The sequence below is a fragment of the Talpa occidentalis genome, unplaced genomic scaffold (assembly GCF_014898055.3).
Source record: "Talpa occidentalis isolate TD23 unplaced genomic scaffold, MPIMG_talOcc4v2.1 talOcc4.10, whole genome shotgun sequence".
NCBI classification, from domain to species: Eukaryota; Metazoa; Chordata; class Mammalia; order Eulipotyphla; family Talpidae; genus Talpa; species Talpa occidentalis.
The window spans coordinates 65,925,337-66,213,694 of record NW_023600993.1 but is presented as its reverse complement, the minus strand read 5'-3'; the positions used below and the strand labels follow the sequence as shown (position 1 = coordinate 66,213,694).

At 43.1% G+C, this 288,358-nt stretch overlaps 1 protein-coding gene across 3 annotated transcripts; it reads left to right on the top strand.

Moving 5' to 3' along the window:
- The first annotated feature begins 46,006 nt into the window (after positions 1–46,006).
- SYNDIG1 (synapse differentiation inducing 1) lies at positions 46,007–235,763 on the top strand. 3 transcript variants are annotated; one of them, XM_037493737.2, is made up of 4 exons: positions 46,007–46,134; positions 118,521–119,078; positions 166,444–166,581; positions 234,558–235,763. In XM_037493737.2, the coding sequence occupies exons 2-4, from the start codon at positions 118,599–118,601 to the stop codon at positions 234,714–234,716; spliced, it is 777 nt and encodes a 258-aa protein (XP_037349634.1). In that variant the 5' UTR covers positions 46,007–46,134; positions 118,521–118,598; the 3' UTR covers positions 234,717–235,763. The 3 variants fall into 3 exon arrangements, with proteins under 3 accessions (XP_037349634.1, XP_054551915.1, XP_054551916.1); XM_054695940.1 differs by lacking the exon at positions 46,007–46,134 and adding an exon at positions 46,238–46,289; XM_054695941.1 differs by lacking the exon at positions 46,007–46,134 and adding an exon at positions 46,526–46,605.
- The last annotated feature ends 52,595 nt before the right edge of the window (positions 235,764–288,358 follow it).

Here is a 288,358-nt window from a genome sequence, read left to right as displayed (position 1 = left end):
TACATTAAATAATTCAGTCTATAGATAAGATTCACTATGAAATATTCTTGTATTTATAAATTATCAAGGTAAGACCTCCCTGGTAGCACAAGGGGTTAAGTCTCAGCACTATGAAGCTATTAGCAACCACTGAAATATCACCACTGTTTGATTCCTGGCCAGGAACTAACCCACATGGAGCAACAAACCTCTCTGGTGTCGTCCACTGCTCCTCTCAGTAGTGTATTTCAGTAGATCCCGCCTGTTCTGCTCCCCACTCTGTCTCTGGTGAATCCTCTCACCTTCCGCACCTCTGGCCTACACCCCAGACCTTGTATGCATAAATAAATAAATTTTCAAATAATATATATATATATATATATATAAAGGAAAGATTGAAGAGTCATGACTAGAAAGATGCAGATTCCAGTGGAAATGGAAACAATAAAAAAAAAAAAACAGCCAAATGGAAATTCTACAACTACTTATTACAACATATAAATTATGATATATAAGCAGATTATAGATTGCAGAAGAAATGAGTCAGGAACCTCAATTACAGGTCAATACAATTTATGCATTCTGGAGAATAGAGAAAAGGTTTGAAAAATAAAAACAGAGCATAAATGAACTATAACAATGTTATTTGGGTAACTGTAACTTCTCCCAGAAAAAGAAACAAAAATGAGAATGAGGCTTAAAAAAATCTTAAAGATATAATAATCAAAAATTTCTCAAAAATGGGCCTCCCCAGTGGCGCAGTGGTTGAGCGCTGGGTTGCGAAGCTGCCCGCAGCCTCTGCAGCGCCGGTTCCGATCCCCGGCTGCTCCCCGGCCACCGGATGAGGGTCCCACGTGGCGCGCAGACCTCTCCTGCCACCCGCTGCTCCCCTCAGCAGTGTACTTCGGTCCTTCTGCCTGCTCTGCTCCCCACTCTGGCTCTGGTGAAGTCTCTTACCCTCCCACGCTTCTGACTGTACCCGGAATAAAGATTTAAATAAATCTTTAAAAAAATTTAAATAAATCTTTAAAAATTTTTTTTCTCAAAAATGAAGAAAAATATCAATTTATTAATAAAGGAATCTCAGCATATCCTAGAGCATATCTGTAAATATGAGTGAGAAATAAAAAAATGCCAATGAATAAAATCTGAAAAAAGTCACCAACAAACCTTCCTAATAATGAAAAGCAAAGGTATATTTCAAGTTGAAGGGAAAAGATACCATTGTGAGAAATGAATCCAAATAAAATGAAAGAAAGCATTGGAAACATTAAATAAGTGGATAACTATGGAAAATTATTTTTCTTATTACTTTCCTAAAAGATAATTGAACATTTAAAGAAATATAATAGCATTTCTTTAATGATGCTCATTATTATAACAAACTTACAAGATATTATATGTTAAATGACACAAATTATTTGTGATAACAGGGTTATTCTGTTATAATATTTGAACACTTTATATGAAATGATTCAATGTTAATTACACAGAGATTATGGCAACTGAAAATGTATACTCAAATTCTTAAAACCGCTAAAAAATAAAATTTATAGTAGAAAAAATTGATGAAATACAAATAATTTGATTATATCAAAGGAAGTTTCTAGGAGAGGAAAATGAGAGGAATTGGAAATATTAGTAAAATGAACCAGCTAGTAAAATAAGCATAAGATCAGGCTTATATAAATATAATATAAATTTACAGTTAAAAGATATCAAATATTTATATAAATATAATGGTATATATCATGTGGTCATAAAGGAATTAACGGAACATAGGACACACATCAAAGAGAGGTATCAAGCTCAATCTAGTGGACTCACAGTAACTATGTTAAATATTGGAGTAGATAATCCTAAAAACACTGCTCATTGGTGATCAATATAGAGAACAATATAAACATTGCCTCACACAAAGAGAACAGGCTGCTATGTAAAAAAGGAAACATTCTGGGGCCTCCCTGGTGGGAGGGAAAAGACAGCACTGTCAAGCTGTTGCCAGCCACTGCAGCAGCACAAGTTTGATCCCCGACCCACCAGGGAGCAACCCGCATGGCACAGCAGACCTCTCTGCCTGGCCAGCTTCTCCCCTCAGCAGTGTATTTTGGTAGATCTGTCTGTTCTGCTCCCCACATCCCCTGCACCTCTGGCTTATACCTCAGTTCTTGTATGCATGAATGAATAGATATTTAAAAAAAGAAAAAGAAAAAAGCATTCTGAGAATAAGAAAAAGGAAGGGGATGATTAAAATACTGCTAAGAATTTATACACATATACATCTGTGTATGTGTTTGCATGAATGTATGAAAGAACAGAATGGACAGCAATAAACCCAAAGTCATACAAACATGAACATAAAATATTCTTGTAGAAAGAAGAGCATGAAAGGAAAAGAAGCTGTTTTTCAAAACGATAGACACTCTATCTAGTTGAGAATGATGACCTCTCCTCGTATATCCAACTAGCATTTAGGAAAGCTAATCTTCCCCTTCTTCTTAAGACTTTTTTCTAAATTTTCCTCCACAGATTTGATGAAAGCAAAGGTAACAATTCTGATCCCTGTTTCCTCTGCTACAGAATAGAATTGTAGTTTACATAGTCCTAAGACCCAGGAGGACACCAGGTGTGAAAAGACTAGGAACTCAGATTGTACAGATTATTGATATTATACTGTAATATACAGGAAAGCAGTAACATCTGTGCTTTTACCAATTATATCCAGATCATGTGAGGGGAATACAAAATGTACATAGAAAATGAAAAAGAAAATCCTCAGCCCATGAAGCATCCAGGACACTCTCCTGGCGCAACATCCCACCTAAACTGGTATAAACATTTCAGATTCCTAACAAGAGGACCACAGAATCTGAGCCATAACTGAGAGCAGACTAGAAACCCCTCTTCCCTTCCTTATTTTATATTTTTTCCTGAATAAATTGGAAATGGAGCAAATACACATTCTTTTAAAGAAATTATTTAATTCTGTCTTTTTTTTCCTGACTGTGAAAAGCCCTTAAGGCAAAACTCTTTAATAGGAAGAAAATGATTAATAACCTTAATTTGTGCTCTTGAAATTCGAACTCCAAATATTTGTCTACTTAAAAACTCCAATAAAATCAACTGACTGAGTACTGGAACTAATAAAGGAATTGAACAAGGCAGCGTGATAACAACCTAGCATTTAACAAAAAAAAAAAAAAAAAAAAAACACTGTTCTGTTTGCTGGCAATGACCAACACTGTTCTGTTTGCTGGCAAAGTTAGATTGCATCAAAGAAACAACAATTTAATAAGATACCTGGGAATAAACAAATTGAGAGATCCATAGGCTGTAGGCTAAGAAGACCCATACCCACACTTATCTACATGGACCATTAGGATGACATAAAAAGCAGGAATAGATGCAGGATGCACCCATGCAGTTTCTATAAATGAGATATCAATAGTATAAAATGCAAACACCCCAAAATTCATCATTAAGTGTAAACAATCCCCATCATAACCATGTGATAAATTTTACTGAATTTTGATAAGGTCTCTACTAGTTAATATGGAAGTGAAAATATAAAAAGAATTGTAATAATTCTTTTCAAATATCAATACTAATGAAATACATGCACTACCAGATAGGAAAGCAGACCATAAAGTAATTCAATCTGTGTGGTATTGACACTGGGTTAAACAAACAGTCAAGTGGGAGAGAATAGATAGTTCAGGAATAGATCCACAGCTGATGTACATGAGTTTTTAAACAGTAGGAAAAAAGATTGATTATTTAATACCTTAAACCTTGGAAAGTTCCATTCTATTTTGTAGTTAGCAGAATAATAGCCTCTAAAATGCCCGATCCCACTCTCTAGAATCTATCACCTTCCATGACAGAGGGAACTCTGCAGGCATGGACCTTGAAACAGAGATTAGCCAGACTTGCTGAGTAGGTTCCCATTAATCTCATAAACTTTAAAAGCTGAGCAATCCTGGCTGTAGTCAGATTGAGGGAGGGTAAAGAAATGAGCTGTTGTTGGCTTTGAATTTGGAGAAAGGGACCATGAGGTAACCTGTAACAGTTGTGAGTAGAAGTTGAAAAATGCAAGAAGGCATAGTCTCCCCTAGAATCTTCAGAAGAAATATTGCCCTGCCAACATCAGATTTCAATCTAATGAGGCCATTGTTGGATTTCCAGTCTGCAGAATTGTAATAGGATAACTTTGTGTTGATTGAAGTAACAAAGGTTTTGGTAATTGGCTAGGACCAAGTAGAAAATTTATACAAATTTGATATAGAAAAAATAAGATTCCCACCTCATTCTACAGTCACACATACACTCTTGGTTAATTAATGAGCCAACCACAACAAATCACTTGGCTAGATAGGTACAGACACAAACACACATGCAAAGTAAGATGTGTGTGTTGAGAAGCCAGGTAAAGAACACAAGAGGCTTTATAGAACATGGACATGCTTCCGAAGTGGAGGAAGTCCTCGAAGCAACAAATAAATCCAGAAGCAAGGGAACAAACAAAAAAATGGATAAATTCAACTACAAAAATATAACAATGTTCTGTGGGACAAAAGGAAATAAAACTCAAATCAAAAACTGCCTGGCATTGATCATTGGCAAAATGATTTCCAATACATGTAATTGCAAAATGATAGTGCATTTATCATATAACACAGGCACTACAATATGCAAGAAAATAGCAATAGCCAGATAAAATATATATATATACACACACACACACACACACACACACACACACACACACACACACACACACACACAGGATAATATCAGGTAATTCCCAGAAAAAGTAATTCAAGTTATTAGTAACTATATGGGAAAAGAAAAGAAGGGAATCATCTAGGAAATTATAAGGTAATAATGATATTTCACCCATCAGATTAGCAAATCTCTCAAATATTGATAACATTACATATTTTTTTCTTCCCTGCCTGGCATGTAAATTTATGAAAATGAAACAAAATAGACTATTTTGCATATAACATACACTATGATTTGAATGCGTGAACTGCATTTTTTTCTTTTCTTTCTACTCTACAAGATAAGTAAATGTGGGCTTCCCCTGGTGGCGCAGCGGTTGAGCGCTGGGTTGCGAAGCTGCCCAAAGCCTCTGCAGTGCCGTTTCAATCCCAGGCCACCAGCGATGGTCCCACATGGCGTGCAGACCTCTCCTGCCGCCCACACTGCTCCCTTCAGCAGTGTATTTCATCACTCTGCCTGTTCTGTTCCCTGCTCTAGCTCTGGTGAATTCTCTCACCCTCCCACGCTTCTGACTGTACCCAGTGCTTGTATAAATAAATAAATAAATCTTTAAAAAAAAATAAGTAAATGTGTGCCGGCCCACAGGCATGTGCACACACAGACAGGGGTACACACATGAACACCCGTGCACACATGTGCATCCACATGACACAATACACAAGAGTCAGAGGAACTGAATTGAAGCAAGAGAAGCTGAGATCCCAGATACAGTAAGTCAGACATCAGTTGTTTAATTCTGCCATTCCTGCAAAGCTGTGTGCATCTGCCCCACCTGGCCTTCCTGCCTTCCACCCTATGCTGACCAATTCTCACTGGTGAATTGGCCAAAACTCCCTTGTTTTCTCATTTGTATTCTGCAGGGAGCTTTGAAAGGACTTTAAGGGCAGGGGAAAATAAAACTTAAAGTATATTAACTTGAGACATTGATGTGAAAATCTCTAACTAGAAATCTGAATCTTCTAAAAGGAAACAAAGTAAAATGTGAGAGCCTGGGCTCTACCCACCCCACCACCAAAGGAAGGAGAAATCAGAACCCTCATTAGCAGTAAACTCAGCGCAGGATGTGCAGAATTATTGGGTCTCAGCTACTCCTGCAGGAGGAGCAAGATCGACGTGTGAGGATGTCATTGCAGCTTGGTTTATAAGAAGTTGGAAATTGGAAATAAACCAAACGTTCATCTACACGGTTATGACTGAACAGATGATTACTCTTTTGCTGTGTGTGTGCGCACATGCATGCTTCCTTTGATGCCACTCAGGGACTGGTACAGACCATCTCCACCACATTTTAAACCATTCTTAAGTGCACATCACAGGTGCTTAACCCAGATGCCAGACCCCTGGTTCCCTTGCTACACCTGCCTTCAAGCATTTCTCTCTCTTCAGGAAATGTAATTGTTTCCCAGGTATGTGGGAGGCGGGTAGACATCAGAGTGCATCTTAAAGTATCATGAAGAAAATGTTTTCAGGTTTCTTCTCTAAATATGTTTTTGGTTAAATTACATCAGTCTGGGGGTGGGAAAACATGATTTCTCCAAAATAAGCAGAAAACAATGTAATGTTTAGATCTTGGGGTTCATCTTAGAGCTCTGTTACTTGCTAAGCATGTAATATTGGGCAATTTATTTCAATCGCTGAAGTTTGGTTATCTATTTTTTTGGATAACCAAAAAAATACATGTCAGGACTCACGTAGATAAATATATGTGAAACTTTCAGTGGTGCCTAACACCTGACAAATGTCGCCTTTTTTCCCCCTGCAGTCTATCTCTGGAGTCAGCACACTCCAACCCCTGGGCCAAACTGTTTTTGTAAAACAAGTTTCCAACCTGCCACCTGTTTTTGTAAATAAAATATCACTGGAACACAGCCCAACTCATTTGTTTATGCATCATCTGTGGTTGATTTTACACAACAAGAAAGCTGAGCATTCTCCTTAGAGCCCACCTAACTCACAAAGCCTAAGATATTTACTTCTGGCCCTTTAAGGAATGGGCTCCCGGCACTGTGGAAGGTTTTTGCCATCACCACTGCCTGCCTGCCTGCTCTCGCGTGGGTGTCATGAAATGCTTGCACATGTAAAGAAATATCATTACTAATTACAAGTCCACACTTCATTATACTTCTTTGGTAGTTATTATACTTTTAACTTCATCCAAATCTTTTTCAATAAGGGCTTGTCCACATAAGATAATAAGCTGAATTTCCACGTTTTAAATTTCATGCATATTAAAAGAAAGATCCAAACTCTTACAATATATTCTCAAGAAGGGAGCTTTAGTTAAGGAACATCATATCTAATAGAACATGTTGGGCTGCAAGGGAAATATTGACTGAAAGTTGTTTAAGTGATAACTCGTTGATTCAGCTCACTTTGTGTGCCATCTGGGGGTGAGGGGTGCTTAGTCTCCCAAGGGTTGTATGATCTATGAGCAATCCCTTTTCTTTTCATCATTCTGTTGTGTCATCCTCAGAGTTTGAGTTTTCATTCAAACATCCTCTTGCCTCATGGTCAGCTCCAAACAACATGTCAAAAACCGGAAATAGGGTCAGGTGTCAGGGTGGGGTAAGGGGGAGTGGCAGCAAGAAAAGGCTCCCCCCTCTTGCCTCTATTTTATTAGGGGACAGTGTCCCTACCCCATGTCTGCCACTGACCTTCACTGTTTCTTTCACTGGCCAGCAGAGTCACATGACCCCTTTTAGCTGCTGAGAATGCCAAGGAAGAGTATGTGGGTTTACAGAGATAAAAGTCTCTCTAAGGATGAGCTAATGAGAAGGGATTTGTCAGTATCTGTTGGAAGATGAACCAACACACATTGACTGACCTGTCCTGGCGTCACCGTAGAGATGGAAACAGGCCCTGGGATAGGAATCTGCTAATCCTCCTTCTGGGTGGGTGGGGGTGGGCCTGCATTGTCTGTTCTTTCTGTGTCACCCACATTGAAAAGTCTACTCAAAAGTGTATGGGGAGCCAGTTTAGGAAGCCTCTTCGATGGTGTTTGGTGCCCCCTCCAGTGTACTTCTCTCACCATCCCCCTGGCATAGCAGAACTCGTCACCAAATGATGGGGTCCCAAGTCAAGAGTCCTTGCCTCCCTTTGGCAGGGTTGGAAGCTGCCACCTCTGGGCTGTCCTCGCTCAAGCCTCACATGTGTTTTTTGTCAGTCCTCTCCTGTGCTGCTAGAGCATATGGTTCCCCTTTCCTTTGGACATAGGTGTCTTCTCTGAGGATTTTATTGGTTTTGGCTAAAGGTCTTTTACAAGGTATATAAAAGAATTACTGGTTATGTGCCAGCCTCAGAATTGGAGGGGATTTCAGATCTTGGAAGTAGCACTCACTGCAGAAGTGAATTCATTTCATAAAAAGTACAAAAACAGCCTTGAGGCCACAAGGCACAGCCTCCCCAGGGCAACTGAGTGACCTCATTACACCCTTCGAATCCGAAGATTTGAAGCAGTCCAAGCTAGACCAAAAGTAAAATTCCTGTGGGGTACATCTGTTCCCCACAAAAGTATAAAGAACCTGAGATAATGGAATAGAAATCTGACTTATTCCCATATTATGAAACAACAGCAATTTGGAAAATATGTTTTAAAATAGTCACCAGGGCCTCCACGGTGGCGCAGCGGTTGAGCACTAGGCTGCTAAGCTGCCCGCAGCCTCTGCAATGCAGGTTCTATCCCCATCTGCCGGGGAGGGTCCCACATGGCACAGCAGACCTCTCCTGTCTCACCCGTTGCTCCCCTCATAGTGTATTTCATCAGTCTGCCTATTTTTTTTTTTAAGTTTTTTTTATTTTTTTATTTTTTATTATTTTTTAAAGATTTATTTATTTATTTATACAAGCACTGGTACAGTCAGAGGCGCGGCAGGGTGAGAGCATTCACCAGAGCCAGAGCGGGAAGCAGAACAGTCAGACGGACGAAATACACTGCTGAGGGGAGCAGCGGGCGGCAGGAGAGGTCTGCGCGCCATGCGGCACACTCCTCTGGTGGCCGGGGAGCAGCCAGGGATAGAACCGGCGCTGCAGAGGCTGCGGGCAGCTTCGCAACCCAGCGCTCAACCGCTGCGCCACCGCCACCGGGGAGGCCAGTCTGCCTATTCTGTTCCCCTCTCTGGCTCTGGTGAATTCTCTCACCCTCCTGCACTTCTGACTGTACCCCAGTGCTTGTATAAATAAATAAATCTTTTGAAAAAATAAATAAATAAATAAAATAGTCACCGAGTCTTTCTACCCCAAAACCACAACTACTAAATGTTGACTCATCTCCATCTTTTCCTTAGATTCTTAACTTATTTTTAAAGGCATTATATGCAAACATATTATATATGTATTTTTGTAACCCCATTTTTTGTAACCCCATTCAACATTTGAACCAAAGCATTTTTTTTTTCTGTGCTATAAAATAAGAATTGACTTAAAGTGCCATAGGGTTCACTTGGTTTTGCAAACAGGCAGATGCCAATTCCTAAATCTCTTCTCCATTTGGAGTTGAGGCTACTGATTTGGAACAATCTTAAAGAAGGGTCAGTCCTTGATGTGAACACAAAACTCCTCAATTTTGTCAAGTTAGCATTTTGATATTCTAAAATAAGATATATAGTCCACACCTTGAAAAATCACCATTGCAGATTATTCATTTGGTCATTTTTTAATGTTTTGTCTTCAAAAATATTCTTTATTTTGTATAACTTTTAGTCTATCTTGGACTGCTTCAAATCTTGTATGCATAAATAAATACATCTTTTAAAAATAAATAAATAGGGTCTCCCTGGTGGCACAGGCGGTTGAGTGCTGCACTGTGAAGCTGTCCGCAGCCTCTGTAACGCAGCTTCGATCCCGGCTGGCCAGGGGGATTCCCACATATCGCAGCAGACCTCTCCTGTCACACCCTCTGCTCCCCTCAGCAGTGTCTTCGGTCCATCTGTCAGTTCTGCTCCCCGCTCTGTTTCTGGTGAATCCTCTCACTCTCCCGCTCATCTGGCCTGTACCTCAGTTCTTGTATAAATAAATAAATCTTAAAAAAAAAAACTTAAAAAAACCGAGATGTTCTTCAGCAACCCCAAGTTGAGCATGATGTGAGTAGGCTAGAACTTATAAATAAATATCGACCACAGACAGGAAAATAAATATTGCTTCGGAGTCAGTTCGTAGAGAGAAATATTCTGAGTCATGTTGTAACTGAGGTTAAACAGTTAAATTACTCTCAGATCCTAGATAGCACAAATTTAAGAAAAAAATCTTATCCAACTTTCTTTACAGATGCAGTAAGAGCAACAGTCTTGAGCTGAGATTCAGGGCCTACTGGGAACTAAGAACACAGAAAAAGAAGAGGTTCCCCAGTAGTGAGGCACCTTGAAAAAAAAGAATCCTGATCCTGGACTTGGACTATAAACAAAGTATTTTCTAATTGGCTTGGCTGGAAGGGACCCTAACTCAGTCTTACGATCACGATCACTGTTACCAGAATATCCTTGCTTCCTTTGATCTTTGGCCCTTGTCTCCTGAGAGAGTTAATTTCCTTTGTCTCCAAAAGTCTGTAGATATTAAAACTTTCAAATAATTGCATTTCAATAGTATAAACAATTGGGAACTTCCAGTTCCTCCCTTTTCTCCTAAATCTGCAAAGTGGGTCTTTAAAAAGCAGCATAGAGGTGTCTTTTAATTTTTTGTGTTGTTAAATACAATGTGTTTGGTAATAGTTGGTGGTTATTCTTTATGCTATAGACCAACGTACTTAGAGTCTACACTACCTCAATCCTGTCTGTGCTGGAGGCACCATAGCACGTGGTAGAAGGGCTGAGAGACAGGGTGTATTACCAATCAGTCTCAGTGTGATGGTGAGAGATAACATTTATAAATAGCTGATTCACTTATTCAGCAGACAGTAATTGGACATCTCCATGCCTGACACCATCATCCAATAATTTAAGAAGGTAAATGCCTTTGCAGCACAGATTTTGCTCTACCTCATCAAGGGCGGGTGTCCTATTGCTGACAAGTGTGCCACCTCAAAACTGACTAGCTTCCCAAAATGACTCCCCTTAGGTTGCTCATTAAGCTACAGTTTGCACAGGGCTCGATGGGTCATCTTTTTCTATACCATGTTGTGGGGCTTCTTGACTTCCTCACTGCACCTGTCTAGGCCTCATGTGGACATCTCCCTGGCCAGTTGGGATCGACTCCGCACTGCAGAGGCTGCGGTCAGCTTTGCAGTGCTGCGCTCAACCTCCTGCGCCACCAGGGAGGCCTTCTACATTTCTTATACATCTTTAGTCATTGCCTCACCCTGGACCCAAGAGCATCTGAGCATCACTTTGTAAACAAACAGTGGCACAATGGATTTTTGGTGCAGTGTCTTTAGAAGATACAATCCATTGCCGCAGTTCAGAAAGTGATTTCTCCAAGTGTCATGGTGCAGAGCTGTGCTGCCCATCAGTTGTACTATGGAATTTGGCAGACAGGATTAACTGGGGTCAAGGTCATGCATAGATGTGGAAATTATCAGGGAGATAATGCTGGTGTTTTTTCTAACTGGCAAGGGTAGCTTGTCCCACATGTTGGTGTGAATGGGTATTGGAGACAAGAAGGTACCACGCCCATTTTCCCCTATCCCAGCCCAGGTAGGAAACTGTGATCCCCAACTCTAGAGGAAAGCCCAGCCACGTTGGCTTGTTGCCAAGGAAGAATGTTCTGAACTTAGTCTCATAAGACATCTACAGAGGTCACCCTCTCTCCACATTGTTCTTGAGTGCCATGTCACCTGTAATTAAGATATATCTTTTATCTCTATTCTCCTAATCAGGAGGGAGAATGTGGCATGGACATAAAGTCTGAAACTGATACTATTGTTTTATCAAATACTATAATACAATATCAATAAACAATAGCTTGTATGTTTTCAGGGAATCCCCTTTTGGTGGTCACCCTGATTATTGTCATAACAGCTGCTGCATGTGTCACGGGACTAAGTTGACAAGGTTGGTCAGGGTTAGTTACACAGAGAGCACTGCATTCACCTCAAGGTTTGTGGGGTATCAGTTCACAGTCCTTCCAAAGAGCCGGCTAATGAACAGAAAGAGTAACGCAAGAAAGAAGATGTCCTGTTTCCCCAACAGGAAAGTCTCCTTTGCTGTTAACAGGGTACCGTGGGGCTCTTCTCTGAGGATTGTTCAAACATCTTTCTGCCCCCACACTTCCCAGGGAGGACTCAAGTTTTCCTTTTCACGGATGCTTTGTGAGCTCCCAGAGATGAGCTGGATGTGAACCCCCATCTCAGCCCAGCGTTCCTACTCATGGAAGTGCTACCCCAGGAGGGAGAGTATCCCTACCAGGAACACAAGTCTCCTTGCCTAGAAGAACCACTATCCTACCTCTTCCCCATGTAGAAGAGTGAGAACAGGGCCCATGTGTTGCCTGGCAAGTTCAGAGTTAATAACTTGAGGTCATTAAAATTTGCTTTCTATGAAAGTTTAAAATTTATCTAAATTGCATTTATTTAGAAGGCAAGGATGAAATAGTTGAAAATCCCCATCCAGGTAGCAAAGATACCTGATTATAAGTAATCTGAAGCCTCACTACTATTCTTCAAAGGAGACTGTCTGGAAAAGAACTAAGTTCTACAATGTCTTATTCTTGTTGCGGCATCACAAATGGCCTCTCACTGGTCACCTGCCACCTGCACTTGTAGTTTGGGTCAAAGAGTCTCATCTGTGCATCAGTGCTGTGTCCTGCCAGCCCCTTCTTTCCCCGTTGGCAGCTTGGCAAGTCCCTAGCAGCCTTTATGAGTGCAGTGGGCAGGGGCCCGCAGCACACGTAGCTCTCAGAGGAGGCTGCAGTCAGACGCCAGAGGCAGAGAGTCTGCGCATTGCCCACAAGGGCGGCTGTTTCCAGAACAGGGCCGCCGCAGAGTGCTGGGTGGTACTGAGCAAAGTGTGGGAGGATGGTGGCCTTTTCCATCTGTTAGCATCTGAAGCGGTGAGCGCAAGGGCGGTGTCCATGCCCCCTCTCTTCCCACACACTGTGTGCTCATGTCACATTAATGGAGACATCATCTGTCTGGGCTGAGGGTACTTGTTAGCAGGAACAACAGCAAAGGGAAGTTCCCAGCCAGGCAAGGACCCAGGCTATGGGAGATCTGCTCAGGAAGTGCTGACGAGACAAGAGCATCAGGATATGATGCAGTGTGGCGAGGCAGGCTTGAGCCTTTTTCGCTGTCACAGCGGCTGTGCAATCTCGACTGTGTGATTGCACCTGTCTAGGCCTCAGCTCCTCAACGACAAGTGCGACTTCCAGTAGTAACTTCTCATGAATCGCATGTGTGAAGGCTGCTTTGGGAAACTGGTTGTGCTTGTTGATGTGATGTAAACACAAGAGAACACTGGCTGCTCCTAGTGTTATTATCCAGGCGCATTTTTGTGGGCTTCTTGAGCTGCTAACTGACAGGGCAGCTGCCTCCTTCACTTAGGGGAACATAGCTGGGCTTGCTCACTGGAGCAGTTTTCCTAGAGAGTTGGACCTGGAAGTAACAGAGCTTCCTGGAAAGCGCCATCTGTTTCTGACTGGCGTCAAAGGGCACGTCTGTCTGGGAATCCCTGGGAGCACTGAATGGGATGACCGAGTGCTAATTTGTCTCCCCAAATCTCCTGGTGACCTTGGAGTGTGGATAGTGTCCTCCTGGTCCAGTTTTCTATGAACACAACCAGCTTCTCATGCACACAGCAGTCACCTGTCATTTTAGCTTCTGCAGAGTCTTGGGTGCACTTGTTACTGGTCTCTTTTCCCCTTTGTGTTCCAGTTCTCAGGCAGGATGACTGATTTGTGCCTGTGGGATAGACCCATGAGTGGCACAGGTTTGCTTTTGTAACTTCACAAATTCTCAGACTGGATGGTTAAAACTCCGTATGTGTGACCAGAGCCTGGGCACAGAGCAGTGGATTCTCTGTTCAGGCCTCACAACACAGGGCTGAAATCCTGGTGCTGGCCAGGCCTACCCAGTTCTCACCTGGAGGGTCATGTGCTCCAGGCTCACTCAGGGTCTTGACCAGAGGGTCGAGGGCCTGTTTTCTATCTGGCCCCAGGGGCCACGCTCATCCTCTGGTCTCTCCTCTCCTCTCCCACACTGACTTCCTATCTCCCACCACACAGAGCTGGCTGGACCCTTGTGGTTAGGCCAGACCTGCTGGATAATTCTCTCCTTTCAATGTCCCCTGCTCTGAGACCTTAATCACGTCTGTCAGACTTCTTGCAGCATCCCCTGGTGCAATGTGTAGAGTGACTGGGAGAAGATGCCACCAGGGACCAAGACTCTTGGGGTCTTCCTAGAATTCTGCCAGCCAACAAAACCAATGCCTGTAATGTGACTGAAAGTCAAGTCATGCTTTTTCTCCATCACCAGGCATGTCCTTGCCATCCACCAGAGTTTCCAAAGGCACCCTAGCCCAAGGCCAGCTCAGCCAATACCAGCTCTCCGACTTTGGATGCAGATTCCTGGACTCCTCACCCTGGATTCTGATTTGGGTGCTCTGGGGTGAAGAAACGTACATCTTCCTTCTGCATGCTCCTCAGGGGATCCTGGTGTGTAGCCAGCCTTAGGGGGAAGCACCACAGAGGATTTTCCTCTCCAGACCTCATCTGAAAATGAGTCATCTGAAAATGACTGAAATTAACTTATGCACATGCAGAACTTTTCCAGGTGGGCAATGTAAGGCAGCATTCACCAAGAAGTTCCCACTGGGAGGAACCCAGGAACAGCATGCTGGGGCAATCTGGACCCATGGTTTACCGTGGATTAAGAGTCCCTCGAGGAGGTGGGCCTCCCCGGTGGCGCAGCGGTTGAGCGCTGGGTTGCGAAGCTGCCCACAGCCTCTGCGGCACCGGTTCGATCCCCGGCTGCTCCCCGGCCACCGGATGAGGGTCCCACATGGCGCGCAGACCTCTCCTGCCGCCCGCTGCTCCCCTCAGCAGTGTACTTTGGTCCTTCTGCCTGCTCTGCTCCCTGCTCTGGCTCTGGTGGGTTCTCTCACCCTCCCGCGCTTCTGACTGTACCCAGTGCATGTGTAGACAAAACAAACAAACAAACAAATAAATAAAACATGCCTCTATTTGAAGAAAAAGAAAAAAAAAAAAGAGTCCCTCAAGGAAACAAGAAAAGTCCTGGAGTCCAGAACTCCAGGTAAAATGGAAATCAGAACCTCATCCAGAAGAGGAAGTAGCAACAGCTGGTTCTTACATCTGGTTGAGAAGTAATGGTAGCTATTGCAGAAGCAGAAGCGTGGTACATCTGCATCATGAAAGCTTAAGGCTCAATTAAAGAGGGACCCTGGCAATATTATCATCGATATTACTGCATTTATTCATTTGACCAGCATTGATTAAGCCAGGTTCTGAGAACTGGCCCTGCCCTCAGCAGCCCTCATCCAGATCATGCTAGAGCCAGGCAGATAGCAAAGGGCTCTCAAGTTTCCCAGTTCTCTAACCTACTGGCCATGGCAAACCACATCCTCATTGGGCAGCCAACATTTCAGCAGCCACAGTGGATCCCATGATGAAAATCAGGGATACCCTCTGGACTAGGCTATACTTAGCCTAGTCTAACAGAAACGGAAGCAGGATTTCCAGCAGCTGCATGAAGTGAGGTCATTACTAATAGTTCTGTCCACTCATGAGATATTGACATGCTATGTGATAAGCTGGGAACTGAGGCCAGTGTAACAAAGAATTGCAACACACACAATAGTAAGCAAGCTGAAAGAATTTTAAAGACACAGGCCAGCTCCTGGGAGGAAAACTGCAAAGATTAAAGAAACAGGTTAGCTCCTTCCAGCAGCAGCAGGCTTGAGAAGATTTATGCATGGACAGATAAGAAGTAAAAACAGCCCCTGGGAGGCCCGGACAGGTCCTGACAGGGTCGCTGCTGGTAAAGACACCTTCAGGGTTCTTATAGTTATTCTCATATTTTGGGTCTAGGGTCTGAGCCTTGGTGACCATACAGTTTCTTAATGGTCAACCTTGACTAATGGGCTTGCATAGATTAATCAGTTATAGTATTTCTTGTTATTAACTTTTCCCTCCAATTAATCTCAACCTTTTCGTCAAGGTCTAACCCCTCAATATGATAAGCATTAGGCGAGACCCAATTATGGAGATTCTAACTTGTGTTTCATTCTTATTGTTATTGTCCCCTGCCCTCTCCCACTCCCTCCCAAAAATGCAGATAGGATCTGTGTTCCTTGTCTGAAGGTGGGCACCAAAGAGAGGCAGTATTTATGTTACTAAGTTGAAATAGCAGTTGCCAGCTGTCAGAGAATCATCCATTTGTCCCATCCATTTGTTTTTAGATCGGTGGAATATGGTAGACAGGAGGGGGATTTGGAGCTAGAGAGATTACCAGTTTGTGGGGCTCATATTGGGCACCAGGAAACTAGGGCTTCTTCCAACATTGACAGAGTATAGAGTGCTATTATCAATGATTCCTGTTGATCTTAACTACGTGGAGTACATGTGCCAGTATAGATAGTATAATACCACCCATGGCAAATTCAAGATAAGCTTCAAAGTCAGAAATGGGAAGCCAATGCTCAATACAAAATTCATTTCCATAGCCAATGAGCAGGATCTTGCCAACATGTAATGGGAGATGGATGTACTGCAGAGTCCATTTAATCCACTTTATCCATTACCACCTTAGAGAAGACAGGGCAAACTTGAATGGTAACATCAGAAGTTCATCATCTTGGTCCCTTCTTCTGATGGTCCATGTTTGTGATGGGAATCAACCAATGAGGGTATAACTCTCTTCAGATTCAGTAATGCCTCCTGTACCACAAACTTCATGTTCTCCATCCCCTGGAGCTTGTGGCTATGATCTACACCATCCTGCCACCCAGAAGACTCTGACTAACTGCAAGGTGCATATAAAACCACCAGCAAACTATCCTGGTGTCTGCTGGCATGGAAAGTGGGTGAGGCCACCCCTGAGCTGAATGGCATGTTCACTGGTCCAGCCTTCTCTGCCCCCAAACCCAGTATGTCTACCATTAAACTGACCTGCTTATTTAGATAAATATGTCAAATAAAATGACATCAAGAAGATGGTGAAGTGGGTGTCAGAGGGGTCCCTCAAAGGATGTTTTTGTTTCACTAAGGGCCAAGTCATCTTCTGAGACTTGAACAAGAGATACCTACACCCCCTGCTTTGGTGCTGGGGTTGGCATTATTCTGAATGACCCCTTATAAACTCATTTCCTGTAACAATAATAAATTTGGCTAGAACAACCACATGCTGGACTTTGCAGTCCTTATGACCTCCAATAATAAGAGTAATAGACCACAAGTCACAGTCACATCTGGAGGAAGAGTGACCTGCAGCTGCTAGGGAACCCTTGTCTCAACTCAGCCTCCCAACAACTGGTCATCTCCCATCCCTTACAGTCCTCAGGTCCCTTGAAGCGGGAGTGGTACATAGAGATCCACACCTGGCCATGTAGCTTCAAACACTTTTATACTATACCCAGCAAAGAAATATAATATGCATCAGCAAGCTTCAGATGCAAGGAGGAAGTGGAAACACTTGTTGAAAGTAAATATGAACTGTCCATGAAGTCACACCAGTCAGTCACGTTAAGATTTTCAGTTGCAATGAAAAAGAAATTTCAGTGAGAAATTTGACAAAATTGTTTTAAAATGATTAAGCTCTGGGAATAATGATTGTTTTTTGGCCATGCATTTCCCCATGTGAGTTTCTAAAAGCTGCAAATCTCGAAAGGCAAATTGCTGTTACATTTAATGATTATCTTTTTATTTTTAATTTCACTCTATCTAGAAGGATTAAAGATAAAGCATATTGAATCATGCCATTTATCCTTTTTGGTAAAATTTTACCCTCACGGCAGGAATGACCTTGCAGGAAATCAGTGAATACTCTGAGAAAAGTGAGTCTCCAACACATAAGGATAAATACAGATTTCTAGCAGGATCTGCATAGGTCAAGGTGACCTCAACTAGGTCTGAAGTAGAGGTGGGTTGCCCTTTGTCTGGCTCCTCTACAATGTGGGCAGCTCCCACGCCAATCTGCTAATCTCCTATCTCTCTCATTGAAGTAGTCGTCTCAGGGAAGCTCTCATTTTCATATCTAATGTTAAATCTACCAGTTTGGCTCTTTTTAAGTCAAATATTAGCTTATTAACATCTCTCTTTCCCTCAGAAATATTCACTGTCCTGACATTCTAGCTTGGAGAAAGGCTCCCTTGTTGCCTCATGGGATGGTGGCATTGGGAGTGGTGTGGGATGGAGGAAAGACAACTCAAAGTCCAAGTAGCGAGAGAGCTAGACCTAGAGGAGATGCACACCTATGGAGATGCTGAACCTTCCCCCCGGCCAGTCTCACATTTATTTGGTCTCAGATTCAGGGAAGGTGGGCAAGTCTGTGGAGGAATGTACTGAGGAATGTGTGTGGTGGGCATGTGGATTGGAGAGGCACAAATGTCTGGCACAAGGTAGTGGGGAGTTAATAGGGGTTGTTGCCTGGGGAGTGCCATTATTGCTGCTGATCAAAACATCCTACTCCAGTCCCTGTTTACACTTAACTTCCCATCAAGGTGGTCAAGCTAGTGATGCTAATCTGGCCATAATGTCCATATGCTGTTTTCAGCAGATATCCTCATACCAAGATACTTGTCCTGGTGAGAGGCTCCCTGCCTGACTCTACATTTTAGCTCAACAAGCAGCAACATTGGGTGCCCAGACTACATCCTGAGAACAAGGGAGGCTGGAGAATCCAGTCTCCCTGGCACTGTGTCAGTGCACTCCTTCCCTATTGCCTGCTGACCAATGCCTCTGGTGGTAGCCCTAAGGCAGAAAAGTTTATGTCCCTCACCTTCCTTTTTCTATAGTGGCTAAATATGTATAAGATAAAATTTACCATTTTAACAAAAATTTTATAAATATTTATTTATTTATGTATGCAAAAAACTGGGGTACAGGCCAGAGGGGCAGGGGGTGAGAGGATTCACCAGAGAGTGGGGAACAGAACAGGCAGATTGACTGAAATACACTGCTGAGGGGAGCAGCAGGTGAGTCAGGAGAGGTCTGCTGCACCATGTGGGTAGCTCCCTGGCCGGGGTTCAAACTTGTGCTGCAGTGGCTGCCTATAGCTTCATAGATTGAGTCTTAACCCCTTGCGCCACCAGGGAGGCCCCATTTTAACAATCTGAGTTCAACAATTTTAATAATTTTAAGTTCAACAGCATTAAGTACATTCAAATTATTTTTTTCAAGATTTATTTATTTATGCATACAAGAACTGGGGTATAGGCTAGAGGTGTGGGGGGTGAGAGGATTCACCAGAGACAGAGTGAGGAACAGAACAGGCAGACTGACTGAAATACACTGCTGAGGGGAGCAGTGGGTGAGACAGGAAAGGTCTGCTACACCATGTATGTAGCTCCCTGGCCAGCCGAGATTGAACTCATGCTGCAATGGCTGCAGATCACTTCATAATGCTGTGCTTAACCCCTTGCACCACCAGGGAGGCCCACAGTAAGTACATTCAAATTGATGTACAACCATTACAACATCCATCTCCAGAACTTTTCAACATCTCAAATTAAATTCTGTACCCATTTCCCCTTCCTCCCAGTGCCTCTCCTCACCATTCTGATGTATCTGTTAATCTGTTAATCCTTAGGTATCTCATAGAGGAGGAATCATACAATGTATATCTTATTGTGACTTTTTCCAACTAGCATGTCTTCAAGATACCCCATGCTGTAGCATGCATCAGAATTTTCTTTAATGACTGAATAATATTCCATGGTATATCACACCACATTTTGTTTATACATTCATCCTTTGGTGGGCACTTGAATTACTTCCACCTTTTAGCTATTGTGAATAATGTTGCTATGATTATGGGGATGCAAATATCCATTGGAGTTGCAGCGTTCAATTACTTTACATGGAAGTGAATCATTGAATTATATGGTAATTCTGTCTTCAATTTTTGAGAAATCACCATACCATCTCCTTAACAGTTGTACCAATTTATGTTCCTATCAGCAATACACAGGAGTTCTAATTTCAATTTCTCCACACCCTTTCCCACACTTGTTATTTTCTGCTGTTTAGGTTGTTGATACAGCCACGCTAATGGATATAAAATGGAATCTCATTGTGGTTCTGATTCGAATTTCCTTAATGGTATTAGAGATGTGAGTGCATGTGCTTATTGGCCATTTGTTTATCTTCTTTGGAGAAATGTCTTTCTTTTTCCATTTTAAAACCAGGCTAATTATTTTATTTTTAAGTTTTCAGAGCTCTTTATATATTCTGGCTATTAGCTTCCAATGAGACACAGTTTTTGCAAATATTTTCTCCAGTTCCATGGGTTAGTTGCCTTTACACACAATTCACTGTAGCCTTTGATGAATAAAGACATTTAGTTTTGATGAAATTCAATTTATGCAGTTTTTTTCATTTATTCCCTGTGTTTATGTGTCATATCCCCCATGTATTTTAGAACCTTAGAATCTAGTATATTTCTCTGCCTGTTAAAGTGCTTGTGAAGCACACATCTAGAAGCATAATGTGCTTATAGAGCACACATTTAGGCCTTTGGACTTTCTTAACCTTCTAGTTTAATCATGACATTTAGTGTTTCTTAGTCATCTCATCTTCTTATCAAATGTAGTTTTTGCATTCCTAGCAATGGAGTGGCTCTGATTAAATAATAAGTTTTCGAATTTCTCAGATGACATTTCCTAGGAGATATTCCAGACTTTATATGCCTCTCCATTAATTTTTAAAAAAGAAACATTTATTTTTATTTTGGTTTGTGGCAATTTAAATGGGAATTAAACGTACAACACCATTAGTTGAAGTGTTCTGAGGCTTATGCTCCCCATCCCAGATAACATCACAGGGAGCCATGTGGACACTGCCCGTTGCATGAGAATCTCAGTGATGCTAACTGCACTTGCACAGACCCAGAACATTCTTGGTGTGCACACTCCCCCCACTGCTTCTACAGTGACAGCCTGGACCTCTTACAACCTGTCACTCTCACTTTAATGGAGGTGGGGCCCCTCATTCACCCAGTAAATACAAATAATTCTGACCTATAATTACTTTTCCCATTTCACTAGTCTTTAATTTCCCTGAGTGGTTATATTCAAGAATTTATATATTCAAATGATCATGAGAATGTCATACCTTATTTTTACCTCTCCCTCATATGACAATTAAGGAATTATGTTGACTGGAAATTACTTGAAATGATGTACACGTGTTATCTGATGTTTCCCTTTGGAAGAGCAGGTGGATGGATGTTCATTGCTTCTGATAAAAGTAGGACTGAGGAGCAGGCTGCTTTTCCCTGATTGGGCAGAGAAGTTCCCTTTTATGGGCAAAATTTTGTCTTTTTTTGTCTCAACTCCAAACCACATTCTCTAGGTCAGCTTTTACCAACAAAAAACTGAAATGTGCTATCCTCCTGGCCCCTTTGGGTATTTGTCAAATGGTCCAGAAGCCAGAAAACTGGGTCTTGCTCATCAGACAGTTTAGAACATAAGGAGAAAGCCCTAAGTGGAAAGGGAGATGCTTGACTTGAGCCTGTTCAGCCCCTTTTGTTTGTTTTCTCTTGTGTGTGGCGAGGATCCTGTCATCTCTACTTTCCATAAACCAGCAAGTATACCTGATAGCTAGTGAGGTTTTCCTTCTTCCCTTCACTAAATGTGTTCCACTTTTCAACTGCCCTGCAATCTCTCTTCCAGGTATTGGAAATCATTAGCCATATTCTACAGATAAGGAGACTCAGAAAGGATAGGCAACATGTCCAGAGTCACACAGCCTGCCTCCAGTGGAAGGGAGTTTTCATGTGCCCATTTACAGAACGCCAAATTTCTTACTGTGTTTAGAGACCAATAAATCACTTGGGTCGAAGGCTTCAAGTTCACTCCGCCAGGCACTCCTCAGGGTGCCCCCTCTGGCCTGGCTTGGCCAGAACCAGGTGAATCCTTGCCCTCTGGAGTTCTGACCCTGCTGTTGCTGAGTTCTCCCCTGCTCTCTGGCACTGATAATTTGCTGCAGGCACATGGAACAGGCCTAGTCCTTGAGCTCAGTAACAGGGAGCACCATTGTCCTATTGTTGTTTGATTTTGGGGGTCTAAACACTTCCCAAGTCATAGTGCATATCTATGCATCCTTCCTATTTTCGACTACCCTCTGTTGCACAGTCTTGTTTATTAGTGATCCTTTCGAAATGGAGCAGCCAGGGATATCCTTTAAATGTATTCATCTCAATTTGGGGCCTACTTCTGAATTTTCAAGACTGTTTTGAATCCTGCATGTGTGTGGAGAAAATGAACAGTGCATTCATGTCCCTCCATTCCCAGAACTTCTGTTTGTGTCTAAACACAATATTTGCCTCATGTCAGTTTTTGGTGAAGATGGTGGACCGAACAGCCCAAGGACTGAGCCTGTGCTAGGAGGCCCAAGATCTTCTTGCTGCAACCTTAGAAAATACCCACTGTCATGTACACACATACACCATCACACTCACTCGACTCACACACTCACACACTCACAGATAGACACACATATATTCACACGCACATTCTCTTTCTCTCTCTCTCTCTCTCTCACACACACACACACATGCAAACACACACACGCACCCTCTCTGACACCACACCCTGGACACTGTCTCCCCACATACATCGATCCTTGTTAATGTGCTCAGTCCTTAATTCTCTCCACCCCTCTGCTCTGCCTGCTGTTCCAGATCTTCTGCCAGCCTCACTCCAGATTTGTCTTGAAAAGAGTCCAACATATAACCCACTTTCCAAGGGCAGATCTAGGTGGGAATAATTGCTTTTATATAGGGCATGGTTTTGGCTCACTTGGGAGATGCCCTGGTTTCAGATAGAGGCCATCCTCTGCTCACCCCACCCCGCTGGTGCTCCACTATGCCTTGCCTTCACCCCACCCTCCTGTGGCCCGTGGTGACCTGTGTGAGTTTCTCTGGCTGCATGTGCCATAGAAGCGTCGTGCACTCTCTATTGTTGCATGTGGTGTGACATGTAACAGTCACCTGAGGAGTTGGGCCTGACCCAGGACACCTTTCAGCTGTAGGTCATTCACCACTTCCTCATTGTGGAAACCCTTTTGGTTGTTAAGCTGACATTACCCCTAGTTTTCCCCTCTTACCACTCAACTTCTACTTCCTTGATGGTTCTCTCCATATGTCCCAACACTCAGGCTCCGGATTCGCCATCTTCATTCTTAACCTAGATGACGTCATCAGCACCACAGTCAGTGGATCTAAATGCTGAGACCATTCCATTCCATTTCAATTTCAATCCCTAGTTCTACACACCAGGCTGCCTGTAGTCTCACATACACAACTACTGGACACCCACCCAGGAGCTGGAACTCAGTCTTGAGCTGCAGTCCCCAGTTCCCCTTCACAGCTGATCACAACCATCAACAGAATCAGTTGCAAACCAAGAAGTCACTCTGGATTCTCGCCTTCCCTCATGCACTCCTTTCATCGTTCAGCAAGTTTTCATGGTGCTTCACCTCCTTCACTGCCCCTGTGGTGGTCAGCATCACCATCATCCCACTCTCAGGCTTCGCAGTTGTCTATTGGTTGCTGTCCCTGCTTCCTCTGCTGCTCCCTACAATGATGCACTGAGCAGCAGCCCAGGAGGCCAGGTTGGAAAAATCAGACCAGGGGACTGCCCTGAAAGCCCTTCTCTGAGAACCCCCACTGGACTTAATGATATGCAAAATCCTCTGATGGCCTATGAGGCACTGCTAGGGCTGCTGCTCATGTTCCAACAACATTCTGGGCCATTCTTTCTTTGCCCAGTGCAGTCCAGTTGCACACACCTGCTTTCTGTTTTTCAAATCATTCATCCTCATGCCTGATGTAAGGTCTTTGCACATGTTCTTCCTGTGGCTATTGAGTTTCCCCCCAGATTCTCACATGACTGCTCCTTCTGTTGAAAGTAAAAAGCTCTCATGTCACCCCCTCTTAGAGTCTCTGTTCATTCAGCATTGAGTGGGAGACTCTCCCCAGGTTGCCCCTAGTACTTCACCCATCTTATTCTCTTCCTGAATGCTATCTTAATCATGAGGTTTTTCCAGTAGAATATAAGTTTCTTGAGCACAGGGACTAAGTCAGTTTTGTTTATATTTTATTTCCACTGTTCAGAAAGGACCTGGTTTGTATAAGGCAATCAATAAATATTTGTTAAGGGAATGATTAGGTAATTGAGTGACAAATGTTGACTTTCTGTATCAGTGGTTCTCAACCCCAAAGGCACAAAAGAATCAAATAGGAGCTTTCAAACATATGGACCCACAACCCCATATTCAAAATTTCTTATTTAATTGTTCTGAATATGGAACCTGACAGCTGTGAAAACTATTCATGTGAGCCAAATGTGCATCCAGGACTAAGAATCACCTTGAACACAGGCTTCAGTCATGGGGAAAAGTTATAGTGATCCTGATATTGTCACCTCCTGACTTCTCAAAAACTTTTCTGCTGAGCTTTCTGAATGTAGTACAGGTGATGCCTATTTCCTCAATCACTACTACCCACATTCTTCCTGGTGCATTACTACTCTAAACAAGTGAACTGTGTATTCTCCTAACAGCCCCCATCATCTACATATTTAGCAAAATCAATATATATATATATATATATATATTTATTTATACAAGTGCTAGGGTAGAGCCCAGATGCACGGGAAGGTGAGAGGATTCACCAGAGACAAAGTGGGAAACAGAACAGGCAGACTGACGAAACACACTGCGAAGGGGAGCAGCAGGTGAGACAGGAGAGAGAGGTCTGCTGCGCCATATGGGATTCTCGCTTGCTGGCCGGGATCGAACCCACGCTGCGGAGGCTGCGGACAGCTTCACAGTGCAGCGCTCAACTGCCTGCACCACTGGGGAGGCCCTCAATATATTTTTATCGTTACTTTTCTGGTAACTCCAGAAAAGGACTTAAAGCAGCAAGAAACCCACCTGGATGGACCTCCAAAAGACAAAGTCAACGGAGAGTTGTTATTTGTTTTAGTGACTTTTAGGCAAGTCTTGAAAAGGCAGGAATGGGTTGGAATTGGACAGTATACATGACAAAAATGCCTTGAGGGCCTCCCTGATGGCTCAGGGGTTAAAGTCTCAGCACTATTAAGCTATGACCAGCCACTGCAACTTGAGTCTGATGCCCTGTCAGGGAGCTAACACACATGGCGCAGCAGACCTCTCCTGTCTCACCCACTGCCCCCCTCAACAGTGTATTTCAGTCAATCTGCCTGTTTTGCTCCCCACTCTGTCTCTGGTGAATCCCTCACCCCCCACACCTCTGGCCTATACCCCAGTTCTTGTATGCATAAATAAATGAAAAAAAAAAGTCTTTACAAAAAAAGAAATTATTTAAAAACAATGCCTTGAACTGGGAACCAGCAGAGGCAGGGGCATGAGGAGTCTTAGGCAGGACTTCTTTGAGTCTTACCTTTCAGAGCAGTGTGTCATGTGCCTGATGGCCAAGTTGTCCTTGTGTTTACTTGATTTTTTTTTTTTTGCTTGTTTCTCCCCACCCCAGTTTTCATACTGTTTAACACAGGGACAGGAAATCATATTGGTTTCAGTTCTCAGTATTAACCAGAAGAAAGACTTAAAGACCAGTTTGCATCCATTCAAAAAGAAGTCTATTCAAAAAAGGTTAGTGAAAATGTATATGTTAATGAGGAAAGAAAGAATGAAAAGAAAGCAAATGCAGCTATGGGGAAATGGGAAACTGAAAGCTTTCTGCCCCTCTGAGTTAGCTACTAATTCTTATTTTAATATTAAACCATTGCATGATTAATGATATAACTCAATCTATTAAGCACAGCTTAATGAATCAATCTAATATTTTTGCAACAAGTGAGACATATTAAGAATATGAATGTATTAGTGAATCAAATGATTTATTCTAAATAATGCAACATAATGATGCTGCATCCAATTAGAAATTTAAATCAGGAACCTGATTAGAGACAACCATAAAAATATATTGATTTTGCTAAATATGTAGATGATGAGGGCTGCTAGGAGAATACATAGTTCACTTGTTTGGAGTAGTAATACACCAGGAAGAATGTGTGTAGGGATTGAGGAAATAGGCATCACCTGTACTACATCCAGAAAGATCAGCAGGAAATATCATAGCTCAGAGGCTGACTGGAGAAATTTTGGCAAATACTTTCTGCTAATGGAGATACAACAACAGCTAACCGACCACCTCATTGAGTGTGGGCACCAATCCAGTGATCTTGACTCAGATGCTTACTTTCTAAATTCATGATGCAATAAAATAGAATCTTCCTTCCAGGAAGAACATTTATATCATGAAAATATTTAAATGGATCACAAAGCTACATGAAAATGAAATAAAATGCAGTAGCTGCTAGCATCCATAGTTCTAAAGTTTTTAAGACCAAGGGGACCAATCGTTTAATAAATAAGTTGTTGAGAGTCCTTCAGTGGTCCAGAAGCCAGGTGACTGGCCCAGAGATTGTGCCCACCAGTGGTATGGGGGAGGGGCTGGCTAGAGCCCAACCCTTAACACCAGACACCATTTCCCTTTCTTTTACTACCAGTCCTCTTCCTTCGCTGTTCCTTCATAACACTTCCCATGTTTGCTTTAACTATCTTTGGTTTTGTCTCTTCCCCAATCCGAGATCACAAGCCCTGGCTAGGTAGAGGCCATTTTGCAATCATCCTTCTATCCTCTATTGCCTCTAAAAAGCACCTTGCACTCATTAAGTACTTGAGTAAGAGAAGTCTCTGGCCTGCCTACTGATCTGAAGGCTGGATGTGTTCTGCGGATTCGGAATGCACCTACTGCAGGTATGGTTTCGTGGCTGCAGGGGTTTTGCTGATTGGTAGTAGTCAAGGTCTCAGCCAGCTCAAAACAGTGTGACCTGACTGCAGGCAAAGAAAGGAGACAGGGAAATGTAGAGAAAGAGCAGTTGTCTAGACCAATTGAAATTCAACAGATTCCCTGCGGATTTATTTTCTAAATAGTTTCTAATTTCCCTAAGTGTTTTGTCCTTTTTTCTTTTATATCTGGGCATCCAATAATCAGGCACGGGTGCCATAAATTTCTGACATTCCTTCCTTGGCAAATGCTCTAATTATAAAACACTGCTTGCTGTGCTTGCCAAAGAGAAGAAAGAGCAAATTACTTCACTTTTGTTTTTATCATTGATGCCAGAGACAAAGGTCTCTCTTATCCCAATGAGCCAAAACAACATTTTTTTGCCCCTTTGCAAATGTGGGTGCCAGATGCTGTGCTCACCCCACAGTCCAAGAGTTGGGGTGTCTGTTCCTTCGACTGGGGAACAGAGTGTATCTCCCTGCTGCCAGGGTAACTTTGTAGAATGTCAAGGACAGTGGGCTCCTAATGTGTGGATGTCTCCACCAGCTCCCAGCCCCAGGCAACAGGTGAGCTCCTCTATCCAAGATCTGGGTAGAATTCTCCTAGAAACATTCTCAGATGCCTTCAGAACTACGACTGCAAGACTGTAAAGGGTAGAGAGTCAAATGCATACCAAGAGTTAATGCATATTGAATGCAAGCATGACATGAAAACATACAATATGGATGACACCATATAATCCTGCCAACAGAATGAGGAGATCTGTTATTGACCCCCTTTTTATAGTTTAGACCCTAGGCCTAGAGAGACTAAGTAATGAACCCTGAGTCAGTCTCTTCTCTCTCTTTCACAGACACATACATGTTTACACAGACACGCACGCACACGCACACACAGCACATGCAAAGGCAGAGCTATATTTTCACACCGATCTCCTCCTGTGTGGGTTGATTGGATGACTCCTTAAAGCTGCTTTCTTTCATAAACTCATGCCATTCGGAGCTAGATGGAATTATGCTCAGTGAAATAAGCCAGAAGGAAAAAGAAAAATATCGGATGGTTTCACTTATAGCAGGAATATAGGGGAACCAAATAAGACATCACTGTAAAAACATAATAACAGTACAAAGCACAACAAAGCAAAAATGGACAATTATAAATCAGAGACATCCTGCAGTGAGGAGGAGGGAGAGGGATCAGAAGGACGGAGGGAGGAGCACAGGGGACTGAGGTGATGGTGCACGGGTGCCTTGGTGAAGGAAACTCTATGGGGACTACACCTGAAGGGGTGGGGGAAGCAAACATTGTTTAAAAATGAACAATGATATGAAAAATAAATAAATATTTGGAGGTTAAAAAAAAAAGCTGCTTTATTTCATGGATCTTAGCTATAGAATCTTGGGAAATTAGAATTAATGGAGACTAGTTCAAGTAAGAGATCCAAGCCTAGGAATGAGTGAACCAAGCGCTCAAGGCCATATGGACAAGGGCATCCAGAATTGAGTATGTCTTGGAACCCAAGTACCTTAGACAGATTATCCTAGAATCAGAGTCCCAGATGAGGACCCATAGGCAAGTGACTGAAGAAGCCCCAGGGGAGCCAGTCAGGGAGCAAGGGAGGAGGACAGAGGATGGAAAGGCGAGGAAGTCAAGCCAGAGAAGACCTGCAGAGGAGAGCTCCTGGCTGACTGCCCATTGGGCTCTGGAAGGCAGCTGATGCCTCCGAGTTTATCCTGCCTCAAAACAAGGAGCTGGACACTTGTACCCCTACCTGGCTGTCACTGGTTACCAACACCAGGGAGAACATCACCCAGATACCTCCAGCTCTCTGAGGGTAAAGGATAAGCAGCTCTGGTGGCATAAGTCCTCTGAAGAAGCACACTTGCTAGATTTCGGGGGAAGCACACAGAGATTTTTGGTGGGTACTCATCAGGTGAAGGAATCAGAAGGTGTCAAGACAGAAACCACCAAAATCTAAGGCACTGGTCCCTCCTGCCCTGTGATTAGTAGAACTCCACAAGAAGTCACATGCTTCCAATGCCCCCTTACCACATAGCCCGAGGCCACATCAGGGCACAATGGAAACTGGGAGGCCATCCAAAGTGAGACTGATGATGATTGAAAAAAGAATTTGAAGGGAAGGTTGACAGAATTAGCATATTTAGCTTTAAGAGAAGACTAAATAGTGATCCAGTAACTGTGCAGATAGAAACAGAATGCAAAGAGAATGACAGCTGATTAGATGACTACAGACCCAGGCTACAGGACTTCATGTACAAAAATGGGGGGCTGCTGTGGACACAGAAATGGGAACCTGGCAAAGCATGAAGCCCATAGGAGGCACCAAGGAAAAATTGCACTCACTGTACCCGGGAGCTGTTAGGCAGGTTCACGACCTCCCTGCCGTGATCCTCCACGCACACACTTACCGAGCATGCCACAGAATATCTTAGGATCTCGGAAGGATGTGCATTTGGGAGCAGAAGGAAATAAAGTATAGGATGAGACAACCCAGGATGGATAGATCTCTCCTATTCTATGAGAGGGCACAAGTAGTTTAATCCTTCCAAAGAGGAGCCTGCTGTCAGGATGTCCTTTTCCAGCAGTGCAACCTCAGGATGTTCCTTAATTTGTTTTGGCTTCAGCTCCCTCCCTTGTGTGGATGACGCTGGTCCCTGGCTAGCTGGATGGCTGTGTGCAGTCACTGGGCCAGACACACTCAAGTGGGAATGAATAATGAAATATCAACTGAAATGGCTTTTTAATGTGAAATACATGCCCAGGCATGGTGGAAAGGTGGCCTTCACTGCTGATTGGAGGCATTTGAAATACTCATCTATTCAAGCAGAATTTATTTTTGAGTCAACACAGCATCATCCTGGGACACCCAAGGCATCCTGAAGATTCTGCTCTTGCTATTTATGTCTTCCAGCTATTGACATAGCACCTGTCAGCACATCAGTACTCTGTGGAAAGGCAAGCTTATCCAGCTTCCCGACACATCTGTGTGAAGTTAAATCTGGAAATTAGCATCTCCATTTTGCAGATACAAAAACTGAGAAGTGGATCAAGTCACCCCTTCCTGAATCTGGAGCCAAGGCAGATTTCATTGCTTGTTTCCTCCCTTTTAATCTCAAGTTTCCACTCTATGAGCCAAGCCTTCCAGGCACTTTTCTCTCCTTGTTCTGATAGCTTTTTTCTTTTTTCTTTTTCTTTTTAATTTTTTAAATAACATTGAACAACTCTTTCATTGAAAGGAATTACAAATGAGCACAGACAGACCCAGTGTGGGAATCTCAAAATAGGCTGGGTTCCCCAGGCACTGCCCCCCAAAGTGCAGAGGACCAGAACAGAGCAACTCATGCTCATGGTCATTGTCTGGTCAGTTCCCTGGGTGCAAGCACAGGCGCCAACTACCAGGGGAAGTTTACCTTCCCTTCCTTTCAGGCAGAGCTCCCAGATAAAGCTGACCTCTAAGGTCAGTGAATACAGACACAGGCCTTATCTGTGAATAGGAGCAACTCCTGAGTCAGGAAGCCCAGAGGCAGTTATCACTTCCACCACATTCTAAATGTGACCTTGGGTTCCTGGGTGTCTGATTCCCGAAGGTCATGGTGAGTGCAGAGTGCTTCCCCCTTCCCTGTGTGCTGGGGAAGGGGTGCTGTTCCAACTAAGAGGGGGCTGGCCAAGGAAGGAGAGTTGGGGCCAAGCACCAGAACTGCAGTTGGAGGAGGCTGAGATCTGAAACAAAGATGTCAAGTCCAAAGGCTGAGGAAAATGGAAGTAGCCAAGTCAGCAAAAGGGAAGTTAAGAGGCCAAGTGGAATCAGAAGCAAAAATGGCTTTCAGAGTGTGGTTCTGAGTGTGGCCCCTTTTGAGAATGTGAGAGCATGGGTACCACAACCCCACCAACCCCAAGGAACCCTGGTGGCCTTCTCTGCAAACAGGGCCCATGACACCTGTAGAAGAGGCAGCCCAAGGGCTAAAGGGAAGGGGTGTGGTGGGCTCTCTGCGGGGCACCCATCCAGGAGGCTCTGTGAGGGCAGGTGACTTGGAGGCTGCAGAGACCTTCTTCCTCACTGTAACACACACTCACTCCCCATGCCTTGCACACTCCAGCCATTCTTGCATATATTGACTTGTTTACTCTTCACAGCAAAGCACAAGTGGGGAGGGAATGAAGGACTGAAGTAGCTGCTTAGCCAAGGCCGCTGTGGCAGGTGGTGCAGCAGAAGGCGCTACAGCCAGCAATGCTCTGGGCCACCTGGTGGCCAGCCCTCTCAAGACCTATCATGCCCCTACAAGAAGAGCAGGGCAAGGCTGAGCCCAAAGGGGATCTCTGTCAGAGGCTGCCATTCAGATACACAGTAGCATCATTGTCCTCATTTGGATCTGTATAAATTGGATAATTCTCATGTTTTCGTTTTGGTTTTGGCTAGCAGACTGTTCAATGACTGAGAGAACCCACAGGGATAGGCTGTAATGGGCAGGAATAAAGGGAAGACAGGAGCACCCCCTCTTTTCAGGCATGAAGGCATGTTGGTATTGCTTCTTTAAACTTCCCATCCATGCAGCTTGGAGAGCCTTATTTGTCCTCCTAGGATAGTTGAGGCCACTTAACATCTCCTAGCTTTTTCCTTCTGATTTTTCTTGGAATCTTCAAAGGAAATGGGCTGCAGTGAGGTGATCTAGAGGGGCTGGAACCAGAGGGTGCAGCAGAAATAACAAAAGAGAATGAAGAAGGGGTAGAGACAGATGAGAACACACAACTGTGTTTTTGTATTTGTTTTTTGTTTTGTTTTAAAGATTTATTTATGCATAAAAGAGCTGGGGTACAGGCCAGAGGTGTGGGGGGTGAGAGGATTCACAGAGACAGAGTGGGGAACAGAACAGGCAGACTGACCAAAGTACACTGCTGAGGGGAGGAGCAGGCAAGTCAGGAGAGGTCTGCTGTGCCATGTGGGTAGCTCCCTGGCCAGCTGGGGGATTGAACTCATACTGCAGTGGCCGCGGACAGCTTCATAGGTTGCATCTTAACTCCTTGCGCCACCAGGGAGACCCTGCTCTCTGTTTTGGAAAGCAAGACTGAGACTGCACTGGGTGTTGTGGTGTGGGTTCACAGACCTTCACACTCCCACATGTATGTGCAGGTTGTGCTCTGTGTGGCCCTCCAAACACACCCTTGACTGAGAGGACAGCACAAGGAGAGGAAGCCCTGGGTCATGCCCACAGGTGCCACTCCCATCTCAGGGGAGACATTCTTCTTCCTTCTCAGGAATTTGCCTGTGTCTTGACAGTTAGGAAGCAGTAAAGGTGGCATCTGGAAAAAGATGCTTTTGTTAAGAACTGTGTTTCCAGTGTCTTCAGTGAAGTAATAAAATGCATTCTTCTACCCATTGACTTTCTTCTTGCCTAAATAATTTTTTAACAAGATAAAATACATCACTGTCATGTAGGGCTGTCTCTATGCATGAGCAGGGGTGGAGAGTAGGTCTCAGACCCCACCATGATTAGTTTGGTACCCCCGTCCAGGGGAGACCCAGTCACTGCTGCTAAAAACCAGCAACAATAAAAACCTCAACAATTTTTTTAAACTATTATTATGAATAATCCAAGTTTTTAATTATTGAATTTATTTGAGTAGGAAGAACAGTGTGCATTTTATATAAATTCTAAGAAAGTAATTTTGCAGCAGAAATATTACACTGTGTTCAGGGGTGGGTGTTGAGCTCTCATGCCTTTCAGCTCTTACTCTAAAAGGCATCCAGAGCACCTCTGGTTAGTGAGTATACACAGCATAGGAAGTACAGAATGACTCCCCCACCTTCATCTGCACATGTGCAGACATACACGTGCATACCTGCACACACCTGTACACATGTGCACTCACACACCTTCACACACATGTTCAAACACCATGTTATCTTTATCTGAATAAATTTCTAATCTAGGAAGTGATATAAATATGGTGAATAAAGTACAGGGCCCCAGAGAGGAAGTAGTCTGGGCAACATAGACACAAGGAGGGAGACTCCTTTCTTAAGAGAAGGACATGGTCCCAATTTTGTGTTTGGAAGTGGGGATGCTAGAGACAAGCCTGGTTGTGGGTAGGAATGACCACGCAGACAGTGGTGAGGCTGAGGAGGCAGCCCGGGAAGCTTGCCTTCCCAAGAACACAGAGAAAGCCATGGGTGCCCCAGGTGTTGCCCAAAACAAGGGAGTCCAGGTACTTGCCTTTAGAAGGTTTTGTAAAAGAAATACACTGCAAAAAGTACTAGCCAAGGAATGTGGTGAAATCATACCAACCATCTTTTCTGAACATGAAGGCATCAAACTAGAAATAAACCATAAAAAGAAGACAAGGAACTCTCCTACCTCGTGGAGATTGAAAACCACACTTCTGGAAGACCACTGGACTAATGAGGAGATCAAAGAAGAAATTAAAAAATTCTTTGAATTGAATGACAAGAAGGACACCAATTTCCTAAATGTATGGAATGCAGCAAAAGCAGTAATAAGAGGAAAATATATAGCAATAGAGGCTCACATCAAGAAATAAGAAAGAACTCAAAGAAATAACCTAATATTGAAGCTCAAAGATCTAGAAAAAGAACAACAAAAAAAACCCCAAAACCAGTAGATGAAAAGAAATAATAAAAACCAAAGCAGAAATAAATGAAATTGAAACTAAAAAAACAATCCAAAAGATCAATGAAACTAAGAGCTGGTTCTTTGAAAAAATAAACAAAATAGACAAACCCCTAGCCAGGCTCACAAAGGAAAAAAGGGAGAAAGCACAAATAAACAGGATCATCAATGAAAGAAGAGAAAGCACAACAGACACAGCAGAAATCAAAAGAATAATCAGTAACTACTATGAACAGTTATATGGAAACAAGTTCAACAATCTAGAGGAGATGGACAAATTCCTACAACTCTACAATCACCCAAAGCTAGATAAAGAAGAAATAGAACACCTAAACAGACCAATTACAAGTAGTGAAATTGAAATGGTAATCAAAAACCTCCCCAAAAACAAAAGTCCAGGACTTGATGGATTTACAAATGAATTCTACCAAACATTCAGAAACGAATTAGTGCCTATCCTTCACCAACTCTTCCAAAAAATTGAGAAGGAAGGGACAATACCAAACAAATTCTATGAAGACAACATTACACTAATACCAAAACCGAACAAGGACAACACAAAAAAAGAAATCTACAGGCCAATCTCCCTAATGAACACTGATGCAAAAATCATCAATAAAATTTTAGCTATCAGGGGCCTCCCTGGTGGCGCAGCGGTTGAGCGCTGGGTTGCGAAGCTGCCCGCAGCCTCTGCAGCGCTGGTTCGATCCCCAGCTGCTCCCCGGCCACCGGAGGAGGGTCCCACATGGCGCGCAGACCTCTCCTGCTGCCCGCTGCTCCCCTCAGCAGTGTACTTCGGTCCTTCTGCCTGCTCTGCTCCCTGCTCTGGCTCTGGTGAATTCTCTCACTCTCCCGCGCTTCTGACTGTACCCAGTGCTTGTACAAATAAATAAATAAATAAATAGATAGATAAATAAATAAATCTTTAAAAAAAAAAAATTTTAGCTATCAGAATCCAACTCTGTATCCATAAGATAATTCACCATGACCAAGTAGGATTCATTCCAGGGACACAAGGATGGTTCAACATCAGAAAATCAATCAACGTTATCCAACACATCAACAACAACAACAACAAAAAAAAATATGATAATATCAATAGATGCTGAGAAAGCTTTCGACAAAGTGCAACACCCATTCATGATAAAAGCCCTTGAAATTCTTGGCATACAAGGAACATATACCTCAACATCATAAAGGCCATCTATGACAAGCCAACAGCCAGTATCATTCTCAATGGTGAAAAGCTGAAAGCAATTCCATTAAGATCTGGAACAAGACAAGGATGTCCACTCTCACCACTGCTTTTCAATATAATACTGGAAGTCCTAGCCAGAGCAATGAGACAAGAAAAAGACATACAAGGAATCCAAATAGGAAAAGAAGAAGTCAAACTATCACTATTTGCAGATGACATGATAATATACATAGAGAACCCCAAAAACTCCACAGAAAAAATAATTCAACTCATCAATCAGTTCAGTAAAGTGGCAGAATACAAAATCAACACACAAAAGTCAGTAGCCTTCCTATACACAAACAATAAATCTGAAGAAGAAGAAATCAAAAAACCATCCCTTTTATTATCAAAACAAAAAAAAAATCAAATACTTGGGAATAAATCTAACAAAAGAGGTAAAGGACCTTTACAAAGAAAACTATAAAGCACTGTTAAAATAAATAGAAGAAGACACAAAGAAATGGAAGGACATCCCCTGCTCATGGATTGGAAGAATAAACATTATTAAAATGGCCATCCTACCAAAAGCAATATACAGATTCAATGCTATTCCAATCAAAATTTCAATGCCATTCTTCAAAGAAATAGAACAATTATTGATGAAATTCATATGGAATCACCCAAAACCCCGAATAGCCAAAGCTCTCCTGAAAAGAAAATAAGGGAATGGAGGTATCACACTCCAGACTTCAAACTATACTACAAAGCCATAATCATCAAAACTGCATGATATTGGAACAAGAACAGACACACAGACCAATGGAATCGAATAGAAAATCCAGAAATAAACCCACAGATTTATGGTCAACTAATCTTTGACAAAGGAGCAAAGACTATGCATTGGAGCAAAGAAAGTTTGTTCAATAAATGGTGCTGGGAAAACTGGGCCACTACATGCAAAAGAAAGAAGCTTGACTACTACCTCATACCATACATAAAAACCAACTCAAAATGGATTAAAGAACTAGACATAAGACCTGAAACTATAAAATACATAGAAAGAAATACAGGCGAAAAACTACTACATGATATGCACATCAAAGACATCTTTACAGACACATCACCCAAAGCAGTGATAGTGAAGGCATAGATAAACAGCTGGGACTACATCAAATTAAAGAGCTTCTGCACAGCAAAAGAGACAATAACAAAAGCAAAGAGAAACCCCACCAACTGGGAGAACATTTTTGCACACAACACTAATGATAAAGGACTGATCACAAAAATCTACAAAGAGCCGATGAGACTCAACAACAACAAAGAAAATAATCCAGTCAAAAAATGGGCAGAAGAGCTAAAAAGAAACTTCTCTGAAGAGGAAATGCAAATGGCCAACAGGCATATGAAAAAATGTTCAACATCACTTGTAATCTGGGAACTGCACATCAAAACTACCATGAGATACCATCTTACACCAGTGGGAATGGCACATATTTAAAAAACTAGCAACAACAAATGTTGGCGAGGTTGTGGAGAAAAAGGAACTCTCCTGCACTGTTGGTGGGAGTGCAAATTGGTCCAACCACTAAGTAGAGCTGTGTGGAGATTTCTTGACCTACTAAACATAGAGCTTCCATATGATCTAGCAATTCCACTCCTAGGTATTTACCCAAAAGACACAGAAATATCAATTCCAAAGAGCACCTGCACCACTATGTTTATAGCAGCACTGTTTACAATAGCTAAGCTTTGGAAACAACCCAAATGCCCAAAAATAGATGACTGGATCAAGAAGATGTGGTACATATACACCATGGAATATTACTCAGCATTCAAAAAAGATAAACACATGCAATTTGCAGCAACATGGATGGCACTGGAAGGGATCATGCTCAGCGAAATAAGCCAAAAAGAAAAAGAAAAATACTGGATGGTCTCACTCATAGCAGGAATCTAGAAAACTTAAATAAGGGACCAGGAAAAAGAATAACTATAAGAAAGTGAAAATCAAAATCAACAAACAACTATGAACCAGAGACACTCTATGGGGTATGGGGGGCAGGAAGGGGAGGGATTGGGGTCAAATTAAGGAGTTTGTAATTGTATGGGGAATATAAAAATAAAATTAAAATAAAGTCACAATATATCCCTATCTAAAAACATTTTTTAAGCTTGATTACTGCATAAATATGTAAATTTCAAAATTGGCAACTGATACTTACAGAAAATATACTTTTATAACTAAAAAAAAAAGAATGTGGTGAATGATATATGATGATTTCAAAGCTGTTTGAAGAATTGAAACCTATCACCTTTCTTTGATATCTGCAAAAGATTTGCTCACAACTTGTGCATACAAATCTGGTTTTGTCTTTCTTCTGGTTAAAGATTGCCTATAAGCCCTGGGATGAAGAAGCCCAACCTCCTTAAACCTGGTATAAAACCTTTGATGACCAATCCACTGCTTAACCTTAGTCTGACCTCATACAACTTACTCTGAGCTCTGTGCTTTGTCAGTAATGTGGTGGCCAAGAAAGTCCCCCTTCCCAGCCCCTAGAGCAACAAGCGCCCACACTCAGGCCCATGACTGCTGTTCCCCACTAAGCCCTCTTTCTTTGCTCCGCAGCACTGGTGTTTCCCCTCACTCTGCAGAGACGGTGCTTACAGGCAAGGTCACACCTCGCTTGCCTATCACATGACCCCTATCCATCACTGTCCAATACCTGCCCAGTGCAGATCCCTGTTTTTTTAATATCCATTTGTCCATACAAGAACTGGGGTACAGGCCAGTTGTATGGGAGGGTGAGAGGATTCACCAGAGACAAGAGTGGGGAACAGAATAGACGGAGTGACCAAAATACACAGCTGAGGGGAGCAGCGGGGGAGACAAGAGAAGTCTGCCAAGCCATGAGGGTATCTCCATGGCCAGCGGGGATCAAACTGGCACTGCAGAGGCTGTGGACAGCTTCACAGCACTGCGCTCAACCGCCTGAGCTACCAGGGAGGCCCTAGACACCAAATTTTGCTGAACCAATTGAAGAACACACAGGCCAGGTAAGAAGCATCTAGTCATGTGGCTTTCCAAAGCCATCTACTATTGCAGTTACTATACTGTAGTATCTGTTAAGTCATCTCAGTTCCTTCCATGATTGTAGGGACAAGATTTAAGGACCTTTGACAAGTTATAGGTTACCTGCCAAACCCCCTTTGGTAATTGTATTGTCAGATGGTTCATGGACCAGAGGGAGATGAACTTTGACGTGCATGTTGCCAGATAAGATGTCTCTGCCCTGCACTCCAAACTGGATAGACTGTGTGTGGCAAACATTGTCCCTGCTATGTGAGGGGATCCCAGTGCCCAGATATCAAGCAAACCACATTTAAAGGACCCAGGGAGGGACAGGCTGCCAGGACACTTTGGTTCACCTTGGGCCCTGCTCATGTGTGTGGCAACCACACAGTGGGCACAAGGAATCGGAGGACAGAGCCTCAAGGTTTGGATCTGGCACTGGTCTGAGTTACTCCTTTGTTTCAGAGGCATTCTTTTCTTGAGATATGAATGATAAACTGGGAATCACAAAAGTAAAATTGCTTACCTTTGTATTTTTTTCCTTCAGTTCCACGTCCTGCAAAATTACAGAAGTGGTTATTTTGGCATTTGGACCTTTTTTTTTTTTTCTTCTGCAGAAAAAAAAAGCACTTGCAGCAAAAAATATTTTTACTGAGCCAAAAACAATTTCTTAAGCCATTTAGAAAATATCAAAACTCATGCTAATAATTAATGACATGTTTAAATGCTTAGTTCTGCACAAGTAATGTCTTCAAGAATTTCAACCTTTTTGTTTTTCATTATGATAGAGTACATGTAGTCTTTGGTTCAATGAGGAAAGCATAGCCTTTCATTTTAGCGGAGGAAGTAGACTGTTCTGTCCACTTCCGTTCATGATCTAAACAAACACATGTCTGAATCCTTTTTTGAAGCTAGCGATTTTGAGCAGCTCATCCTGATAGCAAGGTTTTGTAAAGCCAAGCTTTTTATCATTTTTTTCCCTCTCTGACAGTCCTGGAAACTATCATGTTTTTCAACTTTTGGTAGATACAGTTTCTTTAATAGACTGGTTATTCTGATATTGTTCTCTGTCATAATAACAGACACATTAGGGATCATTAATTAGATTATAGAAAATTAGTATCTAGACAGAACTCAAGTAGAGCCCAGCTGTCGAGACAGGATGAGGTGAGGCAGGTGCCAGTATGTGGAGGGCCAGCTACGCCAGCGATACAGGCAGGCGGGGACCTGAAGCATTGGTGTGAGCAGGCAACATCATCCGGAATGTTTAGGAGCATGTGAGGCAAAATCTACATGCAAGGCCAGTGACAGTCTGGAAGGAAGAGTGAATTACCTAAGACAGAAAAAGGAATAGATGTAAGTGGCAGGCAAGCAGGACATCAAAAGAAAGGATTGTGATATCTGCATGGAGCATAGCAGGGACACTTGAACTTGAGCACTTGGTGTGATATCTGGCTACATGTTGTCTGTGGCTGATTGTTCGCTGAGAAAGGTAAAGGAATTATCCCAAATGCACAGCAAACCAACCTGAATTTATCTGATATAACCCACATAAAGTTGAGCAACCTGTGACTCTGTCTCAACACAATGTTACATTCAAAGAAAGAACAATTTGACACCTAACATGGAAGTGAAATGCAAACCTTTAATATTGACTTGGGTGATACAGAATTTGTCACACAGTAAATTGCAGAGCAAAATTTCCCAGAAGCCTACCTGGACACCTCTCCAGTACCAGAGGGCCAGAAACACAGGCTTCTAGAGCTCCTGGGCCTCTGGGGGTAGGTAAAGACCTACCCCCAGGCTTCTGGACATGCCTTTCCTCTTTCTCCCTGGCTTGGGCGTCCTGAGAAACACTGTCATCAGTCATTAGACATACCACTGGATTGAGAACCCGTTGTCACTCACAGTAGTGACCACCTCCAGGATTCCTCCCCTAACTTCTCCCCATCTTTAACCTCGACCATTTGCTGACCTTTCACTCCTTGACCCTGGGGTTGGCTCCTATATAATCTGTCTGCTGAGTCCTCAGACTGACTTCAGTTTAGGAAATCTAGCAATGATGCCTACTTTCTGGAACTTTCAGCATCTCTGTTTTCCTGAGGCATCACAGCTTATCCAGTGAAGGTGAATACAGTTGTGCACTCAACCAAGGACAGCTATGCCAGCAGAGAATGGGTTGAAAACACCAACCCACTGGTGTTTTCAGCAGAGCCCGCTCTCTTGGCTTCATTGGGTCTTGAGGGAAGAGGAAAGGACTCCAGTTCTCCTCAGCTGCCACCTGACCACGTCCACAGGACCCACAGTTCCTCCCTCACATGTTCATTTCTGTTGGTGTCCTGGACTAGCCCTCCACTAAGAATGTCTTTGTGCCCATTTTTTCCACCGGAGAAGGTGCTATTTCCTGACCTTGAGGAGGTGGCATATTGTCAAGCAGGTGGAAAATAATGGACTGGATTTCACCTCATTTGCCTAAGCACTGCTCCTTTCAGCTACACTTGGTGGGTGTGCCCCATCACCCTACCACAGTCAAGTGCCTCACCAGACTTAGCTATAAAGGTCTGGAGCTGAGTGGAGCAGACAGGCCACATTTTCACACTCTTATAAGAGAAATTAAGGCTGTCTTAGGAATGAGAGTAATGCTGATGTAATACTGAATGTAGGTGTGGGTCACTAGCAGCAGAGTCCGCAGAAGCTGGGAGCAGACAGATGGAGTCAGTCAAAAGGAGCTGGCACGGCCTGCGGGGACATAGCAGTATCTGCCACACTTAGTCTCTGGCCCCTAGAAATAAGAAGCATCTTGGATAAAAATGATACCATCAATCACCCCTTTTAGGAAGCACTCTGAAGGCCATGGGCACCAGCATCAGTGTGGTGCCAAGAGTTTAGCATTTGCTGTTCCCCAGCTTCCTTGGAAAAGAACCTAGCAAGACCTGACAGTCTTGCCAACTATCTTTAATAACAATACCTGTCTATCTCTGCTCAGGAAGACACACTGAGCACATTGAACACATTCTTGCCTCATGCAATGTCAGGGTTGCAGATGATATGATTATGCTCACATATGAGGACCTTGACTCTGTCATGTCAGGAGAGTGAGAGGAAGTGGCAGGTGCTTCCAGGTATGTCTGGTTTGGAGGGCTCAGCACCTACCCTTGGCAGTAGGCATGTAGTCGACCACTGACAGCCACTGTTAATGCTAGCCACTGGGTAAGTTGAGAAGGGATGTGATCTGAGCCCACCTTTCTAATTAGTACCAGCACTAGCTAATTAGTACCAGCTAATTAGTACCAGCTAATTAGTACCAGCACTCAGGAATCAACTCCTGGGATCACCCTTTCCAAACCCACGGTACTCAAACCAAGATTCAGTGAGATTAGGAGTTGAAATAACCATGTGAGACGAATTGCAAGAATGACACCAATTCCTCCCACCCCCATCACATGCCATTCTCAGTGTGACTTCATGGGTCCAACCATCCAAAGCTGGGACTATTTCCCCATTTCTTGAATCTGGATGGCTCAGGGGACCTGCCTTGGTCAACAAGATATTAGCAAGGGTGACGTCAGCATGAAAGGCCATGTGCATTGAAGCCTGCTGCTGTTGAACATCCTGCAGCACCTGCTTATGGAAGAATCCTCTGCTAGCAACTGGAGGAGGAGGGGGCTGATGACCCAGTTAGCCCATCTCCAATCCATAGCCAGCCAATCCCTAAGTATGTGAGGAAGACTTGTCTGCCAGGAGACCATGGTGCATGAGTGAGCCCAGGAAGCACCACATGAAACAGCGACCATCCACTCAGTGAGCTCAGCCTGAACTGCCAGTTCTGAGAATTGAGAGCCAATCAATGATTGCCATTTGAAGTTACTGAGTTAAACAGCAATAGCTAACTGATGCACTGGCACTAGAGAGGTTGCTTGAAATGCATTAACTTTCTAATTTGAGTCTTTCCAGAGTGATGTAATGGATGCAGAGACAAAACTGCAGAGTTAGAGGTCAGTAACTAAGGTCAGGGCTTGACTGCTCTTTCACCCAGCCCCTCCGGGGCTATTTCTCCACCCACAGGATCAGAAAACGGGAGTGGGCCAAGGAATTAAGGTTCTAACATTCTATTGCATCTCTTGTCCCAGTGCTAAACCCACATTAACATTGCCTCAGAATTTTTTCTGGGTTTTAAATCTTTCTCCCTTTATTTCTAATAGCAACACATGTTTTTCTTGGAGCCTCACCTAGCATTGAACACATAAGTGGTCATCTTTCTGTCCTTCTAAATCCACAAGAGTCTACCTTACTGAGACATCACAACATTTTGATTCTTGAATGTCATCAATTTAAAAATAAAACAATTTAGTTACAGATTTTGGGGTGGTGAGAAAAGAAAAAAACTAGATTACATCATTTTAAAGCTGTGTCTATCATTCTTCACATTTGGTATGAGGTTGAGCATATTACACGTTTGACCAAAAGATGGTTCCTGAAGGAGCATTGTTAACCTCGGGAAACTCTGCATCGTACCAGGTAGGCATTTTGTAGCCTTGTCCATGGTCTCAAGTCTGTTACTTCAAAAGATATTAAGGAATACCTTCTGCTTGAAAGACTCTAAAATCTCTGTTTCCTCTTGTCAAATCACCTATCTTTGAGCATGTAGCAGCTCCTCCTGAAAGCCACCCTGACAGCTTCTCAGAGCATTAGTGACATGAATTGGCCCTACCAATCCCTTTGAGCTCTGAAAGTTCTGTAAATAAGCATTGTCCACAAGTTTACTCAGTTTGGGGGATTTGGCAATTTGTGTCCCACTGCCTAATAGGTGACAGACCCTCAATGTGACAGCTTAGCATAATAGTTATGATTACATGCAAGTAACAATGAAGGATTCACACTTAAGAGAACCATCTCAAATGTACAGCTGCCATTCCAGATCAACTGGCATGCTGCCCAGGAATCCTAGGTCCTTTTCCCAAACTGCCACTTGCCAGGAGCAGGTGACATCCGTCTACTTATTTGCAATTCCTGGCCCTGGAAATTTATTTTGCAAGGACAGGTAGGGTCCACTTAATTACAGGAACACTAAAAGAAGTACATGTGGGGCCTCCTGGGTGGCGCAGTGGCTTGAGCGCAGTACTGTGAAGTTGTCCACAGCCTCCGCAGTGCGGGTTCGATTCCCAGACGGCCAGGGAGCTACCCACATGGTGCAGCAGACCTCTCCTGTCTTGACCGCTGTTCCCCTCAGCAGCAGTGTTTTTGGTCTGTCTACCTGTTCTGCTTTCCACGCTGTCTCTGGTGAATTCTCTCACGCTCCCACACCTCTAGCCTGTACCCCTGTTCTTTTTTTTTTTTTCAAGATTTATTTATTTATTTGTACAAGCACTGGGTACAGTCAGAGGCACGGGAGGGTGAGAGAATTCACCAGAGCCAGAGCTGAGAGTAGAACAGGCAGAGTGACAAAGTACACTGCTGAGGGGAGCAGCGGGCGGCAGGAGAGGTCTGCATGCCATGTGGGACCCTCACCCAGCGGCGGGGATCAAACCAGCACTGTAGAGGCTGCAGGTAGCTTCGCAACCCAGCGCTCGACCCCTGCGCCACTGGGGAAGCCCATGTACCCCTGTTCTTGTACAAATAAATAAATCTTTTTTTTAAAAAGTACAGGTATATGTAGGGCACAGGTCAAGAAAAGACAACATATATCTGGGGGTCTTGAAGCCATATGAGTGGCTTGGGAATAGCAAATAATAATTCTGATAATAATACCTACCACATCATGATCTTTTCCCTTTTGTTTCAAGCTGCCCTCTTCAGAGACATCTATTTTTTGACCCCTCAACTCAGTGTGTAGGTGTGTGTGTTTTTCTGATAACTATGATTTAGTGAGTGTGTGTGTAGTACCTCAGATGTGCCAAGTGGGAACTATACAAGTAAAAAATATAGTAACTTAAGGGAGTTCATCTATATAACTGGGGATGATGGGTTATATATCCATTCCACAATGAAAATAAATGGTAATTGAGTGAGGTGTGTTATGAAAAGTGAGCCTTAGATAATGCAAGCCTACCTCCCATAACTCCATCCCTCAAAATATAACATGTTCCACCCATTATCTGGGTATGCCAGGGTATAGCTTCAAAGCCTCAACCTGCGAAGTTCAAAGTACCTAAGACATGAAGACAGTCCAGAGAACTCAATAGAGGAGGTGAGTACAAAGCTATCCTTTTTCTTTAAGGTCTACAGCCTTCACTTTTTTTTTTAAAGATATATTTATTTATGCATACAAGAGCTGGGGTATAAGACAGGGGTGTGTCGGGGTGGGGTGAGAGGATTCACCAGAGACAGAGTTGGGAACAGAACAAGTAGATCAACTAAAATACACTGCTGAGGGGAGCAGCAGGCAAGTCAGGGGAGGTCTGCTGCGCCATGTGGGTCACCTCCCTGGCCAGGGATAGAACTCCTGCTGCAGTGCACTTCATAGTGCTGCATCTTAATCCCTTGCGCCACCAGGGAGGCCCCTACAGCCTTCACTTTTGGAGGGAGCATTCCACAGCCAACCAGGGGTGATCAGCATGACATTCTATGCTGCACCCAAGGAGCCTGCTATATTAGGAAAAGTTCAACTTACAATCAAAAGTATTCTAGAGACAAAGGCAAGTCACAGCAGCAACCAAGGTTGGTGTTCTCTTGGCAAAAAGAAGCTGACCTCCAGAGCTAGTGCAGACCCCAGATAAGCAAAGCACACTGACTTTGAAGCAGGGACAGGAGAGTCAGATTATGCCTGTGCATTGGGTGATCATGCAGATCTCAGCCTCTTAAAAAAAAAAAAAAAATCTCAGTTTCTTCATCTGCTAAGTAGAAATAATGATGATTTTCCACCTTAAATGAGTCTAACTAATCTGTTCAACACATTGGTTCAGATTAAAGAATGTTCTGCTCAGAAGAAGATCCAGAACAGTTAGCGATCTTACTCAGGTAGGGTGGCATTTTCCTCCCACTTGAGCAGAAGGGCAACGTACAATGCCCTTTTCTAAGGTTTCTAATGCCCTTTTCTGTGGTTCTGGATCACAGCCTTGCAGTCTGGATACATGGAAGAAGAAACTTGGGTTATGCCGTGCTATGCTGCCGAGATGGAGAAGGGATGTAAGTCAGGTGGATAAAGATAAACCACAGATGGCACGGGTTCTCCTGACCCGCTGTCTACCCCAAGTCTTCTAACTTTAGTATTGTCTTTGTGCTGATGTCCTACAGAACTAGGTCCTGACAAACTAGTGAACTAGTGAACACCTACAGGACTCTGCTGTTCTGGTACCACGTCCAATTCCTGCCCTTTGGGAACTCTAGCAGGGGAGACCCAACAGAGGACACAGCCCTCCTCAGGAGCAAAGACTTGGCAAGAGGGAGGGTCTTACATAGACAGTTGATTCAGTGAATCAGCCTTGACCAGCAGGGGTGAAGCCTGGGCTTGAGAGGCTGAGACATATGGTAGACATGTACCTGGGGAAGGAATAGTCTCACAGATGTTTTGCTTTATTTTTTTGGAAATAATATTTGAACCCCTTTCTGGTACATTCTTTTTTCTTTCACAAAAAGAAATCCAAACTGAAAGCCAAACTGAAAACACCACTTTCCCCCCTCCTCCAAAGTGTGAACCACGTATTTTAGGAGGTAGCTCCCCCCTTGACTCCAGCTCCCCGTACCCTCTCTCCTCTCCAAGATGATGATGCCTCCTCCTCCCTTTCTGCAGCCTTCCTAGTTCCTTTTCCATTCCAACTGACAACAAACCAATTTAGGATGGGGCCCAGGTTCCACCTGGATGCTTACTTGATCAGGACTTGAACAGATGCCAGACCTATAAAGTGGGTTTTTAAGAACCTCGAAACTGAGCCTGGGGAAGCCTTTAGGACCGGGGAGCCATCTCTTCTGAAAGCCCTGTCTTCTGAGTCCCTGGCGGCTGCCCCCTTCCCCCAGTCTCTGCCGCCCTCATTCCGAGACACCAGCCCGGCCACCTGCAGACGCGATCAAACCCATGGGCCTGGGGCAAAGTTGGCGACTACCTTCGCGCCGGGCCATTCCCTCCGCCTCCCCCTCACTGCCTTCCTCCCCCGGAGCCCGCGGTCACCGCCTCTGGCACGCGCGTCGCCAGTCTCAGCGAGCCCAGCCGCGCGCCCCGGAGCGCCCCTCGCCCAACCTGCCGGCCGAGCGCGCACTCCATAGTCTCCCCACACTCTTCTCCCGGGGGCCTACGGGCTGGGCTCCGCCCCAGCGCCACTGCTCCGGAGCTCCCCGCCGCCTGGACTGCCGCCGCTGCCCGGCGCCTGGCGCTCCAGCACGCGTGGGGCAGCCCGGGGCGCGGGCAGCGAGAGCAGGACTGGGAGCAGAGGGAGGAGAGGAGTGGCGCGGAGGGGAGCAAACAGGAGGGGAGGGCAGAGGAGAAAGCCCACGAGCAGAGGAGCTGAGGCGGGCGCCACACTGCCCCGCGCCCGGCAGGCTCACTCGCTCCCGAGACGCGCGGGCGGCCGCCTGGGCGCACTAGCCGGGTCACCTTGTCCCGGAGGTAAGTCCCGACCGCCCCAGCAGCGGGAGCTGGCGGAGGGGCCGGCTGGGGGCTGGGTTGGGGCCGCAGGCGGGCGCCGGAGGCGGCCCCAGCGCAGGAGGGCGTCCTGGCTCCGCCTAGGAGCGCGCAGACCCGGCGGCGGCGCGGCGCCCGCGGTGAGTCCCGGTGGTCGCGGCGGCGGGACCCGGGAGGCTGGGGTCACCCGGAGGGAGGGGAAAGCCGAGCGGGCGAGGAAGATGCGAAGGAAGGGGCCGGGGGCTGTCAGCTCCGGCTGCAGCTTGGCGCCTCGCCACCCCAGGCGCCCCGGCGGTGCGAAGGGGCTGCTGTGCAAAGTCGGGGGAGCTAGTGAGAAGGAGACCTAGGAGCGCAGCGGAGCGGGGCTGCCCAGGGTCGTGACGGTGCGCGGTGGGCATCGGCTCTGCGGGTTCCGGCGACCCTCGGGAGCGACCTAAAGGAGATCGCCTGGGGCTGGTGAGCGGAGCAGCCAAGAAGCTGGGGACTGAAGTCCATCTAGGACCGGGAAGGGAAGCCGACTTCAATTCCCTGAGCGGAAGGGAAAAGCAAGTCTAGCGTGCCAGAGCGCTGGGGATGGGGACTTCCAACCCGCGACCGAGGTGGAGGCGGGGATTCCAGGAACCCTTCGCTGCCGGCGAGGACAGGATGGGTGTCCATCTGCGCGCTGTCTGGTCCCTGGCAGTAGTGATAGCCCACAGACCTGGGATCCTCCAACCCAGTCTCAGAGAGGAGCGAATGGAAGCGCCTTTTGGGTTCAAGTTCTAGTCTTGATTTACCTAAGCGTGATTCCTGCCCCTTCGCGTGCGCTTTCGAAAACAGCGGAGAGGAAAGAATGGCAGAGTTGGGCACTTTTCTTAAGGGAAGGGGGCTTTGGTCGCTGTGCGTTTTCTGCAAGACCCCAATGGAGTGCTCCTTAGACGCTGTGTGCTCTGGGGAGACTGCCACTGGGGTAGCAGGGCTTTTCTGAAGAATTACAAGTAGGGGTCCGCTGGTCGGTTTCATTTCCTTGGGGGGTCCCCTTGAATGCTTGGGCGCTCAGCATCCAGACTTCAGTTACGCGCATCCTTCTGCGGAGTCAGATGCTCTGGCGCCGCTGGTCTGCTGGCTCCTCTTCGGGATCTGAGCGTTCTCTGGCCACGTCCCTGCGCTCAGTGCACCAGGCACTGGTCTAAAGGCTGGCTGACTTGGGAGTTAGGGGTGGAGGGCTCCCTTTTCTAGTTAGAATCAAGCGGTGTGGCGTGCTAGCGCCTCTGTTTATCTGTTTGCCCCCCTCCTAGTGGCCAGTCTGTTTGGTCACAGCCCAAAGGGAAAGGCTTGCTGCGCAGACCTGCAGCCTGTGTGGTGAGCAGCCTGCTTACAAACCCTAGAGCCTGCCAACTTTTCCTTGCTGAGGTGTGATTGCCAGGACAGGAGGAATCTTCGAGCCCATGCTGGGATGTGGTCCTCCAAAAGGGATGGACTCATGAGATCCAGTAGCCAGGGTGGCTTGACAGGAGGGGTTTAATGTCCATTCTGGCTAGGACAGGGAATAGCCGCAGCTGAATTTTCAGATGAATTGTTGCTTGCTGTTTGATTGCGGTTGTATGGAGCATCTTTTTAAAAATCCAGACCACAGGTGCTTGATCTGTGGGGGTGTGGAAGAGCCTTCCAGTTCCCTTCCTCGCTCCTTCCAACACTCCCTGGCTCCTTTGCAAGGAGAAAATGTTGATCTGTGTCTGATCTGGTGTCCTTTTCGAACTCCCCCAACCCCCTGAAAAAAGGCAATCCTTATAATCAAAAGGGCCTTGTTAAATAAAGGAAAACCAGGGATATCTGTTTAAAGCATTTTATTATGAAAAATGTCAGGGGTACACTAAGATCTAGAGAAGAGGAAAAACTGACCCTCCAGTACCCTCACCCAGTAAGTACCACACTCATTAACCATTTGACCTTCCCTCTTTTTGACCCCCCCAACTCAGAATTTTGGAGGCTGTTTGAAGGAGAATTTAAAAGCAATTCCAAGCTCACTTCACCTCTAAATGCACCCTATGTATCTCCAGCTGATCATTTTTCATTTCATTTTCATCTAACCATCATCAGAAATGACTGCTTTTAATGATTCCATTAGTACAAAGGTGATATTAAAATAAAAATTAAGGCACCCCCCTCTTCCATTTGGGGATAGAAAAAAGCCAGCTAATGTTTCTTGAGGCATGAAGGGGGTAGTTGAAGGAGGAAAGAAATATTCAGATCTTGAGAAAAAGAGACATTTGAAACCATTAAATATCAATCAACGTGCAGGAGATAAACAAGATTTCAGTTGATCCCTGATAGGCAAAATAATTTAATTTTTCGTTAAAAATTTAAAACTCAGTTCATATATCATGAGCAATTGATTTCTTCCATGTTCATTATTACAAATTAAAAGTGCAATGTTAGACTTGACTCATCTTTCTCATTAACTTTAACTCATATTACAATTATTCATGTTACTATTAAAAGAGAATAGAAAGATATTTTCTTATGTATATTTCCCCCCCCCAGACACTAGTGGGTGCCATTCTGAGGCTCATGAAGAGTAACCAATATTTCATCTTTCAATTAGAAAGTGTTTGGTCATCACACTGGGTGCTTTCCATATGCCCATGGGAGAGATTCTGCTGGTTCAGATTTTATTTCAAGTGTGGTTTCTGTTGAGTGACAACATGGTTGGCCTCCAGGTTCAGTGGGAGCATTATCCCCCCCAAACCCACATGCCCCCGACACCCCAGCACATCTCTGTGCCTTTCTTTATATAATATAAAAGCCGCTTCTAAAAATTGTCAATGATGTTCTTTGACAATTCAGTCAGACTTTTGAATACCTTTGTGAGATGCACTATTTAAAGGCATCCTTAGTTAACCTTTGTAATATGAATAACCATCCTGTGGGTGAGCAGTTTTATAAGTCCTCCTTTCCTTGCATTTCCATGACACCAGTGTGCCCCTGGACCCCTCATTTATCCTTTGCACCCTGCAAAGTGTCACATTGGCAATTCTCACATGGCCAACATGGACTTGTGACCTACAACTTGAACAAACATCATGGTATCAGCAAGATACTTTGAATGAGTGTGTGAAGGTGGCAAGGACTGAAGTATGGGTCATTCATTTGTCAGCATCACACAGCAGCGGGGCTGAATGAGTAGTGAAACCACCTGTTCTTGCAGTGAGACGGCTTATCAGGCTGTTTTGCCAAATGGTGCTGAGGTGCGGTACTATCTACAGAGAAGTGTGATCCAGTGTCTACACTGGAGACTTCGCGCTGGCGTGTATAAGAAGCAGAAGCACCCCTGACGCTGAAGATGAGCTGACCAGGTTCCTGCCCATGTCACCAGAGTTGAAATAATGAAGGTGCTAACAGATAGTATTAACAATTGTGATATTTCAGTATTCTCTGCAAGATACTTAGACATTTCAAATTATTCCTGAGAGCTTCATAAATATGTGTTTCAAGAGGAGTGGCAGTAACTCTTTCAGGCAGTGGGCTACAATTCAGGACGCTCATGGTGGCTTCCTTTGCTGCAGAAGTGTTCTGGATTTCACAGAGTAGTTAGAGACATGCACATTTGTGGTTTCCTACTTGTGTAGCCGTCCTGCCCTGTGGAACTTTCTGGAGTGCCTGTGCATTGGTTTCAAACTCTAGGCGCTGCTGCTTGCTAGTTGAATGACTTTTAACAGGTGACTTATCTTTTCTGATTCTGTTTCTCTTCATCCATGTTCTTTCCAAGATTTTAAAAACACATGTTTATGGTTGTCATGGCTTTTTAAATGAATAAGATGCTGGGTGAGAACATTCTAGCATCTTTGCTGAATGCATTTTTTTAAAAAAAGATTTATTTATTTACACATACAAGAACTGGGGTACAGGCCAGAGGTGCAGGGGGTGAGAGGATTCACCACAGACAGAATGTGGAACAAAACAGGCAGACTGACTGAAATACACTGCCGAGGGGGTACAGCGAGACAAGAGAGGTCTGCTGTGCCATGTTGGCCTTGTAGTGCAGAGGCTGCAGACAGCCTCACAGTGCTGTGCTTAACCCCTTATACCACCAGGGATGCCCATAAACTGAATGCATCTTTGAGTCAATTTTGCATTCCTATTCCTCTGAGAACATAAAATGAGCCAGGCCTACATTCTGTAACTTCCTGTTGGCAAAAATCAGAATAAGGACAGTACACGCAGGTGTGACTCTCGCGTCAGAATGCTCCTGAGAGGGCTTCCCCAGTGGCGCAGTGGTTGAGTGTTGGGTTGCGAAGCTGCCTGCAGCCTCTGCAGCGCCAGTTCGATTCCCCGGCTGCTCCCTGGCCACCGGAGGAGGGTCCCACATGGTGCGCAGACCTCTCCTGCCGCCCGCTGCTCCCCTCAGCAGTGTACTTCAGTCCTTCTGCCTGCTCTGCTCCCCGCTCTGGCTCTGGTGAATTCTCTCACCCTCCCATGCTTCTGACTGTACCCAGTGCTTGTATAAATAAATAAATAAATCTTAAAAAAAAAAAAAAAAAAAGAATGCTCCTGAGTAGGGTGGACATTCATGTCAGGTGAGAGTTTAGACAGAATGTGTGGGAAAGACTTGTGGACTGAATCTAGATGCATATCACATTCAAGACAGTGCATGGTGCATGTTCTCCGGGACAGAATCTGTTAAAGTACATTACCAACAAACCACAAAACATCCTTTGTAATAGGTATGATTCACTAAAATCTTTGTTTAGATCACAAAGTCCAAGTAACCTTAAACTAAGTAACCTATTAAATTTTCAAAAATAAAATAGGGCCTCCGTGGTGGCCTAGGGGTTATGTCTCAGTACTATCACTTCAAAGGCCTGAGTTCTATTCCTGGCCAGGGAACTAAACCACATGGCACAGCAGACCTCTCCAGTTTCGCCTTCTGCTCCCCTCAGCAGTGTATTTAAGTAGCTCTGCCTGCACTGCTCCCCACTTTGTTTCTGGTGAATCCTCTCACCCCCCCACTTCTGGCCTACACCCCAGGTTTCTATGCAAAAATAAATAAATAAAAATACTGAAGACCAGCAACAAATAAGCATTGGGACCCAAAAGAACTGTCAGAACCAAGAATAGCACAACCAGGACATAATAAATGTGTATGGAAAATAAAAATAAAAGTTGCTTCTGAAAGCATGTTTCATATCAGCCCAGGGGACAACTTTGTGTTGCATAAAAATAATTTACCTAGGAGTTCAGTGAACATTATTGCAGATGGAGGCTTTGCTCTTGGGGTTCAAATCAGTTTTCAGTGTGAAAGAACTTTCGAGATTTACTTCCCTGTCAATTCTTGTATCAGTGACAGTTATTTTTAAATTTAGGTTCTGCTAATGCTATAGTCTCATTTAGCAGTTGTGATCACAAGATAGAGAATGTAAGTATTTATTGATCGCAAGTTGAGGCTTTCATAAAAGACCTATTTAGTTTAAATTCATATTTTAAAAAATTATTACCTCTCAAACAAGTTCAATTTGTAATATATCATTTGACCTCACTGGGTAAACACTTTCAGATGTATGTCATCTTTTCCTTCCCTTAGTCTTTTTCTGTGTTGGGAAGTCAGTGTCCAACACAAAACCCAAAAGCAAAGAAGTGTTTCAGAATTAGAACCCCAAAAGTCTTACTATGTTGCCTCAATTTTATTTTTATTTTTTAAAAAGATTTATTTATTTATTTATTTTATACAAGAACCGAGGTACAGGCCAGATACGCAGGAGGGTGAGAGGATTCACCAGAGACAGAGCGGGGAACAGAACAGGCAGACTGATGAAATACACTGCTGAGGGGAGCAGTGGGCGAGGCAGGAGATGTATGTCGTGCCATGTGGGACCCTCGCTGGCTGGCCGGGATCGAACCGGCGCTGCAGAGGCTGCAGACAGCTTCACAGCACTGCACTCAACCACCTGCACCACCAGGAGGGGTCCACATTGCCTCAATTTTAAACTAAATTTACTTCTGAAAGAGAGATATCTCAGCTTTCAGTATATTGGGGCCTTTGCCCACTGAGGAAAGCAAAGAAGTGAAAATGTTACCTAAACTTATCTTCCTCTCAGGTGTTTAATACCCACAATTTTAACTTAATGGCTTTGACCTTGGTCCTCACATTGTGGTGGCATAGGTGTTCAGCTGGTGCAGGTGTTGGAAATAAGAGGATTTGTTTTTCAAGGATCATCAAGGACGTAAGTCCTGGGTCAGGGTTGGGAAACCCAGTAGCATCACTGAGGGGAAGGCTCAGGCATTACTTAGCATTCGAGGGTATCCTGGTAATGATCTCTACCTCTTCTCCTGGTATTTCTAGTTCCTAAAATTGACTTTAAATAGAACATGCATTTCTGTAACCATCTAATAGTTGAAATCTCAGCTTTGTTGAGGTTGCCGTAACACAATAATGCATTTCCCTAAGATGGACCTGTACTTACCAATCTAGATAATGCTGCTGCCCCCTGGAAGGCAGTGGAGAAAGTTGAGATGAAACCAGAAGCGGTGTGCCCTGGACCCGAGATGCCATGTATGTGGGGGGCTGGCCTGTGCTAATAGCCCAGACACTCACACACTTATTATTTCTAGAGTCTCTTACCTGTGCATATCATATTTTTTCTTTTCTCGCTCAATTCCTTTCTTTTTCCATAGTGCCTTTGGTACAAGCAGTTTTACAGCAAAGAACTCTGAGCTGATTAATTAATATACATAGTATTTTACAGCTTTCTTTTGTGTACTAAATCCAGAGACACAGTAAATTTGTATCAGTGCTCTGACATAGTACTCTAACTTCCCTCACTAAAGTTGGATTTGTTAAGTCAATTTTAAGTGAAGAAAAATATTGCTTCATCATGTCTAAGTTCATTCTCTGACTTTTATCCTGATATTTTTAAGCTGTGGCTATAGGGTCACACTTAACACATGGGGCCAGCCCTCCACCTGTTCTCACTTGGGTCAGAAGTACACTAGATCTTCAAGGCTCCCATTGAAATCCTGTACTGACTGCTCTGGACTCAGGACAACTGCAACTGTCCTCTCATCCCTTCAATCCCACTTTCAAGGGTCTTCTTGCATAATATTCATTGGCGCAATTGCTAATTTGTATGTTCTCAGTGTAGGTGTATTGCCTGTGAATAGGAGTCTTGAATATATTTTGAGACATCACAGTCTATTCTAGACCATAGAGGAAAACATAGTCGTTGACTCAAATGTGCAGAATAATGCAGTTTCCTTCCTGTTGCTAGACCTTGAGTAGCTGATTTGCCAAGAACCTTTCCAGGAAAAACACTACTGCAGGCTTTTGTGTCATAAAAATATATTTTCACCCCAGATTCCAGTAATTGTTTTGTGTGTTGTGAGCACAGGTCAGTGGGACTGCAGGGTCAGCTGGGTGGGGGGCTCAAGGGCAAGAAGGTGCCCTCTATCCATTGGGGTTGGAGCATGGCCCACTTCAAGCACCTTCTTTTTTTGCAAAGCAGGGACCTTTCATTGTTCAAGTACTCAACTCCATTTTAGAAAGCTGAAGCTTTGGAATGGCATGACTGTTGTTTCCCCTCTCTTCCCCCTTGCTCACATTTTGTCCTCCCCCAACATGAAGAACTCTCCTCTGCAGACAGAGGCCACATCCCATTAACCACCTGCCAGAATCTGGTCCCTCTTGTCCCACATTGCCTGGTTCCAGCTGCTCTGTGCCCCTGGAGCAGATGAAACCAAACTCATAGACAGTGCAACTAAAAGACTCGCCATTGACCCCTTGCTGAGGAGAGTGAGCCATCTATAACACTCTAAAACTCCCCTACCTTCCAATAGCCTTTGCTCTGACTATTCCAATGCTCCTTGGTATCAGCAGAAGTCTCTCATGACCTTCAGATAGTAAACTGTCCAATCCAATTTAGAATTACAGGTCATATCCAATTCAAGGTGCACCTTTCTACGATGGAGAAACTTTACCAAATAGGAGGGCCATAGTTTGATTTTCCATGGGCTCTTCTGAGTCTTCTGCCTGGAAGTTGGAACCTTGGAGAAGGACTTAGAGGAAAGGGGGAAGCAGCTTTGCCCTGAGTTGATGTTGGGGTGGTTCCTTCTGGGCTGTCATGGCTCTGCACGTCACTTCATGCACCAGGTGAACCAGTAGATCCTTCCAATGGCTTCTGAGGCCATTGGCACAATTCCTTCCTCCTCTACCAGGCCCACAACCTCCTGCTTCTCTGCTTCTTCTGCAGAATGGGAGGATGGCTGTCCCTCCTGATAGGCCTCCTGACCTTGACCTGTAAGCCCATGGGAGAAACTGTGCAGCCTCTCTGGAAGCATGGTCCTCAGACCTGGGAAGGGGTTCTCTCCATCTTCTTCGGGTGAGGGCCCTGCAGCTGTGTGCACGGGTGCATGCATGTGTGTGATAGAGGGAAATAGAGATGCCATGGGCTTCCTTTAGGAGCAGGTAAAGCATGGGAAGAAGGAGGCTGTTTGGATGACCGTGAGTTTCCAGTCTGTAGACTTGGTGAGCAATGGAGACCTGCAAAGCATGAAAGCGGAGACTGCACATCCTGATGGGGCACATGACTCTAGTTTATCTTGGGCATTACATGGAAAGCCAGGTTAGGCACCAGAGAAGTGGGTCAGAGGGACCATAGGCTCTGAAGTCTAGCATTTTTGTGGAAACTGAGGCTAATGGGATGTGGGTCCAGTGATGCAGTGCCTCCTGGAGAATAAAATCTGATGGGCATAGTGCCCCAGGAGTGACGTCATCCAGCTACAGATATTCTGGATGCCAGAGTCTGGCCCTGACACCCATGTGGTTTTCTAGCTTTCCTGAACTCAGGGTTGGCTCTCAAGCCTGGATATGGGTACTGCATCCTCGTGCTTGGTGGGCGTGTATTCTCTATCCTTTTTTGGGTGCAGCTGTTGTACTTGCATAAGTCTGGCACCTCACAATAGCACCTGCCTGGCTGCATTGAAAGGGCTGACTTCACCATTCCAGTTTCTGGGTGACATGGAGATGAATGAATGAATTTGGAGAGGTAGAGTATTTTATTCTACTCCAGTCTGAAGCCCAAGTCTAAAAAGTCAGATGAAAGCTTTAATAACTTTTGTAGCTTGTTTGAAGGATGATTCAGGAAAACCAATAGAAGCTTTGAATGTTTGCATCTTTTTTTTTTTTTTTTTTTTTAGAGTTTAGCAGTTTTGGCTTTTTTAAAAAAGATTTATTTATTTATTTATACAAGCACTGGGTACAGTCAGAAGTGTGGGAGGGTGAGAGAATTCACCAGAGCCAGAGCGGGGAACAGAGCAGGCAGACTGACGAAATACACTGCTGAGTGGAGCAGCGGGCAGCAGGAGAGGTCTGTGCACCATGTGGGACCCTCGCTGGTGGCCGGGGATCGAACCAGCTCTGCAAAAGCTGCGGGCAGCTTCGAAGTCCAGCGCTCAACCACTGTGCCACCAGGGGAAGCCCTGAATGTTTGCATCTTTTACAGTGTGCTTCTTGCAGACAAGAACGGCAGTGTGGGGAGGGGAAAAGAGCAAGGGATGGAAGGGTTGCAGATTTGAAATGTGTGCATTGTTCTGTTTGATTCCTCAGCAACCTCTTGAGATGTCCCAGTTTACATTTGGTGGAATGAGATCCGGAGAAGTTAGCCTGCACTGAACCTGATGCGTGACCTTATGGTGCCATAGGAAGAACCTCAGAGCATGAGCCCAAGTGTTTAATATTTGTTTGTTTGCATGTTTGGCTCTAAAGTTTATGTTTTCTTACCACACTCAGTTTTTTAGCATTGCCGACACTGGTGCAATATTTAGGACAATACACACTCTTGCAATAGTTGGACAGACAGATGAAAATAATTCCATTTTGCAATAAAACTCATTTAGGACAAAATATAATTAGACCCTCTCTCCAAATATGATTTTTTTTTGGTGGTGTCCTTGGGGGAAAATACATGCAGAAAGTTGACTCACTGTGACACATGGGTGAAGGTAAGAGGAAAACTGGGTTGCAGGCCAGGCCTGGGAGTGGTGGGCCTAGAAAAGTCCAGGGGAACAGAAGCCACCTGCAGAATATATAGCTGTCAGACAGGAAAACTCATTTTCTCTAAATGCCTTGGGCCCCACACATTTATAGAGAACATCTAAATAAAGTAAATAGGTTGACTGACAAGACTTCATGCCCTCGGTGCCCCATTCTTGCCCTCAGAATGAGGCTTTCCCAATAGGTGAAAATGTCCCTTTTTAGAAGCTGCCCAAAATGCAGGTCTTCCTGGAATTTGTATTTGGAGCTATATGTATTTCAAAAGTACGTCTTGGTGAGTTGAACTTTGCCCATTACCTCTCTCCTCAAGACTAATTTGGTGACTTTCTTAAGAGTATAAAACAAGCATGATCCCAGCTGTGTTTTTTTTTTTTTTTGGGGGGGGAGGGTGCATTTCTCTGCCAGAGCCTGGCTGGCCCTTGGAGAAGCAGTCCTGATTGTGCATTTTGTCTCCTTCACTTCCTCCTTCCCCAACCTGACCCTACACTGAGCCCACTACCCCTGCTGCTCGGCCTGGAAGGTGTGGTTCCTTGCAGGCGCCCACTGCTTTTCACAATCCTCATATTCTGACTAAGGGAACTCGCCTCTGGTCCCTCGCTTGATGGTGATTAATAGGTAGCTGGCTTCCAGGTGTTTGTTTTATACCTAAACCTTACCGAAGGCTCAGCCTTTAGCCTCAAGCCTCCTGGCATCTTCATTGGGTGTTCCCTGGGAAATGAACCTCAGAGAACTCATTCTCTGCTTTCTTCCACAGCCCCTTTCACTCCTCCTTCCGTGCCCCTTCCTCTAGTGATGTCACACAGTAATCCAGATATAAATGCTATAAATTCACTCACCTTCTGGGCTCTTACCACTTCCTCATCAGCACATTTTTTTTCTCCTAAGTATTTCTCACTTCCCCCTTGCATGCCTCTTTTACATTTATCTCCTTCTAGATACTCATGTCTTGCCAGATTATCTTAGTAACTTCCTGCAAGGACATCTTACCTGCTTCCATGTGTCTTTCACCTCTGACCTCCATGATTGTCAAAAGAGCATACTACGTGAAATCACCTCTGGCCCAGTGACCCTCCTCTCAAAGCCCTTCACTGACTTCTTTCTGACTCTAGTTACATGGGACAGGCTATCTGGAGGATATGAGACCAGCCATCCTAATCTTGTTCACCCTCCAGTTTCATCCCCACCTCTGTAAGTTTCCTGAACATGTACTGTCACGCCTCTCCACCTTTGGTTGACTGCCTTTTGCTATTCTCCTTCTAGACTCTGTTTGGACACAGCATCTCTTTGTGGTATCCTTCCCTCAAAGTTCAATGTTCCTACCTCTAAAGGTCCTTGGTGTGTGGGCCCACCCTGAGTCCTGGTATGACAGTAGCAAAATAACCAATGTATGAAATAGTGAGAAATAACTTTGGGAAAAAAAAGAATTTGTAGAAAGTAAACTGTATAAGTGTACACATGGAGTGAGAGAACACTTGAATAATTGGGGGAGAAATGCTGTGCTTCTGAATAGGAACACTCAATAGCAACAAGATGTTATTTTCACCAAGTTCTGAAAAATTTCTGAAACTTCCCACAAAGTAGAAGTTCAGGTACAGATGGCTTCACTGGTGAATTATATCAAATATTTAAATAAAAATTAATACCAGTCCTTCTTGTACCTTCCCAAAAGATAGAAAGATAGGAAACTTTCAAATTCATTTGTTTGCAAAACCTGCATTGCCCTTATCCAAAACACAACAAGAGCACTGCAAGAAAAGAAAATTATGGGCCAAAAGATAGATGTAAAAAATATAGATGTAAAAAATATCAGTAAAATATTGGCAAACCAAATTCAACAGTACATTGAAAAAGATCATACTCCATGGTCAAGTGGGATTTATTCCAGGATATAAAGATAGTTTGGTGTCTGCAAGTTAATTAGTATGATATACCACATTAACAAAATGAAGGCTGAAATTATATTGTAATAGATGCAGAAAATGCATTTCACAAAATTCAATATCCATTTATAATAAAAAAAAAAAACTCAGCAAAGTGGGTATAGAGGGAACATACCACAACACAGGAAAGGTCATATGTGATGAGCCAACAGTTAACATCATACTCAATAGTGAAAAATCTCAAAGCTTTCCCCTCAGATTAGGAACAAGGCAAAGGATGTCCACTCTCATCACTTTTTATTCACAAAGGAAACAGAACATAGACAATAAAAATAAATAAAATGAAAGTGTCACTAAATCGTACATTGTTATATCTAGAAAGTCCAGGCCTCCTTGGTGGCCTAGGGGATAAGTCTCAGCACTATCACTAGTATGCTGACACTAGGATAAGTCTCAGCACTATCACAATCCTTGGCCCGGGAGCTAACCCACATATGGTGCAACAGACTTCTCCTGTCTTGCCCGCTGCTCCCCTTAGCAGTATATTCTGTAAATCTGCCTGTTCTGCTCCCCACTCAGTATTTGGTGAATCCTTTCACCCCCCGCACCCCTGGCCTATACCACAATTCTTCTATACAAAAATAAATTAAAAAAAAAAAAAAAAGTCCTAGAGATGCCACCAAAAAAAAAAAAAAGGTTAAAAACTAATTTACAAATTCAATAAAGCTTCAGAAAACAAAATCAATATACAAAATTGTTATATTTCAACAAACCACTAATAAACTATTAGAGAAATTAAGAAAACAATCCCATTGACAATTACATCAACACAAGTGAAATCTCTAAGAATGAATTTAACCAAAAAGATGATAGAGCTGTGCAGTCAAAATTCTAAGACACTGATGAAGGAAATCGAAAGAGACATAAATAAACAGAAAGCAATTTCATGCCCATGAATTGAAGGAATATTGTTAAAATGTTTATACTGCTTAAAGCAGTCTAGATATTCAATGGAATTTGTATCAAAATGCCAATGGCATTTTTCACCAGGGAGGCCCTCAAGGAATAGAATAAATAATTCTTAAACTTGGATAGAACTGAAAAAGACCATAAATAGCAAAAACAATCTTTTAAAGAAGGACAAAATTAGTGGCATCAAACCTCTTGTTTTCAAACTATATTTCTGAGTCATATTAATCAAAACAGATAGGTACTAGCATAAAAACAGACTCATAGATTAATGGAACAGAATAGCACCCAGAAATAAACTCACACATATTAAGGTCATTTAACTTATGACAAAGCAGCCACAAATAAACAATAAGGAAAGGACATTTTCTTCAATAGATGTTGTTTGGAAAACTGGACAATCACATGCAAAAGAATGATATTGGATCATTACATTATACCATGCACTAAAAAAATAACTAAAAATTGATTAGAGACTTGAATGCAAGATCTAAAGATAAAACTCCTAGAAGAAATCATGACGATAAGCACCTTTCCATAAGTTTTAATGATGATACTATGTATTTGGCACCAAAAGAAAGCAACAAAAGCAAAATAAAATAAGAGGGACCACCTCAAACTTAAAAGCTTGTTCACAACAAAGTATCGATAAAATGAAAAATACCTACTGAATGGGAGATAATATTTGTCAATCACATAACTGATAAGGGATTAATATCGAAAATATTTAAAGAACTCATATAACTCAAAATTAAAACAATTCAAGGGGTTAAATTGCAGCACTATGAAGCTATCTGTAGCCAATGTAGCATGGTATGAGTTCGATCTCTGGCCAGTCATCAAGCTAACCTACATGGTGCAGTAGACCACTCGTGTCTTGCCCACTGCTCCCCCAGCATTATATTTTAGTCAATCCTACCTGTTATGTTCCCCACTCTATTTCTGGTGAATCCTCTCACCCCCCACACTTCTTGCCTATACCCCAACTCTTATATGCACAAATAAATAAGTCTTTAAAAAGAAAACAAATGGCTATTTATTAAAAAAAAAAAGAAGTAACAATTATTGACAAAGATATGTAGAAAAGAGAATACTTGTGCACTGCTGGTGGGAATGTAAAGTGGTGGAACACTGAGATAACAGTATAGTGGTACCTCAAAAACTCAAAAAAGAAAAAAAAAAAGACTACTATATTATCCAGTAATTCTACTGGCATTTATCCAAAGAAAATGAAAACACTAACTTGAAAAGATGTATGTTTTCCTGTGCTTGTTGCAGCATTATTTACACTAGCTAAGAAATGGAAACAGCCTAAGTGTCCATTAATAGAGGAATCAATGGATAAAGAAATGTGATATTACATATAGTAGACCATTCAGCCATATAAAAGAAGGAAATCTTGTCATTTGTGCCAACATGGATGGACCTTGAGGGTATTATGCTCATTGAAGGAACCTAGAGAAAGGCAAATATAGTAAGCTTTCTCTTACATATGGAATCTAAAGGCAGAAGAAATTGATACAAAAAAAAAGCATAGATTCAAAGAACAGAACACATTGGTGGCTACCAGAGATGGAGGATGGAGGGGCGTGAAATAGGTGACAGGGGTCAAAAGGTACAAACGTTTGTTATAAAATAAGTAAGTTCTGTGATGTATAGCATGGTGACTGTAGTTAATAATGCTGTATTGTATATTAGAAAGTTGCTGAAAGAGTAGCTCTTAAAAGTTCTCATCACAAGGAAAAATGGTAACTTTGTGGTGACAGATGTTAATTAAATTACTTGAGGTGATCATTTCTTAGTATATGTAAATATTGAGTATCTTGTAAACATTGAAACTCATCAAGTGGCGTTACATGTTATATGTCAGTTACACCTCAGAGTGAAAGGAAACAATGGTGGGACAGATTGCATGGCTGCTTCTGATGTCTCCATGCATCCCATCACTAGGCAGGAACTCTAGGTGCCAGATGGCCCAGAAGGCTGCCATTCTAGAGCTGGGGGCATCAGATGAGGCCCTTGATTCTGGTGCTTTCCCATCCTAGCAAGGGAGGACACCTACCTACCTCTTTCATGAAGTTGTTATGAAAATGCAAATAAAGCTTGGAGTAAAGAGAGAAGCAGGACTGGGGGAAGTGGGAAGGTGCTAAAAAATGAAAGAGTTCTGAAGATCTGTTTTACAGCTGTATGATTATCTAACTCTACTGGACTGTACTCTTGAAAATAGTTTCAGATGGTCAAATGTGTTATGTGTTTTTATCATAAGAAATAAGGAAGCCTAAGCCAATTGGAGTTCTAAGGTTCTAATTACTAGCAAATACTTGACAGGCTTCTGATTATCTATCACTGCATAACAGAACTGCCCCCAAGACATAGTGTTCATGTATCTGTGGGTCAGAAATTCAGACAGGCACAGTGTGGATGGCTGGTCTCTGCTCCATAATGTCTGGACTTCAGTTTAGAAGACTGATGCCTGGGGCCTGAGTCACTGGTTGGCTTCTTTCCAGCATGTCTAGGCCTAGGCTGGACTAATTCGAAGACTGCACCCAGCTGAGACTGCCACCTGGAGTGGTGACATGTGACCACTTTCTGGAGCATCTCCACAGCTTGGCATCCACAGGGTAGTCAGACTTCAAGTGTGGGAACCCCTAGAGCTGGCCTTCTCAAGGTGGAGGTTGCAGCCTTGTTTGGCTCCCCAACTCTGTGGTTATGGGCAAGTCCCTAAGTCAGCCTAGTTTCAGCGAGAGAAGAATTAGACCCAACCTCCCAAAGGGAGATGTGTCAAAGAATTTATAACCATATTTACACTGTCATGATAGGGAAGGCAAAGAGCTCAGGAGTCAATTCTAAGAGCTTAATGTATGGTGAAAGCAGGGTGGTAACTGGGAAAGGGCTGATCCACAGCTAGCAATGAGTAATTCATTGCTTAGATATAAAGTAAAATTATACCTCTCCACATCATAAAAAATTCCTGAATGCATATAAAAGAAGCATTAGTAAAATATGAAAAGCATAAATAAATGTAGGCTGTAGTTGAATATCTTACTAGTGTTTCCAAGCAAGAAGAATATTGATAAAGATTAAGTAAGTATTCTACATTCTGTGTAGCAAATACTGTAAGCAAAATTAAAATGCAAAAAATAAACTGGAAGTTGGCATTCACAACAAACGTAAGCTCATCCTTACAGAGAAGCAATAAAAACAGACAACCCTTTTGAAAAGTGAGCATGTGTAATGGAGGAAAAATGGAGAATGAAATGAAAATGACTACAGTATAAACGTATGCAAAAATGCTTCACTAGTAATCATGAAAATGCAAAATTAAGTTGGAAGTCACATCTTTCTTCCACAACAATCGCATAGATTCAAAGACAAGGTGCTCAGGTGAGTGAGGGAGCAGGAGCAGCAGATATTGGCTGTGCTTCCCTGGGAAGAAAGAATAATTAGCCTCTGTCTCAAAAAATATTCATTTGAGGTCTTCCTGTAGCCTCCTCAGCCCCATATGTGACCCCTTCTAGTAAAATCTAGCAATGAAGTAATGAAATACCAGAAAAAAACCCTAGATGTCTGTCATGATTGGATGGTTAAACATGATGTAAAAAATGAAGTTCTTCTGATAATAAGATAGACATAAAACCTGGTATATTGACCTGGGCCACTCACACCTGGTAAGCATTTATAAGGATGAATGTTTTGTGATATGCAGATGAGAAGAAAGCTAGAGAAAAATATATTAAACATTTGTGTGAATACGTCATTCTGTGTGGAGTGTAGGTTATAACTTAATTCAAAAGATTCTGGAAGGCTGTCTCCTAACTAGTTAAGGTACTCTAAGGAGTAGAACAGACACTTGTATTTTCACTTTATACTCATTGATATGGTTTAAATTTACAAAATAAGCATGTGTTGCTTTTCTTTTTTTTTTTTTAAGATTTTATTTATTTATTTATACAAGCACTGGGTACAGTCAGAAGCGCGGGAGGGTGAGAGAATCACCAGAGCCAGAGCGGGGAACAGAACAGGCAGACTGATGAAATACACTGCTGAGGGGAGCAGCGGAAGCGGCAGGAGGGTTCTGTTGCACCATGTGGGACCCTTGCTGGCAGCCAGGGATTGAACCGGCGCTGCAGAGGCTGCGGGCAGCTTCGCAGCAGCCCCGCGCTCAACCGATGAGACACCAGGGGAGGTCATGTGTTGCTTTTCAATCAAAAAACAATTTATTTTTTTAACGAATGTTTTACTTTTATTTTTTTTTATTTAAATTTATTTATTTATTTATACAAGCACTGGGTACAGTCAGAAGCTTGGGAGGGTGAGAGAATTCACCAGAGCCAGAGCGGAGAAGAGAACAGGCAGACTGACGAAATACACTGCTGAGGGGAGCAGTCTGTGCGCCATTTGGGACCCTCGCCCGGCAGCCAGGGATCGAACCGGCGCTGCAGAGGCTGCAGGCAGCTTCGCAACCCAGCACTCAACTGCTGTGCCACCAGGGAGGCCCTAAAAACCAATTTAAACAAAAATCTATGGAAACAATCAGAGGTCTGATAAAGTTTTTTTGTGTTCATGGTCACATAGGCTTTTTGGGAAGTGGAAACCTGGAGCTTCCTAAAATCTGAGTCAAGAGCATTTGTACACAGCATGTGATGCCTGCTTGGGTTACAGTGTGATGGTGTGTGATAAAAAGTGCACTTAAGCACAGAGGGAGAAAACTGCATGCAGGTGTGCAGTGACTGGTGGAGATGGCCAGATGTTATATGCAGATAAAATTTCTTCTTTCTGTACTTTTCTAATTTTTTACTTGATCAATTAATACTGTTTGGGTTAGAGCAAAACTAAAACCCCAGGAAAGATGATGTCATTTTGTTCTCTCCAATTTGTATTCCCCATGTCTTTGAGCCTAGCACACAGTAGGTACTCAGGCAGCAGTATGCCCTTCCTTAACTTCCCCTAGGGCACCTCTCTCCTCTTGAAGGAACCTGTCTGTGCTCCTGCCCAATACTCCCAGTTTGACTAATTCCTTCTTCTCACATGCAGACTCATTCCTATTGCTGGCCTCTTAGTGTTGTTAAGTCCCACAACAAGGAAACACTTCAGATGTAATCATCCAATGTGTCTTGAGTGACTACATTTTGCTCTACCTCTAGTTAGACATCAGAGAAAAGCAATGAAAAGAATGGAGACCTTCAACCCTGAATGAGAGTAAAGGGTGGGGATGCTCTGGCAGGACTCACCAAGACCCCAAATATAAAATAGTTAGACCAGAAAGATAGAAAAAAGCAATCTTCTAGGTTGAGTGTGCGGAAGTAAGTTTCGAGGGCAGAGAAATAAAGGAATTCTCAGAAGTGAATTTCGGTTTGGCTTCAGAACCAGATCTGTACCAGTGGTTGGTGTTTACTCAGATGGCTCTTTATTGCTACACACAAACTGCTCCTGATTTTCTAGCAGGAAATGTTCAGAGTCTGAGTGTTGACGACTTGGGAGGGACCACCTGGATGCTTCCAGCTCTGGTCATTTTGATGCAGTTAGAGGTATTTGAACTGGGAGATGAGGGAATTTGGGCAGCTGGCTCCAGCTGAGTATCTCTCTGAAACCTCAGGAACTCTCTGTGTGGACTCTGCTTGGGCAATCAATATTGGGCTTCCTCACAGCATGGGATCCTCAAAGTACTGAAGCCTGGAGTCTTCTAGTCAAAAGCACGCATTGCATGGACAATTCTAGCAGATCCTCAGGAGTCATACATGTTTCCTGCCATGATCTATTTGTCACATGTAAGTCACAAGCCCACCTAGGTTCCGGAGAGGGGGCAGAGAACCCGCATCTCAATGAGAGGCGCTCCAGGGCCGCACTGTAAATAGTGGTGGCATGGAAAATATTGTTGTGTTCACCTTTGGAATACAGGATCTGACACAAATATTGAAAAATAAAATACTCAAGTTACATGCTTTATTTATGGTAGGTCATTAAGATCACAAATAAGTGAAAAGTGGGAGCTGTTACTTCACTCAGAAATTGATCTCTAGATCGATACTTTTAGTATATGGATTGTCTCATCACTCCTTATTTATTTTCCAATGTCAACATAAATCACGGTGTGCCAAATTATTTCCCAAAAGTATATTCTAGAGTGTGATGCTATGTTACATCCATTGTCAAAAGCTGGACATAGATTAAAAGCACTGATTTTGCATGCTATGTGGGTGCATTAGTTATCACACAAGTAAATTCTAGGTCTGAGGAATTTTGTTCCACTCTGTCACTCTCCAGTGTTTTCACTGGAGAGATGGAAAAGAAGAGTGAGAAAAAATTAAATTGGAAGTTTTATGTCCTAGCATGAGTAATTTCTCCAAATTTACATAGAAATTAGTGATTTGGAGCTAGCTTGTTTCCCTGTTTTTCTTTTTTCCTTATTGATGTGCAAAAAAGAGAGATGGGTTTAAACAACTGTGTGAGTGCAGAGGTTAGAAATGATATACCAGTAAGCAACACAAACAGAAATCCTGGGGCACAGGAGTTAAACTGTGGGGCTTATTTTTCTGACGTGATGCCAGCCTGGAGGTGGATGGGGGAAGGTGCTGGCTTAGCAGCTCGGTAGAGTCAAAGCTGCCTCTCTTCTCCCTCCAGGTTCCCAGATTGCTGCCACAGACCCTGACACCAGGTCTGAGATCAAGGCATGGAGTAGGAGAGGCGAACAGAGATTCCCAAAGACATTTGCCCACAGTTCTCTTTGACCAGCACATTTCTGTGGCCACTCTTGGGGATAAGAAAGCCTAGAGTGAATTTGAGGATTTAACTTTCCCAGCCTTTGAAAGTGGGCAAAGGTGACACCCTATGGTGAGTTCTCCACTCAGTCTGTAATTGTCACCTACCACCCAATGAAGAGTGCTGGGGAACATGATGGGACAGGTGTGGGATAGGAAGACAACAGTATTTGTGAATGCAAAACAATCATGGTAGGCTGGTGACACTGAATTTTTGGAACTTGTGTTAGGAGGATGGCAGGCAGATGAGTACGAGAGAGGTGAATCAAGCAGAGTGACCCAGCTGAGTGAGCACACACCTCTCCTGGGGAGTGGGGGACAGCAAAATGCAGTTTCTGGTGCGGCGACAAGAGCAGGGGATCCAGCCTCCCCACCCAGGAGCAGGCTATGTAGCTCAGGTCCAGGCTATTCTCAAACGGCTCCACAATACTTTCACCTGGGAATATTGAAAATTTAGTTGACACACATAACGTGAAGCATATAAATTGAATTGGGTCAATAATATTAAAGAGCAGCTAAATTAGTTTTGCCCACTGAAACATCTATAAGAGCTGTGCCCCCCAAATTCCAATGCCCACACAAAACACCAGGGCATTTGTGGACATGCAGATTCTGGTTCAGCAGGTCTGGGTTAGAGTCTGAGATGTTGCATTTTTAGCAATGGGCCAGGTGATAACAATGGCTGATCCCCATTCCAGGCTCTGGCAGTCAGGTGGTAAAGGGTTAAGGTGGTGGGAGAGGGTAAGAGGAATAGAGATGCGTATATTTACAGCATGGAAGGGGAGGGCAACATCCAGCATCACTGGTCTGAACCAAGGGAAGGTGGCAGCTGTTGGAGTGGTCAGTAGTGCAGGCTTGCTAACTACTTTTATGCATGCTTCTTTTTTTAAAGATTTATTTATGCATACAAGAACTGGGTTACAGGCCAGAGGTATGGGGGGTGAGAGGATACACCAGAGACAGAGTGGGGAACAGAACAGGCAGACTGACTGAAATACACTGCTGAGGGGAGCAGTGGGCAAGTCAGGAGAGGTCTGCTGTGCCATGTGGGTATCTCCCTGGCTAAGTATCCAACTCGTGCTGCAGTGGCTGTGGATTGCTTCATAGGTTGCATCTTAACCCCTTGCGCTACTAGGGAGGCCCTGCATGTTTTTACTCGCCTTAAGTAAACTTACATAACCTGACTTTGAGGCCAAAATATAATATGCTTACAGTTTGCCTTATGTAATATATAAGAACAATTTCCTAGCATTCCTTTTATTTAACCATCCAGAGACAAAAAGCAAGCAAATGCTAGAGCCTACTGCAATTTCTCAATTCATTTGGGTAAGTGTTGCAAGGAGATTTGCTTGGAACCCAAGCTTGGAAGAGACCTCATGGTCTTCTTACATCATTTGAATCTCTATGCGCTGGTTTCTCCACTTGTAAATAGGCGCTGAATACTGTTATCTCAGAGAATGAGGAGATGCTTTAGAAAGGCTCTAACATACTTATGCAGTAAAGCTAGATAGGTGAATACATATTTACATATGTGTATATATATATATATATATATATGCACACACACCTGCACAGATGCACACATGTGCACATGCATATGTGTGTGTATTGTACAGGTATGACCATATACATGCTAAATTCATTGCTTTGTCTCCTATAATATTTTGCCCCATACAAGTTGTGTAGATTTTTGTTGGTGAATCTGGGCTACAGTTCCCTATATCTTTCCACAAACTCCCCTCATAATATGACATTCCCACAAAACCCCACCGAGAAGATAATTCCATTTCTAACTCTGGTCCAAATGGCTGCATAACTGACTTTTTACCAGCACAATGACCTGAAGGTGGTGATGTGCTGGTTCTGAGGACAGGCTCCAGGAGCTTTGTGCCCTGGAACTTGTATATGTGGACCTCATCAACAGCTCGTCAAGGAGCCTAGTTTAGTGCCTGTTCCAGCCAACAGCTCTCACTAACCACCAGACTCATCAGCAGGGTTGTCCTGTGCTCTTCAAGCCCTGTGGAACACCCATTGCTTGCAACTTCATGTATCACTCCAGGGCAAGCCCACCAAGAGCTGAACAGCCCAGCTCAGCCTGCTGACCCAGGATTGTGAGCAAATAGAAGAGTTGCTGTTTTACTCCTCTAACTCATGGGCTGGTTTGTTACACAACAAGTGATAACTGATATGCGTGGCTAGGAAAAAAATGGACTGGAAATATCTCTGCATAAAAATATATATGCTCGGGGCCTCCCCGGTGGCGCAGTGGTTGAGCACTGGGTTGCAAAGCTGCCCTCAGCCTCTGGGGCACCGGTTCGATCCCCAGCTGCTCCCCAGCCACCGGAGGAGGGTCCCACATGGTGTGCAGACTTCTCCTGCCGCCCATTGCTCCCCTTAGCAGTGTACTTCGGTCCTTCTGCCTGCTCTGCTCCCCGCTCTGGCTCTGGTGAATTCTCTCACCCTCCCCCGCTTCTGACTGTACCTAGTGCTTATATAAAAAATAAATATATAAATACATATTAAAAAAAAAAAATATATATATATATATATATGCTCAATTCAATAAGATGCCACTTGAGCAAATGTCAGTTGGGAATTCAGCAGGACATTCATTGTTCTCCAGAGAGGAAATTGAGGAAGTGACTCAGCCATAGGCAGTAGGTAAGGCACCATGCAAGCTGCTACATTCACACTGAACCAGACTTCAAGACTCAGACACTTCTCACCCATCAAACATACAAAGTGCCTAACACAGAGGCTCAGTGGAGTAGCATCCCCTTCTACTGAGCACTTAGCAGCCTAATTATGACTAATACTGCCTGGTGGTGTTGAGAACAAGGTAGGTCTGATAGGAAGAACTAGACTGAAGTGGTGAGAAATCATCACCTCAGATGACTCTTGCCCTTTCAGCAGACCAGAGACTCCAGCGAAAAGCTCCCTCTGCCCTGGCACCTGTAGTTGCCGCACGAGGAGACCTCACCTATGCATGACACTGGTTCCTGCTGAGAAAAGATGAAGCACCCATTTATTCAGCCTTTGCTGAGAACTCTATACCTCAGATGGGCCCAAGGTGTGTCATCAGTGAGCTAAGTGGGACCAAGGTGTGAGTGTTTTGCAGAATAGGAGTTAAATATGGAAGACAACTCTCTGCCAGGATTGTCAGATAGGAATGCCACTTGTAGGCGTAGGCCTGCCACCACCCTTAGTGCCAGGCCTGTGCAGAGAGCATCCTGGGCTCGAGGAGGCAAGGGTCAGGCCTCCGTCAGATGTTCTAGTGTGGGCCACTGACTCTTGGTCAGGATCTTCCCCTGTCACATGTAAAAAGCCTTTTCTGTGTTAGTCATCCTTTCCCCCACAGTGACTCAGCCCTATTCATGGACTTGGCAAATCTCACTCCCTGTGGAAGCTGAGATTCCTGCAGGTGCTCTGACCCAGAACTGGATGTCCAGCTGCTTTTAGCAACTGATGTTCTGAACAAATGGGGGGCACCTTTCCATTGTCGTTCCTTCATGTGCACACACACATATGCACACGTGGACTCACACTCACATACATACTGACACAAATGGGTACACACACATTCATCCTTTGATGTGCACATAGACACTCAGATGGGTATGTACCGACACACACAGACAGACAGAGGCACAGACATAATACAGCCTGCACAATAAAGACTGTCATCCTGCGATCATTGCTGCCTGGAGCTGCTCCCAAGAAGCCGGGCATGCAGGGAGCCAGTGGGGCAGGCAGCCATGTGAACAGAGTCAAGGATGGGGCTTTCTGGTCTCAATCCCCAGGCTGTGTCAATAAGGCTTTGGGATAGTTTGTGTCTTTACAAAGCGGCTCTCCCTCCAGTTCATCTGAGCCCTTTGTTCTTCTGCCCAGATGCATCTGAACACGGCTTCCAGAGCGGGGTGAACTGCACCTAGGCTCACAAATAACAGCAGAGGGACAGTGGGGAGGGAGGAGGCGGCCAGGAGCCAAGAGCACAAGCTTCAGGCAGTGAATTTGGGGCCCATTGTATAGTGGATTCTCTCCCTCTGCCCCTGTAATGAATGACTGGAGTGGAAGGCAAAGGGGAACGTTTGTGTTACATTCTCTTGAGGGATTCCAAGTCTGAATGATGAGCATGCAGATCACAGTTTTTGGAGGATTTTATGTAAAGATTATGTTTGTAGCTCTTGATTTTTATTCATAGAGAGTTGTTTTACCTAAAAGCTTTATGCTTTGTCTATGAGCCCACAGAGATGGGATTAGCTGATGCCCTTAAGGAAATGGAGAGAGACTGAAAAGAAGGAAAACCAAGTCACAGTAGCTTAAGAAGGAATTGGCTGGGTGGGGCGAGTGGTGAAAAAATGTCAGGACATAAATGAGGCTGCGCATGGGGCTCTACAGTTGCTTGACTGAGTTTGAATTGAGGCTTATCGCTTAACGATTTGGGAAATTTCTCCCGTTCTGTGCCTCTGTTTCCCTATGAATGAAGAGGAAGCGCCCTCCATGGTATTATCATGATGATCCCATGAGAAGAGAGAAGTGCAGCACCTGCAGCATCAGCCAAGGGGGCCAGCACAGACCCACTGCTGTTTCTTCTTACGGGGGCTTAGCTGATGTCAGCCCTGAGGGAGTGGGCTTGTCCAAATCCTTGCTACAGTGGGCAAGGTGATGCTGGAAAGTGGGAAGGTCAGGTTCCAGGTGCGCACAGGGGATGGGGAGGCAGATGCCAAGTCAGCAAGCCCGTCCAACAATTTGGAATCTGGGACTGTGGGAGTGGGCCAGACTGGGGAGGAAACAAATGGCAGAAGAGATGGCCTGAACTGGCCTTTCTGAGCCCAGTGGGATGAGCCCATTTGGCAAGATGCTGAGAGGCATGGCTATGGACTGCCTCACAGTGGGCCAAGGACTACAAGTGCAAGTCAGCCACTGAGGACAGATACCAGGAGAGGACAAGAAAGTCACTGGTGGGGCCAAGATCATAAAACTCACAGAAAATAAGGTTAAATATAGGACCAAATGTGCTCTGTTCAGCAGGCCCTGCAGATTTGGTCTGTAAAATACCAACCAAGGGGGGGACCTCCCTGGAGGTGCAGGCGGTTGAGCACAGCGCTGTGAAGCTGTCCATAACCTCTGCAGTGACAATTCGATCCCCGCTGGCCTCGGAGCAACCCACATGGCGAACAGACCTCTCCTGTCTTGCCTGCTGCTCCCCTCAGCAGTGTATTTCATCAGTCTGCCTGTTCTGTTCCCCACTCTGTCTCTGGTGAATCCTCTCACCCTCCTGCTCATCTGGCTTTTATCCTAGCTCTTGTATAAATAAAACAAATCTTAAAAAAAAATGCCAACCAAATGGCAAGAGTAAGTGTGAGGTCAGTTGCAATCATCTGTGTGAATTCTTTGCATGTACCAGTGGTGACTAGTGGAATACTGAATAAAGCAAAGGATGCCCCTGGAGATTCGAGGTCTGTAGAGACTGGGAGAAAACCATTTGCCAACAGTCTAGAGAGGGTAGGATACTCGTGTTGTCTTTGTGCAGAACAAGCCATGTCACAACAATGTAAACTCACGGCTGACAAGTTGACAGGCTGACAGGTACGATGGATTAAAAGAGTGGTTCTCAGGGCCTCCCTGGTGGTGCAGATGGTTGAGCACAGCCCTGTGAAGGCTCTGCAGTGCGGGTTCAATCCTGGGCAGCCAGAGAGGAACCCACATGGCACAGCAGACCTCTCCTGTCTCACTCACTGCTCCCTTCAGCAAGTGTGTTTCATCAGTCTGCCTGTTCTGTTCTCTGCTATGTCTCTGGTTAATCCTCTCACCCTCCTGCACATCTGGCCTATACCCCAGTTTTTGTATAAATAAATAAATCTTAAAAAGAAAAAAGAAAACAAGAAAAGCTACTTAAAAAAAAAGAAAGTGGTTCTCAGATGCTCCCCCTGGACGTTATTAGCACCTGGTTCTGACAGAGGGTGACCCAAGCCAGGGCTGCTTACAGGTGCACAGGGCAGTGAGCAGCTGCGGCATGTTGGGTGCCTTTGTCAGAGTTCCCACAGTGAACCCAGAGAAGGCCCGTGAAAGGCCTAGAAGCCTGGAGTACAAACACAGGTGAGAGGCATCTCTGGGTGACTCCCAGGTGGGGACATGACAATGAAACATTCAGATTGATGGTAAAACACAAAGCCAACTGTTATGTGGCAGATGACATCAACGTGACAGCACCTGAGCACCTGAAGGATGTTAGGAGTGTGGTTCTGACTGATGACAGTCCAGTTTTACTCACTGAGGACACAATAAAATAGAAGACTTTATGCCTGCCCTCAGGAAGCTGATAGTTTCCTTCAATGCAAAGTAGATTTCAGAAGCAAAAGTAAAAATGTGTGAAAATATTAGAGAAATAAGAGATGCTGAGAAGGGTTGAAGGGAATGAAAAACAGAACTAAATTAGGCACCACACTGTGGACATAGTAGGGGGCAGGTTACTTCTCTTTATCAGATGAAGCAGTTGATACTCAAGATACAGTTCTGCTTGGGGTAAAGACCCAGGTAATGGGGTGCCTCTGGGGTGTAGCCAGCTCTATCTGACTAGCAGTGCTACTGACCACATGCTTGGCTGCCCCCTGTGTCTGTGGCAAATGTCTGGACACCCACATGTGCAGAGTAGAGGCTTCTCCATCTGAGCCCTGAGAATGGACCCACTCCTTTTTTGCTGTTTCCTTGTAGACATTACAGTCTCCTGCCAGGGTCAGCTAAGCAGTGCTTTGACCGGTTGATAGCACCCCTGTTCACTGGTCTGCGCCCTGCTGCCAGCCACAGAAGGGACATGTGTATTTTTATCCTGGCTCGGGGGACTTTGGTTAACTGTCAAGTTCCAAAGAAAAAGCAAACAAACAAAACCTCACAGTCACTCCCCTTGCTGGATAAAAGACAGGAATATTGTAGTGCCAGCAAGGCACAGGGCAGTTCTCTATGGATCCGCAAAGATGGGCAAAGGAGAGTCCTGGGGCCCTCAGTGGATTTTTCAGGTTTTTAATGATCTTTCTAAGCCACTTGTGCAGCAACCAGGTGCAGGGCAGGTAGTGGTGCCTGGGGGCTTGGAGGCTGGCGAATCTTTACTCTTTGAACTCTCTGATGTTCTCTCGTGGTCTCCCTATGGCCCTCTGCCGCACCGTTCTCTGTGACACTGCCCTTATATGCTCAGTCTCTTGGGTCAGGCGTGCCAACTCACACATGCCCACACCGCACTCCAGGTGTCCACCATCAGGCATGTGTGTCCCAGGCCCATGCTCCCAAGTGCCTCCTGCATTCAAGGCCACAGGTGATAGCTACAGAGGCCAAGAGCCCAAAAGCCTCAGCAATCTTCATTTACCCTACAAATATCTTCTGTTTTCAGCAGAGTTGGACTGAATCAGGACTTGTGCAATCCTCCATTCCAGGCCACTGAGCTGCAGGGGGTATAAGTGAGTGTTGGGAGGATTGTGATATGTTGCCCTTCCCCCACCCCCTTCTTGGGGCCTGAGATTCTCACTGCACGAGAAAGGGCTCACCACCAGCTCACCACCTAGAAACCCCCTCAAGCAGCCCTACCCTGTGGTACTAGCGCGTCTCCTTGCCATCCAGCAGGAACTTCCAATTGCCAACTAGGTCCTCAGAGCAAAGGGGAGCCACACAACTGGCACAGGGGTCCATGGGGCCGATGCTGGTGTGTGGCTACACGTGGGGCTGATTAGGATGGCTCCACATACTAACCCGTTAAAAATGGAAGAGAATAGGGGCCTCCCTGATGGCGCAGCCAATTGAGCACCGCTCTGTGAAGCTGTCCACAGCCTCTGCAGCACAGGTTCGATCCTGCTGGCTGGCGAGAATCCCGCATGTAGCGGCAGACCTCTCCTGTCACTCCCGCTGCTCCCCTCAGCAGTGTGTTTCAGTCAGTCTGCCTGTTCTGTTCCCCACTCTGAGTCCTCTCCTGCTCCCGCTCATCAGGCCTGTACCCCAGCTCTTGGAGAAATAAATAAAATTAAAAAAAAAAAAATGGAAGAGAACATCTACAAGGCTGCAGGTGGGTTGGACACTTGGTAATACAAGGCTATCAAAGTGTTGAGATAGCCCATAAATGTTAGGGAAGTCTTGATATTTTTACAAAAATCATTCTCTTTCCAGTTGACGTCAAAGTCATTTTCTTTGGAAAAATTAATTACCAGCAAACATAAGCCACACTTGATTATCCCTTGCTAAAAAATTAGCACACATTTATAATTGTAATCTATATCTTGTTAAAGGTTAACTGAACTGACTCACTTTCATAGTTTTGGGTTTCCTTTTTTGGCATGGTGCCCACATGTCTACACACACTATTATGAAGGTCAGCTCCTAATATAAATGGATTTGTTTTAACTGGATTTGTTTTAACACCGCCACTGCCCCCCCATTTTAAATATCCTTTGGGAACAATAAGCTCTCATATTCAATTAAGCTACTTGAGATTTGTCAGACCATCTTACCTAAAAATCTCACATACATGACAACTTTGATTGGTCTGATTGTCTCAGGCATTTCTCCTCATGAAGGAATGTGAGTTTATAGCTGGCCCTGATGTCATGCTGAGTCTAGTGGAGTTACAGGAAAAGCCAAGTTAGAGGCGTGGTTAACACACCTGTGACTAGAGCAGACCTAGCTGGTGATCTCACACCCTGGTGTGCCTTCCTCCTGGCCTCGCTCTCATCAGTGTCTTGTTTCATGCTCAGAGCTGCTGGTCTGAATAAATCATGAACATGCCAGATTCAATCAGATGCTCAGGGCATGAATTAAATGCATAAGTGAAATAGGCATCTAAAAGATTGTGATCTGGAGTCTTCCAGAAAGATAGGTTTTCTCACTTGGCCACCAGGTGGGCATTATGTGCCTTTGTCCCGGGGACATGGGTACAGGAACTGTGGCTAGAAAAAGCCCCAGCTGTCATGGAGTGTATGTTCCCACAGGGTAGATACAGAAAGAGTTTCAGATTGTGGTAAATGCCGTGAAGAAAATAGGTTCACAAGATAGGTTGACTGAGGAAGAGTGGAATAATATATGTGGTAGCCTGGGATAGTATCTTTAATTTTAATTTTATTATTATTTTAAAGATTTATTTTTATTTTTATACAAAAGCTGGGGTACATGCCAGAGGCGCAGAAGGGTAAGAGGATTCACCAGAGACGGAGCGGGGAGCAGAACAAGCAGATGACCGAAATACACTGCTGAGAGGAGCAGCAGGCGTGACAGGAGAGGTCTGCCACACCATGGGGGAATTTCCCTGGCTGGCCAGGAATGGAACCCATGCTGCAGAGGCTGCGGACAGCTTCACAGTGCTGCACCCAACCCGCTGTGCCACCTGGGAGGCCCCTGGGCTAGTATCTTTTAGAAAATGACTAAAGATTCTAAAGACAAGAAGGATTCCAAGGGCCAAGTTGTATGCAAAAGGTTCAGACACAAATGCAGAGGCCCTGGAGGGCAACCTGAGCAGAAACAGGTAGGGGCAGGTATAATGAAGCCAATGGTTCCACTGCTGCTGTTGGAGAATCTCCAAGTGGAGGCGGGTTTGGGAATAAGGTGGGCCTAGGGCTGGGGGAGGCTGGACCATGCAGGGAATTCAAGTCAGGTTGGCAGGTTTGGACTTCATTCTAAGTACTTTGGAAGATCCTGACAGGGAACAATTGCTGGAGGCCTGATGCTGATGACAAATGAGCTAGAGAGAGCAGAAGGAAGGATGCTGGGAATGAACTTTCAGAACTGGTTCAGAGGTCAGGGTGTGATGGTGTGAATGGATGGGTGGGGAAGAATAGAGTGACCAATGATTAGAGTTGGGAAGTGAAAGCCTTGAGAAGCCTAGGAGTTAGGTGGACATTGAAGTCACAAAATAGTGAAAAAGTGGTGGAAGGTGAAGAGAAGGGAGCTGGATGCTGATACAGTCTATTTATGAGAGATTCGTGTTGTAAGTGACCCTAAAAGGATGGGTAGGGACTGGACCACTCAACTCTGAGAGGTCTCAAATGACAGTAGAGAGGTGGTGAAGAAAAGGTCTGACCACAGGAGGACCTGTTTCTAAGGAGTCAACCTGGTCACCTTGCCACTTTGCTGTGCCAAAGCTAAAGTCGCTACCCCAGAGGAGTCACTGGCAGGCCAGCGTGATACAGACATGGAAGATTCCGTGTAGCCCTGGATTTCATGATGTTCCAGCTGGGACACTTGGCAGCCCTTTCCTCTCCTCTGAGACAGACCCACTAATGCCCTTTAACGCACTCAAGTGTGTGAGACCCCACTCAACTAAGTTTCCATATTTATATAGGACTGCCCTGTTAGGAAACATTTACACTATTTAATTCAAGGTCCCAGAAACACCAATTCTCGTGAGTTCAATAACACTTGCACTGGTCAGCTGAAAAAATAGTTTCCAGCAATGACAATCACCAATGCATCTACCACAATTGTGGTCATTAACAGTGTATTTATTTATACCACTGTGTAAATTTGATCTAAGACAAGAATATGACCTGGGGTAAAAGATTGCTCTCCCACTGGAATGGGAATAGCCAGTGAAATGCCTTGACCTGGATTTTTGCTGTGTCCTCAGAGGCATGGGGAGGTAGGGTGGGTTCCATGTCAAATGTTTCAGAAGACAGGTCTAATGTACTAGAAGTCCACACACATACCTTCCATTCTGTCCCTGCTTGCTAAAGATCAGTCACTTGACCACCTATAGAGGGTTTCCTTCCCACTTAATATCTTTTGGAGGGGTTCACAAAACACTTCTCTTTTATTTCCACACCTGTCCCTCCCCAGTTTATATCTCAGACATAGCCCTAATTCTAATCTGAGCTCACATCTTTCCATCCCTTAAAACAGCTGATTCTTGATACAGTGATAGTGAGGCTGGGCACCTGTATGGAGAGGATGAGGAGGGAAACTTTGATACATTACTTTCCTCTGAGACACGAGTGGACAGTGCAAACCTTAGACAGATAGCATCAGTCATGATTGGGGCAAACACATCAGAAAACAACCCTTTATAACAGTGCCAGTAGAAACTAATTGGACAGAACTAGGAACAGATGCTAAATTTGGACTTGACTTTCTTCATACATCAAGTGGGAATACTATATTCCTAAAGTTAGGGGGGACCGACCAAGATCATACTGGAAAAGTATGCTAAACTGATAGGCTGTTAGTCACTGCCTTGTTATTTTCATATTCAAACTGATAAGTTAACTATGTTTCAGGAATAGCATGTGAGGAAATTACTGGCATTTCTACATGAATCTTAGGGTAAGTCTGTCCATTTGTGTCAAAAAGCCAACTGCAATGTTAACAGGGATTGGATTAAATCTGTACATCAAATTGAGGAGCATTGCCACCAAAACAGTATTAAACCTTCCATTCATGAACATCGATCACCCTTACATTAGAAGGTTATTCCCTTACAGAAGAACAAATTCTTCTGTCATTTTTTCAATGTCTTTTTTGGGGTATATAGATTTACACAACTTTTAAGTATTTTATTCTTCTTGGTTCTAAAAGGATAGTGTTTCATATAATGGAAAGAGCATGAACATCCAGTATGGGTTCTGGTGTTACTTCTAGTGTGTAACCATGGGCAAGATGCTGGACACTCTGAACATCTCCTCATTCATAAGAAGGAAATAACATTTCTAGATTGGTGAGATGATCCTCCAGGTAATATATGTGAGAGTTTATTACTCAATGTGCTAGTAATATTATTTTTATTCATTTCTATACTAAATCTGCTGTAAAAGCTATTCCTTTTTTCCACATGTGTCATCTTGCCCCCATATACTGTATCAAAACACCCCCAAAACAATTGGGACAAAACTCTGATTTGTATGTTAGATACTTAAAGATAAATTTTTCATTCCTATTTTCTCCTCAGTGGTATGATTTTTATCTATTTCTAATCCTCAATTGTTCCCTCCTCCACCCTTGAGAAGTCCCATTGAGTATCTCTGACCTAGATCCATTTTTTTGTGGACTAACACAATTCAACTCTTTTTTAGATCTCATTACCAGCTCATATTTTCTTTTTTTTTTAGATTTATTTATGCATAAAATAACTGGGCTGTAGGCCAGAGGTGAGGGGAGGTGAGAGGATTCACCGGAGACAGAGTGAGGAGCAGAACAGGCAGATCGACTGAAATACACTGGCCAACTCATATTTTCTTAGAAGGACAGGGTTCTAACAAAATTTTGTTCTTCTACTCTAATATATAGTTAAGTATATTTTACCATATATAGGAATACAATGAAATATCTGAGGTAATTGATGCCCAGGTCTGTGAATCAAGCAAATTTATTTTCCTTTTTTTAATTTGGTAAGTTTTTATTGTACTTGGGAATTTCAGATTTTAGAAGCAAAAAGCTAGAATTCAACTCCCTAACCCTGAAAGGTCAGACAAAATCATCATGGGTTTGCCATGTTTTACACAACATTGTTAGGTACATGTCTGATCAGCGCTCTATTGGATGGACCTGTAAAAGCAAAACTTCTTGGGTCTCATCCCAAAGTGAAATAGATACAGGGGCTTTTAAACAACACTGGGAACTGTTGCTATTAAAGAGAATAATCTTGAGCTGATGAAGCATAACAGCAACGGGGGCTGAAAAGCTGAATTTAGCTAATGACTCCAGCAAAAAATTAAAGTTTATACACTATTTTGATTTTCTATGTGACTTGTGGGTTCAGTTCTGCTAAATCCAGATGGAATTTGCAGGTCCCATGTACAACATGTACACAGAAGTGAAGCAAGAGAATGAGGTTTGATGCTTTCTCATCTCATAGATAGGGGCACGGGGCTCATTTCAGTCTGGAGAAGGGTGACAGATTCATGTTCACTAGTGCCCATCTCTAATACCCTAGGCAAGGCTGCAGAAAATGGCATCTTATCATTTTCCTATGAACACTTGAGAACCACCAGTGTGAACCAAGGTCAGTGGTGCTGACCTGTAATGACATAAACATTTATGCCACTTAATGTTCACAATTAAAGGTGACATATAGAGGGTGGTCTGTACCAGTCAAAATTCACCAGCTATGCAGAGAATCTTACCTGTACAAAGAGGAGTTCTTGGAGCCTTGTCCAGACACAGATTGTTCACTGGTAGAACAAACGCAGGGCAAGAAGTTATTTTTGACAAAGCAAGCCATGATCATACTCTCTTGTCATTGAAAAATTCTGTAGAACAAGATGAAAAGCACTACAATGGTTGATATAAATATATGTGAAGCCCATTCCTGATTATCTGTTGAGGGAGTGGTGATAATAGATGTCTCATAAAGCATGTCATTGATGTAATGACACTGATATAAGCATAATTCTAATACAAAGAGCTGCATTTAGAAGTGCCACTGTCCCCCTCCATGCTTGCTTCTCTCCTGAGGGCAGATAGGAAGTAAAATAGCCAGAAGGCATCAGGAAAGAAAACCCAGAAAAGATCAGATGTCAGGCCTCCCTGGTGGCACAGGTGTTAAATCTCAGCACTATCAAGCTATTGCCAGCCACTGAAGTCTGAGTTCTATCTGGGCCAGGGAGCTAACCCACATGGAATAGCAGACCTCTCCTGTCTCACCTGCTGCTCCTTTCAACAGTATATTTCAGTAGATCCGCCTGTTCTGATCCCCACTCTGTCTCTGGTGAATCTTTTCACGCCCAGAACCTCTAGCCTACACCCCACTTCTTGTATGCATAAAAAAACAAAAAATAAATCCGAAAACAAAAGATCAGAAATCACCCGTTCCTCCTGTATGTTGGCCAGCAGACAGAAGACGCCGCACAGAGCTGTCCTCCCAGTCCCTGGGTACTGTTGCATCTTGAACATTTATATCTCAAAGATGACATTTTAAAAGATGTCAAGTGGTGGCCCTAGTGTCCTACAATGAGTAAATACAATTGGTAACATTAATACTAGTGGAATAAATGTAATTGGAAGAAAATGCAAGAAAAAAAATACAGAAACACCTTACTGAAATAAGGGTCAAACACTGTCCAATCTATCAAGCTCTGTTTTGTATCCTTTTCCATGAGTTTCCACAGAATATTAGAGAATCTAATGTTTTTACTTAGAAAACAAAAGCAGATACATTTTTTTCCCTTTTCTTTCCCCTGTTGCTTCAAGCAATGTGCATCATCCTGGTGTTTATAGAACATAAAATCCAATGTTCAGTCCCCTTTGAGGCACTAGAGCATCATACTGTAGACACGACTTCTGTCTGGTTTCACAATGCACTTAAGTGTACCTTTTAAAATGCTGATCATATCAACCACGTCTATCAGAAAGAACATCATCACAGCCCTGGGAGGAGCACAAGAGACTATTGGGATTTCTGCTCTGAAGCCTGTGCTGTGGGAAACCCATTTCCACAAAGCAAAATAAATTGGGCTCAAGGTTGACACTGACAGTCAGAACTTGTTCTCAGGATACCCAAGGACCCAAGGGGGAGTTTTCTTATTAGTATAGAAAAATTGAGATCAGAAACAGGTGGCATATCAATGCTATGTAAATGTTAAATATGAAAAACATGAGCTATCCTTGAACTAGAAACATCTAAAATATTTTGAACCTTTTAGGAAATAGACTATCTACTGATATATCTAGTTGTAGTATATTTGAGTGTTTTGTGTAATTATATATTATACATTTTATTTTACAGTTTATGTAATCACATGCATTTAAATGCTACAACTCAAAAACTCTTAAAAATTATTGTCCATTTTTTTAAAGATTTATTTATTTATACAAGAACTGGGGTACAGGCCAGATGTGTGGGACGGTGAGAGGATTCACCAGACAGATCTGGGAACAGAACAGGCAGACTGATGAAATACACTGCTGAGGGGAGCAGTGGACAAGACAGGAGAGGTCTGCTTCGCCATGTGGGTATCTCCCTGGCCAGCTGGGAATCGAACCAGCACTGCGGAGGCTGCAGACAGCTTCACAGTGCTGCGCTCAACCGCCTGTGCCACCAGGGAGGCCCTTGTCCATTTTTCTATGGGCTAAGTGTATGTGTTCCCCACCACGTTTCCCTCCCCCCCCCCATTCATGTGTTATAATACTTAACCTCCAATGTGATGGTTTGGAGATGGAGCCTTTGGGAGGTAGTTAGGACTAGATGAGTTCATGATGGTGGGACCCTCATCCTGAGATTAGTGATTTTATGAAAGAGGAAGAGTTTCCTCTGTCTTCACGTGCACACACTCAGGATCAACCTCAGGATCTTCCTATGCACCTGCGTAGGAAGAAGGCAATCATCTGCAAGCCAGAAAGAGAGACCTTGTGAAAAACCAAATCTTGGACTTTGCACCTCTAGAACGATGAAAAAATAAATGTCTGTTGCTTAGGCCACTCAATCTTGCTACTTGTTATGGCACTTGAGCTGACAATGTCACCCACAGTGCACTAGCCTGATATGATGGCTAAGATCTTATATATGATGCTGTTGAACAGCAGCAGCTAATGAAGACTTTCCTATAACTTCACTTAATTTTACTTAATTTCAACCTTCAAGTATATTTCAGGCCCTAGCTTGGCTGTATCCATTTGCCTGGCCAACTCCATTCATTATGAAAAACTGTATGGAGCAGGAGTTGGGGACTAGGGCTCTGAGACCAGACTGGTTTCAAATTCCAGCTTTGCTACTTACTAGTTGTCAGACCATCAGCAGCAAACTTTACTTCTCTGTACCTCAGTTTCCCCTCCTGAAAATGGTGATGGTGATAAGACTTTCCATTTAGCAGCATGGTTAAGACATACTGATTTGGAATGTGCTAGATCCATGTTGCCTCTGATAATATCCATCTGTTATGCCATATCTGTACCTTATGGAATTAGAGAATTCTATTCATAGTGTCCCATGTAGGAGTTTTATGCCTAGGTCTCTGTACCTTCTGCACACTCACCTTTGCAAGCCCAAAGCCTCTTATATCCAACACCTGTGATTTTCTGTGTGGGAGTTTTTTCCAGCAGTGGAAAAAACTTGGGTAAGAAGCCAGGGCCCAATAGTGAAGGCCCTCAGAGTGGCTCCTGACCAATTTTGTACACAGAGTTAGTGTACAAATGCCCCAGTTCTCTAGCCCCTCAGGTTAAATAAGTGGATGTGTACTGCACATGGTCTCCCAGACTCCTCTGGCAAGTATGAGTCTCATCTGCCTGCAGCATTGTTTTAATAGCATACCTTACTGAGTTGCTTTCTGTTTCCCAGTTACCTTGCCACTACCTGTCCAGTGTCAATACCTGTCTACCTCCTTAAATACTTTTCGCATTCCAATCCCTATCTCAGGGCCTTCCAGCTGGAAATCTTGGGCATCACCATTGGACATGGGAATTGGAGTTTTATTGAAATGGAAGGACCATTCTGCAGTATGCATTTCTCTCTTACTAAGTGAATTCTGTTCCAGCATGAGTGGAAGGGTGGATGTGTCCCACTGGGAAGCAGTGCCACTTGGAAGGTGACTTTGCTTGTGCACTGATTCATGGAGCATCAAAGCCTCTTCAGGATGAATCACATCCCAGGCACAGACAGGAGTAAATCTCAGGGAGACAGACACTCTCCAGATCATCACAAATGAATCTTCTCCTATAAAATATAACAAGAAAGATTATGATTTTGAAGCTATCATTCCTTTGACCCAACAACTATCTTAGTGACTTTTAAGAGTATTACACTATTGATGTCTCATCAAATACCTCTTGTTACATGCTAATTCACCTTTCCAGAACAAATGCTTACCTATCCCAATCCCAGTGCATTGCCACCTGACTTCTGGTCAGGAAGGTGTGAAATCTGTGGGGCTGACATCTTCCATGAAAGGTAAGAAAATGCAAAGGTCACTGAAATTGGATGAGAGTGTTAGCAACTATATTAAAAAGTGCCATCAGATACACATTTCTGATGTGTATCAGCAAGCACCTTTTAAATAGCACCTTTTATTTTTGAATTTATTTTATTCTACTTTAAACTCTGACCAGTTGAGATCTTCGTTATGGTCAATGTTCATTCACACATCATAGCATTCAAAGTATCACTTGTTTTCCAAGAATCAAGAGTCCTTTATCCTGGATTCATAGTGGTCTTGGGACTTGATCCATGGTCAGTGTCTCAGAAGTTCAGTGGTCTTCATGGGAAGCTGGTGAGCAAACTGTGCCCCTTTCTTTTCCTCTCAGCTGCTCCTTCCAGAGGACCATGGGGGAAACTTCTTTCTCTTGCCAGAAGAAGAGCTGCTGAAGGATAGAAATCATCTACCTGGGGAATGAGTTACTTACACATGGTACTTATCACAGCAAACATGACAAAGGCATGTGGCAATATCACAAGATTTGTTAATCAACTAACCGAATATATGGGTGATGCTAGAAAAGAAAAAGGAAATGTTCAGGAAAAAAATAAGATAAATCCAGGGAAGAGGTCAGTACCCTAACATATATTTTGATGTCCAAAACCAGCTATAAGCTCAGCAGCAGCAGTGCAAAGAGGGAGACACAGTCAGCAACATGACTCATAGTGTCCAAGCAGTAAAAATAGACCAGGGACTCATGAGAAGCTCATCTATTTTTGTTTCCATGATGCGATGCAAAGTTCTCATTGAAGCAACACTGCACAGTAATAAGCAGCATCCCTCAAAACACTAGTGGGAATGCCTACCCCACCCTGCTCTCCAGTCTTCCTTACCCCTTCCTCTGCTCCACTTTTTCTACGTAATTCGCTTAGGTCATTCATGATCTGCCTCCCATCCTTAAGTGGAGCAAAAGCTTCACAAGAACAGAGGCTTCTTCTGGCAGGTTCCCTGATGATGGCACCTGGTACAAGGCAGGTGCTCAGTGTATATTTGTGGAATAATTGAATTGAAGAAATTTCATTTGATCAGTCTGTTCTTCAGTTGTCTCCCTCTCCTTGTTCTGCCAAAAGTTGTAATCCAGTGAGAGAGTTTCTTATAATGGATCTAGAACTGTATGTGCTACATTGGCAGAAACAAAAAAAGGCCTGATATCACCTCCAATCCTGTTTTTTTTTTTTTAAAGATTTATTTATTTATTCATACAAGAACCGGGGTACAGGCCAGATGTGCGGGAGGGTGAGAGGATTCACCAGAGCCAGAGCGGGGAACCGAACAGGCAGACTGATGAAATACACTGCTGAGGGGAGCAGTGGGCGTGACAGGAAAGGTCTGTAGTGCCATGTGGGGCCCTTGCCAGCCAGCCGGGATTGAACCGGTGCTGCAGAGGCTGCGGACAGCTTCACAGCACAGCTGGTGCTGCACCACCAGAGGAGGCCCCACCTCCAATCCTGACTCCAAGGTTTAGGGTATGGCTTAGCACCCCCATATCATCAATCCCTGACCTCAGTTCATCCCAAGTGCTTCTATTGGGCACCATCAGGTTCTGAACAATTTTCCATCTAGGTGAACGCAGCTGTTCCCAGGAGTACGCCCACTGCCCAGGGCTTCCAGGAGGGTTCTGTCAATCCAGGTATCCCTGTCTTTAGCAAGTTTTAATACCAAGAGTACATGGAACAACATGGAAGCTTTTATTTAAAATATGTCATGTGTCCAAGCAGCAACACTCCCACATACCCAAGAAGGGAATAATGCAAGTGAGATGACACATGCAAGTATTCCAGAAACCAAGCTAGGTTTAGGAGACAGAAGTCTCCCTCCACTGTGAGATGGAGAGTGTGACAGCTCTCCCTGATGCCATGCAAGTGGAGTGGCCAAAATTCTAATATATCGTCACTTGTATTTTTCCCTTGAGAATTGGAAAAATATCTCTGATTTTATAGTTATCTGCTAGTTTTTTTTTTCTGATATCTTATTTGTTTTCCCTATATTCCTCTTGCAAGTGAAATCATCCAGTATATTTTTTCCCTTCTGACCTATTTCATCGAGCATGGGAGAGGAGTTAAAACAGGGGAGGGAAGAGCACAAGGGACTATGGTGATAGTTCACGGGTAACTTGGTGGTGGGAATTTTACAGGAACTATTGCTGAGAGGAGAAATCAAACATATATTTAAAAAAATGAACTTGGGCCTCCCTCCCTGGTGGCGCAATGGGTTAAGACACAACCTATGAAGCTATCCACAGCCTCTGCAGCATGAGTTCAATCCCTGGCAAGGGAGATACCCACATGGCGCAGCAGACCTCTCCTGACTCACCCTCTGCTCCCCTCAGCAGTGTACTTCGGTCAATCTGCCTGTTCTGTTCCCGACGCTGTCTCTGGTGAATCCTCTCACCCCCACACCTCTGACCTGTACCCCAGTTTTTGTATGCATAAATAAATAAATCTAAAAAAATAAAAATAATGTTGGAAAATAAGCCACTAAACTCTAAACCTACTAAAATCCAAGTCTCTTGAAGTCATATAACATTATCATCTACCAAGAAAGGTCTTTATCTGAAGGTCCAGGCTGACTTGTTGCTGCAGAGGCACCAGGGCCCAGTGGTGCCATCCAGGATTGTCCTCACCTGACATTAAAGGCCTGTTGATCTTACACCCACTTGTTTAGTCTGCTGTGCTGCCACTTCCAGGGCAGTGGCTTTTCCTGCATCTACCAAGTCAACTCGCCATGGACCACAGATACCAGACCAGTTCCCAGAATTGACAGATTTGTGCCTTGTGGGTCCCAGGTCCCATGTGAGGGACAGGTACAAGTCCACCTACAAGGAGATAGGCTGGGCAGTGGGCAAGGCAGCCTGCAGCCTGGTTCCTCAAGGGATTTTAGAATAAAGGAGAGGTTCTCTAGAGGAGTCTGAGTTAAGTCATCAGGTATATGTGATTTTCTTGGGAAGTGATTCCAGAAAGCACTGGCAGGGGAGTGTAGAAGTGAGCAGGGATGAGAGGGCAACCAATAAATGGTTCATTATCAAGAGCAACCACCACAGGGGAGCATGAACAGTTCTGTTGGTGGAGTTATGGGAGATGAAGCAGGATTTCTTCAGAGTCCCCCTTACCTGCAGGCCAGGGGCTAGTGTATTCATGCTCTGTCTCAGTCCACAGTGACTGATGGGGATGCCAAAGCTTCTCAGTGGGGATGCCAAATCCTTCCCAGCATGCCAAGCACATGAGCAAATATAGGCTGTTCAATTCCTTGTGGGACGATGCTGCTGGCACCTGCTGTGGTGATGATTGTAGAGGGTATACTGGCAGGGACCTTAGCATCTGTGACACCAGGAATGCCTAAACTTCTGATCTTTATTCCCATGTGGTTTCTCAGAGAGGAGCAAATAAAAGTCAGTACCATTGTCAATCTCTCTGGAGTGAACATCAGTTTCTTTCATGTCCCTGGGGCTCTAATTTTGCAGAACCCCCTGGTTCAGAGTATATGACTTGGTGGACATAGACATGTTTAATTTAGTCCTTAGAAAGATTTAAGGGATTAATGTGTGTGTGTTTGTGTGTGTGCATGTATATTCAATTATATCTCATTACAAAATAAATTTGGATCTGAAACTTCTCTTGAACTTTTTATTCTTCTTCAACTTATTTATAATGTATACTTTCATTTACATCATTAGATATTACTCTTTAAAGTTTAATATATAGTCCTTAATGTACTAATTCTAGGGTTAATGCTATCACATCCTTCTCCTTAATAATACAAGGATCTTCGAATCCTCTTCCTTTTTGATATTATCCTTCAGGATTTAGTTCCTTTTCATTTTCATAATACTGGGTTATTAAAATATTGCCATGATTGTTCCCATTATTTTCTGTAGTTAGTGCATATTAGTGTTTATTCATGTATCTCACTTACCAATGTCTTGCATCTCATTTCTACTTTCTGATAAATTTCTTATTGTCTGGGGGCAGAATTTACTTGTGCTTTTAATGAAGGTGTGTTTGTGGTTCATTCTCTCACTCTTTGGCCAAGTGCATTTTGTTCTATTTTGTGAGTTGTGGTTTAACTAGGTACAGACTTCTAGGTTGAAAGTGTTTTCCCTTTCAGGCACTTTGAGTTTTTTGATTTTTTTTTTTTTTATAGTTTCTATGGCTACTGTTGTGAAGTTCTACTGTTGAGTTGCTGTATTCCTATGAGTTATCTAAAATATTATCTCTGACTAAAAGCATGTTTTTCTATAGTTTTACTATAAGATATATAGGTGTGAAATTGATATCATTTACCTTGCATTATGTTTCTGAATCTGTAAATTCATATCTTTTCACTAGCTCTAATAGATTATCAAATCTTTTTAGCTATTTCCTCTTCCCACCCTTAATATTTTTTCATTCTGGAACTCCCACTCTGTTCTTTCAGAATTTTTATTAGTTAATTGAGGGAAATTCTCATTTTTAACTTCCTGCCTTTTAATCTATCTTCCATATTTTCCATCTTATACTGAATTCTGGGTAGCATGACCAGTTCCATATTCTAGTTTATTAATTTTCTCTTAAGATACTTCCAGTTTGCTCTTTAACTCACCCATCATGTTTTAATTCAATATTGATTTTTATTTTAGGAAATTCCAATTTACCTTGTCTTTTGTATTTTTTCTTATGTGGGTTTAGTTCCTTCTTGTTTTGAATGTCTTATTTTCAAGATATTCTCTTCAAAAAAAGAGAATTATTTTATCACTACTGTCTCAATGTTCCATTATCTGTAGTTCCATTATCTCTGTCTACTGACTCAAGTTCATGATTGTCTCTTGGCAAATTTTAAGTCTTTGAATTGTGATGCTCCACAGTGAAAATTCTGGTTGAGGATTTCCTGAGGTGAAAGTGTGTGTCTGACTGGAACCCCAGGGATCAGTAACGTAAGACCACTTTTTATGTTAATTTTACAGTTTGGAGGTTTCTGACATTGCAAAGAATAAAATTTCAAAAAATATCACACCTCAGCTCCACATGACATAGAGTTTCAGCAGAGAACTCTGCTCTGTCTCAGACAAAATGGCCCATCCCTGCTCTTCCCTTCCACTGCACTTTTGAGCAGAGTAATTCTAGAGCACTTTCACTGGATGTGACCACCCCCTCAGTTCCTGTTGAGGTCTCAATTTCTACTCCCTTCTTTTTTTTTTTTTTTTTTTTTTAAGATTTATTTATTTATTTATACAAGCACTGGGTACAGTCAGAAGCGCGGGAGGGTGAGAGAATCCACCAGAGCCAGAGCGGGGAGCAGAGCTGGCAGAAGGACCGAAGTACACTGCTGAGGGGAGCAGCGGGCGGCAGGAGAGGTCTGCGCGCCATGCGGGACCCTCCTCCAGTGGCCGGGGAGCAGCCGGGGATCGAACCGGCGCTGCAAGGCTGCGGGCAGCGTCGCAACCCCGCGCTCAACCGCTGCACCACCAGGGAGGCCCTCTACTCCCTTCTTGAGAAGACCCCAGGCCTTGTCTCCTCTCACTACATGGTCTCTAAGACCCAAGCTTTGTTTACCATACTGGCTTCTCACCTCAAGAATGCAACAGCAGTAACTTGGGTTTTAGATTCTATATTTTACTTCTCATTTTAATTTTTGCCCCTGAAGATTTTCCTTCTTATGAGCTCAACTCTGCCTTAAAGGAATCTTTGACCATTACGCAACATGCTTGGATACTTTGTTTTAGGTTTTAAATCGTGTAGTCTGCTTCAGTGCTTAAAGCAGATTTCTTCTGAGAAGTTTGAAGATCTGATAACACCAGGGCGTGTTTCTGCAGGAATGGAATATGTTAGAAATTGGGGAAAGGAGATATATACCATCTTTATAATCTTTAGTTTGTTACTAATACTATCACTTCATCCCTGTGCTGACATTTATGATCTTGCATTATATGGTGCCTATTTTTGTATTTTTTGTGGTTCATTTCTGTCAAAACCCACCACTAGGAGCACACCTATAGTCAAATGAGATTGCTTGCCTTTAGCTGTGGTTACAAGTCAAAGGGACTGCATGTACTATTGGGAGTATCATCAGTGGGGAACAGTTCTCAAAGGATGGGGGCTCATGCTAAATGATTCTTACCAGCAACTATGTAGGGAGCAGCTCTGGATGTGATACTACCGAGACACACAAGTTAGCACTTGGAGAGCTCAGTAATCCCTGTTCAGGAGACAAAGAACCAGACAGGACTGTGATTACCATTGGTAAGTCAGGGGCACTGCTCAGAAGTGAAGACAGAGGGCCTCCATGATGGCACAAGGGTTAAAGACAGTGCTGTCAAGCTGTGACCAGCTGCTATGGCACATGTTAGATTTCCCAGCCAGGCAGGGAGGTGACCCACATGGTGAAGCAGACCTCTCCTCTCTCGCCTGCTGCTCCCCTCAGCAGTGTATTTCAGTGGATTTGCCTGTTCTGCTCCCCACTCTGTCTCTGGTGAATCCTCTCATCCCCCTCACCTCTGGCCCACCCCCACCTCTTGTGTGCATAAATAAATAAATCTTTTTTAAAAAATGAAGACTTAGGCAATTCTTATGCCATGGTAGATTCCTTATGCAAAAACATGGTCTATAAGGATTCTCCATGCCTAGTTGGAAACACATTCAGCAGCTAGCTGATTTTCCATTTTCTCACTTCTTGGGACTTAGCTAAACTTTCAGAAAACTGCTTTCTGTCAAAGACAGGTTCCTGTTCCAAAAGAAAGCTCAGCTCTTCTGAAGCCCCTAAGGAGTAGCTGCCTGGTGGTTTTGCCCAGCCTCTAACTTCGTGCAGAGATTTTATTCATGAGAACCAGAAAGCTGTCATATATGTGACTCATTTCTATATTCACTGCTTGAGTGTATCTCTTAACTCTGTGTTTTCACTGTAAAACACAGTGCACAGAACATTAAGCAATTCACCTTAAAAAAAAAAAAAAAAAAAAAAAAAACAGTTCCCATCTGCTGGCAATGTAACAAAAGTAACAGAGCAGTCAGGTGCCCTGGGCTGGGGACCATCCCCACCCTGTCCACCTATGTCAGTGTCTAACCTTTAACCTTTGTCAGTGTCCTCTAAAATTTGTTAGTGTCCAGACACACCCTGGAGCCAACTGAGGCTGGGCAGCGGGTTCCCTGGAGCCGGCACTTTATCCTAATTTGTGTTTCTCGGGTTTCATTAAATATGTGAAAGCCATCACTGACTGGCAGAGAGTAACTGGAGAGTAAATGGCCACAAGAAGAAACATAAGATTAGCATTATTAGCATATCAGAATGCTGGATGGAAATGTGAGTCACTTTCTCAGTGTCAGAACGCTGGTGAATTAATTTCAGCTATGGGCGTGCGTACTTCTTAGGCTGAGCTGGCTCTCTGCTTATCATGTAGAGGTTCCGGAAGCCGACTGAGAGCTTATTACATCAAATAATTAGGAGGTGAGCCGTGGACGCAGTCTGAGATTATGCTTTCATTTATGAATGTTTGTAATAAAAAAAAATGTGTTTCTATATTGAAGAAACTCTTAGTTAATAGGAAAAATTTGAGGGACTAACAGAATGTTTTAGTTTCTTTTTTCTTTTCTTTTAGCATTTCTCAAGTTTGGTAAAACCCCGTTGCATATGAAAAGTAAATCACTCTACCATTTTCTGTGGGTACTTGAAATACTTCTGTTGCATCCTAAGTAACTTATGGTAGATGATTTACTCTGTGGATGATAAGCTGACCATGCTCACTTTTGAATTCATTTCTGTGAACTTGGGAAAAGAAGAAGCGTATTCTTGCAATTTTTTTCCTTGGAATGAATCCTAGTAAAAGATGATTCATATCTGTCCTGTACTGTATCTTTCCTTCTTTATGTTGACACAGAGTCAGACAGCCACGTGGCTCCCTGATCCTTTGACAGTTTATATTTGTCATGAAAATCTGAGTCTACTGGAACCCTAAGTGCACTGTGGATTTCTCTCTTTCTCCCTCCTCTTCCCCCCTTTCTCTCCACCTTTCCTTCTTCCCTCCTCCTCCCACCCTGGCTATCTATCCCTCCCTCTATCTCTCCCCTACACACAAATACACACACACGTACACGCACACAGACACATAAACACAGACATACACATGGACACACAAACACAGACATGCACATAGACACACATACCTGTAGACATCAAACCTTACCTCCACTACCACACAAAACAGTTTGAAATTATACCAGTGAAACCCCATTTAGTAACTAACTCATTCTAAAGGATTTTCTGGGTTAGATTTTGAGGTTCTATTTTTTTTTCATTAATTTTCTATTTATTACTTTATTTCTCTAATTTTAACATGCATATTCTTTTTTCATTTTTGCATTTCTAAAATTCTAAAATAGGAATGCTTCTTAGAATCAATGGCTTCTGAAATTTAATGAAATATGATAAGGTTTTTCCTTGAGCGCATCAGTGTGTATATGTTACATCTAAATCAATGTTGACTGCATAAACCAATAATAATGAATTATTATAGTTTAATGTATATTTAATACATATATTTTCTTTTACATTGTATATTATATAATTTAAAATAAGGACAACATTAGTAATTAATTGAGAATTTATAACCATAATAAATATGATCTAAGGTTCTTGTGTTTTCTAGAAAATAGTGAAAGTTCCAATTTGTATTAAATACCAATAAGCTCAAAGTTACTTTTTAGGTTTTTATGACAATGTCATTACTTCCCTTTTGAGGAAAGTGATTTTTCTTATTGTGGAAAATATATATAACATGCAATTTTCTATTTTAATTAAAAAAATTAAGATTTATCTATGCATACAAGAACTGGGGTACAGGCCAGAGGTGTGGGGGATGAGAGGACTCACCAGAGACAAAGTGGGCAACAGAACAGGCAGATTGACTGAAATACACTGCTTAGGGGAGCTGCGGGAGAGTCAGGAGAGGTCTGCTGTGCTATGTGGGTAACTCCCTGGCCGGTGATTGAACTCGTGCTGCAGTGGCTATGGATAGCATAATAGGTTGCACCTTAATCCCTTGTGCCACCAGGGAGGACCATTTTAATAATTTTTAAGTATGCATTTCCATCATTAAGTACTTTCACATACTTGTATAATTGTCACCACTATACACTCCAAAACTTTTTCATCCTCCTAAACAGAAACTCTATTCCCATTAATCACTCTTAATTCCTCTCTTTCCCCTTGCCCTGGCCACCACAATTCTGCTTTTTGTGTCTGTGAATTTGACTGTTCCAGGTACTTCATGTAAGAGGAATCAGGCAGTATTTGTCCTTTTGTGTCTGGCTTTTTTCACTTAGCATAATGTCTTTAAGGTTCATCAAAGTTGTAGTATGGGGCAGAATTTTCTTTTTTAAGGATGAATAATATTGTGCTGTATGATTTTATCCCATTTTGCTTATCTATCCATACACTGATGAACACTTAGTTTGCTTCCATTTATGGCTAATATGCTGCTATGAACACAGGTATACAAGTACCTTTTGAGATCCTGCCTTTTCAGTTATTTTGGTTATAACCCCAGAAGTGGAATTGCTGGGTGATATGATCATTCTTGATTTAATTTTTGAGGAACTGACAAACTGTTTTCTGCAAGACTGTCATCGTTCATTCCCACAAACATGCACAATTCCCCTTAATGAAGTGATTTTTAAAAAATGTATGATTACTTTGGGCAAGATAATAAAGGAATTAAAAATATTAAGTAATACACAAAGATAGTAATAAAAATTTCAAACTTCCCCTCTCAACAGCTAATGCATCCCATGCCTCCTTCCCAGGGGTAATTCTTTCTTAAAAAAATATTTATATAGGGCCTTCCTGGTGGCGCAGCGGTTGAGCTCTGGGTTGCGAAGCTGCCCGCAGCCTCTGCAGCGCCAGTTCGATCCCCGGCTGCTGGGTGAGGACCCCACATGGCGCGCAGACCTCTCCCTCCACCCACTGCTCCCCTCAGCAGTGTGCTTCACCACTCTGCCTTTTCTACTCTCCACTCTGTCTCTGGTGAATTCTCTTACCCTCCTGTGCCTCTGACTATACCCAGTGCTTGTATAAATAAATAAATAAATCTTTAAAAAATATATTTATATGTATTTTACATCATTGTTCATTTTTGTGCAGTATTTGCTTTCTCCTCTCAGGTGTAGTCCCCATAAAATTCCCACCACCAATTCACCCATGTACCATCACCATAGTCCCTTGTGCTCTTCCCTCCCCTGTTTTGATCTCTCTCCCTCCTCCTCCCTTGCAGAATGTCTCCGATTTATAGTCACATATTAATTTTGTTTTTTAATATATTACTAATTTTTTTCCTGATCCCTTATTTGTTTTTACTATATTCATCCTATAAATGAAACCACTCAATATTTTTTTCTTTTTCCTTCTGACTTCCTTATTTCACTGAACATAATCCCTTTCAGCTCCATCCAAGTTACAGCAAATGGCATGAATTTATCATTTTTGATTGCTGAATAGTATCCCATTGTGTATATATACCACATCTTCTTGATCCAATCATCTGTTTTGGGGCTTTTGTGTTGTTTTTGTATCTTACCTATTATAAATAGTGCTGCAATAAACATAGGGGTGCAAGTATCCTTTTAATTAATGTTTTTGTGTCCTTTGGGTAGATTCCTAGGAGTGGAATTGTTGGATCATATGGTAGCTCCATGTGTAGTAGACTGAGGAACCGCCACACAGCTTTCCATAGTGGTTGGACCAGTTTGCAGTCCCACCAGCAGCATAGAAGAGTTCCTTTTTCTCCACATCCTCACCAATATTTGTTGTTACTAATTTTTTTTCATATGTGTCTTTCTCACTGGTGTAAGGTGGTATGTCATTGTGATTTTGATTTACATTTCCCTGATTATAAGGGATGTTGAACATTTTTTCATATACCTGTTGCCATTTGCATTTCCTCTTTGGAGAAGTGTCTGTTTGGCTCTTCTGCCCAGGGGTAATTCTTGTCCACCTTTCACTTTAACAATTATGACTATAACTTGACTGCTAGATTCACCCAGTTGTTTCTTGATCTGTTGACTTTAGATTCTGTCCTATGTGCCTCTGCTTTGAAAGGGTAGAATTTAGCTAGTTCAGCTTAGAATGTATTTTACTCAAACTTCTATCACTTTGTATCCCCCCAAATTTTCGGGGTTGCATAATTTTTAGTTCTTTCATTGGTTGCTATTATATCTTTAAATGAATGTCATTAGTCTTCTGTGTTGCCACCATGCTGGACAAGGCTACAGATGGTATGCTGCTCACTCTTCTTCCCTCCTTCCTGTTTTTCTTCCCATTGAAATCGGCTATGTTCCTGCTTTTTACATTAGAGTAACTGAGTCTAGCTTAGTGGCTGAGTCAGATCCTAAAATCAGGCTTCTTGGGACTTCCATTTGTAGAACAGTGGTTGAGGGCTGGGCTGCGAAGCTGCCCGCAACCTCTGCAGCGCCGGTTCCATCCCCGGCCGCCAGCAAGGGTCTCACATGGTGCGCAGACCTCTCCTGCCGTGCCCGCTGCTCCCCTCAGCAGTGTATTTCATCAGTCTGCCTGTTTTGTTCCCCTCTCTGGCTCTGGTGAATCCTCTCACCCTCACGCGCTTCTGACTATACCCAGTGCTTGTATAAATAAATAGATAAATCTTTAAAAAAAAATCAGGCTTCTTGGGTATCAAATCTGATCCTCCTTTTCTTATAGGTGAAAAATATTCAGCAAGTTATTAACTTTTTGGTGCCATAGTTCCCACATCAATGAAATGAAGATATCAGCAATACCTATGTTACTGGGTATTTTTATTTTAACTAGAATAATTCTTATAAAAATTTTAGCAACTTGCTAGCATTTGGGAAATACACTATGATTTATGGCCAAAATGATGATAATTAAGATGATGATGATACTGATACTGAGGACAATAATTTAGGATTGGTAACTTGTAAGAGCATGGAATTTTAACTGTGTAAGTTCCAAATGTTAAATTGTTAAACAATTACCCTTTTATAAACTTACATAAACATGACTAAGTAACCATAAGCCCAAATTGTAGTGACACAATAGTATTTTCCCTGCACTGGTCTTTTTGAATCATGATCCCCTTTACCAGAAGAGGAAAATGATTACTAGTATCTAATTCAAATGGGTTCTATGTTTTGCATTCCCTAACTGTTCAAATGATGAGAAATTTTGTTGCTGTTTTTTTTTTTTTTTTTAATTTGGAATTCTTGTCATTTTCCTGGTTGTGTGTGTGTTTCTGGAGTTTCTAAATGACATTCTTTTAACATCAAGGGGAAAACTTGCTTGGTGTTTCCAGCATCATAGTATCTTCTGGGTCTCTGCCTGCCCTGTCCTTCCTGTTCATGAAGATGCGTGTCCCTTGTGGACCCACATTCTTGTAGTGATTGGAGGACAGCTGGTGTACAAGGATTTCTTTTATTCATTTCTGGAATAATTCATTGTTCCTTTTATCCCTGACTAACCGCTTCCCTGGTTTCCACTATAATTTTTTCCTGGAGTAAATGTCTAAGTTATTTATTTAGAGAGGGTATGTGTGAAATAATTCTGAGTACTGAAATTATTTACTGTTGTTTTTGTTTTTGTTCATTCTTGAATAATTACTAGGTTCAGCTCATAATTTAAACATTTTCTGCTCCCCGCTTCAAAGGCATTACCCTCTTGTCTCTCCAGCACAGGTCTGGAGAAGTCTGGTACTGCCTGAGCCCTCTGCTGCTATCAGTCCATGTCCTCTCAGGATTCCAGGTGTCTATTCCTCACCACAGTCACCTGCTTTCTTTCTTCCAGCTATTTGCTGAGCTCTTCATCCAGTATGGCTTTGTTAAATTCTCTACTTTGTTAAGCATTTTTTTTTTGCTATTTCTCTTCTACAAAGGTCTTTTATTTTTTTACTAACGTCTAAGAGATATTCAAGAGAGGGAAGGAAACTAATGTGGGTCCAGTCCTCCCTCTTGAATCAGAAGCACAGCTCCATCATGGACACTTTCTGTTCCCTTGTTCTCTTTAATCAGTTTCATCAGAGTTTTTTCCCAAAAAACAAACTTTTGGCATCAGTGACTCTGTGTTGTATCTTTGCTTTCTATTTCACTAGTTTCTGATCTTATCTATAAGTCCACCTGCCACATTTATTTTCTCTTATTATTATTACTATTACTATTATTATTTTAGCTTATTTATTTATTTATTTATTAAAGATTTATTTATTTTTATACAAGAACTGGGGTACAGGTCAGAGGCACAGGAGGGTGAGCGGATTCACCAGAGGCAGAGTGGGGAGCAGAACAGGCAGACAGACCAAAGGCACTGTTGAGGGGAACAGCTGGAGAGGCAGAAGTCTGCAGCACCATGTGGGAATCTCCCTGGCCGGCTGGGAATTGAACCCACACTGCAGAGGCTGCGGACAGCTTCACAGAGCTGCATTCAACCCGCTGCGCCACTGGGGAGGCCCATATTTTAGCTGATTTATTAATGAGTTTTACCTCATTAATTTTCAGCCTTTCCTCTCCTAACATATACATGTAAGGCTACATGTTTCCAAGTATTTGCTTCACTTACTCGCCTAGATTTTGATATGTAGCTTGTTTTGATAAGTACTTTTCAATATGATTCAGTTCTAGATAATTTTACATTTTGTTGTGATTCTTCTTTGATTCGATGGTTATTAAGAAAACAATTAGTTCTCTTTTATTCATTTCCAAATCAGTCTGGTTTTCATCAAATTTATTAATTTATCTATCAGCTATGTTATGATTTAGGACACTGGTCTCTAAGATACTGATTATTTAAAGTTTGCTGATACTTTATGACATAGTACTTGATCAGCTTTTGGAAAGAAGGGAAAGAAGCATGGAGGATGGGTTGAAATGACAGGTACAGAGGGAAAAACAAAGAAAATATGTGCCTAGGGCCTTCCTGGTGGTGCAGGGATTAAAGTCAGTGCTATGAAGCTGTCTGGGAGCCACTGCAGCATGAGTTCGATCCCTGGCCAAGGAGTTGACCCACATGGCTCAGAAGACCTCTCCTGTCTCACCGCTGCTCCCCTCAGCAGTGTATTTCAGTCATTCTGCCTGTTATGCTCCCCACTCTGTCTCTAGTGAATTCTCTCACCTTCCCACACCCTGGCCTGCACCCCAGTTCTTTTGTGCATAAATAAAAATAACTCTTTTATTAAAAAGAAGGTGTGCCTAGAAGAAACTCTGTTCTCTACCTGTTGAATGCAGAGTTTATATCTGCTCATTTGCTTAAAAATAATTATTAACTTACTTGCTTATTAAATATTCTCTGTCTTTCTTATTGTTGGTGCAGGTATTTCCTAGCATAATTGAGTTTTTGAAGTACCCAGTTTTAGTGAAAGGGATGTCACATTATCCCTATAATTCTATCAATTTTGTTTTGAATGCTACTGTAGGAATTAATTAAGTACATAGGAGTTGATAATTGGAACACTTATTATTTTGTAACTATGTGTGGCATAAATTCTGACAGTTGATTTTTCTTTTTGTAATGCAATTGCCTGACTTAAGTTTTGCTGCCAAGATATTCACTTCAAAGACTTTCACTTTAAGAAACACAAGGCCAGCCATGTGACTAGATATGACCAGACTGCCTCTCTCACTTTGGTGCCTTTATTTTTCTAGATCCCGGTTGCTAGAGATAACTAGTCAGTTAGGACTGACTCGTGTCTTTCCCCTTTACTTCTTTTGTTTTTTATTCCACATTTTATTTTATATTTTTTGTAAAGATTTATTTTTTATTTATACAAAAACTGGGGTACAGGCCAGATACGTGGGAGGGTGAGAGGATTCAACAGAGACAGAGCGGGTAACAGAACAGACAGACTCAAGAAACACACTGCTGAGGGGAGCAGTGGGCGAGACAGGAGAGGTCTGCCACACCATGTGGGATTTCTCGTCGGCTGGCTGGGATCAAACCCGCCCTGCAGAGGCTGTGAACAGCTTCACAGTGCGGCGCTCAACTGCCGTGCCACCAGGGAGACCCTATCCCACATTTTAAATTTCCAATTCAATATTTTAAACTTATCAACAAACTATAAACCAGTGAAACCCTATGCTCAACCTCACCTGTGCTCAAACTCAATAAAAATAGCACCTTAGACCTGTGTGTGCTTCTCATTTGATCCTTCTCTTCCTCTCTCTCCTTTCCCTATAACTTTACTATGCCTTAAATATGCTATGCAATTTCCAGGACTTCTAAGTAATAAAACTATTTTTTTAATTTCCTGATGATTATTGCTATCATAATAAGTACCAACAATGGTGAGTCCAATCTAAATATTGACCTAACAGGAAAAATATCTCTGGAAATCTCACCAAAGTCTAGATGTATGCCACCCACCCCGACCTTGGCATTTCTAGCAGATAGCATTTTATGGCTATTTTAATGAATGTATGACTATTCTGAATTCTGTTATTTTGATACTGATTTTTTTTTGCTTGCTGCTATTATCTTAATTTTTTACTTTTATTTTTTATCTTGTCTTGCTTTATTATTGTTATTTTTTAGTATTTCCTTTCTTCTCCCCACTGGCTTAAAATGTCTATCACCATTGGTTAGGTTGTTATCCCTGTAATTTACCCATACATATTTTACTCTAAAACTGAATAATTTAAGAAACTTCTAGATTATTAAAAAGATCTTAAAATCATATACCTCCTGATTTACATGATGTTATTTTTCAGTGTTAAATACTTTTCAAACTCACAATTTAGTGTGTTTTTTTGGTATATAGATGATATTGATTTGAATTTATAAACATATTGTTGCTTTAGCTGCTCACAATCAGTCTTTGACCCTCAGGCCATCAGCCAGCATTCTTCTTCCTGAAGTGCATCTTGCAGGATTCCTTTTACTTTAAGTCTTTTAGTTTTTAAATCTATCAGTAAATGTCTTATTCCACTTCATTCTTTAAAGATAATTTTGTCTTTTACACAGTTGACAGTTAACTTCTCTCAATATATTGAGATGTTAGTACAGTGTCTTCTGGCTTCCATTATTGCTGGATGTCTGCTCTCATCCTTAATTTTTGTTGCCATGTAGACTGTGAGCTCTTCCTGTGACTGCTTTTAATATCTCCTTTGAACTTCCTGTCCATCAGCATAGCTCTGTTTGTTCCATTGTTGGATTTCTGTTTTTTATGAGTTCTGAAAATTTCTCAGGTGTCATCCCCCTATGTATTTCTTCTCCCCAATATTCTTTCTTGTCTCTGGGACTCCTGCTAGTAGGTTAAACCTTCTTATTCTGAGCAGGCTTATGTTTTCTATTTCCTCTTCTATTAATAATGCATCCTAAATATTTTCCCCACAGCTATTTTCTAGTTTGCATTTTTTTTAAAGATTTATTTATCTATTTATACATGAACTGGGTACAGTCAGAAGCATGGGAGGGTGAGAGAATTCACTAGAGCCGGAGAGGGGAACAGAACAGGCAGACCGATGAAGTACACTCCTGAGGGAAGCAGCGGGCGGCAGGAGAGGCCTGCACACCATGTGGGACCCTCACTAGTGGCCGGGGATCGAACTGGTGCTGCAGAGGCTGCGGGCAGCTTCACAGTCCAGCGCTCAACCGCTGCGCCACCACGGAGGACCTAGTTTGCATTATTTTCCTCAGTTATCTCTATTCTGCTTTTAAATTTTAATCCTTCTGTTGTGTTTTTACTTCAATTGGATTTTTTAATGTTTTTAAATTTGAAATATTTTCAGTTTCTATTTATTTCTGATAATCTCTTGTTACTTCTTTATGTTTAAATATGTCTATTTATGCGTTTAAATTTACATAATATATAGAAATAATTTTCCAAATTCTATAACTATTTCTTTAAATATCTTCTAAATAATTGTTTTATATCCTTACTACTCTGATAGCTGAAGTCTTTGATGTCCAAAGCCATTTTGTTTTCCTACTGAATCACTGACAGTGACATACAGTCTTTTGTGCAGGCTGATCTTTGTCAGTTCATTAGTTTATCTTTAATGGTTAAGTTTGGGGGCTTCACTGAAGAAGTCCATTCTGTTTGTAGGTAGGGGGTCCCCACTTCTCTGACACTATGTTAAAACCTACAGAACAGTGGTAGTCAATGTATGGGCCCTGGGGGAGCAGTATCAGCATTACTTGTGAAATTCTTAGAAAAGAAAATACTTGGATCCCACACCACTGAACCAGAAATTCTGCTGGTAGAACTTAGCAATCCATGTTTAACAAACCTGCCAGGTGACTCTAATTCATGCTTACATTTGCCACCACTTCCATAAAAATCTCACCTGAGAATAGGGACTCAATCTCAGCTTCTCCATTATGTCTCCTAACCAAGATTATATAATTTACAATCATGGTTACTGTTGGCATTCTAACTCTATGCAACTCTGTCCCTTTCAGTAATTTTTAGTGGGAAACAATAATCATTGGAGATTTTCCTTTACAACCAACAATGTCTCAGAGTGTGTTCTAATCCAGTCTTCCTCTGTAGTGAGAAAATTCTCAGAGCATCTAGTCAACTTGAATGTCAGTACTAACAGTCTGTCCATTGAAGTTTTATTTTCGATTATTTTTTAAAGATTTATTTATTTTTATACAAGAGCTGGGGTACAGGCCAGAGCCATGGGAGGGTGAGACGATTCAACAGAGGCAAAGCAGGGAGCAGAACAGGCAGATGACAGAAATACACTGCTGAGGGGAGCAGCAGGCGCGGACAGGAGAGGTCTGCCGCGCCATGTGGGACCCTCACTAGCGAGCCAGGATGGAACCCACACTGCAAAGGTTGCAGAAAGCCTCACAGCGTGGTGCTCAACCCACTCTGCAATTGGGGAGCCCCTCCATTGAAGTTTTAATTTTATAAATGCATTTTTATTCCTAAAGTTGTAAGCCTTTATTTTTTTAACATATTTACGCCGTTCATTTTTCTAATCTATATCTGTTAATATCAATATATGTACTCATTATGATCTAACTTGGTGGTATTCTTGCTCACCCTTGCTAATTGTGCATTATTTATTCTTGAGTTTCCAAACTCAAGTTCCTTCTAACATTATCTATGGAAGATTTCTGAGACCTATCTTTAACACATTCTTTCAGAAAGATTTTGCATTTGCTTCTGTCAAGAATCTCAGTGATGGGATTCCCATTCTAAAATACTCTAAGTATACAACTAAACTTTTGAGGACACACTGGAAGTGTGAACTTTTGTGTATGTGTGAATGCAGATTTATGGTTGGAAATTCTTACTCCCATAGCACCCTTGAATACCGCGAGAATTTAGATACAAAAATCGTTTCAAGGACTTCTTTCTCTCTCTCACTCACCAGTAGGTAGGCAGACTTCTTGCTTGAGTCTGTGTCTATAGTCAATGTCTTGTCACTGAACTCTGACCACATGTGCAGGCTTCAAAGCTCCAAACACAGAGTGATGTGTGGGTGAGGATGGAGTTGTCATTGTCATTGATGGCAGTGAAAGGTGTGACATTACTTGTGCTGATGGCTGTGGTGGCATTGGTAGTGATGATGAAAATGTAATTGTGGTGTTGGTGATTGCTGGTGGTGGTAGTATGGCTGGGGCAATGGTCAGGAATCAGTCAACTCTTTTCTGTGAAAATACAGATAATAAATATAAACAATATGACTCCTGCCACAACTTCTTAACTTGGAATGCAGGATAGCCAAAGATTTATGTGAATAAATGAATGTGGGTGCGGGCCATTGAAACTATTCCCGGCCACTGATGTTTGAATTTTTTATATTTTTCACATCCCATGGAATATACTTCTTTCTCATCCTTTTCAAAATGTAAAAAGTGGGCCTCCCCGGTGGTGCAGCAGTTGAACACTGGATTGTGAAGCTGCCCGCAGCCTCTGCGGCGCCTGTTCAATCCCCGGCCTCCAGGCGAGGGTCCCACATGGCGCGCAGACCTCTCCTGTCACCTGCTGCTCCCCTCAGCAGTGTGCTTCGTCTTTCTGCCTATTCTGTTCCCCACTATGGCTCTGGTGAATTCTCTCACCCTCCCGTGCTTCTGACTGTACCCAGTGCTTGTATAAATAAATAAATAAATCTTTAAAAAAATATAAAAAGTATCCTTGGTTGTTGCCTGTGTAAACACAGGTCTTGCACTGTCCTATGGCTGTATTTGCCAACTCCTGGTGGTGGTGGTAGCAGTGGGGACTATGATGGTGGTGATGGTGATGGCTGTTTGAGAGGGCTATGGTAGTGATGGTGGTTGATTATGGTGGCTGTGATGGTAGTGAAGATAGTGGTAGTGATGGTGTTGAATATAGTGGTGTTGGTAGTAAAGGCAATTAAAGTGTGGAGTTAGTGATGGTGAATAGCATGGGACTATTCCCGAAGAAGCTTCCAGGCACAGCGTCTTATTTAAAACTAAGATAGGGATTTATTTCAGTGGCCTTGTTGCTCAAGTAGTAGCACATGGAAATTAGCTGCCATCTGCAGGTTACTTCTCTCTTAGGGCCAACCAGGATTGAGCACCAAAGCCACATGGACTCCAAATAGTGGAGGAAATCCCCACGTCCCACAGCCCCTGGTTCAGGGCCTTTGGGAGGAGCATTGGGCCTACTGTGGAAGCACTAATGCTGCAACTCCCTGAAGCTATAGAAAGAGAGGCCAGCGGGGTAGGCATCAAATACAGCCTACCGTGCAACCACTGAGATCTGTGTCCCAATATTGCCGCACCCACCCTCGCTGGTGGGGCCCTAGGTACAGTGTGCTTCTGACTGCATTGAGAGTGAATCTGGCTGGAGATCCCAGAGCCCACCAGCACACAATCCTGCTCCGACACTAGGGCAGGCCATCAGGGTTTCCTCTTTTGTATCTGGTGCCAGTATGGTAAATGGAACAATCAGAATTGATCTCAGTGGATCAGTCAGGTTCAAGCTCTCCAGCTGCTATTTAAGGCTTTGAGCTCATTATTCAGACGGAAAGTGGAGTGAGTTGACAGGTTCTTAACTGGCACTAATCGAATAGTTAGAATTGAAAAACAGTCTAATCAGGCATGCAGGGTGGACACCCTGAAGAAGATGTAAGACAGAACAGGAGCCAGCTTGGAGAACTCAGCAAATTACCTTTGAAGAACATTCAGCAGATGACCTCTGTGGGATTTAGCAGAACTTTGCAGTACTTTGCAGACTCCAAGACATTTGCAGGTTTCCAGATCTCAGTAGACCTTTGCAGAGACCTGGCTGCTGTCCCTGCTTCCTACCCTGCCTCTGACATCACCTGCAAAGAGCACATCAGCATAGGCATAATGTCTCAAATAGCTGTTTGCTATTGGTTTATCCCAATGGTCCCCAAAGAGCTATAATACTGGTGTCTCTGACACCACCTCCTGGTGACCAGTACTGGCTGTCACTACCATTGCAGCCAGCATTGCTGAACAGTGATCAGCACTCTGTGTCCAGCCAATTTGATTGCTGTCCACAGTTTTTGATCATTTGGCACCACTTCCCAGTGCTGTTGAGTCTGGCACTGTCCTGTCTGGCATCTAGTGTTGTGCAGCCTGGACTTTTGACTATTGCTGTGGTGTTACCCCAGCAACCCTACCTGTAAGCCCTTACTGCTGCCACTGAGTTGGATCCTGGTCCACTGCTTTCTGGTGTGCCACCAGCTCCAGGCCCTCATTGAAGGGACAGCAACTTCTTGCCTGAGCAGCCTTTGTTTGGACTCGAGGACACTGCAGATACTATCTGGGTTGAGACAGCTGGCCATTTGTGGTCTCGGAGATTCTGTTTCCACAATCTCCTGTTTGTTAAATAAACCCTATTGTTGTTCTCTGAGCCTGAGTGTTTTGAAGTTGTCACTGCACCCGTGAGTGCCCCCAGACAGTGACCTTTCCCCACCTTTGTTTTAGGCTCACAAAGATAAAGGAAATTGGCACAACTTTTATGTTCAGCAATAGCCCTAGTCTGCAGGTTTTCTCATTTCCAGTATCACAGCATTTCTTCTGCACTTCTCTGACTGTTAATGAATCAGATTTAGAATTCCTGTGGACTCTTTCCCAGAGGTGCTGTGACAAAGCCTTGCTCACCAGCAGAAGTTTGGATTGGCTTTGTGAACAGGAAGTCCCAAGCCACCAATAATGATAAATTCGATGATGCAGCATTTTGCAATTGTAATGTGCCATTTAAATGTTAAATAACAATAACTGATCTGATTCTAAATGCTTCATTAACTATCTCCACTGCCAAATCACAGACTTTTCTATGTATTTGTGCTAACGGCAAAATTTAATTGTTTTAATGAGGATTTGCAAGCAGTTCTTTTTTCTCAACACTTGGGCATTGGCAAAAACACATATATCATCGCTTAGCAGGAGGGAAATATTGCTGTTTACACAAAAGGCTTCTAACAGTGTTGGGGTTTAGGGAAGACCCAGCACCTGGTGCTCTCCCAATGTTTTGCTTAATTGAGTTGATGAGAAGGGATTTAAAGTGTTAGGAGAGTCCATGCCAGCCATACATCCCAAGTGTCCCTGGGTAAACTAAGCTGCTAATTAGCTTAACTTTCCTTGTCAGTCACCTAGATAGTTTGCTCTATTCTGTCTCTACTTGGAGAGACACACATGTTAAATAGGACTGTTAGTGCACAAAGTCTTTGGCATATAACGTTCTCAATCAATACAAAGGTACAGACTGTAGGGCAGGAAGGCCACAGTGCAAGATCTCTATGAACCTATGTAGATGGGTAAAGGAGGAGTCCTGGACCCCTCGGTGGCTTTTCCAGGCATTTATTGAGTTTACCAGGTACACGGCATGCATGGGTACCAGGGGACAGGAGTCTGGCAGGCCTCCAAGCCCCTGGCGAATCTTCACTCTTTCTGGGCTCTCCAGCGTTCTCGTTCTCTCTGCTCGTTTCTTCCTTCTCTTACTGGTGTCCCCATGTTTCCACCCTTATAAGCCAATCTCAGCCCAGGTGTCCCCACCTACGTATGCCCACACCCCACTCCAGGTGCCTGCCATCAGGCATGCACTCAGGACCGCAGGGTTCCATCATTATTCCAATGGCAAGAGGGCAGAAAAGCCTGATAATCACTTACCCAACAAGACACTAGGAGCTCCTTTGTAAAATTCCTTCCACCACACACATAAATCCTAAAACCAATAGTACAAATCTTTAAGACTTCTTCTGAAAGGGATAAGAGGGGAAGTGAGGCAAGAAAGACCTAGATTATTTTTGCAATCTAGAAATGTTCATAGAGTTAGAAAAAAAGATAAACAAATATGAGAAAGTTTTAGTGTTTTCATTTGTCTTTACTTCTCTGTTTATGCCTTTGTTTGAAAATAATAGTACTTACAACATCAGTTTCTGAAATGTTCATTTTTTTTTTCTAGTTATTTTCTCACAACAAAGCATGTTAAACATTAGAGACAAGTTTGAGAAAAATGCAGTCTGGAATGTATAATCTCATTTCTATATGCATCAGTATGTGTATAATTCTGCCATATTCACAATATATAATTCTTGATGGAGCATGCCAGGATTCTCTAAGAAGAATTGGTGGAGGGGCTGGAAGCAGACAACATAAAATTGCTCAGATCCTGTTTTCAGTGAGGAAGGTGGAGGCTTTGGCTGCAGCATGAACCGCCTTATTGTGACATGCAACTCAGATTTGCGGGTGTGTCTGCTACATTGGAGATCTGAATTTCTACTTCATGGTGAGGAGTAGGCTCAGTCTGCAGCATTTCTTCCATCAGTGAGTTGAATGATCTGTCTGCCAGTGTGTTGTCTCTGGTCCTTTAGTGTCTGAAAGACCCACATTTACTTCTGCACATTCTGTAGTCTGTCCCTCTGTTCTAGGACACCTGTGAAATGCCTTCCCTCACCCCAGAGGTGCACACTGAGGATTACTTTTGCTTTATTCAGTTCTTTTTTTAATTAAAAAATTATTTATTTTTGCATAGAAGAACTGGGGTACAGGCCAGACATGCAGGGTAGGGGTGAGAGAATTCACTAGAGACAGAGTAGGGAGCAGAACAGGCAGATCTACTGAAAACACTGCTAAGGAGAGCCGCGTGCAAGACAGGAGAGGTCTGCTACACCATGTGGGTTAGCTACCTGGCCTGGGATAGAACTCAGGCTGCCGAGGTGGGACTTTGTGGTTGTAATTCTGAGTCTTAACCCCTGGGCCACCAGGGAGGCCACCTTGCTTTGTTTGGTTTTTAAGACAACTTCATTCTTGTGCCTCCCTGGTGACCTAGGGGGTTAAGTATCAGCACTGTCACCATAATGGTCTGAGTTCTGCTCCCCACTCTGTCTCTGGTGAATCCTCTCACCCCCCACACCTCTGGCCTACAAACCTGTTCTTGTATGCATAAATAAATTTAAAAAATAAATATTAAAAATTCCACAACTTCATTCATGCTATATATTGGCCAGAGAAAGAATGCACTGTTTTGCCAACCATTCAGCAAATGAGATAGTCATAATTAGTCCAGTATTATATGAGCCAATGACAACAACCACCACTCCCCCCATAAAAGCGGTCAACAAAATGTGGTACACCCTTACAATGGGTTCCTATTCAGTCGTAAGAAAGAATGAAGTTCTGACATATGCTACAATACAGATGAGCCTTGACACATTATGCTAAGTGAAAGAAATCATTCACAAAGGACCACCTATTGTATGATTCCATTTCTATGAAATGTCCAGAGTAATCAAATCTGTAGAGACAAAGGTAGGTGAGTGCTTGTCAGGGCCTGAGCACGGGATGATGGGGACTGATTGCTTACTGGGTATGAGGTGATGAAAATTAGATAGTCACAAAGGTTGCATGACTCTGAATATACTACAGCCTGCAGAATCATACCTTTAAAAGTTATTTGATATTTTTGGTGTGCAATTTTTATTTCAGTAACATTTTTTTATGAGGGTAATTACTACAGGGACTCGAGAGAATTGGGATCTCCCAAATTATCACCTGCCTTTTAGATGTCAGAGCTGATGACAAAATCCAAGTCTAAGATTTTTTTCCCCCAACCTGTCAGATGATGTTTGGGTGTTACAGCAGCTGAATGATTATAAATCTTGGGGTCAGATATACCAAGGTTCAAATCCCACCTCTTTTTCCTCCTCATTGCAGTGTCTTTTCTGCTTGCAGTAAATCATCTGCTGTTATGATTTAGGACTTTGTGAATTCAAAAGACACCATCAGGGCATGACCCCAGGCTGAATGCCTGACATCACCGGGAACATTCATTTTCTTGGTGAGAATTGGTGAGTCAGGGTCTGATCCTGTGCCTCAGTACCAGGAAACCAAATTGTTTCCTAACTCGTTGTGACAGAATCCATTTTTTAGGGAGCAGGATTAAATTATCCCACCTTCTGAGACTGTTTTATGGAACCAGATTGCCAATTTGTCAATTAGCAGTAAGGAATTATTTTCTTGGGGAATGAAGACACAAAGCAGTGTGACCCTCACGTCTGTCTTTGTTCTACAGCAATGTATGAATTTGCAGAGAGAATTAACTGCCTCATGAATCTGTCTTTAATTTTTGTTTTAAGATGTGTTCATCCATGCCAATATGTCACCCTTTGATCTCACTGACCTAGAAGGTCTTCCATCTCTTAAGTGGTTTTTGTTGGGGTATTGAAGGCAAGTACTTGCCCTCTTCTCCAGGTTTGAACAACAGAAATGAGTTGTAATCATTCAATAATGCAGTTGTAAACTTATGTATATAAAAAATGGCTCACTCAAATTTCTTGTGTATGCGGAAGTGGTAGTAATACCTCATAGGTTGGCTGGACAATAGTCTGATGCCTGAGGTTACTCCCAAGATGCAGACCACAAGACAAGAATTTGGGTGCATCAGTGAAGGAGCAGCAACAAAGAGTGTGCTGTGTAGCAAGATAACCTACAGGCAATTGAGTCACAAGCCTGTTGAGGGTATAGTAGAGCATGCAGGACACTTGCCTCCTACTGCCCCACCCAATAGACAAAGATGCTGGGACCTTATCCATCAACTACCCATATGTCATCAGCTGAAGCTGTACAAGTGGCCTTAACTCTCCTACCTGGCCTGTGTGAACCAAGATGGTGCCCTCAGTCAGTGCTGGAACCATGGGAGCCAGGGTCAGGGATGCACCCTACCTCCCTATGGGCTCTGGAGCCTCCTAGCCTGGTGTAGTGCTCTCACTGCATTCCCATCTTCTCCTCTCTCCAATCCTCTGTTCTCTCCAGCTCCACTGGCTCTGCTTATTCCCTGCCTTGGACCCCAAAAGCATTTGGTGTGCTGTCCCCTTATCCTGCAAATACTTCCCCTTCCTTGATCATAAATGCTTACTAATGCCTATTCTCCTTCAGGTCTTACCTTAACTGGCATCTCCACAAGAGACTCTTCCTGAATGCCAGACCAGTTTACTGCACCAGATTTTGTATTTATTCCCACAAGACAGGCTTCTCCTTATGCAGAGCACTGGGAATACTTTAGTGCTTGTTCAAAGATCCTTTATCCTGTGCTGTGTGCAGCATCCTAGCTAGATGGCTGTCCACACTCAGGATAGTGCCTGTTCACAGTCGGTGCCCACTGAACTCTTGTCAAGTGAATCCAGCGAAGTGCCCAGTATCTGTTCACCATATTCTCAGTGTTCGATACAGGCTGCCTTTCCCCCATCCCAGGATAGGGGGTAGACAATTCCAAATTACCACTTTGAGACTTTTATAGGTATAGTTACATTGGGGATTGAGGACATCTCTGCTGAGTGAGGTCTTGATCCATGAGGGAGAGCTGGTTCTTATCTCCCTGGGCCTTAAAGAGCTCATTCTTGTCCCCCTGGATCCTGACTTTCCACCCCAGGGTGGTTTTCACTTGTACAAAGAGATGGTTGTCACTTGGGGGTGAGGGTATTGCTGACTCACCTTTAGAAAGCCCCCACTCTCCAGGCTCATAGGAAAATGGTGCTTCTATTATTTTTAGATATTATCTTCAATTATAAAAAGCTACCACCTCTCATTAACATAGGGATGAGATGGGAATCGTGGTCTGCTCTTAAGCAAGATCATAATAGTCTGCTGCTGTTCACTGTGGCTGATGTGCAGACACCTCCTGGATGAGGACAGGATGCTGCTTCTGTGTGCCAAGGGCAGTTCCATGAACTGGCTTGACGAAAATCTAACCCTCATCACCAAAAGCGTAGAAATATGCTATCTCCTTATACAATATAGCATTTCTTTTTTAAAAAGATTTATTATGCATACAAGAACTGGGGTACAGGCCAGAGGTATGGGGGGGTGAGAGGACTCACCAGAGACAGAGTGGGGAGCAGAACAGGCGGATCTACTGAAATACACTGCTGAGGGGAGCAAAGGGTGAGGCAGGAGAGGTCTGCCGCACCATGTGGGTAACTCCCTGGCTGGGGATTGAACTTGTGTGCAGGGGCTGCGGAGCTATTCATAGGTTGTGTCTTAACCCCTTGTGCCACCAGGGAGGACCCTGGAATAATGTCTTTCTAAGTAAAAGGTTTACTTATAAGTGAAGAAAAGCAGTTACCATTCTACAATCTAGCCTAAGATAGGTGAGCTTTCAGGTTGCCTCTTGATTGTTCTACAATCAATGTTCTAGGGTCAATTTTAAGTTTGACTTTGTCTTTTCCTTTGTTTAGTTTCTCTGTGTTCCACTGATAAGTGACACCATCCAGTGTTTATCTTTCTCCTTCTGATTTGTTTGAGGAACCTAGACAGGAAGGGGAGGTGGAGAGGTGAGAGCAAAGTGGGGAGGAAGCACATGGGCTAAAGTGGTGGATGAAATGGCTTTGGTGGTATATGCAATGGCAGTAACACCTAAGGGGGGATGGGTACCCAAAACTCCAAAAAGAAGAACAATGATATATACCATCATTACTTCAAAATTTAAAAATAAAAGTGTGTATCTCTACATTAGTGAGTTAATAAGTACTTTCTCCTGATAAATGAATGTTTTATTTTTTGATTTCTTGTCACATGTATTTGAGGGTCTAGTTGTGACATACACTGGTAAGCATCATTAATTATTCATCAAACGCTTTGGCCTGATGAACATCTAGTGCTTATCAGAACTGCAAGACTGAGCTGAGCTCAGACCTGGACAAGCTGCATCGCAGAGGAGGATGGTGGCAGGGGTCCTGAGGCCTGGCCTGAATGCTTCTCCATGGGGGACATGCTATCTGAGCAAAGGCTGTAGATAAAGGTAGGAAGGAGGAGAGAGCACGAGGCAGCAAGTGTGGCTGACCCCTGGGGGGCTCCCGACATGCAGTGGTCAGTTCAAAGTTGGCATTTGTATCCCAGAAAAGAGAAGTCCGGGTACCTGTGGCCAAGAGGAATGGGAGGGATGTTGGCATGGAGTATCAGGAATGGGCTCAGGCCCTGTAGTGCAAACAAGGCCCAGAGAGCAGATTGTAGACCTAATGAACCATCAGGAAAAACATAATCCAGACCCTTACTCAGACAGCCTTGGGGAAGGATTTGGCAGGCAAGAGTGTTTGTGGACTTAGATTGCTCTTTGCATAAGTTTTGCTGAAAAAAAAAATGGCAGCACAGCCCCAACATTCCAGGGTGGAGAGAGGCAGGCTGGTGGCCCCATGCCCTGGCTGTTGACCATGAGACCCTGCCTTGGAGACCCTTGTCTAACCTCTGGGGAGGCTTTCTGAGTGACTGAGTCTGAGCAGCATCTCTGAAGAAAAACACCAGAGCTTGGTGACTGGATGGTATGGGTGGAAGGGGAGGAAGGCCGCGTGGAGTATGGACTGATTTTAGAAGATTGGAGGCGCATGCTATGAGGAGAGTGATTTTGGAACTAGTTTTAAGGGCAACAGAAACACAAAGAATCTAATGCCAAACTACATACAAACAAAACAATTGGGGGTGGGGGTGAGGGTGGCAAGAACTCTGATCTCAGGCTGCTCCCAAATATCCTACTCTCCCACTTCACCGTTGTTTCTGTTTCTACCCTTTTCTCTTCCTCCACCGATCCTCTACCTTAGAGGCTGTTCATCACTGGTTTTCCATGAATTATTCAGTAACTATTTCAGGTAAATGCTCATTTCCTTGACTTGAGTGGCTATGGGAGTCAGGCCTGCTCCTGTTGCCTTCACCCATCCCTGGAGGAGCCCCTGTGCTGCCTCCCAGATCAGAGAACTGAAGACTTTCTGTGACAAGTCACTGTAGCCAGAGACCCCTTGGGAAGTAACATTTCTCTCAGGGGACCTGGCTCAGCGTGCTCAGTTCCCTGGGGCTGTGGGCTGAGCACCAAGCATTAGGCCAGGAACTCACCCTAGGCTTTTTGTGTTTTCTTTAAGATTTATTTTATTTATTTATGGATACAGGATCTGGGGTGCAGGCCAGAGGTACGACGGCGGTGAAAGGATTCATCAGAGACAAAGTGAGGAGCAGAACAGGCAGATCAACTGAAATACACTGCTGAGGGGAGCAGTGGGTGAGGCAGGAGAGATCTGCTCCACCATGTGGTTCAGTTCCCTGGCTGGGGATGGAACTGGTGCCACAGTGGCTGCAGAGAGCTCCATAGTGCTAAGACTTAACCACTTGCACCATCAGTGAGGCCTTCGCCCTAGGCTTTTGGAGATGGCTTCAGGCCCTCTAACAAAGCTACCAAGTGTTATAAATCCTTCAAATATCATCTCCCAGGAGATCCTATCAGAACAGTCCTCAGCTAAGAAAGTGCAAAATCACACACAGCTTGAAAGAATGGTTGTACCTGAGATGAGTGAGTGAGATGGACATGCAACAGGAGTGCTGTCTTCACCTGCCTCCCTGCCACCCCATACTATAGTGAGATGGAAAGGACTCATCATGTGAAGCCTGCATTTCATGCAGGATTTCCCCACCTGCGTCCCTCGGGAGCTGCTGGTGCTGATCCTCCAGCTTCCTGCATGGCTGCTCAGATTGCCTTTATGATCCATCTGTCAAAGAGATGAAATATACAAAGCACAAAGAAGATAATTAGGGCTCTTTGGGTTCTTGTCACCTTCAAGTTTCTTGCAGGACATCTGACCCTTCTCACTGCCTGAAACCTGGCGAGTGTTAGAAGAGTATAGTATAAGTCAGAGCTAGACCACGAGTGTTTGTGGTATGCTTTACAACTACAAGCACCTCTGTGTTTGCCAGATTCTGCTCAAGAATCCTGCGCATTGGTATTTGATGTTTTAGCTGTACATTGGCATTCAAGACCCTTCAAATAAGGTCCCTCTTCCCTTCAAATTTCCTCCCTTGTGCTCCTCTGCTAGAATTTTCCCCAAGCACATCATCCCTGCCTCTTTGTCTTTGTTTCATACTATTTCCTCTGCCTAGAACATCTTTCTTACACATTTCTTGATTTTTAAAAAACTCTTTACCATAGAAAATTTCAAGCATATGTGAAGGTAGAGAGAATTGTTTAGTGGACCCCATATATGCAACAACGAAATTCACTGATTATCAACCCATTGTCTTTCTCGTTGTCTCTATACCCTACCTGTACCACATTCTCATGTAGAATTTTTTTTTAAAAATCCCAGATATCATATCATTTATTTCACCTGTAAATACTTTAGTATGAATCTTTAAAAGTTGGTTATTTTAACCCCTACCATATACATTCAAAATATTAACAATACTTCCCAGAACTCTTAAGTGTCCTCAATTATCTAGCTAGTGCTCTCATTTTCAGGGTCTTCTACATACAAATGTCTATATACAAATAATAGACATTTTGTGTAAAATTATGTGTATGTAAATTAGTATGTATTTGTGCATATTTACATACATGTAAAAAATTCCAGGTTTGTTTGAATTGGATCCAAGTAAGAGTATACAATTGGTTAAGATGGTTTCCAAGTCTTTTCGACCTATAATATTTTTCTATCTTTTTTTTAATTAAAGATTTATTTATTTATGCAAAGAAGATCTGGGATATAAACCGGAGATACAAGGGGTGAGAGGATTCACCAGAGATGAAGTGGGAGCAGAACAGGCAGATCTACTGAAATACACTGCTGAGGGGAGCAGAGCAGGCTAGACAGGCGAGGTCTGCTGTGCCATGTGGGTCAGCTCCCTGGCCGGGGATCGAACTCAGTCCACAATGGTAATAGCGCTTAGGCATAAGCCCTACGCCACCAGGGAGGTGCTCATTCTGCTTTTTTAATTTGTATCATGTCAGGGTTATTTTTCCTGTAGAACTGTCCATATCCTGGACTTTGCATAGACCCATGTTGTGATTTAGCATGGCTCTCTGTCTTCTGAATTCCCTATGTAGTAGCCTGATATAGCAATTTAATAATTAAATAAGGTTGTATTTTGTTGTATTGTGTTTTGTTTTTTTGCTTGGCAAAAAGATTTCATGGTGATGGACTCTATTTCAGAAGGAGTACAGTGTCTACTGTTTTTGTTTTTGACATGCTAGTAGTCATTGAAAACTACCTGTCTGTATTCAACATCTTTGGTCATTTCTGTTGAATCTTATATTGATTTAGTTTCAATAGATAGAGTTCACAAGGATAATTTTCCTCCAGTTCTTTCATGTCTGCTTATCTTCTTTAACTTGAAGGACATTTTGACTAAGTATAACATCCTTGACTCATATTTTATTATCTTAACTGTCTTAGTATTTCACCCCATTGGCTTCTGTTATAATGCATTTTTTTGTTGTTCTTGCCAAGTCTGATCACCATCTGATTTTCTTACCATTTTTAAGGAATCAATGTTTTTTGCTTGATAAGTAAAGATATTTTACTGTTTTTTTTTTTTTAGGGTCTAGTAGACTTACTATAATTTATTTATAATTTATTATAATTAATACTGTCTGTCACTCTGGATCAGTTTTCTAGGCACTTATTGTATGTGCCATTGCAATATTAATCTTGGTAACATTTTCTTAAATCATAGTTTTCATATTTTCTCTTATCCATTGTTTATTTTCTTATTGAAGGTCTCTTTTTATATGCATGTTGAACTTTCTTCGCCTTTATTCTGCATTTATTTATTTCAAAATAGTTTTAACACGAAGTGCACACAATGAAATGCACATCTTCAGTGGCATGGTTTGATCAGCTTTGGCAAATACATACTTGTGTAACCTGTTTTCACTCAGGATACAGAGCATTGCATCCCCCTTCTGCCCTTTCCACCAAACAATGCTTTCCACCCTAAGTTAAACAGTGTTTTAATTTCTCTCATAATGCAACATTTTTGTTCGCTCCAGAATTTCATATAGTCATTTTTTTTGTTTAAAACATTTTTCCTCTATTTCCCATGTTCTGTTTCTTTTAAGATATGATTCACTGTGTTTATTCACTCATGTCTCATCTGGTTTAGACTTGATTTCTGAAATTACTTTCTTTTATTTCTAATTCTCTTGAATTCTATTCTCATAACTTTTTATTTGCAAATTGCATTGCTTCTGATTTGTTTTCTCAATTCTGATTTATGCTGTTTTGTCACAATTGCTATCTTTTCAATTCCTCTCATTCATTTTGAAATATCAGATTTCAGTTGTATATTGCATGATTTTATAGTATGTTTATTCTCTAACTAATATCACAGTGGGTGATTCAATCATTTTTTATTGATTGAAATTGTAATATTAGGAAGTAAACTTTCTATACCAGTAAACACCTAATTCAGTGTCTTGTAATCATAAACAATTGTTATATACATATTTTATTGAGCTGAAGTTTAACCTATTTTTATAAATGTGAGATTTTCTCCCCCTGTGAAAAAACTACATCTAACTCCATAAAACACCAGGATTTGTATGCCAAGAGGTATCAAGCTTGTAACTGAAAGGGATCCGAAAACTTTTCTTGATCAACATCTTCATTAATAATTCCACTTTTCTAAGCAAATTTCCCAAGATCAAATAGACATGTGGTAGTAAAACTGGGGCTAAATTCCTGATTTCCTGACTCAGTATTGTGCACTTTATTTTTTTTTTAAAGATTTATTTATTTATGCATACAAGAGCTGGTGTACAGGCCAGAGATGCGGGGGGTGAGAGGATTCACCAGAGTCAGAGTTGGGAACAGAACAGGCAGATTGAATGAAGTACAATGCTGAAGGGAGCAGCAGGCGAATCAGGAGAGGTCTGCTGCACCATGTGGGTTGCTCCCTGGCCGGCCTGGGATCGAACTCATGCTGCAGAGGCTGTGGATTGCTTCATAATGCGGTGCTTAACCCCTTGCACCACCAGGGAGGCCAGTATTGTGCACTTTATACCTTAACAGTTTCAAAATAAAGAAAAACATGTTTCATTACAATATAAAATTTACACAGATCTTGCATACCTACTTTCTTTCTTTCTCAGTCCCTGTTTTCTTACCCAGTTGATAGTCATCCAAATTTATGGGAAGGTGTGTTTGTGATTGATTCACCTGGAGGGTTCTTCAAGAGATGGTCTAGAGAGTCAGAACTAGGGGAGGAGTTGCTGAGGATCACATATGGGACATAGAGGCCCTCTTCATTCTCTCTTTTTACCCAATGAGAGTATCACTAAAATCGTGGGGTAGCGTAACTGACTGGTGATGAGCTTCAATCAGCATTCTCTGAAGACCTTTAAAAACAGATCCCGGGCCTTCCTGGTGGCACAAGGGGTTAAAACACAACCTATGAAGCTGTCTGCAGCCTCTGCAGCACGAGTTCAATCCCCAGCCGGCCAGGGAACTACCCACATGGTGCAGCAGACCTCTCCTGACTCCCCTCAGCAGTGTACTTCAGTCAATCTGCCTGTTCTGTTCTCCACTCTGTCTTTCACCCCCCAGATGCCTGGCCTATACCCCAGCTCTTGTATAAATAAATGGCCTGTACCCCAGCTCTTGAATAAATAAATCTTAAAAAATAATAATAACAGATCCCAAGATCTCACGAGAGGATGCAATTGAAAGTCGAGCTGTTGGTGCAGCCCAGAGAGTTTTTTCAATGGGAGACAGCATTCTAAGCATAGCAGAGGCTGTTCAAGAGGAAATAAAAAACCAAGTGGAAGGTTTTCTTCTTTGTACCACTAGTTCTGAAAATCATGGACTGAGAAAAACAATACAAGATAAACATTTGTCATATAATATAATCAATTATATTAATAATTATACATCTGTCATAAAGAACATTAGCAGAACAGTACAGACACTGTGTATGACTCAAGAAACCACTGGTGAGGAAATGGATAAATAATCCCCATAGGTGGCAGAACGTAAGCACTGACTTTCTAGGTCTTACCTCTGAACTGATAAACTTAGGCTTGGGGAAAAACTGTTATCACGTAGAAGTCAGAACAAGCAGACTGGACACTGAGGAAATGTGCTACTAGGAATTATGAAGTTAAAGACAATATACTTGACAAGCCAGCCTGTGTTGGAAGAAATATTAAGGGATGCTACAGTGGCAAAAATAATATTCCATTCACTTCAACCCCAGTCATCTAGACGCAACTATAATTTATGATTCCCAAATTTGGAAAAATTTGCTTCATTAAGAAAAAAACATTTTTAGAATGTAAATTACTTCGTATGTGTATATTCAAATACTGTTTAAAAGATAGTGAACCAGGGCCTCCCCGGTGGCGCAGCGGTAGAGCGCTGGGTTGCGAAGCTGCCGGCGACCTCTGCGGCGCTGGTTCGATCCCCGGCTGCTCCCCGGCCACCAGAGGAGGGTCCCACATGGCGCGCAGACCTCTCCTGCCGCCCGCTGCTCCCCTCAGCAGTGTACTTTGGTCCTTCTGCCTGCTCTGCTCCCTGCTCTGGCTCTGGTGAATTCTCTCACCCTCCCGCGCTTCTGACTGTACCCAGTGCATGTATAAACAAAGAAACAAACAAATAAATAAATAAAAAAAAAAACATGCCTCTATAAAAAAAAAAAAAAAAAGATAGTGAACCATTATAAAATCAAGTCACTTTGCACAACAAATCAATACTTGCACTTATAGGCTAGAGGATGGAAAACCCTCCCTCAAGCTTTGACATGCAGAATAGTAACTTGTGATGGTGCTAAAATGTGGATCCTGGTTCAGTAATCCAGGTGGTGCTCAAAATTCTGCATTTCAACCAGCTTCAGGTGGTGCTAATCTAGGGGGCATTTTGAATAAAAACCATAGAGACACCTAAATTGAGGTTTCACTGAGTAGGGATTTTTCTAATCACTAACATTTTGAGTGTTATTTCAACAGACATTCATTGTGTACCTGCAACATGCCAGGTGCTAAGAGGAAAAGTTACACTGGTTCTACAATCAGCAGCTCCCGGGGCAGGGACTAGGGGAGGGTAGTGACCACAGTAGCTGTCAGGTTGGCAGAGAAGGATAAAACAGGTGTGGTAAGGTAAAACCACAGTAAAGTTGATGAGAATATACCAGAAAAGGAGGCAGATTCTCTGGCTGAACAACAGCAGGTGACCCCATGACAGATTTGAAGGAGCATTGCCAAATATCTTATGTAAGCTACTTACTATAGATCTGGATAGAAGGACCTAAATCTGAAATCAAATTGAACTTCAAGAAGATTACTCTATCTCATAGTCCACAAATCACAGACCATGTGAGAGGCTCAAGTTTGAGAGCCACCAGCAGCTTCTCTGTGGAAGGCGGAAGAGAAAGAAGTTTGGTATTTGGACCAGAAACCCCCCTAAGCACACTGTGCTGACTTGGAAAGTGACCCAGCACAGATTATGATGCTCAGATGCATGTCATGCCTTGCATGTTGCAGGCACCCAAAAGACCTTTTCAAGTAGTTTAATGCATGCTTTTAATTCTCAGATTGTAAACGTGCCTCCAGAGCTAAATACTTCTTAGTCATGGACAGAGGTGGCAGTGCGTGTTTGGGCCGCTTAAATTAGACACAGCATCAGTTAGTTAATAACACTCACCATCACTCAGTACACCGACTGTAGTCTGCTTGACTAGTCATTTGTCAGATTTATTAAAATATTCTCTCAAATTTTCCATTTAGTCATAAAGTGTTTATCTTCCTCTCCAGCTTTGATCAGTAGCTACCACCAAATAAAAGTTATAAGAAAATTCTTAAATTTCATAGAAAGCCTGAGTACCCAGAGTCCCTGGGGTGGAATGTTTTCCCACATAATAGTTATTAACTTGCAAATGGGAAAAGACTGAAACAATTCATTTTTTATCTCCAAAAATCACAGGTTTGAGTAATTTCTTTTCTTTCTTAATATTTGCTGCCCTAGAAAGAAACTCAATCTAGGGAGAAATGATTAGAAGGACTTTTAATTGCATCCAAAACATGAAGATATCTCCTGAAGTTGAGCACTCTTGAGGCAGGGAAGTTTCTAGTTCAATTCCCTGACTATATTGGTAGGTAGGTATGAGTGTTGCATTAGTTCCATTACATAAGTGATAATGTACATGCGACTATTTCCTCAACTGGGGGATTTTGTCCATATACAATATTAATGATGTGCGTCTTCTTGTTATTTACCTTCTAAATCTATGTGCAGTGTTATTTCAAACCCTTTCTCCTCGAGTGTATATTTCTGCTCAGATAGATAGCCATGGACTTGGAATAGTTGATCCCCACTACAGATTTATGGCCTTATATTCCCCGTGGACTGTTTCATGCTAATATGATTGGGTTCAGCATGGGTTTTAGGATGTCTTCCGGTAATAAGGGGTTTCTCTAGAACTGCAAAGGTTCCAATTTCTGCAGAGTCTCCTTCATTTGGAGGCAGAGGCTTTATAGAGGTGCGGATAATCAATTTCTGGTTTACTCTGGCTGGCTGCCCTGATAGAGCCTTTTTAAAATTGGCAGGAGAGGTAGGCGAGGGATATCATCTGACTCTCCCAGCTACTATGCATATCGACTGGCCAGTATACTCTGAAATGAGAGTCTAGGGGATTAACTCTTTTTCAGGTGTGATTTTTCTTGTCTCATCTCTGCTTCCTCCTCCTGCAGGAGAAATGGGTCCCAAGAGGCAAGCGTGACCTTCAAGTCCAGCCCACCAGCCTGACCTCAGTCGGGGAGGAAAGCACCATGGATGGCATCATTGAACAGAAGAGCGTGCTGGCACACAGTAAAATTAGTGATGCTGGCAAGAGGAACGGCTTAATTAACACCAGAAACTTCATGGCTGAGAGCAGAGATGGCCTGGTGTCTGTGTACCCTGCACCCCAGTACCAGAGCCGCCGGGTGGTGGCTGGTGCTGCTCCAGCAACCCTGGACAGCAGCAGGAATGAGCCAGTCCAGCAGCTGTTGGACCCCAACACCCTGCAGCAGTCAGTGGAGTCCCACTTCCGCCCTAATATCATCCTCTACTCAGAGGGTGTGCTACGCTCCTGGGGGGACAGCGTGGCTGCTGACTGCTGTGAGACCACCTTCATCGAGGACCGGTCACCCACCAAAGAGAGCCTGGAGTACCCAGATGGGAAGTTCATTGACCTCTCAGCTGACGACATCAAAATCCACACCCTCTCCTATGATGTGGAGGAAGAGGAGGAGTTCCAGGAGCTGGAGGTCAGAGGATGTGTTTGTCATAGGCCTGTGGGATGGTGGTGGGTGTGTGGTGGGGACTCATGAGTGCCTGGCAAGAGTTAGCGAATGGAACACTTCTGCAGAAATGCAAAGAAACTGAACATTTTCTCGGTACCTCTTAATTCTTGGACATTTGGGGAAGACAGAAGGAGTACAGAAAGGCTTGATGAACAAGACGCAGTGGGGGCTCTGGTAGGGGTTCCAGTCACAGGTCGTCCAAGATGATGGCTGTCAGGACAGGGCTAAAGAGAAACTGAAGTGAGGTACAGAGGGACGCATGTTCCTAGGGCAGGAGAGGCTGAACGTGCTTGTGTAGGAACAATTTGGCAAGTGTTTTGCTTGTGGGTTCTTCACTTGGCACTCCAAAAGTTTCTACTAAGGGGTTATTGTTATGAATAAAACCTGCAGGGAGAAATAGCAGAAATTGGTAACCTAAAGGGAAAATAGGATGATTTATCGATGATTTATCACAGGAGTCACTTAGTCAACTGGAGGGCAGAGAGGGCATTTGAACTTCATGCTTAGAGGCTGCACACTGCACCTGATGTAACTCAGCCCAGCAGCTGCTGAGTGCTCAGCCCCCCCTTCTTCTTTGGTGCAGCACTAAGGGAGCAAGAGCTCTACTGCTAGGGTGTCAACAAAGGCACCCTCTTTGAGGGAAGTAATTCCACTGCTGCGAGGGGAGTGTGTTCCTCCAGGGGGTGAGTGGCAGGGGGAGAAAGACCAGCTATTCAGTCAATTTGGAGGAAGAACTTTCAGGAGGAAGTGTGTGGTCAAATGCAAAGGAATTTGGTTTTGACTAAAGTAGATGAAAACAGTTGTTGGTGGATGGGGATGTCAGCACAGAGCATGCAGTATCAGGGTGGGGAGCTGTCCTGTGCCTCCAAGCCTGTGCACAGAGGTCTGGCCTGCCAGGGGAAGGCAGCACACTCCTTTGCTGAGAGACAAGCAAGCTGGAAAGAAAGTCGGTAAATCAACTGCTCTGGGTTGAAAGAGGAAGGAGATGGCAGTGGAGCCTGTGGAAGTTTGGGGGCATGAGGAGACTGAAGAGAATTCAGCTAGTGATGGGAGGAGGTGACCATTCTAGAAGAGACCATTGGATAAAATGGCAAGTTGCAGTGGGTTCACCCTGAGCTCAACTCAAGAGTGTTACTCCTCTTTCTTTCAGCTTTGCATGAGCTTCTGATAGAGCTTGCATATGAACACAACCCAAGACTAAATGAATGTGTTTTCATAATGTGTCTGAATCCGCATTTTTGGTAAACAATTACTGAATCTATTTTATTGCAACAATTTTCACACAGTGACCTCAACCAGTGTGTGTGGTTTTGGAAATATGCAAAGCTCTGGAAACCCACTCAGAGAGCCTCTCAAGAGAAATGCCAGGAAGTGGGTGGCTCGGGTAGCAGGGTTTTCTACCCAGTTGGTCCAAGGCTTTGACATGTCATGCAGGCCTCTGGGGGGTGAGCTTTGCCCCAGCTGTGTTCTCTGACTTGCCAACAGCAGTGGTAGTACCACAGAAGTGATTCTTTAAATGAGGCAGCAACTGGATCTTTAGTCATAATAGTAGTGCTGACTGTGTTCATACTTTTACAAGATGGAACATGTTGGCGTTGGACCTCAGCAAGAAAAGGTACACCCAGTGATATTAGTGAAACAGCAAATAGTGTAAAGATTAGGCTGTGTTTTAGGCATCTGATAGAATTTTCTGGTTAATATCAAAGAAATGAACCCAGACCAAGAAATGGCTCCTTTCACAGGGAAGGGAGGAAATCAAGAAAATCAAGGCATAGCTATGACTGCTATTGTCCTTCGGTGCTGCTTAGAACACCCATGGAGGATTTCAGGGGGCCACTCTGAGTTAGGAAATCTGTAAAAGCAAGCATTCTCTTAGCAACATTCTTATAGTACAGCAATGACACTTTCTTTTTCTGCAAATGAGGATAGTAACAGTTGAGAAGTGGCATCTTGCCTGCAGTGATTGTTCTTAGGTTTATTCTTATTTCTTATAAAATAATAAAGGAGCATGCATCAGCATTTGCTATACAACAAATCACCCCCAAATCTAGTGAATATAGTGGTGGAAAGCAATAGCTACTCATTTAGCTCATGGTTCTGAGGGCCAACATTTTGAGTGAGTCCCAACCAGTGGTGGTTTCCTGCCTGGTTTCCCGCGGGTCCCCCATCTCTCTGGGGGGATATGTCTGGCCATTGGCTTGGGTGACAGAGGTGACTCTTCACCAGCCACTACAGCAGCTTCATCACCTGGCAAGTGTGTTAGGAACCCCAAAAGCAACAGTAGATAGGAGTCCCAAGGCAGAGGGCTCTTCAAGTCTTTCTGTGTCACACATGTTGTTTACTGACTAAACCAAAGTCAGTGTGAGAGGGAATATTTAGGGTGATAATGTGGGAAAGTGTCAACAAATTGGGGATCAATATCTGTTGTCATCTACCACAAGCAAAATATTTGGACTATTTGGCATAATTTATTTTTAAGACCATCTAATTGAAAAGCGTGATGGCAACCATAGTTATATTGTGACTGGGCCATAAAGCCTAATACCCATGGATCCACAGCTCTTCCCACCAGGAAGTTCTACTTCACACAAAAGAAAAAGAGGGGCCTCCCTGATGGCGCAAGGGGTTAAGTCTCAGTATGATGAAGCTATCCGCAGCCACTGCAGCATGAGCTCGATCCCCGACCAGGGAGCTAACTCACTCTCCTGTCTTGCTTACTGCTCCCCTCAGCAGTGTGTTTCAGTAGATCTGCCTGTTCTGCTCCCCACCCTGTCTCTGGTGAATCCTCTACCCCCTGCGCCTCTGGCCTGCACCCCAGTTCAGTTCTTATGTGCATAAATAAATAAATCTTTAAAAAGGAAAAAGAAAAACAAAGGGATTTGACTTCTTTGGGAATTCTGGAGCTTCTATTGGTCTATATTAAATCAATAGTGTTTCCTAAAAATCTCAGTTTTCAGAAAGCTGTTGCCCTATCATGTAGCGCCCTTCTCTGTCCCTTTGTCACTCTCCCTGGGGAGGTCCCATCCCCAGCGTTTATAGTGGGACCACATACACACAGTTTTGCAAGAGAATATGGCATTCTCAGGTTGCCACCCAGGTCGTGGTCTTAATGGGAATAGTTCCTGTAGCTAATTTTGAGAAGCTTTGTGGAAAGGCCTCAGAGATTATGATTTTCTCCACTCTCTCCTAGAAAAGTGAGCTGCTAGTCACATTGAACTATCTGAAGGGGGCTCATATCAGTGAGGGAGATCTCAGGGGACTCTGAGGATTTTGTGTTCAGAATGGACAGGCAGGCCTCTCTCCTAGGGCACCCTGCAAGGTGGTAATTGGGCCTCCTTTCCCCGCCTAAGGGCCTCCTCCCTGGTTTTTGACCACTGCGTCATCCAGTTCCCAGCCCGCTGCTAAAGCTGCCACTTAAAGGAACACCAACAGCAGGCAACCCCTTCTCCTTTTCGCACAAATCAGCTCACACAGAGAGATTTCAGACAAAAGGAATAAAGCAATTCTGGCAAAATATAGAATGTGATTTTAAAGCTATGAAATAAAGTGGTTGAAGTTCAACCTGGAGAGGCTAACTGCCCTCTTGCTGTTACAGATGCTTATCAAATGTCCAAAGGCAAATTATTACCATTCATTTATGACAATGCAAAGCCTTTAATATCCCAGAGCACATGGACTGCATCACTATGAAACAGGGCCCAGAAGGTTTGGGCTCTTTCTTCTCCCCTGAAGAAAGGAGAAGGAAGATGTTTACTTTGGAGCATCTGCTGTGCCAGGCCCTACCCGGGCACTCTGCCCACTAACCCTGGCAGCAACACAGGCCACAGGTACCACTGCTGTCTTTCTGGACACAAGAGGGCACTGAACTTGGGAGGAGTCCAGGGTCACATGGCTGGCTTTGCTGGCAGCTCTGGTATCTCAGCCCTGCTCATTCACTCATCTTCTGGTGGTGACGCTGTTCTTCCTGTGTCAGGAAAAAAAAAAAAAAAAGTGTTACAGTGAGCTCAGTGAGCTGCTGTTTGAGAGTTCAGAGATAGTACAGAAGGGGACAGATGAGGGGTAACCACAGGCCACACTGTCCCCTCTGCAAACCCCCATGTAGCTGCCTAGCACTACCCATTAAGAACCTGAAGCCTGTTGGGAGACAGGATCTCACAACTACAGTGGAGCAAGGCATGGGCCTCATTTGTGAATATGAATTAGGGGGAGCCCTCAATAAACACTGAAGAAAATCCAAAAGCATGGATGAGACAAAACAACAACAAACACAGAACTTTTGATCCAGAGGAAACAAAGAATTCAGAAAAGAATCCAATAGTTAAAAAATTATTTTTGATATGACTGTTGGCCATTTGCTTTCCTTTTTGGAGAAGTGTCTTTTAAGTTCTTCTGCCCATTCTTGACTGGATTGTTTACTTTGTTATTATTGAGTCCTGTGAGTTCTTTTTTATATCTTTGTGGTCAGTCCCTTATCAGTTGAATGGTGGGCAAAAAATTTTTTCCCAGTCAGTGGGGTGTCTCTCTGTTTTGGTTAATGTCTCTTTTGCTGTACAGAAGCTTTTCAGTTTGATGTAATCCCAGAGGTGTTTATCTTTTCCTTGACTTTCTTTGCTTTGGGTGATGAGTCTTTAAAGATGTTATTGCGATGTATGTCTTGCAGTGTTTTACCTATATTTTCTTCTATATATTTTATGGTTTCAGGTCTTATGTCCAGATATTTTATCCATTTTGAGTTGATTTTTGTGCATTTTTGTGAGAGATATAGTGGTCTAGATTCATTCTTTTGCATGTGGTTCAATAAATTGTCTAGCACCATTTATTAAATAAACTGCCCTTGTTCCATTGTATATTCTTTGCTCCTTTGTCAAAGATTACTTGGCCATATGTGTGTGACTTTATTTCTGGGCTCTCTATTTAGTTTCTATTAGTCTATGTGTCTGTTTTTGTTAGAATACCATACTGTTTTAATTATTATGGCTTTGTAGTATAGCTTGAAGTTTAGAAGTGTGATATCTCCATTCTCCTTTGTTTTCACAAGTAGGGCCCTTATAATCAGGGAAATGCAAATCAAAACCACAATGAGACCACACCTTACACAAGTAAAACTGGCACATATCAAAAAAAAAGCAACAACAACAAATGTTGGCAAGGATGTGGTGAAAAAAGAACTCTTCTATATTTCTTGTGGGAGTACAAACTGGTCCAACCACTATGGAAAGCTGTCAGGAGGTTCCTCAGTCTACTGTAAATGGAGCTACCATATGACCCAGCAATTCCACTACTAGGGATATACCCAAAGGACACAAAAACATCAATTCAAAAGAACACCTGTACACCTATGTTTATTACAGCACTATTTATAATAGGCAAAACCTGGAAACAACCCAAATGCCCAAAAATAGATTACTGGATCAAGAAGATGTGGTATATATATATATATATATTGGAATACTATTAAGCTATCAAAAAGATAAACTAATGCAATTCATAGCAAAATGGATAGAGCTAGAAGGGATGATGCTCGGTGAAATAAATCAGAAGGAAAAAGAAAAATGTCGATGGTTTCACATATAGAAAGAATATAGGGGAACCAAATAAGATATCAGGGAAAAATAATAACAATACAAAACAAAACAAAAACAAACAGAAAATTATAAATCAGAGACATCCTGTAGGAGAAGAGAAGGGAGAAGGATCAGAGGGAGGGAGGGCGGAGCACAGCGTACTTTTGTGATGGTGCACGGGTGCATTGGTGAAGGATATTCTATGGGGACTACACCTGGGGGGGATCAAACATTGTTTAAAAATGGACAATGATGTAAAAAATATAAATAAAAAGAAAATTATAAATAAATAAATAACAAATAAAATAAATAAAATTTATAAATAAATCAATAAAATAAAATAAATAAAATTTAATAAATATTTTTGTATCCCTCAAGAAATTTGAAGGGATAATATTTTGGAGAGATTTTTGTTTGATTTTGTTTGCCTCGATGGCTGACACCTCAAATATTATGTGAAAGGAAATAGAGAGAGTGAGCATTCTGCCTTTCTCCTGATCTCAGGGGAGACGTGATCTCCTGATCTCAGGGGAAGCTTTCATGATGAAGGATAACGTTGTCAATGCTTCTAGTCAGGTGTTGAAAGTTCTCTCTTATCACCTTAGCTGAATAGTTTAAACCAAAATGGGAATTTTTTTATTTAATCTATCTCTATATAGATTATTGCATGTGAGGCTTTGGCTCTTTAATCTACTAATATGATTTATTTCATTTCCTGATTTGCATGTATAATCCCCATGCTTGCAGCTGGGGATAAATCCCATTGGTCACAGTGTACAGTCCTCTTTAAATAGTGCTAGCTTGATTTACTAATAACTTGTCAGGGATTTTTTTTTTTTTTTTTTTTTTTTGCTTCTGTCCATGAGGGGTATTGGTCTGTGATTTTTTTTTTCCTTGCTATCTTTTTCTGGCTCTAATATGATAGTAATAGTAGCTCATAGAATGAGTTGGGAAGTGTCCCCCCCCCCATTGCCTGAAAGAAATATTATTTTCTTTCTTTTTTTTCTTTAAAGATTTATTTTTTTATTGATACAAGCACTGGGTACAGTCAGAAGTGCGGGAGAGTGAGAGAATTCACCAGAGCCAGAGCAGGGAACAGAACAGGCAGACTGACAAAATACACTGCTGAGGGGCGTAGCGGTTGGCAGGAGAGGTTTGCGCGCCATGTGGGACCCTCACCGCCTGCCGGGGATCGAACTGGCACTGCAGAGGCTGCGGGCAGCTTCGCAACCCAGCGCTCAACTGCTGCGCCACAGGGGAGGCCCAAAAATGGATATTTTTTTTTCATTTTTTATTAAGTTCAAAATATTTTCTAATATTCTTTATGATTTCTTATCTTACTATTGTGTTCTGTATAAAAGTGTTCTTTAGTTTCCATATAGTCAAGGAGTTCCCTCAATTTTTTCTATCTTTTACTACTTATCTAATTTCATTTGTTTGAGGAGCATAGTTTGTATGTCTCCTGTAAATTTATTGATAATTAATACTAAGACTAATGTATAAGGAGTTCTGGGAAACGTGCCATGAGCACTTGAAAAGAATGTGTTTTATCACTATGTGACGTAGTGTGCAAATGATTGCTCATGTTGTTCATATCTACTCTCCTTTATCTGCCTACTTGTTGCATCAGTTTTATCAGCTTTTTTCTTCATCTATTTTGGGGCTCTGCTGGTAGGTACATTCATAAATTATTGTAACTGTTAAATCTTGCCAAAGTAGTAACAATTTTATCATCACAAAATGCCCCTCTTTGTGTCTACTACGGTTTCTTAAGTCTTATTTTGTGTTATATTAATATAACCACTCCAGTTTCTTATGATTACTTCTGTAAGATAGCTCTTCTTCCATCTTATTTTTGGCTTAAAGTTTTGTTTTTTCTTGGAATTTATAGTATGTCTCGTCTAGAAAGCAAGTAACTGGATCTTACATTTTTATTTTTTTTTATTTTTTTAATAAATTTTATTTTTATGTTCCCCATACAATTGCAACCACCTGATTTTGACCCCAATCCCTCCCTTCCCCGCCCCCCATCCCCCATAGAGTGTCTCTGGTTCATAGTTTTTTGTTGATTTTGATTTTCACTTTCTTATAGTTATTCATTTTCCTGGTCCCTTATTTAAGTTTTCTAGATTCCTGCTATGAGTGAAACCATCCGGTATTTTTCTTTTTCTCTCTGGCTTATTTCGCTGAGCATGATCCCTTTCAGTGCCATCCATGTTGCTGCAAATTGCATGTGTTTATCTTTTTTGAATGCTGAGTAATATTCCATGGTGTATATGTACCACATCTTCTTCTTGATCCAGTCATCTATTTTTGGGCATTTGGGTTGTTTCCAAAGCTTAGCTATTCTAAACAGTGCTCCTATCAACATAGGGGTGCACGTGCTCTTTGGAATTGCAAACTCTTCTGATCCTTTGTATTTCTGCATTACCTGTCTCATTTCTGATTTTTTTTTTTTTTGGTAGAAGAACTGGGACATAGACACGAGGTCCTGGGGCATGAGAGCATTCACCAGAGACAGAGTTGGAAGCAGAACAGGTGGATTTACTGAAATACACTGCTGAGGGGAGCAGTGGACGAGACAGGAGAGGTCTGTTCCGCCCTATGTGGATTCGCTCCCCGGCCTGGGATTGAACTCAAGCCACAGCAGTGACAGCGCTGAGACTCAACCCCTAGGCCACCAGGGAGGGCACATTTCTGATCCTTTTGATTAGGGTTTTCTTCTTATTATTTATTTATTTTTTTATAATAAATTTTATTTTTATATTCCCCATACAATTGCATGCCCCCATTCTGACCCTAATCCTTCCCCTCCCGCCCCCTACCCCTCAAAAAGTGTCTCTGGTTCATAGTTTTTGGTGATTTTGATTTTCACTTTCTTATAGTTATTCATTTTCCTGGTCCCTTATTTAAGTTTTCTAGATTCCTGCTATGAGTGAGAACATCCGGTATTTTTCTTTTTCTTTTTGGCTTATTTCACTGAGCATGATCCCTTCCAGTGCCATCCATGTTGCTGCAAATTGCATGTGTTCATCTTTTTTGAATGCTGAGTAATATTCCATGGTATATATGTACCACATCTTCTTGATCCAGTCATCTATTTTGGGGCATTTGGGCTGTTTCCAAAGCTTAACTATTGTAAACAGTGCTGCTATAAACATAGGGGTGCAGGTGCTCTTTGGAATTGATGTTTCTGTGTCTTTTGGGTAAATACCTAGGAGTGGAATTGCTGGATCATATGGAAGCTCTATGTTTAGTAGGTCAAGAAATCTCCACACAGCTCTCCATAGTGGTTGGACCAGTTTGCACTCCCACCAACAGTGCAGGAGAGTTCCTTTTTCTCCACAACTTCGCCAACATTTGTTGTTGCTAGTTTTTTTAATATGTGCCATTCCCACTGGTGTAAGATAGTATCTCATGGTAGTTTTGATTCGCATTTCCCTGATGACAAGTGATGTTGAACATTTTTTCATATGCCTGTTGGCCATTTGCATTTCCTCTTCAGAGAAGTTTCTTTTTAGCTCTTCTGCCCATTTTTTGACTGGGTTATTTTCTTTGTTGTTGTTGAGTTTCATCAGCTCTTTGCAGATTTTTGTGATCAGTCCATTATCATTAGTGTTGGGTGCAAAAATGTTCTCCCAGTCAGTGGGGTTTCTCTTTGTTTTTGTTATTGTCTCTTTTGCTGTGCAGAAGCTCTTTAATTTGATGTAGTCCCAGCTGTTTATCTTTGCCTTCACTATCACTGCTTTGGGTGATGTATCTGTAAAGAAGTCTTTGATGTGCAAATCACGTAGTGTTTTGCCTATATTTCCTTCTATATATTTTATGGTTTCAGGTCTTATGTCTAGTTCTTTAATCCATTTTGAGTTGATTTTTGTGTATGGTGTGAGGTAGTGGTCAAGCTTCATTCTTTTGCATGTAGCGACCCAGTTTTCCCAGCACCATTTATTGAACAAACTTTCTTTGCTCCAATGCATAGTCTTTGCTCCTTTGTCAAATATTAGTTGACCATAAATCTGTGGGTTTATTTCTGGATTTTCTATTCGATTCCATTGGTCTGTATGTCTGTTCTTGTTCCAATACCATGCAGTTTTGATGATTATGGCTTTGTAGTATAGTTTGAAGTCTGGGAGTGTGATGCCTCCATTCCCTTCTTTCTTTTTCAGGAGAGCTTTGGCAATTCGGGGTTTTTTGTGATTCCATATGAATTTCATCAATAATTGTTCTATTTCTTTGAAGAATGACATTGAAATTTTGATTAGAATAGCATTGAATCGGTATATTGCTTTTGGTAGGATGGCCATTTTAATAATGTTTATTCTTCCAATCCATGAGCAGGGGATGTCTTTCCATTTCTTTGTGTCTTCTTCTATTTCTTTTAACAGTGTTTTATAGTTTTCTTTGTATAGGTCCTTTACCTCTTTTGTTTGATTTATTCCCAAATATTTGATTTTTTTTTGTTTCAATAATAAAAGGGATGGTTTTTTTGATTTCTTCTTCTTCAGATTTATTGTTTGTGTATGGGAAGGCTACTGACTTTTGTGTGTTGATTTTGTATCCTGCCACTTTACTGAACTGATTGATGAGTTGAATTAGTTTTTCTGTGGAGTTTTTGGGGTTCTCTATGTATATTATCATATCATCTGCAAACAGTGATAGTTTGACTTCTTCTTTTCCTATTTGGATTCCTTGGATGCCTTTCTCTTGTCTTATTGCCCTGGCTAGGACTTCCAGTATTATATTGAAAAGCAGTGGTGAGAGTGGGCATCCTTGTCTTGTTCCAGATCTTAATGGAATTGCTTTCAGCTTTTCACCATTGAGAATGATACTGGCTGTTGGCTTCTCATAGATGGCCTTTATGATGTTGAGGTATGTTCCTTGTATCCCAAGAATTTCAAGGGCTTTTATCATGAATGGGTGTTGCACATTGTCGAAAGCTTTCTCAGCATCTATTGATATTATCATATGGCTTTTATATTTCTTTTTGTTGATGTGTTGGATAACGTTGATTGATTTTCAGATGTTAAACCATCCTTGTGTCCCTGGAATGAATCCTACTTGGTCGTGGTGAATTATCTTATGGATACATTATTGGATTCTGATAGCTAAAATTTTGTTGAGGATTTTTGCATCAGTGTTCATTAGGGAGATTGGCCTGTAGTTTTCCTTTTTTGTGTTGTCCTTTATTGGGTTTTGGTATTAGTGTAATGTTGGCTTCATAGAACGTGTTTGGTATTGTCACTTCCTTCTCTATTTTTTGGAAGAGTTTGTGAAGGATAGGCACCAATTCATCTCTGAATGTTTGGTAGAATTCGTTTGTAAATCCATCAGGTCCTGGGCTTTTGTTTTTGGGGGTTTTTTGATTACCATTTCAATTTCGCTGCTTGTATTTGGTCTGTCTAGGTGTTCTATTGCTTCTTTATCTAGCTTTGGGTGATTGTAGAGTTGTAGGAATTTGTCCATCTCCTCTAGATTGTTGAACTTGTTTCCATACAACTCTTCATAGTAGTTACTGATTATTCTTTTTATTTCTGCTGTGTCCATTGTGATTTCTCCTCTTTCATTTCTGATCCTTTTTATTTGTGCTTTCTCCCTTTTTTCCTTTGTGAGCCTGGCTAGGGGTTTGCCTATTGTATTGATTTTTTCGAAGAACCAGCTCTTGGTTTCATTAATCATTTGGACTGTTTTTTTAGTTTCAATTTCATTTATTTCTGCTTTGGTTTTTATTATTTATTTTCTTCTACTGGTTTTGGGGTTTTTTTGTTGTTCTTTTTCTAGATCTTTGAGCTTCGAGATTAGGTTGTTTCTTTGAGTTCTTTCTTGTTTCTTGATGTGAGCTTCTATTGCTATATATTTTCCTCTTATTACTGCTTTTGCTGCGTCCCATACATTTAGGATATTGGTGTCCTCCTTGTCATTCAATTCAAATAATTTTTTAATTTCCTCTTTGATCTCCTCATTAGTCTAGTGGTCTTCCAGTAGTGTGGTTTTTAGTCTCCATGAGGTAGGAAAGTTCCTTGCCTTCTTTTTATGGTTTATTTCTAGCTTGATGCCTTCATGATCATAAAAGATGGTTGGTATGATTTCAATCTTGGTGTATCTCTTGATGTTTGTCTTGTGCCCCAGTATGTGATCGATCCTGGAGAATGATCCGTGTGTGCTTGAGAAAAATGTGTACTCCGTTTTTTGGGGGTTTAGTGTTCTATAGATGTCTGTTAAGCCCAAATGCTCTAGGTCCTTATTTGGAGCTTTAGTTTCTTTACTTATTTTTTGTCTTGTTGATCTATCCATTGTTGATAGTGGTGTGTTGAAGTCTCCCACTACATATGTGTTTTCTCTGATGTCTGTTTTCAGAGATGACAACAGTTATCTGATATATTTTTGGTGCTCCTTCGTTTGGTGAGTATATGTTAATTAGTGTTATTTCTTCTTGAAGTATTGTCCCTTTGATCATATTGTAGTGACCGTTGGGATCCCTTTTTATTTTTTTGAGTTTGAAATCTGTTTTATCTGATATAAGTATAGCTGTTCCTGCTTTCTTTTTTGGTCCATTTGCTTGTAGGATTGTTTTCCATCCTTTAACTTTGAGCCTATTTTTATCTTTTGTAGCTAAATGTGTTTCCTGGAGACAGCAAAAGGTTGGGTTTTGTTTCTTAATACAGGCTGCAACTCTGTGTCTTTTTATTGAAGAGTTTAGTCCATTTACATTTAGGGTTAATATTGATATGTTAGCATCTGTATTTACCATTGTGTTTGTCTTTCCTTTGATTTTATTTATTCTTTTAATATCTTTTTTTTTTCCTTGCCTTCTTTCATTGTTATTCGTACCTCTGAGGTTCTGGCTTTAGGATTCCTTGTAGTATTTTTTGGAGTGGGGGTTTATTGGTAATGAAGTTCCATAGTTTCTGTTTGTCTGGGAAGGTCCTTATTCTTTCTTCATAGAGGAAGGAAAGCTTTGCGGGATAGAGTATTCTTGGTTGGCATCTGTTTTCTTGGAGTCTGTTGACTATGTCCTTCCACTCTCTCCTTGCCCGTAGTGTTTCTTCAGAGAAGTCTGATGTCAGCCTTAATGGTTTTCCTTTGAATGCTATTTGTTTCTTCCCTCTTGTCAGCTTCATTATTTTTTCCTTGTCCTGGATTCTTGGGAGCTTCACTATTATGTGTCTTGCTGTATTTTTCCTTTCGTCATGGAAGTTTGGTGTTCTTCTTGCTTCTTGTATATCAATTTTCAGCTCCTTCTTCACATTTGGGAAGAACTCTTCAATTATCTCCTGGAATATTTTCTCTGTTCCTACATCTCTCTCCTCTCCTTCTGGTATTCCTATAACTCTTATATTTCCTTTCCTGATGGAGTCAGATAGTTCCCGAAGTCTTTCTTCGTTCTTTTTCCTTCGTACTTCTCTTTCCCTTTCTGTTTTGGTTCTTTTTATTTCTGTGTCTTCAAGAGAACTTATTCGTTCTTCCATTTCATCTATTCTGCTTTCATTGCTTTTCCCAGAATTCTTTAGTTCTTCCATTAATTCTTTGATCTCCTGCATTTCTTTTACTTCCCTCTTTAGGGACTCAATTTCATTCATCTGATCGTTGATTATTTTTCCCTTATTGTTTTCCTTTATGAGTTCTGTCATTTTTTTAATCATGGCAATTTTAAATTCTCTTTCTGGAAGGCTGAGAAGTTCTTCCAAGTTACTGTTGTTGCAATCTGGGGGCTGGTTTTCTTTTTGTGGTGTGCTTCTTTCCTGAGGAGTTGCTATGTTGCGTGTGGTTCTTCTACTCCCTACTGTCTGTTTTCTAATTTGCCGTATGCGTTGGGACACTGTGTTGCTGGGACTGGCCGGCATCTTGGGTGATCTTCTCTGCTCCCCTCTGGCTCCTCCGGGAGCCATCTGTCAGTTTCAAGCAGTCTTTACTGAAGAAAGGTCCCTGTTCTAAAATGCCGATGTGGGGACACACTCCCCTGTGCTCCTGGTCTGCCCCGGCGGTGGGTTCCCTCTCCCCCTCTGGGCTTGGACTGCAGGCCAGAGGTGTTCTGGTGTGGGCGAACTTCCCCGGCTCACCTCTGGCTCCTGAGGGAGCCTTCTGCAGGCAGTCTTTACTGAAGAAATGTCCCTGTTCTAAAATGGCGATGCGGGACACACTCCCTGCGTGTCCAGTCTCAGTCACACTCTTCTGCGTGCCTGGGGTGCCCCGGCTTTGGGTACTCGCTCTCCCTGTGGGCTCAGACTACTGGTCGGCAGGGGCCCGGCATGGGCTAACTTCCCAGCTGGCCACTGGCTCCTCCAGGAGCCTCTGCTGGTTTCAAGTCACTAGGTGGCGTCAGAGATCTCTCCTAGAGCCCTTGGGGAGCTGTTTTTTTTTTTTTTTTTTCACCCCGTGGGACAGGAAACAGAGTGGGAATTGTAGGGTAAGCCTAAACGGCTTTGGGGTGTTGTGTCTGCTTTGTTCCCCACCATCGTGGCGAACCCACGCCCCAAATTTTGTGCCCCGGATCTCAGTTCCAAAGCCCTCAGGTCCAGGACGCGGGCTATAGCCCCGTTCAGTGTCCACAGAATGGCGTCTTTTGCACCCGCTCCTGTGCCTGGGTGCCTGGTTCCTGGATACTCAGTGAGGGTCTTTCACCTCAGTGAGGGTCTTCGTGCTTCTCCCTGCAAGCCTAGGTTGCAGGCACAGGGACCTGGGCAGCCGCGTGGATCTTACATTTTTATTTGTCTTATAATCTCTTTTTTATTAGAGTATTTAGTCATTTGCATTAAATGTAATTTTTATATGGTTGGTCTTCAGTTTGCATTTTGACTTTTGTTTGCTGCATGTCTCTTGATTTTGTTTTTTTCTTTTACTGCCTTTTTTGTATTGAATATTCACTTCCAAAGCCATCAGGTCAGTGAATGTGAGGAGAGATTTCTAAGTTCCTCTGTGGTTCTCACATTCATTCCCAGTAGCCTCCTATTAAATTCCTGGGTTACTTCCCAGCCGTCTTGACACAGCCAGGACTACACCCTTCAGTTGGGAGAGTTGCACACTTTCCCATTCACAACTGGGAATAGATTTATTTTGTAGCCTCTTCTCCCAATCAATTCAGCTTCTTCAGCAATGAAGCAGCTGCTTTCCACAGAAAGCCCCACCCATGTTCAAGCCAGGGCAAGAACAAAAATGACTCCCACTGTTCCTCAAAAGACAGCAGCGGGGCCTCCCCGGTGGTGCAAGGGGTTAAGACACAACCTATGAAGCTATCCGTGGCCTCTGCAGCACAAGTTTGATCCCTGGCCAGGGAGCTACCCACATGGCACAGCAGACCACACCTGGCTCACCCTCTGCTCTCCTCAGCAGTGTATCTAAGTCAATCTGCCTGTTCTGTTCCCCACCCTGTCTCTGGTGAATTCTCTCCCCCCCACACACACACGCCTCTGGATGTACCTCAGTTATTGTATGCGTAAATAAATAAATCTTAAAAAAAAAAGTCAGCAGTGGTTGGTAAGTAAACAGCTCTCCATGTATTGCTGGTCTTTGGTCAATGCTGAGAGTCCTATGAAAGCTGTTTCTACAACATTGTCCAGTCGTTTCTTGATTCTATACCAGAAGTCATGTCAGCATATTATCTGAAGCTCTATACATGCATTTTTCACAACAAGCACTAGATATAAACAAGTAATGTCCAAATGCCCATAGGTAACTTATTTATGGTTAGGTTAAGAATTTTAGTAGAATTGGTTATCCTTAAATAATATGACATACATTTGATTATAGTATTAGAACATGAAATTACTCATTTTCTTTTCCCTTGGGAATGTCTGTAAATAAAAACATAAGTATGTAAGTATTACACTTTCTTTTCCATCTCTGTGTGGATCACTCATACGAGGAATGTTTTATCTCCTTATATGGCACACCTGGGAAATATCTCAAGTTCAATTACAGACCACAATAAAGCAAATATCTCAGAAAGTAAATATTGGAATAAAGCAAATCATATTACATTTTCTTGGTTTCCCACTGGTTGTAAAAGTTACATTTACATTATGTGGTAGTTTATTTTTTGAAAGATTTATTTATTTATGCATATAAGACCTGGGGTGTAAGCCAGAGGTGTGAGGTAGGGGAGGGTGAGAGAGTGGGGTGCAGAACAGGCAGATCTACTGAAATACACTGCTGAAGGGAGCAGTGGGTGAGGCAGGAAAGGTCTGCTGCACCATGTAGGTTTTTCCGTAGCCAGCCGGGGATCAAACTTGTGTTGCAGTGGCTGGCGGTAGCTTGATAGCGATGTCTTTTACCCCTGTGCCACCAGAGATGCCTGTGGTAGTTTATTAAGTGTGCAACAGCATGTCTAAAATTGTGCATATCTTAATTAAAAATATTTTATTGCAAAAATTGCTGATCATCTGAGACTTCAGTGAATTGCAAGCTGTTGATGGTGAAGGGTCTTGCCTCAATGCTGATGGCTGCCGACTAGTCAGGGTGATCTTTGCTGAAGGTTGGAGTGGATGTGCTGATTTTCTAAAATAAGACAAGTTTGCCACATTGATTCACTCTTCCTTTCTCAGAAGAATTCTCTAGAGCATACAATGTTCTTTGATACCATTTGATCCACAGTAGAACCTCTTTGAAAATTGGAGCCAATATTCTCAAATTTATGTCATATTCTAAATTCTTTGTTGTCATTTTCAACAATGTTCACTGCATCTTCACCAGGAGTAGATTCAAACTCAAGAAATCACTTTCTTTGCTTGTCCATATAAAGCAAGTCCTCATCCATTCAAATTTTATCAGGAGATTGCAGCGACTCAGTCACCTCTTCAGGCTCTACTTCTAGTTCTACTTCTCTTGCTCTCTTCACCACAACTGCAGTTACTAGATCCACAGAAGTCTCCAGCCACTCCAAATCAGCCATCCATGATGGTTTGAATCAGCTTTTTCTAGCCTCTGTTAATGTGAATATTTATTCCTCCTTGCACATGTCATGAATGCTCTTAATGGCAGCTAAACTAGTGAATCCTTTCCATAAAGTTTGATATTTATTTTTCCCAGATCCTTCAAAGGAATCACTATCAATGGCAGTCATAACCTTATGAAATGTATATATATATATATATATATATATATATATTTTAAAGATTTATTTATGCATACAAGAGCTGGGATATAGACCAAAGGTACAGGGGGGTGAGAAGATTCACCAGAGACAGAGTGGGGAGCAGAACAGACAGATCTACTGAAATACACTGCTGAGGGGAGCAGCAGGCGAGACAGGAGAGGTCTGCTGTGCCATATGGGTCATCTCCTGGCTGGGGATTGAATTTGTGCTGAGTATCTGTGGATTGCTTCATAGTGCTGACCCTTAACCCCTTGTGCCACCAGGGAGGCCCCTGAAATATATTTCTTTAATAATAAGACTTAAATTTGAAACTGCATGTTGGTCCATGGGCTACAGAATGGATGTTGTTTGAGCAACATCCATCCCTATCCTTGTATATATCTATCAGAGCTCTTGAGTGACCAGGTGCACTGACAACAACCAATAAGGCTTTGAGAGGAATCTTATTTTCTGAGCTGTAAGTCTAAACAAAAGAGTAGGTCTTAAAATAGTAAACCTTGTTGTAAACAGATGTGCTGTCATTCAGGCTTTGTTTTTCAGTTTATATAGAGCACAGGCAGAGTAGATTTAGCATAACTTTCAAATGCCCTGGAATTTTCCACTTCCATATAGGGCTGTGCCATATACATTGAAAATCTGTTGTATAGTGCAGCCACCTTCAATGATCTTAGCTAGGTCTTCTGGGTAACTTCTACGTCAGCAGTTGCTGCTTCACTTTGACCCTTTATGTTATGGAAACAACATCTCTCCTTAAACTTCATGAACCAAACTCTGTTATCTTCAAATTTTTCTTCTGCAGCTTCCTCACTCCTCTCAGTCTTCCTAGAATTGAAGAGAATTAGTCTTGCTCTGAATTAAGCTTTGGCTTAAGAGACTATTGTGACTGATTTGATCATCTAAAACTTTCTCCATATCAGCAGTAAGCCTGTTTCACTTTGTTATCATCATATATTCACTGGAATAGAACTTTCATAGCTAACTGTTTGGTGCAAGAGGCCTAGCTTGACTTTTTTATTAGTTGAGGTAGCACTGGTTTACAATGTTGTGTGATTTTTGACTTTTGACTTGCCTTTCTCACTAACTTTAGTAATTTCTCAATTTTTATTGAAAGTAAGAGACATGTGACTTTTCTTTTGCTTGAACACTTAGAGGCTATTGTAGGATTATTAATTAGCCTAATTTCAATATTGCTGTGTTTCTGGTAAGGGGAAAGTTAAGGAAAGAGAGAGAGAGAGAGAGAGAGAGAGAGAGAGAGAGAGGGTCAGTGGTCAGTGGAGCAGTCAGAACATATGCAGTATTTTTCATTTTTTTTCATATTTTATTGTATTTTTTATTTTTTAAAATAAATTTTATTTTTATATTCCCCATACAATTGCAACCCCCTTATTTTGACCCCAATCCCTCCCCTCCCTGCCCCCAAACCCTCATAGAGTGTCTCTGGTTTATAGTTTTTTGTTGATTTTGATTTTCACTTTCTTATAGTTATTCATTTTCCTGGTCCCTTATTTAAGTTTTCTAGATTCCATTGTCATTTAAGTTCACAATCTTATATGAGCACTGTTTATGGTGCTCCCAAACAAAATACATGGTAGCATTTAAGATCTCTGAAAATATATTGTTGTAACACATATAAAAAACTTTGAAATAGTATGAAAATTATCAAAATGTGACACAGAGAAATGAACTAAGCCCATGTTGTTGGAACAGTTGCACCACTAGACTAGCTTGATGCAATATCATGAAAAACATCCCATTTATTAAAAATGCATTGTCTGTGAAGCACAAAAAATGAGGTGTGTCCGTTGTCATATCTCATTTTGCATTTCTAAACTGTTTGCAGCCACTATCTTATTCAGCATAGGCACTGCATGAAACACAGGCTCATCTAACAATTGAATTTACTTTCACAAAATAAATGTGTCACCATTAAGGGCCTTGTAAATACTTATTATTTCTTAAGAAAAATTCAAAAATATTTTGTGAACTATTAACATGACTGGAATAGTAATGTGCCATTTATCCTTTTAATTTTCTATATCAAGGATAGCTGTCATTTACTTATTTTTTATTTCTTAATTTTTTTGTATAGTAGAACTGGGGTGCAGGCCAGAGGTGCAGGGGGTGAGAGGATTCACAAAAGACAGAGTGGGGAGCAGCACAGGTAGATTTACTGAAATATACTAGTAAGGGGAGCAGCATTGTGATCGCATTGAGACTTAACCCCTAGGCCATCAAGGAGGCCCTATAGCTTCATTTTAATGTGTAAGTCACAACATCTTTCTTAAAAGATAAAAATCAATATCTCTATATTCTCATCTAACATATCCTCATCTCATAGATGCCGATAAAGAGCACTGAAGTGTGTAATTATAGTCATTTGATCAGAGGCTCTCTAAAATAATAAATCTGTCATACAAGAGAATCATTCCTCACTTTCCTCTGAAATACTTTTTGATAAGTAAAAGGGTGAGAGTATCAAACCAAATTTGTATACTAAAAAAAGAAAAGCCTTTTTAATTTTTCAAACTTGTAACAATCAGATCTCTTGATTATGGTTTGTGAGATTCTAATCAAAAGTGTGCATGATGAGACCCTTTATTTCTATGGCTGTTTTGATAAAATGAACCACTGTCAGAGAACTGGAGTTGATTTTGGGGTTTTTTGGGGGGGTTGGCCTGTTTGTTTCTGTCATTCAAAGCTGAATATGGCTATGAGCTAACTGCTTTCTGACGTGTAAACGTAGTTTCAATGACTGTGAAGGGAAGGCTCAGAATTTGACGTATCACTTCCATATTCAGCTTTGAATAAAAACTAGTCAAATTCTGATTTCAATCAAAAATGTACTTTAATAAATTTTCTCAAGCTTAGCTGAAAGTCCACTTATCTCAAATTAGTACTCATTTGAACCAAATCCAGTATAAAACACTCCTCTGGAGTTCCCTGTAATATAACTTTGTTCATGGCTTGTGGAAACATTTCTCCTCAAGCTGCCACTAATGGCATTTCTCCACAACATTTCTCCACAAGCTGCCACTAATGTCAGCCTTTAGTAACTCTAATATGTACATAAAACATATCTCTTCAGTAATCAGCCTTGAGACTTTAGGACTACCACTCAACCTTGACCAATGTTCATTAAAACATCATCTGCTATTTACCATATTATACTGTAAGAAGGTGATGATATGCATTTAATTTAAAAGTTTGTTAGTTCTTTTAATTCAAAGTATTGATGAAAATATCCGGTTTTAAACGTGTAATGGAAAGCCTTGTCCTCATCACAGTTCAGCTATTAATCACATTGCTGGAAAACTGTGGCAGAATACATTACTAAAATGCTAGTCCAACTTCATTTTAAACATTTTCATTTTTTGCTCTAGCAACCCATTTCACAGTGTTTCTATAAACAGAAGAAGAAAATTCCACAACTGTAACATTGGTATTTTGGGGTACATCATGAAGTCTCATTGGTAGAGAGGACCTGTGGCAGGTGTGAGATGTTGTGGGTGTGCTGGAATTTCAAGTTAGATGTCCATAGCAGGAAATGTCTCGTTGGTCCTGGGAACTATACCATTAAAAGGGTGAGGGAGACTGTCCTTATAGATGATGAAAGAACACACATTAGTGTTTAGTGGATCCTGGCCCTGTGGTGTATGTGGATTCTGCTTTTACTCATTTGGAAAATACAGAAATGGAAGAAGTAGGAGAGAGGTCCTCACTGGGGAAAGTCTGCTGACTCTTGCTAGGCCCATCTGTCATGATGGCTGTGTTCTTATTCACCACGGGGAAGACAGGGATACTACCACTTTGGTTGCCTGGAATTTGGAGCTGAATTGAAATCCCCAAATTGAGGAAAAATTAAGAAAAGATGTTTTCCTCCTAAATAATAAAAATCACATTGGGGACTATGAACCTGTAACCAGAGAAATACTTAAATAAATGTGTCAGGAAAAATAGCCCCTGTCCATTTAAAAAACTAAATCTCAAAACAAGAGGCTCATCTTTTATACATTGCTGTTAATTGAAAAACAATCTGTTTTCACATTGAACATCAACCTCTGTGTAAGCAGGAAGTAAACCAACCTGCAGTGGTGCCATATATTATAGGATAAATCATTAGAAAGTGCTTGTTTGGAAAGGTGAGAGATACCCATCTGGGATATGATGAAAGTCTGTGTAATCACAAAACAAATAAAATATGTGAATCAGGGAACATTCCTGAGTTAAAAGAATTATATTTAGATACAGAATACATTGCCTGAGATCTTATAACCTTATATAATACATTACCCATCGAGGTCTAGACTGTAAAATATAGATTTGAGAATGAGTTAGCAGAGATAACAGTAGTATTTTGGGGATGCTCGCCGCTTGAGGATGCTGAGAAGACATGGATTGGGCATGTGTAACTTGAGGTCAAATACAAACAGAAAACCACCTTTCCAGCAAACTCTCCAGTGTCTTAGTTGCCCAAGCTGGGTGAAATCTAGATGTGTTGAGAATGGTAGACTTTAATACATCTTCTGGGGACAGGGCCTCCCTGGTGGCGCAAGGGGTTAAGCACCGCATTATGAAGCAATCTTCAGCCTCTGCAGCACGAGTTCGATCCCCGGCCAGCCAGGGAGCAATCCACATGGTGCAACAGACCTCTCCTGTCTCACCTGCTGCTCCCCTCAGCAGTGTATTTCAGTCAGTCTGCCTGTTCTGCTCCCCACTCTGTCTCTGGTGGATCCTCTCACACCCCACATCTCTGGCCTGTGCCCCAGCTCTTATACACATAAATAAATAAATCTTTAAAAAAATACATCTTCTGGGAAGTAGAGGGGGAAATCAAGTCTTTGAGATAGATCACTCAAGTGTTGAGTTTCTGATTCTAGTACTTTTGCTTATCCCTTATATTATTATCTCTTATATTATTATCCCCTATATTATTAAGTAGCAGATCACCCAAACAAAGGTCAAGAAAATGCAGACTCCTTGTGGATGGTCTCTTCCCCTGCTTCACACCTTAGATCCTTCCTCAACATTAGCCAGTCCTAGTCTCCTTCAATTTCGCAACCACCACAGAGGTCTTTCCAGCCATTCCTTATGGAACATTCACTTGACTAACTTCTTATCAGCACCCAGGTAGCAGTTTCAATGCTATTATTTATGTATTTGTTTGTTTACTTGTTTATTTCCTGTCATGTGTGATACATTCATTTTAGGTTGAGTCTCCCAGAAGCAGTATGAGTCTCTCAGAAGCAGTATGAGGAATCACAAGCAAGTGATTTACAAAGAAAATTCTCATAGAGAAAACCAGTCAGCAAGTAGGAAAGCAAGACAGGAAAGGGGGTGGGGGTCAAAGAAGGAGAGGGTTTCAGGCTAAGTGCCACAGAGGGTACCTGGATTGTGAGTGATCACTGATGGCATGAGCTCATTTCTCCCAGGCCCCAGGGATATGTCTTCAGTGCTGATCCCAGAGATCCACAGAGTAAGCACAAAATTAACATTTGTCTTAATTTATTAATGAATAAATGAACCTATCAGAGGAGCACTCCAAGGTTAATTTCAGGTTTGTTTGTTTGTTTTTAATAGAAATTAAGTCAAACTACGTGAGCACCCAAGTTCCTTGAGGGTCTTCACTGTGAGACTCTTATGTGACCTTGATTTTGTTTAGCAAAATCCTTTAAAAAAAATTACCAAGGTCAAACACAAGAAACAAAAATGGGATTCAGACTTTTGGAAACATAGTCAGCTCCCCAGGGCTTTATAGAGGTGTCCGTGTGTCTCCCTGTCTTAGAGGCGCGGGTCAGTGGCACTTGCTAAGTTGCTCCATTCTGCACATTGTTGCTCCTCATACTGCTGCCTGCTTCTGCGAGACTCAACCTAAGGTGAATATGTCAAACAAGACAGGGAATAAACAAGTAAACAAACAAAATACATAAACAATAGCATTGAAACTGCCACCTGGGTGCTGATAAGAAGTCAGCCAAGTGAATATTCCATGAAGAATGGCAGAGCAACATTCTACATGCTGTTGAAACACAAGAGCAGACTGTATTTTTCACAAACCACAAAAACAAAGATGGACTCAACATACGGAATAAGAAGAAATCATGATGTGAAAAATATTATATTATTTAAAAGAAATCCCACGGTCGTTTTAGCCAGGTAGATCTTACTCTCTGGCTATAGAATAAGAAGGAGCAGAAGAAAAGCTCAAGAGATCTTCAGGCAGCGGGTGGCTGGACAACACCTGCTCTCCCTGGGCCTGCTCTCAGCCTAAAGTCTGTGGACTCAGGTGGCATCCCTGTTCTCCCTGGCACTCCTCCTAAGTACAGTTATGCAGAGATCACACCCCAAATCCACCAAATCACAATTTCTGGGGTCAATATTTTTCTTCAGGCCTGCAGGTATTCCTAATTGAAGATCCATTGTCCTAAGACATTAGTATATGCCACAATCTTAAGTAGATCATCTGCTGTTTGCTCTTGAACAACTTATTGTGTGAACCACTGCGTAGTGCTGAGAAGGCTCAGACGCAACCTCCATTCCTTGCACAGGTTCCTTAAAGCATATTCCATGGAAGACTCATCCTGTGAAAAGAAATGTTTGGAAACACGGGGTGCCGGTCCTCCCTCTTAGAAGATCAATTGCTCCCTAGGAATTTAAAGCCACAGAAGTTGTAAAGTGAATGTTAAAACCATCCCAGACATATATAACTAACTTTATCTCAGTGATTCTGGGATTTATTTGACCCAGATCTTGTTCTTCAAAACACCGCTTATTTTGTCTACCTGAACCAGAGTGTCACAGCACATACTGGCACCAGCTGATTGCAACCAGGCTGGATCAGAACCCGCACCTGCTGACACCTGCAGTGGGGGACCTGCATTGCTTTGCAGAAACAGAGTCAGAGAGCATTTTCAGTGCAGACAAGTGCCAGGAGACCACTGTCACCCGGAGAAGACTGTGCATCTTGGCACAAGATGAATGACAGCCTCATGGAGCCTAAGGAACCTGGAAGAGTGGGGTCTGACGTAAGAACAGGGGACAGAGGGTTTGGCAATCAGTTTGTTGTCATCCTCCTTGCTGTTTGTTTGCTGAAGTGGAGGTTTGACAAAAGATAAGTAGCACAGACAGAAAACAGGGGCAAGTCCACTTAGGGATGTTCCTGATGCATATGATTGCAGCATTCTCCCAGCAAAGGAGCACCCCGAGGGACTCCTCAGCCAAACACCTGTCCCAGAATCCTCCAACCTAAGTGTGCACACAAATTGCTTCCTGAATTTTTTTAAAGGTTTATTTATTTATACAAGCACTGGGTACAGTCAGAAGCGCGGGAGGGTGAGAGAAATCACCAGAGACAGAGCAGAGAGCAGAACAGGCAGACTGATGAAATACACTGCTGATGGGAGTAGTGGGCAACAGGAGAGGCCTGCGCGCCATGTGAGATCCTCACCTGGAGGCCAGGGATCGAACTGGCGCTCCAGAGGCTGCAGGCAGCTTTGCAACCCAGCACTCAATTGCTGCGCCACCGGGGAGGCCCACTTCCTGAAATTAAAGGGCATGTCCTGGCTACCCAGAGCAGGCCTGAGACTCTGCATTTCTAACAAATTCTAGCTGCCAATGGCTGCACTCTGAAGAGCGAGGACAGAGCCAGTTGATTCCTTTTAGTTCACTTCAGGGGAAAAAAAAGGTACAAAACTGACCTGTGTTTGAATCATTTCTCCCTCTAGAGATGGGGCTTTCCTGAAGCCCAGGATCCAGGACTGTCTTCTGCTCAGGATGGTCCTCCACACCTTACATACATCTCATATCCTTACATACTCATGCACCAGCTCTTCCTGGTGGAACAGGATGCTACTTTCCTTACCATCCAGGGCATTCTGAATTTCTCTTGAAATGAGCCAAGAGGAGAATAATACAGAAGTGATCTTACCTGTATGAAGTGGTCTTGAGCCCCTTCCTTTCCTTTCTGGAGTCTGCCCCCACCTCTGGCCTGGATCACAACCTCAGAACCTTTCCTCCTGTGGTCTGTCTGCTCTTCCAGGACCTTGTTCTCCTCTGGATGGGGTCTGCCTTGCTCATTACTCCTCTTACCCTCCCACTACAGCTCTTTCCACAGAGTGGAGGGGTGGGGAGGCACCTCACACTGCTTCATGTTCAACCTCTGTGTTGTATGTCACAGGGTTTAGACCCTACCTTGTGTCTTCTTGTGCTTCTGGAAATGCAGCAACCAACCCAGTTTTCTGGAGGAAGTAGGCAAGATCCTTGCCCCATGGCTGCTGGAGTCCTCAGCTTTATCCTTGCTTCAGGCAGTGACCTGGAGTAGTAAGTAGGCCCATAAAAGGGACTTACACAGCTCTTTTTACATTGTTAGCAGATTAGGCTTTTTGTTCCACCTGGAAGTGTCCTTTTATAACAGTTTTATGTGTCTGCCCTTAGCGTGGACTGGGGAAGAGGTATGAAAATAGCATAATCCCAGGGGTGCTAAAGAGCGGAAGGCCCTCACTTTAACAGGTCAGCCACTGTCCTGCCAGTTTGTATGTCCTTCTCATTATACCTAGTACCACCCTTGGACAGGTAAGACTTGAATATCTGGAAAATCTGAATGTAATAATAAAGATGATATGGACTTGGAGCAAGGTTTTCCTTCAAACAAGTTCTTCGAAGCAAGTTTTCCTTGTCATCTTCCAGGATCTGGAAACGGCAGAGAGGATGTTCAAAATATGATTGATAAGGAATTCCTGCATTTCCATGAACACTCACAATGTGCCATTGGGAGATAAAATGTGGCAGATTCCTTGGAATTAAGGGCTGGTTTCTAGGATGCGCATGAAAAAAGTGGGTACCATATATTTTGCAATCCTCTTTCAGAACATTCCCTTCAGTGTGAATTTGTTCACTTGAGCAAATGGTGGTCCTGGATCCACTAATAAAACTTCCCTTTGAGATGTCAGAAGTTACCGAGTCAATTGCTTGATAAATTGGTGTTCTGTGATATTGTGCAAGTTTGTAATTCATTCTGAAGACCCCAGAGACTGTGGAGGGTGCTGCAGAATTAATATTTGTTAAGTCATCACAAAACTTACTTATGGAAGCTCTCACCTCATGTAGGAGACAGGAAGTATGCACTTCCTGTAAGAGTCAACCTGTTGCAAACAAATGGGTACCTATTGGTATTAGATATATTAATGAGATAAATAATTATTCTCATGATATGGGAATTTCTGAAAACTAACAGTTATAATGTCCCCTCCCCTTAACTATGATTAGACCACTTGAGAAAAATTTCTATATAGGACAGAGGATAAGAAAAATCTATTCAATATTCAGGCAGTGTGTGACCAGAGGTGTGTCTGTGTCCACTCTGCTTCCGTTTCTAGTTCTTTCCCCGCTCCATCAGCAGGTGCCATCTCTATTTTACAGATCTTGAATTTAATGTCCTTGGCAGTAGTTTCCCTTCATGACTGCATATTAGAAGCACATATTAAATTTATAATCACATATAAAATTACTTACAAAATATGTGCATAGCATCAAGAATCTAGGCATCAAGAACCTCAAATCCCCTAAAAAAGCTCCCCAAGAACAGCCAAACCTCATTGTCTTAGTCAAGGTCACACAGGTAGGAAGGGTCAAACCAAACTCTAACTCCAAATCCTGTGCATCTTCCGTTTACCAAACTTACTAACTTATATCCTGAGGTCATCTTGGTTCAAATTATCTAAATCAGAAATAGAAACCCCAGTGTCCATGAAAAAATAAGTTCTATGATTTCTATTACAGAAAAAAAAAGTGGAGACAAATATTGCACCCTGGCTGGTGACATGCACACTGGGTGCTTGGTGGGAGCATACTGATGTCTGCAAATTACTCTGAAACTCATCAAAAGAGTAAGATGAAGCGATGGATGAATAAAAGAATGAAAATATTGGTAAATATAAGAAAAATTCAGTAAGAATGCTCACAGAATTTAAGTGATGGATCCATGAGCATTCATTATATAATTTTTAAAAGATTTATTAATTTATGCATAAAAGAGCTGGGGTGTAGGCCAGAGGTGCAGGGGTAAGAGGATTCACCAGAGACAGACTGGGGAGCAGAATAGGCAGATCTACTAAAACACACTGCTGAGGGGAGCAGTAAGCAAGACAGGAGAGGTCTGCTGCTCCCTGTGAGCTTGCTCCCTGGCCAGGGGATTGAACCCATGCTTCAGTGGCTGTAGATAGCTTCATAGTGCTGATACTTAACCCCTTACACCACCAGGGAGGCCCTCATATAATTATTTTAACTGTGATGCATATTTTGTGAATTTGAGTCTATGTTGGTACAAGGAATAAGACAGGTGTTGTCTCTGCACCACTTATTCACTAATATGTTTTTAACCCACTGGTTTAAAATTATCATAAATCAATTTCAATTGTATAGTTTATATTCTAGAGATTATATTATGAAAAATGTATCCTAGTTCAGTTAATTTATTGAACAAATGTTTGGCAACATTACTCTGAAAAATAGATGGGTCATCATATTTACATTGTAATATACAGTACACAACTATAAAACTCTTAGTAGAAAATCCCTTTAATCTGAAGTTAGGTTAAGAGGTTTTTTTTTTTAAATAGTTTTTATTGAAGTAACATTGCACTATAACATTATGTAGCTTTCAAGTGTATCATTATAAATCAGCTTCTCTAAGTTACCACTAAAAACCCAAATCCATCCTTCACCATACCATTGACCCCTTTTACATGATCTACCATTCCCTCTTCTCCTTTTACTCCAGACAACCACTAATTTGGTTTTGTAACCCAAAAGTTTAGACTTTTTTTATTTAGTCCATTTGTTCATTTGTTTTTTTTTTTGTTTTGTTTTGTTTTGTTTTGTTTTGTTTTTTTTCCTAGATATACCACATATAAGTGAAATCATATAGTGTCTGTATGTTCCTCTTTGGCTTATTTCACTAAACATAATGTTGTCCAGGTCCATCTATGGTTACAAATGACAGGATTTTACCCTTTTTTATAGCTGAGTTGTCCATTGCATACATATGCACATTTTATCTAGCCAATCATTTGCTGATGAACACTTAGGTTGTTTCCACTGCCTTTTTTTTTTTAAAGATGTATTTATTTTTATACAAGAACTGGGGTACAGGCCAGATGCGCTGGAGGGTGAGAGAATTCACTAGAGACAGAGCGGGGAACAGAACAGGCAGACTGATGAAATACATTGCTGAGGGGAGCAGCGGGCGAGACAGGAGAGGTCTGCTTCGCCATGTGGGATTCTCGCCATCTGGCCGGGATCGAACCAGTGCTGCTGAGGTTGCAGACAGCTTCACAGTGCCACCTGCGCCACCAGGGGAGGCCCCTGTTTCCACTTCTTGGCCATTATAAATAATTCATTATAAATAATACATCAATGAATGGGTGGTGCATAATGATATTAATTCTTTCAGCCCAGAAACATAGACTATCTTTCAATTTTTTTTTTGTTTTCCATTTTTTTCCAACGATGTCTTATAGTTTTCAAAAAGTGCATCATTTTAGTTAAATTTATTCCAAGTCATTTAATTCCTTCGGAATTAACGTTTGGTAAATAAGTCATATCTTCATTTTCACTTAGGCCCCAGTAAATTTTTATTTCACCTTTGATTTCTCATTGACCCAATAGTTGTTCAGTAGCATGTTGCTTTATCTCCACAAATTTGTTGATTTGTCCTCTATCTCATTTTGGTTGATAACTAGTTTTATACCACTGTGATTTGTAAAGATACTTGATAAAATTTCAACCTTTCATGAAAATTTTGTTTTGTGTCCCCTTACATGATCTATCCTAGATAATAGTAATATTTTAAAAGAATATGTATTCTGTTACTTGAAGTGAAATTCTTTTAAATATTTATTAAGTTGTATCTTCTAATTTGTCATTTATGATCATTGTTTCCTTGTAAATATTTTTGTATAGATGAGCTGTCCATTGTCGTAAGTGGGATGGTAAAGTTCCATACCATTATTGTACTTCTGTCAGTATCTCCCTTTAAGTCTGTTAATATTTATATACTTTCATGCCCCTTTGTTGGAGCAATTTATTTTAGTGTTATATCTTTCCAGTTAAATGATTTAGTTTTTGTATAAAGTACATCTTTGTCTCTTGTTACCTTTTTCTGTCTGAAAGTTTATTTTATCTGACATATGTATAGTGGTTGCTGCATTTTCAACTTCTCCACAGATATGAACTACCATTTTCTACGCCTTGACTTTAAGTCTATATTTGTCTTTATAGATTAAGTACAGTGAACTCTCTTGTAACCTTTATAACTTGGATTTTGTTTTTAATCCATCCAATCTCTATGTTCCTTTTGATCGGTGAGTTCATTCAATTTAAATTTAGAATGATTATTGACATATGAAGGCCTTTTACTCACATTTGTCTTTTATTTCCTGGTTCTGTCTATATATTTGTTGCTTATTCATTTTTTTGTGACCTTCCACTTTTTATTTAGTTATAATTCCTTTCAACATTTCATGTAAGGGAAGTGTAGAGGTGGCAAGCTCATTCAGTGTTTATTTGTCTGAGAAAAACTTTATTTCTCCCTCACATGTGAATGGTGTTTTTACAGGATATGCTGTTCTTGGCTGGAGTTTTTGTCTTTGAATTTGTCATTCCACTCAGTCCTAGCCTCTGGAGTTTCTGCTGGGAAATTTGATAGAGGTACCATTGTAAGATATCTGCATTTTTCCCCAGTTGCCTTTATCATTCATTCTCTGTCTTGGAGTTTTGATAGTTTCACTAAACACATGTGCCTTTGCATTTAGATAATTAATGTTCTTTTAGTGTCATTGACATATATATTTAGTTCCTTAACGTGGTTTGAGAAGTTTTCAGTTATTATTATTTTGAGTGAACTCTCTGCTTACTTCCCTCTTCCCTTATCTTATTGGATAGCAATTATTATTATGCTGCTTTTCCTACTAGAGTCAAATAGTTCTTGTACCATTTTCTCTCTTTTTTTGTCATTTCTCTCTCTTCTTCCACATGGCTCATTTTCAGGTTTCTATCCTTGAGTTTGATGGTTCATTCCTCCATTAGATCTATTCTGTTTTCATGGCATTTTATACTCTTGATCTCATTTATTGATTTTTAGGTAAAGAGTTTTTAGAAGTAACATCAGAAGCACAATCCATAAAAGAAAGGGTAAAATTGACTTCATCAAAATTGAAAATTTTTACTCCACAAGAGACTATTAAGATAATGGAAAGAGAAGCTACATATTGGGAGAAATATATTTGTGAACTGCATGTCTGACAAAGAGCTTGAATTTCAAATGCATATTTTAAAAAAACCTCTCTGAACTCAAGAGGAAATCAAAAAACCCAAGATAAATCAAGGCTGAAAGATTTGAACAGACCCTTCACCAAATAGGATATGCAAGTAACAAATAACCACAGAAAAAATGTTCAATATCATTAATTACCAAGTAAACACAGACTAAAACCATGATGAGACACTACCACACTCATCTTAGAATGCATGAAATCTAAGACACTGACAAGGCCACAAGCTAGAGAGTATGTGAGGCAACTAGAACTCTCATTCATTGCATTAGCGAGAATGCAAAATGGTAGTCACTATGGAAAAATAGTTGATTTTTTTTTCTGTAAAGTTAAACAAGCACCATGTGAGCCAGCAATCCCACCTCTGGATATTTGCTCTAATTAAATGAAAACTTACTTTTACACATAAACCTGTAAATGTACAATGCTATACAAAGCATTTATCATTGATAACCAAAACTGGAAACAAATGTCCTTCAGTGAGTGAATTGGTGAACACAGGGTAACACTTATTCATCAAAGAATAACATTCATGAACAAAAGGAATGAACTGTTGAAATATCCAACAGCCTAGATGAACCTCAGGGCATTCTGCTGAATGGAAAAGGTCAGCTTCTAATGGTCACACACTAATTGATTCCATTCCTAAGACTTTCTTGAATTGGGAAAATATAACAGACAGCTCAGTGTTTCCATAGATCAAGGTTAGAGGAATGGGGTGACTATAACAGGTGGTGGCAGTATAAGGGAGGTTTTTGAAGATCACTGAAACTTTCTGTATCCTGATTGTGGGAGTGGTTACATAATCTATATACTCATAAATCCTTAGCACTATACACCACAAACAAAAGTGAGGACATGGATACATTGCAAAATACGATTAAGGTCTGTGGTTTAGTCAGAAGTCTTATACCAATGTCAAAATCCTGGTTTTAATCATTGTGCTATGCTTATGTAAGAGGTACTGTAAGGTACGTGGGAACTGTGTTCTATCTTTGCAATTTCTACAGGAACTCTGTTCTATTTTTGAAACTTCTATATGACTCTAAAATTGTTTCAAAGTGTGTGTGTGTGTGTGTATATATATATATATATATATGTGTGTACATATACATACACACACTGAAATTGTATATACATATACACATATATGCATACATATATGCGCATACATATACATGTTGTATAAGGTCAACTTTAATGAAATTTAATATTCTCTCTGTAATCTTCAAACTATCAAAAAATAGAGCTAAACTACCTGTTTTTCTTTCAATAAGCAGAATATTTCAGAACAGTATAGAAAGTTGGGAAAATAGGGATTTTTAAATCATTAATATCCAATTACCTAGAGTACTCTAGACAGTTCCTGGATATATAACCAGAGGTTTACAATAATTAGATTTTATATGAGGCAATCTTTGGTTCAGAAAATATTTTAATTTTTACAAACTAGAGAGCAATGATCCATGTGTCAGCTTCAAGAAACTAGCTAAATGAGACTCGTAAGTGGTTTTTGAAATCACCTGAACACAAGCTTGTCTCTGCCCCCATATGCTGGGCAAGTGACTCTTCTCAATATAAAGATGAAATATGTAGCTTCAAAGATATCATATTACACAGGTTCTGGTGCCTGGCCAATGCCTGAAACTTTGAGAGTTTGAACAAATCATGTGGGGGAGCCACATTCTACCTAATCTACAGGAAGATACACATGGCTTTCACTTAATTCATAGAGCTTTCATGTACCTTGGTGTGGAGGGCAGGGCTAACAAGTTATGGGGACAGAGGTGGCCACTAATCTCTTCAAGGTAGAAGCACTGTGGTGTTCAACTGCAGCCCTCCCACAGCATCTAGAAAATTACTGGCACTTGCAAGGGGGTTAGTGACTATGTCTTGGGTAGATGAATAGTTGGTAGATGTCAAACTTGGTGGATGGCATGTGCCCCGACCTTGTCCTTTGTTCTCAGGAGAATCCATATTCTACCAGGTGCCTGTGACACTCAGTCTTGCCCTCTTCACACTAGTTTGCCTAGGTTTACCCATTAGTCTGCTCTGAGTTACTGATGTTTTGCATCCTGTGAGCGGTTTCACTGGTGGCCCTAATGAGTCATTCTCTGCCAGATTTCCCAGAAACCTTTTGTTGTGTGGCTCCTTGGCAATGGGCACTCATTCTTCTGTTCCTTGAGAAGGTGCCTCTGACAGTGCATGTTGCCTGTTGTCTCATCCTGGAAGCCACTGTCAGCTTATTTTGTTCAGGCACATCTCTGTGAGGTGTTTGCCATGCTGTGTTCCTGAGGGCAGCTGTATGATATTCAATGCATTAAGTAGCTTCTCTGTGGAAACATGAAAAGGACAAATTTGACGAAATACCAAATTGCAGTGTAAAATGAATTATTCATGTGTCATGAAAATAGGTGAATTCAATATTTTTTTTTTCATTTTTCCTAGTAATGCTCACTGTGTTTCCATTAAGGCATAATCAAAAAAGAAGAAAAAAATATTTGCAATTCTTAATCCCCAAAGGAAAAAATTCAACTTAAACTGTAATTTTTTCCTGCTAAAATGGCATGTGTGCAGGATTTTTGACTTATTAATTTTTGAAATAATTTCAGATTTGCAGAAAATTTGCAAGAACAGTACAAAGAATTCCTGTATACCATTGCCCAGTTTCCTTCAGTCCTAATACTTTACCATACTCACTTTATCACTCTATCAATATACATGTTTTCCTGAGCTGTGGGCAAATAAATTAACATTCATGATGTTCTCTCACCCCTAAACATTTAAATCATTACAATACTATAATTAATGGTCATTATTTAGTTGCTTCCAGTTCTTTCTATATTGACCTTTATAGCAAAAGAAAAAAAAAAATGAGTTCAGGGTTCAATTCAGAATCCCCTGTTGCACCTTACTGCCATGGTGCTTGAGTCTTCTACTCTCTGGAATCTTTTCAAGGTCTCCCATAACCTTGACATCATTGTGAGTACAGGTACAAGCCAGTTATTTTGTAAGACAGCTCTCAATTTGGGTCTGATGATTCCTGTTAATTGGATTGCAGTGATTGCATTTTTGCCAGGATTCCCGCCCCCAACCCCCAGTGATTTCATGGCCTTCCTGGTACAGCAGGTCAGGAGACCCCTGTTGTCATGTGCCCCATTCCTAGTGGTGCTCACTGTTACAATGTTATTAATGATAGTGCTTGCCAAGTTTCTCACAGGCCAAGTGATGGCATTTCTTTGTAATTAATAAGTATCTTGTGGGGAGGTACTATGAGACTTTGGGGATATCTTGTTTTTCATTAGTCATTCTAATCCCATAGTTACTTCCATATTTATTAGTTGGCATTCTGCTACAAGGAAGAATTTCCCTTCCTCCATATTTATTGTTTTACCCATTTATTACTTCATCTAAGGCAGGGCCATTTTTTTTTTTTTATTTAATGGGATAGTCTCCTATTATAATGCCTATTCTATAGTTATTGTGATGCTTACCCTGTTATAGATTTGACAGTAGGAGCAATTTAAATTGACTTCTACATCCTTTTAACACAGCTTATCATTCTTTAATCATTTTAATCATCATTTTATGGTACAAGTAGCTATTCCAGATATATCTGGCACATTGTCAACCTTAGTCCTGAAATCAGCCATTTCTTCAGAGTCCTGGCACCTTTTGTTTGAAATTGATATTTAGAACTCAGCATCTGGGTGATATGTATGCTCATTGCTACTGTGGGGGGAAGGGGGGAGTAGGTGACTGTTTTTTAAGCCCTTTCAATGTATATGAACACACCTATATAATAATGTGCATGCAAACATGTATACACACACTCTATCTATCAATCTATAGATTAAAAAGAAATTAATATCCTCAATCCCAATCCAGTCAGTTCTTATTGACATCCTTCATTTTTAAAAGTTGTTTGTATTCATTGTGTGGATGAATCATAGTTTATGTGAATACTGTCTTTTGAATATTTTGCAGTTACATATAATGCTCCAAGGAATACCCTTGTGTGTGTCATTTTATACTTTTGCAGGGAGTATTCAGGATAAACTCCTCAAGGCAAGATTACTTGGCCAAAGAGTAAACTCTCACTCAACTGTGCTATCTATTGGCACATTTGCCTCCTAAGACTGCATTCCCATCAGCCTACTTCCCACAACCTAGTAGAATGGTTGGTTTGTGTTTATAATTGTTGGCAACTTGGTAAGTGAGAAATGATGTCATAGTATAATTTTCATTTTCCTTTCTCTAAGTATAAGTGAGGTTGAGCGTCATTCCACCTGCCTGAGGGTGAGGCCCGCAGAATGCCCAGGTCAGAACGTCAGGCACACTCACTCTCAGACATCTTCCCTCACAGGACTATGAAGGTGAGACCAATGGCAATGACAAGCTACGGGTCTACTAGTTAACTCCCTGTTCAAAGCTTCCCCTTCACATTGCTGAAATTACTTTGAACTTTCGCTCTGAAAACAGCGAGGAACCCAGTGGACTATATGGCAAGTTCCTCAGACAAGTATAACATAAATTGGAAGCAAGAAGATCTAAAAGGGATAATCATCACCTTATGCAGAAATATATGTAGATTTTATTTTATTTTTTAAAAGATTTTATTTTTTTATTTATACCATAGCTGGGGTACAGGTTAGAGGCATGGGAGGGTGAGAGGATTCACCAGAGACAAAGCAGGGAACTTAACAGGCAGATTGACTAAAATACACTGCTGAGGGGAGCAACGGGCGAGGCAGAACTCGAACCCACACTGCAGAGGCTGCGGGCAGCTTCACAGCACTGCGCTCAACCTGCTGCACCACCAGGGAGGCCCATATGTAGATTTTAAATACAGAAAATCACACATGTAAATAATCCAGATTTGCAGCAGAGATACATATTTAAAACTGGATCAACAGTTAATGATAACTCCACATTCTGGGACTGGTTCTTAGTTATGATGTCAGCTACTCTTGGTTAGCCATGAAACACTGTCCCTGTTTATTTCCTCGTCATTTGGCAGATGTGGGATAAGCCCCAGTTTTCTCAAGTACCCTGCGTGGTCTGGCTGTGGGCAGCTCACATCACACCAATTTATCTCTCTTTCTCTACATATTGGTATTAGTTCAGTGTTCACTCTCAATCCAGAGTCTCTGCACATACTGTTCCCAGGTCCTTTGCTTGGGAGCAAGGGTCTCTCAGGTGAGAATCTCCATTTCTCCCCAAAACTCAAAGTCCAGTATAAAATCAGTTACCTCCATGCTGTGAAAACAAAAACATGCAAGAATAAGCAAATAACATGATTACCAACAACACTGATTCCTATGCACAAGTAAGTAGTGTTATTTTACTCTAGATCTTGGAAAGCTTTGCTCAAGCCTGCGAGTGGAAGCACATGATATTCATTTATTCTTTTCATCTATTTATTTGGCATCCTCCAAATGTCCACATTCCTTTGTGTGTCCCCAATATTCTCATCCCCTCCCAGATGTTTGTTGAACGAGGACCTCTCTTCCTATAGCATTCTCTGATTATTGAAGCAGTTAGGGTGTTCCCTCAGGGCACTGCAGCAGGTGCTCTCAGCTTGGCTCAGGTGTCATCCTGGCAGGAGGAGGTCCATGGCTTTGGGCTCGTCCTACCTGAGGTCTTTCTGTGGAGACCTGACACTTGCCCTCCAACATGTAGGAAAATATCTTCCCTCGCCAATAACTGCCAGGGGACAGTTCATTCTGCGGGCCACCCCTGGGAATGGCTCCATAGGCCCCCTAAGGGCCCAGAAAGACCAGACTCCAGGTGTCCACAGAGGGGGCAGACTTGGTAACACACCCTTTACTGTTTGTGTTCCCTACCGTGTCCCACTTCTCTCCCCTTCTCTTCTCCTGCACCATTTTCAAAGGAAAGTGCATCCCAATCCTTTGCTTGAAATCTGCTTCCAAGAGAAACAAAAGTAAGATGGGTCCCAAGAATGCATTTTACTAAAGTTGCTCCCCAGGGTCTCTGAGCACTTCCCGGTAGTAGGAAGACCTAGCCTGAAAGGGGATGTCCTAGTGGGAGCTTGCTATGCTAAGCTAATCATTGGACTAAATACCCATCACTGGTTAGAAAACAAGCATTTAAATTAGTTCAGGAGATTGACCACCAGCCTTTAGTATAATTATGTCTTCTCATCTAGTATAATTCACAGACAATGACAAATCAGGGGCTGTGCACATAGGTGAATTTTAATGAATCTTGTCTGTATTTGGCACCTGCTTCCAGAACATACCAGACCCCTAAGAACTTCAACCACCCATGGATGATAATGAGAGCCTTCTCAGAAAAGAGGTAAATTTCACTTTGTCTAAGACAAGGAGCCTACAGCAGCAGACGTTTCTCGGTTGGCAGTTCTTCTGTATGAAGGATTGCCCATCCTCCCCCAGGTCATCCCAGGCCCAGTGGTGTACCCCCAACTCTAACCCAAACAGAGTCTGCGGTCTGACAACAGAGGATGTGGGAGGCAGCTCTCCATCCAGGAGCCTGACACCTGCCCCAAATGGCTGAATCTTTTTCAAAGGGAATTAAAATCTCAAACAAATCAAATCTATTGATCACAGGGATATATTCTTCTCAGGAACAGAGCAGGAACTAAAGTAGAAATCTGAAACTCACACCACAAAGGAGAAAACAAACTTTGAAGAAATAGAAGGAAGAGCACACTGTTCTAAGAGGTGACCACAGAGGGAGTCTGTTTCGTTTCCACACTCCTGCTTTTGCACACTGAATATTGGTTTATTACCCAGGGTCTATATGTGATGATCTTTAGCTGTATGCAGTCATCTACTCTGAGCTATACTCAAATTGGACTGTTCTAGCAGAGAAGGCCAAGGCAGAGGTGACAAGTGAGGGTTTACTTGTTTACATGGACTTACCCAAACATAGGCCCTGGGGTCTGGAGCTCAGTCTTTCTGAAAAAATGCAAGACACTTGTGTTATATTTGATTTCTTTCTGAATTAACCTCATTTTCTCTGATCTTCAGAAAAATTTTATATTTTATGCTCTTAATAAAATTAGTGTCTTCTAAAAATACAAAATCCAATCATTAAAAGAATATTGAACCACATACTACCAGGAGGCAAAAAAATTTTTTTTTTGCTTCTGAGTGATGCATCAGCTCATTTTCAAACATGATTTTTCTTTGTTAGCTTAGAGCATTTGTTTTATAAAACTTTTCCTGGGAACTTAGCATGCAAAGCAGGAAGAGCGGGTTGTGTAGGTACAGGCAGGTTTGAGGACTGAGGCCCTTCACAGAGGTACCAGGCCCATCTACTTTATGAACTGCAGATGGAAGTACCCATGAGTGATTAAGTGACAATGTCTCCTCCATGTCATGCACTCTGTGATGTTCCCCAAGGCCAGTGGAGACCAAGTGATTGAAACAGATGGATACCTGATGGCCACGGGGGCATTTTCCCCATTTTCAAGAACACAAAGGATACATGGATTGTTAGTGGGGCAAAATCAAACATGTTGCAATGAAAAATAAATAAAAGGGAATTTCATGTTTCCATCAGTTGAATTGCATCATTAATGATAAGTATAATAAATGTGAATTCCCAGGTTTCAGGAATTAGAACAGGGTGGAAGATACATTTGACACATTGTTGACACCACACTTAATTTCATCTTCTATGCTAGTTTGTAAAGTATGACAATGGAGTTTTTGTGGAAAATCTGGTTGCCCTGTCTCGGGTTGTCTCCATGCAGGATAGGAGAGAGCTGTTTAGTCAAGCACTGCATGTTTGAGAGACTGGGGCAAAAGCCTAGGTCAGCCTTCATTACCAGCTTTGCTCTTTGTCCTGGCTGGCTCCCAGACTCTGAACTCGCAAATATCTTGAAGCTTACCAAGCACTGGAAAAGAAATGACAGAAATGAACTTGGGGTTCTGGTGGGATGGTCCCTACCCATGTGGTGAATAACTATTGTCCCAGCCCTTAGACCATCTGATTTCTACCTAGGGGTGGCTGCTCATCCTTAGCTCAAACACCCACCCCATTCTCCTTTCTTTCCTCTCGCCCCTTTCCATTCTTCACACCCACATAGGTTTCCCTAGGCAATCCCCAAATCTCCACCCTCTCTGGGAAAGCAGTGGGACTCTTCCCAGCCCCTTGCCCTGATCTCCACCTGCCCTTCCAAATACAACATGCTCAGCCTATAAGCTTTTCCAAAGGGGCCCAAAGAGTCAATCTCAGTGTTAAAGGAGGGTTGTGTTGCTTTACTTTTTCTTCACTGTACCAGTGTAGGAAGTGGTGTCTATTGACTACAGGAAAGGCACTCCCTAGTAGAAGGTACTAAAGTATGTGTCCCCAAATAATTAGTTAATAATTTAAGGCAAATGGGGCCTCCCTGGTGGCGCAGTGCTATCAAGCTATCGCCAGTCACTACAGCATAAGTTCGATTCCTCAGCCGGCCAGGGAGCAACCCACATGGTGCAGCAGACCTCTCCTGTCTCGCCCGCTGCTCCTCTCAGCAGTGTATTTCCATCTACCTGTTCTGTTCCTCACTCTGTCTCTGGTGAATCCTCTCACCCTCCCCCTTACCTCTGGCCTGTATCCCAGCTCTTGTATGCATAAATAAATAAATCTTAAAAAAATAATTTAAGGCAATGTGGCAATGAGTTTAGATACTAAAATAAGGTTCCCGGGCCTCCCCGGTGGCGCAGCGGTTGAGCGCTGGGTTGCGAAGCTGCCCCGCACCAGTTCGATCCCCGGCTGCTCCCCGCCACTGGAGGAGGGTCCCACATGGCACACAGACCTCTCCTGCCGCCCGCTGCTCCCCTCAGCGGTGTGCTTCGGTCCTTCTGCCTGCTCTGCTCCCCGCTCTGGTTCTGGTGAGTTCTCTCACCCTCCTGTGCTTCTGACTGTACCCAGTGCATGTATAAACAAAACAAACAAACAAACAAACAAACAAATAAATAAATAAAACATGCCTCTATTAAAAAATAAATAAATAAATAAATAAATACGGTTCCCTAGCATTCCATATTATTGAAACCCCAGATATGTGTGTGTATATGTGTGTGTGTATCTATCTGTAAACAATGAGCGCATTATACAGTCCTCAGTAGACAATGTGGTTTTTATGCTATCTGATTTGGGGTAAAAGAGGCCAGTGGGCCTCAAGATGTCAGGGAAAGTCTGGTATACAGATGAATAACTGTGCTGACAGGATGGGATCCCCCACAGCCAAATTGCCCACAGAAAACACCTAGGTGGATATAAGTGGACTCCCACGGCCCACTCTAGTGATGCAGGTGAGGGAAGATGGTCCCAGAGGTGGCCCTGCTAGGAATCCAGAGCTCAAAGCCCAGACATTGGACTTGCCAACACTGCTCACTTGGAGTTATTTCCTTCTGTGGAGGTGGAAGCTCTATGAGATGATGACTTGCCAGGGTAACGTAGGTGCTCACCCATACTCCTCCACTCCTCTGATGGAGACATGGCTGCCAAACCCAGGTGTGCTCTGACAGACATACGGAAGTTGTGTCTATATCCTGGCCGTGACTCAACCTTGGTTCTGTTCATCAGCTGCCCTAACAGCTTTGAACTTGACTCCCTATCTTCTCACCTAAAATTCCAGTTAGACTATTAAGTCCTGGTGGGCATGGGGAAGCCTCTCATGTGGGGAAGAAGAGGAGCTTGGATGAGGCAGGGCTGAAGGCAGCACCTTAATGGACACTGATAAGCCCCAATGTGGTGGATTCCTGGTTTGTCCAGGGCTCTCAAAGCAAACCCCAAGCGTCTCTGCTTCAGTTAGCACTGCCCATGTTAGCTAAAGACACATGCAAATTCATTTGACACATGTACATTGAATGCCTACTGTATGCCAGCACTAGTCTAGGTTCTTAGAAAATAGGTAAATAAAACTGCAAAAATGTCCTCCTTAGAAGAAGGGAGTCTGTTAACAAGACAGCACCCCCTGGGGTGCAAAGAAACCACAGCTAGCAGGTAAGGGAGGGAGATGGGGGAAGGTAGACAATCTTGCTGGGTATCCAGGAAAGCCTCTAATGAGAAGTGGTATCTGAGAAAAACACTGAATAAGGGAAAGAAGCTAGTCCTGTGTACAATCAGGAAAAAGAAGTCCCAGGCTGAGTGATGGAGTTGCAAAGACCCTGGGGCAGGAACATGCTAGGCATGTTGGAGCTAAGGCAGAGATCTCTCTGTGGGAGGAAGAGAAGGAGTCGGGGGTAATGCTGGTCAGATCCTGTGAGATAGCACTGACTAGTAGGACTTACTGAGAGGGTGCAAATGCTGCACTATCCAATGTGCTAGGCACTGACACCTGTTAGCATGTGACTGAGGAACTGCATCTGAGTTATAGTTAATTGATTAACTTAAGTTTAAGTAGCTGCATGTGTCTATAACTTCCATATGTGTCAACATGGACATCATGGGAAGCCCTAAGGCCTCTGGTTTTAACCCAAGTGAGAGAGGGTCATGGGTCCAGTGGCCAGGTGTGACCTGTGTCTTAAAAGCTCTCTCAGGTGCTATGCTGGGTTGCAACCCCACTCTGCCAGTTGCAACTTGGGCAGCAGACACACATATGTAATTTCTCTGAGTCTCAGGGAAACCATATTCCATGGGGTTCCACGTGCAGACAGAGGGATGATGGAAGCCCCCATATCAGTTAGCATGTTTGCACCTTTATAATTTTCATTGCCAAATAAACTTTGCTATGGTTGAAAAGAACTAAAACCCACTGTAGCATAAATGGAATTAATTAGGCTTTTTACGCCATTAACCTCTGTGTTGTCACCTTCAGCCTTGATCCTGTTTTGTTTTTGTTTTTTTTTATTTTTTGTGGGACCCTCGCCAGTGGCCGGGGAACCAACCGGTGCTGCAGAGGCTGCGGGCAGCCTCTCAGCCCAGCGCTCAACCACTGCACCACCAGGGGAGGCCCAGCCTTGATCCTGTTAATGCAGAATGCTGTTGGGAGTGTGGGCACAGAATATGTGTGCCTGACTGTATACACCTGGAGCATGGGTGTAGGGCACCTGGAGTCAATGTGTACACTTGAGCCTATAGGCCTGGGCTCTAAGAGCCTAATCACTCAGAGACTGAGGATGGCTACGAGAGGATGAGTGACTACAGAAGAAGCGAGACCACCAGAGAATGGCAGAGAACCCAGAGAAAGTATAGAGATTCGTGGGGAGCTGGGAGGCCTGGTTACCTGTCCTACTCCCAGTCACCCCTGCCTGGCCCATGCCAGCCTCCATGCCTGGTGAGCCTACATGCCGGAGAGAGCATTAAAGCCTGTACAAACCACCAAGGGCTCCATAATTCTCCATTATCCATCTGCCTTTTATCCATCTCCTTTATGAACCTGCCCTGCTGGCACAACACCAGTAATGAAAAAAGAAAGAAAAAACTCACCAATATGCCCACCACCCAGAAACATCTGATTTCTGACATTCTGGAAGAAAATATAGTCTTCTTGCTGCTATTTTCTTCAGTTCCTTCCAGAGTAATAAACAAAAAAATCTACACCATCATTTTCCATGACTGCATAGAATTCTATGTGGAATTCTCTTACAGTTTAGCAATTTTAAGCAGTGTTGCTAGGAACATCCTAGATTGCACACACCCGCATGCTGACCACGAGCTTCCCAGTCTATACTCTAGAATGTGAGCTTCATAGGAAATCCTGGATTCTGAGGTGCTGAAGCCCACTCTGGGGTCTTCCCACTCCCTGGGCCTCCACTATCTCCCTCCAGCCACTCAGAGACATGCCCTCCAGAATCAGCAAGCCGAGAAGTTCAGGGGGTGATAAGGAGGACAGTGTGAGGCATAGAGGGAAGCAGTAGGTGGATGTGTAAGGCCATGAGTGAGAGCAAAGCTTGGCCCAGCACCATACCCCAAAAATGGGCTCTCTCACAGCCTTTGAGATAGAGCCGAGTGAATGTGAAATGCTGGACACCATGTCTGACGTTGAGATTATTTTATTAAAATATCCCAAGGAAGAAGACACCAAAGGGACTCAGAGCTGCCTCTCTAAGTAGAGTTAAGAAAAATGGGACAGAGGACAACAGGCAGGGTACCGCCTGGGGATCTGCAGCCTGCTGGGCACCTGCTTCTCTGCCTTCTAGCATTTGCTTCCTGCAAAGATTTGGCTGGAAAGGGAGGACCTCCACATGAATGCACTCCTTAGGAGAGCTTTCAGTCTGCCTTGCGCATAGTCCAGTCTAACGACCCATGAAGAAGACTTTTTTTTTTAAATAATAAATTTTATTTTTATATTCCCCATACAATTGCAGCCCCCCCCATTCTGACCCCAATCCCTCCCTCCCGCCCCCGCCCCCATAAAAATGTCTCTGGTTCATAGTTTTTTGTTGATTTTGATTTTCACTTTCTTATAGTTATTCATTTTCCTGGTCCCTTATTTAAGTTTTCTAGATTCCTGCTATGAGTGAGACCATCCGGTATTTTTCTTTTTCTTTCTGGCTTATTTCGCTGAGCATGATCCCTTCCAGCGCCATCCATGTTGCTGCAAATTGCATGTGTTTATCTTTTTTGAATGCTGAGTAATATTCCATGGTATATATGTAACACATCTTCTTGATCCAGTCATCTATTTTTGGGCATTTGGGCTGTTTCCAAAGCTTAGCTATTGTAAACAGTGCTGCTATAAACATAGGGGTGCAGGTGTTCTTTGGAATTGATGTTTCTGTGTCCTTTGGGTAAATACCTAGGAGTGGAATTGCTGGATCATATGGAAGCTCTATGTTTAGTAGGTCCAGAAATCTCCACACAGCTCTCCACAGTGGTTGGACCAGTTTGCACTCCCACCAACAGTGCAGAAGAGTTCCTTTTTCTCCACACCCTCGCCAACATTTGTTGTTGCTAGTTTTTTTAATATGTGCCATTCTCACTGGTGTAAGATGGTATCTCATGGTAGTTTTGATTTGCATTTCCCTGATGACAAGTGATGTTGAACATTTTTTCATATGCCTGTTGGCCATTTGCATTTCCTCTTCAGAGAAGTTTCTTTTTAGCTCTTCTGCCCATTTTTTGACTGGATTATTTTCTTTGTTGTTGTTGAGTCTCATCAGCTCTTTGCAGATTTTTGTGATCAGCCCTTTATCATTAGTGTTGGGTGCAAAAATGTTCTCCCAGTTGGTGGGGTTTCTCTTTGTTTTTGTTATTGTCTCTTTTGCTGTGCAGAAGCTCTTTAATTTGATGTAGTCCCAGCTGTTTATCTTTGCCTTCACTATCACTGCTTTGGGTGATGTGTCTGTAAAGATGTCTTTGATGTGCAAATCACGTAGTGTTTCGCCTATATTCCCTTCTATGTATTTTATGGTTTCAGGTCTTATGTCTAGTTCTTTAATCCATTTTGAGTTGATTTTTGTGTATGGTGTGAGGTAGTGGTCAAGCTTCATTCTTTTGCATGTAGCGACCCAGTTTTCCCAGCACCATTTATTGAACAAACTTTCTTTGCTCCAATGCATAGTCTTTGCTCCTTTGTCAAAGATTAGTTGACCATAAATATGTGGGTTTATTTCTGGATTTTCTATTCGATTCCATTGGTCTGTATGTCTGTTCTTGTTCCAATACCATGCAGTTTTGATGATTATGGCTTTGTAGTATAGTTTGAAGTCTGGGAGTGTGATGCCTCCATTTCCTTCTTTTTTTTTTTCAGTAGAGCTTTGGCTATTCGGGGTTTTTGGTGATTCCATATGAATTTCATCAGTAATTGTTCTATTTCTTTGAAGAATGACATTGAAATTTTGATTGGAATAGCAATTGAATCGGTATATTGCTTTTGGTAGGATGGCCATTTTAATAATGTTTATTCTTCCAATCCATGAGCAGGGGATGTCTTTCCATTTCTTTGTGTCTTCTTCTATTTCCTTTAACAGTGTTTTATAATTTTCTTTGTATAGGTCCTTTACCTCTTTTGTTAGATTTATTCCCAAATATTTGATTATTTTTTGTTTCAATAATAAAAGGGATGGTTTTTTTTTTATTTCTTCTCCATGAAGAAGACTTTTAAAAACAGCTGCTGGACCTGATAAATTTCTTGGTATTGGTGACTGTGTGTATTTTTCTCCTTGTCTTATTGGCATCTTCATAGCCTCCCCAGGATGGCCTCATCTCCTCTTGCCCGCTTGGTGGCACGATGCCCATGGCAACTTATAGCCACAGAGCACCCGCTGATGGAGGAGAGAGCATAAAAAGAGCTAGGCTGTTTTGGCTTGCCCTGTAATTTGTCTAAATTTTTAAAATCCATTTTACTCAAAATTGACTAATTATTTTAGTGCCATGTAGCCACAACTTTGCAATTTACAGAGTGTGGTTCTCTTATGCTTCTAAATAAAAATCTGTGAAAACTTGGGGGAGTGCCCTGAAAGCTAATTCTTTGCTCCATGGAGATTCTGATGTAGATGCAAGCAGTTTCTGAAGTGAGGGTGAGGGCTGCCAGCTTGCCTGTGTGGTCTGGGGCACCCATTCACAGGACACTGGCTTCTCAATCAGGAAAACTCAGCAGTCTATGACAGCTGCCCACCTACCTCAGGACATCATAAAACAGACCAGTCAAGAAGCATAGCCATCAGAATCCTGGGCTGGGGGGCAGACCCCTTATTCTTGGACGAGAAGCAACTGATGCAAAGCAGGATTTTGTTTATAGCAAAGTACTGCTATCCAAACACAGCTTTTAATACAGAGCTCTGGAAGGGGCAGCCACTGATTGGGTGGGTCTGGGATTTGGCAATCCCAACCTTGTCCTTTGCAAAACAGAAATAACAATAAATATAGTAACTTAATCTATCTCCAGAGTTGGTATGAGTATCTAGCCAGCTCAGGTATGTAAAACTCTTTGTAAACCAAAATAAACTAAATGAAACCCCACAGAAAACAAAACACATACCATAGAGTTGCTGCCATGTGGGAGAACATACATCTCAGTGTCTTAACCATAAGGGCAAGCTTGTGAGCTGAGGTCTGAGCTGACAAACAGAAGAAGGGCTGACTCTTTGGGTACAGTCTGCCCTGAGGTTGCCCTGCTCAGTCCCTCCCTTAGCCTAGACCTTGCCAGACCGGTGCAGAAGGCCCTTGCAAGTACCGCTCAGTGGACCCAATCTCTGCCTTGCACTCACTCAAGTGGCCTGGCTGCAAAGTGAGGTGCTGAAGGCCGTGGAACAGACTTGCTTATCGGCAGGGAAACACTGAAGGAAAACATTCAGATGCCACCTTCAGTAACACACACCCCTCATTCAGGTCTAAGATCCTGTGTGCTCATGGGCTGGCCCTGTGTCTCAAGGATGATTGTTTTAGGAAAAATATAAATTGTGTAGGCACTGTCTGCTGGGGGGATGCTGGGCAGTCTCAGATTCCTGGGGAAGAAAACTTCCCAGCAACTGTGACTCACCCTGGGCAGTATGAAGAATGACAGTGGGGGCTTCCCTGGTGGTGCAAGAAGTTAAGACGCAGCACTGTGAAGCTATCCGCAGCCACTGCAGCATGAGTTTGATCCCTCGCCAGGGAGGTGACCCACATCACACAGCAGACCTCTCTTGACTCACCCGCTGCTCCCCTCAGCAGTGTATTGGTCAGTCTACCTGTTCTGCTCCCCACTCTGTCTCTGGTGAATCCTCTCACCCACACCGCCCCCCACACACACACCTCTGACCTGTGCCCCAGTTCTTGTATGCATAAATAAATAAATCTTTGAAAAAAAATGACAATGACCACCCTCAGGCAGGAAGAAGCTGATCCTCTCTGAGAAGGGATGCCCAGAACCCCTGACCTGGAGGGATGTGTGTATGTATATGTGTGTATATGTGTGTGCATATATGTTTATGTGTGTATTTGTGCATGTGCATGTATATGTGTACTAGAATACATGTTTGTGTGTGTGTCTGTGTGTGTGTGCACAGGGTGGACAGGGCTCTCTGCAGACAGTGCACCCCATCACGAGGCCTCCAGAGAAGGTCTTAGTGATTTGAGTGAGCCCATCATGATTTTCCAGGTTTCTCTCAGACAAAATCAGTCCTCATGGGAAGCTTCTATCTTTTCACTGCAACACTGCAGCTGGCAGTTTTACGTGTATTTAATTAACCAAAATAGAAAAGGACACCCGTTGTCACAAGTGGGCTTCATCTGGGTCTTTGTGAGGAATGTCAGGAGAAGCACACGGGTGCTGCTGGTCCTGCCTCAGTGACATGGCACGGCTGGCATCCCAGGGGAATTACTCTCACAGGTGTCCAGCCTCAAGTAGCTGCCTTCTTCTGAAGCCCCCTGAGGGAGTGGCCAGAGTGCACTGCTGTGACCCAGGTGTCTCCAGCGACACGGGAGTCAGGTGTTTAACAGCCTCTAGCAAAGGAAATTAGAAGCTAATGACCCTCTTTCAGGAAAAAAAAAAAAATTTCCATTTCTTTTTTAGGAAAAAAAAAATAGAATAAAATACCTTTCCATCTTTGTATAAAATAAGCACACAGATTTAATAGCCCTGGGTTTTGGATGAGTCAGCCTAAGTGTGCCCTGTTATAGTGAGAGAAAATTCACGATGCAGGGCCCAGCACATGGAGTCCAGCACATGCGGGGCCCAGCACATGGTCAGGAACAAAGCAGCCCTGCACTCAGGCCTGGCTCACTGGAACTGGTGGGCACAGGGCTAGCATCCCCAACGCTGCATACCCCTGCCAGGAGGATGGCTCAGGACTTCCCATTGGTTGGGGAGTTTGGACATCATCCAAGCTGCTTTTTAACAATCCCTGTACCAGGTACCCGATCTCCTGCATTAGACTCCCAAGAAACTTTTCTCCAGGCCTCTGCTGAGTCCAACAGCCCATCCAGGGACCCGGTCACAAAAGAGCTTTCTCAGAAAGCAGCCATCAGCTCCTTGGGAAGAAGCCATGACACCAGGGTCGAGACCAGGCCCCAGTCCTGCCGTGCTCAGATCAGCATCTAAGGACAGTGCCCCCTCCCCCTACAACAGCCATATTTTGTCCTAAAAACCAGTTTGAGGTCTCTTGCACACAGTGTGCGAGGATTGCACACTGCTCTGTGCCTGCAGAGAGCTCCAGGCCCCTTCATCATGGATTCAAACTGCACCCAGGCCTCTATCCCAAAGCCCTGTGAAATTATGGTCCCTGTAGGATTTTATTTCCTGTGGAATGATGCAAAAGCCCTGCACTTGGGATGTGTCTGTCCTTGTTCTAAGAGTGTCCTCAGTGGAGACCTCTCTTGAAGGGGGCATCCGCTGGCAGGCAACAGCAGCAACCTTCCGGGAGGACTTGCTCCAAACCTGGCTCCCCTCCCACATCTGGGCCATCATGGGTGCGTCCTGTATTAATGCTCTCTTTTCCTTTCCCCAGAGCGATTACTCCAGCGACACAGAGAGCGAGGACAACTTCCTCATGATGCCCCCACGGGACCACCTGGGCCTCAGTGTCTTCTCCATGCTCTGCTGCTTCTGGCCTCTGGGCATCGCGGCCTTCTACTTGTCCCATGAGGTAAGGCCTCTCATCACACCCAGGCCGAGGAGGAAGAGAGCCCTCCGGGCCTTTCAGCTCGTGTTCCCCGAAGGGTCTGCACTTTATGGTGGTAGAAAAGGACTTAGAGGATCACAGTGCCCCCCAGGAGCTCAAGGCTGCCTCACCTCCACCTGGTGGGACTGCCCTGGAGCCCCCAGGACAAGGTGGATAGCCTTCTCTTCAGGAAGAGGGCTGCCTGGTGGAAACAGGCATTCCCTTGGGGAAAAGGCAGATAACTTGGGGAACCCAGTTGGATTGACATGATGCTCGGAGCCACCAGCAAGGATATGGAACATTCTAAGAATGGAGGCAGAGGTGAGGAGGTGTTTCTTTGCAAAAGACCCATTCATATGAAACAGATTCTAATTACACAGCAGCCTGTACATACTACACTCAGCCCAGACTAGAGGAAGTGGCACATCCCAGTGGTGCCTTCCTTCCCCAGGGTAGGGGGTCTAAGGGTGGTGGTTTCTAGGCCTTTTTCATTGCAAAGCACACTCCTATTGTGCCTTCATGCAACCTGGGCTTTGAAAGATTTTCTCTAACAAAGAGTATTCATTCAGAAGTAGTCTATGTCCCATTTTTATTAATCAAAGAAAGACATTTATATTCACCAATTAAAGCGTGAGGCTTTGGTATGCCCACACCTCCCACCATTACCCAAGTAAATTTGAGTGGCAGCAGGCCCATGGGCCCAGGTGAGCCTGGCAGTGGCATCTGGTCGTTCTCTGGGCACAGTGACGATATCTTACTACCTGGGGTTCTGAGTCCTGGCTGCAAATAGCAGACTCTGGGAGGTCTTTGTTTCAAGCATTTCTTTCTCTTAGCTTGAAAACAGATACCCTTGCCAAGTCCACCAGTGGCCTGTCACTGCTCCCTGCCAGCTTCTGTATTGATTCAATTTGTCTGGAGAGTAGACAGTCACTTTATGCGCTTTCTTTTCCCTGCCCCACAGCCCCCTACCCCTTGCCTGGCACCAGGGAAGGGAGAGTGGTGCGATCCTGAAGGCCAGTACTTCTTAGCAGGACAGGCCCAGAGGCCCATCCAGGCAAGGGCAGGGGCATAGTGATGAGAGAGGCCTCCTCCCCTATGCACTGTGGTCCGGATTCTGGAACGTAGTGGATGGGGAGGTGTAGTGGGAAACTGTACTGCAGGGTTGGCAAAGGGTTGTTCCATGTCCAGATTGAGCCTTTTCTGTGATTTGCCTCACAAACAAGCACCAGGTAGAAAGCAGGACCCTCAGATCTGGCAGGGCCAGGGTAGAGCCAGGCCGGGGGGAACCCATACCCCAAGGAGAGGCTCTGAGCTGGGTGCACTGAGGATCGGGGTTGGGGACACAGAGCAGGATGTGGAGAGAAGTGGGTGGACAGATGCTCTCAGCATGTGGGACATGCTCTGAAGAAGCTCTCCTGAGCCTGCCCCTCTGTAAACCAGTCATGCTGTAAATGAGCAAGAGCAGTTTCCCTGGGAAGGTGAAGGTCAGGAGCACAGAGACCTGGCTTCTCACACATTTTGGGCAACTCAGGCTTTTCCCATGAGTCAAATGGATGCTCCTAACCCTCTCCCCTGTCTCAGCCCTGCCCCTTCTCAGGGAGAAGGAGGACGGGTCACTCCCCGTGTCCAGGGACCGGCCTGCTGAGAAAAGCCTTTACCCCCTCTGCACCCCACTGGAAGGGGGTGGGTCTGCCACATTAGACCTATGTTTTGATTGTTCGATTTTATGTTGGGATTGATATTTTATCTTGGCTGAGTTCCACCGGGACAGGTGTGACCTGTTCCAAGAGAAGAGATTAGACACAGGATAAAGGTTGTAGAGCGCTGCCAGAGGATGGGCTGGTGGGAGTGAGCCCTGGATAATTTGGGAGGTGCCCAGGGCCAGGAGACGCTGGCCTTGCCTTGGCTGTTCCCCACATCCTGAAGTGAAGGCTCTGTTTCTGGCAAAGGGCAAGCTGCTCACAGCATCTACCTGAAAGAATGTAATTACAATAAAAATCAAGGCCATGATTGCAGAGACTGGCATTTAGATTCTCTTTCTCAGAAAGTAATTCTATTCTTCCCACCTTAAGAACCTCTTTGACTCGGGTCTGATAACTCGTGACATGAACACCCTGGTGGTAAAGAGGATTCTGATTATTTATTCAACAGCAAGTGTGAAGTGCAGTTTCTGTGGAGACCTCTGGTCACATTTCTGGAGGGTCTAGAGCAAACTTTTTTGAGGAGTGTAGGGGTTGACTTCACTGGTGGGAAAGGAGGGGGCCTCTGGGATCCCTGGTGCTGAGTCCATTGTCACTGTGCTGTGAGCAGGATTTCCTTCAGTGGAGCCATAGCAGACAAGAGATACCTACATTTGTAAAGAAATCTCTGGAGGCATGTGACCTTCACAAGACCTGTACCCATCCTCCACATGGGATCTTCCAGCTGAGACTCGTGCCCATAGCTCCGGCCACTCAGGGCTTTGAGGCAGACCCTGGAGGTGACTAGCCCCTGCACACAGCCTTCAGCCCAGCCACAAAGCTGCCTGGCCTCTGCATGTGCCTCTACAGCCCAACTGAAGAAACAAACTCTGCAAGGGCTTTGGGGGGAGCAGGCAGCCTCTGGGTGGGGTGTGCTTTGTGCAGAACAGACACACTCTGGCGCCATCACACCAAATTAAATCAGTGCCTTCCTGGGCAAGGCCAGCTGGGAGCCCTACACTAGCCCTGACTGGAGGAAGCTGGTCTGGCTCTGCATGCCCTTGTGGTTGTCTCCAGCAACTGCTGCCTGGAGGTGCTCGGGTCTGGGACTGTGACATGAGAGTAGAGTAAACAGCGTATCCATTAAGCTGAGACCACCCCAGTTCCAAATGCTGCCTACGAGGGAATCTCTGACATAGAAGTGTGACCCGGGGGCTTTTCCCTCTTATCACAAATCAGATCTCCGCATACTCGTTTAGATGGTGTCTGCATATTGTCAAAATAACCACTCAGTGAGGTCAAGGGAACATGCCAGGCCATTCCGGGAAAACAAAACAAAACAAATCTGTGGTTGGATTACATGGGCAGCAGTGGGGAAAATTAGCAAGATCCCTGGACTTACCAAACAGGTTTTATACACTCTTCCTTCTTTCCTACTCCATCTGGGCAATGCAGCAGGCACCTTCTCCATGCCTCAGTTTTCCAATATACATGATGGTGTTAAAATAACTTGAGCACAGAAATGAGCAGATTAGGTAGTGGAGTCAGCATGAAAATCCCCAGAAGTCTCAGCAGATAGTGGTCTATGGCACCTCCCATTGTCAGAGCACCTACAGGGCCCAGGTACAGGACCCCTGGAGAAACACAAGGGATCTCTTCCCCAACAGATTCCATCATTCAAAAAAGACGCTAATGAGCTAGCAGTAACTGTAGTAATGAAAGTGTCAGTGAAGTGGATAATGTGCACTGAGCACCCACAGGGGACCAGTCTGGCTAAACATCACCTACCTGTCTTCTCAGGGCGTGGTCCTGGCCAGCAGCCTGGTCACCAAGTGATGCTAGAATGCACGGGGTCTGGACCCCCCAGAGTCCTGCCCAGTCCAAGCCTCTAGGAACCTGCAGTTGATTGGACAAGCCCTCCCATAGGTTTTGAGTGGTGTGTTGCCCACCCATGGTCTCATAGGAGGTCTGTCGTGACACTTTGTGGGCCACGGAACTGGGTTTCAGTGAGGTTGGTGGTGTCCTAAGACCGGGCTCAGCTAGCAGAGGGTGGGAAGCCTCACAGCTGACTCAGCAATATCTGGGGACAGCAGCCAGTTGGGCCCTGCGGGGAAGACTCATTATGGACCCTGGGGAGACGAGTCCATTTTCCTCTAGCAATGTTCATAGTTTGACCCAGCTCCTAAGACAAGCACACTCTGTAACCCAATTTATAGAGAGGAAACTCGTGTGCCATTTTAGTGGGTCCCTCTAGAAACTGATGCTTCTGAATGATGCTGAAGATAAAAATGAATCCATAAATTTGCTGAGTGACTATGGTGAGCAGGTTAACAAGCAGACTTTCTTTTATTTAATTTTTGTGGTGCGTCTGAAAGGTAGAAAATTGTTATCCCCATTATATGGACAAGGAAATGAAGTGTCAATGGAGAAAGTAGCATAGAAATTTAAAAAGTTGTAAATGTGGATACATGAGTTAATAGCAATGTTCCTCACCCTTAAAATCATATTTCCTACAATATAACGTTGACTTTCATCTATGTGCAACAAAAATAGGAGCACAAACTTGCTTCTGAATCCACTGTCCTCAGCCTCTCAGGCTGTCTTACAGTGAAGGAAGAGGAGCCAGTTACAGGCAGGATGTAGGACTTGCCCTCAGCACCTCAGGACATCCCATGTGGCAGGTGTGGGCTGGAGAGGGAGGCTGGAGCCCCTCCCCTGGCAGCCTTGGTCTGGACTGACAGCCCCAGGCAGACTGAAGGTACACTCTTTGCTCCTGCAAAAGAAGTCTTCTGCATCTGAGCATTTATTATGTCTTGATTTCATTTGATCTGATAAAATGTTTCATTCTTTTACTAATTGTAACATTATAACAATAATTAAATGAGAAAAGGGTATTAAGAATCAGATTATGAATATTATGAATAGGACCAGCAAAGGGAATTGGACAAATTAGAGAGAAAAAAGGGATTGTCTTTATGACACTGAAAATCTAGAAAAACAAGATTCTAACATGGCCAGTGAAAGTGTCCTTGAAAACCATTCATTCATCTGCTATTTATTGAACACCTACTGTGCACTAGACCCTGCTTTCAGTGCAGGAATAGAACATAAACAAAACAGACACAAACCCACCTTCCCCTAGTGAATATTCTAGCAACAAGAAGCAGGTAACAAACAAAAGTAAACTTATAAAGAGCCCAATAGTGATAAGTATAAAGGAGAAAAATTAAGTTGGCCATGGACATGGGACATCCAGTATTAAATAGGATGAACATGGAAGGGCTTGTTCAGGGGATAACATTTCCTGACTACATGTCTGAGCCCTGAGGTTCTCTTGAGGAAGAGTCTTTCAGGCAGTGACAGCCAATGCAAAGGCCCTGAGGGGGACATGCTTGGTGTGTCTGAGAAAGGGCGTGGAGACCAGGATGGTGTGAGGGACATGAGATGATTATTAACAAGATGTATGTGTGGAGGTAGAGGAGAGACCCTCAGGGCCTTCCGACCCAATGCCTGGGATATTTTCTTTGGGCTGAAAGATCACTGGAGTGTGTGAACACAGGACAGATGGCATCTATCTACACCCCATCAGGGGAGTGGGTAGAAGGCATGGGTAGAAGTGGACACCATGCTGGAGGCTGGTGTCATAATCCAGGAGCAGCCATGGGGTCATGGGACCTGGCAAAGTCATGGCTGTGTCTTTAATAAGAGGTGGGGTGATGTGGGGTAGTTTTGGGAAGAACAAACAGAAGATTTCAGTTGTGGGTATGAGAAGGAGAGACAGGAAAGGCCACTGGAAGATGAGTTCTGCTGTGAGTTGAAGGAGCAGGGCAGGTTCGCATGCCTGGTGGTATCTAGGGGGAGGGACTGAATGGGCAGCTGGATGTGCACATCTGGGGTTCAAGGAAGTAAGATGCTCTGTGTATTAATCTCTCAGCAATGAGGAGGCTGGCAGTGGTGCTGGCAAGCACAATTGTACATCAATGGACGTTAAAACCAATGGACATGGGCTCAAGAGGAACAACAGAGAACCTTCCTGGCAACACTGGACTGTGCTGCTGGGGGCTGGAACAAGGACATTGAGTAGGGGTTTGGGAAGATACTCTGGGGGCTGGAATAGGAGCACTGAGCAGGGGGCATGGGAGAGACTTGCAGGGTGCTGAGCATGTAAACATGTGCATTTCAAGTCACAGATATTGAGCACTTTTCTGTAGGTTGTACTTCAATTGAAAACTTTATTTTGTAAAGATTATGGAAAGAGAACAATGGATATGGTACATGAAGTTCTCTCTTCTGAAGATTTTTGGTATGAACAGAAAGAGAAAAATGGGTTTGTTTCTAAGCAGAAGAAATTACACATAGTTGTATGCTAATGATGATTCTACCTTGCGGGCAGGGGGCTGGTGGCAGAGAATTTCCAGGGAGATGGTAAGGAAAAGGTGGGCAAAGAAGTGGAAAGAGCTGCCTTCCTTGGGGGCTTCTGCTCCTGAGGAGCTGCAGCCCCCCCCCCCAAGACTTCTTGCTTCCTGACCTGTGCAGGAAGCTAGGTTGAGTAAGCAGGAGTTGAAGTTTGAGAAGCGTGGAGAAGCGATGAGGTGAAGCTGGGGCCTAGGGAAAGGGTGGCTGGATTGTGGCACCTGATGGAGACCAGGAGTGCAGGCAGCGGCTGCGGGCTTCCGAACTCCTCCAGCCCTTTGGGGGCTCCAGGGCTGAGGCCCAGGCAGAGGGGATGCACCAGGGCCACAGATTTGTGTAAACAAGACAACAAGGAGTCATCGGAATTTAGGGACTTAGGCAGAGGATCAGTTATGAAGCAAGGCTATGGAACCAGAGAGAAATAAGGGAGGACGCGAGGGCGGTCGCGATCCAGAACTAAGTGAGCCTCTGTGCAGCCTGCACACGCCACACTCAGCACCATGGTGGTTGTTCACATTTTTTGCCTTGCCCTGCAGTAGGCCTCTGAGGAGGGTGCTCAGAGACGATGAGAAGCAGGTTCCAGATAACATTTCCAAGGGCAGCACTTGATCTGCCCCTGCTCGCCCACCAGCAGCATGCCAACTTCTGAGCTGGTGCTCAGTAATTACCTCTACCCTGACTAATTCATCCAGATAGTGCCCAAGTGCAGGAAGAAAAATGGACTTTAAACATTATGAATCCCCAGATAGTTAAGAAATATATGTGTCTAGAGTTCTCTCTTGTTTTCTCAGTGAAATAGCACCCCTGATTATAGCTCCTGGGGATGTGTCTGTCCTTCACCCATCTGACTCCATCAGGACTAGATAGTATTAAATTATGGGAGAGAACTAAGCAATCCTGAGTAATGATATATACAAAAAGTACTTATTATTTCTCTTGAATTTGACTTTCTCCATTGGAGTAGAAATGTAAGTCAAGTACATTGCAGGCTGTCCCTTTACCCTTCTAAATAAGTGGCTCTTCAAATTCTGTAACAGTGAAGGGAAACAATTAAGGGATTTGAGGTACAAAAACCTGTCACTCAGCTAGGCCCTCCTACAATGCAGGAGGGACACCAGCACATCCCAAAGGGAAGAATATGTCCCTCATCTTACTGGGTTGCTTATGGCTACTACGTAGGATTCTTGTCAGTGTTCTCATCCCATTTCCTAGAATTAACCCAAAATTTTCTATATCCCCTGTCAAGACATCACACTTTTCAAAGAGAGTGAGTGGTTTCTGTGCAGACTACCAAATATGGCATTTGTTAGATTTTGTTGTCATTATTGTGTTCCTGTGTCCATGCATTTGATCTTATTTAAAAATTGACCCTCAGGGCCATCAGGACTTAGGAAGGCTTGCCCCATTTTCCAGTATCTTCATATTGAGTGACCAAAGTGATTTTTCCTTTGAAAAATTGTAAGGTTGATGAATGGGTGTGAAAACATGGAGCAGGAAACTTGATGGGGCCTTCTTCTGTTATCCAGACTTCCGAACTGCAACTGAAATAAATCAGATCATACGTGTTTATTTGTGTGTTTATTTTGCTAAGAGTTCCTTTGAAGATGATAAAACGTGAAGCTGCCCAATCCAGTAGCATTTGCTTCTTGACACCCCATATGCCATTTAATTTACCTCCCTGTGGTTTCTGAGTCTTCTCTGTATCCTCCCCTCCACATTTAAATGGGTCAGCAGTCATGGCCCGACATCTCGTTCATGTTGAGTCTGTGTGTCAACCAGGAGGTGTCACTTGCTGCATCGAATACCAACCTTGTCACAGTGCTGAGAGCCCAGGGGCAGTGTCCGGGTGTGCTGAAGGCATTGGGATAGGTTCCTCTGGGTGGGAGGGGTGCATCAGGAAAGAGATGGCCCCTAAATTTGCTCCTACTTCCTTCCTCTGGCCAGTCAGCAAGGCCTCCTCTGCAGTTTCCTTCCAGAATGCAAGTGGAGGTCAGCCTTCTCAGGGACGCAGAAGACGGATGTCCCTGTGCATTTGTCTGCATGTAAGTGCAGGTGGGGCGAGAAGAAATGGTGTGCAGAAGACACCCAGGTTTTATATTGTGGGAAGGACTGCATGTGCTGTTCCTTGTTCCTTTCTAATATTTCAGGACATAGCTTACCTCCCCAGAGACGCCTCCTTTTGTGTCTGCTTCTCAAAGAACTACAATTATACAGAGTGTATGGAATGTGGGTTCATTCTCCAGGAGATGCTGAGGTTGGGAAAGGGGTATATTTCCTGCAAAGCCCAGCGCACAGAACATGCAGTAAATGTTTACAGGCCAACAGATTGAATGAAAATGGAAAGGGGTGGAAGGGAAAGAGAAACACCAGCAGTGCCTTCCCACACCACTTCCCTGGCACAAAACTTTCAACAAGCTCTCCTAAAACGACAGTGGGTTTTGCCCAGCTCCACCTCCGTCAGTGGAGTAACAGGGCCTCAAGTGGTCCTGGAGAAGGCTCCTGGACAGGCAAGTGCTAGAACTCAGGAGGTACAGGTTGAGGGGCCCTGAGCCCAGATGTGTCTGATGTCCCTCCTCCTAGAAGCACATAGCGATGAGCTAAGGTCACTTCGACTTCCAGCAACTGGGACAGCCCTTTCATCCCCCAAGTGACCACGAGGGTTGACAACATAGCATGTGGACTTGTTCTGATCCACACCAGGCCTGAAACCAAGACCAAGCTAGGTGTCACAATCAGCTGACATCCAGCCCTTGTTGAGAATGCAACCTGTGCTGGCCACACCAGAGCCCAGGTGAGGCACTCCTCACCACAACAGCCCTTTGTGGGCCCAGAGTGCTGCTGACACTGGCAGGGCCTGGCTTAAGCCAGGGCAGTCACCCCAACTCCAGTTTCTGGCCCCTTGGACAGAGAGGGCACATGGGGCACTGCAGAGGATGGGAGGTAACAGCCCCCTCACATGTCCTGGAGCCGAAATGACAGTCATAGTACTACCCTAAATACGAGCTAGGCCATGTATCGAGTGCTTTATACTCACCACAGATCACGACAGTCCTGTGAAATGCTGCACCAATATTATCACCATTTTAGAGACACAAAAGCAAAATGTAAGGGATCTTTCTAGATTATACAGAGCATATAACTGATAGGGCTTGAATGGAATATAGGTCTGTGAGGTTCACAAATGCTTCCAATATCAGCCACTTCTCAGAATACGTTCACAGCAGATTTTATTTCACCCTCATGAGGACCACTGAGGAAGAGGTAGGTTCTGTGGGGTCCTAGAGTGAGGAGGCTGAAGGTCAGCAAGGTTGTTGGAGTCACTCAGGACACACAGCAGGTTAGCTGTGCAGAGGGCAGGCCTGTGGGGTGGGACTGTAAGAAGCACCGGGTTGCTGGGGAGCTGGGGAGCTAGGGGAACTCTGGATGCTCACATTCAGCACCTAGAGCTTCTAGTGCAGTCTCACTTATGGCCACATTTTGTTTTGTTTTCAGGTTACTACTGTTTGGTTTTGGTTCATTACTTTCCCCATGGGAAAAAAAAAAAAGTATTAATTTTTTATCAAATATTTCCCATTTACCCTTCCAACAAAGAATCAGTTTTGTTGCTTCAGAAATTATTCAATGGTATCTCTTTGCTAAAAGAATCAGTCAAATGGGGCCCCCCTGGTGATGCAAGGGATTAAGTCTCAAGACTATGAAGCTATCCACAGCCACTGCAGCATGAGTTCGATCCCAGGTCAGGGAGCTACCCATATGGCGCAGCAGACCTCTCCGGTCCCTCCCGCTGCTCCCCTCAGCAGTGTATTTCAGTCAACCTGCCTGTTCTGTTCCTCACTCTGTCTCTGGTGAATCCTCTCAACCTAGCACCTCTGACCCATACCCCAGCTCTTGTATGCACAAATAATAAATGTTTTTAAAAAAGAATCAGTCAAATGATTTCCTTTTTATGTCTTCATTAAAAACAATGCCTAACTCCCCAGATATGAGATCTATCAGATACAGCTTTGAATGTTAGAAAGAAAGCAAAAGGACTGGAAGAAAATCACACCAGATTTATGTAATGTCTTCTTTCCACATGTGTGTCTATGTTTGCTTAACACCATTCATGTGAAGAAGGTATTTAAACCTTTCTTAGTTTGAAAATAACACCCAGGACAGTACACAAAATTCACTGACAAATTGTTATAAAGCAAAGAGCTAAGTAACCAGCAAGCAGGTCAAGAAATATAATATCCTCAGGGTCCCCCAGTGCCCTTCTATGCTCCCACCACTGTGTCCCCAGGTGACCACTGTAATGACTCCTATAGGAATAACTTCCTGTACATCTTGATTTATTACTGCCTATGTTTGCATTACTAAGTCTCCATTTCTTTATTGTTTTTTACTGCATTTGCAAAAACTTCGTAGAATATAGGTGACATCCTTATCTCAAGTCTCTATGGGAAATTTTCCAACATTTAATTGTTAAGTATGACATTTTAGATGCTTTAGTTTGTAATCATGGATGGATGCTAAATTTTGAAAAGCATTCTATTCAAATGAATAATTATGTAAGTGCTTTCCTTTAATTTACAATGTGGTAAATTGCAAATCGAATTGACTAAGTTGAAATTGTTAAATTGACCTTGCATTCACAAAATGAACACTGATTATAAAAATCATAATTTTTATATATGGTTGAATCTGTGTGTTTCTGTTTTGCTTGGAACTTTTCCATCTTTGCTCATGGGAGAGATTGGCCCACATTATTCTTTCTGGTAATTTTTTCATTAAGTTTGGTGGAAATACTCTGCTAGTTAGGCAGACCCCTTTTTCTATTCTCTGAAAGTTTGTATACAACTGAAATTATTTGTTCACTCTTCAGTAACACTCACCGGTGGAGTTTGTTGAAACTGAAACTTTCTTCACAGGAGAATTTTTAATTACTTATCTAATTAATTTTATTTAGATGTCATTATATTGCATTTCATCGAGTTATATTTGCATTTTTCTAGAAGTTTGTCAGTTTCATTAAATTATCAATTGTGTTAATCTTTTCCAAGTATGAATTTGGGCTTTCTTATTTTCTTTTTTATATATAAATAGGAAAGAAAGGAGAGATGACATAGATACCTCCAAAAAGGTGATGCTGCTTTTGTTTTAGTTTTTCTTTTATTAAAGGCACATTGATTTCCAACACTGTATGTGATTCAGAGGTATGGGATCACGCTGCTTCAGATGTATGTCACCACACCACACCCACTACCAAGGAACCCATAGTCCTCCATCACTGAAAAGTGGAAATCCTCCACACTTTGCTTTCCACTCTCCACCTCCCCTGCTGATAACCTTAATGCTATAGGTAGATTTCTGGGGTTTGTTGTTGGATCGATTTTGTTTGAACCTTTGTTTTGTTTGTATTCCACACATATGTGAAACCATGGAATATTTGTCTTTTTGACATATTTCACTTAGCATTTTCCCCTCTAGTTCCATCCATGTTGTCGCAAATAGGAAGAGTTAATTTTTTAATAGCTGAGTAGTGTTCCGTTGCATATAAATAACCACATATTTTAATCCAATCATCTTTCATTGGGCACTTAGGCTTTTTTCATAGTTTGGTAATGGTAAGGAGTCCTGCAATGAATACAGGAGTTCATCTATCCCTTTGAGTTAGTGTTTTTGCAATTGTGGATAGCTATCTAGAAGAGGAATCACTAGATCATGTGGTAGTCCTATTTTTAATATTTTGAAAACCATCTACACTGTTTTCCATAAGGGCCATGCCAGTTTACACTACAGGGTTCCTTTTTTAATACATCATCACCAACACTTGTTGTTTCTGGTCTTTTTAATATGGTTCTCACAGATGTGAGGTAGTTTTGAATTGCATTTCTCTGATAATAAGTTATGAACATTTTCTCATGTGCCTGTTGGTCAGCTATAGGTATTCTTTGGATAATTTTCTATTTAGCTTTTCTGCCCATTTTTTGATTGGATTAAGAGACATTCCTTCATGCAATGTATACTACTGTCTCTTTTGTAATTGATTAACTATCCATACATGTGTGGGTTTATTTAGGGCTTTTTAATTTTGTTCCACTGGTATGTATGTCAGTTTTTATTCCATTACCATACTGTTTTGATTACTATAGTTTTGTAGTATAACTTGGAATTGTGATACCACCATTCTTCTTTTTTGTCAGGATTGATTTAGCTATTTGGATTATTTCGTGGTTCCATATGAATGTTAGTAATTTTTGTTCTATTTCATTGAAAAATTCTATTGGCACCTTGATAAGGATTGCATTGAATCTGTACATTTCTTTGGGTAAGATGGTCATTTTAACAATGTTAATTCTTCTAGTCCATAATTATTCATGTTAATTCTCTCTAATTTTCCTGTGTCTTCTTCTTATTTTTAACAATGTCTTATAGTTTTCATTGTGTAGGTCCTTCACCTCCTCCTTTGTTAAGCTTACTCCTAGGTATTTATTTTAGATGTAATTATTTTACTTTATTCTTTTCTTCCAGCTTGTTGTTTGCATTTAGAAATGCAACTTATTTTAGTAAATTGATTTTGTGACCTGCCACTTTAATGATTTGTTATTTCAATTAATTTGTAATGGAGTCCTTAAGGTTTTCCATGTGTTAGCATGTCATCTATCAATGGTGATAGTTTTACTTCTTTTCCAATTTGTATTCCTTTTATATTTTTCTCTTGCCTAATTACTCTAGATAAGACTTCAATACTATGTTGACTGGTAGTGTTTAAATGGACAAACTAGTCTTTTTTTATGTATGCAATATTTATTTGTATATGCTTACAGTTCTACTTCTTTGCTTCTCATTCTTTCCTAAGTTGTTGATTTTCTATTTTAAATAACATGTCTTTGTCTAAAGAACCACTTTGAGAATTTCCTTTAATATGGATGTGCTGGTGATAAATTTTCTCTGTTTTATGTCATTGGAGTTTTTTTTAATCATTTATATTCGTGCAGGTGTTCTAACAAAGTATATAATTTTTTTAAAGATTTATTTATGTATTTATACAAGCACTGGGGTACAGTCAGAAGTGCAGGAAGGTGAGAGAATTCACCAGAGCCAGAGCGGAGAGCAGAAAAGGCAGACTGATGAAGTACACTGCTGAGGGGAGCAGCGGGCAGCAGGAGAGGTCTGTGTGCCATGTGGGACCCTCACCCGCAGCTGGGGATCAAACCGGCGCTGCAGAGGCTGTGGGCAGCTTCGCAACCCAGTGCTCAACCGTTGCACCACCAGGGAGGCCCCAAAGTATAGAATTTTTTAAGACTTGGGACTCCCTGGTGGTGCAGTGGGTTGAGCGTCACACTGTGAAGCTGCCTGCAGCCTCTGCAGTGCGTGTTTGATTCCCAGCCGGCCAGGGAGATTCCCACATGGTGTGGCAGACCTCTCCTGTCTCACCCACTGCTCCCTTCAGCAGTGTATTTCAGTTGTCTGCCTGTTCTGCTCCCCACTCTGTCTCTGGTGAATCGTCTCACCCCCTGCATCTCTGGCCTGTACCCCAGCTCTTGTAAAAAATAAGTAAATCTTTAAAAAAAATTGAAAAAAAAAAAACAATTTTTAAGACTTTTTAAAAAGATTTATTTTATTTATTTATGCTTACAAAAACTGGGGGGTAGGCTGGAGGTGAAGGGGGTGAGAGGATTCACCAGAGGCAGAGTGGAAAACAAAACAGGTGGATTGACTGAAATACATTGCTGAGGGGAGCAGTGGGCAAGAAAGTAGAAGTCTGCTGTTCCATGTAGGTTAGCTCCCTGGCCAGGAATCAAAGTCATGCCACAGCGGCTGGCAATAACTTGAGAGCATTGAGATTTTGACCCCTGCACCACCAGGGAGGTCTCAAAGTTCCTTTTTCAGTTGTATTGAAAGTTCAGATAAACCCATACTGTTACAATAATTTTATTTATCAGTTCTTCAGACAGAAACATAGTTTTTAGAGTTTCAGTTGTCTTCCAAGATTTTCAAAATTTGTGTCTTCTTTGCACATAATAAGCAAAATATTTTAAAGCCTATGTCTGATAATTACATTATCTGGTACCTCTATGAGTCTAGTTTTTGTCATTTCTCCTGTCCTCATTCATGAAAGTTTCTTAGATTACTTTTATTATAAGCTGGTTATTCTTTTTACAAAAAGTATTCACAGGAATACTTTGAAGATTAAGAGGATGCCACTTCCTTAAGATAGGTTATTTCTTTGCCTTTTCCATGGCATAGTACACAAAGAATTCAGGATCACCTTAGTGGAAGCTTGAGCTTTGAGTTGATGCAAAGGCAGAGTGTAAACCATGAAAAGACTGATGTACTTCTGCTTCTACCTTTTTCTACTATTTTTCTTTTCCCTTGGTGCTCCATTCTATGGAAGGGGCTATTTTACCAGAATTTCTTTCTTTAGTGGATTTTGAACCCCTAAAGTAACAAAAAACTTGTTCTCTCAAGAACCTCCTATGGGTAAGCAAACATCACCAGAGAAGAAGTGTCTGTGTACCCCCATTAATCCTCCAGATTAGTTTACCCATCCTGATGAGCCCTCATTTTCTTATCTCTCTGATGCTTTTTAAAGTAGTCTTAATTATTTACTTGAGGGTTTTTAGCTGTTTTACAGAAGGGTTGCTGGTGACATTGCCAGAAATGGAAATCTGTATTTCTATCTTTTTTCTTAATTATTTACAACAGAGAAAATTCCTTTTATGACAGGAATATTTCTTGAGAAACTTATATTGAGGAACTTAGATTATCTGTTTCTTGGAATCCTTTCCTTCCTGTGCTAACAGACACTTAAGCAGGCTCTGCATGAGCAGCCAAGTGCAATACCACTGAAATTGACAGGGTGTATGAGAAAGTGGGACAAAGCCCTCCTATGCCTCATTCAACTCACTGAAAGTAGCATCTCAGTGTCAATGATATAAAGAACCACTGAGCACAGGGCATGGTACTTGCAGAAGCATACTATGTGAGCTGGTTGCATTTGTGTCTGCAGCAGAGATCTGCACACCCAGATTCTGCCTGATTGTGCTGTAAAGATGAATCATGTGCCGATAAGTATAGGGTCACCTAAGGTATGAAGACAGAGCTAGGAGAAGTTGGCCATGCTGAAGATCAAACCAAGCCACCAAATATTCGAGGCAATTTCCTTTGCAAGGCCATGGGCATCTCACCCTATCTCCCACTTAGGCACCTCTGGAAGACAGTGCCATTTCCACCCCTCCCAGCTGTTCCACTGAGGAGGAAGAGGGGTCCTTTCAGTGGTAGATTGAGTACGGTTCCCAAAGGATGTCAGTGTTCTGGCTCTTCTGCATCATAGGTAAAAACAGTAAAAACAGAAATGTCCTAAAGAGGACACTGCCTTGGGGAGAATATAAATTACTCTGAGTTAAACTTTATTCTGCAGAAGGAAGTACAGTTGACCCTTGAACAACAGCAGGCTTAAATGGCACAGATTCAATTCTATGTGTATTTTTTCAGTCAATACAATTGGCCCTCCATATCTATGGGTTCCACAGTCATGGATTCACCCAGCCTTGGATGCAGATTTGTTGAGTCCTTAGAAATCAACCTGACAATAAGGGACTTGAGCACCCTCGAATTTGGGCTCTATGAAGGGTTTTGAGATCAATACCCTGTGGATACCAAGGGCGGACTGTAGTTAAGTTTTTGAGCATCATACATGGATTTTTTTACTGCATGGGAAGAAGAGGAATTGATGTCCTTAACCTCTGCATTGCCCAAGGGTCAACAGTACATTGAAATAAGACTGGGACAGCAGGGTAGTGCCAGTGAGCCTTGAAAGCAAATGTGAGTCTATTAACAGGGCAGAGTAGCAAGTTGAGTGGCAAGTTGAGTAGAGTGGAGTGGCAAGTTGAAAGTTAAAACACCATGAAGACTATTCAGAAAGCATTGTATGGTAACAACATGTTCTAAAATAGACTCATCCTTAGACCAGAAAATCTTCTCACAAGGAAATGAACAGACACATTTGTCAGGCACTGTGGGGTCTCTGCGGATATCAGCTGTCCACAGAAGATAAATGAAGGAAGACCCTGGACAGTTCATCTCCTCCACTCTCTGTCAGCAAGGAGCAAAGTAAACCTTTGACTGGCATGATAATTAAACTGGGACTTTTTTAACATTTGAAGCAAAATGCTTTGGATATTTTCAGAAGCTGTCACCTGTCCATCTTTCTAACCATTTATCTCACCAAAACAAACCAGCATTTTCATATCCTCCTATCTAAGCCTGTGACAAAGACAGGCTTTTGAAATGTTCATTATTATTTTTTTCAAAGTTGCATGCTTAAAACAGATGTGTTACAGAAAACTGGACCCTTGGGTATTCTATACACTAAATGCCGGTGTTTGTAATCATCAACAAGTCATGGAGTTAATGTTTTATATTCTTTACCATCTTCCTCTTTTGTCCTCAAGTTAATTATTCTGCAGTGTCTCCTGATTTATAGTAAATTGAATACTACCCAAGTGCATTTGCAGGCACTAGCAGATTCAAAATTAGCACAAGACATAACTTTTTACTTGAGAGTCCCAGGTCATCCAAGGTTATAAGCAGCTAGTTAGATGTTATCTGATTCAGCTGGTTCAGTTGAAGCCATAAAAATCTGTGCTGGAGTTGGGAATAAGGGGCTGGCAAAGAATGTCCCAACCCAGGGGGCGTGAAGTAGGAAAGCTGGGCCCTCAGAGAAAGGGAAATATTACCAAAGGGTAAAGGATGGGAAGCGGCCTCCCTGGGGGCACAAGGGGTTAAGCACAGCACTATGAAGCAATCTGCAGCCTCTGCAACACAAGTTTGATCCCTAACTGGCCAAGGAGCTGCCCACATGGCGCAGCAGACCTCTCCTGTCTGCCTGCTGCTCCCCTCAGCAGTGTATTTCAGTCAGTCTGCCTGTTCTGCTCCCCGCTCTGTCTCTGGTGAGTCCTCTCACCTCCTGTACCTCTGGCCTGCACCCCAGCTCTTGTATGCATAAATAAATAAATCTTTTAAAAATAATAAAAAGAAGGGCCTCCCAGGTGGCACAGCGGTAGAGCACTGGTCTGCGAAGCTGCCCGCAGCCTCTGCAGAGCCAGTTCAACCCCGGCCACCAGGTGAGGGTCCCACATGGCGCGCAGACCTCTCCTGCCGCCCGCTGCTCCCCTCAGCAGTGTGCTTCGGTCCTTCTGCCTGCTCTGCTCCCCGCTCTGGCTCTGGTGAATTCTCTCACCCTCCTGCGCTTCTGACTGTACCCAGTGCATGTATAAATAAATAAATAAATCTTAAAAAAAAATAATAAAAAGAAGGGCTGGACCAGCTTCAACCTCCCAGGGTGAATGACATATAAATTAAGATGGTGGGGGGGGGCCCTACTATGGTAACAAGAGCCCAGCCAGACTTAGGAATAAATGTATTACAAAGCATTCTTTGACGGGTGGACCCAATATATCCAATGAATATATTTTAACTTTTATCAGGAAAAAGGTGCAATGGCATCTATATGTTCATCAGAGTCTCTCTCTCCCCAACTCACCCTCTCTCTCTTCATTCCCTCCCCCCTCCACTCCCTCCCTCCCTCTCTGCTCCATCTCTATCTCCATATGTATATTTAATATGCTGATTGTAGCTTCTGAGAGCTGTTTTGCAACTTCTAGATTTAAACAACTTTGTATAAATATTAATGATCCAGTGCAGCCAAGACAAATCAGATTTCTGATCTATTTTTTTTCCTCCGAAATCTAAACTGGAATTGTTACTGATTTTAACTCGTTTGGGTGTATAAATGAACAAAGACATCATGTCTACCTTGTTCCATGGGGGGTATTGTGTAGATTTTTTTTTTCATTTATAGATGATGCATTGCATTGTTTCAGTAATCAGTATCTTAATTTTGTGATTTTTTTTTTTTTTTTTTGGCTGTGGCAGAGAAACCAACACGTCAATTGTCCAAGGTCAGAACCTGCACATTAAGAATCTAGGGTTAAAATTACCACTTGGCTCAACTCTAATTACATTTCCAAATATGAGATATTTCATTCTTTTGATAATGGACCTAAAGTTTGAGGATATAGCATCCTTCTAAATGTGAGCAAATGGGTTGTTCACATTTATGTTTCATCTCTTTTAAGATTGAGGCCCTCTGCATAGGTCTTGTGTTTTCCCAAGAGCTAAAAGAAGGTGCAGCACAAGGAGCCCGTGCTTTTATGCAGTGACCCTCAGCTCCTGACCACCATTCTTGGTCATGCCTATAAATGAGCCTGTCTCCATCCGGACCAGAACTTTGGACACACACAACCAAGAATGCCTCAATCAATGACACAGACACCAAGGGGCCATCCCAAGTGTCTCTGGGCACAGCCACAGTCAGTCTGATATTGGACTCAGATGGCCTCCAGTCATGGCTCAGGTGTCCACAGGTGTCAGGGGTGTGACTGGGACCATGGTCAGTGGGCTACCACTATGTCCCAAACTGGGCGCAGGGCAGGGCTACTGATCCATCTTGTTATTCACAGCATGAAATACCACTTTGTGTGGAAGACAGTGATTTCATGTGCCTTAGTTCACATGTAAATTGATGCAAGCCAAATACGAATGTGCAGGAAAGAGGTGATGAGTCATGACTGATGAGCATGCTATAGTTTCTCATGGGCTTCTGGGGCCATTGGAGCCCCTTTCTGACATTTTGTTTGTTGTTTTTTATCAATTAGAGACACAGTGTGTGTTTCTTCCTCACTGGGCTACTTTACTGATCAGGATAGTTGTACTTGATTTTAAAGGTGTTTATGACATTGCCATCTGTACCTCCTCCATAAAACACAACACAGTGAGGGCCAGGACCCTGTCTCACAACCCCAGGAGTGACTGCTCTTGGCAGTGTCCCTCTTTTCTAGTTTTCTTGATTAGCTTTAACATTTTTGGAACTTAGAGTTACATGAATCCTAGCTATAGAGCATAGCTGAAAGAAGTCCTTTGAGCACAGTATGTGTGTGTCATGATCACCTGCCAAGCATCTGCAATACATACTTATTTTTGCTTTTCCCATTCTCCAAAAAGACAGGGTACCCATGTTTAACCCATCTGGATTATGGATAAAATAGCACAGAATCTTTGACACACAACTACAGAATGTGTTTATGCTGGTCTTTTGTGCCTGTAGCCCTGAGGCTTTGCATTACCACAGTGTTCAAGCACACACAAGAGCAGAGGACTATGAATCCCATATACTCAGCTTTCAGCTTGTAGGTGAAATCTGCAGGCATGGTTGTGCAAAAATAAATAAAAGATAAATAATGAAGCACCAAGTTCTTGAATGACATGACTGCAGATTGCTTCGGGCAACTGGAAACAGCACAGAGAGGTGTTTCTTAGAACTGGTCCTACATTGGGTCTAATCAAATGAAAATGGTGAATTTGTCATTAAAGTCAGCTGCTCCTGGGCACCATTACCTCCCTCACACCCTAGCCAGGCACAGCTGTGCTTCTCCAGAAAGCTCCGTGGTTTAGGGCCTCTTTAGTGCTTATACCTCAACTTCCCCCTGCAAGGCCCAGCCTCCATGTGGATGGTACTAGTCCTCAGCAGCCCCTGGTACTGCCGCCTTCTGAACAAACCTGAACCCAAAGTCTTCACTACAGGCCCCAGCCTTCTGTTACAGTGCTACCCTCTAAGAACACCTGCCCACAGCCCAGGCCCACATGCCCATCATCAGGTGCAGTCTCTGGTGGCCTCTTCTTGTTCACCAAGAGAGCCACAGGCGCTTCCGGGCTGTGCTGGGAGGGTTCACAGGCACCAAAAGCACCAAGAACAGACTGCAGTGCTTCATGGTTGTCCCCACAATCCTTTGAGTGTAGTGGAGAGAAGGAAGTCTGTGGATCGGGGGACATCTTAAAACCCAACCCCTGGAGCTCAGTTTCAAAATGATTCTCTGCATTCCTGACTTGATTCTGAGTAATTTTGCCTGGTTCTTAGAGAAATAGGAAGTGCCTTGGGTTCCTTTGGAAATGACATATAGATTTTGAAAACCAAAATGAGTCTTGTAAGTGGTAAATATTCCTTCCAGAGCCATCTGTGTCCATGTAGTGATTCAGGATGACCTGGTCAAGGGCACTTGGATTTGTGCAGGTAGCTTTGCAGCGGAGGGTGCCAGCAGTAATCAGCCAGACCTTGGGTAATAGTTCTATCTCTGATTCCCCAGTAGGGTGTCCAAGTCACACCCACCTCCCACAAAAAAAAGCTTGGATTTATGTTGCACCTGATTGTGCTGGCTCTTAAGCAGGTTTTAGGTAATTGGGAAGGTATCTTACAAGTGATACTCACAGCGTGGCATGATTTATTATGCATGCTTGGTGAAATCTGTGAAAAGGAGTTGCCCAAAGATCTGCTGATGTGCCCAGTCCCAGAATGCCAGTCCTGAACACAGCCACCTTCCTCTCCCCACACTGCAGGTACTCAAGTACCTACGGGTGTGCTTGGCCAAAACGGTACTTAACACTCCTCAGGTAGGGGATGACATGCCCACAGGATGAAGAAAATCTTTGGACAGCTATGCCTTCTGCAGTTTTGTCTCTCCCTGAGGTCCCCGCTGTCTTGCTGCAGCCCCCAGCAGTGGGAGGAAGAGCTGGCCTCTCCTTGTTGGAGTCAGAGGGGCGTCTTCTGTCTGGGGGAGCTTTCAGGCAGGACTTCTAGAAGATTGTCTAGGATTTGCTCCCACACCTGAACCTTGTGAGGCAAAGGATATTTTGGGTACTTTCCAGAGTGTTCCCTTTTTTTCCTGTTAATGGAACAACCTTTGTCCACAGACCAGGCTCAAAACTGTCACGATGTTCAGGCCTACCTCTGCCCATCATGGCCTCTGGGTTGTGACTCCTAAAATCCTCTTTGCAAAGCACTTGTCCTCATTCTTCCCTCAGGTCCTTTTGCTGGACTCCAGGTCCTGAAGACTTTAATGAATCATTAACAATTGTCCCAGTTCCTGGCCTTCTTTCCGCTGTCTCCCTTCTAATGTAGCTCCCAAAGCCCCAAGTTAATATTCTTGAGGCAGGTAGGCCTATTCCAGTCCTGGCTCACACACTTCAGTGGCTCCCACTGGTCTTCAAAATAGACTAAAATCCCTTTACTTGAGCACCCAAAGCATCAAATCAGACTTAGGTCTCTGCTCCCACAGGCCAGCCTCTACACAGCCCATTCTTCCCACAGCCCAGTTTTCCCAGATCCCTAAGACTGGGGGGCAGTAGTCAGGACCCCACTCTCCAACTCCCACCTCCCAGCCCATGTTGCTCCACAGAAAGTCTTCCTGGCCCTCCTACTCTGTGGGCTTCTATTGGTCTAGGGAAAGTCATGGCAGTGTAACCCTCATCCCCTGCCTTAGTGAACAGACCCTCACAAGGCTTCAAAGGAAACACCCCAGCCCTTTCTGACAATGTTCCATTTAGTGGACCCACGTGGGGACCAGCTCTGGGCTCGAGACTCACAGGGAATCAGGCCATTCGCATCTTCCCGTCATTGTCAGATGTGAGTCCCAGGGAGGGATGAACCTATAATTCAGGAGTTCTAAAATAAAATGCAGGGAACACATGAAACCCTCATTGCTGTCCTGTAATTGCATATCTTCAGGGGAGCATTCTGGCTTTATCCAAGTCCATTGCATAACTGTGCTGACGGTTATGTAACTACATAATAGCAAGAGGGGGAAAATATTAACTAGGTGAATATTGCATTCATTTATCTATCAAATTCTATAAGTGCATGATCAGATAAATGCACACAAATTCCACTGGTTTCAATTCTTATTATAAGAACCTTTTTTCCTGAACATTATTTTTTTAAAGATTTATTTATTTATGCATACAAGAACGGGGGTGCAGGCCAGAGATGCGGGGGATGAGAGGTGTGACCAGAGACAGAGCAGGGAGCAGAACAGACAGACTGACTGAAATACACTGCTGAGGGGAACAGCGGGCAAGTCAGGAGAGGGTTGCTGTGCCATGTGGGTTGCTCCCTGGCCAGGGATTGAACTCGTGCTGCAGTGGCTATGTTGAGCTTCATAGGTTGTGTCTTAACACCTTGAGCCACCAGGGAGGCCCTGAACATTATTTTTGATTCCTCACCTCCATATTAGGCACATGAGGGTCACATTAATACATGGCATATTTCACTAGAGGGTGGTCTCCTCCAAAAATAATCCTGCTATCTCATTAAAGAGGCGCAATCAGATTCATGGAAAGGTTGGGCTTGGAGAAGTGAAGTGTATGATTTGAGACAGGACTTAACCCTTCAGTGGCAGAAGTGGAAATCAGGCATGCCTCCATCACCCCTGCTTGCCCCCACCAGGTCTAATTGGGAACATGACCACTGACCCCCTGATACAAACTCCCAGTGCCCTTGTTTTACTGCGGGAGAGGAGAGTGTGCACAGCACGCACAACATGGGGCATGGAGTCTCAAGCCATAAAACTAAAGAATGACTTTGGCAGCAGGACTTAAAAATGGTCCTGGCACAACTTTTCCTTAACCTGCAAAATGATTAATTCTATTCCCAATAACTTAACAGAATTCAAAAGCCAGGGGGGTGGCTTAAAGCACAGTCACCCTTAGATATGTTTCTAAATATCTTAACTCAAAACTCTTCCCCCACGACTCCCAGCACAGCATTGTAATAATAGTTCATCATCATCACAATGCATGAATTCAGGCTCTGGTTCGAGGTAGTCGACAAACACTTGGTTATAAGTCATGAACTCAGGGTCTGGGGAAAGTCTGGGATCTGGATACATCACTGTTGGCACACAGGGACAGGACTGGTTCCCAGCATCCACTCTGGGACCCAGATACCTCCCCTAGTCCATTTTAAACACAAGAGACCTCTCTGCCCCTGTGACAGTAATGTTGAGGGTCACCTTGGTCCCCTAAACACTTCTCTATGCCAGCCACTGTGGAACATTCCATGAGCTTTGTGGCCCATGTTCCTGCACAGAGACATAAGATAGGAAGAATTCTGGCAGATGAGGATGCTGAGGCATAGGAAGTTCAGGTTTCTTAACACAGGCTCCAATGTCACAAAGAGAGGCTCAGTGTGTAGACCCTGCTAGAGACCTCACTCCCAGCACACTTTCAACACTTCACTGAACTGTCTTCCTACAAAGCTACCAGAAGATACTGTGTCTTCATGTTATTCAGACAAGGTCTAGGCACTTGGGGTTGGGATTTAACAAACCATTCTGGATTTAGGAAGTCATCAGTGCCCACCTGCATGATCCTGGACAAGTTATTCACCCTGCCAATGCCTCCAAGATAAGACAGGGAAATATAAGATAAGGCCGTTGGCACCACAAAGAGCTGCTCTATGCCCTGAGAGAGAGCAGGAGAGAATGTCCTGCAGTCAGAGGAATGGTGCCACATTGCACCTGGACAACCTCTTCATGTCCTTTTCTTCCTCTCTGAACAGTTGTATTTCTAACACCCAGCACAATTTCTTGCTGGCCCTGCTCAGCTTCCACAGACCTACCCCCTGTGGCCCCGCCCCCACCTTCAAGGCCACCAGGATAGAAGTAACACTCCTACCTACTGAGGCAGCACTGGCTGCCCCTACCCATGCATCTGGCTACCAATGCACCTCATGAGCCATCTGTTGCTATCCGAAGGCCACCTTCAACTCCCCACATCAGAACTTCTTCCCAGAAGTTCTCTCTTGATATACTCCCCTCCTGTCACTATGGGAACCCCTGCTCATGCCAGAGTCCCCTCCTTGGCAATGTCTTTCCAAAGCCCTCTGATCACTGAGTCTGCTGCCTGCCACACCCCTGTCATCCCTCTGACTTTCATATCTTCCGCAGTCACAGTGAAAGGATTTCAGGGAATGTTTCCAATTTGAACCTTGACCTCCTAATGGCAAGGTATTTACATTATAAAATTTGGATTCTGAACTCTATGCACTTGAAGATAGAGGATGGGTTTATGAGGCTTTGGGGGCTATGACCCCCAAATATCCTTAACGTGCAGGATCGGAGTGTCCGTGTTATTTGTGGTTGGTAAAGGAGTATAGTAAACACCCTGTTTCTTGTTTGGTTAATTGTTATAAAGAATAAAAAGGAACAACACCTGGGACTAAAGAGGACCTGATACACAAGATGTTTACCAAAACTCCTCTCTCTCATTGGTTGAGAAAAGCAGATCTGAGGGAATTAATTTGAACATCTTAATTTAAGATTCTACAATGATCAAGGCGATATATTCAATTAGACCGTAGAAACTGGGGCTAGAAAAATGCTCTGAGAAGGGCCACTCACATGTGGGAAATAAGCTAGTCCTTCACCAGGAATCTTCTTGGAGGTTGTCAGGGTATAAATAAGACATAAATATGATTAGAGTAATAACTAACTGTTGTCAAGGAGAAGTTCTGTTAGTAAATCTTTTAAAAATTATTTCATTTTTTAATTTTTCAAATTTTTATTCCTTTACTGTTGAGGTAATGTTGGTTTACATCACTTTTTATATTTGGGAATGTGGATCTCTCCCTTCAGGTGCTATTACCATAGTGTACCCACCCCAAAGCACCCACAGTCCTTTGTGCATCCTCCCCACTTTGTTCTTGCCTCTCCCTGCCCTCATCCCTTCCCCTCTGAATTCCAAAGTCCTATAGTCAGCTTTCAAGGGTTAGTTTTTAAATTTTGACTTTATCTGACCCTTCGTTTTGTTTCTCTAGGGTCGCCTGTGACACTATCCATTGCTAGTATTTCTCCTTTGGCTCATTTCACTGAGCATAACCCATTTCAGCTCCATCATCCATGTTGCTTCAAAAGGCATGAGGTCGGGGACTCCCTGGTGGTGCAGGGGGTTTAGACCCAGCTCTGTGAAGCAGTCTGCAGCCACTGCAACACGAGTTTGATCCCAGACCAAGGAGCACCCATACAGTGCATCAGACCTCTCCTGTCTTACCCACTGCTCCCCTCAGCAGTGTATTTCGTCAGTCTGCCTGTTCTGCTCCCCACTCTGTCTCTGGTGAATCCTTTCACCCCCTGCATCTCTGGCTTGCATCCCAGCTCTTGTATTCATAAATAAATAAATATTTTTTAAAAAGGAAAGTTAAAAAAAGGCATAAAGTTATCTTTTTTGATCATTGAGTTGTGTTCCATCATCAAGTATATATATCATACCTTCCTAATCCACTCATCTATTTGTGCTGCAATGAACATGGGACTACAAAATCACTAATCCAAAGGAAACTTGCATTCCCACATCCACTTCTAGGAGGCATTGCTGGGTCATATGGCAGATATATTTTTGAGGTTACCTTGGTTTCCTGCACTGTGTATGCTTTAAGAAATAGGTTCAGTGGCTTCGAAAGTATGACACCACACCGCCCCAACCACTAAGTACCCATGACCCCCCACCATAGTCTATCGGGCTTCTTCTCCAACCTCCAACCTCCACCCTCCCCCTCCAGTAGCATCAATTTGGCAGTCAGATTTCTGGGGGGGATTGGTTTTTGTTTTGTCTATCCTTTCGTTTTCTTTCTTTATGCTACACATGAGTGAAATCATCTGATATTTGTCCTCTGATTGTTTTGCTTAGCATAATTCCCTCCAGTTCTATCTATGTTGTCACAAAAGGTAACATTTCATCTATTTATAAAGCTGAGTATTTATTATGCAAATAAACCACATCTTTCTGATCCATTCATCTGTTGTTGGACACTTACATTGTTTCCATAGCTTGGGAATTATAAAAGGAGCTGCAGTGAACACAGGTATACATACATCTTTTGAATTAGTGATTTTATATTCTTCAGATAGATACTGAGGAGTGGAATTGCTGGATCACATGACAGATGCAGTTTTAGTATTTTGAGCATCCTTCATACAATTTTCCACGTTGACTGGACAAGTCTACTTTCCCACCAACACTACTTTCTCCTCACCAACACTTGTTACTTCTGGTCTCTTTGACATTCTCCTTCTCACAGGTGTGAGGTAGCATTTCGCTGCAGTTTTGAGTTGCATTTCCTTGATGATAAATGATGATGAGCATCACTTTCAGCCATTCATATGTCTTCTTTGGAGAAATAGCTATTTAGCATTTATTTTTAAAATAATTTTATTTATTTTTATATATTCTTTACATCGTTCTTCATTTTTTTTTTACAATGTATGCTTCTCATCTCAGTTATAGTCCCCATGGAATTCCCATGGGGGAATTCACCAATTCACCCGTGTGCCATCACCACAGTCCCTTGTGCTCTTCCCACCCGTTTTGATCCTACTCCCTTCTCCCTCCCTGCAGAATGTCTCTGGTCTGTTGATTTTGATTTTCACTTTATTATAATAACTTTTTCCTTATCCCTTGTTTGGATCCTCTACAGTCCTCCTATGAGTGAGATCATCCGGTATTTTTCTTTTTCTTTCTGGCTTATTTCACTGAGCATGATCCCTTCCAGCTCCATCCATTTTGCTGTGAATGGCCTGAGTTTATCTTTTTTTGATTGCTGAGTAATATTCATATATATACCACATCTTCTTGACCCAGTCATCTATTTTTGGGCATTTGGGTTGTTTCCATAGCTTACCTATTGTAAATAGTGCTGCAATAAACATAGTGATGCAGGTGTCCTTTTGATTAATATTTTTGTGTCCTGTGGATATATACTTAGGAGTGAAATTGCTGGATCTATGGAAGCTTCATTTTTAGAAGTTTGAGGAAACTCAACACAGCTTTCCGTAGTGCTTAGACCAGTTTACATTCCCACCAGCGGTGTAGAAGAGTTCCTTTTTCCTTTTGCATTTCTGCTCATTTTTGATTTGTTTTTTAGCATGTTGAGTTGCATGAGACCTTTATATATTTTGAATATTAGCCCCATGTTGGATGTATGATGTGCAAATATATTCTCCCACTCAGTAGGGGAGGCTTTTTGTTTTATTGATAGTTTCTTTGGCTATGCAGAAGCTTTTTAGTTTATCTGAGTTCTACTTGTTTATTTTTGCTTTTGTTTACTTTGCTGCTGGAGTCCCTAGTGATGTCTCTGAAGTCTATGTCATGAAGTGCTTTGCCAAAACCAATGTAAAACAAAGATGTGTACTTCAAGAAAGGTGTACTGGAGAAAGAAATAAACAAAAGTTAACATGCCTTAGAGTTTGACGCAGGTGTGGGAAAAGGCCCTAAAAAATATGGCCAAATAGGGCATCCCCTGCGGTGCAGCAGTTGAGCCCTGGGTTGCAAAGCTGCCCAGTAGTTGAGCCCTGGGTTGCAAAGCTGCCCACAGCCTCTGCAGCACTGGTTCAATCCCAGCCGGCCGCTGTGTGAGGGTCCCACATGGCGCGCAGACCTCTCCTGCCACGCCCACTGCTCCCCTCAGCAGTGTATTTCGTCAGTCTGTCTGTTCTGCTCCCTGCTCTGGCTCTGGTGAATTCTCTCACCCGCCCGTGCTTCTGACTGTACCCAGTGCTTGTATAAATAAGTAAATCTCTAAAAAAAAAAAAAAAAGAACTGCCCTTTAAAAAAAAAAAAATACGGCCAAATATTTTTAATGCAGAATTATTTCCTTTAAAGACTTCTATTACCTTGCAGTTAATTTATTTTCAAAGGAGTCCTTTCAGTGGCCTCTTTAGTAAATGAGAGCTGCTTATTAAAATTTATCATTGATTTGTATATGTTTATCAAATGTTTAAAGACATAACTATCTTAAGTAGGTAAAGCAGCTTCCTTGCTAATATTTTAACATCATTTTAATTTTCTTTGTGCGTGTGTGTGTGTATGTAGAAGAACTGGGGTGTAGGCCAGAGATTCTGGGTATGAGAGGATTCACCAGAGACACAGTGGGTAGCACAGCTGGCAGATTGAAATACACTGCTAAGTGGAGCAGTGGGTGAGACAGGAGAGGTCTGCTGTGCCATCTGTGGGTTAGCTCTCTGTCAGGGGATCAAACGCAGGCCCTAGCAGTGACAGTGCTGAGACTTAACCCCTAGGCCACAAGGGAGGCCATCATTTTCATTTTCTACATAGCTTTTTGTCTATCTTCATAATCTGCCTTTCCTGTGTGATGTTCCTCCCAAGCTCCTGAAGCCCTAATTTGAAATGAACCATGGGAGGGAAATTACTTCATTGTGGCAAAAGGCAGGAGTCTGAGAAAGAAATACCATACATTCCCCTGAAATCCTTGTTTGGTAATTCAACCTAGGTCTCTGGCCCCACATTCTGCCTTCCCAGATTTTTAACCTCTGGGCCCCAGACCCTGGTGTCAAAATTCAGCAGAAGAAGAAGCTATTTGAGCTCATTTGGGGGACCCAGCAGAGCCTTGAGAAAAGGGGGGGCAAAGTGAAGTTGAAAAGCGCAACATGCGGCATACAGAATGGACTGGATTAGCAGGCAAGCTGGGCTCTCACAGTCTCCAAACTCCAAGAGCTTTGACTTAGGACTTTGACGAGAACAAGTCATTCCACAACTTCTCTTTGCTAATGTCATGCTGCTTTTTTCTATTCAAATTATGCCCACTGGATCTCTTAAATTAGCACCTACTATGTGCCACACATGTTGCCATGTGCAGGAGACACAGTGGAGAAAGACACAGGCCCTATGCTCATGGGAATTTAAATATTCTAGCAAGAGGATCCCTGTTCCTCGAAGTCACTGACTCTCCAGGTCTTGGGCCAGGAGGTTTCTGTAGATAATTGCCACTGGGGATGTACCTGCCCTGGGAACCCCTAGCAGTGTCCTCACTTTATGCTGTCCTTAGAATTGATCCTCATCCCTAAGTGGTCCCCACCAAAACATGCTGATCCTCCTTGTTTCCCTCCATCTTGCCCCCTCGCCTCTCAGCCTAGCTCATCATCCAGAAGCCATCTCCCTCCTTCCACTACCTCCTTCATCACCATGTCAATTGACCTCTTCCCCATATAAGCTTAGCTAGACTCAGTGTGGGCAGCACTGCATGGCTCACCTTCTTGGAGCCAGAAGAATTGTGGCTGAGTACCTGCAGACACCGCTGCTTCCTAGCCTGGGTGAAGGTGAGACCCATCCTCAGACTGGCACCCTGCCTTCCCGAGCAGCACCTCCTTTTTTCTTTAGTCTCAGTGGAAGTCAAATGAGAACAGGAAACAGTTTTGAATTCACGACAGGAACTTGTATGGATCCATCATGATCGCGGGTCTACTGTTTGGAGTAGAGCAGCAGCACAGCATCTGGGAGACAAGAGAGTAGTGAGCTTGGAAATAATCCTTGGTGTTCATAGGGATTCAGCTTTGTAACCACCACTCTCTTCCCCAGAGGCCCACAGCCAGGGGAAGTCCCACACAGTAAAAGAACCAGAGGGAATCAGAGCCTCCTCCTTGCCTAGGAAGTCATCACATTAAATTTGCAATCTGGAGAGGCTGTGCTAACCCAGGATCCCCTCGCTTGTCTGCTGGCCAAGTGGGGCTGAGGAGGGACTGAAGGCTCCCCAGGAGGGAGTTGCCACAGCATCACTGAAGTCAAAGCACTGGGCTCCTGGCACCTGGGGTTCAGCCTGTATCTCCTCTTGCCGGGGTCACTCCGACCCAGCAAATTATGCGCCTGCTAGCCTGTTACTCTGCCAGCAACAAAGGCCCCAGGAGAAAAAGACATCATCCCAACAGCAGTTTCATTACCTTTCTATTTTACTCTTATCTTGTGAAGCTGGGAAAAGATGTTCTGTATTTAAAATGTTCCTTCTCGCCATGCATAATGCTAATGTCCTCAACATAATAAAGCTAATGGAATATTTTACACACTGAAAATAGCTGCAGTGACCTTTTTTCATTCTGGAAAATCTTATTTTTTCTCTCTCGCTCCTTTCCCTCCACCTCGCATTTCAGATATCAGTCCCCTATAACCAAGTGACCAGGACACCTTCCAGAATTAGTATTTACTCAATGGAAGCAACACAAGGAAAATCATCAAATGATATGGAGGGAAATAAACAATCATTTCCTCCAGTTATGACCTTTGTAAAATCTCACGCTCTTACGTACAAAGATTGAACTCATTGGGAGTAGTTAGCACAGTTCACATCCCCCTTGAGGGTTTTTGTTTGATACTGCCTCTAATTTAGACCTGCTGGATGAATCTGGAGGGTATGGTAGTATTGGGATCTTCACTTTTCTCCAGTTTTACTGAGGTATAACTGATAAATAAAATCGTATATATTTACAAGGCAATGTATTGCATTGTTTGAATGGTAGGACAGTGGGAAAGTCCGTGTCAACCCTGAAAGTCTGTCTGATTGCAGCCCTCGGCTAGACTTGACCATTATTTGGTCTCAAGGGTCCTTAATCAGAGTGGATAGAAAAGATCTGAAGGAAGATAGGGAGCATGTCCATGGAAGTTGCACCTCCTCTGAATAGTGGGCACCTGAAACCGTTCCATGCCCAAGTGTCACTTGTCAGAGTTAAGTCTGTTTTTTTAATGTCACTGTTATTAAGGAGACTGGAGGTAGAAAGTACTTGTACAGCATTAATCATGTCTCCTTTCATTTCCTAAAATTTTAGCACTTAAGTGGTATTAAGGTAGAGGTAGGACTATTTATACTTGACCCAAGGTGGAAGGGACTCAGCCAAGGAATTTTCTAGAAGGGGGTAGGAGGTAGTGATGGGCCGAATCTGGGATATTCTGTTGGTACTAATTCCCCCACTAGAAAACATCTTTTCTCCTATAGAGTCTGTTTGTTACTGATGATGGAGAAGAGGTTGGCAGGATATTGAGACTCCTAAAAGGGGCTGCCATTCAAAAAAAAAGGAAAAAGAAAGAGAAGAGAGGAAATCTGTGGTCCTGAGACAGCTCTCAAATTCCCTTTTCCACTGCCCTCCCCTTCTGTCTGCCCTCCAGGTGTTCTTGCTTATGGGTGATTCTCACAGGAGCTGACATTTATGTGGCATAAACGGGAATGTGTGTTTGCATGTGTGTTGTTGCACATAAACATTCACATATGTACACTAGTTAAGACCTTCACCCACCCACTTGTTATATTTATGTTTCTAAGTTAGGTGAATATAATATTGTCACTATCTAATAGGCTGTCCCTGACTGAATACAAAATGCTATCTTCCCAGGCTGCTAAGCTCCAGGGATCAAAGGGAGGTCATCTCCTAGGGACTGAGCAGAACGTGTTGCATTGTACCCCTGACCCCATGCGGTATGACCCAGACCAACTATTTTGTCTAAATTCAGAGTTCAGTGTTTGCCAGTAAAGAGCAGCATTAAGGGAAAGGAAAAAAGATTGAAATTACCGAGACCCTGACTTTCAAATGTGGACAACTAATAAGAAAGTATAGCAACTAATAAGTATAGCAACTAATAAGAAAGCTCAAAACCATGGCCTCCATGTAGAATTGCCTTAACAGTTATGAAAGGAGCCAAATTCTTCTACTTCAGGGAACCTTGTTTAATTTCCTGCAACTCCTATGATCTGTGTAATTTTTTTTTTGTTTGCATTGTTTCACAGGCAGCAACTTCTCAGTTTTCTGATAAACCTCTTCTGTTTAGAATTCTGATGTAATTACTTCTGCAACCACCCTACACCTAGTGGCATTAAACAACATTTTCATTATACTCATGTTTTCTGTGGGTGGGGAGTTTGAGAACCACCTTGGGAGAGCCTTTTTTCTACTCTGGAAAGAATAGAGGCTAGGGTAACTTGAAGATGGAGCCGAAAATATCGGTGGTGTCTTCTGCCCATATCTGGTAACCAGTGCTGGTTATTGCCTGAAACTCTCTGTACAAGCACCTACTTATTGCCTCTCCAGGTGATCTCTCCAGGTAGTTTCATTTGATTGCTAGCCAGCATGGTTGCTGGGTTCCCAAAGCTAGTGGCCCAAGTTATGAAGTTGGAACACTTGGCTTTGTCATGATCCAGTCTCTGAAACCATGCAGCACTGCTTCTAACAGACTGTACTGGTCGAAGCCTTCATAGACTTCCATCCAAACTCATGGGAGGAGAGAGAAAGGTCAAGGTTCTAGAGTAGTATGAGGGATGGGAAATATTGCATCAGAAATTTTTGGTAAATAGCATCGGCAACAATTGCATTTCTTTCTTTATTTATTTTTATTATAAATTTTATTTTTATATTCCCCATACAATTGCGACCTCCTTATTTTGACCCCAATCCCTCCCTTCCCCGCCCCCACCCCTCATAGAGTGTCTCTGGTTCATAGTTGTTTGTTGAATTTGATTTTTACGTTCTTATAGTTATTCTTTTTCCTGGTCCCTTATTTAAGTTTTCTAGATTCCTGCTATGAGTGAGACCACCCAGTATTTTTCTTTTTCTTTCTGGCTTGTTTTGCTGAGCATGATCCCTTCTAGTGCCATCCATGTTGCTGCAAATTGCATGTGTTTATCTTTTTTGAATGCTGAGTAATATTCCATGGTGTATATGTACCACATCTTCTTGATCCAGTCATCTATTTTTGGGCATTTGGGCTGTTTCCAAAGCTTAGCTATTGTAAACAGTGCTGCTATAAACATAGGGGTGCAGGTGCTCTTTGGAATTGATGTTTTTGTGTCCTTTGGGTAAATACCTAGGAGTGGAATTGCTGGATCATATGGAAGCTCTATGTTTAGTAGGTCCAGAAATCTCCACACAGCTCTCCATAGTGGTTGTGCCAGTTTGCACTCCCACCAACAGTGCAGGAGAGTTCCTTTTTCTCCACAACCTGGCCAACATTTGTTGTTGCTATTTTTTTTTTAATACGTGCCATTCTCACCGGTGTGAGATGGTATCTCATGGTAGTTTTGATTTGCATTTCCCAGATTACTAGTGATGTTGAACATTTTTTCATATGCCTGTTGGCCATTTGCATTTCCTCTTCAGAAAAGTTTCTTTTTAGCTCTTCTGCCCATTTTTTGACTGGATTTATTTTTTTAACAAATTTTTTAAAAGATTCATTTATTTATACAAGAACTGGGGTACAGGCCAGATACATGGGAGGGTGCAAGGATTCACCAGAGACAGAGCTGCGAAGAGAATAGGCAGACTGATGAAATACATGGCTGAGGGGAGCAGTGGGTGAGACAGGAGAGGTCTGCTTTGCTATGTGGGATTCTCGCCAGCAGGCTGGGATCAAACCCATGCTGCAGAGGCTGCGGACAGCTTCCCAGAGAAGTGCTCAACTGCCTGCACCACTAGGGAGGCCCCCACAATTGCATTTTTAAGAATGAAGGCAAATTATGTCCACAACATAGTTGTATTAGTTTCATAGAAAAACTTTCTATCTTAAATACTGCATTCAGAAAGAATATCAAATTAACAAAACCTTAAGGCATAAAATGCTTTCTAGTTTATGAGGTCATGGCATTATTGTAATACAAAAAAATGCAAATGGTATTTTTACTCAGAAGACTTTATTCTTATCAAATGTACACTGGCATGCATAACAATGATGATAAATATGCCTAATGAGTTAGAAGAGCTGAGAATCTTGTGAATCTTCAGTCAGCTAAGGTTAAATAACAGTGTTAAATAGTTTAGATGATTTTTAAAATAAGCTAAGTTAGCAGATTCCTTCAAATATCTCTGGCCTGATACAATATATATGTACAGGAAGGAAATAGAAACTGTCTAAACAAAAGAACCATCTTAAATCACTTGTTAATCTTTGGCATACATCTTACTTGTTATTCTAAAAGCAAAGTGCCAGTAAAGCTTATGGTATTTACTTTAGGCTCTTAAGTAAATAATTTATAGAATCTTAAGTGCATTGCACTTCAAAAGTTTGAACTTAACTTAGCACATAGTTCACACCAATTTGGCACCCTTCCTTGTTGTTAAGTAGCCATGCACAAAATGTATCATATCAAACTTGCTGAAATACTGCATTTCCAAGTCATCACCCTCCTTATTCATATTTTAAGTAACTCTCCTTGCCAAGTGGATGTAAGTCCCTTTGTTGATGTATCTGCTGCTAAAAATCTCAATTCCTCTGTATTCATATCTGAGATAGTGTCATTTCTGGCATGATTTTGATAGGGAAAAAAAAAATCTACCCTACCTCTTTGAGGAGTGTACCACAAGTCCACTGTTCACACCAAAGCATGAGACTAAATCATAGGATGAGAAAACACCTCTAACCCCCATATCCTACAACCATTTAAATAAGCCTCAAGTATAATAACATTGAATTTAAGCTGGGAATACTGTAATGCATATACTATGTCTGAAGAAAAGTTTATAGAAAAGCCCCAAACAAGAGAAGGGAACAAATAAGGTCATTAAAGAAATCTGAAGCTCGTGTTACCTAAATTTACAGCAAGCATGAAATATGCTGCAGTCCTATTCAAATTTACACAAATTCTCAAATTCAAGGCCTGTTTAGCTCACTATCTTGTTCCTTATATGTCTTTCAACAATATATTGCAAGGCACACCAAGAGTCAAGAAAAGACTGCAGAGGAAAAGAAATTTTCAGTACCAAACTTGAATATTACTTAGATGTTGGAATTGTCAGACAGGGAATTTAAAGTAACTGTGATCTCTATGTTAAAGATGCTAAAGGAAAAGGTAGATAACATGCAAGAACAAATGGGTCATGTCAACAGAAAAATAAAAACTATAAAAGGAAGTGCCAGAAATAAAAAAAAAAAATGAGTAACAAATAATGTTCTTGTTGGTACTTTAGACAAATGAGAAAATTTTAGTGACCTTGAAGATAGGACAAAAGAATTTTTTTTTAGTTTTTTTATTTTAAAATTTATCATTTTTTTACTTTTTTTAGACAATATTTGCTTCCCCTCACACCCTCAGATTGAGTCCCCTTAGAATTTCCTTCCCCAAGGCACCCATGCACCATCACCACAGTCCCCTGTGCTCCTCCCTCCCTCCCTCTCACCCCTCTCCCTCCCTCTCCCCTGCAGTATGTCTCTGGTTTATAGTTGTCTGTTTTTGCTTTGTTGTGTTTTGTACTGTTATTACTAATTTTTTTACACTGATGTCTTATTTTGTTCCCCTATATTCCTGTTATAAGTGAAACCATCTGATATTTTTCTTTTTCCTTCTGGCTTATTTCACTGAGCATAATTCCTTCTAGTTTCATCCACGTTGCTGTGAATGGCATGAGTTTATCTTTTTTGATTGCTGAATAATATTCCATTATGTATATGTAACACATCTTGAGGTTCCTCAGTCTACTAAAAATGGAGCTACTATATGATCTGGCAATTCTACTACTAGGGATCTACCCAAAGGACACAAAAACAGTGATTCAAAAGAGCACCTGTACCCCTATGTTTATTGCAGCTCTATTTACAATAGGTAAAACCTGGAAACAACCCAAAGGACAAAAGAATTTAACCATGCTGGGGCCTCCCTGGTGGTGCAAAGCGTTAAGACACAGCACTATGAAGCTTCCTGCAGCCACTGCAGCACGAGTTCGATCCCCAACCAGGGAGGTGACCCACATGGTACAGCAGACCTTTCCTGACTCGCATGCTGCTCCCCTCAGCAGTGTATTTCAGTGGATCCACCTGTTCTGCTCCCCACTCTGTTTCTGGTGAATCCTCTCACCCCCCCTGCACCTCTGGCCTCTACCCCAGTTCTTGTATACATAAATAAATAAATTTTTAAAAAATAAATAAACCACACTGAAACACAAAAAGAAATAAGAATAAAAAGAAAAACTGAACAGAATGTACGAGAACTGTGGAGCTATATGAAGCAATATAACATGTAATTAAAATGCCAAAAGGAAAAAATATTTGAAGACCTAATGGCCAAGGGTTTTCCAGCAATAGTGATAAGCATCAAACCAGTATTTCAAGAAGCAGAGACCATCAAGCAGAATTAAACAAACAAACAAACAAAAAACTTCAACAACAACCTCAGCCTAGCTATATCATATTAAAGAGTAGAAAAATGAAAGCAAGGAGAAAATATGGGAGAAGACAGAAGAGGGAAAATCAAGGATATAGATGGTGGCAGACTTCCCATCAGAAACCATTTATCTAAGATGTAGTCAAGTACAATTTTTAAAGTATGGAAAGAACAAAACAAAACCTACCAACCTAGAATTGTATGTCCAGAAAAAATATCCTTCAAAACTCGAGGATAAATAAAAACTGCCTAAAAGAACTGAAAAAATTTATTGCCAGCAGACCTGAAGTCTATAAGAAATAGTGTACCAAGCCAGTATTGAGTCCTACAGATTCATACATTTCTACTTTTCTATGGAAACCATGGAGTAGGGATCTTTGAACCTTCATTTCCCGGTAATTAATATCCCTTTTAAGGGTCAGCCTTGCCACTGCTGACATGATGCAAGAAAAGCAATATTGACCTGAGCTAGCCTCTCCTCTTGCCCATTTGACCCTAGGCCAGTTATGCTTGGCTCATTTTACAGGAAATAGTGGTATGAAGATTACACAAAGTCACATATAAACACTTGGGTAGAATCTAGCTCCTTGCAAACATTCAATAAATGTTTTGTTTTGTTTTGTTTTAAAGATTTATTTATTTATTTATTTATTTATTTATTTATGCAAGCACTGGGTACAGTCAGAAGCGCAGGAGGGTGAGAGAATTCACCAGAGCCAGAGCAGGGAACAGAACAGGCAGACCAATGAAATACACTGCTGAGGGGAGCAGCGGGCGGCAGGAGAGGTCTGCGCACCATGAGGGACCATGATCCAGTGGCCAGGGATCGAACCGGCGCTGCAGAGGCTGTGGGCAGCTTTGCAGGCCAGCACTCAACCGCTGCGCCACCAGGGGAGACCCTCAATAAATGGTTTTTTTCCCCTTGAATGAAAAGTGAAGAAAATATTTAATGAAATTCTTCAAAAAGCAGGAAAATATTATTTGAAAATCAGCCCCACTTTTACTGAAAGATCATCAAAAAAAAGTAATAAAGTGAAATAAATCTTTCATTTTTATTATTCTTAATTTATCTAAAAGATCACTGCTTAAAGCCATACTATAACTGCACTGGCTGATTTTGGTACTTGTAAAAGTAAAAATGACAACAATGTCACAGGAAGGAGAGAAAGGATTTGGAATATTCTATCATAAAGTGCCAACACTACGTATGAAACGGTATGGTGTCATTCGACAGTACAGTTAAGTTGAATAAAAATGTAACTAAACCCTAGGACAATCCTGAAGTCTATATTTTTAAAAGGAAATATAAATGATAAGTTAATAGTGGAGATAAACTGAAATCATGTAAAATGCTCAATTAAAACCAGAGAAGGCTCACAAAGAAAGAACAGAGACAAAAGATATACAAAGATGCTACATATTAATCCAATTATGCTAATAATTAGTTACATGTGAGTGGTGTAAACACATCAATTAAAAAACAGGAATTGCTGGACTGGTTTTAAAAATGCAATACCCAAATATGCTATTGTACATAGAGATAAATGATATACTGCATACATTTAAAGAAAGTTACTTTAAATATAAGGAACTAGATATAAAGTAAATATTAAAAGTAAAGATACTAACACAAATCAAGATAAACCTGGAGTATCTTTATTAATTTCAGACAAAGCCTACCTCAGAACAAGGGAGATTATCAAGGTAGAAAGAGGGCGATTGCATAATATCAAGGAGTCAGTTCTCTAAGAAGACATAATCATCCTACTTCCTTATGCACTTAAACAGTCAAAATATGAGGCAAAACCTGAGAGAACTGAAAGAAGTATATATAATTACAGGTGAAGAAGGTAGCACCCTTGTCAGTAATCAAGCACAGAGAAAATCAGTAAAGATATTGAAGACATCAATCAATTTGATCAATCTGACATTAAAAGAACACTTCAGTCACTGACAGAAGAATGCACATATTTTCAAATACACATACAGCATTCACCAAGAAAGACCATATTCAGGTTCACAAAACAATTCTTTAAAATTACTAAAGAACAAAAAATATAAAAAGTGCATTCTATCGTAGAACACATAAGAAATAAAATAAAATTCAGTAGCAGAGAGGTAGCTGGGGATTTTTCAAATACTTAGAACTTAGAAATCTATATACTTCTCAATAACCCATGTGTCAAGAAGAAAGTCTCAAAAGAAACTAAAAAATATCTTGTACTAAATGAAAATAATTTGTATTATTTTCACAATAATTTTCACAATAATTTTGTATTACCCCACAAAAAATTTGTGGGGTATAGTTAAAGCAGTGTTTGGAGGAGAATTCACAACATTAAAATGAATATTAGAAAAGAAGAAAAGTCTAAATCTGAGCTTCCACCTTAAGATGCTTAAGAGAAATAAAGATATGTTAAAACAGAGTAAAGGAAAAAATTAAAATTAGAGATGAAACCCATTAACACTGAAACTGAGGTAACAATAGAGAAAAACATATTCAAATCAGTTCTTTCAAAAGAAAAATCAATAAAATCTGAAAGATGGGAAAATTAATAATCCTCTCAAAAGACTAATGGAGTGAGGAAAAGGCAGGGGGAGAACACAAATTACCCATATCAAGAGTGAAAATGGGTCATGAGGTTTGACATTAAAAGAATAAGAGAGGGCCTCCCCGGTGGCACAGCAGTTGAGCGCTGGGTTGCGAAGCTGCCCGCAGCCTCTGCCCACAGCTTCTGCAGCGCCGGTTCAATCCCTGGCCACCAGGCGAGGGTCCCACAGGGCGCGCAGACCTCTCCTGCCACCTGCTACCCCCCTCAGCAGTGTACTTCGGTCCTTCTGCCTGTTCTGCTCCCTGTTCTGGCTCTGGTGAATTCTCTCACCCTCCCGTGCTTCTGACTGTACCCAGTGCTTGTATAAATAAATACATAAATCTTTAAAAAAAAATAATTCTCAGAGTGATAACTCTATGCCTGTAAGTTTTAGATGAAATAAACCAAATCTTGAAAACAAACTGCGAAAACTCATGAGAAACAATTGCCCAATAGCTATGAAAAACAGTAGTTCTCAATCTCAAATCCATGCTGGACTCACCAGGAAAACTTTAAAGATTGCTAATACCCGAATCCATGCCTGGCCATCTTTACTTATAGTCTGGGATGGGTCTGGGCTGGCAGGTGTTTGGACCCTGTGATAACCACATGGGTCATGCTACTGCCTACGGCCCCACATTCTGATGTCCTTCGAGCAAAATGGTGTTTTCTACACTCAAGAAGCCTTTCTCTTAGTGGGTCTCTCAGTAGCTATAACTTTGAAGTCTCCCTAATTCCAGTGACTGGAACTGATGCTGATTTTTATTCCCAGCCTTAGAAATAGCAATCATTTGAATGAGATTGGACACTCTGATTTCGATGCTTTTATTGACCATCCTTCCCAACACTCTTGAAATTGCTGCTTTAACATCCGTGAAGCAAAGGTCAATATAAGGACCCAGCTGCCCTCCCATTATAGTGCATTCACTGTTGTCTAGGCTTAGGAGGCATTATGAACAATGTTTCAATCAGATGTAGTTTTTGGTGAAGGTTTATATCCATATTCATTGGCATAGAAGACTAGTCTGCAAAAAGGACACTTTCATTATGGTAGGAAAACATTCCTTTTCATCAAACATATTTTGAAAGCAATTTTAATCTTGCATTACAGGAGAGGGGAGTCTATTTTCATCGCATAAATAAACCTAGATTGTTCCCAAGAATGCAGTAGGGAATCTTAAATTGCCATGAAGGCCTCAGTCCATCCTACATGGAACACTTTTGAGAATTTCCCTTGTACAGCCAGTGGTCAGCCCTTCCCCTGGAAAGGAGCCGTGGACAAGGTGGCTCCCTGCTGCTCAAGGCAGTGTCCTGTGAAGAACTCCACTGGGAACCATCAGCAGCCCTTCCTCCCTGCAGCTGGGGAGGGGGGTGTTGATCCTGAAGAGGGAGTCTGGGCACAGCACCCACAGGATCCACTGCACACAGCATAGGTGACAAAAACATACTTAACAGACCTCTAAATGCAGAGCAAGGAGCCTCCCTGGTGGCACAAGGGGTTAAGATGCAGCACTGTGAAGCTATCCACAGCCCCTGTAGCACGAGTTCGATCCCCAGCCAGGGAGGTGACCCACATGGCACAGGAGACCTCTCCTGCCATGCCCGCTGCTCCCCTCAGCAATGTGTTGCAGTAGATCTGCCTTTTCTGCTCCCCGCTCTGTCTCTGGTGAATCCTCTCACCCCCTACACTTCTGGCCTGTTCCTCAGTTCTTGTATGCATAAATAAATAAATCTTTAACAGTAAATAAATAAATAAATGTGGAGCGAGCCACAAACACATATGTGTGTGTGTCCCATATGGTAACTCAAAATTCCTCATCCCCAGAGACAGAGTTCTTCTTGTGCCTCCCCCACTCCTCTCCTCCTTTCTGACAGCCCCTCCCCTGTGAAAAGCAATGGCAATGGAGAGATGGAAAAAGTAAGCCTACAAAGACAGTCCCCCAATTTACACAGGTCTGGTCACCTTATCCTTTTCTTGAAACCTCTTACTAACCTGAGAACTCCAGCAAAATGTGGGCTCACCTGGCTTCTTGCCATAGGAGAGGCTTCTCAAATGCTAATATCCCTAGAAGTGATACGTACCAAATTCCTAAATTTCAAATCAAGGAAAGGAAAAAGCAGATGTTCCAGAAAAAAAACAAACAAGCAAACAGCAAAGCACATGTTCCCCCAGCAGGCACAGTCCAGAGATCCAACAACAGAAGTGGTATAGGTCTCACCAGTAGAATCAGACACAGAACAGGGTCAGGCTGGGACTCTCTGCCCACCAAATTGACCCCCAAGCCCCAGAAAACCCTTACATTCCTCTGGACTCTAGTCAGGACTCCCTGGGTACAATCCAGGAGAATCATGGGAACATCTTAGAAACTGCTGAGACCATGAGGAGTTCAATGGTCTGTGGTTAGTGGCCAGCTGGTTAGTGGCCAAACCAGGACTAACATCCAGTTATCCATTGCATCAGAGATGGCTCCTTCCAGACATCATAATCCCTAACCTCACACCAATACTAACAGGAGTAGGTGAACAGGTTACCTGAACAAAGCAAGTTCTGCTTACCCCTCACTGGCAGAACAACCCCCAGCACTACCCAGCATGGTCGCCTCCTACCACAGCTGACACTCAGTGACAGTGTGAGCTGAGAGGGACAGAGAAACTCAGACGCAGTGGGACAAGCCAGGCATCTCTCCTGTGAAGGGGAAAATGGGCAGTGAGGCACAGGTGGATGGGAAAGGCTGGGCTGGCCGAGAGGTGGTTTCAGTTCATCCGGTTAAAGACATGTCCTACCTAAAGACCAGAGAGCTGGACACTAAGCTCATGGGACACTGAGCCTTCAGGTCACCACCACTCACCAAGGGGAGTGGACCTCCAGGGAAGCCTTGAGAGAAAACCTGACCTCACATCACCTCCCATGACACAGAAGTGGGAGGAAAATGCCAGAATTTGTCAAAGGTCTTGCATTACCATGACAACACGATAGATGAGAGACAACCCTCTCCTCACCCACCTTGGGAAGAGCAAGATGAGAAAAGGAACAAATAAATTCCCACCAGGGCTAGGTTAGCTTGGGAGGCTGCAGAACACCTCCCTGCCGCGACAGGAGGAGGCTCCCCCAAAGAGTTCGGGACTTGAATTCTTCAGCCCCCATCTTTCTGTTGCAGGTGCTAAACTGATTTTTTTTAAAGGGACAATAACTGACAAACGTGCAAATGCATTAAGATTAGCAATATGGTGGAAGATAAAAATAGAATCGGTATGTTTTGCAAATGTGCCACTGAATGAATATCTGTGGATATGATTGCTACCAAAAACAAACAGCAAGGAACCAAAAAGGTAGTGCAGTTGTCAAGATAGATGGTGTATTAAATGTGAAGCCAGATCCTCGGGCTCTTCTATCAAAGGCTGCCTGTGACCCTCAACTTGGGTTGTAACCTTTCCCTTTTCCATGTGCACAGGCTGAACGCACCATGTTATATATGAACCCCCACCCCCACCCCACCCGAGGCAGCACGGAAGTGTTGGAGGGGAAAGGCTGGGCTCAGCTGCTTCTGCACTCAGAGACCAGGAAGCCAGGACCTAGAAACTGCCCTGCTCCACTCCCCATCTCCTAAATCCCAGGGTGGCTAGTGCAGGACAATGAATAAGGAGTCTGGGAAGTAGGGGTAAAAGAGGCATGAGGCCCAAGCAAGACTGGCAGAGGCCACACAAAATACAGAATGTCATGGGTCAAAGAAAAAAAAATGTTGAGATAAGAGAATTTTGTACAGGGTCACACAGAATGCTCATCACTGTGAGGTGGTCTGTGGCAAGGATAGTGTGGCCAGGCCCAGAAGAGGGTGTCAGTGGCCAGCCAAGGAATGGAATGCCCAATGGAGGCTGACCAGGAATCAGACAGGCGCCATCTTGGCTCCAAGCCACAATGGCAGTTATCAACTCGTGGAAGGCTCTGACCTGGTGATGCTTCAGCTGTGGCTCAACACCCAGCAAGGAGACTCAGTGTGGTGTGTAACCATTCATTCAAGCGCTTCAGTCCGGAGCTTCCCAGTGGCCTCCCAACAGTTTGGTGTCACTGCACTTGGCTTCCTTACGCCATTGACCAGACACTATCCCCTCCCTGCTGCACACACTTGGAGAGAGAATTGAGTCCTTGGCCTCATGTTGCCTAAGAAAAATAGGCACCTACAGTATTAAAGTGGCGTTTCTGTTTACATCCATTGCAGCATAATTAAACTGTGAAAAAATGGGGCAACCTTCAGAAGCAACTACGTTTAAGAGCTTAGTCTGTTCCTTCCCATCCTGTTCATTATTCTAAACATCAGTCAGCTGAGGTTTTAATATCAGCGCTCTGTAACTGCTATGATGGGTCTTTTTCACGTAATTGGCAATGCCTGGTAAACCTAATTGAGGTTACCTAAGATGCCACCGCGTGCATGTGACATGATTATTTGATTATTTACATTTTAAAGCATTTAGACTTTCCTCCAGCTTTCCAATCTAATAAATAATGTTTTTTTCATTTTTTTAATTTAAATCTTTGTCAATCTTTACTCTTGCATCTTAGGAAACAAGCTTTTCTTAAGATCACTAAAGCAATATGATTCACAGCTTTTTCATTTTTAAAACAAATGTGTTTTGCTTATTATATAATTAGTTTTCTGAGAAGTAGACTGGAAAAGGATATTTAAGAGAACAAAAGAATTTACATGTCATCTGTAATATAGCAAAATTGAGAAAGTTTGTTGTTTAGGGGACTCTTCTAATGGAAACATTGATGACCTGCAAATTCTGAAGAGTCCCTGGGCAAAAGGGGAATCTGGGTAACAGGGATAAGTTGACATTCAAGAGCACCATTGAGAGGGAAAGCCGTCCCCTACAGCTGTGTGGTCTGGGAGAAGTCCCCTTGCTGACTTTCAGTGAGGTCAAATTAAGGGAGCCTCCTGCAGACAGGATCAGCAAGGTGTGTATACAATTTACATTTAAATGCGTGAAAGAAAATGTATTGATGGGTGAATAGAGATTTGCTAATACATAGCAAAATGCTAATGATAACCTGAACTTCTAGATGTAGAGGTGTTCGCTGTATGTTGTTTTAACTTCTGTATGAAAACTTTCATAATACCTTATTGGGGAAAACAGTAGTAATAATGGCATAAATTTCATGGTGTGCAAGGAGAAAATGGGATGAAGCAAGTAATTGTTGGTGTGGTGCTTTATAGAAAGCATTGTGTCCATGTGTTACTATTGCTGACATTTGTTAAAGCGAATAACTATACATATTATAACTTGGTTTGCAGAGAAAAATAAAATTATATACTCAGAAAAGATGATAAGTAGTTCAAGGCTGGCATTGGAGCCTGGGTGTGGACATGAATTTGGACCTGAGTCTATAAAGTCACTGCCTCTTTGCTCTCACCCTGTGCCGTCCATACCTTGACATTTTTAAGTAGACTTTTTAATTTTGAAGTATTTATAAAGGCAGTCCAGAGAGTTCCCTTACACCTGTCTCCCAGTTTCCCCTTTTGTTAATTTCTTATGGTGTGGTACATTTGTCACATTTTATGAGTTGATTCTAATCCATTATCATAACGTCCATCTTCTACACATATTATCTTAATTTTTACCTAGTGTCCTTATTCTTTCTCAGGATTCATTCCAACATGCCGCATTATATTCAATCCTCTTGTCTTCTTTGGCCCCTCTTGGCTGTGACGATTCTTAGACTTTCCATGTTTTTTGTATGTTTGACAGGTTTGAGGAGCTCTAGTCTGATGTGTTTGTAGGATGTCCCTATCCTAGATCTTGTCTGTCTTTCTCATGATTAGACTGTGTTTATGGATTTGGGGGAGGAAGACCACAGAGGTTAAGTGCCTTTTTTCTCACTGCATGGCAAGCAAACATCCCATCAATATGACTTACTCTTATGGGTGTGTACCTACCACCTGAGCAGGGCTGCATTTATCAGGTTTCTCCACTGCACAGGCACTTTTCCACTGCCCCCTGTCCAGCTGTCCTCTGTCACAAGAAGTCCTGTCCAGCCAGACTTGTGCTTTCATTCCTCGAAGGTGAAAATGTACATAGATAATTTGAAATAATCTATATAGGAGATTGTCTATTCTCCCCTGTGAACTGATTCGTCCAATCATTTATTTATATCAGTATGGACCTTTGGGTATTTACTTTACACTTTGACTTCTAGTCCAATACACATCATTTTGCCATTTTGGACTTTAAGAGCTCTTTCAGGCTGCCTACTTTGATTTGCTCCTTTGATTTGCCCCCATCCTTTTGATTTTGGAGCTCTTTCTTTTTCTTACTACAAGTTGATATCCAGTCCCATCTTGTATATTTCCTGCCCTAATCTTAGAATTAGCCATTTCCCCATGGAGTTTTGGTTGCTTTTATTGAAAAATGGTATTGGAAATGAAGATCAGGCCCCAGGTGCTCTTGTTAGAGGGGTATTGTTGATTCAAGGCCTTCTTGTCAACAGAGCTGTGAGATGGGAAATAAATATGTGTATACTCATTGTGTTATTAATTATATATGTAAAGACATATAATTCTGTATATTTTATTTAGAAATATTTGTGTGTGTGTTTCCATCTGTTCTGTATCTGTTAAACTAAACATAAGTTCACACTGATTGGCCTCCTACTCTAATCTGTTATCACACAGATCATTTTTACCATCTCTTGCTTCTCTGTAACTTTCCACCCCAACAATGAGAAACCTGGCTCTTGCTGATCACTATACATTTATTTAATTGGTAAATTCCAGTATGAATTTACAGTAGCATCAGATTATTCACCTATATCTGCATGGGAAGCAATTTTATCCACTAGAATACAGTGGACAGTTCTTTTTGTCCTGTGCCTACACTCATTTCTAAAGTTGCTTAGGCCTTTTCCTCCCTACCACCGAGGTTGATGTTTCATAAGTTTGTAATGCACATCTTTTAGATTCTTTTGCCACATCTACAGTCTATCCTACCATCCCCTACCCTCACAATTGATTTTTTATTACTATACATTAAAGTTTATTCTTTGTGTTATAAAGTTCTGTGGGTTTCGACAAATGCATAGTGCCATGTAGCCTCTTTGACAATATCAATTACAATAGTTTCACAGATGCCCTGACTTTCAACAAAAAATAACAATGCAGGGCCTCCCCTGGTGGCGCAGCGGTTGAGCGCTGGGCTGCAAAGCTGCCCGCAGCCTCTGCTGCGCCGGTTCGATCCCCGGCCGCCAGCGAGGGTCCCACATGGTGCGCAGACCTCTCTGCCGCCCGCTGCTTTCCTCGTTTGTGTATTTCAGTACATCTGCCTGTTCTGTTCCCCGCTCTGGCTTTGGTGAATTTTCTCACCCTCCTGCACTTCTGACTGTACCCAGTGCTTGTATAAATAAATTAAAAAAAAAAATAACGATGCAGCTTCGTGGAAAGAGCCTCAAAAAGTATGGTTTCCAACCTAGGTATATGGTGCTGAGCTCTCTCTTACCCCACAACTCCTCCCCAGATTGCTCAATAGGAAGACTGATAAGTCATCAAGAATAGAAAACTGAATCCCAGTGGATATTAGCCTTCGCAACATCATTTATTTTGAAATGCAAAAAGTAGACTTTCTGTCCCAAAAATGAAAAGAGCATCATGTAGACAAGCTGAACCCCGACACCCACTTATTATTCCCAGGGAACTAAGGAGAGAAGCAATGGATGGCTCAGGGTCCAGCTTGAGGTTCCACACACACTTTGACATAGGTGCAAATAGGTCTATACTACGGTGAACTTCCATATGCTCATCCATCTAGCAAGGTCACTGTTAATCCCCAACCTTCTGTTGCTCTCACATATGATAAGACAGTGGTAAATTAAAAAGGCAGCTAAAATATGTTGCTCAGTGTGGTGAATTCTACTTTCCAGAGGGCCACAGCTTGGTTTCTTGTCACACATGCTCTTCTACTGTTGCCTTTACCCTTTCTCTGTTAGAGGGTAGAATTCAGTTTTCCTCCTCCTGACTTTTGGCTGCACTCATAGCCTGACCTATCTATCACAGGCAGATTGATGACTGAGGCTGGGCCTCCAGGACCAGGCCACTTTTGCCTTGCTCACTGAGCACCCACTCTTGGAGTCCAGAACTGCATGTAAGATGCCTGTCCCTGAGACCCCCTGTGCCATGAGAAAGCCTCCAGCTACACATGGAGAGGTCACTGTAGGTGGTCTTAGTCTCTGAGTCATCCCCGCCTGACTCCAGATCACTGAGCCAGAGTGGACTTCCAGCTGAGAACCGCTAAGAGAAGAGACTCCTCCAGCTGACCTGCCTGAGTCTGAACCCCAGCATCAGCGAGTCTCCAGTGATTGTTGTCTTAAGACACTTGGGTCTTAGCTACAGAGTAATAGATCCCTAGAACACCCACTATTATGGCCTAGATACTGGTCTAAAGCTGTGAATGTATTAACTTTTTCACAGTCAAAGACCTCATGACACAATAATGTTCATTATCCTCAGTTACAGAGGACAGTGAAGCACAGTGAGGGAAAGAAACTTAGTGAAAGTCACAGTACTGTTAAAGCAATGGATTTGGAAACTCAGTCTGACTCTGGAGAAAGGCTCTTATACTAGGCCCTGCTGCCTCTTTGAAATGCTTGGGAATCACTTTGAGAAGGAAATGCTAAAGAGATTAAATGCATCAACCAAGCCGCCTGGAAGCAAACTGTAGCCAGAGGATGACGCTGTGTCAGCTCTGCTCTCACTGGCTGGTGGGCTGAGCCTCCTGTTAGAAGGAGGAAGCCAAACTGTGAATGGCCTTGCTCCTCACAGTTGTCGTTATTATTTTAATTGGAAGCATCTGCAGCCTGTTGGCTGTATCTCATCAGAATAGGAATGTCATTTCGTTTACACCAAACACAAGATGAGCAGACCAAATAGCCGACTTCCTAGCCACCATCCAGCATCCCCAAGTTGCCTCTCGGAATCTGATGGCCTAATGGGCACTGTCAGTTCCTGTGACTGTTTTCCCACTGAAAAAGATCTCAGCAAGGAAAACTAGCACAGTGCTCCAGAGAAAGGTGGGAGAGGAGGAGATGGAGTAGGAGGGAAGGAAGGAAGAGGGAGAGAGCCAAGCTCTAAGCCCTGAACAGGCTGTCTGGGAAAACAGTTCTCTGGGCGGGCCTATGGTCCTGCTGCCCCTCCCCCTCACATGCTGCAGGTTCACACCAGCTGAGAAAGGGTCTGAGCAAAGGGGTTTTCATACCACTGCTACACATGGCTAGCATGTCACCTATCTCACATTCACAAGACTGAAAATGTTCTGCAAATCCTCCCGTGATACCATCTCGACAGTCCTAGGAACCAAAATGTTCAGATCCTGGCTCCCCACTTCCTAATCCAGGGGCTGGAAGCGGAGACCCTGGGCTGGCTGGCTGTGTAGGAAAAGGTTTTCTCCCTCGGAGGCATGCAGAAATTCAGGCTTCTCTCCAAAATTCTTGAGAGCTCCTGGCTTACCTGGGGATGTGTTGGGTAAGGCAAAAGTATCAGGTTTTTCTGCCCTCCTGCCATTAGGATAGATGAAGGACTCTGTGGTCCTGGATGCATGCCTGATGGTGGGCACCTGAAGTGGGCACACCTGGCCTGAGAGACTGAGTTTATAAGGGCGGCGCCACGGGGACGCCAGCCAGCAGAAGCCTAGAGAAGAAGAGAAGCAGAGAGAACACCAGAGAGCCCAGATAGAGGATTTGCTGGGGCCTGGGAGGACTGCCAGCCTCCCAGCCCCACAACTTCCCTGCCTGTCATATGCCTGGTAAGTCTAAATAGAAGACCTGCAAAAGCCACTGAGGACTCTGACTCCTTCACCCGGTCTGCTGGATCATAAAAAACCTGCACTGGGTCATTCCTGCCCCTACAGGATGCTAGCACATAACCTTCCACACACAAAGCTTGACCTCCAGGGAGCTCTCACATCCGCATCTGCATTTTTCTCCACCCCAACTGATGTCAGAATAGAGCCCTACCCTTTCAAATCCAGTATCCCAGTTTGTTTTATTTTCTTACATCTCTGTCCATTTTTGTACAATATTTTATTTCTCCCCTCCGGTATACCGGTATAGTCCCTGTAGTTCCACCACCACAGTCCCTTGTGCTTTTCCCTCCCCTGTTTTGACCCCTCACCTTCCCCCTCCCATGCTCTATACCCCAGATCTGTAGTCTGCTTGCAAGTTTTGTCTTTTTTTTCTGAGACTCTTTGGATTGTCCATATTATACATATGAGTAAAACCATCCGATACTTATCTTTTTTCTTCTGGCTTATTTCACTTAGCATAATGCCTTCCAGCTCCATCCATGTTGCCGCAAATGGCATGAATTTATCTTTTTCCATCACTGAATAATATTCCTTTGTGTATATATATACCCCGTCTTATTGATCCAGTCATCTTTTGTGGGTTATTTAGTGTGTTCCTATATCTTGGCTGTTGCAAACAGTGCTGCAATAAACATAAGAGCACAGGTTTCCTTTCAGATCAGTATCTCATTTTGAAGTCCCAGATGCATGTCCAAATACAATGCTGAGGGTCCCAGACAGCCCAGTGACAACCAGGGGACAGGAATACACTCCAGCTCACACCTCAGCTGGTGGTCACGCTACTGCTCCAGGGGGTAGGGACCTTTTTTTCTACTTCCTCTTTTTCTTTTAAATAGAGTGAAAGGAAATCTCCCATCTTAGCTTTTGAATTCATTCCAAACTGGCAGTTTTTCATTAGCTTGCATCTGACAATCAGCTCTCATTAGAAGGTCTAATAAAGATGTTGATTTAAGTGTACTGGTGATTCTGCAGTCCCTCCTGATCAGGGGAGCTGGGGGCCTGAAGTGGAAGACTTTGTGCTCACACAGGCAAAGCAAACAACAGAGCTTTCTGGATAGCTTGAAATCCATTCATCTGAGCTGAAAAGGGGTAGCAGATGCAGCAGAATAAAGGGGACTCTGCCTATTGTGGCTACAGATCACACACAGCAGCTCACAAGGACCCAGGAAGCCGGAGACACCTGGACACATTTCAGGAAATAGCTCCAGCGGTGACATCCAGTCCAGCTGGAACTTGGCTTCCAAAGGAAGTTCTCTTTTTCATTTTGGATAAAAAGCTTGGGAAATGAGTGTTTATCCTAGTAATTAGGTACATGCAAGGAGGCCTGTGGGAGGTTGGGAGTAGCCTGAGAAGTTTGTGTCTCACCTCAGGCTGCCACACAAAATGCCATATAGACTGGGGGACTTAAATAACATTTATTTCTCACAGCTCTGGAGGTTAGAAATCCAAAATCAGAGTGCCAGCAAGTATAGGTTCTGGTGAGTTCTCTCTTCCTGGCTTACAGATGGCATCTTCTGCCTATGACCCTATATGGCGGAGAGCACACTCCCTGCTACCTTCATCCCTTCCAAGGGCAGTAATTCCCTCATAGGGTCCAATTCCTGATCTTATCCAAACCCATTTACCTTCCATAGGCCCCACCCCCAAATACCATCATTCTAGGGGTTAGGGTTTCTGCAGATGGATTTGGGGAAATGGGTATGGTCTGTGACAATTGGTTCATAGACATGCCTCAGAATAAAAACGCAAAATCAACTGAACTGAAGACCCTGTTTTAAAGTGGACACTTTTCCTTTCAAGAGAGGTTTGATTCATGTGTGATTTATGACTATTTCCCAGCTCTGCCCTGACCATCTCTACTTGACTTGAAAATAAGTCCTAAGACCTGACTCCCTCCTTTTCACTATGTCAGCACACGCTTGGGTTTCCTTCATGTCAAGAATTCTTATAGCAGTAAAAAAACAAACAAATTGCTAGCCCCTAAGGGAGTAGAATTAGAAAGTGCACACCCCAGCTGGCAGACTTTATAGCCAACCAGAAGGCATTGAAGGTCCCCAGCAGGAGGCCAGCCAGGCAAGAATGAGCCCCAAAAGAGGAAAGTTCAGGCTACTTGCTGGCAGCAGATGCAAAATCACTTTAGGTGGTTCAGATCCAGCCCTTTGCTAAGCAAGCTGTGACAAGAGGGGAGCTGAATGTTGAGAATGAGTGTGCCGGCTGAGTGCAGCAACACAGAGGCCAAGTCAGCAGAGTCAGACTCAACTTCAGTAGTAAACAGTGTGATGCTAACAGCTGGCAGAGGCTGGTGTCTGCAGGATACGTCACTGCTGTATTCACAAGTCAGCCTGTGTTTGAATTTATGGTGGAAAAGGTACTGGTTCATTCAAGTGTTTGGGATATAACTGGAAAAATAAGAACTTTCATTCTTTCAAATACTCCATTTATTAAAGGAATATTGGCCATGAAATGAAGTATAGATTCAGGGCTTTGGGGTAAAACTTAGCACCCTGAGAGATGACTGATGAGGGAGTGATGAGGAAGACTAACTCCAGTGATGGTGATGTGGAGGGGCCAGTGGCCATCAGGGATGATGACGACGTTGGTCTTGGGTACTGCACTTGGGTACCTTTGAGCTAGCCCAGTGAATATTATGTGTTGTATATGTATGCGTCTAGGCTGTTGTTATAAGACCAGGAGTTCACTACATATAGGTGATAGTTGAAGCTCTGGGCACCAATGAGATAGCCATGGGTAAAAACAGTAAAATGAAGGTATGAAGGGCTAGGAACAAGGGCCCATTGTTGATTCTTCCATTTCATGGTCACAGTTCTACTATGGTCGGTCTTGTATATATTCGGTTGTATTTATTCTGCTCAGGACTCAGCGAACTCCTTCAAACTTGTACCTGTCTTCTGTTTTGATAATCACTAGCCATTACCACTTTGAGGATTGACAGGATGGCATTCTCTCCATTGTCTCCTTCTAGAATTTCTATTGGTTGTATGTTGGATCCTTTTACTTTATGTGCATCTACGTCTATTTCTACTTTCTGTGTCAGTATCTTCCTATGTTTATCTACTTGATTCCCTTGTATCTAGTCCTAGCATACAGATTCACTCTCCAGTCAATCTCTGTTCAATCCACAAACTGTGTGTGTTGTTTTTTTCACCAGTACCCCATACTTTTCAACTCTAAAAATTTTAGCTGTGGAGTTGGCGTGTTTGGATTTAATTTCTTTTTAAAAAATATTTATTTATCTATGCATACAAGAACTGGGGTGTAAGCCAAAGGTGTGGGGGGTGAGAGGATTCACCAGAGACAGAGTGGGGAGCAGAACAGGCGGATCTACTGAAATACACTGTTGAGGGGAGCAGAGGGCGAGGCAGGAGAGGTCTGCTGCACCATGTATGTTGCTCCCTGGCTGGGCAGGGCTCGAACTCGTGCTGCAATGGCAGGCAATAACTTAATAGCACTGTCTTTAACCCCTGTGCCACCAGGGAGGCCCTGGATTTAATTTCTTAATATGGTCTCTTGTTCTTCCACTATGGATTTATATTTCCTTCTTAATCACAGAATTTATTTTAATTAGTTTAATCTCTTGAAATTGTTGTAAAGATTAAAAGTAAATTATTTTGGATTATTTTAATTCTGGAAGTAATGATTCTGTTTTAGGGTGATAAATCTGCCAACTGCCCTCACGCATTTGTGCTCCCTCCCACCACAATCCTCCCCACAGCCTCATACAGTTAATAATTTTCTCTCGTGGTTTCATCTAGAGCTAGCAGAAATTTTTATAATCCTTGTAGAAATCCACAAGCCCTAGTGTAAAACTGTTTATTGTCCTTAGAGTGCATCTTTTCATTATCTGTGACTTACGTCTTGAATCCATGTATATTTTAACTTCTCAGCAGGGCTCACGTACCATGCAACATGTAAATTCAGGACCTACCCTATGATTAGCCTGGCCTTGAGGTTTGGGCTGTGCACTCATGTTCCAGGACAGACTCAAAGTTTATCTTCTGGTTTCTCAAGCCTGGGAGAGAAGTTTCCATCCCTGTTTCATAGAAAGGACACTCTTTAAAGCAGTGGGTTTTGTGCAGAGATCCTCCGCTGGCCAAACATCATACCTCTATGCCCTCGAAGGCACAGCCCCCTGACCTATCTCTGGAAAGGGAATTACCTCAGTCTGCAAGCCTGTATATTTTCCCAGTAGGAATCATCACCCATGCTGGCCCAATTGGCCATCTTACTGGAATGCAGGACATATTACTTTCACAGGTAAACACCAACAACAATAGGAAAAGTAAAATATTTTCTTCAAAATAGGAAAAGATTAGAATAGAAAATGCAAGTTTAGTGTAATTCAAAAGTAGGTAGTTGTTCCTCCCTGTGGCAAATGCCTGTTCTGTGACAAGAGGTAGATAGTTGGGAATCTCATGGGTGTAGAAGAGTCACCCTCACATCAGCCAAGCCTCAGCCTCACAGTTACCCTCTAAATCAGAAGGGGATGGCATGTAGTACAGAAAGAGCATTGGATATGATTGAGAAGAGCAAGTTCTACTCCCAAATCTTTACTGTGCCTGTGCACAGGTGTCTTTTCCACACTCTTTTTCACACTTACAACATATCAACCTGACCAGTCCTCAGGTAGTTGTGAAAGGACTCTTACAGAAAGAGAACCAGCTAGAAAGTAGCATGTGTTCAAGCAGAATACTACATCTACCTGCCAGGAGATAGCACATTCATAAACAGAAAGATGTAAGTTGGCTGACTACACTAGATATAAATACTTTACTCAAGTTGTGCTGATTCCTTCCAACTATACTTGACTGTTCATCTTCAGTCCAGAAAAAATAAAAATAAAACAGTGTCTCCTGCACTAGGGTGGCCTCCAGAGCTGTATGCTACCATCTCTGGCTGTGTTATGAAGCCAAGTGAGTCAAATGGCTTGGAAGCAACATCATTTCTAGCCTATTTTTTTTTAAATTTGAGTTACAGAAGATTCAGATATGTGTGATTTGCAAATTCTGCAGGTGAGGAAATAGCCCTGTGTTCACAATGAGCACTGAGTCTCAGAATTCAAACACTAGCCTCCCAGCTGGGAATGAGTTCTCCCTAGGATGCTGTTGTCAGCTGTAACCGTTTTGTGGTAGAGATTTAAATTGTTGTTGCATAATATGAAAACAAATGCATATGCCTTGAAATTTTAGTACATCTTGTGTTTCTTAAAGCCCCCTCCCCACCACAAATCCAGTGAGCTTTGTGAGCCTGCTACTGTACCATCCCATGACTCTTTATTTCTTCTTTTTCTTCTTCTTTTTTTTAAGATTTATTTATCTATGCATACAAGAACTGGGGTACAGGCCAGAGGTGCAGGGTGGTATGATGATTCACCAGAGACAGAGTAGGGAACAGAACAGACAGACTGAAATACACCGCTGAGGGGAGCAGCGGGCAAGACAGGAGAGGTCTGCTGTGCCATGTGGGTAACACCCTGGCAAGCCAGGGATTGAACTCGTGCTGCTGAGAGCACGGATTGCTTCATAGTGCTGTGTCTTAACCCCTTGCACCACCAGGGAGGCCCCTATTTCTTCTTCTTTTTATTTATATTTTTATTTTTATTAGTTTTTCCCTGTTATATCAATCTGTCTTACTTCCCTGCAGAGAAGCTCACTGCAAGCCTTGATGCCCACTGGGCATATGCCCTGATACCAGGTGACCAAGGTCATAGGCTGCACACATCATAGGTAAAGACCACATATCATGGCTGTCTCTCTGGGCTGAAAAGTTAATGGAGCAAGAGATTATGTGTTAATTGGTATAAACTTGCCCAATGAAAGTCCATCTAAGCTTCTTACAGTGGCAAGCAGGCAGCCCTGGACAGGGGTAGCAGAGGTCAACCAAGATGGTAATCCTCATAAAATTCTTCAAAAATTCACCAAAATTACCATAAATATTATACAACTGTGACAGAAAAAGAGAACAGACCCAGAACAACAGGACACAAATGTCAGCACCTTTTGGGAGATGGAGTTAGAGCCAACTATGAAGTAGCTCGGGTCAGGGCCAGTCCCCGGGGTAAGATACAAGTAGAAGCCTCTTCCATGACCTTTTGATTTGCAGGTTACCGTGGTGATGAGAGAAGTCAGAACTAGAAGGAGATAGGGGAAATAGCCCAATAATGGAGTTTACACCAGCAAGCAGAAGTGTGGCCATTGAACTATACAACAAAAGTAAAATCTCAATACCTTCAATGAAAATACCAGCGGGAGTCAAGGCAATTGACTCCATAATCAGATGCAAAAATGAAAAGGTCAAGTACAGGACAAGATGCACATAAGATATAAACCTAAAACTGGGTTTTTATTAAGTTTTTATAATCACTAGCTAAAATATCCCAGTCCTAGCTCTCACTTCCACAGCTTAGCAATAAGCATTTCTTCCTCTTAATGGGAAGCCAAGTGCGTAGTCTTCAATCTGAAAATCACAGCATGATGAACAATGAGGCCCTGGTCTCCCTCCACCCTCCAGTTCCTAGAGCTCCTTACCCCACCAGGCAGGAGTTGGGAGGATTTCCCTGAGAAACCGAACATTCCCACATTAGTTAGCTAGGACAGCCATAACAAATGCCACAGATCAAGGGGCATAAAAAATAGCATATTTTCTCACAGTTTTGAAAGTCCAAGATCAAGGTGACAGCAGGTTTGGTTTCTTCTGAGGCCTCTCACCTTTACTTGCAGATGGCCTCTTTCTGCTTTGTAATCACACAGGCACCTTTCTGTGTCTCTGTGTGCTAATCACTTCTTATAAGGATACCTGTCATATTGGATTAGGGCCCAGTCTAACAACCCCATTAAACTTGAAGACCCTATCACCAAATACAGTCACAAAGTGACTAATCCTGGGGATTAGAACTTAAACAAGGCCTCCCTAGTGGTGCAAGGGGTTAAGTACAGCACTGTGAAGCTATCCACAGCCTCTGCAGCATGAGTTAAATCCCCGACCAGCCAGGGAGCTACCCACATGGTGCAGCAGACCTCTACTGACTCGCCTGCTGCTCCCCTCAGCAGTGTATTTCAGTCAGTCTGCCTGTTCTGTTCCCCACTCTGTCTCTGGTGAATCTTCTCACACCCCCACCTCTAGACTGTACCCCAGTTCTTGTGTGCATAAATAAATAAATCTTTAAAAAAAAAAAACTTAAATATAGAATTTTTTTGGTGGGGGGAGGACACAATTCAACCTATAACTTTCCCAAATAAAAGTCTTACAAATGCTTTGTGTAGAATAAAAAAAAATTTCAAATGAACAAACAAAGCAAACTATCTTGTTGCCTAATCAATACTATAGCAATTTTTTTTAAGATTTGTTTATTTATGCATACAAGAACAGGGTATAGGCCAGAGGTGGAGGGTGGGGGGTGGTGAGAGGATTCACCAGAGATAGAGTGGAGAACAGACAGGCCAATTGACTGAAATACATTGCTGAGGGGAGCAGTGGGCCAGTCAGGAGAGGTCTGCCCCACCATGTGGGTAGCTCCCTGGCAGGGCATCGAACTCATGCTGCAGTGGCTGCAGATAGCGTCATAGGTTGTATCTTAACCCCTTGCACCACCAGGGAGGCCCACTATAGGAAATTTTACTAGTCTTTCAGCCCATAGATGCAGAGATGCAGAGAGCATACAAGGGCGATCTTGAATGTCAAATAGCAGCCAATGATTACCTGACATTTGAGAAACCCTTACACCTAAAAAAATGAGACTTAAACATATCAGGGAAGACTGGAGGAGAAGCTTGGATAGAAAGCCAATGCAGGAAGTAAAAAAAAAAAAGAAAAAAAAAACTCTAAAAAAACGTCTATACAGTTAATATTTTCTGAAAGATTAGGAATTAAATCAGTTTTCCGGAACAGAAATAGAAAGTTCTGAAAAAGCAACAGTGAGAGAAGACAAAGAACTCTTAGAAATTAAATAACATGATACCCAAGATAAAATTCCATAGAAGGCTTGGGAGACAGTTGAAAAATTCTCCCCTAAAGTATAACAAAAGGTAAAAAGTAGACAATAATACAGGAGACAATTGGACAACTGATCCAGAGATTGAACATCAAGGCCTTTCCAACTGACATCTCAGAACTCCAAGGGTCCCCTCAAAACCTCTAGTGAGAAGAAAGAGGGTGCCTCAGTTTATGGGGTACAGAATGACACTAGACATTGGCAGGATTGCAAGTAAAGAGAGCATAGGGCAATGTCATCAGAAATTCAAGGGAATTTGATTTTCCATGTGGAACTTTATACCTGACTAAACTATCGAACAAGTGGGGCAATAAAAAAAATGATCAGGGGCCTCCCCTGGTGGCGCAGCAGTTGAGCGCTGGGTTGAGAAGCTGCCAGCAGCCTCTGCAGTGCCGTTTCCATCCCCGGCCACTGGTGAGGGTCCCACATGGCGCGCAGACCTCTCCTGCTGCCCGCTGCTCCCCTCAGCAGTGTACTTCTCCAGTCTTCCTGTTCTGTTCACCGCTCTGGCTCTGGTGAATTCTCTCACCCTCCCACGCTTCTGACTGTACCCAGTGCTTGTATAAATAAATAAATAAATCTTTTTAAAAAATGATCATTTATAAACATGCAAAGTCAAAGGTAGACCACCCATGTCAATTCCCAAGGGAGTTCACAACCCTGTGCTAAAGGAATAGCTCTTCCTGAAAAGAGGCCTGATATCTAAGAAACAAAAAATATAGCAAAGTAGGAAAGAAAAAAGAATTCCCAAAATGAGGCCTAAGGTGTGGCACCAAAGAGCAATCAGTTTAAATTGGAGAAGAAAGACAAAAGACTTTTGTCAGGAGTGTGGTCTCTAAAAAAATAATGAGGCACGGAATTGTTATGTTTGATCAACCAGGAGAAATAGTTTCAGTAGGCTGTGATGAGTGTAGTCAAGAAATAAAATAAGTCCATGAAGTAGATGAGAAGCAACACTAATCAAGGCTCTAAGAAAATACAGCAGTGCACTCTGGGCAGTGAACAGAATGTGCAGGGACAAGTCAACTCAATGCTGTGATGACCCACTGCAGGGGATGGGGGAGGAAAGAGGTGGCCATGGCTCATGGCAGGACATAGTAGGAACAGGATCAGGGGACATTTGTAAGAAAGTTAACTCAACATTCACCATGGTAGTTGGTCAGTGATGGTTATTAAATTGATAAACCAAGAATAAAAATAACATACTTCAGAAAAATTAATAAACACCAGACAAATCCATTAAGACATTTAAATATGTTTTTAGGAAAGAACTTCAGAGGTAAAGAAGTTCTATGCCAGTGCCACTGACATTTAATTTTATAAACATTTCATAGATATTTTTAAACCCCTGTGCATATTTTTTCTGATTATAAAAACCATTTTCAAACTGAATATATGCAGTCCTTTTACAGGACTTCTGCTCCTAGCTGTATACCAAACAGAAATAAGTATATATTTCATAATAGAAAGTACCAGAATGTTCATAGCACTCCTATTCATAATAACCAAAAACCAGAATCTCTAAGGGTTGTTGCACAGGAAAATGAATGAATAAATTACACAATAGGACACTAAAGAATAAATGATCTATAACTGCATACACCACGGATCAGGCGCACAGACAGTGAAGGAAGCCAAGCACACTAGCATTTGCTGTATAGATCTGTGATAGCAAGTTCAAATACAGCTAATCCAGGCTGTTTTAAGCAACACATTGTTTCCTGTGAGGGGCAAAGCAAGGCTTCCGCGTATGACATGTTCCGCTCTTCATGCAAATGCTGTTGAAATGGTGTGTTCATGCTGAGAAAATTCAAGTTGTGCATCATAAATTCATAAATCATGTACTTCCCTGTAGTATGGTATTCATAGGGAAGTACACAATTTATGAGTTGTTGATGCACAGTTTGGTGGCTTTTCTATATTTATATACTATAAATATATATTGTGTATATATAGTATACATATATGTCAAGTGTGCCAAGCATAACATTCATAAAGTTAACACTAGCAAATGTCAATGTATATACACACAAGATATATACGTGTGTTGTATATATACATATATATGTTTACATATAAGCGACTTTTGAAAAGAATGAAGGACATGGAGAAGTCAGGATGCAAATATATGTCCATTTACAAGTACTCAAATTTGAGAAGTAGGGGGGCAATTTTCAGTCTCCTTGATTTTATCTCTAATTCTGATTTAATAGTAAAACTTCTTATGATCTTATGATCATTATTATCTATATTCTGAGGACCTGTTATACCTAGAAGAGAATGCGGGTATGGATGGGAGTAAGAGAGTAGAGAGGGTTTCTTGGGAGCCAGGACAGCTGATCACTGAGCCCCTGGCCTGAGGTGGCTGTCAGAGGTTTGAAGAGACAGGCTGAGTGGAAGCACCCCTTGTGCTCCCAGGGGCTCCCATTTTGCTTAAGTTCCTCTTTTATTTCCTTTGCCATCCCTTGAGGAATCCCAACCTTCTAGCTCTCCTCTCACATACCCTGCGTATGTGGGGAAAACAAGGCAGATTTCCTTCTGGAGGCAGCCAGACATCAGCAGGTGGGACTGTGAGGGAGGATGAAGCCTCTGGAGGTTCACATGTCCCAGGGGCTGGAATAGTGGCTGCTCCTTCCTGTGTGTTGTCACCTCTGTGGTCTGTGGCAAATGCCATCAAGGGTGACTTTGAAGATAGAGCCCCTCAGACCTCTCTAGAAAATACAGAGAATCCCCTCCCCAAGATTACAGTGATCCAGACCCAGGACGTGGGGGAGCTCTGAGAAGGCCCGTCCTCAAGGTGGGCACCCAGATGAACTGGGCTTGGACTTAGGTTTTACCCAAGCATGGTTGGTCCACTTGTTTCAGAGCTAGTCTCCTTTCTGTCATTCAGCCCCAACTGTCGACAGAAGATTCATTTTTAATGGTTTAAAATAAGAGTGACAGGGCCTCCCCTGGTGGCGCAGAGGTTGAGTGCTGGGTTGCTAAGCTGCCCGCAGCCTCTGCAGCACTGGATCTATCCCCGGCCGCCGGGCGAGGGTCCCACATGGTGCGCAGACCTCTCCTGCCGCGCCCGCTGCTCCCCTCAGCAGTGTATTTCAGTCCATCTGCCTGTTCTGTTCCCTACTCTGGCTCTGGTAAATTTCTCACCCTCCCTCGCTTCTGACTGTACCCAGTGCTTGTATAAATAAATCTTTTTAAAAAATAAAATAAAATAAGAGTGATACTTAAAGAGGGATGATCATAAAAATGTATTGGAGTAAATACATGTACAATAAGAAACCTGCATGTTGACTTCTGAGTGAGAGACCCTCCTCCCTGGAAGAGGCTCCTGCTGCCTAGGTTTTGTCTTAATCCTTCTTTCTTCTCACCCAGAATACAAAGTCGCATCCGCCTCTTTTTTGAGTGCAGCTCTCAGTGCCTTGTCAGTGCGTAATGAACGTTAGACAGCAATAAATAACGGGAATAACCTTTTGCAATAATGCAAAGAAATGTAATCCACCCAGACAGATATTGGTACCAGAGGAAAAATGGACCATAAAGTACCCAAAGTGCTATGAATTTCCAGAGATGCTTCCGGAGGCAGCAAGTATCTTAAACAATCTCCAAGGCTGGTGTCCGGCACTGACATTTTCTGTGAGGCCCTTTCCACTGTCTGTGGATGACTTGGCATATTGAAATATCTGACCTTACCAGCTCTTATCCCCCAAAATAGTGACTGTAAGAAAAACAAAGTGGCAGGGATACATCTTAAAGAAAGTCATGATTTTTTCCAGAACCTCAAATGCCAGGCTAGAAAACCTGGTATTTTCCAGCTACAGGAAATGAAGATTTTGGCAAAAGCTTGTGGCAAACTCAGTCCAGAGCTAAGAGAAAAGTGGGTCCAGGGTTCATGGGCCACCTGAGAGGGAACAGATCCCAGGTCCTTCAGAACATCTCCGGGAGATCATAGGAGCGGGAATGGTTACCTGGCAAGGGGACAGAGCGGGCTGGAGGGCCCCGCAGCAATGTCACTTAGGACTGGGATCAATGAATCTTCAGGCAAGAGATTTCAAATGTGAAGAGTCCTGTGGATCCTCAAGATACCGTTAGCTCAAGCGATGACCTGTGGAAGTCCCAAGGCCTCCCCAAGCAGATCTCAAGGAACGTTCTCTTATTGTGTCACACCAATTTCCTTCATGCTGCAGCCGTTCCATTCATTTATTTGCCCCATCCTCAATTCGGAGGGAAGGCATAAAATTAATTTACACACAAATTAACACAAAGCATGTATGTGAGGCACCAGTTCCTCAGGGGTCTGGCTAACCCCACGCAGTGTTCAGCCCAGCAGATTTAGTTTTTAACTTATTTGAGCTGACCCCACACCAGGGTTCTCTCCGTCCCCCTCCCTGTGAGACTGTCTGCCATGTTTTCTCCTAGGTCTGTATTGTCAATGTGGTGGCCCCCAGCCATGTTTGGCACCTATATTTAAATTAATTAAAATTAAATTCACTTTAAAATTCAACTCCAAGGTCATAATGTCACATTCTAAGTGCTCGGTAGCCACATACTCGATCGTGCAAATATGAAAAACACCTCCATCACCTGCAAGCCTCCTGCAAGGCACTGGCCTGGACAGCCCCTCTGGCTCCTGGGTCCTCTCTCTCCCGCCTCTCTGAACTACCCTCCCTCTCTGCCCCCCATAACATTGCACCCTGCCTGCACTTGGATCACCAAGTCCTTCAGGGTACTCAGCAGAGCAGTTATAAATATTTCTTTTGTGGATGTGCCTGGTTTATATCTTCCTTATCATCCTACAGACTCTGTACAAGACAGTGATTATCAGCCAAGGGGATGCCTCCAAGAGGAATCTTTCTGACAAAAGAGTATCCCACTCAGAGCAGCAGGGGAAAGGCTGAGGACCGCTGCACAGTCTTCCATCACTTATTCATCCCTGCATCCCACTCACCATCTGGGCTCCTGCTGAGCGCCAGTGTGTCCCTCTGCAGGGACAGGCAGCTACAGCACCCTGTCCTGGGTGTTCCCAGCGCTGGGATGGAGACCATCGGGGCCTCAGGGCCTTTGCCTCTGCAGGTGCAGGTCAGGTTCCCTTGGAGACGGAATACATGAGTGAGGGACAAAATGGTGTTGCAGGACCAAGAGGCCACTGGGAATTCAGAGGACAGGGCAGCACGGAGAGGGAAGCCAGCATGCCTCACCTGACCAGTCTCCCGCGCACCCACATTTGCAGGTGAAACTAACATCTCTTTTCCTTCCCTCCTACTTTCTTTGCCCAGTTTGACATCAAGATTTTACTAGTTTCGTAAAATGAATGTCTCTTTCTTATCTGTTCATTTCGTTCTTAGCTGAATCATTTCTAAAATTATGTTAGGGTGTGAGAGTAAATTTTTAAACTCTGCTTTCTTTTCAGTTACTGCCCCTCCCCCAAGATATCCACTGGCCTGACTTCTGTGTCTACAGTACAGGTTACTTTGGCCTTCATTGTGCTTCATCTAATAGAATTATGTATCAAGCTGCTTTTGTTCAACATTATAGTTCTGAGATTTATTTCATTACCACTGTTGGTACCATTACTATTTATCCACTTTTATTGTACATTTTCCTGATTTCCTCTTTGGGGTTCTTGTGATTCATATCTCTATGCACATTCTTGTAGTAGATGTCTTTGGTTAATAAACACTTTCTCTTGAGAATTTACCAGGAATGGAATTGTTGTAGGGTGATGAATCTCTGTGTTCAGCTGGAAGAAATACTGACAGTTTCCCTAAATGTTGATACAGATTTACACTCTGATCACAAGTACATAAGAATTTCGGTTTTTGCACATTTTTGCCTAATTTTGGTCCACTGCCTCCCTTCCACTTGAAACTTTCTGGGGGTTGGTGTATAGCATTGTTCTTTTAAGACATACTGCAGGGCATGCCTATATGCCTAGGAAGGAGAGCTGTGTCTCTTCTCACTTAGCTTCTCCCAACTTGCCAACCATGCTGTCTGCCACTTCGGGGTGAATATGGGGGGCAGGCACAGGAAGTCTCACCAACTCAGATCGCCATACATACCTCACACCCTCTGGGCCTGGGCAATAGGAACACCTTTCTTTCTCAGCTGGTCATGTTGGTGAGTCGCAGAACGCCACACACATTCTGTATCACCAACTCCAGTGTTCTTGAAATAGCCCCCGTGTTTCTCATCAGCCTCTTCTATGGAGGTCCACTTGCCCCTCGGTTGGGGTCCATATCCTTTGGGCAGGATTTAAGACACTCCCTGTGCAACCCATATCTGGTCCTTGGAACATTCATGTCTGCCGTCTCGGGCCTGCCTTCACACAGACGCGCTCCTCTTGGCTTCAACCCTGAAGCTACAAACCAGCCTACACCTGCCGTTCAGATTCTCCAGGCAGAAAATGGCCATCTACCTCTGTGCAGGGGACAACATAAGGACACCTAGTGTCCTACCAAAGCAACTTTCATTAAGTCTAAAGTGAAAGGCAAACACCTACTTCCAGCCCATAGAGAGGACCCAGGATTCACAGCATAAGCCATATTGTCACTTCAAGATCCTTCCCCCAGAGAGTAGCAAGATTGCTGCAGAGTGAAGAGAGAAACATGCGCTCTGAGGGGCTGAGGGACATCTGCTTCCTGACCGTGCGTGTGTCCCTTGGAGTGGGGCTTCTCTGGTTCATCGAGTCTCAGGAGCATGACCCCTGCTGATCAGCCTCTAGCTTCCATCCAGGGGATAAAATTGCTGGCCTTGCCAATTTTCCTCAGAACAAATCTTTTCCTGCTTGTACCTCTTCTGTTTGTTTATATGTTCTTTATTTGCTCAGTTTAAAAAGCACTTCACTCAAGGGAGAGGAAATTCATTGTTTTCACAGTAAAGTTTCAATTTTGCCCTTCAGTTTGAAAATCAAGTTTTCTCCATATCTTTACACCATGTAAGTGAGGAAGGCTCTGGAATAAAGAATCAGTATGGAATGTTTCAGCATGTAAAGTTTCCTTCAGAAATGTCCCTGTGGGCTGGTAGGAGACAATACCTCTGGCCTGTAGGCTTAGAGCATTTCCCCATGTGCCACCTGGAGCCCGGGCTTCTTGGGTCCCACAGCTAATTTCCGCATCCTGGGACAAGCTCCCTCCCTCCTGGTACTTTTCCTCCAGGCAGACTTTTCAAGGTACCCCTGAGCTCTCTTGGCAAAGATGGTACAGAGGTTGCTGCTCAGGGCAGAGCCAGATATGTGTTCTTTGTTTCCTGAGCCAAATGCCCCAAAAAGGAAAGAAAAAACCTTACTTGTGACCTGTTAGCAACAGAAAATAGAAGGAAACCCCAGTGCAAGAGGAGGTACCTTTCCAGATGGAGAGCAGGGAACCTTCCCGAAAGTTCAGGGATGGAGTGGGAATGCCATTTGCAGACTGGTACATGGGTCTGGCTTGTGCCACACCATCACCCTCCCTTCTCTCTAGCATGGTAGCCCTCGAAGCTCTACCTCTGGGATGACAGGGCTATACCAAGGGGAAGCCTTGGACCTGCCTTCAGAGAATATGCCCTAGGGGTAGGTACAAACTGTTAGTCTCATCCTAGGTGCCCAAATTTGTCACTCCCCTGAGGGGTGGCTCCAGTTCAATTCCACTCTGGCAGCAGGAGCCACCAATATTGACAACCTGCGTGTATGCCCAGCAATTTTGTTGGAGTTCAAGTTCACAAAGGGGGTCAGATTGAGCTCTGCAGTGCTCCCTGAAGGGCTGCCAAGATCAGTTCCCCAGATGCCATGAGACCAGCTTCTGGCTATAGGGGGATCCTGAGAAGACTAAACCAAGCAGTACTTTGAGGAAGGGACTAAAGCTTCCAGTCAGGGGTCACTGTAAGCATGAAACTGCCCCTGAGCCCTTGTAGTAGGGCCACACTGGAGGATGCTGGCCCCCTGCCCAGTCTCAGCCCAGGATGTGGAGGTGACAGCAGCCTCAGTCAGAGTAGCTCCTCTGAAACTGACCCTCAGAAACTGGGAGAGATGTAAGTGTTTGTTCTTGTTTTAGCCACAAAGCGGGGACAATGTGTGTCTCAGCCCTAGAAGATGAACACAGGCTTCAGGAGAGAACAGGCTGCTTGGCTTCACCCACAGACACCTGGAGCCTCTCACCTGTGAAAATCACCCCAAGTCAGGCTGCCAAGGACCACCTTCTGGGAGCCCACTCCAGACTGATGGACCGAGGTCAAGAACACACCCCTGCCTATGAGCGCAGCCAGAAAACGTGGCAAAGAACCTGGAACTTTAGGCCAGAAGTCATCAGGATAGAAACATCTCTTCAAGTTGGCATCCTGGCAGAGGGGCAGAGTGAGGAGCAAGTGGTTTTGTGGACACCATGATTTGTTTTCTGAAGCTGAAGGAAAGGGTGTGTGTTAGGGTGTCCTTTGTCAGACCATGGGGTTCTGTGTGTAGAGTGCCAATGGCATCACTACCTCACAGAGCCTCTGTGAAATGCAGATGCTGAGCAGCGCTGTGGGAAAGCAGCCTGTTTGTCAGCAAGACTGTATCTGTTTGCTGATCATGCCCTTCCTGGTCTCTCCTCGGGACAGTCACCCTAGAACAAACATTGCACATGGAGGTTCTTGGAGTCCAGCTTGAATGTGAGAGTAGAAGAGTGAGGTAGCTCCCAGCAGACCCTTGGGCTCCAAGGTGAACATGTACCTGTGTGTGTGGAACCCCAGGAGGAGTGGTCTGTGGAACTGGCCAACACTCAGAGGAAACAGCCTATTCCACTGCCTTCCTCCCAAAAACCACCAGAGAAGCCAGCAGCAGACACGTCAGCCAGTACCACTGAGGAACAATGAAGGGAGCTGATCACAATCCACGAGTCCAGACATTCACCAAATATTCAGTGAATTCTTACCCCAGGGCACAAGCACAAGCCCCAAGGGGCCACCTGTGCAAGGAAAATGTGGCCCCAGCCTTACGCATCTTGAGCTGGGAAGGCTGCTGCTGAACTCCATCACTGACATGCACAAACTCAGACAGATATGTCCTCTGAGACACAGAACCCCTCCACAATGGGTCTGAATTCAGGGTCAAGGAGTGTGCCACCCACCTTCCTCTCTGTCTCTGCATCCTCTCCTGCAGCAGAGCGCAGGGCGGACTGTGATGGGATGGGGACAATGGTGGACAGGACTGTGAAGCTCCACTCTAACAGAGGGTGAGTCTTGGAGTGAACCCCAAGAAGGGCAATTACAGTAAATTATGTTATAGGACATTGGATTGTTTGGGAGTGCAGCTAGATAAAATGATATTCAAATCATTAAGGCTTAATTAATTAATGGCTATTGTACTAGGTGGCTTCCCATTTTGCACTACCTTAGCTCTGCATCGTTAAAGAGTCCTTGATGCACTCCCAAGCTCACTTTTAAGACAAAAATTGGGAGATGAAGACATAAAAACTGGCCTTCAATATCCCAAAGTTAGGGTAGAGATGGAAGCCACGAAGGAACTGGAGTCTCTTATCCACACTAGCCGTAGCTCCAGACCTCACCAGGACAAGGTCAGTCCTGCAAGGATGGTAATTCATTTCATGAGTTATCTTTGAGTCTGACCCTTTGTGTCCATTGCAAAGGCATCGGCATCTTTTAGTCTGAGTAAACAATATGTAGAAATATCACTGAAGACACGTAGAAATTGGGTCTGGGTTAAAGATGGGCTAGAGGGAAAGATAGGGTATTCTACTAGAAAAGAAGGTCTTGCCTTTACCACAGCCAACCACAGGGGGCCCCCATTAGGTCTGGTTAATTTGCCTCTGCATCAAGTGATACCCCGGCCATGTGTGCAGGACCCTCCACCCACATCAGCCAAAGAGCCAAAGAGTTCCCCCAAGTCCTGGTGTCAAGGACAGGATGTATGGCAGCAACAACCACCCCCCCAACGCTGGCCTGTCTATTCCCCTCTCTCCACACCTCAGCCGTCAGTTTGGAGATTCCACTGTATAACACCGCTTCTTTGTTCTTCTCACTTCTCTCACGCCCCAGATATATGTCCACCACAGCTCCCGTTCTCGGCCGCTCTCCAAGGCAAGGAGGAGGAGGGTTGTGCCGTCCTTGTGAGCGCCGTATCTCCTCAGGACAAAACCCATCTCAGAAATCCCCCAGACAGTCCACCGAGCTATGCCTCAGCCACAAACCACCCCATCTGCAAGGAGGGTGGGGAGAGAGTGTCTGGCTTCCAGTCTTACTTGTAGAGGGAGGAGCACATGAAATTAAGGGGCTGGGGATGGGCATCTATATTGGCCACAAAACATCAAGCCTTGGGCCTCCCCAATGGCACAGTTGTTGAGCGCTGGGCTACGAAGCTGCCTGCAGCCTCTGCAGCACCGGTTCAATCCCCGACTGCCAGGCGAGGATTCCACACGGCGCGCAGACCTCTCCTGCCGTGCCCGCTGCCCCCCTCAGCAGTGTATTCTGTCAGTCTGCCTGTTATCTCCCCACTCTGGCTGTGGTGAATTCTCTCACCCTCCCGCGCTTCTGACTGTACCCAGTGCTTGTATTAAAAAAAAAAAAAAAGTTAAAAAAATCTTTTAAAAAAATTAAAACAAAAAACATCAAGCCTCATACAACATTCAAACCCTTCTCTGTTCATAACTACTTCATGACTCCAAGGGAAATGAATCTTATTAAACCAGCACCTTGTTAAGCAATTGAGTGACCAGAAATATATGTATCAGCCTTCTCTCAAATTCATTTATTGATGGGTTAATTTACCAGCTTTAATGATGGCAGGGGAGAAAGACAGGCAGGCTTCCATAGCTGAAGAACTGTCTCAAGTATCCTGCAATTCATTTAACTCTCTTATGTCAGTTTCCTCTCTGGGAATTAAGAACTATAACTTCCTTCCCCACATCCCTACTATGTTGTAGATTAAGTAAGTTAAGTGTTAACCTAGAAAATTGCCATTCAAATGAAAGAAAATGTCAATCTTGAATATACTGGATGGCAGGGAAGGTGCAATGTCTACCTCACACCTCATATAGTGCCCAGCACCCTGGACTCCATGAAGGTGGTGCTCAGCTAAGGATGGTGTGGCTGTGAGTATTAACTGGGCCATTTCATTCATTTTTTAAAATTTTCACTGCCTTGGGCCTCCCCTGGTGGCACAGGCAGTTAAGCGCAGTACTGTGAAGCTGTCCTCAGTCTCTGCAGCGCCGGTTCAATCCCGGCCAGCCAGTGAGGGTCCCACATGGCACTGCAGACCTCTCCTGCCATGCCCGCTGCTCCCCTCAGCAGTGTATTTCGTCAGTGTGCCTGTGCTGTTCCCTGCTCTGTCTCTGGTGAATTCTCTCACCCTCGTGCACATCTGGCCTGTACCCTGGTTCTTGTATAAATAAATAAATAAATAAATCTTAAAAAAAAAAAAACTTTCACTGCTTTGCCGTGTGGGAGGTCAGTGATAAGTGCCCCCATTCCTTCCTTGGCAGTAAGAAAGCTATTGCCCTCATAGCCATTAGCAGGTACAATTGCTCAGGGTGGGTTCACCTGGAATCAGTAACATTCAAGGTTGAAGGGAACCAGGGCTGAGCCCTAAGCCTCACACTCACATCACTTGTCCATACTCACTCATCTTGACTTTGTTTTTCTTCTCCCTCCTTCCAACTCTACAGACAAACAAAGCCGTGGCCAAGGGGGACTTCCACCAGGCCAGCACCAGCTCCCGGCGGGCCCTATTCCTGGCTGTGCTCTCCATCACCATTGGAACTGGCATCTATGTGGGTGTGGCCGTGGCCCTCATTGCCTACCTCTCCAAGAACAACCACCTATGAGCTCCATCCAGGCGCATAGCTGAAGAACTGGGGACACTTGTGTGCAGACAGAGAAGGCAGGGCTGGCAAGGGGTGGACACACAGGGAGACACACCTATATGATGCTGTACAATATAAGTTATTGCTGAACCACTCCATAAAGCCCTGGAATTTTCTCCCCTTGAATTTCTTTTGTTTTTACCCTTTAGTTTCATTTTCACAGCATTGTGTAGAGCAAGAGACATTTGGGCACTGTGAACCCTTCCAAGTGGAATTTCCAAAGATCTGGATGGGTTCTGCTGGATCAATGACAATGCTTGTCTCTACAGCCCACCCGTGCCTGGAAGGCCATCACATTAGCAATATACAAACTAACAAATGTGGCTTTTATGGAATATGGTGCAATAGGCAGAGGGCAGAGGACGTGTCACTCTCCTGTCTGTGGCCCTGCATCTCCCAGCCCACCACCTTCCCTGCAGGAAGAAAATGGGACTGAGCAGAGAGACAGACACAACTGCTGGTAGGATCACTAGCTGCCACTGATCTCCCCCAGCCCTGTGAACACAAACCCAGAGTTGTGTGGGAAACATGCACGGTTTATGTTTCATTTCCTCCACGCTGTCCCCAGCCTAAGAACGTTGAGGCTCCTGCAGAATGTGCCAAGCTCAGCAGCCACTGTGCAGAAATATGCAATTTTGGGGCCTTGTGATCTAGGGCAAGAAGGGGGCAGGCCAGGAACCCCTCCTCCCCCTGACCAAGACGCCTCCCAGAAGGACCCCTGGCTTTGCCCCAAACATTCTCATGGCGGGGCTGGGTGGCCACCTTGGCACAGACACAAGGGGATGCTTCCAGGCGCCTATGCTGACACTCACCTTGGTGATAAGAAATGACACTAGTGATCTTAAAAAGGAGATGAACTTTCTCTGTCGACTAAATCAATAGCTATTTTCTTGTCATTTTTTAAGTGCAGCTATTGCTTCATGCTACTTAAGTTATCAGATGAATGCTGAGAAATAAGTAATCACAGACATTTTATTACCATTTCATTGATGTTTGAAGAGTGTTCATTATTTAACAAAAATTATCTTTTAGTTTTTTTTTTTTTTTGCTTAAGGCTTTGCTTTGTGATTAATGTCAATTCTTGGATTTCATTTATAGCTTAACTTATTGCTCAAATAACTGCAGAGCCTCCCAGGACTCAGCTGAAATTAGGATGGTGTTTTCTGAGACAGGAATCACTGCACATCGACTGCTTAAATTCCCACCTTAGATGCCATAAATAAATGGTATTACACTGTCATCCTCAGGGGAGCCAAAGGCCATCTCACTAGGAAAGTGGTTCCACCCAGGGCACTTTAAAAATCCCTGCTGCCTGCATCTATACCCAGATACCCTGATATGAGTACTCAGTGCTGCAGCCTGGAGATGCCGGGGGCAGTGGAAATCCAGAACCACAGCCATTCCCACAAACACACCCATTGTACACACTTTCTATTCTGAAAACTATTCGCATTGCATTACTTATACCACTTATTCTAGCACAGGTAACATTTATCTCTCATGAATGCTCCAAAAGTATACTCTAATAAGAATAAATGGAAGAAGCCCAACATCCCCATAAGAGTCAGAGTAATTTGGAGGTAAAAGCATGAATTGGGATCATACAGGCCTGAATTTGTATCTAGTTGTGCACTTTCTAGCTGTGTGACCATGGGCAGGTGGTACCTCTCTGGACTCATCTCTGGGAGAGGATGATAAGTGTGACCACTTCCTAAGTCAGCTGATGAATGTGTGGGCAGAGCCCAGCATCCCGAATATATCCTGGACCTACATTGTCCTAGTTGTCATTACAGCCTCCATGAATGCTGGGCATGACTAGGTAGGCAGGAGATAGGTGGTCACTCTCACCTTCTGTGTTTTCACTAGTCCATCCCAAGCTTGTTTGTGCCCTTCCTCAACTTTTCAGCCTAATCTTTTAGGATATATTCATGGTGAAACACTATTTACAATGGACTTCTTTGTCCATTTTAGTTCAAGAGATGCCCAAAATTCCAGATCTTTGGAATTGGTCAGGAAGTGGAGTCAGTCCTGTTTGTGCTACCTGGCGTCTACCCCACCCATCAGGGTCACTCCATGCCAGCCCCTCTGTGCCAGGTACTATGTCTCCCACTAGAACACATCCCCATCTGCTCTGATGGAAAAGCCTCCATTTGAATAATCTGGTCCTCTCTGTAGTTTGTAAAGCTCTGCCACATCTTCCATGAGGACCAGAGCCAAGACCACCTGCAGCTCCATATGGTGTTGACAGTCACGTGCGTGTTTGAGGCTCAGGGCCAGACCTATCAGGTGACCAGGGAACAAAGTGTGTTTTCCCCAAATCTCACTTAGTGGGCTGGCACAGTGCAGCTTAGTGCCACCACCAGTTTGGCCATGGTGGAGAGGGTGGTGATCAATGTCATCCTCACTGGATCTGTGAGTGACTGCTGAGCACACAGCAATCTTCTCAGTGGGGCAGGATGCCAGGTGCCTCCCTAGACCTACATTGTCCTAGTTGCCATTACAGCCTCCACAAACAAGCCGCCACCCCAGTTGGTCCTGCACTAAGCTCGGGGCCCATGTTACCTTATAGAATCCTAAGAAACCCAGCAGGAAGGTATCAAGAAGGTAACACCCTTCTCTGAGGACCAGAGAAGGTAATTTGCCCAGCATCCCATAAATGGCACCTGTAGAAGGAGGACAGAGGGCCCAGCCCAACATCTGCCAGGCCACAAAGCACTCCTGGTGAGACCTGCTTCCTCAGCCCTGATTGTGGGTAAGGCCTTGATTCTATATCGGCTTATTTTAAGTTACAATAACCATTTTATTGACAGAAAACCCAGAGTATGTGATTTTCCCAAAGTTGTGTTCACAGTAAACAGCAAAATTGCAACTACACCTTCAGATCCTAATCCCATTGGTTTCCTCTTACCCTAGGTCATCTCAACTATAACTTCATAAAGCAAGAAAAAAGCACTGGGGCCCAGCACACATTTATGCTGGGTCAAGACTCAGGGACCTGAGAGATACTTTGGTTTATATTTCACAGCACATCTGTCAGCAGCTGGAAAGAGCCCCGTGGGGAGAAGGATGGGAATTTGAGGCAACATCCATGGAAAATGACATCTTGGCAAAGGCAGTTAGTCCATATATCAACCCCTACACAGTGGCCTCCCACCTGCATCCTTGGAGATGTCCATGCCTACCTGTCTCCATCTCCCCTGAGGGTCCTTGTCACTGTCTCACGAGGAGGCCTGGCTTCAATGCATCCTTGTTCACCAGGTGTCTCTACCTCACTAGGTACCCCTACTTTCCTGGATTTCCCCATATCACCATGTGTCCCTGCTTCACCAGGTATCCCCATTTGAACAGATAGTCCAACTATCCCTAGGGAGTGACGATTACTCCCAAGGAGAATAGGGTTTAAGAGACCACCTTGGTCGTTGTACCATTGGCAGCTGCACAAGTTGTCACCATCGGGCCACACAGCTAACTAGGAACAAGCACTGACAACAGGACCAGCCTCTGCAAAAGCAGGAGCAGGACTTCCTCACACCCCGGCAGCCCCCTGACCTCTCAAAGGACCAGAGTCCAACAACTGCTACTGCTCCCCAGATACAAATGCCCAGCAGTCACTCCAGCTGGGACTATGGGCCAATCAGCCTCCGCAGCTCCCCTGGCCTGAGTTTCAGGGCCTCATCCCTGAGGTTTTATAGGGCCTCTCAGAGGTCCCTTATGGACTGGCTTAAACATCAGCCCTTATGAGGACAATTTTGTGTCTCCCCTACTCCCTCTTAAAGTCCTCCTGCTTTTGTTGCCATGGGGTTGACATCTGTTGACCCAATTTGCTAATAAACCAACCTTTAAGCACAGATGCAGACCCGGATCTGAGACTGCCCTCTGGAGAAGCACAGCTGTCCATCTACAATCTAGAGGTCATGTTCGTGTCTGTGTTCTGCCATTGACAGGTTGGGATTGTCAGAAGAAGCTCAAAATGATAGGAAGCTCTCTCTGGAATGTCCCCACCTTTGATCTCTTGAAAGACCTTCTGTGGTCACCAAGATGAGCTGAGCTTTGCAAGGATGGGAATCTAGCTCCCCTGAGGTTCTCACTGAAGATTCTGCTTATCTTAGCAAAGCAACGCTGCACCCTAAACCCACGGACACGTGGGCCTGCAGACTGGGGCTCCTGCCAGACAAGCATGTACGTGGAGTAATGAATTTGTCGCCTTGCTGATCTGCACCACAAGGAGCTGGAGTTCCATGTGGGAGGAGGATGGGACAGGAGCTGTTAAGGCACAGCAGGGTTCCATGGGCTGCTGGCTCTACTGCTCCGAAAGAATAACTATCTTTGAAGAAGAAAATCTGCTTGACTGAGTCACATGGCCAGAGAAGCCCTAAAGATTTGCCCAAATCTAGCAGGTACAAAAGACAACAAGGCAGAATCAGGAGGAATGGCTGGGGAGATAGGCAGAATGTGGGTGCCCCTGGAGAGAAGCCCTGGGCTGGAAACATTGCCAGGTGTTCCAGACCTGGACAGAGCTGAGAAGAGCAGCCCGTGGTCCAAAACGCCATTACAGGTCTTCTGTCCCACCAAAGTCAGCAACAACGTGGTGACTGTCCTTACCTTTGGACATGGCTCCTTGTCACCACTGTTTCAGTGCCCACCTTGCACGCTCCAGTCCCCACCACATATGTACCACGGTGGTGAAGCTGGCCTCCCAAGAAAGATCACCTTTCCTAGCTGAGCTCAGTTGTCAGTCTCCTCTGCCCCCAAAGTTCTTGTCTCTGCTATATGGGAAGCTTTGGGCTGCAGTTAACCAGGCCAGAGAGTCACACTTCTGAATTCAGCTTCCAGTAGTGCACTCAGCTGACCAGCAGAGAGTGAGGGAATCCAAGGGGCTCTGCTAGGCCCATTGAAATTCCAAGAAGTCTGTACATTCCATCTCTTGGCCACTTGGTGGCTGGGGTGCGGAGGAGGGAAATGGTCTGGATTCTTGCTGTAATGAGGCTGTTGGGGTCCAATATGAAGGTGGTAGAGAGATAAATTAATAGATAATAAGTACATAGGTACATTCATACATACACACATAAGACTTATAAAATCACAGTGCCAGCACCACATGCAGCTCTAAGCTAATGTCCTCCATTCTCTCAGACCTTCAGTCATAACACATCTTATGACCTGAGTCCATCTTGTGACTTAGCTGAAAAATAAACAGTGATTTGAGAATCACTAAATCTGTAATTGCATTCAAATTATTTTATAAATCAATCAAGATCTATAGATAGGATATTATGGGGAGTAGTTGGTATTCTAAGTCAACGAATGTTTTAATTCCCTGGAGTTGGTTCGAGCACATATTTTAAGTATCTCAGCCTGGGATTAGGGGTGGCAGGACTGCAGGAGGAGTCTCTTCTATACAGAAGTCCAGGTGATCCAACTGGATTCAGGCTGCAGCTGTTCTGTGTTACGAGCCTCAGATTCAAATCAGGGGACTTAGCTCTGAAAACGTACATCTGCAGTTATCCCACAATGCACAATGCACCCTCCCACAATGCACCATCCTTGGTGCCTGCTCGTGCACCCTCTTCTCCAGTCAGCACATATTTTAAAATATATTTTTACTATGTGACTCGGTCTGTGAAGTAATCCTGGTAAGTGGAAAGAGGCTGCTAAGATTAGCTGTTGCTAAGGGGCTGAGTCAGGTAAGAGCTAATGAAGAGCTTAACATCTCCCTAGCTTAGCACCACTAGGCAGCTCTTACACTCACTTCTCAAGAGCTCCTTGTTCAATTAGAAGGCAAGATGGTCACTGATTAGCGACAGTGTCTAATTTAGAAAGGAGATCAGGCCCACTTCAGTAGTCCTCACCCTTCACTTCAGCCTCTGATGAGATTAAATGTGGAGGCTGGCACAGAGGAAGTTCCCTATTATTATTCCCAGGTAGAAACCCAGCTGATGGAGCACTTAAACCAGCCACATACCTTAAGTTAGAAGAAGGCATTGCAAACAGATCCAGCCTCATATTGGCATCAGACCTGGGACATGTTGTCAAATCCTCAGTTTCAGTGCGAAAGGCAGGCTCGAGGGAGCCAGGTAGTGCCAGAACCTGCCTCAGGCCCAGCTAACCAGCACCGCGGCCCTCATCCTCCCAAACACAATGCAGAGTTGGGGAAAAGGGGCACCTGCTATGGGTCTACAGGGGTGGCAGAAGGGAAACTGGGTAGGCCAGACTTTCCCCAACACCGGGGGTAGTGCGCAGCTACTCCAGGAGTTGGTGCAGCTCCTGTAGCTTCTCAGTCAGGAGAGGGAACTTCCCTTGACCCCAGGCCCAGGGCTGTCAAAGGTCAATTTCAGGGAAGTGGAAACAGCAAAGGAAGAGGCTGAAGGTATCGAGCCAGAGGGAATCAAGCCAGAGCCCTAGACCACCCACTGCAGGTGTGGAGATGGTTGAGGTCTGACAGCAAACAAGTGAGCAAACTAGAGGCAGTTCTCCCTCCCCACCACCCCACTGGGATATTTGTCAGTATATGGAGACCTGCTGGGCTGTCACACATGCACATATAATGGGTAGAGTCCAGGGATGTTGTTGAAACCCCACAATGCATGAGACAGCCCCACCAACTCTGTCAACCCCAAATGTGAGCAGTGCTAAGAATCCACATCCACTGTCCCTCTTGTCACTTAGGGCTCAACCATGGTGAAAACTAACTCAGAGTTAGGCACCACCCAGCAGGGCGCCAACGATCCAGGTAAGCTTGGAATCTACCCACGGAATAACCACACCTCATCAAAATGCTTACTGTGGCTTGACTAAGAGAAAAAGAGAAATCAGAGAAAGAAGGGGCAGCCTGCTTTCTGCAAGAAGAGTGTGGACTTAAGTACTATTCAGCCTCCCCATGCACACCCCACTGCCTGCACCACACAGTATCACAGAAAGTAACAGATCGATAGTCATGCCCCTCACATTGGCTGTGACTTGGGGAGGGGTAAAGACAGCTTTTAGACCCACCCAGTCACTGACCTCGCAGAAACCTTCTGGTTCAGAAGGCGCTGTGGGTTCATTCACAACACCAGAGGTCCAAAGTGGGGATTGCTCAAGTAGGTAGGGCCAGTTCTTAGTGAATGGGGCCTAGGTCTTCTCATTAGTGACTATATTTCCTTCCACAGCTGCTCCAGAAGATGCTGGCCAGGGTGGTGTCATCCTAGGTACAGCACACATTGCAAATAACCTGGCCATTAATTCCACAATGCTGGTCAAGATGCCACCAGTGGCCACAAGCATCCACCCCTTCAACTCATAGTCAGAAAATCGAATCCAGAAGGCCAGAGCTATTCATGGAAAGAATGTGATCCCCTCCACTCCTCCCCAGTGAATAAGGGAGGACTGAGTTGGACCAGGTTCAGCAGGGGCCGACAGGAATGGTAGGCTTTAATGTAGTTACCCACAAGATTGATCCATTCTGAGATCTTCAACATCACTGGGAATAGAACCAGAGGTATCATGCTGCAGGACAGCCTATTCCTTAACCAAAGCCTTTTAACAGACATTTGCTAAGCACCTACTGTATATAAGTGTTACAATGGGCCCTTGGATGACAAAGACAAGAAGAGATCAGATTTGGGAAAGTATGCAGCTTCATGGGAGAAGCATAAAGCAAGACTATGGGTATTGGTGTCCATAGAGGTGAGCCACAGTTTGGGTGTGGGGGATGTCAGGGCTGTAGACCACCCCAAGATCATGGAGGCAAGGGCAGGCGATACTCAAGGCTGGAGCACCAACCTCTAAGGACACTCAACTTCTCCTGCTTTCCCGGTAGGTAGCCCATGTGATTCTTATACTTTCTCTTTACAAGTCAGCACTGGCCCAGTGTGCACCTGCACTAGCATTTGTGCAAATGCTGGCTATCCTGCCTACTCCCATCCTGCCACCTTTTAGCAGAAATGTAGCTGCTCTCCAGATCCAACAATGTCTGAGTGATAATTCCACCTCCCAAAGGTGGTCGCTGAATAGCCATGGGGGTATTCTCATCCACTCCTCAGATGCTCACCTCTGAGCACCTGCTGCAGCAGGGCAAGGTCTTTTCTTCAAGGAGCCAGCAAGGTGGCCTTTAAAGTAATAAGCTATGTATGAAAAATCACTTTTGGTCCCCCCCGCTTTAGTCACAAGTAGCATGTCATACTAAGATTAAGGAGGTTGCTGTGGCAGTGAGGCTAACCGTGGGTCTGGAATGTAGCCACCTTCCAGCCACCCAGCTTTTCAAGTAGGTTCCTGCCAGGTGTTCAGTGGGGTACACTGTTAGAACCCCATACCCCAGTGGGAAGAACAATGCTTAGAGAGGGGGGAATTTGTCCCAGGTCCTGCAGCTAAGAACAAAAGCCTGAATTGTATCAGTTCCAGCTAATCCAAGGTTCATGGTCTTAACTTCCTCATTGTCTGTCTTATGGTTTGATCAGATTTGGTTGTCATGAGTCCTCAGAGGAAATGGAGGGTGGCCTTTGTAGTGTTTAAAGGTTGCCAAGTGTCCAGTGTATAGTCCTGAAACCAGGTAGGCCTTGCCTGCCCTCAGTTGATCTTTCTGGCCCATCCCTTCCTTAGGTAGATTCAATTAGATTTTTTTTTTTAAAGATTTACTTATTTATGCATACAAGAGCTGGGGTGTAGGCCAGACATACAGGAGTATGAGAGCATTCACCAGAGACAGAGTGGAGAACAGAACAGGTGGATTGACTGAAGTACACTGCTGAGGGGAGCAGCCAGTGAGACAGGAAACATCCGCTGCAACATGTGAGTTAGTTCCCTGGCCAGCCAGGGATCGAACTTGTGCTGCAGTGGCTCCGATAGTTTCATAGTGCTGAGACTTCACTCCTTGCTCCACCAAAGAGGTCCAGATTTTATTTTGAACCATAGGAAATCAAAACCATGTTCCCTCATCTACGGGGTGATGGTGGATGGCCCTCGGCAAGGAGGAGCAGCAGCTAGTGTGTCCTCAAATCCAGCACATGTCCAGTGGATGGAAGACACCGTCACATGCCCTCCCCCTGAAGTCTCACCATACTCTTTCAATGTGGGTGCAATTTTTGTCATTCCCATTTTACAGATGGGGAAATGAGGCCCTGAGGACCAGGACTTGTCCTAGATGATAGAGCCAGTCCACCACAGGCCAGAGGCAGGGTTCATGTCCATGCAGAAGACCCTGTTCTTTCCTTGCTAGCAGCTAGCAGTGTTTCTAGTCTGTCAGTCAAGGGACAGGCTGGGTACCATGAAAGTCCCTGCCCATGACAGGTTGCACATGAAGGTACACAGTAGGCAAAAACATGGTAGAGGAATAAGACATCACTGAAAACACACTGCAGACCAAAGTCATGTGTCCTGGAGAATGAACATGCTCCCTGGAGGGTCGCCACCACGTCAACCTTCTAGTGCCGCAAGGACAATACCCCACAGACAGGGTGCTGACACAATGGACACTTATTCCTCACAGGTCTGGGGACCAGAAGTCTATGGTCAAGGCACTGGCAGGGGTATTTTCCCTGAGGCCTCTGTGTGTGGTTGCAAGCAGTCTCCTTCTCTGTCTTCACCTGGTCTCCCTTCTGTGGGTGCCGTGTCCTCATTTCCTCTTCATGTGAAGACACCAGTCATTGTGGACAAGAGCTCTAATAGTCTCTCACTTTAATGTATCTACCTCTCTAAAAGCCTTATCTTATTCTGAAGTCCTGGGGCTCATGGCTCACTTGTGAATTTGGTGGGTACAAGTCATAACAGCCCAGGCTTGACATCATCCATCCTCACCACCTCTTGTCTACACTCTCAGTCGGTGGTCACCCTTAATCCCCACCACCCTCCATCCTTACTTCTGCCCCTGACCCCAGCCATATCTGTCCATCCATCAGTCTGCCTGTACCTGTGGGCCTCAAACCAGAGTTGTGTTTGATGGACACATGGGAAGTGGGTGCTCAAGGACCCCAGACACCACCCTAAACATGGCAAAGACAGGCAGGGAACCAGCTGTACCTGTGTAAAATTTTAAAAAGTTATCTCTGCTGAAGTGGGGTTAGTCCTGGAAGTGGTACAGGTGAAGGGCACCCCAGCATCTGAGACAGGAAAGAGCCAGGCGGACACACCACACAGCTATGGTGCTCCTCCCTTCTGTCCAGCCACCCTAGATCCCTGACAGACTAGGCTCCAGGAAAATTCAGGGAAATACACCCAGGTGTTCTCACCTCCACCTCCATGAGGAGCCCCTTGGGAACTGGCACCCCTTGGGTCAGGTGGGAGTGGGGTCTGCAGGAATACAGATGGGAGATGCCTGGGCACAGGGCCACTCCCCAACTGCAAGCAGAGAGGACAGCAGGGAAGGATGGCCTCTGCGGGTTCTGGTGAATGACAAGAATATAAGAATGTGTCCCTGAGATATTCCCAGAAATGCTCACAAGTCAAATGGTCAGACTGTTGATGTCCCACCTCAACCTACCTGATGGTAAGAGCCAAGATCCCTTCAGCTGCTTTGAGGTGCCCTGTGTCCCACACACAGAGTCCCTGCTCAGACCTGGCTTTGGGGAGTGTGACCATGACAGCCTGTGGCGTCTGAGCTACTGTCACGCCTTCCCGGACTCCCTGGTCAGCGGCTGGCAGGGTGGGGACGCAGGGCCAGCATTCCAACCCACTCGGGGCCCCCGCCGCCGCCCGCCAGCAGCTGGCTGGGGAGTGGCTGCTAGTTCTCCCCTCATCCTGAGGTCCCTTATGCCCAGCTTCTTCTGTTTCTACTTCACACATTGCTACCCAGTGAAGCTCTGTGGCCTCTACCCTGGACGCACTTCCTGGAGAACCCAGCCTGCCTCCGTCCCGTTTCTGAGCATCAGGAAATGAAGATACATCTGAGGAAGTTGAGGCTCAAAGAGATAAAAAGATTTTTTTTAAAGATCTATTTATTTATTTATACAAGCACTGGGTACAGTCAGAAGCACGGGAGGGTGAGAGAATTCACCAGAGCCAGAGTGAGACGCAGAACAGGCAGAAGGACCGAAGTACACTGCTGAGGGGAGCAGTGGGCGGCAGGAGAGGTCTGCGCACCATGTGGGACCCTCGCCAGCAGCTGGGGATCGAACCGGCACTACAGAGGCTGTGGGCAGCTTCACAGCCCTGTGCTCAACCGCTGCAGAGACCTGAGAGATAAAAAGATTTTCCTGGACTTCGTGAGCAGCAAGAGACTAAACCACACCAGCCTGTCTCCCACACTGGTTTGTGAAGCGCCTCACACTCCCCAATTTCACCACATACCAAAACTCCCTTCCCCTGACGACTCATTGCTGTGGGACCCTACCTGCCTTTGGGCTCCCAGACTCCCCTCTTTTCCCTACATTATCCATTGATTCCTTTTGCTTCTGCCCAATACAAAGCGCTCCTGCCCTGGAAGGATCTGCAAAGAGAGATGAGCACTCCTCACTGGCAGCTGGAATCTGCTCAGTCCTCAGTGCCTCACTTTGATGGCGATAGGGTGACAGGTGAGCAAACCTACTCTGAACTCACAGCACAGTGCAGGCTTCTGTCTCATTCTACAAGAGAAGCTTCTGTTTGCTCACAGAAGGCTCCTATCAGCAGAACTGCCACAGGAAGGGTGGAGTTAGTGCTTATCATAAATGTCTTCAGAGCCACAATTTGCATAGAACTGGGGCAGTTTACACTGTTTTTCATTCTGTGGTTCCCTGTGAATTAAATTTGCTTATCACTGCGAGAGAGCTCCCCTTCTGGACTGCAGCTCAGCTCAGTAGTCCTGCAAGCAGAACTAAATTATGATGATGCAGCTGGGAAAACTCTCATCCCTTCTAAGTTGTGCAGAGAAAAAATAAACATGTTTTTCAGTTTATTGCAGCACTAATTGCAATGGCTAAGATATGGAAACAACCTAAATGCCCCAAAACAGATGACTGGATAAAAAAGATGTAATATATACATAATGGAATACTATTCAGCAATCAAAATAGATAAACTCATGCCATTTGCAGCAACTTGGATGGAGCTGGAAGGGAGTATGCTCAGTGAAATAAGTCAGAAGAAAAAGGAAAGATAACCGATAGCTTCACTTACAGGAGAACCAAACAAGGGATCAGGGAAAAGAAAAACTATCAGGCAAACTATAAGTCAAAGACATTCAGCAGAAGAGGGAAGAACACAAAGGACTCGTGATGGTTCATAGGTAATTTGGTAGTGTGAATTTTGGGGGGATTACACCTGGGAGGAAAAATCAAACATTGTACAAAAATGAACAACCACATAAAAAAAAAAATATATATATATATATATATATGCACAAAAGTTATAAAAACAAAGCTGATTACTTGGAAAATGAGCCAGACCAGATCCCTTAACCACAGCTCCTGGAAGACAGGCTTGGGAAATGTGAAGAAGTCTTGAGCAAGTACACTCCCCGGGGTCTGCTTCCCACGCCTACTCAGTAGTCCCTGAGCATTATTGGCTTCCCTGTCCAGCAAGTCAAGACTCTACCCGCTGTCCCCAAGTTGAGGCTTACCCAGTAGCCAGGGTCTTTGTATCCAATAGGAGTTTTCCAGACCCCAAACTTCCAGGCAAGATCTCTACTTCTGCTCATATTTGATTTTACTAAGGTTTTGTACCATCCTGGGCAACACCTTGGGCATCAATGGCCTATATCAAAAGTTAAATTAGAATGGTCCCCACGACACCCACCCTGTGATAGGCTCTGAAGTGTTTGATGATGATCCAAGCACCCTGGCCTGTCAGACAGCTGGACTCTCTCTTCAACCCATCTGCTGTGCATGGGCCTCACCCTGCCCAAACTACATGGCCCTCCAAAGCCCCCTTCTCCAGAAAGCCCACTTATCACCATCCCAGTCCAAGGGGCCCTGCCCTATCTAACTCTCAAGCATTAAACATCTATCAGGCCCCACTGCAGTTTGTTCCCAATGGACTGGTGTGCCTGCCAACCCATGCCACTCTGAGAAGCCAGGGCCCAGCTCTGCTCTGAGCTTAGACGTCGTGGTGATTGGTAAGAGAATAGCCCAGCCATTGTGTGAAAACAATGATCATACAAATCATAACCAATAAAGTTACTGGAAATATAGGGAGTGGGTGTGAAGAAACAAAGACAGATAACAGAATGTGTGTGATGGCAGAGGAAGGGCGAGGAGAGGGGTGGTGCTGAGCAGGAATGGTCAGGAATGATGGACCCAGGGAGGTGACACTGAGATGCCTGAAACCCACTCAGGTGCCACTTACACACATACACACACACACACACAAACACACACACACATACATACACATCCCGGAATAGGGAGAGCCTTAGAACTGGGAGATTTTTGTGCTCAGAACTGCCTTTGAGCCTCATGTGTCATCCTCAGTGATGGAAACAGCACACAGCGGTGCCTGAGGCCAGCTCAGGTTTGCTGAAGTCCTGGGCCCCAGCCTGGTGCTCATCACTTCCCTTCCTTCCCTGACAAAGCCATGGGGAGAACTCACCGCCATGTCCCTCTTTCCGTATTCATCTGCCAAAGACCTGGGGAACTTGTAGAAGAGCTACAATTGTTACCAGAACCCAGCCTCTCAGCCTTGGGAGCCGGCAGGAGCAGTGGTGTTTTCAACCTGCTGCTCCACCACAAGTCAGTTGTGGCAGTTGCTCCTCAGAGACCTTTTATGTAACAGTGTATTTCCTGGACCGTGGAATGGACCAATCAGGTGGGACCTATGAGCTGATTGGTGCTAAATGGTCCAATCAGACTTTTGTTACCAGGACCCAGTCTCTCACCACAAGTCAGTTGTGGCAGTTGCTCCTCAGAGCCTTTTTAAAAATGGTCCAATCAGCCTTGTAGTTGGGGCATCCTGAAAGAGGAGATAAGTCACATTGGAGGAAGCTGAGGTAGACAACGTGACACCAGCCCCCAGAGAAAGGAGACACGACGCCAGCCCAGGAGACAACGACACCAACCCCTGAAGAAAAGAAGAGGGTTCCAGTCTCTGAAGAAAGAAGAAAACAAGCATCCAGCAGCTGACCTCTGCGGGTGGAAGAGAGGCCGAAGGACTGTCACAGACTGGCCTCGGTTCTGTCTACGACATTGCCTGAGAGGAGCACCAAAGGCCCTGGGCCTGGTGTCGCAAGAGCTGTTTGTGGTTGGGATAACCCGACAACTCACAAAGAGCTGTTAACACTGGGTGTCTCTGACCCTGACTCTGCGGGACCAGCAGTGGCCATCACTACTGACCAGTGTGGTCCAGCACTCCTGGTGACCGGTAGTGACCATCACTGACACTATCTGTGTGAGGTAGAAGCCTCTTGTGGATACAGTGCGAGCTCTTTGCTTCCTCTGTTTGTAAAATAAACCCTGTGGTTGTTGTTCCTGGAACCTGATGTCTCTTGCAATTGTGCGCATGGGTGAGAACCAGCAGACAGTGACCTGTCCTCTTACCGGGCACTGTCTTTTGTTAGGCTATAGCTCTTGGTTTTGGTTTTTGGCCATTTAGCCTTTTGGGTCTTTTTGGTGATTCTCTGGTCTCAGAGCCCGGGCAGGTGGGTGGCCGTTCCATCCATCCTGCCTCCTGCCCTGTGGCCTCTTTTGTTGCCTTGCCTGCCCCCGTTTCATTATGAGAATTTAAGATGCCAGAATAGAGGTGAATTCAGGTGTCACATCACCAGTTCTGATAAAAACGGATGCCATCAATGATGAAAAGGGTCATATTTGGGTTTTATGTCATCTCAGATGATTCTCTGCAGATGCATCTTGAAATTGTTTCTAAAAGAGCATAAAGTGAAACACTCATGTGATCAAACTTCCCCTGAAAATTTGGTGATGTGAAAATGCGATAAAAACAGAGTGCAATATGAAAGTATTACATTCTTTTAATTGATATCAAATACCAGCATGGGTGAGTTGTGTTTCCAGCCCTGCACAGTGACACCCTTGTGTGTACAAGATCACCCCGCTAATATCCTCCCACCGAGTGTCCCTTTTTATCAAGGAGTCACCAGGGAGTTTGCTGACAGCAACAGTGCAGCTTGTAGACCCCAGCTTGCCAGCTTCCCTGCTGTTTACTTTTGTTTCCATCATCCGCTGATGATGTGTCAGCTTCCACCTGTGACTTGACCGGGGTTTCTGTCAGGCCACAAGTTGCTGCTTTGACCCTCCCTGTCACCTCATTAATGCTGTCTATCCATTCAGCAGCTCCTTTCACCCCTAGTCAGTGGCAGGAAAACCTTAAAATCACTCATGCCTTCTTCCCGTAAGTTTGCTTAAAATGCATCGATTATTTCCAGGATTGATTGCGTTTGTGCCTCTGGATAAATGCTCATTGACTGAGATGCCTGTTTAAATGATGTCACTCCTGCTTGCCTTGCTCCAGAGGACTCTGTGTCTTTGTGTTTGAACGCAGCTCAATTAAGTACCTTTATGATGGAACTCTGTCATCATGTCCAGAATGATGTGAAGGGAAGGTCTTCCTTAAGTGTTTGCTGGATTTAATTAAATTGACTTTGTGATTTTATGCATAGCTCCTCCTCCCCAGTTGAGTGCTGTGCTGAGCCTGCCCAAACCACAGCATGAGCCCATCTTCAGTGAGCGAGAGCTGGGAGTGGGGAATGAAGGTCCCGGGCCATGGTAATGAAGGATCGAGTGACACTGGATCATCAGTCACAGATACAGACCCTCTCCATCACCCGTGACAAAGTTGACTGCCTGGCTAGCATCATGTCCTGAGGATCTTGGGGTGGGGCATGTTGGGAGCATCCCATATTCTGGGGTCACCTTAGGTCCTGCCTTGAGCCCTGATTTCTCAGTTTGAACCTCGATCCTTCCAAGCCCCCTGATTACAAATAAAGTGAACTTATTCTAAATCCCCAGACCGCTACAAGGTCTTCTGTTTTAGGGCCCATGAGGTAGCCCTTCAGCAATCTGGGAGCCCACTGGCCAAAAGTGGCCATGTGGAAGTGTCCTGACAAATTGAGGAACTCAGAGAAAAGAAGACATTTTTTGGGTGAGCTCAGAGGTGTGACTTCCTTTGCCCTTCCCTCTTTCTGAGGTGTACACAGAAGGGGCAAATTTCTCTGTAACCATGGAGGCTGCCAAGGTGTGACTGTAATGCAATGAGACTGGTTTCCTGCCATGGTGTGCGGGGGAGGCACGGGGCTACCTGTGAGCCCAATGCTGCTCTTAGGTATACGAGTGAATGGAAAAGAGTGACAATACCCACAACTGCCCTCCTTCCATAGCGTGCATCGTTGCCCCCTCCCCACCTTCCCAGGTGTTTACTGAGCTTGAACAGGGAGTGGTTATGAGCTTCTCCCGCCTTTTAGTTGGTTCTCCCCTGCAGTCAGCTCCTAAAACTCCTCCATTTTACTGTGGTTTGGGGCTTTAACTTTTTTCTCAATAAATGACTCAAAAGTAAGTATTTCCTTAGGGCCCAAAAGCTAGAATTCCCTCACTCACATGCTTCTCTCCCTGTCTCATTCTGACTCTGCCTCTCTCTCTCTCTCCCCGCACCACACAACCATCATGATTCTGCTTACAAATCCTCCTCAGGTCCTACAGAATGAGAGTCCACCTCATCAGCCTGAGGGGCACCCATTAGTGCTGACCCTAAGAGCTTCATGGCCTGCCCACATTAGGACATATCCTGACTTCAGAAATGTCAAGCTGGCTTTTGCATTTTCTAACTCTTCATGCAGCCTGAAGTAGAAGTCACCCCACAGGAGAAACAAGAGATCAGGGGCCTCCCCGGTGGCGCAGTGGTTGAGCGCGGGGTTGCGAAGCTGCCCGCAGCCTTTGCAGCACCCATTCGATCCCCAGCCACTGGGCGAGGGTCCCACATGGCGCGCAGACCTCTCCTGCCACCAACTGCTCCCCTCAGCAGTGTATTTCGTCAGTCTGCCTGCTCTGCTCCCCGCTCTGGCTCTGATGAATTCTCTCACCCTCCCATGCTTCTGACTGTACCCAGTGCTTGTATAAATAAATAAAATCTTAAAAAATAAAAGAAAGAAACAAGAGATCACCAGAGCTGAGGGACATGTAGTCCAGGAGGCTACACCCAAAGAACTCACTTGCTGGGTTTACAAAATGCCCTGGCTTGACCAGGCCCATCCTGAAGTTTTGTCACTGGTAGACATGTGTGCTGGGGATAGTCATGGACAGGCAAAAGACTAAGATCTGCATACCCCAAAAAGCAAATTAAAGTATTTAGTGGACTGTGGGAATGACCACATTTAGGGGTCCCTCCTAGAAGTATTGATGACTGGAAACTCAAAGCTCATAAGTGTGTTTTAGTGCTGTGTGGGCATCTCAGTCCTTGCTCTGAGGTGGGGAAGGCTTTCACTTTAGGAGGTGCTCAGTGCCTAGATCACCCCTCACATCAGAGTGTGAATGCAGGAGCCTTCTCCAAGAGTGCCAGGAAAGGTCCCAGGACAGAGACAGCAGAACAGCACTTAAGGACAGAACTCTGCTGATCCTATCGTTTTATGGGTCAATAAATAAAGGCTAGACTAATTTAATGACTCTAGGCCCAGACATCTGCTATCATAAGTTTCCTTGGTCCATATTTTTTTTTTACTATATTTTTCCTAAGCATGCCTGAGCTATCTTTTGGTAGCTTATCAAAGTGGCTATTACAAAAGAAGCTACAGACCTTGAGACCAGACCAGGTCAAATGGGAACAGTGGGCACACAGTCTCCATGAGATGTTCACCCATGAGATAGTCTCCAGCCCGGCATGACCACTGAGCTGCTGTTTATTTGTGCCCACAAATGGCAACATAAATGACCCATACCCAGATGGACCAATGGACTCCAGCCAAGCCCAGTCTCCTTGCCTTCTCAGCCCACAGAGTTTAATTCCTTTGTTCTCAAAGCCCAGTCCCAAAATCTATATAGGCCCCAGCCCTTGTGCCTAAGACATCTGCTTTTCATTTAAGGGGGTCTTCCTGGAGTTGTATTTCTTGCTCTGTCAATTTTCAATCTAGTCTTAGCTTTGAGGTACTCAAGGGCCCAGGTTTCTCTTGAGGATTTGACTTCTCCATTCCCAGTAAGTGAAACTACAGGCTGGGGCAGCACCCACATTGCCAGTGACTTGGATGAGACACCCCTTCTCTGGCTCCACAAGCATAGGGGGAGGGGCAGTATCTGCAAGTAGAACTGAAGACCTAATTTTGGACCTCAAGTATACCCTTCAGCACACCTCTCCCATCCTTGCCCTTGGCCATACTGACCCCCAGTGCATGCCATGTATGGCCCAGTTCCCAGCTGTAACCCCTAACCCCCAATCCATATAGGTATAAACTGCTGATGGACATAGACCCAAAGGTCCAGATAAGTGCAGACTCATCACCAAGCCTGGCCTGCTGGCTGCCTCATGAAAACTCAGAGTTCTTCTCTTTCCTCCGTGTAAGACATGTGTATCTGTCCATTGATTTATCAACAGCATTTATTGCAGACCTGCTACCATTATTCCTGCCATGGTGAGAAAATGAAGTGCTGAAAATGAGTGAACATCAAAAGCATGAATCTCAAAATACAACAGTGAGTAAAACATGTAAGTCACAGAAGATACATTGATCCATTTAGATCTGGTTCAAAGGAAGAAAAACAATCACTCTGAAGCAGTGATACAAGGATAGCAAGAGGTGGAACACTACATACACAACTTAGGAGAACAAGGACTCCCACTTTGCAGAGGGAGTCATGGGCATGCAATCACCCATCCTTAGGCTTGGTGGGAACGCTTAGGTGCTACAGCCACATGACACATTGTTATGCACGTGGCATGCTTCATAGTTGAAAAAATCAGAGTTGTAGTTTGTGCCGGGTGTTCTGCTGGGATGGAGGGAGTAAAAGATTAGGAAGATGCAGCTGTGTGTTTAATGGCTCTCTCTCTCCACTCCCACAGACTCATTGTGATGAAGGAGCTCCATTGCAGGCATGGGATGAGCAGGACAACTAGGAGCCCAGCTGCCCTGTTCTCTGGTATGTGACTGAACATCCTCCATTCCCTGATCATTAGCTGGGGAGGTAAAATCTCAGCACAGGCACAGCGTGAATCTCAGAACTTGAATCACAGAGGATACGTTGATCCATTTAGATCTGGTGCAAAGGAAGAAAAACAAAGGTGTTCACAATGCTGTTGTAGGTATGAGTACTAATTCAGCCCAGTCCTAGTTGTTGAAGTGATTGTGAATTCCTCTGTATTTTACTATCTTCTGGGGAACAGACACCATATTTATGCATTTGTGTATTTTTCTCAAAATTATTCATTTGGAAAACAGAGTAAGATTATACATATATTTTTCCTCATTTTATTTTGTTTTTTAATTAATTTATTTTTTAATGAAATACCTTTTTCTTACATCCTTGTTAATTGTTTAACTATAGGATTTCTCTCCTCAGTGTGATCACCATAGTTCTCCCACCACCAAAGCAGCCATACTCCATTACCATAGTACCTTGTACTCTTCCCCTTTTTGCTTTCACCCCTCCCATTTATCTCCCCCCTCACCTCCTAGATCTATGGTCAGCTTTCAAGCTTTGTCTTTGTCTGATACTTTTGTTTGGTTTCACTATATTCCATATATAAGTGAAACCATCCAGTATTTGTCTTTCTCCTTCTGACTTATTTCTCTTTGTATAATCCCTTCTAGCTCCACCCATGTTGCCACAAATGGCATGAGATTATCCATTTGACTACTGAGTAATATTCCATTGTGTATATATAACACATCCTTCTTGGGGCATTTAGGCTGTTTTCATATCCTAGCTATTGCAAATAGTGCTGCAATAAACATAGGTGTGCATGTTTCCTTTCAAATTATTATTTTTGCATTCTTTGGGTGAAAATCTAGGAGTGAAATTAATGAGTCAGAGCACGAATCCATTTTTAGTGATTTGAGGAACCTCCACATAGGGACTGGATCAGTCTACATTCCCACCAACAGTGTCAGAGGGTTTCTTTTTCTCCACACCCTTCCCAGCACTTGTTTCTGTTTTTAGTTGCTGTTGTTGTTTGTTTTTTATATGAAGCATTCTCTCATGGAGCACCTATTCAGTTCTACTGCCCACTCTTTGATGGACTGTTTGTTTTGCTTTTGTTCAGTTGTATGAGGTCTTTGTAAATGTTCAATAGCAATCAGTCAGATATATGGTGTGCAAATATTTTCTCCCATTTAGCAGGGTGTCTCTTTCAGTATACAGAAGCTTTTTAGTTTGATATAGCCCTGGTTATTTGTATTCTCCTTTGTTTTTCTTGCTGCTGGACATGAATATGCAAAAATATTTTAAAATTTATGTTATGGAGTGTTTTGTCTATGCTTTCCTCTATGTATTTGTGTTTTCAAGTCTTTTATCCGTTTTGAATAGATTTAAAACTATGGTGTGAAATATTGGTCTTGTATTATTTTTCCATGTGGCAGTCCAATTTTCCCAACACCATTCCTTGTTCCAGAATATAAACTTTGTCATAGATTAGTTGTCTATAAAATTTGTTTTTTTTCTGGGCTCTCAATTCTATTCCATTGGGCTGTGTGTATGTTTTTGTCCTGCTGCCATGCTGTTCAATTATTTTAGCTTTCTAGAATACTTTGAATTCTGAAGGTGTCGCACCCCCATTTTTCTACTATTTATTTATTTATTTATTTATTTTTTAAATAATAAATTTTATTTTTATATTCCCCATACAATTGCAACCCCCCCATTCTGACCCCAATCCCTCCCTCCCGACCCCCACCCTGCAAAAAGTGTCTCTGGTTCATAGTTTTTTGTTGATTTTGATTTTCACTTTCTTATAGTTATTCATTTTCCTGGTCCCTTATTTAAGTTTTCTAGATTCCTGCTATGAGTGAGACCATCCGGTATTTTTCTTTTTCTTTTTGACTTATTTCGCTGAGCATGATCCCTTCCAGTGCCATCCATGTTGCTGCAAATTGCATGTGCTTATCTTTTTTGAATGCTGAGTAATATTCCATGGTGTATATGTACCACATCTTCTTGATCCAGTCATCTATTTTTGGGCATTTGGGTTGTTTCCAAAGCTTAGCTATTGTAAACAGTGCTGCTATAAACATAGGGGTGCAGGTGTTCTTTGGAATTGATGTTTCTGTGTCCTTTGGGTAGATACCTAGGAGTGGAATTGCTGGATCATATGGAAGCTCTATGTTTAGTAGGTCCAGAAATCTCCACACAGCTCTCCATAGTGGTTGGACCAGTTTGCACTCCCACCAACAGTGCAGGAGAGTTCCTTTTTCTCCACAACCTCGCCAACATTTGTTGTTGCTAGTTTTTTTTAATATGTGCCATTCTCACTGGTGGAAGATGGTATCTCATGGTAGTTTTGATTTGCATTTCCCTGATTACAAGTGATGTTGAACATTTTTTCATATGCCTGTTGGTCATTTGCATTTCCTCTTCAGAGAAGTTTCTTTTTAGCTCTTCTGCCCATTTTTGGACTGGATTATTTTCTTTGTTGTTGTTGAGTCTTATCAGCTCTTTGCAGATTTTTGTGATCAGTCCTTTATCATTAGTGTTGGGTGCAAAAATGTTCTCCCAGTTGGTGGGGTTTCTCTTTGTTTTTGTTATTGTCTCTTTTGCTGTGCAGAAGCTCTTCAATTTGATGTAGACCCAGCTGTTGATCTTTGCCTTACTATCACTGCTTTGGGTGATGTGTCTATAAAGATGTCTTTGATGTGCAAATCACGTAGTGCTTCGCCTATATTTCCTTCTATATATTTTATGGTTTCAGGTCTTATGCTAGTTCTTTAATCCATTTTGAGTTGAGTTTTGTGTATGGTGTGAGGTAGTGGTCAAGCTTCATTCTTTTGCATGTAGCAACCCAGTTTTCCCAGCACCATTTATTGAACAAACTTTCTTTGCTCCAATGCATAGTCTTTGCTCCTTTGTCAAAGATTAGTTGACCATAAATCTGTGGGTTTATTTCTGGATTTTCTATTCGATTCCATTTGGTCTGTATGTCTTTATTGTTCCAATACCATGCAGTTTTGATGATTATGGCTTTGTAGTATAGTTTGAAGACTGGCAGTGTGATGCCTCCATTCCCTTCATTTTTTTCAGGAGAGCTTTGGCTATTCGGGGTTTTTGTGATTCCATATGAATTTCATCAATAATTGTTATATTTCTTTGAAGAATGACATTGAAATTTTGATTGGAATAGCATTGAATCTGTATATTGCTTTTGGGTAGGATGGCCATTTTAATAATGTTTATTCTTCCAATCCATGAGCAGGGGATGTCTTTCCATTTCTTTGTGTCTTCTTCTATTTCTTTTAACAGTGTTTTATAGTTTGCTTTGTATAGGTCCTTTACCTCTTTTGTTAGATTTATTCCCAAATATTTGATTTTTTTTGTTTCAATAATAAAAGGGATGTTTTTTTTGATTTCTTCTTCTTCAGATTTATTGTTTGTGTATAGGAAGGCTACTGACTTTTGCATGTTAATTTTGTATCCTGCCAATTTACTGAACTGATTGATGAGTTGAATTAGTTTTTCTGTGGAGTTTTTGGGGTTCTCTATGTATATAATCATATCATCTGCAAATAGTGATAGTTTGACTTCTTCTTTTCCTATTTGGATTCCTTGGATGTCTTTCTCTTGTCTTATTGCTCTGGCTAGGACTTCCAGTATTATATTGAAAAGCAGTGGTGAGAGTGGACATCCTTGTCTTGTTCCAGATCTTAATGGAATTGCTTTCAGCTTTTCACCATTGAGAATGATACTGGCTGTTGGCTTGTCATAGATGGCCTTTATGATGTTGAGGTATGTTCCTTGTATCCCAAGAATTTCAAGGGCTTTTATCATGAATGGGTGTTGCACTTTGTCGAAAGCTTTCTCAGCATCTATTGATATTATCATATGGTTTTTATATTTCTTTTTGTTGATGTGTTGGATAACGTTGATTGATTTTCGGATGTTAAACCATCCTTGTGTCCCTGGCATGAATGCTACTTGGTCGTGGTGAATTATCATATGGATACATTGTTGGATTCTGATAGCTAAAATTTTATTGAGGATTTTTGCATCAGTGTTCATTAGGGAGATTGGCCTGTAGTTTTCCTTTTTTGTGTTGTCCTTGTTCGGTTTTGGTATTAGTGTAATGTTGTCTTCATAGAATGTGTTTGGCATTGTCCTTTCCTTCTCAAGTTTTTGGAAGAGTTTGTGAAGGATAGGCACTAATTCATCTCTGAATGTTCAGTAGAATTCATTTGTAAATCCATCAGGTCCTGGGCTTTTGTTTTTGGGGAGGTTTTTGATTACCATTTCGATTTCGCTGATTGTAATTGGTCTGTTTAGGTGTTCTATTTCTTCTTTATCTAGCTTTGGGTGATTGTAGAGTTGTAGGAATTTGTCCATCTCCTCTAGATTGTGGAACTTGTTTCCATATAACTGTTCATAGTAGTTACTGATTATTCTTTTGATTTCTGCTGTGTCCGTTGTGATTTCTCCTCTTTCATTTGTGATCCTGTTTATTTGTGCTTTCTCCCTTTTTTCCTTTGTGAGCCTGGCTAGGGGTTTGTCTATATTATTGATTTTTTCACAGAACCAGCTCTTGGTTTCATTGATCTTTTGGATTGTTTTTTTAGTTTCAATTTCATTTATTTCTGCTTCGGTTTTTATTATTTCTTTTCTTCTACTGGTTTTGGGGTTTTTTTGTTGTTCTTTTTCTAGATCTTTGAGCTTCGAGATTGGGTTGTTTCTTTGAGTTCTTTCTTGTTTCTTGATGTGAGCTTCTATTGCTATATATTTTCCTCTTATTACTGCTTTTGCTGCATCCCATACATTTAGGATATTGGTGTCCTACTTGTCATTCAATTCAAAGAATTTTTTAATTTCTTCTTTGATCTCCTCATTAGTCCAGTGTTCTTCCAGTAGTGTGGTTTTTAATCTCCATGAGGTAGGAAAGTTCCTTGCCTTCTTTTTATGGTTTATTTCTAGTTTGATGCCTTCATGGTCAGAAAAGATGGTTGATATGATTTCAATCTTGTTGTATCTGTTGATGTTTGTCTTGTGCCCCAGTATGTGATCGATCCTGGAGAATGATCCGTGTGCGCTTGAGAAAAATGTGTACTCCGTTTTTTGGGGGTTTAGTATTCTATAGATGTCTGTTAAGCCCAAATGCTCTAGGTCCTTATTTAAGCTTTGGTTTCTTTACTTATTTTTTGTCTTGTTGATCTATCCATTGTTGATAGTGGTGTGTTGAAGTCTCCCACTACGTATGTGTTTTCTCTGATGTCTGTTTTCAGAGATGACAACAGTTGTCTGATATATTTTGGTGCTCCTTCGTTTGGTGAGTATATGTTAATGAGTGTTATTTCTTCTTGAAGTATTGTCCCCTTGATCATAATGTAGTGACCATTGGGGTCTCTTTTTATCTTTTTCAGTTTGAAATCTGTTTTATCTGATATAAGTATAGCTGTTCCTGCTTTCTTTTTTGGTCCATTTGCTTGTAGGATTGTTTTCCATCCTTTGACTTTGAGCCTATTTTTATCTTTTGTAGCTAAATGTGTTTCCTGGAGACAGCAAAAGGTTGGGTTTTGTTTCTTAATCCAGGCTGCAACTCTGTGTCTTTTTATTGAAGAGTTTAGCCCATTTACATTTAGGGTTATTATTGATATGTTAGCATCTGTATTTTCCATTGTGTTTGTCTTTCCTTTGCTTTTATTTATTTATTCTTTTAATAACTTTTTTTTTTGTTTTGGCCTTCTTTCGTTGTTATTCGTCCCTCTGAGGTTCTGGCTTTAGGACTCCTTGTAGTATTTTTTGGAGGGGGGTTTAGTTGTAATGAAATTCCGGAGTTTCTGTTTGTCTGGGAAGGTCCTTATTCTTTCTTCATAGAGGAAGGAGAGCTTTGCGGGATAGAGTATTCTTGGTTGGCATCTGTTTTCTTGGAGTCTGTTGACTATGTCCTTCCACTCTCTCCTTGCCCGTAGTATTTCTTCAGAGAAGTCTGATGTCAGCCTGATTGGCTTTCCTTTGAATGTTATCTGTTTCTTCCCTCTTATCAGCTTCATTATTTTTTCCTTGTCCTGGATTCTTGGGAGCTTTACTATTATGTGTCTTGCTGTATTTTTCCTTTCGTCGTGGAAGTTTGGTGTTCTTCTTGCTTCTTGTATATCAATTTTCAGCTCCTTCTTCACTTTTGGGAAGTTCTCTTAAATTATCTCTTTGAATATTTTCTCTGTTCCTACATCTCTCCTCTCCTTCTGGTATTCCTATAACTCTTATATTTCCTTTCCTCATGGTGTCTGATAGTTCCCGAAGTCTTTCTTCATTCTTTTTCCTTCGTACTTCTCTTTCCTTTTCTGTTTTGTTTCTTTTTATTTCTGTGTCTTCAAGAGTACTTATTCGTTCTTCCATTTCATCTATTCTTCTTTCATTGCTTTTCCCAGAATTCTTTAGTTCTTCCATTAATTCTTTGATCTCCTGCATTTCTTTTACTTCCCTCTTTAGGGACTCAATTTCATTCTTCTGATCATTGATTATTTTTCCCTTATCATTGTTTTCCTTTATGACTTCTGTCAGTTTTTTAATCACAGCAATTTTAAATTCTCTTTCTGGAAGGCTCCGAAGTTCTTCCAAGTTACTGTCGTTGCAATCTGGGGGCTGGTTTTCTTTCTGTGGTGTGCTTTTTCCCTGAGGAGTTGCTAGGTTGCGTGTGGTTCTTCTACTCCCTACTGTCTGTTTTCTAATTTGCCATATGCGTTGGGACAGTGTGTTGCTGGGACTGGCCGGCATCTTGGGTGAGCTTCTCTGCTTCCCTCTGGCTCCTCCGGGAGCCATCTGTCAGTTTCAAGCAGTCTTTACTGAAGAAAGGTCCCTGTTCTAAAATGCCGATGTGGGGACACACTCCCCTGTGCTCCTGGTCTACCCCGGCGGTGGGTTCCCGCTCCCCCTCTGGGCTTGGACTGCAGGCCAGAGGGGGTCTGGCGTGGGCGAACTTCCCCCGCTCACCTCTGGCTCCTGAGGGAGTCTTCTGTAGGCAGTCTTTACAGAAGAAATGTCCCTGTTCTAAAATGGCAATGCAGGACACACTCTCTGCGCGTCCGGTCTCAGGCACACTCTTCTGCACGCCTGGTCTGCCCCGGCTGTGGGTGCTCACTCCCCCTGTGGGCTCAGACTACTGGTCGGAAGTGGCCGGCGTGGGCTAACTCCCCAGCTGGCCACTGTCACCTCCAGGCTATGAGAAACACAATCAATGAAAGATCAAAATTGAAAGATTGAGTAAGAAAATAATGGAAGTGCAACATGTAGAAAAATTGATGGAGGAGATGAAAAAATTCTGGAGCAAGTCAAGGAAATAGAATAAACCAAAATGGACAATTGAGTCAGTGATCTTGGAAACACAATTGTGGAAAGAATCAAAATAGAAAAAGAAAGAGAGTTGCATAGGGGAAAAATGAACACTTGAAAATTATCTGACACCATAAGGAAAAGAAATATAAGAATCACAGTCATCCCAGGAGAAGAGAGAAAGGAACTGAAAAATTTCTTAAAGATATAATGAAAGAAAATCTCCCAATCTTGAAGAAAGAACTGAACATAGAAATACAGGGAGCTAAAACAACTCCAAGCTACCTAAACTAAGGAAAACCTACATCAAGACAAACTTCAAAGAGACCAAGATAAAGAAATGAAAATGGAGTTGATGAGAGGGGAAAACAGAAAACTTATAAAGGAACCCCACTTAGGCTAGAATCAGACTTTTCTGAAGACATATTCCAGGCAAGGAGAGAATGAAGCAACATTAAAAATAATCAAAAATAAAAATTTGCCAACCAAGAATACTCTATCCTGCAAAACTCTCCTTCAGATATGAGAGAGAAACAAAGAATTCTCAGACAAACAGAATCCTAGGGAATTTTGCACTCACTCCAAATATTTAAAGGAACTTTACCAAAGAAAGAAATAAACTCAAAGAACTGAATAAGCAATTAAATAGAACCAAAAATCTAAGGACAACATGGCAACAGCTAATTTTCTTATATCAATAATCATTCTAAATGTCAATAGATTGAACTGAACAATAAAAGATGTGCAGTATCTAGTTGAATTAGGAACAGAATCCAACCTTTTCCTGCCCCCAGGAAACACATTTCAGTTTCAAGGACAAACATACACTTAAAGAAAATAGATGGAAAACAATTCTACAAGCAAATTGTACCTAAAGGAAGGTAGGGAGAACCACACTTATACCGATAAAATAGATTTCCAACTTAAAAAGTTAGCAAGAGACAGGGATGGACACTCTATAATGATTATGGAACAATACAACAGGAAGACATAACATTCAATAATATCAGTATATACTCACCAAAAAAATGGAACACCAAAAATATATCAGGCAATTCTATCAAATTTGAAACAAGACGCTGGAGAAAATACAAATGTGGTCGAAAATTGTCTTCATCCACTTCAACACCCCATTCTTGCCAATGGCCAGATCAAAGAAAGAAAATAAATAAGGACATAATCACCCTAAACAAAGAACTAGACCACATGGGTTTAATAAATATTTAGAGAGCACTATATCCCTAAAAAGCTGAATACACATTTTTCTCAAATTTACATGGATCATTCCCCGGTATTGACCATCTAGTGTGTCATAAGATAAATATCAACAAATTCATAAAAACTGAAATAATACCAACTCTCTTCTCTGACCACAAAGAAATCAATTTAGACATCAATTATAAAAAGAAAACAAGGAAATACTCTAATCCATAGACACTGAAAAACATAATACTAAAAGACCACGGGGTTAATGAGGAAATAATAAAAAATATTAAAAAAAATTCCAAACTCATAAGGTCAACATTACATTAATACTAAAAACAAAGACATCACACAGAAAGAAAATGACAGAACGATCCCTAATGAACATATATGCAACAATCCTCAATTAAATCTTAGCAAACTAAATCCAACAAATCATTAAAAGGATTATATATCGTGATCAGTGGGATTTATATCAGGAACAAAAGGATGGTTCAATATCTGAAAATCAATCAGTGTAATTCATTGCATCACCAAAAAGGAAAAAACAAAAAATACCAATGTGCTTATAGCAATAGATGCTGAGAACTCATTGATAAGTTCCAATATCCATTTATGATGAAAATCTCAGAAAAACTGGATAAATGGAACATATATTAACATAGTTAAAGTACTATATGCTAAACCCACAGCTAGTATCATTCTCAATGATGAGAAACTAAAATCTTTTCCTCTAATACCTGGTATAAGACAGGATGTCCACTCTCACCAGCACTATTCAACATGGTATAAAAAGTCCTAGCTAAAGCAATTAGTCAAGAGGGAGTTATAAAAGGAATCCAAATTGAGGTGTTTTTGCAATAGCAGCTAGCATACCCCAACTGAGAGAGACCCAAGTTATTTACAGAATAAATAACTCTGATAAGGAGGGTGTCATCAGAGAGATCTGTCTATGTGAACAAAGCAAGGGGATTCAGATGAGAAGAAAGGGCTGCTTTCCCGTGATCTGGTCATATCTGGGGCAAGCACATGCCTTGGGTAAGAGAAGAAGTCAGGCTCCAGCACTGAGTCCAGGGCTCATGTCCCTTCATTAAAGCTGACAGGTACAACCAGAATAAGAGAGGTGCGGTGTCTAGGCCACAGCTCCATGTTCTGAAGACTTAACTTCCTGAGTGAATGTCTGACCATGTGTGACTATAATCACCTAATATGATTAGGTCTAATAGTCCTACTTAGCCTAGTGGGGAAAAAGTCCATGAAAGCTGCAGGGAAACGCAGATGATCACATCACACTCTAATTAGGAACCCAGGAACAGCAGGGCAAGTGCATTAATTACAAAGACCTAGGCCCTAGGTACATGTCACCACATCTGCCACTATGCAAGTCTAGTCAAACATCTGGCAGGGCTCTTGTCCAGTTCATGTGTGGTGCCGGCACAAGCCAGGAGACTCAACAGCCTTTAAAAAGGGACACTGTGAGAGGCACATAGCTGCAGTCTCTGGACAGAATTCTCTTCTGAATGGGAACTGTTTTGACTGGGTGTTCAGCACTCCAGGTTGTGCTTATAGTTCAGTGCATTCAACCAAATGTCCAGAATAACCCCCACAATTTTCCCTGTCACCACTTTATTCTTTTTCACCACCAACATCATTGTGTCCCCTTGTGACCATCCCTCCTCTCTCCCTTTTAATCTCAGAGTCTGCATGATGTTTATTAATATCTACTAATTTTCAAAATTGTTTTACATTGTTGAATTGTCTGCTATGTAATTGTGCAGTATTTATCATTCTGACTTATCCTTATGCTGCGTATATTTCTTTCAAATTCCCTTAATTTTGTTGACAATGGCTGCATTTCACTGTTTCATGGATATATACCTCATGCAGAGTATGATACAGGGCAGTAAGGGGCACAAAAACTGCTTAATGACACTGTCCAAATTGTTTACTGGGCACTGAGTTCTTTATGAATGCACACAATTGCAAGACTACTCAGGCTCAGAGAACAACAATGGGATTTATTTAACAAACCAGGGAAAAACAAAGAGTTACTGAGGCCAAAAATGGCCACTTATCTCACTAGAAGCCATGTCAAGTATTTTTAAGTCCTAAACAAAAGCAGCTAAGATGGCATCTTCCCACTACTGAGGAAGTAGAGATCCCTTCCCAAACAATAGGCCACATGCCCAAGATAGCATCTTCCTGCCACTGCAGACACACAACAGCCAGACTATAGGCCAGGTCCAACTCACAAGGACAGCAGAAGACACAACAGGAGATGCTCCATGAGTTACCAAGTTGCCCCAGCACATAGCCAGACATGCGACACCCAAAATAGCAGTTCCAGTGGTCAAATGACGTGACAAACGGCCATATTTACGCAGCTCAGCAAAGAGCCTGGCTCTAGGTCTTCACCTTCTCTGCCAGACTGTAACAGCAGCAAGACCAGGAACAGTTTCAGTTGCTTGGCTAATTAATTGCAAGGCCTCCAAACTTTTCCTCTCTCAGGTTGTCTGCTGGAAGCCTCTCCACATTCAGAGGTCCACAACAACCTTCTAGAAGATTGATGTGGTGGGGTCCAAAACCCGCTGACCCCAAATACTGAAGATCCAAAAATGCTCAATCCTGAAGACTGAATAATCAGCAGCTCCTTCTCCAGTCCCCTATATTCCTTATTCATTGCTCCACCCCAAAAAACAATAATTTTCATCATTTTTCCTGGGTCTATATAGTCTCACCAGCAACCCCTCCAGGGGGCACCACCTGATTTCAGCCACTAGCTACAAATACATATCACATCTTGATCCAATCACCTGTCAGTGGACATTCAGTCTACTCCCATGCCCCAGCTATTTAAATCATGCTGCTATGAATATTGTGGAACTTGTTTTTGTTTTGATAACTTCATATTCTATGGATAGATGCCAAGAGTGGGATCGCCAGGTTGAACAGTATTTCCATTTGTAGTTTTTTAAGGTAAGTCCAGATTGTTTCCATAATGGTTTCAGCAGTTCACATTTCCAGCAAAGTATGACAGGGTTCCTCTTTCTCCACTTCCCTTCCAACACTTGTCGCCAGGGCTCTTTTTAATAAGTGCCATCTTCACAGGTGTGAGATGGTATCTCACTGTAGTTTAAATCAGCATCTCTTATTAGCAGTGATGATGAACAATTTTTTCATATGTCTTTTGTCCCTCTGGATATCCTCTTGGGTGAACTTTCTGTTCCTATCTGCTGCCTACCTGGTGCCACATCTTAAAGCCAGATCAGCGACAGTGAATACAGCAAGCCCTGGAGCCTGCCTCTGCTCCCAAGCAAGAGCACTGACAGTTCTGGAATCCTACCTCAGCCATTCTCTTGCTCTGTGACCTGAGGTAAGTTTCCCTTCATCAGTTTCTCCTCCCCTAAAAAGCAGAGGCGATTGTTGTACTTATTTCACATATTCCTGGGATACTGAAGGGGGAACACACAAGGCTAGCTCAGTTACTTACACATGGGAATGCCCAAGGCCATCAGCATCCTCCCCAGGCAAGAGGCCTGGACAACACTACGTGAGTCACTGGTCTCTGTGAGCCTCCATTTTCTCTTCTGCCTGGTGGTGGAAGCATCTCTGCCCTACCGCCCTTGGTGGCCCAGCTTCAGGGCACACAGGAAACACCAAACCTCTGCATCCCTCAGGGAGGCTGCTGTCAGATTCCTAGCCAGGGTGTGTAACATGATTCTTGGATGTCCCAGAAGGAGTAGGTGCTAGGTCACTGGCTATGGGCCCCTGTTGCTCTGAGCTGGAGCTGCTTGAACCTGATGGGGGCAGAGAGTGACTGGAGTGTGAATGTGAAGGCCTCTGCTCACCAGGATCCCGATTCCATGGCAACCTTCACCAGGAGCTCTCTTCCAGAATAATTAGGGAACATTTACTTTCATTAAGTGTTCAAATCTCTCCTTGTCCAGACAGGGACATAGCTCACACAGGCCTCTTCCCAACCTCTTGAGCTCAGCTCTGGGCAAGGCTGCCTGACACTTGGCAGATTCTGCTTCTGCTCCCCAGGATCCTAGGTCCTGGGAGCTGGAGGCTGCAGAGGGTCTTAGAAGCTCTCTTGTGCTAGCACACTTCTTCCCTCCTCTGGTCTCCCTCTCTCCATCCCTTTCTCCTAGGAACCAGCCATCCAAGTGAGCCCTCAAGCATCCTCCATCCCCCATTGTCTTATCCGTCCTTTTCTCACAAAGCTGCCACTGGCAGACTTATGCTGGTGCCACCTTCCCTTTTACATCAGCATGAACAAAAGTCACTATTTGAGTGAAAATTGTGCAGATAGATTCCTTTTTAGTCATATGAGGGCACATGAAAAGCCAAGCCGTCCGAAACATCCCACTAAGGGCGGCAGTGATCTTAGAGACTGAGGGTGGCATGGAGGAGGGCGGAGCTCATCCGGCTCAGGGGCAGCTCTCTAGCCAATGCCTCTGCATCTGCAGTGGGGTCAGCACTACCCCAGACTCATGCCTGGGAAGCTTCCCCTGGCTGCCTCAGGACAGCTTTTGGTGGAAACAGTGGGTACAGAGGGTGGACACAGCAAGCCAGGCCCCACTACAAGGAACAAAACTGCAACAGAAGTACCACACCCATGCATGTGCTCCCACTACTGGCACGGGCTTCTGTGGCCCTTCCTCTGTTTTGTGGCTCATCCTTTTCTCCGCTGCAGTTGCTGGACGCCTCGGCCACACAAGCCTCCTCCCACACGAGGGGTAACTGAACTGCCAGGCAATGCACCTGCATTATCCTGGGGTAAAACTGCTTCAACCGCCTGCCCTTTGATTTCCTAAAGATACCTTTTGACCTTCCATCCCCTTCTTCCCTGCAGACTCAGCAACCTAAGCTCAGGAGAGCCCACCCAGAATGAACAGGCTAAGAACCAGCTGTTCCACTTAGAAGGGCTCCAGTGATGATGCTGTTTCCATCTCCTCAAACTCCTGGCCCTACTTTCTGTTGAGCCCTGCAGGTGGGGACAATGCCTTTATAATCCAGACTCTCAATAGGACCACAGCCCAGGGTCATAGTACATGAAGCTGGCCTATGCCCCGCCCCTGTGGAGTACAGTCAGGGCGGCTTGGTATCTGGAGAACGCGTCCACACAGCCCCAGCTGCCAGCCCCAGCTTATGGTCTTGGGAACCAAAAGGTTTAAGCAGACACTGGAATCTTGTTTGTAGGAAGTCACAGAGGGCTTTCAGGAGGAAGATACCATGGGGAAAAGGCATTGAGTTTGAGTAGTGATGCTGTGCCGCCCCGTTTTATAGACCTGTTTAGAGAGCCCCACTGAAGCACCCACAGGGCATGCCAGATTTGCAGTCACCTGTGCTCATTCCTCTGCTCCTCAAGTTTTATCCACGGAGACCAGAAAGTGACCAGCTCATCAATACAACAGAAGAGCATACGGTCTCTACTTCCCATGCCCCACCCGCCAGACTGCTGGAGCCACTAGGCTGTCCTGGCCACTCCTCGTTAGGAGGACCTGGAATCAGACTTGCTGTTGGCAGGCTTTAGGATAGGGGACAACTCTCAGTTATGAGGAGGTAGAAGGAAACCTCATCCCTTGCCTGGATCCAGTGGGATGTTTAAAGCTGACACCCAGACTCTTGGCCAGGACACTGGCAGTGTAGTTGGCCAGTCCTTTATTTCTTCATCCCATGCCATCACCGGGCTCCTGGGTGATGTGTCCTCTGTTGCCAAAATCTACTTCATCTTTGCCTGGGAGCTGCAGACATTCTGTGCCATGTATCACAGGGCCTGATGGGGCCCAGAACTCTCCATGACACCTTACATGGCGGGCTGGCCTACTCCTTGGGCGTCAGTCCCCAGCCCACTCTCTGACCCAGGGGTGAATATATCAGCATATCTAGTTTGTGCTACATAGGGTTCACCTCTTGAAAAGGTAGGCTTGATGATGAACTTGTAAAGGCAGCTGTGCTGACATGTGTCTATCCCAGTGATCTTTCATGATGTGCTTCTACTTCTCTCTCAGGGAGGTGTGTCTTATAGATCCCTGGGCTACCATGTGGGTTCAGCCACCATACACTGCATGTGAGGTCATGCCATGTAGACAGGGCAGCTGGCCAGCCCTCCAGCTGGAGTGGAGAAACCACGTTTGTCCAAATCCCTGACCCATTCCTCAAAACATTAAAAACACGTCTACCATATGTCACTCTTAGGAATCTACCCAAAGAACCCTAATTCAAAAGGAAACCTGCACTCCTATGGTTATTGCAACACAATACAATACACAATACCCAATACAATAGCCAAGATATGGAAACAACCTAAATGCCCCAAAATAGATGAACGGATTAAGAAGACATGGTACATATACACAGTGGGATACTACTCAGTGATCAAAAAATATAAACTCATGCCATTTGCAGCAACATGGATGGAGCTGGGATTATGCTAAGCGAAATATTTCAGAAGGAAAAAGACAAATGGTTTCATTTATATAAAGAGTATAAAGAAACCAAACAAAGTGTTGGCAGGTGGTGGGGTGATAAAACTTGCAAGCTGACCTTAGATCTGAGGCATACAGCAGGGGAGGGGGCAAGGAGAGGCCTCAAAACAGGGGAAGGAAGAGCACAAGGGACTGTGTGGTGATGGGTCATGGGTGCTCTGGGGTGGGAGAACTATGGGGCCACACCTGAGGGGAGAAATCAAATACTGTACAAAAATGAGCGATATAAGAAAATAAATAAGCAAATTTAATTTAAAAATATCCCTCACCTGGACCTCCCTTGTGGTGCAAGGGGTTAAGACACAACCTATGAAACTGTTCACAGCCACTGAAGCATGAGTTCAATCCCCCCGGCTGGCCAGGGAGAGGAACCCACATGGCTGGCCAGGGAGCAACCCTCTCCTGACTCGCCCACCGCTGCCCTCAGCAGTGTACCTCAGTCAATCCACCTGTTCTGTTCCCTACTCTGTCTCTGGTGAATCCTCTCACCCCCACAATTCTGGCCTGTACCCAAGCTCTTGTATGCATAAATAAATAAATCTTTTAAAAAAAGATAAATAAATAAAAATATCCCTCATCCACAGACATTTGAGGTCAATAAATGTCACTGTCGAAAGCAGCTGAGGTTTAGGGTAGTTTGCTGTGAAACTAAAATAGCCAAAACAATTTGTACTCTCCAAGGGCATCTTCACTGGGGCCTGTGGCCTGCGAAGAAGCCCTGGGTGGTGGGTAAGGGTGTGGTCCAGGTGAATTAGAGGGAAAGAGAGTGAAGGGACAAGGGGACTAGAGAAAGAAGGGGTAAAGAGTGGGGAAGGAAGCAGGAATGGGGAGGGAGGTTGTGGGGACAGGCAACAGCTCATCCCTCTTAGCTGCTGTTTGTCCTTGTTATTTCACATTTCTGTAACCAAACATAACTGGGTTTCCCTCTGTGGGTTGCCTTAGAGTCCTCAATTATCAATAACAGCAAAACAGCACATGGCAAAACTAAACAAGAAATGCATGCCAGTGTGTTCCTGTCTTGCAGCAGATAATGGGAACAAAGTGGATTTGCTGGGGTGTGGGGGGAACACTATATGCCAGCTTGGCATGGGAGGCACCATGGGTCCTGGGCTCTCCTACTTCTCCTCCCTAAGACTCTGAATTTGTTGTGTCTGCTCAGGAAGTCACATAGAATGTGATAGAATGAATGTGTGAGTGAGAAATTAGATGTAAATGAGGGTTGAAGCAACACTTCATAAATAAACCGCAGGCACTCATTCAAGGCCACGCCACCCCACCCTTGAACCTCAAGGTATATGTGAATGAAAAGTAGTCAGAGACTAGAGTTAAGGGAAATGAGCCTGCAAAATTGGTAGCATTTTATATGCTATAATACATAAACTAAGAAGAGAACACCTGTAGAGAAGCGTGTACTAAACCTCTAATGTGATTCTCTCTGGGCAAAATTATAGAGAACATTCTACATCTAACTTAGGAACTTTCTTCCTAAGTAAGAACGTCTTTCTTTCTAAAAGGTTTCTAATATATTTTCGAAATCCCACATTTCCAAGAAAGGCTTTTGGAAACAAAGACTTCCTTACTTGGGTCGGTTTTCCAACCCCAGGACTTTCAGAGCAAAAGGCACTGTTATGTCCTGGGTGCTGAAGTTCAGTCCTGCCAGTCCTGCTGATAAGATACTCCAGCCCCAGGATGCCCGGCCAGAGCAGAGACACGCACTCTAGGGGGTCATTACATCCTTACCGGGAAGAGGGGAGGATGGCACTCTGCCCGGTAAAGCTGCCCTCACGATTGAAATTGGAATTCACTTCAGTCCCTATAAGCAGAGCCTGAGAAAAAAAAAAATCATTCTTGTTAACAGTTTCCTGAGAAATGCAGGGTGCAATAAGCAGGAGTCAGGGGGAGACTGGAGGCAGGGAAGGCCAGAGACCAAAGCAGGGGTTGCATCACTAGATTGGCCACAGGTCATGGGACCCTTGTGACAACTTTTTTTTTAAAGATTTATATATAAATACAAGAACTGGGGTACAGGCCAGAGATGTGTGTTGGTGGGGTGGGGGGAGGGCAGTGAGAGGATTCACCACAGACAGATTGGGGAACAGAACAGGCAGATTGACAAAATACACTGCTAAGGGGAGCAGCAGGTGAGTCAGGAGAGGTCTGCTGCGCCATGTGGGTCACTCCCTGTCGGGGAATTGAACTCATGCTGCAGTGACTGAGGACAGCTTCATAGGCTGTGCCTTAACCCCTTGTGCCACCAGGGAGGCACAAGAACTTCTACAAGGAGGTATATGATCTGCTATCTGGGAAGAATTCGTGGAGGTGGGAGAACATGGAAAAGGAGAAATCATTGCTGGCTTACACTTACCATTGATGAAAATTCACCCCATGACATAGCAAACCTCTCATATTCCAGGTATACCATCTGGCTGGGCCAGGCAGATGCTGAGCACTGGGATAGTAGGGGTCTCACTGCAAGGCAGCAAGGATCTTAGAAGGAGACCTCCACTCCAAGATCTATAAAAATGATAGAGGAGTCATATGATCCTCCTGGAGTGTCAATAATTCTACAGAGCATAAAACCAAGTCCTTGAGCTCCTTCACTCCCATAAGACCAATCCTGAGAACATGGATTTAGCTTTCATGATTTTCATCCTGTAACTGGTGGTGGCTGAAGCCAAAAGACTATTACAAGTAGTGCCCCTGGAGGGAGTTGCTGGTGAGGATAAATAGCACCAGGAAAAGTGCTAAAAAGTATCGTATTTTCAGGTCTCCCCTGGTGGCTCAGTGGTCCAGCAAGAAGCTGCCCACAGCCTCTGCAGTGCCGGTTTGGTCCCCGGCTGCAGGTGAGGGTCCCACATGGAGCGCAGACCTCGCCTGCCACCCGCTGCTCCCCTCAGCAGTGTACTTCGGTCCTTCTGCCTGCTCTGCTCCCCGCTCTGGCTCTGGTGAATTCTCTCACCCTCCTGTGCTTCTGACTGTACCCGGTGCTTGTATAAATAAATAAATCTTAAAAAAAAAAAAGTATCGCATTTTAGGGTGGGGCGACCCATAAGAAATATAAGGGACTGCAGAAGGGGGCACAGATTCATTCAGTCTTCGGGTTTCAAGGTTTTCAGATCTTCAGCATTTGGGATCAGCAGATTTTGGCCCCCACCACGCCAATCTCCCAGAAGGCTATTGTGGGCCTCTGAAGGTGGAGATCTCCAGCAGCCAACCTCAGAGAGGAAAAGTTTCAAGGCTTTGCAATTAGCTGAGTGACTAAAAGTGTCCCCTGTTTCCAGTTTTGCTGCTGTTACAGCCTGGCAGAGAAAATGAAGACCCAGAACACGAGCTGGATGCCTCACTGAGCCGCCGAAGTGTGGCCGTTTGTCGGGTAGTTCAGCCACTGCAGCTGCTGTGTTAGTGTCGCTTGTCTGGTACTGCCTCGGCATCCCGACAGCTCCAGGTGCGTCTGCTGTCTTCATGAGTTGGAACCTGACTGAAGTCTGGCTACCACATCCTCCAGCTCTGGAGAGACAGGAAGACGCCATCTTGGACATGTGGCCTATTATTTGGAGAGGAGCTCTACATTCTCAGTGGTGGGAAGATGCCATTTTTAACTGCTTTTGTTTAGGATTGAAAAACACTAGACACTGTGTTGGGTGAGGTAAAGGCCATTTTTAACCTCAGTAACTCTTTGTTTTTCCCTGGTTTGTTAAATCCCGTTGTTGTTCCCTGAGCCCGAGTAGTCTTGCAATTGTGTGTGCAGGTGAGAACTCAGACGGTGACCTGTGAACTATTTGGGCAGTACCTTGGCCAGTTTTAGTGTCCCTTGCTGCCCTGTATCAACCCTACCTGTTGTTGGGGAGGTGGCGGTTTATGTGCCATGAGGGGGTATAGGGTAAATAAAAAAGTATCAGGCTTTTCTGCCCTCCCACCATTAGGATAGATGATGGATACGTGTGGTCCTGAATGCATGCCTGATGGCGGACACCTGGAATGGGGTGTGGGCCTGCGTAAGTGGGTACACCTGGGCTAAGGCTGGGCTTATAGGGGTGGCATCCCAGGGACGCCAGGAGAACCACGAGCAGCAGAGACCACCAGAGAATGCCAGAGAGCTCAGAAAGAGTAAAGACTTGCAGGGGGCTGGGAGGCCTGCCAGCCTCTCGGCCCCCCAGCACCCCTGCCTGCTGTGTACCTGGTAAATCCCAATAAAAGCCTGAAAAGCCACTGAGGGCTCCAGGACTCCTCCTTTACCCCATCTTCTTGGATCATAGAGACTCTGCTCCGTGTCCTCCAGCTGCTACAGGGGGAGATCAACAGCCATGCCTGGGTCCTTGGGGGTTGGGGGGAGTGATGAATTCACCCAAACAACTTTGGAAAGTAGTAGAAAAGGCAGATTTATTGATTTATTAATCATCCTGCTAGAAAAACAAATGGAAGCAAGGCAAAAGTGTCTGCACAGTGAGAGAAGTTTGAAGCACTTTTTAGACTGAATTGTAGGCTATCTCTAAAATTTAAGAAACAGCTTTATGCTGGCTGCTAGCTAGTCACGTGTCAGGCATGATCAGTCTGAATTTTTAAGCCTTCTCATCAGTCCTCAATGGCCACAGGTGGGCGATATGGCCTTGTTTTAGTAACCATTCTTTGGTTCCCCTACGTAGGGTAAGTTAAAAAAAAATTGTCAGACTTTTCTGCCCTCCTGCCATTAGGATTGATGATGGATCCTTGCAGTCCTGAATGCATGCTTGATGGCAGCCACCTGGAGTGGAGTGAGGGTATGTGTAGATGGGATTCACCTGGGCTAAGACTGGGCTTATACGGGCAGCGTCACAAGGACACCAGCAGAGCAGAAGGAGAACAGAACAGCAGAGCGAAAGAGAACAGGAAGGGAGCACAAGGCCACGACTGAAGGCCAGAGAGCCCAGAAAGAGTGAAGACTTGCTGGGGGCTGGGAGGTTCCCCTGCTGCCGTGTACCTGGTAAATCCTAATAAAAGTCTGCAAGAGCTGCTGAGGGCTCCAGGAATCTCCTCCTTTACTCCGGTCTGCTGGGATCAGAGAGAACCAGCACTGGCCCTTCCTGCCGCTACACCCTATCTGCCCAAGGTCGCAAGCAGGGCCTGGTTCCCATGGTAACTCTTCAGATTCCCTTCTATGTTTAAATCTTCCCATCCTAGTCTGTTGGGCAAGGAAAAGACTGGGGTTTTAACCCTATAAAACTGCAAAGAGCATTAGTTTGACAACCAGAAAAATAGCTTCACACCTGCAGCTTATTTGGTTCATACAGACTCGAGAGAACTGTTAAATGGTCAGTAATTTGGAGAGCTGGTTGTTAGACTGTGTAGAGGCAGGACTGGACCACAGTGCAGGTTTTCTAGGATCCCATGCAGACCGGGTAAAGGAGGAGTCAGAGTCCTTAGTGGCTTTTTGCAGGTCTTTTTATTGGGATTTACCCAGTACATGGCAGGCAGGGGTGCTGGGGGACCGGGAGGCTGGCAGGCCTCCCAGCCCCCAGCAAGTCTTCAGTCTATCTGGGCTCTCCAGAATTCTCTTCTCTCTCGGCTTCTGTTTGTTCTCGGCTTCTTGGCTTCTGCTGCTGCTGCTGGTGTCCCCGTGACGCCGCCCTTAAAAGCCCAGTCTTAGCCCAGGTGAATCCCATCTACCTATGCCCACACCCTACTCCAGGTGGCCGCCATCAGGCATGCATTCAGGACCTTAGGGTTCCGTCATCTATCCTGATGGTGGGAGGGCAGAAAAGCCTGACATTTTTCCTTACCCTACAGACTGTTGGTAACATGAAGTCTGAGAGTGTTTACATGACAGAAATCAGAAGAAGGAATAAAGCAGGGGTGTGTGTGGGACACATTGCCTTTGGATTGCTGTCCACAAGCACACCACTGCTCGGTGCTGTCAGTCTTCAGACTTCCCTAGTGAAATTAGAAAGGGTAAGACTGGACTCACCTGCATTGACTAGAGACAGTAGGTGTCTTGTGCACATTCTCAGTCTCACTTCAGTCTCTGGGCAAACTCTCCAGGGCAGGGCCTGTTTGAGGCATGTGAACATGAAGGAGCCATTGAACCAGCCTTTCAGGTGCTCAGAGTCCGAGGCCCAGAGACCCTTTGGTCAGCATCCTTCTCTGCCCCTTTCAAGGCCTCTCTGAGGCAGTACAGTGTTTCTCCCCAGTTTTTGGTCAGTTAACAAAGAGCTTGCTGGCCAATTATTTTTAAGAATGGTTATAGCAGTCTGATAATTTAGGATTTTAAGGTTGAAAGATGAAAGGGTGATTATTTGATGTGTAAGTAGCAGTGAGCCATCAGCAGCAGATGAATTGCTTCCTTTGAATGGTCTCTGAAGTGCCAGCAGGGCACAGAGCAGGTTCTCTATGATGCGGGCAGATGGGTAAAGGAGGAGTCCTGGAGCCCTCGGGGGCTTTTTCAGGCTTTTAATGATCTTTCTATACCATTTGTGGTGAGGCAACCATGTGCAGGGCAGGCTGGCAGGCCTCCTAGCCCCCAGAAATCTTTACTCTTTCTGGACTTTCCGACATTCTCTCGTGGTCTACTCCACTGGTCTCTACTACACTCTGCTATGTGGTCTTCTCAGCTCAGGTGAGCCTACTTACACATGCCCACACCATACTCCAGGTGTCTGCTATCAGGAATGCGTACAAGACCACAGGTGTTGATCGTGATGCTAATGGCAGGAGGGTGGAAAAGACCTGATAACTTACATTTACCCTACAGCCTCCAAGAAAGATAGTCAATCTCAAAATATATTGACATGTGCAGAGGATTCACAGACCTCCACCAGCTTGCTGCTCAGGGAGAGGATTCCCTGGGGGCTTTCAAACCCCAAATCCATGCCAGACCTCTACTCTCATCCAGACCAGTGCTTCTTACACATGAACATGCTCATGAAATGCCTAGAGGTTTTATGAAGAGTCAGGTTCTGATCAGGCATGTTTGGGGCAGGATATGAGTTATTTTAGAAATTAGCATGTCCCTAGGGCTCATATTGCTGCTGGTGGGCAACTCTAGTGCTAACAGAGGGCAGGTTCACTATTGATTCAGGCAGATGGATAAGGAATCCCAGAACCCTTGGTGGATTTTTCAGACTTTAATCCTCTCTCAGGGAAATAGGCACACCAGGCAGGGAGATTGGCATGCAAGGAGACAGGCAGGGGCCAGGCAGGGGGAGCTGGGAGTCAGGCAGGCAACAGAGCCTCCCAGGCCCCAAACATCTTTATGCTTTTTCTTTGGGCTCTCTCTGGTATTCTCTCTCACACCCAAAATTTCATGGTATCACCTCTTCTGTAGCCACACTGCTCCTCCTCCTACAGCCACCGCTGCCACAGCTTTCATCCTAGCCTCTAGGCTCAGATGTGCACATGCACCCATTCTTTAGGTGGCCACAATCAGACACGCATGTCCATGCCCACACTCCCAAGCACCTTCTGCATTAACACAATCAAGGCTGCAGGTGATAGCCACAGAGGCTAGTGTCATTAAAAAAATGTCTGATCATTTACTCTACAGTGATCATACCTGAATTTAATCATCTGTGTGTGCCACATTGTCACCACAGAATCCTTTGAAATACGAAATAGTTACTCTGACCATATTACAGATAGAAGTGATATCACTATGTATTTCCTTCTTGGGTCTCTGACCTTTTCTTTAAGATGTGTCTCAGCAGGACCCAGATCTCTGACTAACAAAACACTCAGCATCAAGGGCTCGAGTAGAGCTCATTTGGACAGTAATTCAGCTCTGGTGTCATGTATTGGGGGACTGCAGCACCCCACATTCATATACCCAGTGCATCAGCTGGAAGAATTATGATAGTCAGAGCTCACTCCATGTGACCTTACCATGGTGGTCTTAAGCTTGCATCACCATGCTAATAGTCCAACCTAAATAAAACACATTTCCAAGCTTCAAGTTAGTGAGAATGGCCCAGACAACAGAAAGGTCACCAGGCTGTATGGTTCATGGGGTCTGGACACAACGGTTGATTATTACTCTGACCTCTAATTCCCTCCTTCACTAGTCCTATTCATCAATTTTCATCTCAAGATCCAGTCCCTTGGAAATTATCTCACCAAATAGCTCATTTAGGGGAGTCTGGGATCTTTAAAAGACAATTATTATCAGAGAGCTGCTTTTTGATTTCAGCTCCATTTGAACATTTTAAACAGTTCATTAAAAGTTCAGAGATTCTCATTGTCATGCAAGATTTACTTGCTTAAGTTATTACATTGAAAATTAATTAATTCTTTTAGTCATATTTTAATGGAGGATGAATTTAATTCTTTGTATAATATGACAAATTTCTGCTAAAGACTGACAGCTGTGGGTTTTAATCACTGTTCTCTTTTAGGAAACCATTCTCCCTACCCAATTGTATTATCTTGTGGTGAAATAATGGGTTAGAATTGCAACTCCCAACAAAAAGAATTTGGACCACCAAGCTGGGGTTATTATTACCACTAATGGGAACCTTCCTGTTAGGGTACTTGGAGGTCATCATAGTAGGCAAGCAGCTAAAACATGGGTTAGGACATTCAGCATCCTCAGTAGCTTGTATTTCAAGGTTCTCTGTCCTATTCCTATGGTTTATATCTGGGATTCTTTATAAGAAATAGGCATGGAGACATCCCTTTGGCATTTTCCTCAGAACTATTTTTGTCCCACTTTTCACATTAAAAAAAATGATGAGCATGATAAAAATGAGCAAGCTGAATCAAAAGGATGCACAATGAAAAATTAGCTTCTTCCCTGCCCTCCTGCCTGAATGCCAAACTGCAGCATTCCAGAGTCCAGATTCTAGAGTGCTCAGAAAGTATATTGCATAGACAAAAATGTGTGCATCTATGTGTATATGAGCACGAGTCTCACCAATGGCCGCATAGCTCAAATGTGGATGTGCCCTTGGTTTTATTTTTTCTTTCATTATATTTTAACATATATTTCTCTTCCACTTTTTAAATTTTGTAGTCTTTGACCGCTATTTACCTGCATATTTGGCTATATCCCTTTCATTAATGTTCTTTCTCTACTTACATTTATCTCTCTGTTCTTTTCTAACTGTGTTTTCCATAGCCCTTGTGTGTGTGTGTGTGTGTGTGTGTGTGCTGGTGTTTCTAACAGGACTTTTATTTTTATCATGGTTTTATATTTTTACTTTTATTTTTTTCCTTAACTCACCTAGACCGATATTATCTCCCTCTGGTGTCTTACTTCTCTCATTTCTAATATATTTTATTTGTGCTACATTTTCTTTACCATTTACTGTCTTAGCCAATGTCCAGTAAAGAAAAATAAGCCACATCGGGCATCTTAACAAAAGGAATTTAATGTGATATATCGTCACCCGGTACTGGAGAACTGAAAAGAAAATTGAAAAAAAACTGAAGTGTCATCTGGATAAACTGTTGGAAGCTCCTTCCCTTCAGAGGCCAAAGAAACAAGTGAAAAGTTTGGAACTGGGCCTCCCTGGTGGCTCAAGGGGTTAAGCATAGCACTATGAAGCTGTCTGCAGCCACTGTAGCACAAGTTTTATTCCTGGCCAGCCAGGGAGAAACTCACATGGTGCAGCAGACCATTCCTGCCTTTCCCGCTGCTCCACTCAGCAGGGTATTTCAGTCTGCCTGTTCTGTTCCCTGCTCTCTGGTGAATCCTCTCACCCCCTGCATCTCAGGCCTGTACCCCAGTTCTTGTATATATAAATAAATAAATCTTTTTAAAAAATAAAAGAAAGAAAAAAGTTTGGAACATTAAAACATGCAATTTTGGCAAAATATCATCCTCTGATGGAAACTAGACTTCTGAGTAGAGGTTGCTCTTTGGTTAATATCTCTTGTCTCCAAATTCCAAGAAGGGCTCTCCAAAACCTATGACCCAGATGTCTGGAAATGAGACTTAGGTAACACTAGCACATCAAGAACTGTGAGCAAGGCAGACAGTGGGCAAGAGGGCATCAGAAGTGATTTCCTGCTTCACTCTGAGGAGAATAAAGTAGTCCAGTCCAACATAAGCACTGTACTCAGAATACCTCATGACTTGGGGGAAAGCTAGAGCACCTCCTGGAAATTAGAGACCAATGTTGACATTGCGTGATAGAGGTGATATTGAGGAAATTCAACCCTAAATGACAGGTGAGTGGTAAGAGGCACTGGCTGGGTTGGAAGCTCTGGTTCAACCCCATCCTCTAGTGACAGAGCAATCCCAAGGAGGATAATGTTGCTTAGTGTGGACCTAAATGAGGGGAGACACGTGTAAAATGTAAGGGTAAATGAGGTGGACAGGCCCCAAAGTGAAGAAGACAAAGAACAGAAAAACATGACTCCTTTCCCTCTTCTCCCTCAGAGTTCAAGCTAAAATAGAAAAGCTGCAGCTGAAAGTGCCACAACAAAGTTACACTGAAAACCCTGCCTGCATTGTACAGACACAGGTAAGAAACCCAGAAAGGATGGTTATCAGTGGTACCACAGTTATGAGTTGCCACTCCCCTTCCCTTCACACTATATTCACTAGTAATGGACTTCATGTCCCCAGAAGCTACAGATTAGTTCTCCCAAACAAACAGCTCCATCTACTGGGAAGGTGGAAGTTCTGCACCCTTAAGACATTTTAACAAGTAGTAACTTACCATGAAGGCATCAAACTAGAAATAAACCATAAAAAGAAGGCAAGGAACTTTCCTACCTCATGGAGATTAAAAACCACACTACTGGAAGACCATTGGACTAATGAGGAGATCAAAGAAGAAATTAAAAAATTTTTTGAATTGAACGACAAGGAGGACACCAATATCCTAAATGTATGGGATGCAGCAAAAGCAGTAATAAGAGGAAAATATATAGCAATAGAAGCTCACATCAAGAAACAAGAAAGAACGCAAAGAAACAACCTAATCTCGAAGCTCAAAGATCTAGAAAAAGAACAACAAGAAAACCCCAAAACCAGTAGAAGAAAAGAAATAATAAAAACCAAAGCAGAAATAAATGAAATTGAAACTAAAAAAACAATCCAAAAGATCAATGAAACCAAGAGCTGGTTCTTTGAAAAAATCAATAAAATAGACAAACCCCTAGCCAGGCTCACAAAGGAAAAAAGGGAGAAAGCACAAATAAACAGGATCATCAATGAAAGAGGAGAAATCACAACGGACACAGCAGAAATCAAAAGAATAATCAGTAACTACTATGAACAGTTATATGGAAACAAGTTTAACAATCTAGAGGAGATGGACAAATTCCTACAACTCTACAATCACCCAAAGCTAGATAAAGAAGAAATAGAACACCTAAACAGACCAATTACAAGCAGCGAAATTGAAATGGTAATCAAAAACCTCCCCAAAAACAAAAGCCCAGGACCTGATGGATTTACAAATGAATTCTACCAAACATTCAGAGACGAATTAGTGCCTATCCTTCACAAACTCTTCCAAAAAATTGAGAAGGAAGGGACAATACCAAACACGTTCTATGAAGCCAACATTACACTAATACCAAAACCGAACAAGGACAACACAAAAAAAGAAAACTACAGGCCAATCTCCCTAATGAACACTGATGCAAAAATCCTCAATAAATTTTAGCTATCAGAATCCAACAATGTATCCATAAGATAATTCACCACGACCAAGTTGGATTCATTCCAGGGGCACAAGGATGGTTTAACATCCGAAAATCAATCAACGTTATCCAACACATCAACAAAAAGAAATATAAAAACCATATGATAATATCAATAGATGCTGAGAAAGCTTTCGACAAAGTGCAACACCCATTCATGATAAAAGCCCTTGAAGTTCTTGGGATACAAGGAACATACCTCAACATCATAAAGGCCATCTATGACAAGCCAACAGCCAGTATCATTCTCAATGGTGAAAAGCTGAAAGCAATTCCATTAAGATCTGGAACAAGACAAGGATGTCCACTCTCACCATTGCTTTTCAATATAATACTGGAAGTCCTAGCCAGGGCAATAAGACAAGAGAAAGACATCCAAGGAATCCAAATAGGAAAAGAAGAAGTCAAACTATCACTATTTGCAGACGATATGATATATACATAGAGAACCCCAAAAACTCCACAGAAAAGCTAATTCAACTCATCAATCAGTTCAGTAAAGTGGCAGGATACAAAATCAACACGCAAAAGTCAGTAGCCTTCCTATACACAAACAATAAATCTGAAGAAGAAGAAATCGAAAAGACCATCCTTTTGTTATTGAAACAAAAAAAATCAATATTTGGGAATAAATCTAACAAAAGAGGTAAAGGACCTATACAAAGAAAACTATAAAACACTGTTAAAAGAAATAGAAGAAGACACAAAGAAATGGAGAGACATCCCCTGCTCATGGATTGGAAGAATAAACATTATTAAAATGGCCATCCTTCCAAAAGCAATATACAGATTCAATGCTATTCCAATCAAAATTTCAATGTCATTCTTCAAAGAAATAGAAAAATTATTGATGAAATTCATATGGAATCACAAAAAACCCCGAATAGCCAAAGCTCTCCTGAAAAAAAAAGAAGGGAATGGAGGCATCAGACTCCCAGACTTCAAACTATACTACAAAGCCATAATCATCAAAACTGCATGGTATTGGAACAAGAACAGACATACAGACCAATGGAATCGAATAGAAAATCCAGAAATAAACCCACAGATTTATGGTCAACTAATCTTTGACAAAGGAGCAAAGACTATGCATTGGAGCAAAGAAAGTTTGTTCAATAAATGGTGCTGGGAAAACTGGGTCGCTACATGCAAAAGAATGAAGCTTGACCACCACCTCACACCATACACAAAAATCAACTCAAAATGGATTAAAGAACTAGACATAAGACCTGAAACCATAAAATATATAGAAGGAAATATAGGCGAAACACTACGTGATTTGCACATCAAAGACATCTTTACAGACACATCACCCAAAGCAGTGATAGTGAAGGCAAAGATAAACAGCTGGGACTATATCAAATTAAAGAGCTTTTGCACAGCAAAAGAGACAATAACAAAAACAAAGAGAAACCCACCAACTGGGAGAACATTTTTGCACCCAACACTAATGATAAAGGACTGATCACAAAAATCTGCAAAGAGCTGATGAGACTCAACAACAACAAAGAAAATAATCCAGTCAAAAAATGGGCAGAAGAGCTTAAAAGAAACTTCTCTGAAGAGGAAATGCAAATGGCCAACAGGCATATGAAAAAATGTTCAACATCACTTGTCATCAGGGAAATGCAAATCAAAACTACCATGAGATACCATCTTACACCAGTGAGAATGGCACATATTAAAAAAACTAGCAACAACAAATGTTGGCGAGGGTGTGGAGAAAAAGGAACTCTTCTGCACTGTTGGTGGGAGTGCAAACTGGTCCAACCACTGTGGAAAGCTGTGTGGAGATTTCTGGACCTACTAAACATAGAGCTTCCATATGACCCAGCAATTCCACTCCTAGGCATTTACCCAAAGGACACAGAAACATCAATTCCAAAGAACACCTGCACCCCTATGTTTATAGCAGCACTGTTTACAATAGCTAAGCTTTGGAAACAACCCAAATGCCCAAAAATAGATGACTGGATCAAGAAGATGTGGTACATATATACCATGGAATATTACTCAGCATTCAAAAAAGATAAACACATGCAATTTGCTGCAACATGGATGGCGCTGGAAGGGATCATGCTCAGCGAAATAAGCCAAAAAGAAAAAGAAAAATACCGGATGGTCTCACTCATAGCAGGAATCTAGAAAACTTAAATAATGGACCAGGAAAATGAAAAACTATAAGAAAGTGAAAATCAAAATCAACAAAAACTATGAACCAGAGACACTTTTAGGGGGCGGGGGCGGGAGGGGAGGGATTGGGGTCAGAATGGGGGGCGGCAATTGTATGGGGAATATAACAATAAAATTTATAAAAAAAAAAAAAAAAAAAAGTTAGTAATGGGAAGATGGAAAAATACAGCAAATGCCACCTTGAGCCTCAAGAGAATACTTCACCACAGAGAAAGAAAAAATTTCCAAAAACCAACCACAAAGACATGGAAGACCTTTTCTTCCTATCATATAGAAATTTCAAAATTACCGTAATAAAGAAATTCAAATAAGTGGAAGAAAACACAGAAAAGTTGAATAAAGATATCTAAGAAAAGTCAGAAAAATAAATGTCCTGAGAAATAAAATTAATGAACAGAAGATCAAAACTGAACTTCATATTCAAGTTCATAATCTACAAGAGCACCTGGTTACCTAAATATAATTAGAACTATACTAAGGCACATAGTAGTGAAACTTTCAATAATTCAAAATAAAAAAAGAATATTGAAGCTGGTTAAGGGGAAGAAGCAGGTAACTATAAAGGAACCCTGATGAGAGTTACAGCTGACTGATGAGAAAACATTATAGGCAAGGGGAGAGTGGAATGATATGATCAAGATATTTAAAGATTAAAACTTACAGCCAAGAATATCCTCTCTTGAAAAGTTCTCCTTAAGATATGAAGAAATAAAGACCTTCTCTGACAAACAGGAGCTGAAGGAGTTTGCAAACCCTAAATCTCCCTCCAAGAAATGTTGATAGGTGCCCCTGTGTCTAAATCAAACGGAAAAACAAGGAAATAGAACCATAAAATTAAGGACAAAGTGGCATTAGTTGACCTTCATATAACAATAATCATGCTATATGTAAACAGACTGAATTTACAAATCAAAAGACACAGAGTGGCTGTTTGAGTGAGAAAACAGAACCCAACTTTCTGCTGTCTCCAGGAAACACACCTAAATTCCAAAAATAAATATAGGCTCAGAGTAAAAGGTTAGAAAACAATCGCACAAGCAAATTGGACATAAAGGAATGCAGGAACAGCCATACTCAAATCAGGTAAAATATATTTCCAGCTAAAAACTGTAAGAGAAAATGATGGACACTATGTAATGATTAAGGTAATAATATATCAGAAAGACATAAAACTCATCAAAATATATTCACCAATACAAGAACATCAGAATATATTAGGCAATTATATTTCGCAAATGTGAAAACAGACAATGGAAACAACACACTTTCATCAGTGGACAGATCAACCAGACAGAAAATAAATAGGACACAATAGCCTTAAATTAATAATTAGAACACAAGGGCTTAATAGACATCTATAGGGTACTTCACCCCCCCTAAAATTTGAATATTCATTTTTCTCAAGTGCACATGGGAAATTCTAGGATAGGCCATATACTGTGTCACAAAATAAGTATCAATAAATTTATCAAGAAATTATACCAAGGGCCTCCCCTGGTGGCGCAGTGGTTGAGCTCTGGGCTGCAAAGCTGCCTGCAGCCTCTGCAGCGCCGGTTCAATCCCTGGCTGCCGGCGAGGGTCCCACATGGCACACAGACCTCTCCTGCCATGCCCACTGCTCCCCTCAGCAGTGTATTTCATCAGTCTGTCTGTCCTGCTCCCCACTCTGGCTCTGGTGAATTCTCTCACCCTCCCGCGCTTCTGACTTACCCAGTGCTTGTATAAATAAATAAATCTTAAAAAAAAAAAATTATACCAAACATCTTTTCTGATGAAAATGGTATTAAACTAGAAATCAACCACACACAGACACACACAAACCCACAGGAAAAATCTCTATTATATGGAGACTGAATGACATACTACTTAATGATTTTTGGATTAATGAATAAATTAAAAAAGAAATAAAAATATCCCTTAAGACAAATGAGAAGGAGAACATAACCTGCCAGGAGTTAAGGCATGCAGTGAAAACATTATTAAGAGAGATGTATATAGCAAAATAGACCCACATCAAGAAATAAGAAACAGCTGAAATGGAAATTTTATCTCTCACATTAAGAAACTAGAAAAAAAAACAATGAACAAAACAAACAAATAAAAAAAACAATAGATGGAAGGAAATAATGAAAAAAATAGAACATAAATAAATACATAAATAAATGAAATAGTAATAAAAAAAATAGCCTGAAGTATTAGTGAAGCCAGAAACTGGTTCTTTGGAAAAAATAAATAAAATAGACAAACTTCCAGCTAGGAAGAAAAAGAGAAAACTCAAACAAATAGAATCAGAAATGAAGATGAGAAGTTACAACATATATCTCAGAAATTCAAAGGGTCATAAGAAATTACTGTGAACAATTTGCATGCTAGTAAGTTGAGCAACCTAGAAGAGTTGGACAAATTCTTAGAAATATGCAACCATCCAAGACTGAACCAGGAAAAAAGAAAAAAAAAATCTGAACAGACCAATTATAAGCCAGGAAATTGAAACAGTAACCAAAAGTCTCTCAATAAAGGTAAGTGCAGGACCAGATAATTTCAATAGAGGGTTCTACCAAACCTTCAAAGATGAAGTAATATCTGTCCTTTCAAACTCTTCCAAAACTTTGTCCGTGTGGGAACACTTCCAAACACATTTTATGAGCCCTTCATCACCTGGATACCAAGACAAGACAAAGACACACCACAGAAAAATAGAACTACAGACCAGTATGCCCAATGAACATAGATGAAAAAGTCCTCAACAAAATCTTAGCAAAGCAAATTCAACAATGTGTTAAAAGGATTGTACACCATAACCAAGTGGGATTTATTACATGGACACAGGGTTGATTAACCATCAATGTCATTCACCAATAAAGGGAAAAAATAAAATAATATGATCATATCAATAGATGCTGAAAAAGCATTTTATAAAATTTGAAATCCATTTATGATAAAAGCCTTCAAATAATGAGGTACAGATGGTACATACCTCAACATAAAAAAGACCTTATGTGACAAAACCTTACCTAACATTAATCTCAATCGTGAAAAACAAAAACCTTTTCTACTAAGTCTGATACAAGACAAGGATGTCCCCTTTCACCACTACTATTCAACATAGTATTGGAAGTCCTCAGCAGAGAAATTAGGCACAGGAAGAATATATAAAGAATACAAATTGCGAAAGAAGCAAATCTGTCATTATATGATGATATAAATAGAAAACCCTAAAGGCTCCACTGCAATAAAAAACTAATTGAAATAATAAATCAATTCAGCAAACTGGCAGGTTGTAAAATCAATACACACAAAAAGTTGCTTTCCTATGTGTAAACAAAAAAAGCTGCAAAAGAAGAAATTTTTTAAAATTCCATTACAACTGTATTAAAACAAGTTAAATACCTAGGAGCACACTTAACAAAAGTGAAGGACCTATATAATAAAAAATATAAGACATGAAAAGAGATAGAGGAAAGCACAAAGAGATGTAAAGATACTCCCTGCTTATGGACTGAAAGAATTAACATTGCCAGGCACATGAAAAAAACTGTTCAAAATCACTTATCAGGGAAATGCAAATCAAAATCACAATGAGATACCACCTCACACCTATGAGAATGACCCATATCAAAAATTAAAAAAATTAAAAAACAAAAAATAACAAATGTTGGAGAAGGTGTGGTCTAAAGAAACTCCATATACTGTTGGTAGGAATGGAGACTGCCCCAGCCCCTATGGAAAACAGTATGGAAATTCCGCAAAATATTAAAAATAGATATATCATATGATCCAGCATTTCCACTCCTAGGTATATATCTGAAGAACACAAAAACACTCATATGCACTCCTATGTTCTTTGCAGCACTATTTACATTATTTACTTTGATTTTACAATGTCTAAGTTATAGAAACAACCTAAGTGTCCAACAGTAGAGCAGTAGATTTAAGTACGTGTGTGTATGTTCTTAAACATATATCTATATATTTATACATAATATGTATATTTATTATATATGTATATATTTATTATATGTGTGTATGTATGTGTATATATATATATATATATATATATATATATATATACACACACACACACAGACAGAGAGAGAGAGAGAGCACCAATCAGCTCACTTCCATTTTTCAATCTGCATAATTAACATCATGAATGAAATTGCTCTTGAATCTGATTGGTCCATTGAGCTCAAACCTGATTGGTCTATTTACAATCCAAGTACCAAATATAAAAGAGTGCCTTAGCTCCTGCATAGATCTGCATAGATCAGGGGTCAGGGCAGTTTCTAAGAAGCAATGGCCAGAGCTTGTCTCAGTGGGACCAAAGACATACTGCACCTCTGACCCTTCAGTGGGGCCAGGTGTAACAATGCAAAGGGGTTGAGGAAGTGAACCTGCAGTAGCATTAGGACACATGTCACATTCACTGCAGGGTGTGCTCAACTGGGAGCCCACCATGTTGACTCAGCAGTCTACAGTCTTCTCTGCCTACAGTTCCAGGGAGCTGCAGTGCCAGAGCCAGTCCAGTGGGGCCCAACACTTCTCTTCGCATCCTTAAAACAGTGGCCAAGGGGCTTGGGATTTGCCTCCTATGCTAGAGCTTGCCAGAAGGGCTGAATGCCCTGGGATGGCATGGCAGGGAACTACCACTGACCACCGCTACTGGTGGCCTATAACACCAACCTGAACTCCGGCAGGTCACTCACACTGGGGGCAGCAGGCACTTGAATATGCAGCAGCCTCTGCTGTTTTTAGAGTGGCCTGCACTGGCTAACCCTCAGGCTGCATGTTCTGGGACCTGCCTGACCAACCATGGCAGCAAGCCCTGCTGCTGGGGGGTGGGAGGAAAGGGGTTATTGGGGCTGTGGCAGGTTTTGCCCCATGATTTGTGTTGCAGGAATCCTGTTTCATTTGTCCATTATTTATGTGTTCTTTATTATTTTCCCTATATAAGATTATGTCATCTGTAAATACATTTAGTTTTACTTCTTCCTTGCCAATATGCATTATTCTCATTGCTTTACAATGAAACCATATAACCTGGAGGCAGAACATCCATTACAATATTGAATGGGAGAATTAAGTTAAGAGATCCTTGTCTTGTTCTTCATCTTAGGGGAAAGCTTTCAGTCCTTTGCCATTAAATGTGAAGTTAGCTAATGAGCTTTTCACTGATTCATTTCATCAAATTGATGAAGTTTCTTTCAATCCATAGCTTACTGAGTTTGCTTTTTATTATGAAAGAATGCTATATTTTATCAAGTATTTATGTCTTTTGACATGATTGTGTGATTTTTATTCCTTTTCTAAAAAGTGTTTACATGTTACAAAGAAAATAATCCAGTCAAAAAATGGGCAGAAGAGCTAAAAAGAAATTTCTCTGAAGAGGAAATGCAAATGACCAACAGGCATATGAAAAAATGTTCAACATCACTTATAATGAGGGAAATGCAAATCAAAACTACAATGAGATACCATCTTACACCAGTGAGAATGGCACATATTAAAAAAACTAGCAACAACAAATGTTGGTGAGGTTGTGGAAAAAAAGGAACTCTCCTGCACTGTTGGTGGGAGTGCAAACTGGTCCAACCACTATGAAGAGCTGTGTGGAGATTTCTGGACCTACTAAACATAGAGCTTCCATATGATCCAGCAATTCCACTCCTAGGTATTTACCCAGAGGACACAGAAACATCAATCCCAAAGAGCACCTGCACGCCTATGTTTATAGCAGCACTATTTTCAATAGCTAAGCTTGGGAAACAACCCAAATGCCCAAAAATAGATGACTGGATCAAGAAGATGT

Excerpts from the sequence above, each read along its gene's own strand:
- SYNDIG1 (XM_037493737.2), top strand. The coding sequence starts at position 118,599 with ATGGATGGCATCATTGAACAGAAGAGCGTGCTGGCACACAGTAAAATT. Across the intron at positions 119,079-166,443 it reads AGGAGTTCCAGGAGCTGGAG|AGCGATTACTCCAGCGACAC; the intron begins GTCAGAGGATGT and ends TCCTTTCCCCAG. Across the intron at positions 166,582-234,557 it reads CCTTCTACTTGTCCCATGAG|ACAAACAAAGCCGTGGCCAA; the intron begins GTAAGGCCTCTC and ends CCAACTCTACAG.